The 277,023-nt window shown below is 42.3% G+C and overlaps 4 protein-coding genes across 8 annotated transcripts; 2 read left to right on the top strand and 2 right to left on the bottom strand.

The window, feature by feature from the left end:
* Positions 1-35,134: 35,134 nt before the first annotated feature.
* On the bottom strand, positions 35,135-207,706 carry LOC308136603 (pleckstrin homology domain-containing family A member 7-like). 5 transcript variants are annotated; one of them, XM_080505016.1, is made up of 28 exons: positions 207,588-207,706; positions 207,278-207,354; positions 207,083-207,140; positions 116,914-116,997; positions 94,475-94,592; positions 86,668-86,772; positions 83,391-83,463; positions 76,378-76,478; positions 63,620-63,801; positions 59,683-60,219; positions 57,686-58,241; positions 56,491-56,574; positions 54,086-54,322; positions 50,479-50,532; positions 49,029-49,094; positions 47,771-47,851; positions 47,410-47,559; positions 47,235-47,336; positions 46,170-46,281; positions 45,723-45,856; positions 44,490-44,684; positions 43,872-43,968; positions 42,632-42,714; positions 41,108-41,347; positions 37,101-37,280; positions 36,122-36,255; positions 35,733-35,866; positions 35,135-35,640 (listed from the first exon to the last, which is right to left on the bottom strand). In XM_080505016.1, the coding sequence occupies exons 1-28, from the start codon at positions 207,668-207,670 to the stop codon at positions 35,618-35,620; spliced, it is 4,080 nt and encodes a 1,359-aa protein (XP_080361142.1). In that variant the 5' UTR covers positions 207,671-207,706; the 3' UTR covers positions 35,135-35,617. The 5 variants fall into 5 exon arrangements, with proteins under 5 accessions (XP_080361142.1, XP_080361143.1, XP_080361144.1 ...); XM_080505017.1 differs by having other exon boundaries at positions 46,170-46,278; XM_080505018.1 differs by having other exon boundaries at positions 54,086-54,292.
* A 12,397-nt stretch (positions 207,707-220,103) lies between these two features.
* On the top strand, positions 220,104-224,309 carry LOC308136971 (pleckstrin homology domain-containing family A member 7-like; the record flags this gene model as incomplete). Its single annotated transcript, XM_080505527.1, has 5 exons — positions 220,104-220,133; positions 222,413-222,592; positions 223,438-223,571; positions 223,790-223,923; positions 224,016-224,309. 5 exons carry the CDS (start codon positions 220,104-220,106, stop codon positions 224,036-224,038), a joined length of 501 nt encoding a protein of 166 aa, XP_080361653.1. The 3' UTR covers positions 224,039-224,309.
* Positions 224,310-234,930: 10,621 nt separating this feature from the next.
* Positions 234,931-236,892, top strand: LOC308136969 (protein PML-like; the record flags this gene model as incomplete). Its single annotated transcript, XM_080505525.1, has 2 exons — positions 234,931-235,006; positions 236,189-236,892. The coding sequence occupies 2 exons, from the start codon at positions 234,931-234,933 to the stop codon at positions 236,890-236,892; spliced, it is 780 nt and encodes a 259-aa protein (XP_080361651.1).
* Positions 236,893-246,767: 9,875 nt separating this feature from the next.
* LOC308136665 (mixed lineage kinase domain-like protein) lies at positions 246,768-271,641 on the bottom strand. Its single transcript, XM_080505109.1, has 11 exons — positions 271,588-271,641; positions 258,070-258,529; positions 256,240-256,338; positions 251,465-251,636; positions 251,054-251,154; positions 250,814-250,949; positions 250,527-250,611; positions 250,300-250,442; positions 248,883-248,932; positions 247,981-248,121; positions 246,768-246,991 (listed from the first exon to the last, which is right to left on the bottom strand). Exons 2-11 carry the CDS (start codon positions 258,521-258,523, stop codon positions 246,945-246,947), a joined length of 1,428 nt encoding a protein of 475 aa, XP_080361235.1. The 5' UTR covers positions 258,524-258,529; positions 271,588-271,641; the 3' UTR covers positions 246,768-246,944.
* Between the last annotated feature and the right edge of the window lie 5,382 nt (positions 271,642-277,023).

The raw sequence follows: 277,023 nt of genomic DNA, 5'->3' as shown, positions 1-277,023 counted from the left end.
GGAGCGTATGAAAGATAAAAAAAAAAGAAAAGAAAAGTTCCAAAAAACCATCAAATAGTTTAAAACAAGTTGGGTCAAACAAGAACACGGTGACTTTTTGTTTACAGCTGCTGTAAAAAGGCCCTAAACTCTCCCAGTGAGACCAACTCTGAGTGTAAGGTCAGTCTGTAAAGTGTTCCATGCATATGAAGGCTTTTTTGTCCAATTCCGTAAGGACAGTTGAAGTTGTAAGTAAATATAAGACTTGAGACCGCAGACTGTAGTTGTTTTGGGGTTTTTTGGTCATATAGCGGCAAAGGTCGGGAGGCAGCAAACCAAGAATTGCCCTGTAGATAAAACCAAGCCAGTGACTGTCTGCGTAGAGGTAGAGCCGACCATCCAACATGAGCGTAGAGTGAGCAGTGGTGAGTGAGAGCTTTGCAGCCTGTTATAAATCTCAGTGCTCCATGATAAACTAAATCCAGTGAGTGAAGACATTGAGAAGAGACATTCATATATATATATATAATGTCCCCATAGTCCAACATGGACATATGGACGTAGTGATAGAGTCTGAGTATTTTCAAATAGTTGTGTTCTCCTCCATTTTGATGGAGAAGCAGTTATAGCATTTTTAAAAAGTTGAATTTTGACCCGTTTGCATAGAGACTAAGTTTTCACAAACTTGAGCTTTCCTCAGTTTCCATGGAGTTTCTATGGAGTTTTCATGGAGACGAAGTCCTAGCATTCTGGAAAACTTCCCATTGAGACGATGTCGGAGCATTTTCTGGGAGTATTGTCAAAAAGCTGCATTCTCACCCATTTCCACAGAGTCCGTGTCTGAGTGTTGTTTTATTGTTTTTTTAAGTGTTTTGCACTATTTACATAGAGACATAACATTTTCGAAAAGTTTAGTTTTGCTCCATTTCTAAGGAGACAGAGTCAAACTGTTTTCCAAATGCTCCACCTTGGAAGCCGTTTTCAAAAAGTTGTGTTTTCAGATCATTGTTGTGTAAATGGCCACCCAAAAAAAACAATGACAGTTTAGCCTTTTCACTTGAAAATGTTGTTGTGTAAACAGGGCCCGATTCTTTTTTTTATTTTCTTGTTTGACTAAATGATATGAACATGACTGTCAGCTTCATCATGTTCTCCATAGTCATCAATCTATCAAAGCATTTTTAAATATCTGTACACTTTCTGTTGCAGCGCTCAGCTTGTTTGGGGGCAACAGCATTCAAATCTTCCACTCAATTTTTAGGGTGAACTGCAGCAACATTTTGACATCTTTTGGTCATTTATTGTGTACATTGTTGAGTTTGTAGAGTTCCAATAATTGTGATGCAGTAGCTTATGTGTATAAGTGATCATCATATAATCCTCATCCTGTTTCAGCTCTATTTTAAAAGCTTTTGGCAACAATGTGACTTACCAGCCTGCTGCTTGACTTTTGTGGCACGGTATTTGGCTACCGTTACTGGTTATGCAATATTACATAATCTTTACTGACGTTAAGAGCTGAGGACAGTACATTATCTTGTCTTATTATATTGTCTTTTTCCATCTGTGCAAGATGTCCAGAATATGATTGTTCTTAACTCCGCTGAAATACTTTAAATATTGTCTTTGTCACATCAGAAGTTGATAACTGTAACCTGTAAATTATTTTGCACCCCTATTTTTATACTGTAGTTAAATTGCACTATTTTATGCTGTTGATTACAGAGTGCATACACTATTATATAAATTATTATTCTAAAGTTTTTTTTAATTCACCATTTCTTCATTGTTATTGCTTTCCCAACATTGAATGAGCAGGCAAAGTTAGTTATGTTTTAACTACATGAGAATAAATATCCGGATCTGAGCTTTATTTATTTGTGTTTTTTCAAAGGCTGGAATAGTTAAAAGACATGCACATAAAAGAGACCACGATATCTACATAATTCAGATTATTTAAAAGATTATCTTTATTTAAAAGATTATGTTTTGAAGTAGGATTTAAAAGTGTCTAGGAATTCAATGTTTCAAATGTTGCATAGGAGGGACTCTCTTAGATGGGAGTTGAAAGATAGAGTGTCATTCAGCTTAAAATTAACCTCTATATTGTTTTTCCTGAAAATATGGCCAAAGGGAGGAGATCGACAATGAAGAGGAAGGGACCAAGGACAGACCCCTGGGGAACACCAAAAGAAATAAGAAATTGGTAGGGTGTGTGTCTGTGACACTGGGCAGGGAGCCATGTCGCTCTTCATTTGGCACATGGCTGTGCCAGCTGAGGTTTAGCACCACATGCAGCATCTGAGTGTAGCAGCCATCCAAGGACTTCTCAGCTGGGGATGTTAACGTCCAATGTTCAGAACTATGCAGGAGCATCGATTCCACTCTGGCCACATAAAGTCTGCACTTTAGAAGCTCTGAGGATAATGTTGATTTCCAGACGTTGGACAAGGAATTTAGAGCCTGCCAGGCCAGAGCTTTATGAGTCTTGATGCTCACTGGAGTTGATGCAGGAGCCCAGATACATAAAGTCCTCTACCTCAGCAATCTCCAACCTTTTTTGTGCCACGGACCGGTTTAATATTTTTAATATTTTTACAATATTTTCACGGACTGCCCTTAAGGTGTGGTGGATAAATACAACAAAATAAAATGATAGGACCAACACAAAAACAGTGGTATTATGACATTGGTACATTGCGAGACATTAGTTGACATCACACGTTACTTAGCTTCTTTTTGTCCAAGAAATTCTGTTGTATTTATATATTATTACATTATTGGACGCAATTATTCCATTTTCCCAGAGTTAAAAAAATCAACTTCCATATTGTTATTACTTCTGAGATTATTGGAAAATATTTCAAATATTCTTTCCCACTACTGCTAAGTTATTACGTTTCAAGCTTTATTACATTGAACAAAATTATTCCAATATTAATTACAACAAGGTATGAATTCAGGAAAGGACATTACCTTTTCTGAAAAAATGCCTGATTTGATAGTGATTTATTTGATTTTGTTAACAATAAGTTGGACACGATTCTTATGAGGACCTGGTGATCAATCATGAAATTAATTTCATGTTTCACATTATCACATTTCTTCCTGTTTGTGTCTCATTTATACACTGTTCAAACACGTTGCTACTTTGGTTCACATTGTCCCTTGATTAAATTGCTGGTGTTTAATATTCTCAAATAAAACTTTAATTGTCTTGTTCACAAAATGTGATCTCTATCCAAGGCTGTCATGTCTGGTCCACTTAAAATGAGCCCTGGCATGACGTCTGGTACATGATGTTTGACAAGGTACATGAGAAAAGTTGTTTTCTGTATACTTTCTAATGTGCTCTGATGTGGTTCAGTAAAGTCTGGTAGACGTAGGAATGCAGCAATAAGAAGACCAAACATCTGTCATGGACTTGATAATCCCTGTAGTTTATTGCATGTCTGTTGGATTACTGTTGCTGTTTTAAGTCCCTGGTTCATATGTTGTTGAGTGTTGGTTCCAGTTCCACACTGGTAAATATCCCACCTCATTGAATATTGCAAATGTGTAAGGGAACACTGCCTAATCACAAATATCCATAACAATGTATTCACATAACAAGTGGCACATTCAGATACTTTATTCCATACAGTGCTGCTGGACAGGGAGAGAGAGTAAAATTCAGCCAAAGACTGAAAGAGCCAAAACAATTTAGGAGTTACGATATTTTCTGTGGCAAACACAAAGGCACAACACAGATATTTAATTCAACATTTATTTACACTTTAAAAAGTAAGTGGTTCTATACTTCTCTTGCCACTGTAAAACTTTTATTAACATGATTTTAACATGCATTAACATATCAAGACAACAACACTTTTTCTGTCTGTATTTCCATGTGTATATGCATATATATTTATCTAATAATTTTTTTTATATCTACATAGTCTCTTCTCTTGAAGGAAACTATTCTGCCTGTCTTTAAGTATTTGTGCAATGTTGAGCTGCCATGATGACTGAAGTTCCCCACGTGGGATTAATAAAGTCTGATCTATCTATCTACTGCCAACGTGTCTTAGTCTTGTCAGTGTGTTTTTGTCCTTCCTGTTTTATTTTGTACTTGTTTGTGGCCTCTGTCTTGTCTCACTGGTCCTTCCTGTGTCCTCCCTCCCAGTTAATATATATATTAACTCCCTCGCTCCGTGTATCTGGGTCAGACTGTTGTTGTACCCCATGTCTGTGTTTCCCTCTACTTTGCACTGTGTATCTTTTTTTTTGTGTTTTGGGCCTTAAAGCTTTGTTTTAGGACTACTGCTCGGATCACCCCCTGGACTCCTTCACCTGCTTCTGTGACACTTCAAAATAAGACTCACTGTTGAACCGAGTCCCTCTGTGTGAGAGTCTGGTCTGAGGTCCTGTCCCGGTTCATGACACACACACACACATTATCCATTTAGCATGTTTGCCTTCATGAATATGGAATACGGAGCGTCTCCCTGATCATTCAAGATACTCCGAGGAATTCATGATAGTGAATTATCATGACTGTAATGTGATTAACCACTTCAGAAAATGTTTGCTCTGTTTATTGTTGCATCAGTTTTTACTGAACATATTTACATTCTGAAGTTTCTCAAACTTTGACTTTTGGACATAAGTGTTTTTTTGTGCCAAATTCCGATTTCGCACTGTTCTTCTTGAATATATTTGAGTGTCTATTGTCAATCACTTTGTAGTGACTGGAAGCAAATGAACTTGGAAGCTATACAGTTTCTAGTCAGTCACCATTGTGTAAAGACAGTGTAACGCATGCAAACCGCTCATCTAAACCCTCCTGTTTGAGGGAGTCAGTAGAACCAATCAGCGTGCAAATCAGCCTGTTTTAAACAGGAGTTAATAGTAAAGAAAAAGAATACGCGTTCAGCCCCAAAATAAAATCTAGAGTAAATGGGAAACATGCATTTGATTTAAAAAAAAAAAACAGTTTAAAAACCTGAAACATTTAAGAAGAATGATAGACTTTACTTAACAAGACGACACTGGAAAAATAAATTTGACCCTTTCGCAGTCACAACATGTGTATGTACACTAAGATTTTATATATGGTATCCATCATTAAAAAAATATTTTGATATATTATCCAGAATATGTACTGGATCTCACTCAAAATTAAAAGTCTGTTTCTGTTTGCAAAAATGTGTTCATTATAATAAGAAAAGATGACATTTTAGAAAAGAAATTTACCAAAGGGCAATAATAAAGTATGATTCTTCTTCAACAGGTTTTTTTTTAAATTGATTTAGTCTGTTAACATATAAATAAACTGCATAGATTGAAAAATACAAGACCCAGTGCCCCAGGTTCTCTGGAAATATGGGCTCCTTTCCTTGCATATTGCTTTAGGGCCCATTTACACGTCAACAATTTCAAATGAACACGCAAAACTTTTGTTGTGTTTTAGGTATCTGTTTAGCTGAGAATGGTCCTCGGAGCTTCTGAATACACAACATTTTGGAAATGGCTCCCAAGGAATAGAATAGAATAGAATAGAATAGAATAGAATAGCCACTTTATTGTCAAACAGAACAAACACTAGCTGGAACATATTCAAGTGAAATTTTGTTGGACTGGTAAAAAACAAAACATTAAATAGAACTTCAAAATAGAGCGAAAAAGAGAGAATATATTACAGTATTTACATGGAAGCCTATACTACGTATGTCTTATATATGTTTTATATGTACACATATACACACACTTTATAAAAGTGGTAAAAGTGAAGCATCGATATGAATGTTCTGCTGGAGGGCCTCGAGGCCTTAGAGACTGTCAGGGTTTTTAAAAACAGGCTCAAAACCCACTTTTTTAATTTAGCATTTAATTAATTGACTATTTTACTTATTGTTTTTTTTTTCAATTGTAGTTAATGTTTTAGCTTAATCCTTTATCTCATTCATGAATTCATTTTAGAAGCTCTTATTTATTTATTTTTATTGGTTGATTATTTTTACTTTTTATTTTTCTTATCTTTTATTTTCATTTATTGATCCATTTTATGGGCGTCGTCCTGGAGATTTTATATTATGCGAGGCACTTTGTGTTGCATGTATGTTTGTATGAAAAGTGCACTATAAATAACGTTTGATTTGATTAGATTCTCACCACCGTTAAAGTTTATACTACTAGTACTAGCAGTATACTCTGCTAGTATGCGGGTGTGCTTTCATTTCAAAAACAGCCATCAGCGCCGACTGGTATGCTAACTTTCTGCGTAAGCATTTTTTGTGTTGTTACATGCAAACATGGAATTTTTCTGAAACAAAGCACAAAAATGATGCGTTTCTACTTGAAGCCTTGTGAAAATGGCGTCTAAATCTTTGCAAAGTGTTTCTGCAATCAGCATTTTTGAGTTCGCAAAGTACCGTTTCCTCAAGTCTGACGTCGTCAGCCAAACTTGAACTCTTCTAATGGATTTAACTCTCATCTTATGGATAACTACGTTCTAATTTGTACCCATTAATGTATTGTGTTTCTCGCACATTTCAAAATATATTACCCAGCAGTTTGGCCTCGTTTAAATGGATCTTTTTCTGTTTTGTTTTTGGCAGAACTGCCCAAAGTGCAGATGGAGGTGTAAATCAATCCTAAACAACCTGATTATCTGAGGCCACTTAAGTTTTAAGTCATCAATATAAGGCTGCTCCTGGTTACATCAACACAGCCAGTTATAATGGTGTATTGATGCCTTCTCGTTCTTTCCATACAAATTTCATAGGTTTTAATGTCTCATAGTGTGCACACACACACACACACACACACACACACAAACACTGCCCAAAGCATCTTTATAATCTTTCCCCATTCAGCCACATTAATGGATGCAGCACTGTTTTAAATCCCACTGTTAAGTTCCCACTGTTCACTAATGCCTCCACTCAATTTACTAATGCTCCTTCACCACAAAAGCCCACGAGTCAGCACCCCTCAACCGCCGCCTCCTCACAGGATGGCCCATTAAGTGGCATTAGACACTCCTTCAGCTGGGTCGTTCTGACTTCATGGCACCAAAGTAGCATTCCAGAGTCACCCTGTAAGACTCTAAGCCTCACCACATGTTTCACTTCTCAAACCGCCGCTAATGTACTGGTCACAATATTACGACATTACGCTGGTAAAAACCCACTGCAGATTGTTATGGGAGCCCTTTTCCACTCTCTGGGATTTCTTTCTTTCCCCTTCTTTTTTTTTTTTTTTTCCCTGAAAGCTTCAATATAACAAATTGAAATCTAAAGAGGTCATTCCTATATAAATCAAAAAATGACTGTCTACATGCTGTTTTCCAATATCGATCCGGTAATCAGTTTGCTACATCGTTGAAATGACTCACAGCAATAATAATAATACCGGGAAAGGAGACAAGCTGACTCTGTTCCCAAGTAATAAAGCAGTCCTTATTATCCTTTATGCATTGTTTTTTGCTGCTTTGTCAAAGTGGATAGTAAGTCTTGTTAAAATGTACTATCTGAGTTAACACTGAGAGCAAACACATGAAAATCAACTGTACAGAAATTAGTCACCAATATTCCTAAAATATTTTACATTTGAGAAGAGCAAATTGGCTCTAACATAATTCATTTTCAAAAAAGGAGTCCTTGAGGTCTGTGTTCACCAGCTGGCAGAGATGTTTCAAGATATCTCTAATCTGTCACAAGCTATTGTTCCTGCCAGTCCTGAAGCAGCAATCATAACCCCAGGGCCTGAACATGAGTCACTACAGAGTACTTCCTCTGTCACCCATTACTTCAAAATGCTTTGAAAAACTGGTCTGGGCACATCTCAACTGCTCCCTTTCTCCAATCTTAGACCAAAATCAGTTTTCTTATAGGCTTAACAGATGTCCCTGTAGGAGCTGTCCCACCTGGAGCTCTAACATATTGTATCAGTCTGCTTTTTGTAGATGACAACGAGACCGCGGGTTGATGACAAAGCCACACAATCTGAGAAAGAAAAAAAAAGATTCAATTTCAACCTTAATACTAATTTGTAACAGTGATGTGTTGGTTTGTAAATTAACTGAGTCATGTCCAGTCAACAATCTACTCTTGAACATCGGGAGAATGGAAGTGGAAAGGGCCACTAACTTTAAATACCTGGGTTTGACGTGAGCGAGGAGCTAAAGTGGACAGCGGAAGCCGCAGCTCCGGTTAAGAAAGCCTAACAGAGCCTCTGAACACTGACTTGGTCAGAGCTCTCTGCCTTCGACCACTGCTCTCCGGAGAACCCCTTAATGCACTGCATGGCATGTTGGTGAGCAATAGATTCAGAGACTGGTGACCACCGCCCATCGAATAATCAACATGTTACTTCCACCAAGACAAATCAGCTACGGCAGCCATGGCAGAGGTGGGGAATTGTCACCGCTTAGGCCCTGGACAATGCTGTAAAGTAAAAACACTAAACGTTTTGCTGCATTCTGTGGGGGGGGGGGGGGGCACTGAAAACGCAGCTTTATGAAAGTGGCTCCCAGGGTGGAACTTTTCTAAAATGCGCTGACGCCATCTCCATGTAGACGGCAAAGGCGCTGCTCCTGCACATGCTCAGTGTGCACATGGCTCAGTTGGTAGACTGGTCCTCTTAGTCAGGTTCACGATGTAATTTCGTTGGTTTTTTGTGGAGATTTGCAAACCTATACATTTTTGGAAAGCTTAGGTCATCAGGAATCTGAAAATCGATGTTCACATTTGCACAAATGTTCCGAAGGCGGCCATTTTGGAAATTCAAGATGGCCACCACCGAAAACCTATTTTTCGCAATATCTCGGCACACGGGCAACCTAGAGTGTTGATTTCAAGACCTATACCTACATTTATCTTGTTATACATATTGTTAACTTTCAGCCGTTGATTTGTCTCACAACTCAAATGATTCCTTGACCCCAAAAATGTAGGTATAGGTCTTGAAATCAACACTCTAGGTTGCCCGTGTGCCGAGATATTGCAAAAAATAGGTTTTTGTTGGCGGCCATCTTGAATATCCAAAATGGCCGCCTTCGGAACATTTGTGCAAATGGGAACATCGATTTTCGGATTCCTGATGTCCTAAGCTTTCCAAAAATGTATAGGTTTGCAAATCTCCACAAAAAACCAACGAAATTCTAAAATTGAACACAGTGAACCTGACTATCTGCCATTTGGAAGGTTGCAGGTTTGTTTCCCCATCTCCACATGTTGAAGTGCCCTTGAGCAAGACGCTGAACTCCAAATCACTCCGAATGGGTGGAAAAGCTGCCTTGCAATGCAGCCATCTCCGTGTGTTTGTGAAAGGGTGAATGTCATTAACAGTGTAAAGCCCTTTGGGAAACGCTCCAGCAATTGGAAAAGTGCAATATAAATGAAATCCTTTTACTGTTTTAATCATACCATTTTAATCGCCTCGGGGAAATTCTCTTTTTGGACATATTTCATTGCAGTAACACAAACTATAAAAGAAATCAAATCTAAAGAGAAAACACTGGATCCTAGTTTCCTCCGCTCGGGATTGTACCCTCAAAATGTCAGAGACACAAAGTATGAACAATTTTTTATTGACAAGGTTTTGTTGCAAGCAAATTAAAATGGAAAGAGACAAGAAATGGAGAGTGTACGGGGCAACCAGAAGTGTTAACGAGAGTATATCATAAAAGTACAATTTAAAAAAAAAATATGGATAATTGCACATATATAATTTGGTATTTATCATGCATCCACATATTTACATGATATACGATGTGACGTCTCCCTTGTTTCCTTCTGTCTTTGTTCCCTTTCTGCTGTCTTCTTGTAGTTTGATGTGTGTTTTTTCTTTTACCTGTTGTTGTATCTTATTGTTTTCTTTTCTTCAAGTCGTTGTTATTGTTTTTTTCTTTGTTTGTTTTGCTTGTTGGATTGTTTGAAAAACCAATAAAAAAGATCATTACAACCAAAATAAAAAAAAAAGCCTGCTCTCGGCACAAGATGTTGCGGTTTTTGTCAATTGCATTCATGTTATTTGCAGAATTTGTCTCATTATGTTAAAACTCTGCACAGAATAAAGATAGGATGCAAAAACCTAAACCTTTCTCAAACAATTCTCTGTGAAGCACAACGAATCTCAACATTCTACATACCATCTCAGCCGTTTTGATTTGAAAATATGCATGTTGGGGGGTATTCCCATCTTTTTGCCTCTTTTGTTTTCTGTTCATAATCCGACATCATATAGGATTACGCTAATATGCTTCAGAAACACTGACGGCAGTATTTTGCCGCCGCAGATCCCTGAGAAATGTGATTACAAAAGCAAAAATAGGCACAGAGACACAGGAAAGGGAAGCAGAGGGATAATGGAGGGGCGAGCATTGAGGCCGGAGTGCCCGGGGTGCCACAGAGACAATAGAAGACAGAGATTCAAGATAAATTATGACGCTAAAAGCCACCCTCTCTGCAGCACAAATCAGATCTGTGTGTGTGCATGTGCCCTTGTTTTACTCTTTTTGATGTCTGAAACACCTTGTAATAACAAACTGTCACAGGTTGCTGACTTCTGTTTGTCTGTTTCTTCTGTTCTGGGTGTAGATTTGGATTAAGGGCCCATTTACACGGTAAAAACTCAAAACTTTGATCATGTTTTGAGTGTCAACTGAGAACAATATGCTATAACCAACAGTTATAGTGACTGCATGGACATTGTTTTGAACAGACAACCGAGTTGGATTGCTATCAGGTGACGATCAACTATTAAAAAAAAGTCCCAGGGAAAAAACAGGCATCTGTAAACGGGCAAAATCGACACTTGCTGGAAATGCTCTGGCTTCATTGACGGAAGCGCTGCTGCTGTCCATGACCATAGTAAAGAGTTGTTCTGCACATGCAGACTACAAAGAACAACCTTTCCTCCAGAGTGTCACAACTCCCAGTCCATGTTCTCCAGGGACTTTGTACTTTTATTGTTGCGAGTCACCGTAATAACGATCCAACTTCCTTGTCTGTCCATATGAATATCTGTGTTCTCCCATTGTTAATGTTGATAGCGTGTTGTTCTCTGCACGCAAGTGTGTCTGGTTTTATAACAAAAACAACTAACAGCACTAACTCCTGGCTTGGTATGCTAACCACATAGTTTTCAGTGTTCTTGTCATTTGCCTCTAAATGGACATACTTTTTAAAATGTTGTTGTCTAAATGTGAAACCTTTCCGAAACAAAAACAGGAAGATTATGTATTTTCCCTTGAAAATGCTGTCATGTAAACGGGGCCTTAGAAACATTTCAACAATCTCTGAAGGAAATCCTTGATATTGTTGCTCCAAACAGAGTAATGATAAATAATTAAATACAGTAAACACACACACAGATGGCTTGACGGTAAATATTAGGAGGAGGATTTGACAGTGAAATCATGATGTACAAGGAAGTGTGTATCGTTTGATGGCCACAGGAAGGAAGGATCTTACTGGAAAGATTGACTGAAAGATGGTGGTTTATGGTATCTGGTTCATGTCATCTGCGATCCCTCCCTGTTTGTATACTGTAGATGTGCTGGTCTCAGTCTCAAGTCCAAGCTGTTTGTAGTCATCTTTTTAGAGCTTATTGGGCCATTTTGCAGTGTAAAATATATAGAGTTCTAAAGGATGTGAATCAGGGATACACCAATACCACCACCAGTATCAGGTGCGAAACTGCACAGAGTACTCGTATTTGGAAAAAACTCCCTGATGCACCGTGCATCAGCAATGTCCCTGGGGTGAGAGAGAGATTGAGATTCTTTAAAATGAATGAGAATGACAAACGTAAGACAGACTGTAAATAATGATCTGCCGAAAAAGCAAGAGTAGGTGAAAAGTACTTGGTACATCGTCACAGATATTTTAACCAGCAGTTAGCTGGATGTCGCTCATTAGTTTAACTGCTCAGTAGATTCAGGGGGATTTCACTCCAAGCTGTGCTACTTGCTACATTCTAAAGAGCTCCGGGGCTCACTGTTAGGTAAATTAGTACATTATAATGTAAAGTTAATTCTTTATGTATTATCATTGCTTTATGCCGCTTTGTGTAAAACACTGTTCACAGCTCCAAGGCCGCAGTGACTGTACACTCTGCGCCTCCAAGAGATAAGACGTTCGCTCCACTCAGGGATGTTTCTGACATACATTCCTATCTGTGTTCCAGTTCTAGCCAGTTTTAGTGTATCTCTTTCGCTTCATGAAAATGTAAATGCCTACTTCAAGCTTGTCAATAAAACTGGGCAGCGGAGAGGAAGAATCTCACAGCTCTATGACCGAATTGCTGAGGTGAATTCACCCATCTGCCCTTGTACAAGAAATTCATTGTTTGACTGTGTTATTTCTCCTGATTCTGGTGTTTGTCTCTTTTTTCTTTAGTATTTCAGTACACATAGGGCAGTGTGTAAATAGACATATTGCCCTCTGCGCATTGTAGCTGTAAGGCTGTTGGAGGTGTGTGTGGCATAAATGGTGGCTTGCAGCAAGGCATAACCTCTGCGTATCATTTACTTATGGAGTAGGAATGGCATTTATTAAGTACTCGTATCAGTACATGGTCATTTGCATGTAGCCAATGGTAAGCACTCGTCCCTAAAACAAGTAGTATTGGTGGCATCCGTACTATAAATAGCTATTTCTGCCCTCATAGGGCTGTACAGTTATCATTCTTATTCTTATTTTACAACTCTTTTACGGTCAAAATGCCAAAACCTTTGTGAAAGTTTTGCACACGTCAGACATTGTTTTCATTGTTTTCACATTTGCAACATCTACTGTAGGCAACATGTTTCACCTTCATCAAAGGAAATCAGTAGATATAGGCACCACATTAGGCTACATAAATATGTCACTGACACCCATCCTCAAAACCAACAGGAAGTCCACGAGTTTGCGTTATGCATGGCATTTGTAACACAAATATAACTCCCTCAATCTTCCTTCAGGGGGTTTTATATATGGGTTATGGTGTGAAAATATGGGGAATAATTATAAAACAAACATTGATCCTGGTTTTTTTTCGGTCGAAGGTCATTAGACTAATAAATCAAGATTATTTTGCACCAATAAATCCTTTGTCTGCCATATCCAAGGCACTAAAAGTACACGATATTGTGAACATCTACCAGTATGTTTTTGTGTCAAATTTCCTTTGAAATCCAATCCTTCAAATCAATAATGCTGAAAATTTGCCGTGGACGAGTTGTCCGGATCCAACATGGACAAATTGTCAAGGGTTGCAGTTTTGTGGACGAGTTGTCCGTGCACCCACACACACACACACACACACACACTTTGATAACACCGTCCATGCTGGCACATACCACAGAATGTCCACACGAATCACCAACTGACCAGCATAGCTGTAGAGATCATGATGCTCAAACTGGGGGACAGGATGTGATGTGTAACTCTGCTCTGCATGCTACAATCCACCAGAAACTTTACATGTGTCATCACAGTGCTGCCCTGAGGAATTCTGCAGATCAATATACAGCCACATTGATAGCGCCATCTGGTGGATGGACCGGAAGTGCTCTATAACCAGCCTGAACATGCTCCGCTCAGTCTGGTGTGTGGTGTGTGTGTGTGTGTGTGTGTGTGTGTGTGTGTGTGTGTGTGTGTGTGTGTGTGTGTGTGTGTGTGTGTGTGTGTGTGTAATAAAGGGAGAAAAAAACACACCCAGCCAGGAGAGGAAAAGAACACCCTACACTAGTAATACTTTATTAATCCCCTTAGTGAAATTCCCTTTTTGATCAGTCCTATCTCTTGGACGTGGAGGTGCCTCCACATGACGACTCGCAGTGGGATTTGAACCTACAAACTCCAAGTCCACTTCTCGAACGTCCAGCCGGGCCTCCACTCCCACTCCCAGACGGGACCCCATCAGTCGGAGATCCACTGAGACTCCAGTGGAGACCGGCGCTCCTCGTGGATAAGTTGCTGTGTGTTTTGTTTCTCAGTCAGCTCCACTCACCATTTGGTCAAACAGGTGGCTGAGACCATCTGCTGCCAAACTGCTCCGTTAAAGAGGTTTAAAAGAATAGAATATCGTCACAACAACAACCTGCTGTCTGATCTGAGACTGCAGACCGGTTGGTTGAGTTCATGCTCAGGACTTCACATCATCTGGTTTGATTTCCACTGATGAAGGATTTTTGACGAACTGTTAATTATCACGAGGTCCATTTCTCAGTTTTTGCGACCTTGAAGTGTAAAACCAGACTCATGCAGGTCGGGGCTTCGCTGGACGTCCACGCACTTGTTGTCTCACACCTGCAATTTGTCAGTTATGTTAAAAATTCTATCACCATGATTATATGACACCATGTCAAAGCTAAACCATAACTACTAACCTATTGAATTAATACAACAAATCAAAGTAGAAATGAGTGACAGCAATAACAATTGTGTGAAATACTGTAAGGTACAAACAGTGTTTTTTGGCAGTGTGTGACGTCTGTGACTCTGCCAGCAGCTTTGGGGGAGGGAAGGTCGAACATATCAAATCACAAGTCCTGACAGCTTTAACCCCGGCATCTGCCAGGCGACTGCTGGATTCACGGAGACTGTTAGGTTCTGCTGGGACCACTGGGCGGGAGTCAGCCGCTTTCACATGGGAACGCTCAGCCTTTGACCTTCATCATCTGTCAAGCAGCTCTGGGTTTCATCTATCCTGTTTCAACATGGAGCTCTAAAGGAGCCAGGGGGCCACAGTGACGGTGAAGGGGTGTGGAGGGCATTCAATCCCACTATGAGCCCTTTTCACATAAACTCTTGGTAAATTAATTAAGATATCATGTCGATGGTTTTAATTGAGGCATAGAAAAGTCAGCTCAGGTCATTTTAAAGGTTTTTTTTTTATGATATTACAAATGTGTTTAGTAAGGATGCACTGATACCGATACCAGTATCAGGTATCGGTTCCTATTCTGCACGGAGTGCTCGCACTTGGAAAAAGGTCCCTAATACAACCCGGCGAGTATTACGTGATGTCATACATCAGCAACATCGCTGGTATATGCAGGAGAGATGAAGACAAAGGAGAGGGTTCAAACTGTGATTTTTCAGTTAAAATGCAATTATATAAAAAATATACACACAACATAAATGATCTCCATCCAGATAAACACCCACCAATTTAGAAAAACATACTTAGATACTAACACAAACATACATAAATACGTGCAAATACGTGGGTGCATTTGGAAATAAAAACATGAAACCACAAACCAACCCAAGATGCCACTGAAGCAACAATATACACCTGCCAAGTCCAACTGAGCAGCAAACACACAAATAAATCATTTACAGTAACAGATTGAGAGTCAACAAAGCACCAGAACTGCCTGCTGATGTGAAAACAGCCTCTATCTACGGGCCACACTTCCACAAAAATAGAAACCATCCAAACATAAGAGGTTAAATCAGTGGTTCTCAATTATTTTCTGTCATGCCCCCCCTAGAGGACAAACATTTTTTCAGGCACCCCCCCCCCCGAATTGTACTACCATTGAGAACCTGATAATATTTATTTATTTATCTGTATGAACCACTGTATGAGTTGCTGCACCAGTATTCTGCATACAATTGCCTGATTATCAAAATAAATTAATAAAATGAGCTGGAGGCCCTTTTTTTTATTGTTCAAGCATGAATAAAGACACTAATACTGAAAGTCGCGCCTGCCTCACGCCCCCCCCCTGACACCCCACCACGCCCCCCCAGGGAGGCCCGCCCCACCATTTGAGAAGCACTGGGTTAAATCAAGGTGGACACTCTTCCAGTTGTCGATGCAGACTGATCAGCTTCATTGATTACAACCCATTTTCCTCCCTTGTGCATCAAACTAAATATTTGTAGAGCATGAGATTTAAATGTAACCTTAAAACCTTTTCAAGGTGTAGCTCATGTTGCAATAATTACATAAAAGAGCTACAATTTAAAAACAAAATGTATTGCAGTTTAGTTATCAGAGCAACAGAAACCACAACTCTGATTATGATATTATAGTTTTTTTTTAAACATAAACCAATGAAACAATGCCATGCAACGTAGAGTTATGTTGATAATGTAGGCCTGTTGGAGATGTCAACACAGATGTATGAACAAACAAAGCCAGATTTCCGTATGACAAAATTTTTTTTTTAACTGCACTTAAATTTTAAATGCAATTGTAATAATCATAATTTAAGAAAAATAATAATAATTGTGAGAGCAACTGGGAGGCATGACAGCAGGGCTGAATGTCCATGTGTGGCCCCAAAGTTTTAAGTGACACATACGTCACAACCACAAGTTTTTCACTTTCCACCAAATCAGATTGAACTGGAGCCACCTTTAACCTTGAAAATGAGGTGAATATATATATCTAGTTTTAATACATGTGTAAAAGCTTTGTCTTAGGTTTTGTTTATGAAGTTTCATTCACAATTCAAGATAGTGTTCTAAAATCGTTTCAGTCCTGTCATGTTCCAATACCACAATATCCCTTCCCACCTCCAAATGGGAAGAAGATCTAAACATTAACATAGAACCAACGCTTTGGTCACAAATCTGTAGAAATACATTCAAAATGAGCAAAAACACCAATATACAGCTTATACAATACAAGTTCCTACACAGAGTTCATTACAGGACAAAGGATGTTCAAGATGGGTCTCACTTCCACTAACATATGTTCAAACTGCACAGCTGATCTCCCTGATACCTGTCTACACTGTGATCTCCCTGATACCTACCTACATGCACTCTGGCAGTGTACACCAGTCCAAACATTCTGGCAAAAGATCTGTGAAGATTTATCATTATGCCTGGACCCCCCCATTCCAGTCTCACCTGCACTTTGCCTTCTAGGTGATCTCACAGAAATTAAAAGAGAGAAAAATGAATCCTTCACACTCCTGGTCTCCCTCAGCGTCGCAAAGAAGGCAATCCTCATGAACTGGAAATCAAAACATAATCTTAATATAAAGTTATTTAAAAACGTACTCCTAGACCACATCACATTAGAGAGAATTTCTGCTGGTAGGAAAAATCAGTTGGCTCAATTTGAGTTGACATGGTCCCCACGCTTCCTAGCCGCTGGCCTCCAGCCAGGCTCCTGCTGGGCCATGCGGGTCTTAGACTCTGCTCTTCGGCCGTCAGGTGGGGTGGGGGGGGCTTCCTGTCCGAGTCCTCTTGTGGTGCCTTGTCGGAGTGGGTGTTGGTCCCCGTGTTCCAGGCCGGCCACTTCGGGGTGGGGCGGGGCGGCGCGGGGGGTCCAGCTGGGCTAAGTCCTAGCGACGGGGGGACCTTCTCCCTCTCAGCCCCTCCTACCTTACCTCACCTTACCTCATTCAACAATAGGGGCCAGTGGACGGGGCCTAGGATGGGGGGTCCAGGCTACTTAACTGTGGTCTGCCCCTCCCCCGACTTTGCGCCGCCCACAATTTTAACTACACTTAGTCACGCAGGGTCTTGAGGGGATCAGCTGGCTTTCGGGGTTCTGCCGCTGGGCACCCCCCTCCCAACCAAATAAATGTATGTACGTATGTCTGTATATATGTAGATATGTATGTCTGTGTGTGTATGTGTATGCTTGGTGTGTGTGTGTGTATGTGTGTCTGGGTGTATGGGTGTGTGGGTGGGCTGGGATTAGGTGATGGGGATGGGGGGGACATTGGGGCTCCTGGGGGTTGGAGGGTGGATGTCCTCCGGCCGGGCCTGGCTGGGCCTTCGCTCTTCCTGGTCTGGGGGGGGGGGCTGGTCTGGGGCTCGGCGGCTGGGGCCTTCTCTGTCCGGGGGTTGGGGGGGTGGTGGGGGGATGGCCCCCGGGGGTGCGGCGGGCTCCGCTGCCGGGGTCGGGGGGGCTCCCTGCCCACGTGGCCTGGGGGCGCTGCGCTGGCCGGCCCCGGCTTGGCGGCTCGGTCGGGGCCCGGGGCTCTGCGCCTTTTATTCTTCTCCTGTGGGCCCTTCTGGCCTGGGGGGGGGGGGGGGGGGGGGTCTTCTCTGTGCGCTCCGTCTGGTGCCTTCCGGGTTGGGGCGTGGCTCTCCGGGGGGGTTTGTCGGGGCCTCCCTGGATCCGGTGGGTCGCTGGGTGCCGGAGTGGCGGCGTCCGGCCCTGGTGGCCTTGGGCCCCGGGGTGGTGCTGCGGCCCCCCCACAACAGTTCCCTTCACATCCAGAGGACAAACCACACACACACACACACACACACACACACACGCACACACACACACACACACACACACACACACTTCCACTCCTCATTGACGAGATTGTTCTGTTAATTATCAAAATCAAGTTGTTGTTTGCTTTTGTTGTTGTCGTTGTGTTTGTTTGTTTTTGTTTTTTATTTATTTATTTATTTGTTTGTTTTATGTCCTTTTGTTTTTGCTTTTGTTATAATTGTTGTGATTATTTTGGTTTTTTGCTCTGTTGTTGCTCAGGCTGGTCTTAATCTCATGGCAGTTGGAAAATATTTAGATCACTGTGGTTAATGTATTATTAAAAAGAACAAAAAAATGGATGTAGCACTAACAAGGGGATTGTATGTTTTTTTTTTTCCCACCAAGTCTTTCTCTGTCTCTCCTCTCCTCTCCTCTCCTCTCCTCTCCTCTCCTCTCCTCTCCTCTCCTCTATCCTTTCACCCCAACCGGTCCGCAGAATTCCTCCACCTCTGAGTCTGGTTTCTACAAAGTTTCTCCTTGTTGGGGGAGTTTTTCCTTTCCACAGTCACAAACACACCTGCTTGCTCATGTGGATATGTTGGGCTTTTCTATTTTCTCTATAAAAGCACATTGGAATGACTGTAATGTATTTAAAAATGTCTTTCTTTTAATAAAAAAAAAAAAAAAAACAAGATAGTGAACATTTCAATACATGTTCAGATGTTCTGCATGTTTCTGACACTTTAGCTGTTTTAAACATTTGGTCTTTTTAGTTATCGTGCCTTTTTAAAGCTATTTTTAGTTAGAGTTAAAATATGCAATTAACTCTGGTGTGTAAATAAAATAAAAATACAATAAACATTTTCATTTTTTTTTTTTTTTATGAGAGCTTCAGGGATCCACTACAGAGGAGCTAAAGAGCCACATTTGACTTCAGAGCTGCAGGTATAGACCCCTGACTTAGACAAAAACAAATATTTTTTTATTTACTAATAAAAGAAAAAGTTGTTCATGCACTGGGTGCAGATTCCAAACATGGCTGCAGTATAAAGGACAAATAATACAGTAACTTTGAAAAAACTTTGAATAAAAATACATTTAAATTAAAATGGAAATGTCATAAAAATACAGAATGGTGGATTTATCATTATATTGGATAATATTGCCTTAAACTGTGGATGGGCAACTCATTTTCCAAAGGGTCACATGAAAAGATTATTTAAAAATAAATTAAAAATAGTTTACACAATTTGCATGAGCCACTGTTGATATTTCTAATTCAGTCACTATGTACATCTAAACTATATTTTGTCTTTCATTAACCACCCTTTTTCCCCACTGTGAAATATTCATGTTTTGAGGTAACAATTGTTAGCTTTGCTAGTCAAAGTGCTTGAAGCAAAACCAATAATTTAATAATGAATGTGGGGAAAATGTGACTATTTTAGATGTAAAAAAGCCAATAATAATAATAAAAGTAATTTTCTTTTTATTCAAAATTTCTCTGAATTGAAGAGCCACATCTGGGCCTTATGATGTCCAGACCAGATGTAAACACAGTTTGAAGCATTTTGATGTTTGTTTGTTTTTGTTTTTTTTACAGTAAACATGTAGGATGTTCATCTCCTTATAATATTTGCAGGCATATGAATTTAGAAAGAAAAGTTATGATTGAGTCTTATATGTAAATATAAACGTGGCCCAGGAGAGATGGAACTACCAGACCTCACAGTTTGAAAGCCTGAGCTCCACCTGCAGAGTCTCTGAGAGAGAAGCTGCAGAAAAGACAAAACTCTTCGTAATTCAGTCGGGATGAGCTGCTTTGTTGCTGAGCAGATGGGCGTGTCCTCCTCTCTGTCCAGGTCTGAAGTCTCAGTAGTTCCACTGGGTCCATTTCCTCATGCTGGAGACAGTCACATAATCCTGAGGCTGCTGACCCTTTATCAGTCGGATGTCTGCCACTGGAGTGGGCTTCAGTTACCAACATGCTGGGTTTATCTTGTTTTTCGGCGCTGGAGCTGTGGACTTTGAACTTCATTATTGATTGGATTAATGTCAGCCTTATACTGTATTTCTGAACCTGTTCCACACAAAAAAACAGCCAGCTGACTGATGCGGTACCCTTTAACCTCGCTTTATTAACTATTCATGTGAATTTTGAGGCAGCGATGAGCAATCGTCTAAAAGTGAGACCCGACTCTCCCTGTGAGGTGGAAAGAGGAATGGAGACTTATCGGGAAACAGAGACTGACCCAGGATGAAATCATTCAGTTTATAGAATTCCATTAACCGTCAGAAGAAGCCACAGAAAGGAGGAGGGGGGGGGGGGGGGGGGGGGGGGGGTTCACTTTGGATTAAAAAAAAAAAAAGTGTGTGTAAAATAGAATAAACTTGAGGTTTACTTAGAGAAAAGTGAATCCCTTCGTCACTGTCCAATATTTGTATTTGAATTTTAGTTTGTCATTGTTTTCCAGGTTTATTGTTGCCGGGCCTGTGGATAATCTCCAATAGGTTGATTGCTATATGTGTTGGGAATGCACCGATACCAGTATACCGATACTGCACCGAGTACTCATACTAGTAAAAGATCCCCGACACAACCCATAAGTACTATGTGTTGTCATGCATTAGCAACATCGCCCGCAGATATACAAGAGAGGGCAAGTGATGTCAGCGGTTTGGAGATTCTTTAATGAAATATAGAGAACGTCAAAAGTAAGACAGACTGTAAACTATGTTCTGCCAAAGTATCAAGAGAAGGAGAAAGCAAGTCTGTGCATCAGGAGCAATTTAATCACCAGTGACTATGTACAGATAGGACTACCGGCCAGATTTCTGGCCTCTAGTACTTAATGCCTTGGAGGATTGTGTTTCATGCATTTCACGCTTTATGCAAAATGGCAGCCCTCCTGAGAGGTTTTTAGAGTATGGGTGTTGAGGACAGTTTTGTGTGACTCAACGTGCTGCACATGTCTACAAAACTTTCTTGGATATAGGGGAAGCATGTTAAAGGTGTTGTTCGTAGTAGATGCTACAGCAAAAAATGCAGCAGTTTGCAGAAGCTAAAATTAGGTGTCTATATATGAAGAGTACCTCTTATCTCCTTTTCTATCTCCCTTTGCTTAACCCCGTAGATGATGTCAAAAGGTGTAAGGAAAGGTGTTAGGAGGCTTCCTAAAGGAGTGAGGGAAAGGCGATCAAGTTGTTGTGACAATCCAACCACACTTCCATGAGGTGAGGTGATAATAAGCAAACGGCTGCAAATTTCTGAAAATGGACTACAAAAAGCACATTTCTACAACTTTCCCCTGTGCCGCGCACTCTCAGAAGAAGTCCTCATTGTCTTCTTCTTCTGTGGTGGCAGGCTTAGGAAGTTCCTCTCACACATTACACATTGGAGACAACAGGAGGGACTTCATCGCAGTTCAGACCTCGACATTAAATCTTAACAATAAAAACAAGTTAACGAGAAAAGAATCTGTTTTATGGGTTTTTTCCACATGGGAATCACAGTCTGGTTTGACAAGACATACTTATATAAACTATTAGGTTGGAGCTGGAAGTCACTCTTTGGTATTATTGTCAAGAAAAAGACTGAATTCCATCCCATCATCACTTAGTGTGCGCAGATATATCCTGGTATTGAACACAATTATTATTTTACATTCATGAGATGTAGTCCCGTGTGAATATTGGTGATTAAATGAGAGGTATGGTAGTGGAACCTTTGGCACCGTCTCCTCTGAAAAGAGTCCAGTCAACAGCGCCCTCTGGTGGCTGTGGGAGACACCTGCAGACAGGAGATGCTCCAAAACCCCATATTGGTCAACAATTACTGCTGGTCTGAATTCTTTGACTTGAAATACTGATTAGTTAACTCATATGAATAGAGACCTTTATTCAATGTGTAATTACATTTTGTAAGGAAATCATTGCAACAATTCCTTCTATATTAATGCATAATGCATGAATCATATCTGATACCTTAGCAAACACTAATATCAATTTCATGGAAGTTATATGTGACTTTAAACTGATGATTTTGATTTAGAAATTAGTTTTTTTTGTTTCATTATGAAAGCCTTATTTGTTTGGTATCTTTTTTCTTAAAGTTTGGCATCACTGATTTAAAGTGGCTCTGTAGTGACTGTTTTTACCTTTAATTATATTCACTGTTTCCTCATTGTGGATTGTTGTGATGCATTTATTTGCTCACCAAAACGTTGTAACTCTGAGCACTATCACACTAGTAGCTGCAGGAATGACTCCTAAACTTTGGTAGAAGACGTATTCATGGACATGCTGGCTGTAGACAGAGAAGAGTTTTACCTTTTTGAACTTTTTTCCCCTCAATTTTTGAGGGACTCAGTACTTATTGTCCTCTTGTGATTGAGCTCATGATGTATTCAAACTGTCAAACATTTAGATTTTGTTTTAAGTCTGCTCTATACACTTCCCTCGATATAATAACACAAGAAGAATGTAGGGGATTAAAAAAAAGTATTTCTACGTACAGAGATCAGAAACTCGTTTGACATTTAAAATTTTACTTGAAACCCCAAATACAGTATCATTATTTCCTCAGTTTGTGAACACAAAGACAACAATCCAAATTTCTTCCCAATATATTATCTGATCCCATTTACATTCACAATAAAACCTACTGCACATGACTTGGTTCTATATTCAATATCTATATCAATGAGACGTACCAATTCAGTGTTGGAGACTTTTTGGTGGCCTGTTATTGAACAGTACAGCCTTTGTTTTCATTATAAAATGTATAATGAAATTAAGGAGTGCAAACGAACAGATGTAACATACAGAAATAGTCCAATATGGAATATGTTTTACAGTATTTCACTGTATATGGTTGAGTTGTTGTGATGTGCAGGATGTGTGTGAATCAAGAGTGTGTGAATTTACAGGGGGGGGGGGGGGGGGGGGTAATGGCTCTGGCAAACAAACTGTTATTGCTTTGGAGCTTTTTTCCACTTCTGATCCAATCCTAACACCTGAATTTTTATATCAGCCAATATCGATACTATTCCGATACCAGAGCTCTGTTTGCTTTAATATTATTATTATCATTATTGTTGTTTTATATTTTATAAGAGGCAGTAATAAACTCCTCTCTACAGGTAAGTATGAAATGTACAATTTGTCACGGCCCTGGCTCTCCAGGCCCGTGTGCCTGGAGAGGAAGGTGTGGTTTGTGTGTGCCTCCAGTTGCTCCTCCCCATACCTCTCCTCCTGTGTGCAGGTCACACCCATGGTTGGGACCCGCCGTGCCAAGTGGATTCAGCTGTGGTAGAGCTGATGATGGCCAGAGAAAGACTGAGAGCTGTTGCTGACTGTTTCCTGCCTGCCTGCACACTCCACCACCACCAAAGGCTTCCTTTCTCCTTGAAACACTGTACATATTGTAAATAAAACCTGCAAGCACCCTGTTTACCTGTCACGTCCTTGAGCCAGGCATGACAAAATGCACAAATGTATTCTCTCAAAAGGCAACTTGAGGTTTTTATAATGAAGAAAAGGGAAAGCAGTACAAACTTTTCTTGTTCAATTTGGACAATATGGGAGTCTGCCTGACGTCATCATCTCATCATAAAATCAATATATATTTAAAATGTCAGAATCACTTTATTAATCCCTGGGGAAATTCTATAGCAACACAGCACAATCGATTGGGACTATTTTCAGGGAGTTACTCTCATATAACCCTTTTTTCAGTAACAAGTAATCTAATACGCTACTATTTCCAAACCCAGCAATCAGTTACTTGTCCAAGTCACTATGCGTTACTATTATAGTGTCCTGCAAGATGAGTTTCTTGTCTGCAAAGCTGCTTTTTTTTTTTTTTAAACTCTGCTCCTGTGTTTGATACTCGGTTTGTGGACTATTTTGTACTCTGATGGAGTTACAAAAAATGACCAGCAGGTGGCAGGGTTGGAATATGCTTGTTCTTTGCAGCCCTGATTCAATGAATGTTGGCACGTAATCAAAGATACAGTAAACACATCAGTAGGAAATCGTTTTTTTATGAACACCACCTGCATATGGTCTACCCAGTGATGTAATTGTAGAGCTTTGAATGAGCTCAGGGCAGGTTTGGTTTATTTTGCATTTGTTTTTTGGTCATTCTAATTTATTATTATTATTGTTATTGCTGTTGTTGTTATCATTGTTGTTATTATACCTGGATAAAATTAAAGTTGGCTTAAAGGAATTATTCTCTTTCTGGCTCTTGAAAGGATGAGCTATTTTTCAAAAAACTAACTTTACACATTTTGGAAGATCTGGACTATTTTTTCTCGTATATTGTTCTTTTTCTTTTTTCTTCTTCTTTTGGGGCTTGTGTAATGCTTTGTTCTTGTTACATATAGAAGACAATAAAGAGATGGTTAAAAAAAAGAAAAAAGGAGTATTTTTTCTGAGTGTGTTTTCTTTTTTAGACCAGCATGGTTAACTTGTCCATCACTGATGCTGCCAACATTGTGATTGTGAGGACTGTTCATACTCCGATAAGAAGCTGCCAGACCAGGCCACGCCCCCTCAGCGCAGGCCACGCCCCCTCAGCGCAGCCCCACGTCTGTGAAGCGACGTTTTGAAATGGGTTTTACAGCCTTAAAACATATATACTACTTGTAAAGAAGAAAAAATAAAGTTAACTACTTTGCGGATTTCGATTATTGAGGGTTATTTTTAGAACGAAACCCGCGGGGGTTATAAACAAGGCACCACTGTATGTGCAGTGGCTTGCAGAAGTATTCATACCCCTTGAACTTTTCCACATTTTGTCACATTTCACGCCACAAACAAATATATTTTACTAGAATTTTATGTGAAAGACCAACTCAAAGTCTCATACAATTGTGAAGTACAAAGAAAAGTATACATGACTTAAAAAGAATTTCACAAATAAAAAACTGAATAGTGCAGCGTGCAAAAGTATTCAGCCCCCCTGAGTCAATACTTTGTGGAACCACCTTTTGCTGCAATTACAGCTGCAAGTCTTTTGGGGTATATCTCTACCAGCTTTGCACATCTAGAGACTGAGATTTTGGCCCATTCTTTGCAAAACAGCTCAAGCTCAGTCAAATTAGATGGAGAGCGTTTGTGAACGGCGGTTTTCAGATCTTGCCACAGATTCTCGATGGGATTTAGGTCGGGACTTTGACTGGGCCATGCCAACACATGAATGTTTTGTTTTAAACCGTTCCATTGGAGCCCTGGCTTTATGTTGAGGATGGTTGTCCTGCTGGAAGGTGAACCTCCGCCCCAGTCTCAAGTCTTTTGCAGACTCCCACAGGTTTTCTTCCAAGATTGCCCTGTATTTGGCTCCATCCATCTTCCCATCAACTCTGACCAACTTCCCTGTCCCTGCTGAAGAGAAGCACCCCCAGAGCATAATGCTACCACCACCATGTTTGACAGTGGGGATGGTGTGTTCAGGGTGATGTGATGTGTCTCAACTGACCAGAGCACCTTCTTCCACATGTTTGTTGTGTCCCCACATGGTTTCTGGCAAACTGCAAACGGGACTTCTTATGCTTTCTTTTAACAATGGCTTTCTTCTTGCCACTCTTCCATAAAGGCCAGATTTGTGGAGAGCAGCCCAATAGTTGTCCTGTGGACAGATTCCCCCACCTGAGCTGTGGATCTCTGCAGTTGGTCCAGAGTCGCCATGGGCCTCTTGGCTGCATCTCTGGTCACTGCTCTCCTTGTTCGTCCTGGAAGTTTAGCTGGACGGCCGTGTCTTGGTAGGTTTGCAGTTGTGCCATACTCTTTCCATTTCCGGATAAAGGATTGAACAGTGCTCCGTGAGATGTTCAAAGCTTGGGAAATCTTTTTATAGCCTAACCTGCTTTAAACTTCTCCACAACTTTATTTCTGACCAGTCTGGTGTGTTCCTTGGACTTTATGGTCCTGTTTGCTCCCCAATATTCTCTTAACAAACCTCTGGGGCGTCACAGAACAGCTGCATTTATACTGAGATTAGATTACACACAGGTGGACTCTATTTAGTCATTAGGTCAACATTCAATGATTCAGCAGTCATCAGGAAACTTCTGAAGGTAATTGGTTGCACTCAGAGAAAAGAGGGCTGAATACTTTTGCACACTGCACTTTTCAGTGTTTTATTTCTGAAAAAATTTTAAAGTCATGTGTAATTTTCTTTGTACTTCACAATTGTGTGACACTTTGTGTTGGTCTTTCACATAAAATTCCAGTAAAATATATTTATGTTTGTGGCGTGTAATGTGACAAAATGTGGAAAAGTTCAAGGGGTATGAATACTTTTGCAAGCGACTGTATATCATTTGTTAATGTGGCTTAAAACCACGAAGATCCTGTGCACATGCTTCTCTACTAGTTATACCAATAGACTTTTTGTCTTATTTACTGATCACTTGCACGCCCACTAACTTACTTTTATACATGTCAATTATACCGATAAAATTTCATGCTTTTCTCTGGCAAATTAAAAAAAAGTCCAATTCCTGTTTAAAAACTCCCGCCCACCGTCTGCCATCATTGTCCTGCATTTAAATCCCAGATATGCCTGCTGCATAAATGGTCAGCAGTTCATATTTATTATTATATTGCAAGGCTATAATTCATGTAAAGTTAATCTTTTACCCAATTTAAGTTGTTCACTAAAACATCTTGTCGACCACTTTGAACTTGTCATCATTTGTGATGCACATACTTTTCTCTCAGCTATTAACAAATTATGATACAAATGTGACATAATATCACAGCATAGGGCACAATAATTAATGCATTTAGAGTATTACAATATCAGCCATGTTTTTTTATTTTTGTTCTATTGTAAAAGATACAAACCTTCATTCTTTGCTTAACTTTAACATTCAATTTGCAAAGAATTGTTGAAGTTGCATATGGGTTCAAACTTTGTCCAAAATCCCATCGTTCCAATAATTAGATTCACAGTGACTTTTGATGTTGTTTCCAATTAAATTTGGAGTAAAATAAGATATGTTTGGTTTTTGTTCCAATTTATTTGAGGTTTGATGTTAAAATACCACAGATTGACTTGACGATGAGTCGTGAGTCTGCTTTTGGGTTCACCACTCACTCTGACAATGACACAGTAATTAGTAGCATGACAGCTTTATTCCTCAACTGTGGGATGGAGGCAGCAAGAAAACACTTTGGTGAGATTCCTCCAACACATGTGGATCCTCTTCATCACTTTAGTGAAGCGACCAGGAGAGGCTGAGTCCAGTGAGACAGTTTCTACTGCTAATCCATCAGAGCATTGCAGAACCTCTGTGTAGTTACAACACTCTTCAGTAACTGGACAGTCTTCAGTAACTGGACACTCTTCAGTAACTGGACACTCTTCAGGGTTTGGACACTCTTCAGCGGTTGGACACTCTTCAGGAGCTGGACAGTCTTCAGTAACTGGACACTCTTCAGCGGTTGGACACTCTTCAGTAACTGGACAGTCTTCAAGGACTTGACAGTCTTCAAGGGTTGAACAGTCTTCAGGGGCTGGACACTCTTCAGTAACTGGACACTCTTCAGGGGCTGGACACTCTTCAGCGGTTGGACACTCTTCAGGAGCTGGACAGTCTTCAAGGACTTGACAGTCTTCAAGGGTTGAACAGTCTTTAGGGGCTGGACAGTCTTCAGGAGCTTCACACTCGTTCACACTGGAAGATAAACATTCAGTCAGATTAACAGCTTCATGTATGTTTTGTACAATGACGTTGAATACTTGTAGACACACTTACTCGCTGCTGTCCTTTTTGTCTTTGAGACAGTCCAATGTAAGAAATGAATGGGAGAGGACCTCCGATGCTGTGACCCTTGTATAATAATCCGTGTTCAGCATCTGTCCCACCAAGTCCATGAAGTCATCCTGGTCACACTCAACAGCTGGGTCATGTTGTGTGGGAATCGCACCAGGGACCTTCCAGGGGCAATAAAACAAAGCAAAAGTTATTTAGCGGAAGAACTGAACTTGTTCACAAAGAGACTGTTTTCCAAGAAATTTCACAAACATTAAAAATATCTCGAATTTGCTTGCGCAGGTCGTCCTGGGTCCATTCTGTTGTTGACAGTGGAGGACTCATTTCACCTGGAGACTGAAGAGAGGAATGAATTGATTTACTGCAGATGCAGAAGAAAAGTGAAAATACACAACTTTCACTGGTCAAACAGTCAAAAGAGAGACAGCAAGTAGTACCTTTAAAGTCCAATCCTGGCCGAATCTAGTTCCGCTGAAGAAATCCTCAGTACGTGGGCAGTGGTCCAGCAGTTGGTTTGGCGGCTGTTCAATGATGGAAATGATTTGTCTGATCTGTGGAGTCAACACGATGTTGTAGCAAACTTCCAAAAAGACACACCAGTATTGCTCTATGCATTACCTACTATTTATAGGAGCACTAATTTGAGTTAGGACTCAATGCACAAAGTGTCTTGATATTTAAAAAGACGTTTACTCTTTTAACAACTAAGTGCTTCAAATCATTGAATAGAAACGGTTCCATGAATCACTGATTACAACTCTCTGTCAAAGAGGTTTAGATGAAATGAACTGTATTAATTACCAGATCATCGTCATCGTCGGCTTGAAACAGTGGCCTTCCTGTGAGCATTTCCACTGCAATGCATCCCAACGACCATACATCGAAAGTGTAGTCAATAAAATTCCCCAGCAGAATCTCTGGAGGACTGAAAAAGAGGCAGACCCAGGAAGGTGAGGATGAGGTGGTCTGATGAAGAACCTGACAAGTCAGCTCACAGTGCAGATCCACATGTGCTCCAGATATGTAGTCGAGACGTGGTTTACATACTCGTAACACAAGTTGCCCACGTATTTCCACCGCTTCTCTAAGGGATTGCGTATGGCCGGGCCAAAGTCGACGACTTGCACTTGAAGCTGCTCTGCATCTCGGTCCACCAGCATGATGTTGCTTGGATTCAAGTCTGCATGAACGACTCCTGCTTCCTTCAGGAGATTCAGAGCTTCAGCCAGCTGAAAGAAAAGACACAACACTAAAAATGAAATGCATTTCAAAAGCATCAACACTTTACTACCGTTTTAAAGAACTGAAGTTACACGTAAATCTACAACCCCTGAACACGATGCAAATACTTTACTGTTTGTTTCATCATTTCTGTTCTCTGACTATAAAATACAAGCTATGTTATCTAAAGGGAGTTGCAGCTGGAGAGTTTTAGTAAACCAAACCATGGAATCAGGAGATGTTTAACAAGATGAAAAAACAAAGAGAAAAAGAAGAGAAGAAGGTGAAACCTGATGGAGAAGAGCTCTGATCTCTTCCAGTGGAAGCTTCCCCCGCTCCCCCAGGTAGTCTGCCAGACTGATGTCAAGCATGGAGAACTCCATGCAGAGACTTCCATCAAACATGAAGGAACCATTGCAGGTGGCAATGTGGAACTGTTCTGACCCCAGATCCTTCAGGTAGTTCAGTATCTTCACCTGGAACCACACAAGATCACATGAAATCAACTGCAACATAAACATAGCTGCACCAAGTGAAATGGTAATGAGTGTTTTATCATGTCACCTCCTCTTTCGCCTCTTGTATGAAAATACTGTAATAAAAGATACAGTAAACACGAGTTGGAGATTGTCTTTTTATGAACACCTGCCTATGGTCTACCCAGTGATGTCATTTTAGAGTTTTCAATGAGCTCAGGGCAGGTTTGGTTTATTTTGCATTTTGGTCATACTAATTATTATTATCATCATCATCATCATTGTTATTATACCTGGATAAAATTAAAGTTGGCTTAAATGAATTATTCTCTTTCTGGCTCTTGAAAGGATGAGCTAATTTTCAAAAAACTAACTTTACATATTTTGGAAGATCTGGACTATTTTCTACAAATTCCTGGAGAATAATGACATAAAAAATTAGATTTGGACTGATGAATAGATTTGACAGTTAGTAGGGCTGCTGCTGTTATTGTTTATTTTTTTCTTGTTTATTGTTCTTTTTCCTTCTTCTTTTGGGGCTTTGTAATGTGTGTGTTGTGTGTTGTAATGCTGTACTTTGTTCTTGTTTCATATAAAAGAGATGGTCAAAAAAGAAAAAAAGGCGTATTTTTTCTGAGTGTGTTTTCTTTTTTAGATCAGCATGGTTAACTTGTACATCACTGATGCTGCCAACATCGTGATTTTTCCATTGGACGATGATAATTTCAGCTCCTTTGACCTCTGTGATGCTGGTCACTTTGAGGTTCATGGGGGAGACGCTGGAAAAAGTCCAGGGGTGCCAACAGTCCCAGCTCCTTCCCAGCAGTTTGCCTTTGGCCAAAGTCAGCCATTGATTACGTTGGGCATGGGCCAGTGGACCAGAGCAGTGAGCATCCTTGGTCATATCAAAGGTAGGTGGGGCGCTATAGTGGAACTCCAAAGCCTCATACCGAGTTTAGAGGGGGGGAGGAAAACATTGAAACTGCCCATAGAAAAGCTCACATCTCAGTATTGCTGTGAGGGGAGTGGGAGAACCGCCACACCAGTTGAAATGTGTGTGTCACTGATTCCGACTGACTGCAGGGCAGTGTTCACAGTCACTGATTTGTCAGTGGATCCCTCCTAAAGGCCCCTGCATACTCCCTTTTTGAAGTTGTAAGAAACACAAGAAATTACGGCAGCTGCTGAAAAAAAAAAAGCTTTTTCTGCAGGACTGTTCATCGTCCGATAAGAAGCTGCCAAACCAGGCCACACCCCCTCACCGCAGCCCCACGTCTGTGAAGCGGCATTTTAACTTTTCAACTGCACAGTTTATTTCTCGCCTCCGGTGCTTTCAGAAATGCATTTTGCAGAACTACTTCAGTAATAAAAGAGACTTCTTGTCTGAGTCGCGTAGTTGGTCTGGTTTTAACTACAGGAGCTGACAGCTTTTCATGATGCGTTCAGGTGCATCGCGTAAAGCCCTCACTCCGATATTTTAACGAGCTGCGGGGCTCATATAGTAGCGATGTTACCACCTAAATATGATTAAAATATGACTGATAGTTATTAGCAAGTTGGAACACAAGTTTCTGTAGTGCGGCACATGCTAAACAAGTTTCTTTGGCCAGAATGAGCTGGCCGAAGGAAAGGACGTCATTTTGTTTGGTATACCAGGATGGTATTGAACAGCTATGGAAGGGGGATTGGACTGGAGCCTCTGAAGGACGCCACAACCTGACAACACAAGAGCGTTTGATAAGAAAGCTGCTGCACTAATACACAGAAACCTGAATCATGACATGAAAAGTGTGTTGGCAGGATTTCTGCAGGGATTCTCTTGAGCAACAGTTTTTACTTTAATGCTCTCCTCCTCCTGAAAAACCACTTCACTTCTTATGGAGTACCACCATAGTAAATGACACGTTTCGCTGCATTCAACATTGCAAAAAGCATGATTTCATACCGTCATGACAGAGAGAATCAAAAAAGTGGTTTTAATGAAGTCAATGGGAGATTTCTGATCAGGAAGAGAAAACAATCCAGCGCCAAAGACCCCTCGTCCTTCTATTTCATGGAAAAAGTCATTGTTCTGTTTTTTTTTTAAGGGGGATTACAAAAACTATGATTATCTGTCATTGAAAGAGTTAAAATCCTGAAAACATGAAATGATTATCAATCAGTGGCAGTAATACCATATAGTCCGGGCAAATGGGCAGAACGTTTAGCGGTATGAAAATGTGGACTACGGTGCAACTCTACCAGGAAAAGGACAATAAAGATTTTACAAGGATTGATTAAAATTCTTCATGGTGTTATCGACAGAGACTGTGCGATTTCAGTTAAAGCGTCAGAAGTGAGGTCAAAACTAGTGACGGTCAAGAGGGGGCGCTGCTGAGCACATGAGGGAGTAGACGCGCTTGGACAGTGCTCCTCTCCGATGAATCGAGTATTAATATAAAAAACATCTTTTCTGGTATGACAACTTTTGGGGCTTAACTCTTATGCAAGTAGACGTTAAATGCTGCACGAAAAGGTCCAAGAAGAGGACATGGACAACAGAAAAAACCCGCTGGGGGCTCGGAGAACGACACTCAGGAGTGATCTGCTAGCTTCAACCGAGCTACAAGCTAGCCAAGCTCCGGATACAACAGCTGTTCTCGCTGCCATACAAGAAATGAGCAACAAAATGGACAGCAGATTCAACTCTCTGGAGACTTCTTTGCAAGAGAACCAGGCTCAGACACTTAGCATCGTGTGTCAAAGTGTCGGATTTTATTTTTGCGTGAAAAAGAATCAGAATCAGAATTTCTTTATTGTCATTGTAACAACAAAAAACAACATCAACCATGTTTTATGCACCGGGGTGTGTTAAATGCAGTTTAAACCCAATATTTATTTGAAAAAGTACTTCTAATAGTGTTTGAGTGAGTAAAAACTTTCCTAAAGCTGATGATGATTTGATAGAATAAGTGGACCGGGGTTCCTCTAAAAAAAATGCCAAGCGGTTATTTGGTGCGCTGGAGGCGTTAAAACACGACGCAGGTGTGATCTGTGCAGCACGTGATCATCAGCCTCACATTGTTTCAATGCATGAAGCATCGATTTAACTACGACAGACTGAATTATCTGCAAACAGCCTCTGTGCGTCCTGGAAGTCTCCGTCTGCTGCACGCTGCGCTTTAAACTAGAATGCCTGTTTACATCGCACATTACGGTAAAGCCCACAGCTTCATGGTGCGTTCACGTGCACCTCAGTTGCCAGCATACACAGTACTGCACTGGTTTATTGTGACACAGATTATTTAATGGGTGTGATTGGGTGCGCAGCTGCCTGCAGGTCAAACCTCGAGCCAAACATGTTGCATCTGGTCTGTTGCTGTGCAAGTAAGAACATCAATCAAATACAGGTGGAGCAAAATCACACACCTGAGATTTGAAAGAGTGTTGGTTTCCAACACTCTTTAGAGGAGGTGACGTTGAGCTCAGACTCTTCCTGAACATGTGGAAAAACTAAAATAACAAACGTGACATTCCACAAAAGTCTGACTTTTAAAAACTAAGTTGAGGGGAAACGAGTGTCCCGACAACAACTTTGGCTTGTTTTCTCATTGTTGAGACGAGAAACTGAAGTAAAGATGTGACGGGCTTGGCTGAGATCATATGTACTGACACATTCACTGCAGAAAGAATATTCTAGAGCAGCAGTATTTTGAATGCTGTTTGATTTGTGGTTGAACTTTATGAGCAAGAGGTAAGTTTTATAAAATGTGAAGTCAAAATGTGCTCAGTGTGTTTGATGTTCCAGACTCCAAAAAAGCAGAATAGCAACATGTCACCAACTTGTTGAATGAATAATTGTTGGATGTGGGTTTGTTTAGTGCAGATATGAGGCAGATCATTGGTCCATGTTTCACCTGTGACTCTCCAACTTCTCCCTCCTTCACATCTTCTCACCAACTCTTGTTTTGTGTCTCTTGCGGAACAACCCTGTTCTGCTGAATCAGCGCCCCGCAGCAGCAAGAGGAGTCGTGAGGAGAACCTCGAGTCTCAGGTCAATAAGAGAACGAGGTGGGAGGAGGGTCTTGGTCCACATGGGGGAAGACCTTCCTATTGGGCCTCAGCTCCTTCATGGCTGAGGGAGGGGGAGGAGGAGGAGGAGGAGGAGGAGGAGGATACTGACGTTGAGACAGTAGAGCTGGTTGAGGAGGAGGAGGAGGCTGAGGATGAGGAGGCTGAGGAGGTGGAGGAGTTTGAGGAGGAGGAAGAGGCTGAGGGGGAGGAGGAGGAGGAGGAGTTTGAGGAGGAGGAGGAGTTTGAGGATGAAGGGTTTGATGACGCTTTCCAGAGGTTTACTCCAGTTTTACGACGTTGGGGATGAAGAGGAGGAGGAGGAGGAGGCTGAGGATGACGAGGAGGTTGAGGAAGAGGAAGAAGGGGAGGAGGAGAGTGAGGGTTAGAGGAAGGAGGAGGTGAAAGAGGAGGAGGAGGTGAAGGAGGAGTCTCTGGTGATGAAAGCAGGGTGGAGGACGTTAGCTTGACGCTTAAGAAGGAGATTTTTTTTCAATGAAGAACAAAGAAGTTGTGGTTTTATTTTCATCCACACCGATTTTCAAAAAGGATCTAATGTCTCCGTCTTCTGCGTCTTTTTCTGTCTTCCTTTTCCTGTGTGTCCCTCCCCTTGTGTGTGTGTGGTGGGCGGAGTCTACCTGCCCTGCACACCTGAGAGCTTCACCATCTTCACCATCATCTCCATCCTGGGGCTGAGAGCTTCATCACACCTGAGAGCTTCACCATCATCATCACCACCATCCTGGGGCTGAGAGCTTCATCATCATCGTCATCATCATCACCATCCTGGGGCTGAGAGCTTCATCATCATCATCATCATCATCATCACCACCATCCTGGGGCTGAGAGCTTCATCACCATCACCATCACCATCACCATCACCATCATCATCATCACCTCCATCCTGGGGCTGAGAGCTTCATCACCATCACCACCACCACCATCACTATCATCACCCCATCATCATCAACACCATCATCCCCCCCCCCCCCCCCCCTGTTCCAATAAAGAGTCTTTTCTTCACCACAGTCCATCTCCTGTCAGCTTGTGGCTCCGACACTCACCACACAGCGTCACACTCATCTAGGCTCCAATCAGCTCCAGGAATTACAACCAATAGCTGTCATTGCAGAAAATAGCTCCAACTACTCAAATGACCATCAGTTCAGAAATACTGTCAACATGATTGAACCAAAATGATTAGAATTACTAGCAGAGGTTGTTTATGAAAAGAATAAAGGAAAACCTCTTGTAACAAATGCTTGTGATTGGTGGTGTAATTTAGTGAAGAGCGACAAGCAAAGGAGATAAATGTGAAAGACACAGAGACACTAATTACATTTGAACAAGCATGTTCAAGATGGACGGAGCTGAAAAGTGTCCATCCATCTTCCTCCACATTTGATGAACATCAATGAAGAAGTTTTTGTTCTCCTCAAAGCAGCCGACAGCGAGGAAAACCAAAGTCCTGTCCCAGTCCGACGTGAGGAACTCAACCCTCTGAAATCTTTTGATTTGTTGAGGCTCCAGGCCGAGGAAGCAGAGACACTGATCATATTAGTATTTATTGTGTGAAAAGCCTTCACTGTTTGAACTGGTAGATACACTTTTTAATGCATCTGTGATCACAAAATACACAATCGAAGCATTTCAAGCCAAACAAAAGTCATAAATAAGTGATTCCTGGTCCAATGTTGAGGCTGCGCTCTGAGCAGGCTGATGCTGGCCCTCAGGGGAATTCTCCAGAAACACAGAGCGGCTCACTGCTCAGGGGAAACAAGAACAGGCTCTGGAGGTGGACATTATTCACACCTCATGGTTTGTAAGTGCAGAAGAAACGTGAAAACAATGGAAGGAAAACCACAGAAACATGTTTTCTGCTCCTCAGTGATGAAAAAGACGAGTGGATCAGTTGGAGTAACGATGCGCTCCAGTGAAAAGGAGTTCTCGTCAGTTGTTTGAAGCAGCTTTGGCTGAGGGGGAAGGGAACAAGAGTCGTCATGTCAGTACTTTGTTTTCTCCTGCAGTGGTCTCACCAGCAGACCTCAGGTCAGCAGTGACCCACCTGCCACCAGCTTGCTCTTGAGCGACGCCTCTGAAGCCAGAGCCTGAGACACACTCATGATCCTCTGCTGCTGCTGCAGAGCCCAGTCCAGCTCGCTGAGGGCCAGTGGCGCCGACGGCTGCAGGTTCTGAACACTGGGACACACACACACACACACACACACACACACACACACACACACACACACACACACACACACACACACACACACACACACACACACACACACACACACACACACACACACACACACACACACACACACATGTTTGTAACTTAAGCATTTATAATGCTTAAGTTACAGCTGCACAGTAAACCTGTGTCACATTCATTCCCTTTATATGACAACAAAACACATCCTGGCTGTCTTTCCACCAGGTGTCTTCTACCTGGACTTTGCCAGGAGGTTCTTGATGCGCTGGGCCCGGCGGGATCGCTCCTCCTGCTCCTCCGGACTGAGCGGCTCCTCAGGGTCCAGGTCCATGTAGCGCTCCGGGATGGACACTTTCTGTGGTTTGGACAACTGGAGGGACGGGGGTTAATTCATTTGGGAGAAAAAGTAAACAGCCTTGTTTCCACTGCACATAATATGACGGGACGGTACGGTACGGCAAAGCCCGGTAAAAACGTTGGCGGGACGATGAGCGCCGCACATCAGCAGTCTCAGCCGGGGGGCGGGGCCAAACCTGGCCCGGGCTTGTTCAGCGTGTCGTAACTCACAGACCAATCCTTATCGGACCCGTGATGAAAAATGGGAACCCTTTGGTTCGTTCATTCGGTACCAGCCACAACTCTTGCAGTGGGGAAGCATGAAAACCTGAACCCAACCACGTTTGTTTCAGAGAAGTTTCTCCTTCACACGACAGCAGTTTTCAAAACAATGTCCGTTTACACAGACAAGTCAGGAACAATGAAAACAATGTCGTTTTCATGTTGGGCCACTAGTGGGTGCTGTTGTTTGTTTTTGTAATGAAACGACACAAACAACAACAAAGGTGAGGACAGGGACATTGTAGTGGACAGACGACCAAGTAGGACTGTTATTACAGTGAAACGACCAGGTCCAGGAGAAGATAGACTGGTAGCCATGACACTCTGGAGACAAACATTATTGTCAATCTACTGAGCATGTGCAGAAGAGCTCTTCGCTACAACTGTGGCGCACATGAACAGCAGCAGCGTTTCCACGGAAACAAAGCGTTTTGGAAAAGTTCCAGCTCGGGACTGAAGTGTGGCGGCGGTGGTGGTGAGCGGGTCATGAAATGTGAGTCTTCATGTGGTGAAGTCGTTGCTTCACACTGACGCCCAGCAGACAGTCTAACGTGGCGATCAGACCGGTAGTTAGTCTCACTTCTTCTGACTCCCTACCTCTCGGCTGATGTCCAGGTCGTAGTCCAGAGGCTCCACGTCCACCTCCCGGACACATCTGGACGTGGCCGTGGCCGTGATCCAGCCGTCCGACTGGATCCGGGGCCTCTCCTTGACCTGGTCCCAGCCCTCGTGGCTCTGACCTTCGGCGGCGGGCCGCTCCTCCTGCCAGTCCAACACCTGCAGAGACACGGGAGTGTCCATCACAGAGCGAAGGGACAAAGATCTGTCTGCATCAGCACTTGTGTCAGGACGCTCCGAAGACGAACCGAGCAGAAGTGAGACGGCGACGAGAATAAAAAGCATGAAAGCCGCCAGGTGAGATCTACTGGATTAAAGTGAATCAGTGAATAAAGCAGAGATACAAGAAGCTGAACATGTTGAGTTTTAGGCCAGTGAACGTATTAGTTCATTATTCACGTGACTCATGTTTGATTATGGAATCATTGACATGTGAATTTACAACACAGAAGTTTTATGGTCGTAAAATAACATGTTGAAAAGGTTTTTAGATCAAGAGCATAAAAATTAATCTGTTCTTGTATGTGTGTCATCTTCAGATTTCATCATTCTGTCAATGCTTTCATTATTTTAATCATGTTCTGAAATCAAAATCTCTGAAATGAAGAAAACACACATTTAAAAAAATAACATATAAAAATAATTTAGGTTGCATTCAGAATATGTTTATGGACTGCAGATATGTTTTAATACATTTTTAGCTCTTTCTCCAAATATCTTCCATTTCCTTTTTCACAATTTCTTTCCCCCTTTCTTCCTTTACCTATTTTACTTTTCCTGAACAAAACATCTGTGCTACCAATTGTATTCATTTTAGTTCAATAAAGTGTTGGGGATATTTTAAATTAGAGTTATTTTTGAAAATAAGTGGGGTATTCAAATATATATATATGTATATATATATAGTAAAATATTGTATTGCTTCTGTTGGTTGCCAGGCCTGTGCTTCAAGAAGCCCTTTCTTGTTATTATTTTAGTTTTTATTTTCCTTGTTGTGTGTTTCTCTTCCTTGTCCTATTTTGTTCTTTACTGAAAAAAAATATGAATGAATAAAAAGTGGAAAGAAAATAAGCTGTCATCACTTTTGTTGTGTGTGTGTGTGTGTGTGTTACTTGTGGATAATCATCGAAGGAGCATCAAAGCCATGCATGTCCCGTCCCGCCTCCCGCAGCGCAGTCTGATCTGCTGGTGTGTTCACAAGCTTTGAGAAAACACTCGCATCCCATCATGCCTTGTTGTGCTCAGGAGAATCGACCAGAGAGAGAGAGAGAGAGAGAGAGAGAGAGAGAGAGAGAGAGAGAGAGAGAGAGAGAGAGAAGAAAAGCATGCAGACATATACACACACACTCATCAAAGCCCACAAGATTAGGAAGAACACGGCCAAGAAGGTTCAGAAGCAAGAAACTCTTTATTGTCGAGTGCAAAACTCCAACATGATAGAAAAGAAAAGGGAGAAGAGTTGTGCGTTGCTTCTGGATTACACAGAATTAGGTGGCGATTAGCTGTTGACTCCTATATTTCTCTACTATATTTCTACCCGTCCGCCTCCTGGAACTACTCCTCTCTGTGGTGTCACTCGCTGCAAGTGGCTGCCGAACCAAGAAAAGCTGACTCGGCTGATTTGGAGGGAGAAAAGTGAAGGACAAGCACGGAGATTTCCAAAAGTATCGTCCACACGTACTTGATTTGTCTGATCAGAAGTTTTGACAAGTGGCACATTCGATTTCATGGTTTACTGTGACTTCGCCTACTTTTAGACACATTACTGACAAGGTTCAGCCTAAACAAATGCAGCTAAGACAATCCAAATATTGCCACAGGACTTTCTCCATCCATGTCTGACTCTCCGCTCAGACCTCCCCGGGACTTTTCTGCTCTTTGTTCACACTTCACTTATTCTTATTGCATTTGAGCCCAGCTACTCACACCTGCCTTGAATATCTATGATGCATATGACGGCACAGCGCGAGCCACACATGGAGCACTGTGGCTTTTTTTTTTTTTTTTTTTTTTTTTAACCACAAATGAAAGTGATCAAGTGAAGAAAACCACCTGGTGAGGACGAAGCTGTTTAAAGGTTCCATGTTATACAGTCTTTCAACAATTTCACATCGACGACATTGTATTAAAAGTGTATTTCCTCAAATCCAGTGGTGGTCCAGAGTTTCGGTTTATTTAAGTCAAAAGCAGCCTGTTTCAGTGTCTTTCTGTCCACAACGTGTCTTTCTGGTGCTTCAGATTAACTGGTTTCCCAGTTAACTGGTGACCCTTTAGTGTCCCTTATTGCTGCTAATAACAGATGTTAAAAACTCGACAGAAATCTGCAGCTGTCCAGACCAACGCCATTTACAATATAGTTTGAACTGCCGTATCTTTTATGAGGCATATTTTATCCTATGCTCGTGGCAACAATAGATGATAAAGGACGTCGGCCACCATTTAACACAGAAACCAATTATTCCGAAACACCAGCACAATGTGCTAATGTTTGCGGTGGATTTATCTCTGTGGCTCATTGAAACGCTGTCGTTCAGCCAGTTTGAACCAGAACCTGAGCCAGAAGGAGAAGATGGCGACTTAAACATATTGTGTCTGAATATCTTAGTGAGTTTGGTCGTTTGTGTCGTTAGTTACTACCAAGGTGCTAACGCTAGCTCCTGCTAACTGTTGCGGTTTTCATATTATACTGAATGTACTCAGTATATCAGTGAGGTCCACTACCAGAGGGAGTGGCTATATCCCAGCATGACATCATGAAGGGAAAGTCTCTGATTCACCTGTATGAGCACACGTTCTCTAAAAAGTGAGGGAGGTGACAGACTTTCTTCACTTGTGGGGCCTCAAACACAGACTGGGGACACATATTACTGTTAGGAAACCATTAGAAAGTGAATTTTGCATTATATGGGACCTTTAAAGAGCGTAAACACATTTGATGTAAATAAAACACAACACACTCTGGTGGTATTATTCCAAAGACGCAGCAGAAAATGATAATATTGCTTGCTATTACTGGTATAACCTCATTTAAAGGGGTTACAATAATGTAATCCAATTACACACGGCTCTCACAGCATTCCCATTAGGTGTGTGTTAGTGTGTAATCTATAGCATTCGTGAGTAGTTTCAGAAGAAGACTTTGACATTTTGAACTCTAGAACAGTTTAAAGGTGAGCAGTAGGGGGCGCTCTGCACCAAGCTGGATTCAGTGCGAATTAAATGTCAAAGTGTTCCTTCGGGGGTTAAAACCAGCAGCTTCCCTCACCGGCAGCTCTCTGTGATTCTGTTCAAAATAAACTAAAATGTGGATGTGGAGCAGGTCAATCGGGGACTGGGGCCAAAAAAAAGATAGTTAACGAAACAAGGCACTTGAATCTCATCTGAAGAAAAGAAAGCAGGGAGGTGTGATTATGATTTGTGACACTCGCATCGCCTCTTTCTTCATCTCGTCAACCTGAACACAGATTTGTCTTTTCTTCTTCTTCTTCACACCCCTCTATAAGCTCTATATACCAAATCTCTACAAAATAGAACTGTACAGCTGTATACTGAAAATATCACTTAGTAAATAAATAAAAGTGTACAAGTACACAGCATGTAAATGTACATAAATGAACTTTTTTTTTCTTTCTCTATTTTCTGGTGAATGAAACAGAGAAAGGAAGGCGGGCCGATGCCTTCCACTTCCCTCCTCTTCGTAATGGGTTTACATTCAGAATTGTGTCAGTGAGGTCCCACCAGGGGGGCAGTGGTGGTCAGGGTCAATTAAAAAAACGGAATAAAATAAAGATTGAGTGCCCCCCCCCCCCCCCCCCCGGCGCGTCTCCCAGTGCGTGTTAAAGCGTTAACCAAAGCTGTGGTCAGTCCTGCGGTGTTAGTGCTCCACAGTGTTACTACGAGGCCGGGGGCTGCAGGGGGTCAAAGCAGCACTGGTGGTGGCCTTGGTGCTCCCTGTGTCTGCTGCCGCTGCGTGGGTGGTAACGTACGGAGGAGGGCGGGTCTGACGTGCCGGAGGGCAGCCTGCAGGAGGAGGACGAGCGCTGCGTGGCGGCGCTGGTGGTGGCGGAGCGCTCGCCCTGGCTGAGGTTCCTCTTGCGCTCGCGGACCAGCGACTTCTGGTGGCGCTTCATCCGCTCCAGCTGCTCCTCCGCTGTCATTCGGCCCCGGGGCTGCTGGACGCCCTCGGTGGGCGACGACAGGCGCTCCAAGGCACTCTTGGGTCTCTCCTGCGGACACAGGGACGGAGTGAAGACACGGGGAGAGGGATGGGGCGGACGTGAGAGATTAGTAGCTTATGAGAAGATGAAGAGGGGCAGAATGCAGGAGAGGAAAAGTCAGTACAGACCAGTGAGGCGCTACAACCAGCCTTTCCATAGGAACACCATCAGATTACTCAAGTAAACACTTCAATGTGATGCAATCACATTATCTTGATGTCTTTGTGAGTGAAAAGCTCATTTATCTGATTGTTTTACCTCAAAAATCGTAGAATGTGCTTGTAAAGGAGTCATATCTGAATATCACTATTGTCTGATTACAGATATCAGATTATTATTATGTAAACATGCTGAATTTGTATCATAAATCCAACTGATATGCAACACTGACGTTTCCCTTTGAGCTTTTTATGAAAGCAAACAATATTTATCCTTTAGAATTTAGTTGTTTCAGTTTATCAAGGCGTTTGATGTAACAAATCATGTTAATCAGGAAATATTTTTCTGGCTCATTTCAGAATATCGTCACGGCAACACATAGGGATGGGTACTGAATTCAGTACTGACCAAATACCGTCAGTACTAGTGAGCAGCGATTCACGTAAAATCAAAAGGAACCTTGTTTCGGTACCTAAACGCATCCTTGTGACTGAGGGAGAGGAAGAGGAGGCCATTTTTCTGAACGGGACTTGAACGCAGCATTGCAGCACACGAGCGTAACGACGTCTGTAGCGGGTTCAGTCAACAGAAGAACGGCTGATAGAAAGCGCTTGAGAGGCTCCGTGTTTCAAAACGCGATGCGGATGACGCTCGCTGAAATATTGTTGACGTGAAACGCGGTGGGAATACCAGGAATCTGAAAAAGCTCCAGCTGTTTCTCCAGGCATAGAGTGGAAAGGAATCAGGACCTGGAGCGAGGTTTTCATTTGTGAATTATTAAGAAAAAACAATAAATTTGTAAAACAACTGTGATGCAAACAGTTACATATTTCTTGAGGTTTATTTATTGAGAAATAATTCTGCGAATGTTTTTTTTATTATTATTATTAAACAAAAAAACATTTATTAACACATAAACACACAAATGTACCAAAACTTTGTACCGTTGAGTCCCAGAATCTCCCAGGAACCGGGTATCGGTACTGTATCGGTTCAAAAGTGAAAAGTTCCCATCCCGAGTAACACAGTGAATAAAACATCAGAGGTTTCAAAGCTTTCAAGTGGCTTTGCAGTTTACACGCACGCACGCACGCACGCACGCACACACACACACACACACACACACACCCCTACCTTTGCTGCGGAGCTCCCGGGGCCTCGCCTCAGGGTGACGTAGGATGAAATGGAGCTGGACTGGTTCAGTAGAGAGGAGGAGCCTAACGAATGACATGAGAATGAAGGTGAGAGGTCAGAAGACATTGAGAATTGAATGAAGTCACACTAAACATACTAAAACAAAATGAAACTCGGTAGGTCTGCTCACCTTTTCGTGCCAGGAGTCAAATATTGCCAACAAATAACACAAACACACTTTCTAAACATTGAGTTGTTAACAGATGCAATTTTGACTTTTTTTTAACAACGTGAGACGATAAAGAACAAAAGTGTGCGACCCCTGAGTCCAAAACAGCCCTTGAAGTTGCTTTCCAGCAAACAAAATGTTTGTGGCGCCACGAAACACGTTTGAACTTCAAAATCATAAATTTAAAACAGATTGTAAACTGGCATCAACACCTTTATTATACATACAAAAACTGGTTTTATCATGCATATAAGAAGTTTCATAATTAAAATGTATACGCCGGATGATTTATTTATTATTTAATCTATTTTAGCCATAATATATATGAATATATGACTATGAATATAGTCTTTCAGATATATTCACTGTATTCCTGTCATGGTTGCATTACTGCTTTAGTTTTTGTGAGTTTTCTAAAGATATTTTTGCTTTTAGAATTATCTACACCAATTATTGTGGCATATTTGAGCAGTTTGTGAGGTTTAACCATAATTTCTTTGATGTCAGTGAAAATTAATGAGTTTGTTTACATTGAATGACACTAATGATACGTCACACATAGATTTTAGTTATAGAACCAAACTTTGATTTATAGATAACAATTGTTAAGCTGAACATCTAGATAAATGCAGGTTTGGAAGAAACTTTGGTGTGTAAATAAGGAACCTGTTAACACGACAACGTTTCACGTGATCCACCTCATCCATAAAAACAGGAGTGTGTTTCCACTGCAGCATCAAACACACTGACGATTTAGTTAGTCTGCCAGGCCACAGGAGGGCGCTGTTGCTTGATTTTGTGATGAAACCCACACAGATCATTTCTTCTATTTCTTTGTTTTGTATAATGACGTGGACTGAAACGGTTGTCTTCAAACACAGCAAAGATGCTTCAGACACCACGTGAGGCAGGTAAACCAGCAGTCCTGTTTGAGTGGAGCAGCTGCAATTATGTGGAGGGAGCGCTATGGAGGAGGAACTGCTCTAAAAAAAAATAGTTCTCGTCGGGCACCTTTGCTCTGGAAATACTGGTATTCGACGTCGGGCCCCGCGCTGTGGTGGCTGATTGCAGGCAGCTCTGGTTCACTCAGGTATGATCGCAAGTCCGCCTGAAAACATGAACAGAGCTTCAGATCAATTAAACACAAAGTCAATTATTGTACATTTGGATTAAACTAACTTCGAAGAGAAAATATGAATGGCCCCTCTGAGCTTTTCATGTCTTTAAGTATCCTGAGAAATCATTAAAAACTACTGGAATTTTGCTAATTTCAACCTGTGTTTTTCATGATTAACTTGAACTTATATGTAAAAAAAAACAAAAAACAAACACATGATGACATGCAGTTTCTTCATTCGCAGGTTGTTATGCTGTTATGTGACCCGTCTGGGCCAGTTGACATCAAATTAATCTACAAACAAGCGACTGTATTCAGCAACTCGATGTGTGAACAAGTAGTGTCTGTTAGAACATTAGACATTAACACCAACCAACATAAAACAATGTGTCGCTGTCTGACCTCCAGAGATAAGTTATAAAAAACACCCGCAAAACGTCCATTTGTTTCCCAAACATCTGTTCAGTTGAAGATGTGACATGAAGTCGGTTGGTTTCCATGGCGACACTCACCTTACAGTCTCCGTTGACCACGCACTGCCCACTCTCCCGGTCCCTCTTCCTCTCGTCAGACTGGCGTTTCAGCCCGCGGACCGACGTGTGGCGGATGACTGAGGCCTCCTTAGGGAGCGGCGGCACCACGGGCGGTGTCTCCTCATAGTCGTAGAGGCGAGGCAGTGGAGGCCTGGGGGGGGCGCTGTCCTCTGCCTGGAAAGTCACTGAGGTTAACCATCGGCCTTGCATGCATGTTTTAGACTGTAGGAGGAATCCAGAGGGAGAACATGCAAACTCCACACAGAAAGGCCTGGATTTGAACCCACAATCTTCTTGCAATGGATCTAGATCAGGGGTCTGCAACCTTCATGACCAAAAGGGCCATTTTCAAGATTTTTCCACCAAATTAAATTTGTCTGGAGCCACTAAACATGTAAATCATCTGAAATGAAGAATTTGTTAAAATTACATTCCATACCTACTGAACAAAAACTGAGGTTGCCTCTCCGAAATGTCAGAGCCGCAATTTTAATATATTTTATTATATTTTCAGCTCTTGTCGCCATTTTTATAGATGTTTCCTCATTTTTTAACAGATTTTTCCAGCTGTTTCATGGATTTTGGCTCTTTTATCTGCCTTATCTGTTTTCTGTTTCCTAAATGTTAAAGCAGATTTAACTTTTCCAACAATTTCTTTCTTTTTTTACCCTTTATCCCCTTTTTTCTTTTCTGTTTTTCTTGTTTTGTCTTTTTACTAATTTTCCCACTTTTTTCACAGTTCTTTTTGTATCTGTTTTCCATTTGTTCCCTTAAAAAAGAAAGTTAAATCATTTTAGCTTGATCATCTTTCCTGTAATTGTTTAAAATGCTGTTGAGTAGTTTTACCTCAATTAACTGTTTGTAGCCCAGAGTCTATGAATCAGTGTGGCATGCAAGTAAAATGTTTATTTGCACAAAAGTCACTCCAGGGAGGCTGAAGAGCCACACGTGGCTCCAGAGCTGCAGGTTGCAGACCCTTGGCCAAGACCATAAGCAATGTGATTGAAAAGCTTGAAATTCAATAAAATTCAATAAAATACAATAAAATCTGTTTATATTCTTGTACATCAACCCAGACACTTTATCCACTGATGACCTGATCTCTGCCTACCTGAGAGAATTTCATCAGATTCACAGAACGTGGTTCCCTGCTGCCTTCACGATGAGCCGTGCAGGTTAGAGTGTCAGTCGTGTTGAGAAGGAAACACTCACCCACTTTGGCACGGCGCTGTGAGGCAACGTGTGGGAGGAGAAGGTGGGGACGGAGCTGCGAGGAGGAGGCAGGACCTCCGAGCTGGAAGAAGAAGGCACTGCTGGGTCTGACACTGAAGGCACTAGTTTCCTCTCTGGTCAACGCAGAGAAAACAAGAGGATTAGAAAAACAAAACAACATAAATTACCTTTTCAAGGTTTAAAAACAACTGGTTGCAAAGTTTCGCTGAAGCTTTCTGAGCTTTGATAAACATAAAGTCATTGTAAGCCTGCTGTCTGATGCCACCAACAGAACGTGAATTAGAGCAAATGCAGTGGGGCTCTGGCTGCTCTATACATGTCAAACGTTGTAGAAGGTTTAGAAGGTGTAGAAGGCTCCATGTGTAAATGAATCAGGGTTATTGGATCTCAGTTCCTCCTGGAACAGCAGCTGGCTGGCCGTCCCACCTGGGTTCTGGACAGAGTCAATGGTGATCTTGTAGTTGGTTTTGCTGACGCTCAGTCCGGCCATCACATCCTCGATCCTCCACAGCTCGCGCTTCATCTCGGCCTTTTCCTGCTGGAGGTAAACACACAACCTCAAACACACATTGTGACTCGTCTATAACCGAGCAAGACATTGTTGGACAGTAACCGTTGACGTTCCAGGTTTTTTTAGGGGGAAATTTTCATTTTCAAAAAGCTTGGAAGTGGTTTGAGATAAAATATTCAATCTGATGGAGGTAAATATACTCTAAATATATATCTAATATCTATCTATCTGGCATACATCCAGTTTAAATATAATGGGAATTCACACTTTTCATGAAGAAATATCATGTTTTTTATTCTAAGTTTTGTAAAAAGTATTTCTTTTTTTAACATATAAACCTATATTAGTTATTATGGCATCATTTTACTTCCCTGACCCATTTGAGATCAAACTGGAAGGGCCATTGAAGTAAAGCCAGTTTGACGTCACAGCTTCAAATTAAGCCAGCGTGGAGAATTTAGAGGGGAAACTATTAATGCAACGGTTCTCTGTAGAATACAACTTTTCAGTTCGCCCCGCACGGTTCAATACACACTGGTGGAAGGTGGTTTTTCAGTTTTGTAATATGTTTGTGTACGTGTGTGTTTTGTAGACTTAATGTCCGATCACTGTTGTGGCTCCGCCCACAACTGGTAAAGTGACGCTTCTCTCGCGTGTCCAAAGGGGCGTTTTTGTCCTGTATGGTAACGCAGCGCTTCTTGTTTCTACAAACACGTCACTTGGGAGCGGTCTGCTGCCGGACTTCAAACCGAGTCAAGGTGGCGGCTCGGCAACAAACGTTCTTGCTCTCGGCTTCATACAAATCTCCCGTGATTGATCATTTCAGTTTGACTTCACCAACGAGGGAGTGAAAACAGTTAACAGAGATTTCACTATCACCAAATGTTGCTTGACACATGTCCCGTACGAAAAAGGAAACACCCAAGTGTTGGTTTCCTGTACCCCAAAAACACAATACAAGCTGCAGTACTGAGTCTCACCTGAGGGGTGGCGCTGTGGTTCATGTGGACGTGCAGTGCGTTCCTCAGCTGTTCTACTGATTTCTCAAGCCTGCTGTACTCCTCCCAGGCACGTTCCATCTCCTGTGGCATACAAACAGGCAGTTCACACACACAGTATGAACCGCGGTGCGATAGCGGCTGTGGGGACAGATACCGTGGACAGCCGGGATATGTGGGCCCTGATGGTCACCAGGTCCTCCTGCAGCAGCCTCTGCTGGTAGGCGATCTTGTGAGCGTGGGCTGGCTGCTCCTGGTACTGCTCCATCTGCTGGTGGGACACATCCAGCACGCTCTCCAGCTTGTCCTTCGACAGGGAACAGGATTGTGAGTCTGATTATTTACTGAAGTGCAGCACTATTTACAATAAATACTGAAGTCCTCCTCCAGGGGGCAGCATGCTGACACAGTAAATCCTGAGCCCGACCATCTCTCCTCTTCCTCTGAAGTGAGAAAGACTTTTGTTTGAGATGGACGGAGGTCAGGTAGTTGAAGCAGGCAGCGCTTCCTGTGTTTACCTTGTCATCCTTCAGCGAGCTGATCTTTGCCTCCAGGTCCTTGAGGATCTTGTCCTGTTCACATAACCGACTCAACTTCACCTGCAAGAGGAGACACGGGTGAGAGGAAGAAGACGGCCACCGAGAGATGCATTCATGACATAATGCAACACATTACAGGGGCCTGCTAAAGTCTTGGATTAGTTCTGTTTGTGAGGCCTCTTCCCCATTAAAACTGTAAACTTGCTTATCCACACAGAATTATAAAGCAAATGCTGTTCATGATACTTTTCTTCTATCACTATTAGTTCTTTACTACAGGCTTGGTTTCTTTATTGTTATATTTAGTCATCTATTGTTTATTTACTTCTTTCTTTATTTTTTGTTTTGTATTGTTAATGTTGTGAATGAAATTAGTTAAAAAATAAAGTAAAAAAAGTGCCCTTGGGTGTGTGCCTGTGTCATTTAGCTTATGAAATCTCCCTCCTATCATCCAACAGCTGCAGGTAAACAGAAATCTGCACCTAAACATGTTCTAAAGTGTGTTGAACAGCATTGTGTGAGAACATGAAACCAAATCTTCTTCATTTTTGCATGCATGCAGCTATACTGTCCTTAATGTCCTGAGTCTCAGAGCTCCCCCAGTCGTGCTCGGTGTAATTACTATTGCTGCGAGGGAGCCCATTAAACAAAGTGGTCACAACCCACCTGAGGCCTTTAATTACAGTGTCAGGAACACTCAGGGTTAATTAATCCCCGATTAAACTCAAGGCGAAGGTGGAATCAATTTACCACAACGACGCGGCCACCGTGTGACCCAGCAAAATAGCATGTTCTCCATTTACATTTATACCAACAACACGGGCTTGAATAATTCATTTATCCACTCACGGTCTCTACTGTGTTGTTACTCTGGATCTAATATTCACTGCAGACAAAGCACTCATAAATAGTTTTATAATCTGCAATAACTTATTAGTCAGCACTGAGAGGTGGGGACTCCAATCAGGACATTTATAGAGGAAAGAGAAATAAGCACAGACCAAATGAACGAGTGGGGTGAACTTGATGAAGACACTCAAATGTAGACGAAGACTAAATCCGACTTCCAGGAACATTTGTGACCCTGGTAATCTCCATCCTGGCCACTGTTTCTCCTGCTCTGTTAAACTTACACACACTTTGCTTCAAAGTGCAGAAACATTCTCCCTTGAACTGTTGATGAGTTTTTGGATTGAAGTCAAATACTGAGCCAGAACCTTTGTCACCCGGTACTCACATCCACATCACTTTCTGCAACCTTGACAGGTTTTCCCGACTCCTTCAGTGTTTGACTTCCAGCCACCTGAAAACCAAAAAACCAAAATCAAATGTCTTATTTCATGTGGAGAAAAAAAAAGCAGGACTTTGGGCTCCACGGTGCATGGCGGCTAAAATGAAGGAGATACAGAACACAGAGCTCAGTTACAAACTATTACACCACTGGGGGGAGCTATCGGACACATTCTCATACCAGTGAGCTTTGACACACAAATTTGGCTCTTACCATGAACAACAGGATGGCTATGGAGACTTTGAAGCCCTGCACAAATGATTTCTGATAAATCAACCACACATGATGGCCTCCTCCTCCTCCTCCTCACAAAAAGGTTGGAGGAGTCTTAAGAGGAAATTGATTGTGGGAGGAAAATTGATTGGAAGACATTACGAACAGCCTGAGTTCAGGTGCTTTGCTGGTGTTGCATTTGTCAATTCTACGGACATTAAAATACAGCAATAGAGCAACTTTCCAACTGAGGAGGTCAGCAAAATCCACTGACGACAACTCTCTCCTGTGCGTGGAAACTAATTTAGGAGTGTGTGTGCGCTCTCTTACAAGGAAGGGCAGAGGAGAGGACACAGCGGAGCCCTGCGTTATTGTCAAATAAAGAAAAGAGTGCAGCGTTTCAGAGGCGATGGTAGAAGCAGCTGGCTTTTCAACCACCGGGCCACAGCCACAACACATGCACTGCCGAGCCATCCCATGCCCGCGACTCAACATCGCCACACGTCAGGCAGCCCTCAGGCCACGAGGGGAAGGAAAACACGCGGGGCTTTGTCAAGCCGTGAATGCAGTGCCTGGAAGCAATGGGATGGTCTTTCTATGACACGCACACACTCTCTAAGCACACACGCTCACGTACACGCAGGCTACGAGCGTGCGGCCCCACTACGAGCATGCATAAGCATACGCACGCACACGCCACAGCTACGGACGACCTCCAAGGTTTTAATACGCTGCAGACACAGACAGGCATACGTACGCACATACACATAGAGCTTACGTTCATTAGAGGCCTGAGAGGCCCAGCAGTGCAGTGGAGTAGTAAACTGTGAACTGCGAGGATCAGGGGCTCTAGAGCTCTGATCTGGGAGTTAAAAAAAAAAACAACCACAAAGACACGGAGCCGCAGTCACAAAGTGGTGCCTGCGTCTGTGAGCTGCTTCTAAAACCACTCGAGTTAGAAGATCACTGCAACACAACAGACGTGCGGTGAACTAACATCTCCGTTTGGAGCTACCACATTCTGGAGCTGTCCAGCTCAATCACAAGAAAAACTGATGGGTGTAGTTGTCGGTAGGAAACGCTGGAGTGTGTTAACTCAGTTCAGAAAGACACAAAAGCGAGACTCCAATTAATTCAGAATATTAATTTGGATATTAAAAAGAAATGAATGAGTCTTTGTCACCTTCAGATCCAGATACTCCAAATCCTTCTTCAGCTGCATGTAAGTGTCATCGGCCTGGGAAGACATGCACGCACACACACACACACACACACACACACACACACACACACACACACACACACACACACACACACACACACACGCACGCACACACACACACACACACACACACACACACACACACACACGCGCGAGGTTGGATTATTGGTTTGTGTCAACAAAACAAATGATTGACCTTGATCTTAAGCATTAAAAACAGGACGTGGAGAGATTAATGTGTCCAGTATGATGTGTGAACTGCTGTTAGGCGTCTGCACTGACATGCTTCACAACAACACACTGAGGCCTTGTTTATATGACAACATTTCAAGAGAAAACGCACAGTTTTTGCGTTTTCATTTCACAGACATTTCATGTTTACACACCAAAGTTCTGAAAAACGTCCATTGACCTGTGTTTTTGTAATGAAACCGTGCACACATGCCCAGAGAGCAACACGCTATAAACATTAATATGTTTTATACGGACAAGATGACCAAGTTGGATTGTTATTAAAATGACTGTCGATGTGTCATGACATTCTGGAGGCAAACGTTGTCGTTGTTTGTTTATCGACTCGCACACTTGTGGAAGAACTATCTAATAGTTCCATGGAGCCCATTCACAGTAGCAGCGTTTCTGCCATGCACAAGTAGATGGCCCCAAGCGTTTCTAGAAAGTCTCGTCTTCACCCGTGTACACCTTGGGAGACCCCTTTTGAAAAGTTTACATTTTCAGTGACTCCACGCACCGCTGTCATGTGAACCGACACTCAAAATGTAGCGTTTTCTCTTGAAATCGTTGCCGTCCAAACAGGCCCTTGAGCACACAGTAAGAGAGTCATTCCCTCCCGTTGTTTCGCCCAGACCCACTGAAAGCACTGGGTTTCGACACATCGCTGAATTCACCTTTAAATTCAGCTCACGTCACTCAAACAGACAAAGTTCAATACGACTGACAGAAGAGAGAGAGTGACGCATCAGAGGGCGCCGAACACATCCACAGCCCGCTGGCCAGCTGAAGCATGGGATGGCTTTGTGGAGCACGTCCAGACGACAGCGACACAACATGCTGCAGACGGTGTCAGTAGAAGCACGGTATGGAAACTGCACATGGAACAAGAGGCGGATAGTTCTCAGCAGCAGGGGGGCGCTCACCGACACTGAAACAAAGGAGCCAAGGAGTAGAGGTCGCCACTAACATGCTGAAAATACTGCTGCTGCTGCTGCTATTGACCTGCCTCCACTGAGATCGACGTTTAACAACTTTTTCCTGTTTGGTGTGCGTTTACCGTGAGGGAAACTGTGATCATGAATTTGGAACGTGAAGTTCATACTGACTGAAAAGACCATCTAACTCGCGAGAGTTGTTCTGAAGTACAAGGAGATCTTCTTTAAGACCACATGCTGCAGCATTTGGGAGGATATCCAGGGAACTGGTAACAAAGGAAATGTTCAATTAGAAGAGACTGAACAGACATTGAGGGAAATCAGGGAACAAGTGAAGAAAGAGCAAGTGTCCAATGTTGTCACTGTTGTGAAATCATCCCACTGAGCAAAGAGTGGTCCAGGAGACGTCTTGAAGGTGTTGTTTCCTTCCGTCTTTAAGACGTCTTCAGGGAGGCCAGAATGAAGAAGTTTTTTTGCACGTCTTTCCTGGACATCGCATAGACGTCCTGTCTGGATGTCATACGAACGTCCAAACAAGACCTCTGGATGACGTGACGCTAATGGGTAAAAAAAACACCAAAAAAAGTGACACCATCTGGGATCAAACTAAAACCTCATCCATAGCAGCTATGTTTCCTAACCACTAGACCAACTGTGCACTTGTTCACGTGTTAACCCTGTCAATAAATGTTCACGCATGTCATTTATATATGACAAGCTGAAAGTATGACGAATCGATGGTTTCAAGGGCACATGGTTAGTCGCAATATGTTTCAAGTCTGTCATATATAAGTGACATGCTTACAGCTTTATTGTCAGCACAAGTGCACAGTTGGTCATGTGGTTAGACTAGACCAACTGCGGTTGTCTAGTCCAACCGCATTGCGTCACATCATCCAGAGGTCTTGTCTGGACGTTCATATGACGTCCAGACAGGACGTCTATGCAATGTCCAGGAAAAACGTACAAAAACATGTTCATTGTAGCCTCCCTGAAGATGTCTTAAAGACGGAAGGAAATGACGCCTTAAAGGCATCATCTGGACGACTGTTGCTCAGTGGGATTAATGAAGATTCATGTGAGGAACAAACATTCATCGCAAACAACCTGAACTTTTTGAACAATGATGATACACAAACTCACAATGTGTTAAAAACAGGTTTTTGGACAAGTCCCACTGCAGTGGAAATAATTTAAAAATACTCACTAATATAATTCACTACAATTTCAGTTTTATTCCAATTACGCAATATTGCACAAACTTTTTACAATATGGAGTAAACTTTGCCATTTCATTACCGAATGTTCCAGTTTATCTGTCAAAAAAAAGCATCATTAAGAAGAAGCTAAACCGTAGAAATCACACAGGTGCGTACACTGTATTATTTTCTGCACCTTTGTGTACAGTTTGTGCTTTTCATCAGTCCCTCACACATTTTCCAGACACTTGTTTGCTGCTTCATATTTGATAATCTTTGTTAAAACGCTGACGTGGCATTTCCCTTGCTCTCTCAGTCCAACACATGACTGATGAGGTCTTACTGGAGGACTGCAGCAGCATTCTGTTGTCAGACAGTGACATCTAGTGGTTTCAGGTGGTATGTGCTCTTTGAACCTTTTTCATTAAAGTGATGTTTAATCACGAGACAAATTATCACTTCTTTTTTTGAGTACTTTGACAAATTAGTTCAACATAGACATCGTGAGTTTTTTTAGTTTTACTGAAGTATCTCTTCACATTTCAATGCGCTCTTCCTTTTAATAGAATGAAATTTAAACAATGGAACAGCTGCTGTACTTGACTGTTTTCTGCCCTTTCCTTTGAAGAGTCAACTCATTTTAGAAATGGTACCTGGAAGGTGTACAGGATACTGGAATGTGCATTTCCTCCTTAAAGACGTCTGCACAGATATAGATTGTCACATACGTTTGAGCAGACATAACACAAAAACCAGGTCATTTAACAGACGTGGTCAAGGACTTGGACTGCCCTCACCAAAAAACCTTGAACAGTAGTGTAAATGAAGTGAAAAATGCTATATTGTTTAAACAGATATTACATTTGATAACCAAACCTGGCAGTGGTGGCTACTACCTGAAATAATCATCAATAATTTCAGGACTAAAAACATCCAGTGAACATTTATTTGACATCTACTGGAGTTCTCATGAAATCAATTCTTAGAATACAATTAAGCTTTATGTAGAGTTTGAAACTTTATAAAATTCTATAAAACTGTCCCCCCCAAAAAATCCCACCACTTGTGTAGAAATGGTCTAAGTTGCAGGTACAGTATAAAAGCTTTGCTTCCCCTGGAACGGCAGCCCTGCTGGATGTTTAGTGGCGACCTCTACAGGCTCCTGGATGATGAGGGACCGACAGGCCGGCGTGCCCCCACCTGTGTGTTGCAGGGGCTGACAGTAGCAGCGAGCCCCACGTGTCCGAGCTGGGACACGGGGGAGGGGCCGGCGCTGAGGAGGGGACTGGTGCTAGTAGTGGCGAAGAGGCGGTCGTGGTGGAGGGTCTCTGTGGGACCGTTGAGCCGCTGGAGCTGGGCTAATGTTTGCTGACGGACAGAGGCCATCTTGGCCTGATGCCGGCGCAGCTGAATAAGGAGCAGAGTGAGCTCCTCGGGCTGTCACGGGCACGACAGGACATTCAATCTGACACATTTCAACACTGACCACACAAGTTCAAATACGGCATTGGTCCGAATATGAGAGTGGCTTTGAAACAGGCTGGAAAACCTTCTATTCAGGGTCTCATATTCAGCTCCTGGTCTTATGCAGAGTTCTGCATTATCAGGTTCCATTCAAGACGTGTATTTCTGCTTTTATTTTGTTTTAAACATTCCTTGTATGCTAAACATACCGTGCATCAGGAATCCTAAAGAGGAACGTGTTGGTGTGAGATGTGCACATACTTGACTGAACAGTGACTCTGTGACCAAAGAGGTAGAAGAGTCAGCAACAGGAGCTCCACAGCTCTAAAATGGATGAAGAATTAAGGTAGCAGGAATCAGAGCGACCATAGCTTGGTTTAAACCAGCTAAACATGAAAGGGAAGTGGAATACATTGCATCAGTAGCGGCTGGCCAATAGAGGGCGCCAGGGTGCCACACACCCCCTCTGGTGGAAGCAAGGATTTTAATTTATTGATTGATTTACATAAAGTATATAATTAAACTGTAATACTGTTGAAACCTGTTTATGCCACCTAACAATGGTCTCTGAATTGTATTTGCTTCATTTTCTATACAATAATCTTTAATAAGAGAAAGGATTTCTTGATTTTTCTCTTTCTGGAGTGTGTGTGTGTGTGTGTGTGTGTGTGTGTGTGTGTGTGTGTGTGTGTGTGTGTGTGTGTGTGTGTGTGTGTGTGTGTGGGTGTGGGTGTGTGTGAGCTGCCTTGGGTTCTGCAGAAAGCCACCCAAGGTGGCGGGGCTTAGCAGCGATCTGACCAATGACTGATCAACACCAGAGTGACTGACATGAAATTAAACCAATCAGAGTCATTGTGAGACTTGGGGGCGACTTTTTAAATCGTCCATCGCCAGACCTGCTCAGTGATTGTTTTAAAGTCAGTTCTGGTTTGTTCAGTGTTTCTACAAGATGTTGACATGATGACAAGTGGCGAGTCTCTGATCATTAACTCTGTCACTTCTCTTCTAATTTACCATTTGAAAGAAGAAATGTGGCTGAAAAGCCGCAGTCAGGATCAACTTTCTCCATCATAGTTATTTTTAAATGCACATAAACAGAAATGTGTTAAGGTTTTTTTCAAATATGTGCAGGCTTGTTCATGTCTATAAATGTTTAGCTATGCTCATATTTAATAATGACTGAAAATCTAAGAGCTTAAAGAAAGCAGTTTATTAAACACTTTTTTTTAGGTTTGTTTCAAATAATTCTAAATTGCTTTGAAAGATGGATTGATGTGTTGTTTGAAAATATACCTGATAAACCTTTAGTTTTCCCTAAACTCAGACAAACTGTCATTTCCAGTAAATCAGACCTAAAATGCATTTATTTTCTAAAAGGGATTAATGAAGCTTCTGCTTGTATTTGTTTACATGTATGTTAATAAGAGTCTTAATACGTGCTCTCTGTTCACTGTCTGTTTAAAAGCACAATCATTTTCATAACTGGAGGACTCTCAATCTGACAAAAGGTAAGATTGTTGTGATGTTGTTTATAAATGCACTGTATTTAAATGAAGTAAAAATGGGCTGAAATTGAATAATAATGAAGAGCCCCACCTCAGACATTCAGCACCAGCCGCCACTGCACTGCATGTGAAATTGTATGGAACGATCCAGTGCGTGCATCAGGTTACTGATCGTCTAACAGCTTTTTAGTCCGTGAGTTTTTAGAATTGTTACAGAAACAGGGTTTCTATCATGAGCCTTGTGAAGGGGTCACCTTATATTCGGACCAACACGATGATTTAAAAAAAAAAAAAAAATGTCACCACCTCGGCGACATGAGCTAATTCATCATCAGACTGGTCGATCGCTATCTTCAACAAGCAGCTTGATTTTATAGGATTAATAGAATTGAAAGAACTAGAAAGGCACACAACAGTAACATCCTGCAGTGAGGAGCAGTTTTCACAATGCTCACCATCTGGTTAGTGTTTCCACGCACACAGAAAGGAATTAATGTTTGATCAATAACCACTAACATTAGGCTAAAGGCAAAGGACACATCCACATCTGCTCATTGACCTTTTTCCTGAAAATGTGAACACTTTCTGCTTTCTGCTCATATTTCCAACTGTTTGTGGAATGCAATCGGAACATACCGTTTTCCCATGAAGGCTGGGAGCGCTGACAGTGTGGGTGATGTAGCCAGATGGAGGCATGGACCGTCTCTCAATCGTAGCAGCCTGGAACACGCAGGCGACATCATAAACACAGTTGATATAGACCGGCAGCGCAATATGCCGCAGTATGTCCCAAATAACTAAAGCCGACAAATGTGGCTTCAGAAGATGAAATAATTATGTTGTGCTGTTATCTGTGGGCAAAATTAAACTGTCTGTATGTGAGTGTGGGCGTGAATTAGCATAATGTTTCATTCACATACATAAATGCGACAAGCGCGTCTGCACAGATATAGATTTTCCACTCAAAGGCTGTGATTAATTTAATACAGCACATATGTACACATTTTCTGTTTTGTCTCTGCCCGAGGTAATTTAACTGAGCAGATATATGAAGGATGTGGCGGCCGTCCGGCCCCGAGGCACTAAAACACTTATTCTGTTCACTGAAGCACATCCATGCAACATCCACACCTCGCTGTCTGAACGACAACAAAACGAATCATTATGACATCTATATGATATCTACACTCTTCATGGAGTTAGAGTTAAAAATACACCCACACAGCTGTTTTCATTAATATAATAATTTCCTTCGTAATCTAATTTTATCCATTCTAAATGTAATTGAACCAAAAACGTAATGACTTTCTAATAGGGTGATAAAATCATCCAAGATTCTTAATATGTATCTTCAATGAATGAATATGATGACTATCCATTATATCCATTTTTGACATGCGAACTCTTTCCAAGAAATGCAGCCATATTTATCTATTATTACATTATTAGCTGCAGTTATTACATTATTAGCTGTAGGTATTACATTATGAAAGATGTTGTTTTAATTTAAATATGTAAGTGCATTTGATTAAAACATCACGTTTCACAGATAACACCACAAGGCATAAAGCTAATTCAATGGATGAGATATCCATTAATTCTCCCTCAACACTGCTTGTCTCGTTCAGGATTGCAGGATGCTGCAGCCGATCCCAGCTCACTGTGGGCAAGAGAAGGACACACCTGGACAGGTCACCAGTCCATCACGATACCTGGTTACTATATTGTTGTTACTTTTTGGGTTTTATTGCACTGAAAACCCCCCAAAAATGAAGATATTATTGTTTCCTCTATGTATGAACCATTGTTGTGTGGGTATGAATCACTTTACCTTGAACATCTGAGATTTGCTCCTGCGGGGGGAGACGGTGAAGGTGAGGTCCATCACCGACATGTCCCCCACGGGCCTGACGGTCAACCGCTCGGCCGGTGTGTGCGGCCTCCGTGTGGGCGACAGGGTGCGGCTGGAGCCCGGGGGGGGGCCGGGCGGGGGGATGTCCGCTGACGACGGGGGCACCGACACGCAGCGAGCGGCTCCCTCTGGCCTGGGCGCCGCGGAGGCGGGAGGCAACGTCGACGGCGGGCGGGGGCCAAATGGGTAATCTGGAGCCGGGGTGTAGAGCGGGGCGGTGGGGCTGCCGTGACGGTACTGGTGGCGCTGTTGCCACTCGTACAGTTGCCAGACGGTGTTGGGGCTTGGGCCTCCCGGGTCAGGGGTGAGGCGGAAGTGGCTCAGCCGGTCCTGGGCGTACTTGTACTCGCCCAGCCTGCCAGCTGGGGGGCTCTGGCGAGGGGTTTTCGGCAGCGTCTGATAGGCGTCCAAGGTGGAAAACTTGTGTTGAGATGGTGGCGTGCGGCGGGGGAGGGTGTTCTCCCGCGACGGGGGGCTGCGGGGTCAGAAAACCCAAAAACATGCTTACCCTCCCCCAAAACACAAAGATTCTAAATGCAGAGATTTCTGAAATCTTTGATTTTTCAGACACTTTGGCTTCCTTTAAAAACCTTTTTATTTCCTACTGGTTGTTTTTTCTGATTAGTGATGCTGATACATCTCTATTAAAACCCGCCATGTGTTCATGGCAATGACTTTGAGTGAAAGGGGAAAACTTCCGTTGCGTTTTGCGTGTCAGCACGGCTCGGAATCACTGCAAATGCAACGGTTTGAGAAAGGCTTGTAGACGGTGGAAATTCAGTTGCTCCTCATGTGCATCATGGAAGTAGTAAATAGTTGTTGTGCACATGCACTAGTAGATGGTCAACAACAGCAACGGGGGCCTCCAGATTGTCATGACTTTCAGGCCAGATTCTCCTGGGACTTGACCGTCGCCGTAATAACAGTCTAACCCTGAATGTCTATGCAATCCCATTGTTACTGCTTATAACGTATTGTTCTCTACATGTATGCGGTTTCATTATAAAAAGAATCACCTGTGCTACCTCATAGCCCGACATGCTGTCAACATCGTTTACGGAGTTACGGCTGCTTCTGTGTAAACGGATATCGTTTTCAAAATGTTGCTTTCTAAACATAAAACTTTTCTGAAACAAAAACACGTTTTCCCTAAAAACGTTGTGTCACCGAGGCCGAAGACAGTGATGTTTGAGATAACAATCACTGCTTGACTTTGTGTCTTTTTAATAGCTATAATTAGAAGTAAAATACATTCAACTAACGACAAACCGAGGAATACCACCACACCTTACGATTTCCTACAAAGCATCAGTGCCATATTTGGAATACCAGCTCGGTTCTTACTTGGATTGTAAAAGTGGATCAGTGCTGTAAAACTCTGATACAGAAAGAGTCCACTCTCAGTGGAGCATAAAAGCTTAATGAAGGGGGTGTGAACCTACATTGTGGTTATTTTTATATTGAGAACAATCTATCAAAAGCTTCTTCTGGTGACAAGGCAGCAGATAAAACACAAGAAATAGTCAAATTCCTGGAAATCTTTCAGCTGATGCTATTTCCATGCAGAGGAAGTAGAATTTATAACTCAATGTTTGTGTTTAGTTAAATGAGAAACATTTTTTTAAAAATCTTATCCTTAATTGATAATATGAGGTTAATTTTGTGGTTTGCTACGATGCTGACATTATGAGAGTAGAGAATACGGAAATATGGCCGTGAATTTGAAGCAGAACAACAAAACTAAAGCTTTTCGAAATCTCTGTACATTCGAGAGTGGAAGCAAACTGCAGTTCAGATCATAAAAAAAAAAACAAAATTAGAATAAGGATCATTTAAAAAGTGACCTTCTTTTAAAGAAGAAATACTGAGTGTGGACTGTTTTGAAGTTGCTCGTCCTGTACGTGACAGCATCCTACCCTTTGTGCTCGGTCTTCTGAACTTTGACCCACTGCTCCACCTGCTCCAGCGTGCTCCTCCTCTGAACCTGGTTGTGTCCGGTGGAGGCGGCGATGGGGGCGGCGGCGGACGGCTCTGGAGCTCGCTGGTACGTCCCCGCCGCGATCCCATTGGGCTCCAGGATGGGGCTGGGCGTGGAGACGAGGCCGTTCCTCGTGCAGACGCTGGAGGGCAGGGTGGAGGCGGCCCGGGACGGCGCGCGGGATGGCGCCCTGGACACGGGCGCCGAGACCGACATGTGGTCGGGCTGCAGCAGCACCGTGGGGACCAGGCTGCATGGGAGGGAGGCGTGCGTGTCCATCTCCAACGTGACGGAGGCGGGGGACTCTTTGTGGAAGCTGCAGCGCTCCTCTGCGTCCCGGTGGACGGCCTCGAGCAGCACCTCGTGGACGAGGGGCCGCGTGAGGTCAGAGTCTGAAGCCTTGGCCCGGTGCTGGTTCATGTGGTTCGCCTGCGGGACGGCCTGCTGCAGCAGCTTCTCTAATCTGTCAGCCGGTCTGTGGAGAGCAGAGGGAAAACCAAACCCGGGATGAGTGTTGGACTTTTACACTTTCATCACTTCGAGAGAGAAAGATTATCCACCGGTTCTTTTCATTTGATCAGTGATTTCCCATGGACATTGTGCTCCATCAGTTTTGGGGCGTTAGTCAGTTCAGCTGTGCTGAACTGAATTTGAACTACATCACGAGTTTCATCTGGAGATACCACAGAGTAAACTGCAAAGCACGTCGTCTGACAAGCTACTGAATATTCACTCGGCACCGACGCCCCGTGTCCTCATGCCAGCATGGAGGAACAGAGCCGCGCTGAGTGAAGATGAACTGCATGGTGTTGATCTCCCTGACAGCAGCTCACATCAAAACAATAGTAATGCTTCACCTTCCCATTAGATTTTGTCAACAAGTACAGCCATCACTGACACTCTGGTCTGTCTCTCATCATCCAAACACATTAGAATGGTTGTCCTTAGTGGTGAGCGTGTGTCTTTGTGTGAGACCTGGCAACCAGTGTGTGTGCGTATGTGTGTGTGTAAAAGTTTAGCTATATCCATAACTATCTATATCTATATATTGAGATTTTTGGGGTGTGGGATAAGGCAACCCAGAGATGCAATGCACTTTGATGAATGTGTTAATTGCAAAATGCCAAGTTGCAGAAATTAGTTTGAAATCTGTAAAAGAAATACCTCAACTTTCCCTGATTCCACTTCAAAAAATTAGGACCTTCAGTTTCTTTAACCCTTTATCGTGCACTCACGAAAATACTCATAATTGGCCAATTTTAAATCCCTAACCTTTCAAGTTTCAGCTGAGTTCTATTTTATGTCACAAATGTCAAGGATTAAAACTGTAATTTGCTCACTATATATTCTAAAATCTGTGGAGAAAAGTGCTAGCTACTACTGAGCAGCTAATGCTAGCTGCTGCTAACTGTAGTGTTACAGTTTTTCATTTACAAATATTCTCCCGAGTTCAGTTTCAGTTCCCGTCTTTTATCAACAAAGACGGTGTGAAGTGCTTTAATTATTCAGATGTGTTTTGGAAACAGTGACGGCAGTTTGAAAATAACTACAAGCCATAAAGTGGAATAATTACAAATAATCTGCAAAAGGAAAAGTGGCTTTAATGTCATCATATATGTATATACATATATATATACATATATATATATACACATAGTGAAATTATATGAAAATGGAATTCTTCTACATTTTTCCACCACTCATGAGATTACTTATCATTGAGAAAAGAAGACCTTTAATATAATGAAATTCTTCATTAAATATCATAATGATATCCAGAACTGTTAGTTGCTTCTCTATTTAAAGGGGGAATAAAAAGCATTGTATTTGAGATCAGATACTTCTCGCAGCATGCAATGGAAATCAATGCTGCACAATGCAAAAACAATGCAACACCTAAAAAGTGGTCCCAACGGAGGTGATGTTCTAGTAATAATACAAGACAAAACACAGGAAAAGTTGGATGAAAGAGATTTAAGAATATTCCCAGCAGGAAGTTGTCTTCAGCTCAAGTTTCCTCTCTGTTTTTCCACTAACAGTTTTGTGTATTGCGAGATTTCTGAAAATAATGAAGATAAAGTGGTGTGAGCGGCGGGGCTCTGACACTGCCAGTGAACGATGGGGTGTGTTTGAACTGTGCCACCGCCCTTCAACACATCAATAATGCATGCAGGGAGCTGCCGCTCGCTCAAAAACACCAAAAATCACAATGTTCTCCTCGAATGTAACCGAGCAGCTAAAACAAACGAGACTCTAGTGCTCGGAAGGCTCTGCGCTGAAGCAGCAGGAATCAAACTCAATGGCGATCAAGAGGAAATGGGGACATTCGGTGTGTGAAACCTTTATTCCCTAAAGAGACGTTTTTCGAAATTTTGCCTGGAGCTGCAAAACATTCAATTCTCTGAAATGAAGAAAAAAACATCAAGAATAAAAAAATAATTACACAAACAAAAAAAATGTGGCCGCATTCATAAAATGTCGGGTACAATTCAGATACGTTTCATTACATTTTTAGCTCTTGTAGCCATTTTTACAGCTCTTTAGTCTCTATTTTTTTCATGGATTGTTCTGCTTTAGCTATTATTTTATGCATCTTGGTTATTTAACTATTTATAGATTCTATATGCTTTTCCTCACGGTGAGAGCGGTTTTAGCTATACTAGCATTGTTTTCATTTTCCCTCCCACATTTTTTTTTTCCTTTTCTTGAAAAAAAAACCCACCAAAAAAAACAACAACAACAACAACAAACAAACCCCCAAAGAACGAGGTCTTAGAAATGTTTACAATTTATTTATTAGTTATTATTTAAGTAGATTTGGTTATTTTATTTATTTTTAGGGCAATTTGAGGAGGGCGCCAAAGATTCGTGAAGCGGTGCAACATTTCTTCATGTCTCAACAATAGGTGAGTCAGCATTTATATTACAAACACACTTTTTGCGATATAAAGTTTTAGGTATTTACGCTCAAAGTTTAGCAGTCATTTAAAAACATTTTAAAATAAAAAAATATTAAAAAGATGAATTTGGCTAGAAGAAAAAACAAAATAAAAGTATACCAAGAGAGCAACATAGAATGTAGTTCATTGAAGAAATGGACAAAATACAGCTGAATGCATTTTTTGTGTTGAAAAACGGAAGAATGAAAGATTGAAACTTCTTGCTAAAGGGACACCAGTCTGAGATTTTTTTATGGTAAAAATTGGAATCCCTCAAGAAAAAGAATCAGTGATTTTAAAAAGGTTGAGAGTCACTGGCTTGTTACTACTGATTACGAGCAGTAGGTCTTGCATAAATCCTATCGCTCTGTGCAATTGACATTAGGTCCAGATATAATACCGGCAACAAGGGTTGTTCAGGGACATACAACAACAAACTCATGTGTAAGATAAAGATTGTAATCGTGAACTTGGGACAAGCATGCGGACAAAGTGAAGTTGACCGTAAACAATTATATTCTTGAGTGAGGGGGAATGTGTGTGAGTCAAAACATTACTATGAGGCATTCCTGAGAACAAAATATGACCTTTGACCACAAAAGTTAACTCACTTCATCTTTTTTGGAAAAAGTTCAGACATCGTTAGAGATTAGTGGATGAGCAAGGAATGCATCTGTTCCTATGGCAACACTTAAGCATCTATATAATCTTTATTTGACCAAACTACGTAATAACTATTCATCCAAATAAGTACAAAAGTGACCCAAACTGTCTATTTAAGACATGAAATACTGATAACAAACACATGGGGGAGCTCTTGGTGTAACATCAGAAAAAAAAACAACACAACAGCAGTTGAGTGAGGATGATGAGAGAAGAGATGAAGTTGTGGATATTTTTGAGCAAACAAGTGTGGTCCGGTGTGTGTGGTCTCACCTGATGAGCGTGTCGCTGTGGTTCTGCATCAGCGTGGCCTGGTTCATGGCCCTCAGCCACGTGTTCATGTCCTCCTGAGTGTCGGCGCTGAAGTAGTACGTTCGCATGCCAGTGTGCTCCGCCTGCGAGCCAATCACAGAGCTCTGCTTGTAAATGTATGAGCGCATACCGGTGTGGCTGGCCTGGAGGAGGAGAGAGAGGGGGGGGGGCGTCAGGTTCTTCTCACGCAAGATGCTAAAAGACGGGTGTTAAGATGAGCTGCAAGTTTGGTTTGGAAGACATCATGCTGTGTGACAAGAGAAACCACACTGAGGGTCACATGAAGCACCAGACCAAAACAGAGAGGGAACCAATGAAGGAGTACAGACAACACCACCAGCCAGACACGACCAACCAAGCCACGACTTTGGACCAATGGTGTGATGGAAAATAGAAACAAGAAGCCCCGACACAGTCGCTCCTCACAAACCTGCATCCTTTTATTAAAGGTATACAGGAGGATTTTCAGGAATTTTAGGAAAGAACCGCCTTCTCCACCGTTTGAAAAAAATGCGCATGCGCAACGCTGTACCTGCTCCCGAGACGGAACGCCTACTAAAACGCGTGCGAGAGACGTGCACGAGCCCAGCTCTCCTCGTGCACGCTCTGTTTACAAGTCACAAGTCGGCATCGCTCACATAAGCTCACTTTACAAGAAGATTTGCACCAGAGGGGGTGAAACTGTGTAAAAATGTCCGAGAATAATGCGTCGGGTCGGCCACCGGCATGATGAGGACCGTGTGGACTGAGCTGCGCGCAGGGACGAGCACGTACGACGGGCTTACGTCATATATCACCAGAATGATTGACAATTGGGAGGACCAGTTATTTTGATGATCCACCCGGAAGAAGAAAATCCTCTACTATACCTTTAAGGAATGAATTGAACGATATTAAACAGTGACGTCCAGCGTGGAGTCCCCGGGTTGTGGAGCCAACCCCTGTTATGATAAGCTTGACACAGTCTCAAGCACAAATCTCTCAAAACTTCAGATGCACGTTGACAATATCACTGCATCTTGATGAGGGTCGGAGCCCCTATTGCATTTAAGGAATTATTATTATTATTTTACTTTCTTCTACTACTGCGCAACCAACTGCATCTTTGACGGCCTAAATGTGCTCAAACCTTCGTGAAAACAATATGCTGATGGCCATTCAGTCATAGAACCGTCTCTTGGTAAGAGGAGGTTGAAGGAATTCTATTTTTACATAGCATGGCCCAAACGTGTTCTCATCCTTGAGACGAAGCACATCAGGACAGCACAAGTCGTTAACTGTGAAATTCTCAAAACTGTTCAAACAATGTATAAAGCAAAGAATAACTTGCTGCTCGGTAATATTTGGAAAATGTTTTGTGAAAGTGAGGGAGGTTTTAGCATTTAAGTCAAAAACTAAAGTTAAAGGTTCATATTTGGAAAAGTGTGCGTGTTACTTCCTGTGGAGTAAAACTGTGGAACAAATTGTGTGTGGCCATAAAACAAATATCAAACATAATTTAACTTTAAGAAAGAGATATAAGAATTGATTGATTATGAAGAAGGGTACTTCATAATGACTTCATAATGACTATGGGCTTTGTTTTGAGGATATTGTTGAATTATCCTATATACATGTGTGTGTATATATATATATATATATATATACATTAAATACTGTAGAAATCTGTAGAACTATTGTTTGTTTGTATGGGTATCCTGACATATGAAAACACTGTTATATTCAGTTACTGCATTATTCATCAGAGGAAGGTTGATGCTAAATTCAGAAAGAAAACTTGTTTCCTCCATGAATGAAGTAATTGATAAAGATGCATAAGTATTTGAGGTCGAGGATTAAATAGGTTTATACTTCTTCCTGCTCCTTTTCATTCATGTAAATTCGTATTTGTACATATTGAAGACGGATTGTGTTGTCCCCTCTGCTTTTGTCTTTCATTGAAATGTTTTCTTTCTGTTTGCTTTTTTAAAATCTCTTTATATATAAATGAACATACCAATATCAACAGTGCTTGATTTTGTTTTTAAGTGACAGATTGTCTGTAGCTCCAACTTTAAAGTCGGTTGTATCTTTTATAAAGTTATTTTAGAAGCATCAAACTTCTGTTACGAAAAAAAGTGGCGTGAGTCAAACATATTGGGTCCAATTCAGCACATACTGAGATTGCAAAGATTAAAAAATGACAACAATAACTACAATTCTTCAATGACAAATATACATGGTTCATGATTCAGTTTGGGATTCAGGCTCAACCTCAACATTTAACATAAATCGCTGAGATCTGGAGCCCAGCAGCAGATTGTGTCACCCGCCTAGATTGTTTCCAGTAAATTTCAGATTGTTGTTAATAGGTTTTGCAGAAACGAACCATAAATGTACATTTACTGCACAACAGCAAGGGGAGGCACCTGTTATAATGAAATCAACAGAAGAGAACATCCAACTAAAATCACTTGGACAGTACCAAACAGCAAACTGAGAAACTTGCAGGCGACCACAACCTGGTGTCACCAGCTCCTCCACTGAACCCACAACCTATTTTGATGCAGATCGATAACTTTGTTTTTCCTGTACCAACATTTTCCAGAGCACTTCATCCCTGCAACTCAGGGAACGAGCTGCATTTAGGAAGTTATTCCGTTTGTGGAGACCAGAGAAAAATGACTGGCTGGACTTTGCAAGGAAAGGAGTTGCTCCTTTTAATCAAAGACAACATGTTTTCAGCTGCACTGCTCCTGGTCCACTGAGACGCCAGCGAGCGTGGAGGAAGACCGCATCTCTGCTTCTCCTCATTTAGATCCAGCTTCAAACTTTATGGAATCCAGAGGAAAGCCTCTGGAGAGAGAACGAGAGAGAGTTCCGTAATACAAAATGTTCACCTCGGTGTGAGAGGTGCAGTAATTGGCAGATTGTAACTCAGTAGCTCAGGGGGGCAACAGGAAGCGATGATTTCAGTTGAAGGTTCTGGGGTCTTGGAGGCCATAGGCTCCTCAGAAGCTGAAGGTTTTTATGCAATCTGTACCCATTTCAGCTATATGTTGTCCAATAACAACAGAATGAGAAGACCTGGAATAAATCCTACATAAATTCAATGAAACTAAATCGACACAGTCTTTAATTTGTAAGATCGTGAAAGCTTAAGATAAGTAACTGTCTTACTTCAGTGAGTCCACGTTTCTTCACATCATAAATTCAACATCTCACTTTCACAATGCAACAGTTTGTTGTTGGTTCATCTAGTTAGTTCACAGTAGAAATGATGAGAATAATCAATTCCTGTCTACATTTTCAAAATTCTATGTTTATATAACATTCAATTAATGTAATGAAAAACATATTGGTAATCAATAAGATTAATATCAGTAATAAAGTGCATGTTTATTTTCTTTAGTTTCAAAATATGCATTAACATTAAGCTTCTTTGTATGCGCTTTGAGTCAGCCTGAGAAAAGCGCAATATAAATCCAAGCCAGTATTAATATTATTATTATTATTATTATTGTTGCAGAGTTAATAAAGTGCATCAATGAACAATTCAACAGTAACATTTTGTGCGCTAAAGGTCTTTGATTCATCAGCTCCAAATTATGTTTTTTTTTTTAGAAATATAGTTTTATATTTAGTTTTATATTCCAACATTTCTCGAATCTATCTAGCTGTGTGCAATAGGTCTGAGTAAGAGTGAAATGAAACAGGCATTTTCATTGGTGGAAATCATTCACTCTCGGCTAATCACTGATGCATTTACTAATTCTTAGTATAACAGACAACCATCAACTTTTGATACGATTTGAGGATAATCTTCTAACATTATCCTTGATAATAGTGATACAATTGAAGTCCCTCACCCTCTGTAAAATTGTTTCAACATATTTAAACTCTTCACAAAAATGAGTCATTTGAATTTAAAATTGGCTGGAAATTGCCCCCCCTGGTAATTGAAAACAAGTGAACAGACCTGATATTCAGGGACGTTTCTATATTAAAAGAATAGCATCCTAGTGGTTTGTAACCTTGATGAAGTTGTTGTAAGTGTGAGGTCATTAGGGGCTCATTTAAGCTCTAAATGTCCCAGTTTTCCACTTCTCCTTCCTCCCTCCCTTCGCTGCAGTAGGAGTCTGACTGGGAGACAAACGAGAGCATCCACTCAACAACAAATGTGTGTAAATGGAAAGTAAGTAAACACTAAATCTTCTCTCGTCTAATTCGCTGAATAATGAATGCGGGATTGCGAGTGCGTGCGTGTGTGTGCGTGTGTGTGTGTGTGTGTGTGTAGCATTGTGGCGGCTCCTGATTTCTCTTTTTTGGTTTGTGATGAGATGAGATGACCCCCCCCCCCCCCCCCCCCCCACGTCAGTCAGGATTCAACACAAGGTGCCTCCCGCTCAGGCAGTTTAACGTACAGGCCAAACACATTCATGAATAAAATAGACGCTCACCTCCGCTGTTACTATAAACTTAGAACACTCTCTCTGTCTATCTCTCTCTCTCTGTCTCTGTCTCTCGCTCTCTCTCTCTCTCTCTCTGACACAGACACTCATTTAAATGGCAGCACGTCAGCCAACAACAAACTGACTGAAAACATCATTTCCTTACACTGAACCAGTGGCATGACCAGAATGCTGGCACTTTACCGCAATAAGCTCACAACCACCGCTTCCTGCTTGATGTTCCAGGCTGGATCCATCAGACTCCTGATGACAACCTGAAACTTTCATCTGAAACGTTCTTAGATAATGATTCATTTAGATCAGAGGTCTGCAACCCTTTAAGACCAAAATAGCCATTTGTTGCAATTTTCTACCAAATAAAAAAAAAGATAATTATCTGAAATGAAGAAAAAAAACATCTTTAAAGAAATTGGTTTACATACTAAAAACTACCTTTGCATTCATGATGTTTTTGTTTATATTTTCGTAGCCAATTTGAAGATTTTTTGCCCCTTTTTTTTGCTCATGGATTTTTTTCTTCCAGTTTTTAGAGATTTTATTTTGACCATTTTAGCTATTTATATCCACTGTGCATTTCCTAACAGAACAATTTCAGCTATACCAGCAATTTTAACCATTTTTGAATGTCTCTATATATTAGCTATTCTGCCTGTATTATTATTTTTTGACGATTTTCAGTTTTTTTGTAATTCCGACAGTTTTAGCCATTTTGCCTTCTTCAGCTGCTAAAACGTTTTAGCCAGGAGATTAGACCTTTCTTGAAAAAACAGGTTGGTATGCACATAAAATAAAAAAATATTCTCTATAATCTAATCTCTATAGAATTTTCTGAAAGCTTCGTGGAGAAGTGTATGTCAACAAATAGTTTTCCTTTGAATGACTTTTATCAATCCCTCTTGAAGCACTAAAGTTGCACTTCATTGTCAGAAAGGTTTTATATGAACATTGATAGAATGTGACTTATGGCAGAGTAATGGTGTCATGATTGATTCTGTGTTGGAAACATTTGAAAGGAGGCTGCAGATCCGCTCAGCATTCAGCTGGGATGTATTTTTTTAAACCAACTCCCACCAGTTTTATTTGTTGGAGATAGATATTTTCTCAGTTGCGTATTTTAGATCTTGCCAAGTTGTCTTAATTCCTTCTGTTGTTTTTGCTGCTTTTCCTTACACACGGTCGACCATATTGCAACTTTTAGAATCCAAATTTTTTTGCAGACGCTCTTCAATGTGTTTTTTAATTTCCTTTCCCGAGACTTATCGCATTTTCACTCCTGCAGCTCTCCTGCATTCAATCTTTCTTTGGCAGATGAACGTGGAAACACACGTAAAACCCTTTAAATACTCCAGTTTTCGTAATGTGCATGCTGTTTGTGTGAGATGTGTTATTTGGGATATTGTTGAATCAGCCTCTTGCAGCCTCCCCTTATGAGGATTAGCAACTTGTATCAGGCTTTAATAAACAAAACAAAAAAATGTTTGTGGAACTTTAGTCTGTTGGACAAAAGTTTTATTTTGATTTTTTTTAATCTGAGATACGTAAAAGCTCATTATGATCCCTGGAATCAACCGAGGTAGAAAAAAGTCTTTTGCCACTCAACAGCCACGGTGCATTAAAACCTGGGCAGGAATCTAGTTAGTAACTACTGTTATTTAAAAGTGAAAGCTTGATGTGTCCAAACACTCTGTGAGTGTCTGCTGAAAGCGACGTAGCATCCTCGGGAAGCAGCTGTTCAACACGCCTGCTCACTCACTGACAGATGGCCTCTTGCTGCTACAATGAGACGAGAGACGGACGACTCTGCTGCCCATCCGACATTGAGGCACGTGCAGACACACCGGCAGTAGCTCGCACTCACTCTGCCAGCACCAACGCACACGTGCAAAGTGAGAGCTCGCGCAAACTTGGTGGTGTTGTGTACTTGAGGATGGAGGGGAAACGACGTGTCTGTGACCGGCTTCAGTGGCTTTCCAGCTCAACACAATGAAACACACACCAGCACGACACCACACCGGGAGTCTCTGCTTCTCTTCAGCAGGAATGCTGAGTGGCTCATTCAGCTCTGAGTGCGTGACCGACACTCCCACACACTGCATCCGTGGACACGGAAGCCTCTTTTCTCTCTGTTCTTTGCGTCTGTGTGGGAGTCGGGAGGCTTTTTTTTTTTTTTTTTTTGTAAATAAAAAAAGGTATTTTTCTGATTATGTGTTTCCTGGAGTCTGCCGCTCAACCATTATGAAAAATTAAAGAAAACCTCCCCCCTGGTTCTCTCAGAGACGAGCTGCCATCGCTTCCTTCCTCTCCATCTCTCCTCCCGTCCCTTCCTCTCTTTATCAGCCTTTATTTTCCAGTCTGAATCACTTCCTTCCTCTTCTGCCTTCCCTTAGCTTCACCCTGAAAATATCACTCGCTGCTTGCATTCACGGGAGCTCACAATGGGTGCTGTGGACAGATCCTTACAGACAGGCTCTCTGTTTGCCTGGGCACTATTTAGGGAGTCATTGTGCTCAGAAAGATAAGCCTCGGCAGCCAGAGCACCAAAAACACTCCAGATAAGGTACGCTCTCCCAACCTCACTGCTGTACAAATTCAATTCACCTCAAAAAACTTCCAAATGGAGGCCAAACACGCTTGCTACAACCATGCGACCTTAAAAAAGAAATTGAGTATTTCTACTCTATTGAATAAAGAATACCGCAAGTTCTTCCAGACAGCAGTCGTTTTGGAGAAGCATAAACATTTGGAGGACAGCGGGGTTGCACAGTAGAAGATTTTCTACTTCTTTTTTTCTCCTGAAAACAGTAGAAGATGCAATTTTCCAAACGTCAAAGCTTTTGCTATCCGCCAAACAAAAAAAAAGCAAGAAAAAGCATGCTGGAACTGTGGATATGACAGAAGGAGGGCGACGGCAAAGAGGGGGCACATAGATGAACGATTAGCCCAGATAATGCAAATACTGTACACATTTTCATACAGCAACAGGGAAGGAGAAAGGGAAAATGACAAAATAATGGACAGGGAACACTGACAGATACAGCAACACAACCACTTCAGCCAAAAGTTATTCTCATGACATGCATCAAAAACCAAAGGAATATACAAGGCTGCTGTATATTCGGTCACGCTGGAACCAAAAAGCCACACCGACGGGAGACGGGGGGGGTGAAGGAGGTGGACATGTGGCAAAGTGAGAGTACCTATTTATGGGAGGGTTGGCACTGGACGGCGCCACACACTCACAGGGAGGGAGGGAAGTCCCAGTCATTCAGCCAGCCAATGGGAACAAGAGAGGGAAGAGGATTTGGTGAATAGGGGCGGGAGGAGCTGAACGGAGGGAGGCTTGGGGTGGGTGGGGGGTGGGGGGGGTCCTGGTCCAGTAATCAAACAAGAGAGATCTCGGGCTGATGCTACAGACCTGAGTGGCGTTTCACACCCACCAGGTTCTACCTGCTGTGAACAGCCAGTTCAGCTGTTTTTACTGTAACATCAGCTTCGCAGGATTAAAGACTCAACCTCTACAGAGAAGAAAAGCAGCATTTCATTTTATCTTTGAGTTCTGCAGGACTGAGTAACAAAGCATGCAAATCAGTTGATTTCAATATGTTTGTCTTTTTTGAGGTTAATCGGTTCTTTTAATTGGCGTCGGGTTGAACGACTCAAACGTGACCTGTGGTTCACACAGGCTCTCTGGCTGCACCGGTCTTAAAGAGATGACCGCTACCAAGTAGCCAAATGAGAATGAGTCATCAAACAAAGCACACATTTCTACTTTTGTGAACCATTATGATTCAAACTTACAGCTTTGGTTCATCTAAAGACTAGACGTGGGCAATAAATCAGGTCACAAGTTGGAAAAGTGATGTGATTTGGGTCAAAGCAAGGCTAACGTTTGCAAAAATTCAACTATTGTTGGTCACTAATGGAGGAATTAAGATGGTTCTGCTGAAAGTCTCCATCTCTGAGTCTGGTTCCTGTAGGTTTCTCTCTGCCACCAGAGGTTTCAATCCGGCTCGCAAGATGACATTTTGCAGCAGTGTGAAATTCTGACATCGACTGTGATATATTTATTTGACCACCAGAGGCTCAATTTAGTCTGTATTATGTGATGAGTTAGTTCAGGTGATCAGGATGACTACACAGATGTATAAATGTATCTACATCAAAGATCATTTCTAGAATATGAACTATATTTTTGAGTTTCATGTAAAAGAAAGACATAGATTGTAGTTATTTATATAATAATGCTATTATTCACTGGGCCGGTCCACATGAGAGTAAATTGTGCTGTACGTGGCCCCGGAAGTTAAATGAGTTTGGCAGCCCTGCTCATGAGGAATAGTTGAATTTCTCACCACAGGAGTGCCTTGAAATGACTGATGTCTTTGATGCAAAATAGAATGAATATCAGTTTACATGGGATTACCTTGAGTGCTGCAACAGGTAGATATTAGATAGGGTGGACATTATTTCTAATGTTTTCTTACTCTCACGACAACAAAAATTCAGATTCATCAATTCAATTGACAAAACTGATCATTTTGATATTTTATTATTCATGCTAAATTTGCAGTACATCAGCTTCAGTGTTAAGGCTACAGCCAATAGCAATTCTTATGTACCTTGATCACTTCCATTCTTAAATTGATGAAGAAAAGTTTTTGTTATTGAGATTTAATTATAAAGTTTGTGATTTTAAAAACGAAAGATTTGGTGAATTAAAAAAAAAAAGATGATTGTGGCAGAGTCTTTTTGCAATAAATGTTTGCAGAAAAAGGGGATTAAAATAAAGACCACAGCAAGGCTCTGAGGTGTGTTTCGCAGCAGAAAAGGGAATATAAAATACTCTTGTCACTCATGAAACGTGGTTCTATTTCCTATGAAAACCCAGAGACTGCTGAGAGTGGAAACAAAGGCTAAATCCTCTCGCAGAATGAAGCAGTTATGTTTTTCTGAAATGGCAGGAGGGAAAATGTTGGTCAGTAGCAGACGTTGTTTGCCCTCAGGCCGGAAACAAACAAAAAAAGAACTCAAGCAAATCTAAATCCTGCAGCGTTGAATCTGTCTTTTTAAGGCGGGACTCAAGCAGGGACCCCGAAGAGGGAATTCGATTGAAAAGGTGAACGGACGCTTCAGAAACTTTGGATTCAAAGGACAATGTTTGAGTATAATCACCAACATCTCTCCTTAAATAACAAAACACTTTTGAAAACGGGTTTAAGTTCCTCAGTTCATCCATGAACGTTGTGTGAATCATGTCATTTAAAGCAAAGGTGTCTTTATTATAGAAGTATTTAAATTAGTATCTATGTTTGTGTGTGTAAGTTAAGATCTTCAAACTAATTCGGGAGTAAATATGTTCTAACTGGAGATGCACCGACATCACTTTTTTAAAGGACGACTACTAACCTTTAGCTATTTACTGATACTGAGTACTGATTCTTATTAAATGCTATGAAGCCCAATTTATGCTTCATGTGCAAATGATATGAGAAGGCTCTGCATTACCTGGAACCAACTCTGCACAGCCTCTTTGTCGACGCTACGCGCACCCCCAACAGTCAGCATGCATAGGTTTTTAAATTTTTATTTTCTTGACTATTTACATGGTCGAGTCTCACTGAAGACACCAAACCTATGAATGAACATATATGGAGTGATATAGTAAACAAAAAAAATGTGAAATTACTCATCCTGTAGTGCTGCATTATGTAATAATGGTGCAACATGTGATACATTACATATTATGATTATGTAATAACGCCACATTTTCTCATAAACGTTGCAGCATTTTGTAATAACCTGTTATATATTGCAATCGCTATTACAAAATGTGGGTGTTCCGCAATTTTGTTTTACAAAATTTTTGAATTTGGTGCATTATGTAATACATTTTTATCTTTATCCATATAGATGGTTTTAAGCTTAATAGTGAGGGGAAAAATTGATTCATATTCAATTACTGTATATGTTATATATTATATTAAATTACTGTTTACTTTTGCTCATATCCTGCCAACATTACAATGGTAGAATGTAGGGATCTAAATCAGGTTGAACTTTTTAGACCACCTGCCATTGTGGCTGGGAGAATTTTAGAGTTACAAACCATTAAGTATTTCCACCACACATTTCTTTTTTCTTGGAGAAATGACACCAGATTGTAAAGTGCCACTGAGTGCAGTTGATCATTTAGCCCGCATTTGGTAATAATACAAGTTATTAATGCAACAGATTATTAGAAAATGCGGCGTTATTACGTGAGTTGAAAATGTATAAATGATTACATATTGCACCATTACTATACAATGCAGCGCCACATGCCCTTTGCTTTGTCGACAGCAATGCAAACCTTCTGCCTCCTGTCAAAGAGCTTCACGAGGTCGTCACCAGAAATGGTTTTCTCTCCACAGCTGAGCCTCGTCAGCGTTCATTGGTGGAAATTCTTACCTTCTTAATGGGGTCGGGACCATCAGTTGTTTTGTGCAGACTTCAGGCCCCTGCATACTCCCATAAGAACCCATGAGAAGAAGAAGGAAAGCCAGTAGGAGGGCTCATACTTCCAAGAGGAAGCTGTTAAACTCACAGGCCACGCCCCCTCACAACAGGCACATTTCTGTGAAGCAGCATTTTAACATTTCAACTGCACAGCTTATTTCGCACTTCAAATGTTTTCAGAAATACATTTCTCCGTACTGCTCCAGTAATAACGGAGAGAGTTTGCGTCAGAGCCGCCATGTTGGTCCAGTTTTAACTGCAGGAGCTGACAGCTTTGAGTGATGCGTTTAGAAGCATCATGTAACTCTGCGCTCTGACATGATAATGAGCTGCGGGGCTCATACAGTAGCGGGGGGGTTGGGTTCTGGTGACAGTGCTTGGGTTTCTTCCAAAGTGAAGGCCCACTGAACCAGCATGGCGACCACATCATCCCATCGGTTTGGGTTTACGTAGTTGGACCGTCATTTATTTTTCAGCAGGATAACGGCTTCAAACACCTCCAGGCTGTTGAGGGCTATTTGACTAATGGAGTGCTGCCAGATGACCCGGCCTTCACGGTCGGCACTTAAACCCAGTCCAGGTGGTTTGGGACAAGATGGACCGCAGAGTGAGCTCAGGATCTCTGGGATTCCTTCAAGATTGTTGGAAAACCATTCCAGTTGACTGAACCTCATCTCGACAAAGCCAAGAGCATCCAAAGCAGTAGGTTGTTATTTTTAAGTATCTGAAAGTTAAAACATGTTTTGAATTATATGCGTTCATTCACAGTTTTGACGACTTCAGTGAAAATCGACAATGCAATAATAAAGAAAACACACTGGATGAGAAGGTGTCTGTCATGTTAAGTGGACTCACTCTGACAGTACGCCCGCCTCTTAACGTCACACGTGTCCGTCTCCAACTGAACTCAAAAACGTTGTTGCCTCAGGTAACGGAGAAGCTTCATGCCATTCCAGAAGCGTTTGAACGGCTCAATAAAGACGCTGACAGACAATCAGTATGAAGTGTGTCTGCAACAGGTGCTGGACAGCGCCGAGTGACGGAGGGTCGGTGCTCTGATTCTTCACTTTTAACCTTCAGAGATATCAGGAATCACTGTCAGTGGCCATAACTACCACAGTGCTGATTTCACTAGTTTGTGAGCAGCAATTTTAAAGAAAGTGAAAACTGGCGTTTCGTGTCAAAGAGGCAAAACCACATTTGTGAGAGTTTAAAGCCACCTATATATCATTTTGAGAATTCGCTGCGTGCTAAAAAACCTGCCGGATGACACGTGCCAGGTGTTGCAGGGATGTGTTGCAGTACAGCAGGTTTTCAGCTACGACACTGCAAAGCTTATTTGTCTACAACGATACAAACCTCTCAATGGAAACTTACCGAGCTTAAAATAGCGCGAGGTGTATACATTTTATCTCAAGTGGTCCCAGCGGGGATAATGTCCATTATCTATGTCTGCCGGAGTTCAGATATTTCAAACATGAGGCATACTTCATAGCTTGAATTTCAACTTGACAACTTTTTGTTTGATTTGAGGGAATGGTGTGAAGCTGAGAGTGCGAGCAGTACTAACCTTACTCGGGTTAATACATATGAGAAAGAAATCAGAGATTTGTTTGACTTATTTCCGATGGAGCTCAAACTAAAACCAGGTGGCTGGTTGCACGCTCATAAAGACAATCATTAAAAAAAAAAAAAAAAGAATCTTAATAATATTAATAGCGAGAGATGACATCAAACATTATTAAAACAACATGCGGAGGAAGAGGAGCGTACCTTAAAGGCATACTTGCGACTGATGTGATCCTCAGCTCCCACAGGTGAAATGACATAGCTGGGCAGAGGAATACTGCCCAGGACCGCTTCCTCTCTGCTGTCTGGGGGGGGGAGAAAAGGGAGACAGAGGAGTGAGGCGGCGTGAGGAGTCAGAGAAAGAAGAGAGAGAATGAGAGGGAGGAGAGGTTTGGGTGAGGAAGGTGAGATGAGGCACGGCAGAGATGCAGAGGGAAGGACGGAGTGGGGGGAATAAATATCGCTCATCACCCACTAATTTCATTGGTGCCCGCCACTGGTATCATTACACACACACACACACACACACACACACACACACACACACACACACACACACACACACACACACACACACACACACACACACACACACACACACACACACACGTACGTCTGTCACATGCTGACATCAGACTCAATACACACTCAAGCATGCACATGGATGTACACAATGTTTTTCTGCCCGGGGGGTGGGGGGGTGTGGGGGGGTGGGGGGCTTCACATTGACTTACATTAACTTCCTGCAGACTTGTATGGAGATAGAACGACTACTTGGCTGACTACTTAACCTCACGACAACATGGGGTGAGGTTTGACTGAGATTCTTTTTTTAATTTTTTTATTATAACTCCTCCATGAAGAGACCTGCTTAGTACTGTGTTTGGATGCTATGCTGTGTGTGCGTGTGTCCAACAATTACCACGTCATAAAACTCAGAATGAAAGGAAACATCCCCATGCAGCACCTGCCTGCATGTTTTTGCATGTGCAGAGAGGTGATAAGGCGGCGGAGTGGATTGCAGGGGTAATTGGTTAAAAATAATTCAAGGACCTTTAGAGGAGACATTCCCTAAATGGTGGGCGAGACAGCAGTGAGGTCTGTTTTATCACAAGCACACACACACGCACACACGCACACACACACACACACTGAGTGTGACAAATAGAGTGAAATTATACACAAACAGCACAACACCGGAGCTCTATCTTTTTTTTTCTTCACCTAATAGCATTTTCTTTTAGGTTTGGGGAGAGAAGAGGCTCCATCTATCAACTGTGTTCTGTGTTTAAACTGTGTCGTGTGAGGGTGGGGGAAAAAAAGGGCTGTCAGGAAACTTCCAGCAGTAGAAAGTGTGTTCACGAGGGACACAGAAAAGGAAACTTGTGACTTTGAGAAAGCAGATCAACAGCAGCAGAACTTCCCACACTGAATGTGGGAAACTTTTCAGATCCTAGAAAGGTTTGATGCGTCTTCACATGGTTTTGTGTCTGCATGAGTCTTAATGACCCCACTTCTTTCAAATCAGGATGAAAAAGCAATACATTCAGTTTATAACTATTTATTTGCATTGCAACTGCATATTTTTTTTAGACAAAATTACATTATAAAACAATATATAGTGAACAATCAAAGTAAAAGTCAATACAATTGCATTTATCGCCAACAACTTCCTGTTTTTGCTTTTCAACTCCAACAGCTTTTACCATCAAAATATTATGTACAAATTATTTTAGGAAATTCATCATCGACCAATAACAGACCTGCAGCTTAGCCTGAGAGCGTAGAGCACAAGTTCACCTTTTGATACATGAGAGCGGTTAGCCTTGCTTTCATTGGATTTTGATATACATCGATTTCTGGCGAAGGACTTTTAACCACTTTGAGAGGAAGATAAAAATAATTCAACAAGAGTGGACTTTTGGATTACTTGTGACGGTTGGGCCTCCTGGTGTTTACTGCTCCACCAAGCTGAGTCAGCAGCAGGCATGCGGCTCCTTGAGCCTCGGTCCCACTGGGCAGTACGTGGTGGAGCGAGGCGGCACGGTAAGGCAAAGCTCACCCAGACCCAACTCTAAACGACACGCTAAGCAGTCACACACTAGGTGTGATTGGATCAGATATCAGAGAAGATGAGCATTTCTAGTGCAGCTGCAGGCTGCACCAACCCGGCAGGGAACTTGTCCACACCTCTCATTTGATCGTTTCCCAGCTGATCTGGAGAGAACGGCGAGATGGATGAGTAGATCCAGCTACGTCCGCTGGCTCACATCACCTGAACGAATGGCTGCAGTGGATGGGCCAAAGCCAATCACTCAGGTAACATCTCCTCCTGAGCTGCAGCTTCAATACATGGGAATGGCAATACTGAAGAAACAGCCTGTTCTCATGGCTGAAATTCAGGACCAAGGCCGGATTGGGGTAAAAACACCTTGATTACAATATTGTTGAACCTTTGTCAGCTGTGAGTAAATGTTGGAAAAGTGTACAACGTTTGGCGTTTAAAAAGTACATTTCTCATGGTGTGGTGGTTTCTTCCAGGTATCCTGTTCGATCCTCCGAGTGCAGAAAGAGGAGTGTGCAGAGCGTGCCTGAAATGGATGAGAACATCCAGCTGCGCCGCTGAAAAACACCACATGGGCAAATGGCTGCAGGGTTATGCAGAAGCACAATGCTAAGTCCTCCCTGTGACTAACGCAGGAGGCCGAGGAGGAGTCGGAGGACAACTGACAAGGGAGACCCCCCCCCCCCCCCCGGGTGACAAGGCGGAGTAAGACCGCATCCTTTCAACAGAGCAAACGTTCCAAATGGACACCTGGGCACCACGACACGCTCACTGCTGGAATTATTCTTCCCTTTGGGATGGTTCTAAATCCTGCTGCCATTTTGACTTTGGATTAAAGATTAAAGCTTACCAATACATCAAAAACAAAAGAGGTCATGATTATCATTGTTTCTTTTTTGATCAGTGAAGGGTATTTTCTGTCTGGTTTAACCACTTGGGCCTGGAGAGTCTTCATCACATGACTCATTTACGATGATGAAGTGGAACGGCGCGCGCCTGCTGAGACTACATTTAAAAAGATATGTAAAGTGCATATTTTCAGCTTTATACCTTCTTGATATTGTGATGTTGGGCCAAGTAAAACCAAAATTTTGGGCCACGCTCGGTGAGCAGTTGGAGACATTAATATCCATTTTGTTTTCATTAATTTGTGAACGATCACTGATAAAGCAGGCTTTCTGTGCATTCTATATTTATGTACAGTACGTACAGTATGCCCCAACCCCCCTCAGGCTCGCTGAAGTCCTGTTTTCACACAAAAACCCATTTTACCCACAAAACTTCCTATTTTTTAATAAGGACTTGATTGGATATGTTGTTACTCATGGTGCAGTGGAGAAACTGTGTGTTGTTAGGAGCTGTACAGGCAGAGATGGTAACATGTCACCCAGCTGCCGGCAACGTCTGAGTGACTGCCTACCCAAAACCCTTAAAACTGAACTTGAGTTCAAAACAGTTGAAGCTTTAATTACTTCAGACATTTTATGTAAACGGAGCAGACGCTGCACAGTTGTTTTGATGAAGTCAGCAATATAGCTTCCGTGCTGATGGTGTGTGGAAAGGTAAAGGAATTTGACACCTGTGGGATTAAGAGTGAAAAAGTGTTTTTCAAAGAAAAACAATGGAAGCATCTTTTACAACTGGAAAGAATACAGAAATCTCATCTTTACCACCCGGAGGGTACATTTTGTGTGACACTTTAATGAGAAGATCCTGCTTTGCATCTCAATTATGTTTCATAAACATGCATTCAATCTCTATTTTTTTTTCACGTGAGTCTTTTTGTGATACAGTAATTTTACAGTAATCATGATTGGTGTCTGTGTCAAAAGTCATTAGAATGACTTCCCTCCGCTCATAACGTGGGAAACGGGTTTTATTTCATATTTGGAAATCGTTTTGTGGTCATTGAAAGAATGGATGGAAATGAGAGCTCAATATGGAACTGGTTCCCCACAATGCACTAGTCTGTGGTCCTGGAAAACCTCTCAATACAAGTTCAGACCCGTTTTTCAGTCCGTCTCCAGCTTGTTTTGGTGCACAAATGTGTTGACACAGCAGTTTTCCAATCTCCACAACTGAAGTGCACTAAAGCATCAATGGGACCAGTTTGTTTTCATCAAATCCAAGTTGACAAGAGCGAACACGCTCCTGAAAGTCACCTACAAGTCCAGCTGTGCTGAGAAACATGTAAAGAGGCAGCGCACGGAATGTGACGTTTGTGACCTCATTCCATCGCCGTGTTGATTTGAATTGGTGATGACAGGAGGGTTTTCTACTTTTCTGCAGAGTTTTTGGTGGCTGTGTTGCCTGTTAAAGCCCAACTTGCATCCAAGGGTATTAATTAGCTTGGCGAGGTTACGACTTGTTTACAGTCATTATGAGAAAAGGCCAGCGGTAGATAAATAAGCCTCAAACCTCGTTCTCTCGCAACTAGCAGCAGACACGGGGTTGTCTAAACAGCTGCCTGACTCTCTAAAAATGAAAACAAGTGATGCTCACACAGCAAACACAGCAAAGTGTTTTCAGACGACTGTTTGGTGGGTTCAAATGTAATTAGGAAATGGCTGTTGTGTTGCGCAACTGTGCCTGCGTTCACATAATAACTATCAGTTTTCTTATGAGCGCTGACAGTTTTTATGCACATATTTAGAAATTCGTCTTCCATGTTTTTATTCAAATGATGCCCGGGGGTCTTAATTATTTTACTTCAGGTTGTTCTACAGATTCATCTGCTTTATTTTAGTACTTGCTAATCAGTGGGTGATAATCTCTGTTTCGCACAGAGTCGGTTTCTCAATCAGACAAACTCAGATAAACGGAATACAATCCTTTATCTCTTGATAAGCCAAAACAACGAATGATTGTAGAGATTGATTTGTGTGAAAAATGATGAAATGCAGCCGATTAATTTTCTGTAGATCAACTGGTGGATAAATCAAGCCTGTGTCTGATTGAATCTGAATTAGGTTTTTTTTGTATGTATACGTTTTCATTTCTAACGAAACAAATTCTGCAGGCCTGACAGAAAGTAATAAAGTCAAAATGTAAGAACACAAAGGTTGATTTCACCCTGGTGTCCACACAAGCAGACGACGAAGTGTCCCAAGAATTCTGGAGTCCGGCGGTAAGGACGTGCAGAGGCCAGCGGTGATGGAGCTCTCTTTGTTCACATGTGGACATTTCTATTGAGCTTGATGTAGGCCTTGAATGTTGAACTGCAGCTCTCTAATCATTTTTTTTTTAGCAAATAAAAAATTGAAAAAACCATCAATACCCCTCAGTCAATACCTTGTAGAGCTGCCTTTTGCTGCAAGTCCTTAAGGGGAAGACGGGACCAGCTTTGCACATTAAAAGATGGAAGTTTTTGTCCATTCTTATTTGCAAAATATCTCAAGCTCAGTCAGATTGTCTGAAAACAAAGTGTCAAATCCTGCCAGAGGTTTTTGTTTGGCTGAAGGTCTCTGGGCTGCTTCTCTGACCAATGCTCTCATTTAGGTGGATGGCCATGTTTTGGTAAGTTTACAGTTGTGTCAAACTCTTTCCAAGGTTCAACAGGTATGAATACATTTGCAAGCCACTGTACTCTGGTATAGAAATGAATGTTCATATGTATTCCAGTGAAACAAGTGTAGAGTTTAAATTAGCCTATAGGATTACATGTTAGGTAGCACATGGTTGCAGTGTGTCAGCTAATTGAAGCCTGCTGTGAATGATGGGATAACAGAAATGTAAAGTTCTTACTGATGCCTTTTTCACTTATTTCTTTGAAAGAAAAAAGTAGACTGGTAGAACATGTCTGCATGAACTGTGTGGTAAAACACAGATTTGAGTGTGTATACTACAATATATGCTTTTTAAAAATGTTTCTTCTAGTTTCAGTGACAAAAGTGATGTTACATGTGCAATACGTTATCTATATATTTATCTAATGACAGGTCATGGGGCTTTAAAGCCAGGTAGAGACAGGCAAACACACTCTTCTGCACACAGAGCTTAGATGAGAGTTGAATATGAAATGATTTGAAGGTGGATGTTTGGAGATGTAACAGCCTCTGGAAAAACAATTCATCTTTCAGTGCCACGTATGAAGACGTTGTCTTCCAGTGTTTCAGTGAACCATCATCGCTGAGAGCAGGATGGATGGGCTTGAATACTTGATCGTCTTTGGTATTGCTGTTGCTAAGCAGAGACATTAGTTCCACAAGCATGATGTCCAGTAGTTACCTGACTGATTTTTGCAAGGTTTTAGCGATTGTACGGAGAAGATATGTATTCCTTCAAAGAGTTCTAAATGTATTTAATTCATGTGAATGCATTAAGATTGTGACCTTTGACTGACTGAAGATTTAGGAAATTCCTTTAAAAAAGACAAAAAAAAAAAAGACAAAAAAAAGCTAAATAATAGCTGTTGATGGACAGCAGCAAAAAACATTTGTATAAATATTCGTGCCAATGGAGGAACAGGATCCTCAAAACTTTACCGTGAGACACCTGAAGGAACATAATAGTCTGTCACAAAACACTGAGTTGTCATTATTCTTGTCCCTGTCCCTTTAAGAGGCAAGGATTACTGTCATTTCTGGACTATTGAGCACTGGAATATAAGCCACACCCACCAAGTTTAAAAAGGAAAAAAAGAAAAAGAAATGTCGGAGTTACATGATGCACCTGAACACATCATCCACTATCAGCATGAAGCTTGTTAACCCTTAAGTTGTCCACGAAGGGTTCAAAGCATGTAAAAAAAAAAAAGAAAGAAAGAAAAAAAAAAAGTAGCGGTTTAACGTCCAGAAAGTACAGTAGAATCCTAGGAACCCATTTAATTTCGATTTCATTTTTTTTTTTCATTCTGCCAAATATTCAGCACGTACCAAGTCCTGCACCGTCGAGAGCCTGTACAAAAAAAATGTTTTCCCACAAAAACCACAAAAAACTGTCAAAGCGGAAGTGACAAAACACAAAATGAAGGGGAAACTGGTGGGCAGACACAAACACACATTCAAACAAAATGTTCTAGTTGTTTGTGTTGTTTGTTATTTTCCTCCCAGTTGGCTTGTATATGAAAAGGAGACAGGAAAAGACGAAATTGGCAGTTTTATGTAGAAGCTCCAAATCTATATCACATCATGTGCATTATGGAAATACTGACCTTTGTAGTAGAAGAGACAGAAATCAGCCAAGACGAACCATTTCCTCTTCCAGAGACGCATACCAGAGCTGTCCTGCAGGGAGAAAGAGGTGTGTAAGTTAAGTATAAATGAATAATGAGACAGAAAGTAGCACAAACTGAAGGAGATAACGAGAAGGATGAGAGAGCGAAGTTAAATAGAAAGAGAGGGAGGTAATGAGAAAGATGAAGGAAGAGGCCGAGGTGTTCTGGGGAGGGGGGGGGGTCAAAAAAGGGAAATGAGAGGAAAACTGAGCGAACGGAAGCGGATCCAGAGGGTGAACAGGAAAGGGAGCGACGAGGGGAGCGATCATTTGTCCTCGTTGGCCGACTTGCTGCGCCTGCCACAGCTGCTTCACCGTCCATTCTGTCTTCTCATGCTCACTGGCTGAAAATGGGGCCATTTAAGGAGGAGAGGAGATACAGAAGAGATGAAGCCACCTCAAACATGCTCGCTCCTCCTCGACCGAAGACGTATGCGCTTACAACGATGAAACACCTCATGTGAGTGCATGAAAGGGACAAATGGCACTTCATGCTTCACATCATTTTTCTTTTTGCCCTTTCTACTTAAACCTGTGTGTGCATTCAAGAGGCATTTTAAAAGATCCCTTCTAATTAGGATGTAATTGCAGCCTGTAAGCACACTGCGTGTGGGTATGCCTCTTTGTAAAGCCATTATCTTGCACAGAGGCCTTCTGATGGGACGGCACCAACTGAGGATATTTTAAGTACAACTTCACATAAACAACACGTGTGTCTGTGATTAACAGCAGGTGCTTTTTTATTGCCAAGATAAATAAATCAGCAGATGATAAAAGCAGGCCATTGAAGGAAATGTTACAGGAGCGACAAATCATGAAGGCTTGTCGTACCTGCATCTTCATCAATCCAGTGACATAATAGGAGTAATACTGTCATTGTATTACATAACTACAACTTTTAGACAAATTATACTCAGAAAAGCAGTTTCTAACCATGGATCAACAAGCAATAGCACAGCTGTATCAGGATTTTAAACATCATAGATGAAAAACTGCTGTATAGTCAGACCAATAGTGCATGAAGAGAGCAATGAACAGGAGCTGCAGTATGTCTGAACATGTCTGAAGCATCGGGGCTTTTATGGGAATTGCTGGTCGGGGTGGAAGATAGATATAAATAATATGGCATGAGGAGGAGTGAGATGTAAAATGTACGATCGGGTAGTGCTTTGTTAGGAGTTATCACGCAGACCTTTTTGAGCAATCTGTAATGTGACTAATGTACAAGTGCACCTCATGACATTCCAGTTGAAATAACAAATGGTGTACTGTACTCACACAAGAGCAACCAATATAACTGCCAGCAGAAAGGTCTTGCTTGTACTTTCAGTGTCACGCTCCACACCTCAGCAGTGCACACACCCCGATTGCCCACCAGGTTGTTCAACCTGAAGGCGAAGGATCGCACAGACTGCTGGAAGCACCTCGGAAGTGACTCAGTCGGCTAAATGTTCGTGACTGTACTAAAAACATTTCAGGGATTAGTTAGGAGTTCTGCCCGAAGCTGTTTGTATTAAATGATCCACAAATGAAACTGAATTGGAAAGGAGCAGACTTCATTCAGAGGGAGCTTTATTTCCAGGGGAGGAATGCAGAGCGGGCTCAGCTCACATCAATGGCAGGACTGTGATAAACAGCATCCGGCCAAACGGGGAGAAGTTGAGCATTCTAGTGCAACAAGATCAGATTGTGATGTCTCAAATTATAACATACATACGTGTCAATGTGTGGTTCTGTAAGTTGGTGAGCTCATATGCAAGTCTTACAATTCAATTCTGTGTAACTTGTTTCGATGAACAAAACAATGTTTGAATAAAAACACGTCACACCAGCAGGGATGCACTGATACCACTATCAGTACGAGTATTTGTACTCGGAAAACGCTCCCGATACACCTTGGTAAGTACCGTATTTTCTGCACTATAAGGCGCACTGCATTATAAGGCGCATGGAACAGACCAGTGGTCAGCAACCTTTATAGCTCAAAGCCATTAGTTACATTTTCCACTGATTCTAACACCCAGAGAGGTGCACACGCTTTATTTTGATAGTCCTACCTGCAGCCTATGCCAGGAGGAGAGTACACACAAAACCTTCTTCACTGCTGGTTGACAACTTACAACTACCGGTAATAAACTAAACTACATGAACTAAGCAACAAAAACACAACACAACACAATTATTACCGACACCACAAACCTAATATAACCCCCAATAATTGCATTTAAAACACCACAAACAGCTGCAATGAATTATGGGAGTTTCTATCGGCTGCACTGAGGAGCTCAGGATGCAAGGCATGATGGGAATTCATGTTTTGTGTTGTTGGAGGTTATTGTGGGTCGTTGTTGGGCTTGGTGTTGTGTTGATTGTGTTTTTGTTCCCCAGTTTAGGGAGTAATTATTTCATCTAGTTTATTTTGGTTTGTTAGAATGTTGGTGTGCAACCATGAGTGATGAATGTGTTGTGTGGAGTGTCGTCCGCTCTGAAGATCTGGTTGAGAAGTTAGAGTTGTCAAAATAAAAGCTTCTGGTTGTTCAGCTGTCAAATAGAAGTCTCCAGTAGAGCAATTCTTCCATATATAAGGCGCACCGGGCTATAAGGCGCACTGGCAGCTTCTGAGAAAATTTGAGGTATTTAGGTGCCTTATAGGGCGGAAAATACGGTACTACGTGACGACAGTTGTCAGCAACGTCGCACCCAGGTAAGCAAGAGTGAGGTGAGCCGTTTGGACATTCTTTAATATGAATGAGAATGACAAAAGAAATACAGACTGTAAATGATCTCTGAGAATATCAAGCGAAGGAGAAAGAAACACCAAAAACACGTAATCACTGGAGACATTTGGACCAGCAGAGTTAGAACGATGTTGCTCATTTTGCAACTGTGCCACATGCGACATGAGTTTCGGGGTTCACAGTCTTAATGCGACATACTGTCCTATGCATAATGTCGACTGTGAGGCTGGTAGAGGCGAGCATAGCGTCGACACAGAGGCTGTGCAGAGTTGCTCCACAGCAACACATAGCCTTCGCGCATCATTTGCCGATGGAGTATGAATTAGGCTTTATGGTATTTTATCAGCATACGTATCAGTAGTCGGCATCAGCAATTAACGACTCGTATTTTTACCCGTCCCTACACATTAGCGATAGTATTGGTCAGCAATAAATAACCGATCCATGTTGTTGCAGGCAGTGGGTGAGCGTGCTGACCTGCTTGTACAGCCATCCTCGGACCACCACTGGGACGTTGGGGTTCCTCTTGATGGACTGCTCCCGCTTCCCGAAGCTGTGCACCCTTCCACTCGACCGGGAACCCTGCAACACAAACAAACACACAAAGTTCTCATCCTGACAAATCCTTGTTAGAGGGTGGAACGTGTGTTCCTCACAGCCCTCAGTTATTTACCCCACTTGAGGCTCAGTGTGGCGAAGTCAGTTAAGCTTCTGCAGCCACTTTAATCACATTTTCTAATTGTGGTCTGAGTCGTATATTTTCCAGGTTTTGCTCCTTATAATACTCTCATGTATTCCACTTGAGTCGTCTAACATGGATCTAAATGATTTCAGAATGTCATTTTTATGTCAAATTCAGTTTTCTGCTTATTCTGATTTAATTAAGTATCATTTGAAGATGGTGTTATTTCCCTTTTGTGCTGCGATCATCTGAAGCAGGCTGGGAGCTGAATCATAAACACCAAATTGTCAATAATCCTAAAATGACCATCCCTATTTAGGGAGATCAATTACACACATGAATGTGTTGGACAAAAGTTTGCCTTGTAGCTAAACTGTCAGCTTGAATGAATCCATAATAATCAATAGTTAGCCGAGTAACCCAGGAGCAGAGCAAGACTGGGATAGGTTTTTACCTGTGTGAAAGCTCTGAAGGGTATATTTTACCTTCTGAGAGAGAAATTTAATCGAAGAAAACTGTGGTGACATCGGCTTTGACAAAATGCGAGGCCTGTCTCTGTGCCATGGTAGCCTATATTTGGAAATAGGCTGTCTGTGCTTCATCAGACCATTCAATCTTACTTACAACACCACCGAACGGAGCTTCACCTCCACCGTTTATCTCCTCGAGGGGCACTTCTCTTTTTCTGCCCCAGTTGTTACATAATTACAGCCATTATTTGAGAACAATTTTCCACAGGCTCTCCGAGCCAGTGATCGCCACTGTTGCTATGACGTTTGTCGGGCATTGACAAAGCATGTTTGAAGTGGGTGGCAGGGGGCCGGCGACCTTTGGGTCAGTACTTGGGCAGCTCCACACGCACCTGCTGGGGAACGCTGGCTACTGGACCTGAACGGTGACCATCAAAGAGCGCGAGGCAGTAACTCTGCAGCTGCATGTCTCACTGTCAGCAGGGCCGTGCTTGCTTCTAAATGAGTGAGCTAAATGCTCTGTGTTGGACAAACAATCGGTCGCAGAAATACTTTGGAAAACAAAGAATCTGCGGCTTCACTTGTTTTAAGTTGAGCTTGAGAATCACATCCAATAGAGAAAAAAAACCTGAACTCAAACAGTTCAGGTTTGAGTGACACTGGAAAACTGGTGAGCACAGATTCATATTTTAAAATCTAATCAAGTCAAGTCATCTTGAAAATGTATTGTGACTATTAACTTTATTACATCTAAAATGGTCCCATTGTTCATGTTATTAATCATTATTACATCACTGGCACCTGTTGGCTTGCAGGGCTAGAAATTGTTACGTCACAGAAGGGCTGTTTTACAGTGGGGAAAAAGACAGTTAATGGAAAAAAGTATAGGTTCTATTTATGTACCTAACATTTAGAAAAAAGGAATCAGGATTTCCAGACAAAGACTGGGAAGGAAAATGTGACCCAGAGAATCAACAATTGTGTAAAATAAAAAAAGAAGTTTCTTTTCAAGAGATAATACTTCTGTCTCAGCCCTCGATAGCAGTGCTAATTTCTCATGTGACCCTTTGGGAAAATTAGTTTTCCACTCCTGCTCTAAGACCTAAACCTTGGCCTGATCTGAACATCCACAGGCAAAAAAATGAAATGTCATGAGCGCTTCTTCCTGTTCATTGTCAAACCCATTCTTGTACAATAAAACACAATTTTCCACAATCTTACTGAGAGGTTCTCAAATGAAAAACTATTTTAAAATGTTCTGTGCACAGTGTTCATTTTAGATGAACACCTGCGGATTTTGTTGGCGGTCAGCATACACACCACAAACTCTCGTTCATGGTCGAGCTCCGATGCTATTTTCCTGGGAAAAGAGTGGCGATCTTCCACCTCTCATCTTTTGGATCCAAACATTGCTGTGATCCGCTGTTCAGTTCTTCTGCTTGTAAGGCTCTTACACATTTTAACAATATTGTAAGTTCACAGCTGTCCCCACTATATGACACTAATTTAATAAACTTTATGCCACAACATGTAGTTTGATGTGTGCAGATTTGCATGACGAAAATGAAAGCTGAATTGCAGTCGCCATCAGTCGACGTGATTGCGCAAGAATAACACGTGCAACACATAAGCATGGCCAGAGCCCTTGTGGCGTTTATGGGTTGGAGTGGAATCACAAAAAAAGGAGAAGAATATTGACGCAGTTGGAAGGAGAGGCCCACTTGGGGTGTCAATGTCCCAAAGAGAGGTGGAGAAAGTACTTATTAGCATCTACTAGCATTTTACATTTGCATTTACTGTCATGACTATGTCAGTGTCTCATCAGAAGGACTTAATGCAACATGTTTAAGGCTGCGTCCCAATTCTATCCCTTAGCCCTTACTCTTACCTCTACCCCTTTGAAATGCGCGTTCATGAGAGTCTGAGGGGTGTCCAATTTCACTATTGCGCAGAGGCGGAGGGGTAAGGGGAAGGGCTATTCACCCCTCGAAACGAAGCGTTTACAGATGCACACTTTAAACAGAGGGGTAGGAGGAGTTTCAAACTTCCACGCACCTCACCAACAAGGACTCGCATTTCACATATATACGCTTCTAAAGTTATATAAACCTGTTGTGTATGAGGACATGGCGCCGAAGGACTCGCATTTCACATATATACGCTTATAAAGTTATATAAACCTGTTGTGTTTTACACTAGTAAGAACGGCAGTAGCGCTCCCGTCTGCCATATGTAGCTTCCGTGTGTATTTGTTTCGTAGAGACCGTGTTTATAACATTTTATTATTACACTGTATAGTTCCATAGTCTTCTAATATGGGTGTTTTGAAAACAGGGACCCCCGAGCAGACAAGGAAGCTCCTCCGCTTTCCCATGGTGAATGAGGAAATATTTTTGAATTCCAATACAGCACAAAAAATGAGGTAATCCATGTCTCCGTCTATTTCTTCGCCTTGATGTGGAACGGCTGAAAACGAAACAAAGCAGCCAAGCTACTGCAACACGTTGAATTTGGGACGGCATGACGATGCTCCTGCTGGAAAATCAACAAATATTCGTGGCTCAGCGCTGCTGATATAACGGCGCCGTATTATGACGTCAAAACTGTGAGACGGAGCGAGAGGGGTGGGGGTGAGCAGAGGGAGAGGGGTGTCCCAAATCTAAGGGCTTAAACTTTTATCCCTTTGCCTTTGCCCTCGTTTTGGAGGAGGAGGGCTAAGGGGTAGGGGTAAGGGTACAAAATTGAATTAGGATTGGGCCAAAGTCTGCTTGTGGTATTGTTTCGATGGATGATCACAATGACTCAAAAACTTTGACTCCGTATGGATGTGGACCAGTTTAGCTAGTTGATGTAGATCGCAGCAGCATCACCATCACCTCAAATATATGACACTGTTTGAATTTGACCGCATGTTGTTTTTGGTCGCAAGGCCATGGTAAGGGCTGTCCTTGAACTGGTCTCAAAGTGCAACGTATGACCATCGATTCAAAGCCGAGACCAAAGCTTTCGCCACGGTTCTCCCACGACGGCCATCTTTCGTCTGGGACGGCCCGAAATATCGCAGTGTGGAACCCCTTTCCTGAAGCAATGCAACCCCTAGTGGCCAAATAAGAACACCAGTTTCTTTTATGAGGAGTGGCAGATCAAACCTTTTCATGAGCTGTTCTTGTCCTGCACGCCTCAGGCTAACATTTCATATTTGAAAACAAACATAAAAAGACAATTTCAGTTATGAAAAAGTGTGACGTTAAAACAAAAAGTTTTGCTGTGTGCCAAATCTCATAAATGTACACCAACACTTCATTTAGAAAGTACAAGTACACTGATGGTAAGTACATGTGTGTTGAAACAGCATACGTAACTTTTGGAGAACTATGATCTTAGTAGAAGTAATTACAGTATTCTGGCACAATGAGTTGTGTTGATATCGGAGCCTTCAGGGTAATTATAGTGAACAACAGGACGAGACGGGATTCAAAGGGGAATGACTTTGACAGATGACACAAAGAAAACAAGCATTCTGACAGGCTGAGCAGCATTTAACACTTTGCTAGTAATTCATAACGTTCCAGCCAAATGAGCTGGAATCTTGCCAACTGTATAAATATACATCCGAGACACTGATGTCAATTTGTCGCTCATTACACACACATTAAAAAAAGATGGGTGCCGGTGTCACCGTTTCAACGGCTCATGCCATCCCTGTATCACTGCAGTGTTTGTGTCTGCTTGCCGCATGTGCCAGCATTCACACTTATAAACCATGCACATATTCATGAAATCTCATTACGCCACCCTCTATTCTGAAGCCGCAGAACAAAATCTAGTCCCTGAGGCGCCGCACACTCAGGTGCAAACTCACAGAGGCACACGCGTCAAACCCAGCCACCTCCCTCTCTGTTATGATCAAATATGTGGTACGGCGGCTCTGTGAGGGCGTACGTGGGCTGGCAGCAGCCCTGGGACGCATCCGCAGCAGGAAAATGACAAACACACTGGCTAATTAGCAGGAAGCTGGCCGGCCAAGCGTGATGCAGAGACACAGAGCGACTGTCACTGCTGAGTCCCTTGTCTGTAAATACACACACTGTGTATATCTCTGCATGTAATATGTGCTTGTCTGACTGCTTGTGTGTGTCGGAGGGTCTGAGCTTGCTGCGATGCAGCGGTCTATTTTTAGTCTGAGGGTAATTTTGTGAACTGAGCCGCGGTCCCTGCAGCACAGTGGCACTCTGTCTTGTAGGTGAGTAACTTCGAGTCAAACCAGTTTTTTGTTATGCCAATGAAACACTATAATTTGATCTAAAAGCCTGCAGAGGCCTCGGTGGGGCCTGGAAGCTGCAGCTTTAAATCCCAAGTCAGGGACGATTTATCTGAGAGGTAATTAAAGAACAGTAGTGCTTCCATGCCGGCTGAGATGCACGTACACTCCAGAGACTGCCTGATTTGGAGCCGTTCCAAAGAATATCTGTGGGTTACTTCAGCCTCGTTTACACGTAAATTAAGCGTGTGTATGTGTGTGTGTGTGTATGTTTGTGTCTGTGTGCGGTTTCATTACAAAAACAAACAACAGCACCCACAAGTGGTCCAACATGGAAGCGGTGTTTCTGATGTCTGTTTCGTTTTCAGAATGCGAAACTTATCTGAAATGAAAACAATGTGTTTTCAATTGAAACGTCATTGTGTGAACGGGGCCTAAAACTTATCATGATTACTGGGATTCAGCAAGTAAATGGGAAATGTATTTCACTTATATATCGATTTTCAGCTGTGTGAGCAGCCCCCAAAGCGCTTTACATGACTCACCACATTCACCCATTCACACACACACATTCACACAACCATTGGAGGCTGTAGCCATGCAAGGCGCTGTCACTCCAATGGGAGCAGTACTGTACCCATGACACAACCAACTGAGTAAAACCAGACACAATACAAACTGGATTTTTAACCTGCTGAAAACTCAAGTATGTCCAAACAGCAGCAGGAACTATTCTATTATGCCGCCTTAATTACAACTGCGAGGTTGTTTGGAGTGGACCTCCTGTTAGGTCCACTTCAAAGCTCTGAGGTCTGTGCTGCATTCAGACTTCAGTCACGCTTCATTATACCTGCAGCTGCAGCAAAGACCTCTGACGACTTGTTCACCAAGATGTGCATGCCAGTGGTCACAGTTCCACCTCCACCAGGGTTTGTTTAAAGCAAAATATATGTGTCATCTGTCCGGTCATTGTTGCTGCTGCACATATAAAGTACAACATTTCCCCAACGGTATCTCCACAATGAAACCGATGATGTTAAATACCAAAGATGTGTAGGCTGGTAATGTATACAGCACCACTAACTAAGCGTCCAGTGACAGAACGCAGACGCTTATAGGAGAATGATGATAGGACCCGTGCGGAATAACAGGAGGATTTGTGTCCCGGTGCGCCCTGTGATGTTTTGTCAGAAGCAGAATGGGTGTTGCTCATTCAAAATGTGATTTATTTCATGACAGCGTTGTGGTATGCAAGGGGGAGGGGGTATGAGTGACTCATGCTTCCTCTGAGGCAAGATCCTTTTGTTCGGAGCTGTTCTTGTCAGAGTCGTGTTTCTGCGCAATTTTCCAGCTGTTTGATGGCGGGGGTGATGAGCCCGAGCACCTGGGAGGGCTGCGGGCCGGGGAGAACGAGCGTGGAGGCGCCGGTGAAGCGTTATGATGGATACCCTGTCATCCCTGTCGACGCACCTCATGACACACGTTCAATCTTGGTCCCGCGACACCTGTTGATAGGGCAGGACGAGATTTCACGCCACGGTGGTGCAGTGGAAGAAAGAAAACGAAAGAAAGTGGGGGCGAAAAGCAGTGGGGACATTTTTAAGTTGCCTCAAACCACATGAAGATTTGTATGCGGGACCTCATATTGAAATTCGTCATGTGCCGAGCTGGAGCAGACTTTTGGCAGTAAAACGCCTGAGCCAATGGCAGCTTGAAGGTCAAAAAGAAAGAGAAGTGAAGGCTCTGCAACAAGCATAATTACACCCTATTTTATAGTTCCGATCACAGACATGAATATGCATGTGGGATGTAATGCAGACATTCAGCATCAAGGTCTTAAATGTGAAAATGTGCACAGCCACAGCCACACGTTGTGAATACCTTCCAGCAGGAGCAGCAATAAACACATGGCCGTCAGTCATGCAATGAGTCCCAATCAATCAAGGATCTGTGCAGCTCACCTGCCTAGAGCTGCGCACACATGTGAACCAGGGATGAGGAAACGCTCAACAAACACAATGGGAAGTTTTATTTGTAGATGTGGTGATCATGTGTCCAGGAGTGTCCATGAACAAGACACCAAACCCCAAACTGCTCCCACTGGATGGATTGAGTGCCTTACATTTTCTTTTAAGGAATCTCCAAAAGGGGATTAATAAAGTATGGTTCTTTTTTTAAGTTCAGTTTTTCAAATGAACCAGAAACAAACCTAACCAGGATAACTTGTCAACATACAGCATCTTTCTTTACTTTTATCCTAAAAGCTTCTGGATTAACTGCTTATCTTGTCTTGTGTTTTTGCATCGCAGGCAAGCTTATCTTTTCCTCCCCAAGTGGCTGTTCAAGGCACTGCATGTCAGGTTGTGTGAAGATAAAACTTTTTCAAATTTAAAATCCACTATGAGGAGAATAGAAAAATAAACACACGTTAACGGCGTCTGGAGACTTTGCTCGCCCCGGGCAGGATATCGCCCAGATATAACCCAGTTTAGGAGAAAAAAACGAAATGCACACCCGGCAGATTCAGATCAAAGAGACTGACCGAGGTCTTCTTAGATCTGGAGTATTGCTCTGGTTCTGTCTATGTTTTAACCTTTCAACATCACTTAACTTTGTCCACGAAAAAGAATCAATGTCAAACATACTTATGTAAAAAAAAAAAAAACATGCGGTAGGGCAGAATAAGGGAAAGACAAGACATATCACTAAAAAAATGTTCATTTAAAATGATGAATGTCAAAGAAAGCACAGGTTTCTTTAGTCATGAGATCACAGGGGAGACGCTACAGAGAAGGGCAAGGTTCAGTGAATAAAACTATCAAGTAGGTGACCTCTGGAGTTAATTTGAGTACGTAAAGAAGCAAATCCCACCTTGGAGGCAGAAGTGGTGTCCACAGTGGAGGAGGTGACGGCAGTGGACGCTTCGCTGACAGACGTGCTGGAAAGCTGCTCACCCAACGGTTTGGACATCATGCGAGCGCTCTGCGGCCTACACACACAAAAACACACAACATAGTTAGTGTACGGAGCACAAATGTACCTCGGGTGTTGGTGGGGGGGGTTCCTTCGTTTACCAGCAGTGTTTCTTTAGTGTTGACCTTCTGGCGTTTCCTGCTTCGTGCCTCCTTGTGTCTCAGAAACCTGGACTGTTTACTGTTCTAAAAGCACGAGGACTCAGAGCGTGACCACAAAGGGTGTGGTTACTCACATTTGTGACTTTAGTTACAGTGAGCTTGATACCAAAGTCCTGTACGAGAGGAGAAGGAAGGGACGTTTGATTGAGTTCCAGTTTCTTGGTCTTTCGCACAGCCACAATGTCTGTCTGACATCTTCAGAAATCGAAGTTATAAGCAGCAGCTGATGCTTTTAAAACATGTGGAATCCGTATATTTGTTCAGGATTGGTGAACATCAAAAAAGTTCAGCTATAGTGCATTAAGTGACAGCTGAATGACCCGGAGACAGGATGTCTTAAATTCTCTCTGTCCCCCGCACCTCGAAGGGCGGTGAATAAAAATCCTTCCAACGTGTGCTCGGGGGCACCCACAAAATCTTTATTTTATTATATTGTCCCCTCACGTTGGCAAAGATCTGTTACCTTACAAGGTATTTTTTACAGCACAAAGCAGATAAAACAGACCTAAAAACAGAGATGCACACCACAAAAATAGGAAAATAAAACCCCACAATACTGCAGACTGTGACATGTTTTCACCATCTTTTATACCGAATGCTGACCAAACGCAGGAGTTAAATGTCCAAACCAGACAACATTATCTCACACTCCAATAAAATGAACAGGATGGTTGAGGTCGCTTTAGTTCTGAAGTTATTTTTAGTTCATTTCAAATCTATTTCCCTGATACATGGTGCCAGTGACAACATAGTTTCATTCTATGACTATGATGAAAACTGATTTAAATTCAGATTGATGATGCCATTTGTCAACCCAATTACAAACTCGTTAATTTTATTTTATTTCTTTTTTTTTTGGGTCTTGTCCTGTTCGACAGCTATTATATGATTGCAAGCCTTTAAGTGTCAAAACGTTTTTTGCTCTTGTAACAGGAATGGATTGAGGATCTCTGACATTATTGCCAAAACATTGCTCCGCAAACATGAAACTTCTCCATAATAAAAATGTGAAAATAATGTGTTTTCACTTGGAATGTTGTGATTTCGATCCTGAAGAGGACAGTGACACAAAAACAAGGTGGTGGGAAGATTCGGGACCAAAGCAGGTTGAAGTCACAGAAAGCAGAACTACATCATCCATGTTGAAAAGGAACATAAATAACTGAGTCTCTATCACGACTGTTTGAGCTGATTCTGGCTAATTCAAATATGGAGGTACACGTTCAATGAATCAGTTCTCACAGTATAAACGACAACCAAAATAATAAGAGAAGCAAAGGCAAAAAAAACCCGGGTTTCACTCGTACACAGCTCAGGATTGATGTGTTTACAGTTGTATTCATCGTCCTGATCGTCATATATTCATTTATTTAAATAGCTCAGAGTAAAATTCGCAAGGCTTCATGAATCCACGATGGTAAAATATTAACAGGTCTGCAGACAAGAGCAGCTGTTAATAAAATATTATCAGCTTTTGTTTTTTTTCCCCTAGTAATTTTCTTCTGTTATGCTGAGAATTTCAAAAAGAGCCCAAGTGCTGGATTTGATGTTCTTATTTATTTTTCAGACGGGCTGCAAGTTGCGGATGATTTTCAGTTGCTAAGGATACAAGTACAGCTTGAGGTCTCCATTCATTATACAGCTGTACTGCTTCAAACAACACAGCATTACTGCTGGTTTTTGCAGGTCTATGTGGCTTTGGTAATTGTCATTTCATTGTGATTCAGCAGAGGTGCAATGTGTTCTAGCAGGTTCACAAGTCCACAATATGCTACGAAATACATTTTGGGGTAAACTAATGAACATGTTCAACACCTTTGCTGGGTTACTGATAGAGGAATGACACTTGGATTTTAATTCAAATGTGGGTTTTTATTTTCAGAACATGCACAACCTGACCACAATACCTGTTTGTAATCTAAAGCCAACACCCATCCATCTTTTTGTACCCCTTTATTTAGACAAACATAAGGCCTGCAGGCCAAAACTAGATTGCAAGAGGCTCCAACATGGCCAAATAGACATTTGCATCATCTTCGCTCCAATTAAGTGCATACTGTATATAAAGCGTCTATTGAATAATTGTTCCATCATCCCAAGGCAAACACACTCAAAATCACACCAACAGGAGGTTTTAATATTCATCGATTCAGCTTCAACGTGTTTTTATGCAGAAACCAGAGTCATAGGAGAAAACCAACAACTTTTCTTCTTTTGTCATTTTCTTATTTTCAGCATTGATTTAGTCTATACATCTGCACTCACGTCACGTCTCTCTGATTTCCATGCTTCACGTCAAAATCTGTTTAAACGTTTATGATACAGTAACAGTCTTGATGAAATGTGACTTTGCTGTCGACAGTCTGAGTCTGTATTTGCATAAAGAGGGCTCCATTATTGCTGCAGTCTCATCAGCAGCGAGACAGACGACTTTTTTTTTTTTTTTTTTTTTTAATCGTCGACGGCCCGACACCAGGCGGAGTGTGTGTGTGTAAATCTGTCTGATTAGTTTCAAAGGAGGAAACAATGGCGGTGTAATATATCCCTTCATCCAAGATAATTACTGAGCCCTACATTTCACTCTGACGCACACTCCCTGGTCGCTCCCAAAATAATCCACAAACTTTAAGTCTCTCCAGACATTTGCATGTGAACAGTAGTTCCCATCACTAAACATTAATGAAACGAATCATACATTGCTCGGAGTCTTGATTTTTTTTGTGTGTGTGTGTAATAAAACCTTAAAAATATCCCCATCCTGTTATTCAGATGACATCTTAGCTGCATTTGTCTTTTTCCAATACTAAGACAGAGCACTCTCCACTCCACTACAGGCGGCGCCGTGTCACTCCAACACATTCAGCACATCAGCAGCTCCTATCTGCAGATGCTTCCTTTGAATCTCTTCTAACGTGGCGTGGGAGGCTTGAAAGAGCGAGATAGACATTAGCCCACATTTTGCCGTCAAATAGAATTTCATGCAAACTTTTTCAGGTCAAGAACTCAAACATGGCACTTTGATGCATTTTCTTCAAAGTGAGGGTAAAGAAAATTATATGTTCCAGTGACAAATCTTGAATAGGAGTGATTTTTAAAAAAAAGAAACATTTGGTATTGGGGGTGTGGGGGGGGGGGGTCATTGTTCTTTAATTGAAAGCTCAAATTGGACATAATCTCAGATCTCCTGTGATAAAAATGTGAACACAAACTTAGCTCAAGTGCAATTAAAAACTAAATTCTGTCTTTTTTAAAGGTTTTTATTGTCATCCTATAATTTCCTTATCAAGACGAAGGGTTAAGTGCAGCTTTTTGTCAAATATTGCCAATTTATTCAGCATTTTGACACGTCAGTGTTGAGAAAGATAAAGCTCTTGGGGGATAAAAGCAGCTCTAAAAGAGTTTCTGACCTTCTTGCTAAGGCAGAAATCTGCAGAAAGGGAGGGAGCGCACACAAAGCCAGATCACAATATGAAACAAAGGAAACTGAGTTGTTTTTTTTTATTTATTATTCCATCCTGCCTCAAAAGACGAATTCGATTGAATGCATTCGACCTGATGCTTTGCAGGAGTTCAACTGACTTCAGGAACAACAGGACGGCAGTCAAAGGGCGGCGCTACCGAACCCCGGACTGGAGTGACAAGTGCAGCGGAGCAGGACAGAGGCGTGACCTCTCTTTTCTGTGAATTAATCGATACGTGTCACGACTCCCGCAGGTCCAGGGCAAAACATGCTACTTATTTACTTCAAAGGCTTGTGAGAGTCACGCTGGTAATCTGTTCACCTCTTCACGGCCAATGGAGAGATAACAGTGGAGTGAAAACAAGAGAAGAGTGGTGGTAAAATAAAGCAGGGCGGTGAAACAGAAGGCCTCAAGGAGCAAAGTGAAAATAAACTACATTCAGTAAACCAGTGTGTGTGAGACACTCCAAGCGGTGCTTTTAATAAGAAATAGGAGCAGAAAGGGTTAATGTTACCTTTTTTTTTTTTTCAATAGCAGCAATCTCATAACACAGATAGTCCATCCAGATCTATACTATGTAGATCAGGAAGTTCTAGATCAAGTTCTTCACTCCGTCCTGAAAGAGGATCTAGATTTGGTTGAAGGTTCTCTTGGATCCTGATCTGGAACGCTAAAGATTGGGATCTTGATACAGATCTGGTACTCGAGCCAACCAGAGTAGGATCTAGATCGTTCTAGTTTTGGTTCAACTTCCATATGGACTAAACATGAATCTAGATCTGGGATTTGATTCTGCTCTGGATTCTTTCTAGATCCAGATCCATCTGTCCACCAACTGTATGTATAACATCTATAACAGCTATTTCTAAAAGTCGAACACGTGATCGTTTGGTTTTTACTCAGTGTGATCATTCCCCTCCTAAATTGATGAGTCCTGCCACTAAAATTCCCCCATCCATTAAAAATGAAGACAAAATCAAACCTACAACACAGCGATCAGCAATATGAGTCATAATATATCATAGAAGAGGCGACCGATTAGATTGGGAGAAATGTATCACTCAACTTTTAGTTTGCATACGAGTTGGAAATCACCAGACCCATTATTTGAGCCTCAGACACTGAAAGGTGTGAGCAGTTACTATGAATATGAATCAACAGCACAATGAAGAGCCGTCGGTATTCACAATTAAGAGTGTCAAGAAAAGAAAGACGTAATAAAAATAAGCTGATCATCCACGTCAATGATTCTGAATGAAGCCCGGGAGCTTGGACGCCTCCTCTGTTTGGCGACGACACAATGCGAGCAGTGGAGCAGGAGTCACCGCGTTCAAGGTGACGTCTTCCACCTCTGGAGGACGACTGCAAGTCTGTGCTGACAGACATTCGCGATTCTGGAAATCTGTTGCATCCTCTTTTAAATTTCAAAGTGAACGCCACTCGTTTTGCATTTAGGGATAATGTTTCTCCCCACCACAACATTGAATAGTTCCCTTTGTGCTGCATCTGTCCTTGAGACACAGAGACACCCGGTGGCTCTGCCGCTGTACAAAATGTGGCAACGTCACAGTGGAATTTGTGACTTTTGTATATTTAAATAGATGCAGTGCTGGGAAGTGAGGAGGCAAACCCCCCCCCCCCCCCCCCCCCCCCCCCCAAAAAAAAAAAAAAAGAAAGGTAAGGACTCAACCCAAAGACTATTCTTTGAAGTGACTTCAAAAGATAAAAGCTTGAAAATAGACGGCAAAGCTCATCTTCACAAGCTATCATTAAAAGAAGCACTCAGACATGGGACCAAATATCACTAATGATGACTCCAACAGGCAATCAGTGTTCGGAGGACTCTTGCAGTGGATGCAAATACATTGCTATGATGGAAAAACGTGACATAATGATGAATATAACTAAAAAGATGTGACAACGTCGAATAGGGGTGCACCATATTGGACATCAGAATCAGAATTCAGAATCAGAATTGTCTTTAGTGTCATTGTAACAGGTATAACGAAATTGCATAGAAAGTTTGGGGGGAAAGAAGGACAACATGAGGTGAGGAGTGCCGATATTTTTAAAAACAAAATGTTGCCGATACCAATATAGTTCACTCGGGTTTCAGACACCACTTAATAATGACAACATTAAATCACAATTAAAATATTATGCGTTTGTCGACTTGGTGATGGGATTGCTGTTGTTTTGTGCCAAAATAAGAAAACTAATGCAAAATGAAAACCGCATGTATTCTTTGTAACATTTTTTAAAGAAAAATCTATAAGCACTTTCTTTACATTCTCAGAACTTTTTGACAATAACTAAGGCATGAGATGCTTTGTAATGTTCACCCTTTCTGTTTGCAGGAATAATGAAGGTAACATAAAAACATCCCAAAACTAAAACGTATTGACCTGAACTAGTGGGCTGCAGGTGATTCACTATTATTGTATTGATTAAAGTGTTTGTTTTTTCAGGAACAGAAGCCCAAGTGGTTATACAATGCTTAAAATATCAATATGAAGTCAAAACTAAGCACAGACTATTGTGCACACTTATCTGAGCGAGAACCAATAAGAGTCATGTTGATGATGTGCAAACAAATTAGAGAAAAGTGCAGACAAAAATTATAATCCTTCATCCTACAAATTCAGAGGCAGATGTTTCTGCCTGGAAATAAACCCCTCTGTTAAAGCAGGTGCCTCTTCTTCTTCTGTCTTGTATGTGTGTTGTGGCATGCAGATTCATATGTGCAGGTGCCTTCCTCTGACTGGCTGGAGATGTTGACGCCCCGCCTCCAATGGCATTGTTATGCAGATTGCTCTGCACAGGTGCCTTCCTGGGATTGGCTTGGTGTCCTGAGGAGCTGGTTGGAAGACCATAAAAGGCAGAAGACTCATCAGTGGGATAGTTGTTTGTGTGTGCACATGGTGCTTTTGGTGCTACAGCTCGTTGAGATTGGGGAATACTTGTGTTGGAAAGTTCTGTGCTATAATTCCCTTCGTTTGAATGTTTTACGATCTGAGTTTTTGTGAATTGGTTACTGGAACTGCTCTTTGAGAGGCAATTAGACTTCTTTTGGTTTTGTTACCTTTGTGTAAGAGAAGAACTGTTTGCTCAGCCTGTCTTTTGGTTTTGTTACCTTTGTGTAAGAGAACTGTTTGCTCAGCCTGTCTTTTGGTTTTGCTTGTTTTCCATTGGCTGTCGCTGCTATAGTTTGAGCTGTTGGCTTCTGTTGACTGTTACCCTGTTTTTAATTCCCAAAAATGAACCTTAATTTACTTTTATTCACACCTCCGTGAAGCTGTGTCCTACTCCACGCTAAACCACCTGAAAATAGTCCCAATCATTTGTGCTGCATTCGGGCTGGAAACACTGCAGTTTGTGCTGCGTTGCTAGATAATTTCCCCCCCAGGGATTAATAAAGTGATTCTGAGGTTTTAAAGTAGGGGTCTCCAACCCTGGTCCTCGAGGGGCCCCTGTCCTGCAGGGTTTAGCTCCTCCCAGTTGCAACACAGCTGACTCCAATGAGGGACACGTTATTGGGCTTTTTCACAACGTTGGTGATGACGTCATCATTCGATCCAGGTATGCTGAAGCAGGGAGAGAACTAAAACATGCAGGACAGGTTCCTTCGAGGACCGGAGTTGGAAACCTCTGTTTTAAAGATAGAGCTCGTTTATTGTCACGCACATCCCCACATTGTCCAAACTGAACAAAAATAGTTTGTACTGCTTCCTTTTTTGACCTTATTCTAACCTCAAGTTGCCTTCTGAGAGAATACGTGCATACATTTCATACTTGCCTGTAGAGAGGCGTTTACTACAGCCTTGTATAAAAATCAACAATAATGATAATATTAAAGCAAACAGAGCTCTGGTATCAGAATAGCGTCGGTATCGGATCGGAAGTTTCGAATCCATAGAACAATGTGTTGTAGGATATGGGAGACGGTGCTGAGCAGCCTTTCACTGTCACTGAGTCTCCTGTGTGCTAGATGGACCCCAACTGGGACACGAGCCTGGTTGGATTTCCAGAGAAGAAATGGGTTTTAGGTCTTACAGCAGCCAGGTTTCATTTTTCTTTCTTTTCCATTCATTAGAGTAATGTCAAGTTTCTTCTTTTTTTTTTTTTTTTTACCTTGACCGCCTGGTGTGCTCACTGGTCTGATTGGTACAAAATGTTTGATACTGATCTTTGTTTTTTTTTTCTGTGCGTGTTTATCGGCAGATGCTGATTTTGTACCGATACCATGGATCCCTAATTCAAAGACCATGCATGGAACCTCCATATCATAAGTGATGCGTATTAATCTCACTCTGCATTATGAGCCATAGGTCAACAGTGAAACTACATGATGAGCTGCAGGGCTTCTATAATCCGCTCATCAGAGGAGCGGTTTGCCCTCACTTAGTAATGTCTGTGAGGAGAAATGAACAGCGAGGCCGTGTAGATATAATTGCAAAGGAAAAAGAATTGTTGTAAAGATTCTGACATTTCACCACGAGACATTTCCTGTATCTTAATGACATGGCTCCCAAGAAGGAAAAAAAAAGAGGGGAAAAAGTCACTTAACGCACTTCAAACTCCCACAGCGTCGGCCATACAAAAACACTCGCACAGCAGGAAACTAAATATGTTGAAAATCAACAGTTCTGGCAGCCCACACATCTGACATTTCAATACAGTCAGATTTCCATCCTTCAGCGGGTTTTCTGCAGACTAAAGCTTTCAGAAATGTTACAATAAATTATTTGTGAGAGGAAAAAATGCCACTGCATAATCCCCTCTGCAAACAAACAACAAAGATCATTATTTCAGCAATGCAACAGCGTTAGACCCAATTTCCCACAAAGAGTTTTACATTAGGAACAGCTGGAACAAAGATAAAATGTGTCTTAGATGAGTTAGTGAGGACAGCCCGTGTTCCTGATTCACAACAATATTACTCCTGATCAAACAAGTCCACCTACTGGATTCCCATCTTCCTATTTAAATGTCGTTTTCCTGACACGTCTGTTGTAACGGATCACTCGGTGAGATCTTTCCTTTTGATGCTGATGGGGCTAAATTGAACAGCGAGCCTTTCCTTTGCAGATGACTTCGTCTCCCTTCACATTACCTACACTTGGTGTAAAACTAAAGACAAGTTTCAAAGTTAAGTGTTTAAAAAGTTTTCTGTACTTTACAGATGATGATGATGATGTCAGAGGGACATTTAGGGCCTCATTTACACATACCTGAGTATTCAATAAAATGATAATATGTCTGTGCGTTTGGGCCGAGCATTTACACACAAATGCAGCTACGAGTCTCCACAAACGATGATTCCTGAAAACTTTGGCCACAGTGGAGATTTAGAAAGACCGTGTCTGTGTCTCTGTTTGCATCTACAGGGGGGTAAGTGAAAATGTACATCATCATTCGTGATGTTGTTTTTTCCAGGAGTCTGATTGGCCATCATGGCTCCATGCTTCTCGTTACACTGCCCCCTACAGGTTTGGCGGATCATAGTAGCTCTTTTATTTATTTTAAATTTTAAAAAGTGTTTATATACAGCACAGTCATTCCTAGGTGCTTTTAACAGAGAGAATAGAAAAGTCCAACATGTCCACATGAGCAAGCAGGTTTATTTGCGACTGTGGAAAGGAACAACTCCCTCTAACAGGAAGAAACCTTCATAGTAGCTCTGAACCAGGTGTATATGCATGTCAGTAAAGATGTTTTTGTAAATGTCGGGGGAAATATCCGTTTGTGTAAACATGGCGTTAATAAAGTATATTTTAGGTCTGTCCAAATTAAAGCATTAATCCATCCATCAGCATGATTAATCTCATTAAAGATCTTAACACAATTAACCCATTATGCTGCGCAGAATGACTCCCAGAAAAGTCTCTGGCACCACATTTCAAGAAGTTTGTCTAAGTCATGTGTCGAACAGAATAGAAATACTTTAGTAATCCCATATGGAAATCCTTGTTGCATATAATATGCATAACATTGAATCCAGCTACGTGTATGCAAATGAGGCACTGCGAGAGGAGCGCCTACGCTTTGCAAAACATCTAAACTCGTAGGAGCAAATCCAAAACGAAGACAGATTCAGCAACTGCACAGCTTATTTCTCGCCTCAAATGTTTAATAAATACATTTTGCTGAACTGTTTGAGTCGTGAAACAGAAAGTTTGTGTCCAAGCCGCCGCCATGTTGGTCTGGTGCAGGGACAGACGGCTCCCGAGACGCAGTCAGGCGCAGCTCGTGGTTGTGAGCTGTGCTACATGCGACATTCTACAAGCGAAGGGGTTTCAGGGCTCACACAGTCGCGAGGCTGCATGTTAAACATGATTAAAGTATGACTGATGGACTCATTAGTGAAGTGGAGCGTGTGTGGAGCACACAACAGTGCCCAAGTTGAGACCACTCACTGCTCTGTCCTGTACTGAAAGTGTTGCACACTCGAGGTTGACCCAGTGGACTGCAGCTCACCAAGTGTGCGATTTTCAGGTGCGGTGTGTTTGCATGCTGGAGAAACAGTCTCATGGAACGCAGCGTTAACCATGGCGGAGAGAGTGTATGAGTTGAAGAAAGAGGAGGAGGAGGAGGCAGAAAAACAGACATTTGAAGCTGAGGAGGAGGACGATTTGTTTTCGAGACTTGCTGAAGCTGAGCAAATGGAAAAAATTAAAAGCAGGGCTGGTATCCATTTTGGTTTGCGAGCCAGTAGAATGCAGAAGTCAACAAGGAGAACCTGACCGATCACACCACAGTTGGACCACACAGCAGGAGGAGACAGGTGAGCAACATTTTCTTCTGACAGGTGGAGCTGAGCAAAAAAAAAATGACGTCACTTGTTTGCTCACAACCCCGAATGTCAGACGTTTCTTCGTCCTTCTTCTGGAGTACGAATAGACCTGGACTCTGCTGGTCCAAGTGGTCTGGCAATTAAGTGGCTGGTGTTGTACGCCCAAGCTTTCTGGTCTTCTTGATATTTTGGCAGAACAAAGTTTCTAGTATGTCTTATTTTTGTCATTTTCATTCGTATTAAAGAATCTTCAAACTGCAGACATCGCACACGCTCTGTTGCGGGCGATGTTGGTGATGCATCTTTTACCCGATACCCGATACCGGTATCGATGCATCGTTAATTAGCACTCTTTGTTGCATTGAACTGGTACAAAACAAACCCATTTTATCAACCGTTGTTTTTCAATTTGTAGGTCCAATATTCCATAGCACCTGCTGTGTAAGGAAAAAGAAAGTTCCCCTCACTGTCTTATGAAGTGTTCTATCACATTTTATCTCCGACTATATCTCCGTGTTTCGTCTGCACACTGCTGCTATGGCAACGCTCAAAGAGGGGCCATGCTGCAGGCCCGGTGATGCACCACAACACTTTGCTGGCGTGGCTTCGCTGAAGTCTCCATGTCCAACATCAATTCACAGGGAAGGGTCGACAACAGAAAAACACATGTGTGACAAGAGCGAGAGAGATAGAGACGGGAGAGAAGCCTCAGGAGAGACGCTGAGAAAACATAATAACAGGGAAAGAGTTAGCAGAAATGAAATGTGATAAATGGAAAGGCTTGCCAAGCGACAGCCAAGAATTTGGTTCGTCCCCATCTGCAGAGGGGAAGATTTTTGTTTAGTCTGCCACGAATTCTCTCTTTCACTGAAAACTGCATTTAAAGGGTTCTTTAATCTTCAATGACAAGCAAGTTAAATCAAATCAAAGGTTTGGATTGACCATAAACTGGCCTTGAAATCAGTATCAAACTGAAGATTTAACAGTAAACAAGTACAAAAAGACCAAAGTCAGCATTTCTTCAATATGTCCAATACACAAGACCATCTCCTTTGTACATTGCAAACTTCCAGGATTTGCACGACCCTGCGCAGCCCCTGACATGAAGACAGAAAGCCAGACATTATGCTACAGGACTTAGACACACTTCACATAGCGAGACCCAGACAGCAGCAGCTCGAGAAGTCATTCCATCTCCAGCTGCCAAAAAGAGAGCTGATAAGGGACTCCTAGAAGCTGCAAAGTCCTGACACTTCAGCCACTTTAATCCACGATAACTCCCAGTGCGTGGGCCTGCTGGCGCCCACCTCCATGTACACACACACGGACACACACACACACACACACACACACAGTATGCTGCTAACGCTCTCAGATGGAGGTTCAGCTCTGCTTTGATGAACTGTGAGCTGATGCCTTCATCAAAGCTGACGTTGACATCGAACTCCTCCGTTTAAAAAGGAAGAGGCTGACTGGTGCAGACAGAGCTCAGAGTGATGAATGTATGGTGCAATATGAGCTCCAGTGAATTCTGCTGCCAATGAGCCAGTGTGAGGGTGGAAGAAAGACGAAGGTTCGCTCCAGTCTGGCGGGAGAGGCTCACTGGTTACAGGTCGCGATGAATGACTGAGGCTATGTTTACACAACTTTTCGAGTGAATACGTATCATGTTTGCATTTTCGTTTGAGAAAGGTTTTATGTTTACACGGCAACATTCTGAAAACTATGTCCCTTTACATGGAAAAGGCAGCAATGCTGAAAACTGTGAGGTGAGCATGTCAGGCCACTAGTTGGTGCTGTTGGTTGATTTTGGCTGGTTGTTTATGAAGGTACCTGGAACAGCATGACGTGTAGAATTCCGACGAGAGGACGTAATGGGAAAAGTGTAAAGTTGATCCAGAGATGTTGTAAAGTATTTCATGCTCTGTGCTGTGTCCGGTCTCAGCCTGGTGGCATCTGTCGGGGCCCAGGACCCTGCGTCCCTTCTCCTTTTCCTGTGGGCTCCTCCTGGCTGGAGGTGGTCTCTGCATTCTCCCTCTAATGTCTCCGAGGCTGGGGATGTGGCTCTCTCTGGGGCCTTCTTGGAGCGTTCCCACCCCTGTCATGTCCGGGAGTCATGCCAGTTTCTAATAAAGGCGACAACAGGAGGAGATACCAAATCTCTTCCTGTTGCAAGACCAAAAATTGTTCTGACACTGAAAGACTCTCAATCGATTGTTTGCCCGAGCTGCCAAACAGGACAAGGCGAGCAAAAAGGGAAGGGAAAAAAAAGCACAAAATACGTGTTTTCAGTGGTTCAAAGCACCATTGTAAACTGACACCCAGAACTTGGGGTGGGCGATATACATCGTTTACGATAATATCGTCATTGTTGTTTTAACGATGTGCAAATTTACATTATGGAGTATGCAAATGACTTCACTAAAACAACTAAAAACACACGTTGAAACCCCACACATTCACTGAACAAGAGTTACGTAACTTGCGTAAAGCAGCAAACCGCAGCAGGTCACATGATCTCTCACTGGCGTGTTCCCGGCAGGTTAGCGTGCCTCTAAACATAAACATTTGAAAGACAACATGGACACACGGCCCGCGGATGCTCCAACTTCAGAAGATTTAATTCCAAGACGTGGATCGACTTCAGTTGCATGGAAGTACTTTGGCTTTGAAAAGACTGATGTTACCCAAAAGACCGTAATCTGCAAAGTTTGTCGAAAAGCCGTTGCCGCTAAATGCAGCTCGACAACCAACCTGTTTCACCACTTGCGGACTAACCACACGAAGGAATACGAAGAATGTCAAAAGCTAGCTGCCAAAGAAAAACCTAAGTCGGCGAAGGTAACGTTACCTGCTGCACGACACAGCCAACAAACGTTAGCGGACTCAATCAACAGAAAACTGCCTTATGACAAAAAAAGCACCCGATGGCGAGACGTAACAAATGCTATCACCAATTAAATAGCAAAAGAAATGGTGCCGATTCAGGTGGTGGAGAGAGAGAAGGCTTTAAACAGCTTGTGAATACGCTGGACCCGAGATATACCCGAGATATACAGTGCCTGGTCGGAAATATTTCAGCTTTTGTTTGCTCTTGCAGACAAATACAAATAAAAAGGAGCATTTTTCCTTTAAAACGTTGTGTCCATTAATATCATCCACTAGAAACAATTAATGAGCTATAACTCAGGCTGTAAAAAACACACATTTAAAGAATATCGTCTAATTATCGTTATCGTCAAAATCCCCCAAAATATCGAGATATAATTTTTTGTCCATATCGCACACCCCTACCCAGAACACAATGAAGGTTTTACGTTTTCACTTAAAATTGGAAGCTATCTCAGTTGGACATTACTGTAGATTTACAAAAGAAACTGTGGCATTTGTCATAACTACATACATAATTTTCATCCAAGCCCCAAATAGAACAGTGTTTTTCATAGTGATCTAGTCAGGTGTGCCGTGGGAAATGATCCCATTTCACATTTTTTCTAAAAAAAACATTTGCTTTCACAGCCGCTGTCAGAGCAGTGTGCAGAGTAATCGTGTATGAACACTGTAGCGAGCGCCGCGGAAGAATCGCTCGGAGTCGAGATTCTTTTCTGCTAGCTGAACACCAGAGGCTTTTATTTTGACATGAACACACCCAACCGGAACTTCATAACAGGATGAGACTCCACACAACACATTTCTCACTCATGGTTGCACACCAACATCCAACAAACCAAACCAAGCTAGACGAAATAATGAACTATCTGAACCGAGGAACAAAAACACAACACAAGCACAAATCAACACACACAACAACCCCAACAACAACCCTCGATAACCTCCGGCAACACATATCCTGAACTCCCATCATGCCCTGCAGCAACCAACTCCGTGATGCTACAATACTCTTCACCACTAGATGGCAGCACAGAACGTTGCCGGTGAAATTAAACTTAACAGCCGTCAGTGTGGTTAATCTCCAACAGCCGTCAGTGTGGTTCATCTCCACCTCCTGCTGTTCCCATCTTGTATCAAAGTACTGAGTCAGTGACAGTGATGGAGAAGTTTTTGAAAAGGAAGAATGTTAACCAGGATATCAGCTCTGTGTTCATCCATCAGGTCCAGGTTTCACACTGAGTGAGTCAAAATTAAAAAAAAGAAATTGGGAAATACTTTTTTTCTGTATTTATTTGATTCCTGTTGATAAAACGTTGATGAGAATTACTTTATATTGTTAATAGAGGCTACAGAGTTTCAAATGTTAACATTTCCGGGTGGTGGTGTGGCTCGAGATTTTTCCAAACAAAAAAGTGTGCCTTGGCTCAAAAAAGGCTGAAAAACAATGAAATAGAAGCACAATGGATGTTTTGGATGGTCGAAATCATTCCTCTTGCTGTGCTTCCAATTGTGAAGTAACAATAGGATGATGAGGGCTCACAGATAAGGGAAGGTAGCTCTGTAATCTGCTTCACACATTAATAGTAATTAGTCTTTGTTTGGAATGCTACGTTGTAATTACATGAGAGGATGTTCATGAGCATCTGCTATCAAACACCCCACAAATACCAACATCATTATCCAGTACTACAAACAAAACAGGACAGAGCTGGGAACTCAGATTTATGTTGGGATTGGGAAATTAAAGACATAATAAGCTAAAATCAGAGAGCAATAACAAAAGGTCAATGCATTCAATAGTTATTGATCCTAATGTGCTGTGATTAAATGAGATTAGCCATCAAAATCATATGTGACTGATTAAAAGCTGCAATTACGCACTCCAAGTCCAAGCTCCTCTTACAGTTTTAGTATTAGTAAATCAATCGGGACAAGAGGCTACTTCCCCATACTTTCATACTGCAGGATGTTTCAGATAACAATAATGTACGCACAATAGGACGAGGTACTGACAAGACATACGATAAGCACGTAACCTTTTAAGTGAGGTACCCACATGAGTACCAGGAGATGAAGTTTGGTCTGATCAACAGAGAAAATCCAATTCTCTGCAGCTTCTTTAGCCTTGTCTGTAAATAAAACCACTGCAACTTGACTGACTGAAGGTCTCACAGTAAAGAACATATTCATGTGGTTTTGTGCAGTTGTTCATTGTGTGTGCCGAGTCTCCAACCATGGTTGCCATAGTTTAATGACAATGCCATCAAGACATTTACAGTGGCCTCATCTGTGACCAACAACATCTTCCAGTTGTCAAAACCTGTATCCTGGAAAACCTCAATAACAAACTGGATACAGACACAATGGAAACAATCTCCATCAAAGCTTCTGTTCTCCCTTCACGCTACAGATTTAAAAAGCTGATGAGCAAAATAGCTTCTTCGTGAGCAAAAGCTTCTGCCATTTCCTTTTCTTGTGTTTTTTAAAGAATGAGTGAAATACTTAGAAAACAAACCTGTTTTGTTTGACAGATGTGGAAGAGAGCGGCGTATCTTGAACCACAGTACAACACGTTCCTCCTTAAACTTCAAACCATGCCATACATTTTCAGAAAAACTCACTTCACGTACGATTTGTAATGTCGAGGTAGCTGCTGAATGTGTTGCTTCTTAATAAGACTCCATATCGTCAGTAGCTCATGTCATCAGAAACTCCTGTACCTCATTTAAAGTCCTAGTGAAATGAAAATTCGACCTCCAAAACACTGGCTATCGCTTCTAGGGACAATTTTATGCCAACTGGCCCGAGGGTAAAATGTTAAAACTCGGCAATCTGCGAGTAAATAGCCGATAAACAGCAGTATTTCCTCTGCTGGGCGGAGCTTCTGACAATAATAGAGTGATGTCACTGGTTGTGCACACGCCCAAGTTGTGTTTACATTATGGCGGATCAGAGTTTTGACCACGAAGAGGCTGAATTTAACGATATTTCATCATCATGGTCATTTCAAACCCAGTGATTGATGAAGAAGACACAGAATGTGTCGTTCTGCCATCGGTGACCCCGTCTGGAACATGTTTGAGGAAGCAGAAGACGCTTCGTCCTCGTCTCCTCGTCTCCTCGTCTCCTCGCCTCAGCAGCCGCCAGTTTTCACTGCGGCTTTGAAGCGTCCTGACTTTTGGAAGAACGACCCGGCTTCGTGCATCATGTCGAAGCGCTTTTCCCACTGCGCGGAATCACCGAAGATGAGTCCAGGTATTACTTGATCGTCTACTAGCCGCCAAAGCTAGCAGCTAGCAGCTAGCCGCTCCCGCCGCCTGTGCTCCTTTTCTCCTCTCTCTGGTCTCTTCCAGGCTCAATCTTTCGTCAAGGCTCATAAAACGCCGACTATAACTTCAAAACCCTGTAAAAACTTGGATATTGAAGAGGGAAACAAGCCAATGTAAACACAACAGATTGAGATCTGCACATCTCTTGACGTCACGCTCACGAAGAAGGATTCCCCCGACTTCCTCGGCTGGAGATTCAAAATTCAAATAACTTTGTTATGCGACAACAGTGGTGGGGCAGAGTCGGAGGAACCTTATAAGTAGAACCCCAACTATCGTTTTTTGCAAAGTAGTGTTTTACAATTCACTAGGCCTTTAAGAAAGTCAGTGTCACTGTTTGCAGTGACTGAGATGAAAGTACACATTATTGTTTTTGAAGCCAATGCATTCCGCTGATGTAGATCTCTGGATGAAAAATGTTATATTAACAGGCTGCATATTGGTTCAATTGTTGGGAGAGAATGTCCACAGCCTTTCTGTCTTCATTTTCTTTAGGTTTACGACCAGAATTCTCAAACATGATGATGGGTGACTTTATATCGCCAACAGGTGTGATTGTGAAAAGGTTTCATTGTTTTGTTTGCTCTGTGCTGGACCGGCGGCCTGTACAGGATTTACCTTGCCTTCACTTCAAGCAGAATAGAAGATGTACAGATTATTTATTTATTTAGCAGTGCTGTAATTCATTATATACTTTGTTTTAATTGAACATTTTTAAATGTACATTTCGCTAAACTACTGGCTTCGGCCTCAATTACACAACAATATTTTCAAGGGGAAATGGAAAACTTTTTGGTTGCATTTTGGGTGTCCGTTTACACGACAAAAGGGCTTGGAGTAAATGAAAACAACCTTTTGAAAACGGTTCCCAAGCTGGGGAAAAACCCAGGTTTTCTGAAAACGCTGCTCCAGCACATGCCGTAGTGTATAGTTCTCCACATGAGTGAGAAGCTGGACAATATCAACAATGTTTGCCTCCAGAGTATCATGACTCCCAGTCCATATTCTCCTGGGACTTGGTAGTTTTATGGTCGCCTGGAATAACACTCCAACTTTGTCGTCTGTCCAAACAAATGTCTGAGTACTTGTCTTTATTATTATTTACAGCTTATTGTTCTCTGCGTGCGATTTCATTACGAAAACAAACAGCAGCCCTCACAGGTGGCCCAACATAACAATACATTTTTTTCAGTGTTTCTGCTGTTTCCGTGTAAACGGACATTGTTTTCAACATTCAACAAAAACGCTGCAGGGAGGCGGACCACTGACTGCGCTGCTGCTCGACTATTGGTGCACATGACAGCAAAGTACTGCCATGTACATTGACAAAACGCTAATATTGCCGATGCAGACAAGTGAGTTGAACGCTTTAGCCGGCTAGTCTTATCATCCACAATAACCTTTAGCTTTGAAGCCCAAGCCATCAAGTAGAAGTGATTGTTTTGTAGCAAAGGGAATGATTCGTGACCAGATTCTGGAAATGATGAAATGAGATTGGGTGATTAGGATAAATCAAGTTCTTTTGCAATTCACCAGTCTCCATCCTCCTCAGGAAATCTCCTCAGACAGTATTCATGCACCTTCAAGGATTTTCTTCAGTCATTATGAAAGTGGCATTTCTGCTCAACTCTGCCATACACACTCACAGTATCTTTACACAGACAGACTATGACACAGAACAGCAAAACACTCAACCTGCTGTACACATAAGACAATACTCACTTTCACTTTCTATTAGAAATGTGTGCAAAATGGAATCGATTTTATTAGCAGTATGTGTTTGTGCATCTGTGCGTGTGTGTGGTTTGAACACGTCTGCTTCACGCCTACGTAGCTGCTGATAAGACTGAAGCATCAGAACAGAGTGGGGAAATATGTAACCAGGTACTTTGTCCCCCAGCGAAGGGAGAAGAAGAAGCAATGGAGATGAAATGAGACGGGAGAAGGTAAGGTGAGCAGGAAACAAAGCGATGCAGAGGTAAAGGGCAGAGGTAGAAAAGAAACAAACGGGACCAAAACAAGCACATCGGCGCCAGGAGGAGAGTGTCTGTGGTCTGATGACCTGCACAGGTCAACAAGCGTCACTTTACTTGAAGACATGCAAGATTTTTGTTGAATGTATTCGGGGTAATGTCAGGATGTCAAGATTCACCAGTCACGAGAACATTTGAGAGACGTGTCTGTATCGTGCTGTAGCAGAAACACTTTTGAGCATTTCAGCTTTCCTTACAATATAATCTCCAGCAGCCGCACGGTGGAGCAGTGGTGATCGTGATCACCTCAGAGTGAGAAGGTCAGGGCTCAAATACCAACTGGGCCATTATGTGTGGAGTTTGCATGTCCTCCCTGTGTGTTTGTGTGTGTGTATGTGAGACGTGCATGTGAGGTGAAGTGCTGACCCTAAAATTGCCCCCCGGTGAATGTGAGTGTGTGTGTTTTTCCGGTGCTGGACTGGACGCTGCCCAGAGTTGGTTCAGATTGGCTCCAGCACAGGATGAAGTGACAGAGAAGATGGAAATTGTAACTGCTTTGCAAAGCCAGGGATTATCAACTACATTTTGTAACGGTGGCAAACGTCACGCAATGACAAAACCCTGCATGTCTTATCTTACGGGTCTTTTAATTCTGCTGCTAAAATAATCTTTGCTTTTTTTGCTCTAAAAAAATTATTTTTTCTGTCGATAAAGAGGCACATTTCTACAACATTGGTACCAATTCTTACAAATGATGACTTCTTTTCAAGGTATATGTAATTATTGGGAAATCGAATATGCTAAATTGCAGTCCAAAGGTTTCCAAGCATCATTTATTCAGTTATCTTAACAGTTGATGAATTTGACAAGTTACTTCAACAACACCAACCTTTTGTTGCATGAGTATTACGTAATGAGCTGTAGATAATACCGAAATTAAAAGAAAATTGATTTTAACGACCTGACAACTTCAAGGCTTCACTCTTTTACATAAAGATGGAAGAAGAAAGAAGAGTATGAAAGAGCCATGGCAGAAAACACAAGAACACAGAGAAAGAAAAGTGCCACAAAGTGATTGAATGATCCAGACAGGAAGTGAGATATGGTGACAAAAAGAAAAAGAAAATTGGAAGATAAGAAAAAAGGCTCATTAAAAATTGTGCCTTTGCAGTGAACCATCATTGTGTTTTAATGTGCTCCTTGATTAGATTATCAAATAGAGAGGCTTGATTATTTGTTCTTGACTGGTTTAGTGAAGGAATGATCCCGGCACTGTTTCAAGGAAAATAAATCTGCACTCGCACCTAATTGAAGTTCTTAATGAAAATCAACCTTTGAATAAATAACATGGACCTTCTGACATAGATCATCTGTAGCATGCATTCTTTCACAAAGTCACCTCAAAGTCAGGACTCTGACGCTAACAATGAGGCAGCTTCGAGTGCAGCTTTGCTGATCATTCGTGATTGTGCCGTCTGCTGCTATTGAAAGTAAGTGAAAGTACATTTTCTCTTTTTATGTCTCAAAGGCCCGTTGCACTGTACGTGCAGCTGGAGCCAACATCTGAAGCCAACTGTGCCGGTAGCATAGCACATGCATTTCTATTGGAGGCAGAAAACTTGAATGAAGGCCAAGTCTTCCAAAATTCGACAATCCCTTTAAAGGAAAAGGGAATTTGACATGGGAAACTGCAAAAAAAAAAAAAAAAAAAAGTCTTTTAATCAAGGGGACTTTAAAATTACTCAGATGTTCTGCCTGTGAGCTGAAAAACTTGGGACAGTAATATAAAAATGGACATGGATATTAGGGGTCCCAGAACCAATCCCTGTGGAACTAATTATCCAATGTTTGTGCGATTTGAAGCCGTCAGCAACAGGCTGATGCCAACCAATGAAGCATGAGTTAAAAAAATCTTTATGAAAGGATATTCATGTGACACAGTTGTGTGATGGGTGGGAGTTCAAGCCTTGGACTGAGACACTCCGTGCCATCTGTTTCTCACCCTGCTTACTCATAATGACATTCAAACACTGAATAGCACCACAGGTCAGGTCTTCTCAAGAGGAATGATTTCAGTTGTATCTTTTATTTGAATGCTTTCACGAAATGTTTCCTGCAAGCTGGAATTTAAATTTAAACTGCCGTCTCCCAGGGGTGTGCGAAGGTGGATGTGAGCAGCTGAGAGAAACAGAGGACGAAGCAAAGCGCACAGAGCCGCTGCTTGGCAGTGGACTGAAAATGAAAAAAAAAAACAGGACACGGGAACGCTGTCTAACAAATCTACAGTTTTAGTTCAGTTTCACTGAAAGCAAACTCGGTTCAGGAGAAAATTGCCAGGAGCAAGATATGGAGTTCTATCTCTCACAGGACTGATGAAGGTATTCACTCCATTTCCCTGAACGGTCTCCAAGTGAAGCAACACGTTGCTCGATCCCTCTCTCTATGCTTTTAGAGAGCAGAACTTTAATAACTTCCAGGAAGCGCAATGTGTTCGTCCCAAATTGTCCCACATTACAAAATGGGACAAAATGAAAGCACATCCTGCGTGTTGTAACTGACACTACAGAGGCTTCCTCCGCCGTGGCGAAAGTTGGGTGTCGGGTGTTGGGTTTAGTCGCCGGAAGCGAAACTTTGCCCAAACAAAACACTTAAGTGAGCAATACAAGCTGCTTTCTAAAGAGCTGTGAGTAAGCACTTTGCCTTGTTTATTCCGGGGAGACCTGCACTCATCAGGTCTATTAGAGTGATGGGGCATCGCAGAGAGTCAAATAAAAGTAAACATTGGTGTCCCCAGCAGTGGAATATGGGCATTTAGAGGTGATTATCTTAGTGCAAACACAGGCAGAGGTGCTTATTGCAACAGCGTGACCATGAACGTGAACGGCATTCACACTCATTTCATTAAATTAGAGATAATGTTTCATGTGTTAACTCTACTAAAAACTCTATTTCGAAAACAAGAAGAAACAAAATTAAATGCATTGAAAAATGCTACTTAAGAGCAATAATTTACTAATTCCTGCAACATCACCACCAGACAGAGAGAACACTCCTACAGCAACGTGTGTCCTTGAAAACACGGCTCCTCTTTCTTTCATTCCTTTACTCGGAAAAACATCCCCCAGTGAAATGAAACAAACACAGCTAGAGTTTAGGAAAAAAAAAATACAATGCTATCTTTGCCATCTACCCACTCGAAAAGTAGATCCTGCTTAATGCAGAAAAATATATGCAAGTGATAACTTTGATGCTTGGATTAGGTAGTATCAAAGTCACTCTCAAGTAGAAGGTCAACCAGCTGTGAAAAATACGCTGTGACAAAGTTATAAACACACACACACACACACACACACACACACACACACACACACACACACACACACACACACACACACACACACACACACACACACACATATATGTATATATAAAATACGCACAAAGTTTTCTTCAAATCCGTTTAGATTTTTCTTACTTTCGGTATCATTTCATCATTTTGAAGCGCGTGATAAAACAGACCGCTCACAGGGAGGCTTTCACCCCATGACTGAAAAAAAAAAACCCAAAGAAAAAACCCCATCTTAGCCAATTTGAGTGTTGACTCTGAAATGTTTTCCCTGCATGACATCAAATGTATTTCTCATTTCAACACTGTGCTGCTGCATGTGTGTGTGTGTGTGTGTGCGCACGCGTGTGTGTGTGTGGCTGTAGAAAACAGAAACACTCACTGGTCGTGCAAGATGAAATCCACGTTCTCTGGAGAGATCTGTCCGGTGACAGGATGGCAAAACGCTGTGTTCCTCTGGTTATGACTGAGGGGAGGAGAAAGAGAGAGGGGGAGAGAACAAATTAGCCACCAGGATTGTACAGTAAACACTGAAATCGTCAGTCTGGATTTTCACCCCCGTTGTGTTCACACGTGCCGATCGTTCCCTGGAGAAGCACAGAGCTCTGTCCGACCGCTCCACCCTGACGGGCCTTCGCCCCTGACTTTCCCAGCCCCGTGTAGAATGTGAGGGCTGCCTGCAGGACCCCTGATCACCCACCCACCAAGCCACCCGGCCAGCCAGCCACTGGCCCCACCCATAGAGGACCAAAGTGATGGCCTCAGCACTTTTGCTGGACAGTGCAGGCCTGGGCCTCCGTCACGTATAGACTCAGTCAGTCAGGCTTTTGAAGCCTCAAACACAGTGTCAAAGCTTTAGACTGGGTAAACAACGCGGGGTGGCAGGGTGGCAGGGTCGCAGCACGGTATGTGTACCGTCTGTCCTCATGGGGGCCTCAAACTGAGCGCATGCTACACGTGTGCTGGGTCCAAACGACCTTGTGGCCGACGCACAACAATGTACAAGTCTAAATAAACTAAAGTCACCTCTGTGTGGAGGTGGAAAGTAAAGAATTATATTGACTCACGTTTCTGGAATTAAGTTGTTGTGTACTTGTATTCTCTTTAAGTCGTTTTGAAACTCAGTCCTTTTACTTAAGTATATTTTTTATAAAAGGTGTGTACTGTACTTGTATCCGTCACCAAGTACAAATCTGATCAGTAAATGAATGCATTGACAGAATTGTGCTCTGGATATACGTTTGTGTCAAGCAACATGGGAGACCTGTGCCTCTGAGTGAACATGTCCTCTAAAGCCAACTGCAAATGACAGCGGCTTTTACTTTGACATACCCAAACAGGAACACCGGGGCAGGACCAGATTAAACACAACATTTTTCAGTGTAGTCACCAAACTCCAGTAAACTTAAACAACTAACAAAACACATTCATTAGCATCACTGCAAAACTAATTTAACCAACAATAATGACATTTAAACTCCCAACTACCCAAACTCCCATGGTGCATTGCAGCACAACGGTTCAGTCCTTGCAATTGACTCGGTGATTGCTACACTATCTGACAGATTGTTTCACATCAAAGAATAACATAGTTTTGTCTTAAAAACATGATGATACCTGACACTTAAATAACACAAATACTTAACGTAAAATGTAGTTTCTACAAGCCTCTACCAGCGTCTGCAGTGGAAAAACTGTCACTCCCTCCTCCTTCCACTCACAACTGCACCTCCTCCTGATTATAAGGACAAGGAGAGATCCTCATAATTCTAATCATCAATGTAACTACAAAAACAAGAAGACTTCAAATAATATTTCTTATCATTTTGTGTGTGTTTCTGTGTGTGTGTGAGTGTGTGTGTGTGTGTGTGTGTGTGTGTGTGTGTGTGTGTGTGTGTGTGTGTGTGTGTGTGTGTGTGTGTGTGTGTGTGTGTGTGTGTGTGTGTATATATATATATATATATATATTTGAAGAATCTCCATCCATCCATCCTTCCATTCATCCATAAATTATCTGCTGCTTATCCGGGGTCGGGTCGCGGAGGCAGCAGTCTAAGCAGAGTTGCCCAGACTTCCCTCACCCCAGACACTTCCTCCAGCTCCTCCGGTGGCACCCCAAGGTGTTCCCAGGCCAGCTGAGAGACATAGTCCCTCCAGCGTGTCCTGGGTCTGCCCCAAAGTCTCTTACCGAAGGGACATGCCCGGAACACCTCCCTAGGGAGGCGTCCAGGGGGAATCCGAAACAGGGGCCCGAGCCACCTCAGCTGGCTCCTCTGGATGTGGAGGAGCAGCGGCTCTACTCCGAGCTCCTCCCTGGTGACTGAGCTCCTCACCCTATCTCTAAGACTGACTGAGCTCCTCATCCTATCTCTAAGACTGACTGAGCTCCTCACCATATCTCTAAGGGTGCGCCCAGCCACCCTACGGAGGAAGCTCACTTCAGCCGCTTGTATCCGGGATCTCGTTCTTTCGGTCAAGACCCATAGCTCATGACCATAGGTGAGGGTAGGAACGAAGATCGACCGGTAAATCGAGAGCTTCATCTTTTGGCTCAGCTCCTTCTTCACCACGACGGACCGATACAACGTCTGCATAACTGCAGACGCTGCACCGATCCGCCTGTCGATCTCACGCTCCATCTTCCCCCCACTCGTGAACAAGACCCTGAGATACTTGAACTCCTCCACTTGGGACAAGGGCACTCCACCGACCTGAAGAGGGCAAGCCACCTTTTTCCAGTCGAGAACCATGGCCTTGGTTTTAGAGGTGCTGATCTTCATCCCAGCTGCTTCACACTCGGCTGCGAACCGCACCAGTGCACGCTGAAGGTCCTGGTTCGATGAAGCCAACAGAACCACATCATCTGCAAAAAGCAGAGATAAGATCCTGTGGTCCCCAAAACCAGACCCCCTTCAGCCCCTGGCTGTGCCTAGAGATTCTGTCCATGTAGCTAATGAACAGAACCGTTGACCAAGGACAGCCCTGTCCGAGGCCAAAGTGCAATGGGAACAAGTCCGACTTACTGCTGGAAATGCCAACCAAACTCCTGCTCCGGGTGTACAGAGACCTAACAGCCTTTAACAAAGGGCCCCGGGCTCCATACTCCTGGAGCACCCCGCACATCTCAACTCTAGTTGAGGTCAGCAGCTCCCCACCTCCACTGTAAACAGTGTTGGTGGAGAACTGCATCCCCCTCCTGAGGCGCCGGACGGTTTGCCAGAATTTCCTCAGGGCTGACCGATAGTCCTCCTCCATGGCCTCTCCGAACTCTTCCCAGACCAGAGTTTTTGCCTCCACCACGGCCCAGGCTCCAGTTCGCTTGGCCTGCCGGTACCTGTCAGCTACCTCGGGAGTCCTATGAGCTAATGCTTATGCTTGACGGCATCCCTTATTTCCAGGTTCCACCACCGGGTTCAGGGGGAGACCCTGCGGCCACAGCCCGAGTAGCAGCTTCGACAATGGAAGTGGAGAACATGGTCCACTCGGACTCAATGTCTCCAGCCTGGTGCCACGTGCACTTATAGACACCCCTGTGCTCGAACATGGTGTTCCTTATGGACAAACTGTGGCCGGCACAGAATTCCAATAACAGAACACCACTCGGGTTCAGATCAGGGAGGCCGTTATTCCCAATCACCCCCTTCCAAGTCTCGCTGTCATTGCCCACGTGGGCGAGTCCCCCAGTAGAACACACAATATTATTAGTGTTAAGGTCACGTGTGTGTGTGTGTGTGTGTGTGTGTGTGTGTGTGTGTGTGTGTGTGTGTGTGTGTGTGTGTGTGTGTGTGTGTGTGTGTGTGTGTGTGTGTGTGTGTGTGTGTGTGTGTGTGTGTGTGTGTGTGTGTGTGTGTGTGTCTGTGTGTGTTAGTGGAGGGAGTAACTAAAGAAAAAATAAGAAAAACATGATCTTTTCCGACTTATTTCCTGCATAGAGGGACATTTGAAAGAATAATTGTTTCCCAATCACACCCTGAACTATTTGAGGGGCGTGCAGTGGTTAACTCTCACCTGACAGTGGTTAACTCTCCCCTGACAGTGATTAACTCTCACCTCACAGTGGTTAACTCTCCCCTGACAGTGATTAACTCTCACCTCACAGTGGTTAACTCTCACCTGACAGTGGTAAACTCTCACCTGACAGTGATTAACTCTCACCTCACAGTGGTTAGCTGTCACCTGACAGTGGCTACCTCACAGTGGTTAGCTCACAGTGGTTAACTCTCACCTCGCAGTGGTTAACTCTCACCTCACAGTGGTTAACTCTCACCTGACAGTGGTAAACTCTCACCTGACAGTGATTAACTCTCACCTCACAGTGGTTAGCTCTCACCTGACAGTGGTAAACTCTCACCTGACAGTGATTAACTCTCACCTCACAGTGGTTAGCTGTCACCTGACAGTGGCTACCTCACAGTGGTTAGCTCACAGTGGTTAACTCTCACCTCGCAGTGGTTAACTCTCACCTCACAGTGGTTAACTCTCACCTCGCAGTGGTTAACTCTCACCTGACAGTGATTAACTCTCACCTCACAGTGGTTAACTCTCACCTGACAGTGGTAAACTCTCACCTCGCAGTGGTTAACTCTCACCTCACAGTGGTTAACTCTCACCTGACAGTGATTAACTCTCACCTCACAGTGGTTAACTCTCACCTGACAGTGATTAACTCTCACCTCACAGTGGTTAACTCTCACCTGACAGTGATTAACTCTCACCTCACAGTGGTTAACTCTCACCTGACAGTGGTAAACTCTCACCTCACAGTGGTTAACTCTCACCTGACAGTGGTAAACTCTCACCTCACAGTGGTTAACTCTCACCTGACAGTGATTAACTCTCACCTCACAGTGGTTAACTCTCACCTCACAGTGGTTAACTCTCACCTGACAGTGATTAACTCTCACCTCACAGTGGTTAACTCTCACCTGACAGTGGTAAACTCTCACCTCACAGTGGTTAACTCTCACCTGACAGTGATTAACTCTCACCTCACAGTGGTTAACTCTCACCTGACAGTGATTAACTCTCACCTCACAGTGGTTAACTCTCACCTCACAGTGGTTAACTCTCACCTGACAGTGATTAACTCTCACCTCACAGTGGTTAACTCTCACCTGACAGTGGTAAACTCTCACCTCGCAGTGGTTAACTCTCACCTCACAGTGGTTAACTCTCACCTCGCAGTGGTTAACTCTCACCTGACAGTGATTAACTCTCACCTCACAGTGGTTAACTCTCACCTGACAGTGGTAAACTCTCACCTCGCAGTGGTTAACTCTCACCTCACAGTGGTTAACTCTCACCTGACAGTGATTAACTCTCACCTCACAGTGGTTAACTCTCACCTCACAGTGGTTAACTCTCACCTCGCAGTGGTTAACTCTCACCTCACAGTGGTTAACTCTCACCTGACAGTGATTAACTCTCACCTCACAGTGGTTAACTCTCACCTGACAGTGATTAACTCTCACCTCACAGTGGTTAACTCTCACCTGACAGTGGTAAACTCTCACCTCGCAGTGGTTAACTCTCACCTCACAGTGGTTAACTCTCACCTGACAGTGATTAACTCTCACCTCACAGTGGTTAACTCTCACCTGACAGTGATTAACTCTCACCTCACAGTGGTTAACTCTCACCTGACAGTGGTAAACTCTCACCTCGCAGTGGTTAACTCTCACCTCACAGTGGTTAACTCTCACCTCGCAGTGGTTAACTCTCACCTCACAGTGGTTAACTCTCACCTCACAGTGGTTAGCTCACAGTGGTTAACTCTCACCTCGCAGTGGTTAACTCTCACCTCACAGTGGTTAACTCTCATCTCATAGCAGCAGTAGTAGTGATTCCATTTATCAAAAGTAATCCGGTTTAATGCCGACCCAGATAAATTTGCACCATATAAACACTCTGACAATGTTTCCACCATCAGGTTGAAATTCTGATCGGATCTTTGGGGGATTTGATTTAGATTTAGACTTGGGGGCGTTTTCAGAAAGAAAACTGGTCGGACGAGGAAACAGTTTTTATTTAAAAAAAAACTTCAAAATAGTTGAAAGGGTTAACAAAGGAAAAGTTAAGAGGATTCTGGGCTCATGTCTCAAACACCAAACATCACAAAGTGCAAAGCATTGTGGGATTGATCCACTGAAATGAATCAGGTTACATGTCTATGCATAAACTGGCACAACAGTCCCATTGCTTTATTCACAGGACAATCTGATCCAAGATGGATGGTTGGATGGAAGGAACAGCCTGAACGGTGCAAAGAGCAAGAAAATTCTTTTGTCGGGTTCAGTGTGAAGCGTGTTCATGTCCTCCTCTTTGTCCTCCAACCTTAAGACACACGCGAGTGGCAATTCTAAATCACCTCGGCACGTGAGACCGCGTATGTCTCTGTGATGGACTGGTGGCCGGTCCCTGGCATTCTATGCCTTCACACATGGTCAGCTGGAATGGACTTCCATGTCCCTGACCTTGAGTTTGATGAGTGTAAACCACAGACAGACCAGCAGCGGAAACCCGAAGCTTGACCAATCAGAAAACTAAACACGTAGTTGATGCCACTGTGCAGCAACATCAGTAATCCTGCGACACGTTAATGCCAATAATAATCTCATTAGATTATTGTGCTCTTCTATAAAGATAACTGTCTTCACTGTGTGAGTTTAGATGAGAAGGAAGGAAAACTGCAGTTTCACTGAAATAAAATGAAGACATAATCTCGAGTGGGAACGTCTTTACTTTTGTGATTTTGTTGTGGCAGTTGTTAAAATATGCAACAGAAGAAACTGAAAAGAAAAGTCTGAATTCACAGAGTCTAACTCAGGTACCCCTAAAAAATATATTCAGTGCAGCGTGCAGGGTGATAAAAAAAAAAACCAACCCAAAAAACAACAACACACTTTGAATAAAGTTTCAGCGCTCCAGTGGAGCTGCTTAGCAGTCTCTAAGAGAAGGATGAACCTGACGAGAATGAGTTCACGCGCTCGCCAAACACGTGTGTTCAGGTTTAGAGCTTTCAATATGATCAGTGCAGAGGAACCGCGCTCTCCATCGAGTGGCAGCTTGCATCAGTCATGCCGTACATATTCCTGCATCAAGAAGCAGAAGACACCATCCTCCAAGAGCGCGAGGTTTCCCTGGACCCCCGGTGATGCACAATGCCATCGTTAGCTCACAGCATGAGACCCAAACCCTGTGCGTCGGGGTGGTGGACACTCTCAATGGCTCCAAATATGGAGATTTGACCTCAAATGGTACTAATACAGAATCAACAACAACAACAAAAAAAACCTCCTTAACATAATTAATTACTCACAGAAGATGTCATCAATTTCAGGCAGAGCATTCTTGTTTGGATCTATTTGTAAAGGAGAATCTGACTGAAACTTCAGTTAGAGATTTCATTTCATTCATCGGTTTTGGGTCCAAAATCATTTATGTTATATATTAATGATATATGTAGGGTGTCAAACATTGTCAAAAATGTGTGTTATTTGCAGATGATACTAATATTTTTTGTGATGGGGAAAATTTGCAGCAGCTTTTGTATAATAAATAATGAAGGATATTATGAACACGCCAATATACTGTTTTTAAAATGACACACCTTAAAGTTTGGGGATCTGGTAGAATTTAAGACAGCACAAATAATGTATAGAGCAATAAATAAAGTGCTACCTGTAAACATACAAAAACCGTTCAAAGACAGAGTGGAGGGTTGAAACTTTAGAGGGAAACTCAACTTGAAACAGTATTATGCTCGGACCAATTTAAAAAGTACGTGTGTTCCAGTTTGTGGGGTGGTTTTGTGGAATGGTCTTGACGACACGATTAAACAAAGTATGAATGTATCGCAATTTAAAAACGCGTACAAAAGATATATTTTTGAAAAATACAGAAATGAGGAAGGAGAATGTAAATCTCACAGATGTAAATGGCGCTTGTTCATTTTGTTCTTTTTTGTGTTTTGTTCTGTTTTTTCAAATAGATCTTTTGGAGTAGTTTTTTCTCTCTTTGTATCGCCTGTTTAGTTATTTTATTGGATTTTCCATTTGTCAATGGTGAAGAATGGGAGTAGGACTTGACAAGCCAAGACTTTCCAAACAAGTCAAATGTGTATTATATTAAAATTGGCTTTTTTTTAATTCATTTTTATTTTACATCGTTTTCAACATTTCCAAAATGTTGCTGTGTAGAGAGGAAACTTTTCTGAAACAAATACACAAAAATGTTTGAACAGTAATAAGCTGAAACTGATTAGCATGACGAAATAAGTGCCATAGTTCCACTTATAAAATGAATATTACTTGAATGGCACTTTTGCACTGCTTGAGCCGTCCCCAAAGTGCTTCGCACCGTTAATAACGATTAACACTTGCTCAATCCATCCATTGAAAGCAGTTTGCACAAGGACCCTTCGGCATGTAGACAGGGAAATGGGGACTCAAACCTGCCACCTGCATGAATGTAGTTGCAGGACTGCCGTCTTTCTAACACGATTAACAAAAGATCTCCAACTGAAATGTCAGGCTGTGATGCATGAGCAGCCTTATTTAAACCTTTCTACAAGCTATCTGTGGCTCTTTGCACATTACTTTAATATTTAATTTCTCTTTGTGTCCCCAGTCATTAGCCTTATTGCTTGCAAAACACTGATCCAAACTTGTCATTATTAGCATGAACTATTTCCCTGCTCTTTGTTGCCTGTTGAATCCTTTTTGCTCTTTAAACTTTCAAACCCTGATCATTCATTTTTTTTCTTTATCTTATGCCAAGTAATCCGATTTTGCTCTAAACTTGGGGGATGGGGGGGGTCAACATTTCAAAACAATTCCATTTTGTGATATTTAGGTCTTTTAGGTCTTTATAGCTGGAGGAGTTTTGTGTTTTCTTCTTTGGTGGGGGTCAGGACTCAAGCCAGGGACTGAGTATATTCCTCAAGCCTCTATGAAGCACCTGCAGTGGCCAACGGGGCTCCATGCTGACGTTCATGCACGCATGTCTGACAGCTGGCCGTAAAAAATGCTCCAGTGAGTGAAATTCAAAACAGGGTTCCGAGGAGCATGAAAACCCTTCGCTTCTAATCCACAGAGCAGGAAAGCGGCACGCCGCTGGAGATGGAGTTAGTCACGCGGCCGGAGGACTCTGCCTTACGGGACAAAAACATCCAGTGCTCTGAATAGTAGCACTTCTCCAGGGTTGGTTCGTTATAACGATGAGTCCTGACACCCAGTGGGAGGGGGTCTGGGGAATAGTCATTATATGCACAGGATGTAATTATAATCGATCAGCTGTGGTGTGAAAAGAAAAAGGGATCGTCTTGAGAGGCCTATGAGCCACGAACTGCGATGGAGATGCTCTTCTGGCTGTGCTGCCAAACCTTCCACGGCAGTCACTTTGCAGCTGCAGCATGTCAGCAATGTCATACTGATCGATGCATATTCTGTGTCCTTTAGTTTGGCACAGATTTGGTGGGGGCAGCGTCAGCCGGATTTTAAAATGCACCAGAGCGGAGCATTCACTAACGTTTGCTGCCATAAGGACGGCACAAAGCATGAATATTCTGCTTTCTCCATTTAATGGACCGTTGATTTCAAGTCAAGCCTTGCATTGCATCTTAGGTGTCCATTTACACATATGTGCTCCGAGTTACTGAAAACGTAACTTCTTGGAAACGGCTCCCAAGGTGGAAGTTCTTGAAAACAGGGGAAAATTAGACTTTCTGGAGAAGATTGGGCTCCGACTCCTCGTTGACCGTGGAGACGCTGCTACTGCACATGCGCTCCTGACACGTAGCGAATAGTCATCCTATACATATGTGAGCGGCTTCAATACATGCTGATGGCAGCGTGTGCAGCTCTCACCAACAAAGTCCTTACTTCTGTCTGAACCGTCTCCTCAAATCAGTCTTTAAAATTTGCTTTAACACAAGACTTAGTCAACATTTTACAGACACTGCTAGGTGGATGCAGGTGTCGCTGGAGGAATCTACAATTTTCAGGATTCGAAAACATGATCAACAAATATAAGTAGACTTTAAGCCTATTTATTATAAAGTAAAAGGTCACAATATATTATTGAGCATATTGGAGGTGTGATAGAGATGAGTTAGCATGAAATGGAGCAAAAACTGCTGCAGACTATGGCCACATCCACACCAAGCAAAACGATCTTTTTTCTCCACGAGGTTCTCAAAAAGAAATTCCGTCCAAACGTCACTATGAACACGGCTCAACACGAGGCTTCAGGGCATGTGGTACATATGAAAGGCCTTTAGGGGCGCTGTGACTTACCAAACACACTAGAAACGCAGAAGAAGACTTTAGAAGTAGATTCCTGCTCATAAACCTGTATATAACTCTGGTTCTATAGCTCTACGGCTCCGCTCCTCCTGCTGCTAGCGTCAGTAGCTTCTGCAGCTCCACCGGAGCTTGTTGTCCCTGATTGTTGTGGTTATTTGATGACATCACGGACCACGGCGGCAGGAGGGGCGAAAAAAACACGCTTCTAAAACGGCCTCGTGTGAACGACAGGCCAGAAACAGCTTGTTTAGTTAAACGGCAAGCTCGTGCAGACGAGCCCTAAAACAAGACCAGCAAGCATTGCTGAAACACTGCAACTGCACATGCGCACCACAGCCATAATAAATAGTTGTTTTGCACATGAGCGAGTAGAACTGCACAGGGGCAGCTGTGTGTGGAAGAAGAAACAAGTGCATTGAATGAAAGGATAATTTTTTTTTTTTTACTATATTGTAAAATAAAAGTTACAAGAATAAAATCCTCGCTTGCATTATGATAGCAGGATAAACAGCCAATTAGCCAGTGTGAATGTGTGAAGTGAGGCAAGGTCCTCTGTGTTTCTCAGTAAACATTTTACAGAGTAATAAATCATCATATCGTGCAGGACTTGAAGAGTGCAGTCGTTCTCCAGTGATGACAACTCGGAGAGCTTCCCTCATTCGCACAGACATGTCACATCTGATAGCTGCGTGTAGAATTCATAGCGATTGCATGAAATGAAATGCAATGTGTTAAACTTAATAAGCCTGTCTCTTCGTGGACGTTAAAGGGTAACAATGTGTTTATGAATCACTGGGGTTGAGCTCACTTCAAATCCTCCCGCTGAGCATGGCAGTAAATTCGGGTATCGATCGCGCACCTTCAGACAAAGGCTTGTTTATTTCGGAGCTGATATGCCAGGTATCTCTGCTGGTGATCTGATAAAGCCATGTCAGATTGCTCATAGAATCTGAACGGGAACAACATGTGAGTGTCCTGAGAGATTGTTTATCAGCGGCTCGGCCTTCAATTCTGCAGCGAGGTTCAAAATAGTGCATGATATAACCGAGGCGATGGCGTCATTTCAGAGTGCTGACCTGGCCAGCACAGGAAGGAAAAAATGTTGGAGCCATCGCTAAAAGCTTTTAACAATACCCCTGAACACTAGAGATGAAAAACTTTTTTTCTCTATAAACCGCACATCTCTGGGTCCTTTCGCTATTCTGGGCTTGAGTATCGTATTCGAATGCATGTTTTCAGGGTCTGGTTATGACAGCCAGTGATATCCAGCCGCAATAGATCATAAAAAGATCAGATTCCAGAACATGATCACAAGCTTCTATCTTTAAATTACCTGTCAAAGTTCAACAGTACAATCCATTGAAAACAAAGCCGTTTTTATTCGGTCCAATTAACATTTCCACACTGTGGGAATATTTAGCCTCTTTCAGAGTTGTTGGACAACGAGTTCATATTTCTGTCTGCCCAGACTCAAAACACACGTAGTACAAACGGTCACTTTGCCCCTTTATCCAACGCATTATAATCACTAAGTGAGATCTGGACCAGTTGCTTTAGACATTACAGTTGTCACACTGAGGCAAGAAGGAAAAAACCCGAGGCTGGAGTGACCTTTGGTGACCGAGGTCTCGCGAGTTGACCTCTGAGTCACAGCGAACATTTGAGCCAAATCTGAAGAAATTCACCCAGAGTATTGCTCAGCTATCACTTTAGGAAGAAAACTGTCACAGATGGATGGATATGCCAAAACACTATGCCGCTGGCTACAACTGTCAACCGCAGAAAAAAACGAAACACAGAAGGAAACCCCCCTCAAAAAAAGAAATGATACGAGTAGCATTTTCCATTAAAGTAAACTTTCCTCGAATCAATATTCAGAGTTAACATTCTGAAAATTCAGACTCCATTTACACGTTTTGAGTGAAAACACATCGGTTTTGCATTTTCAGTTCAGAAAAGTTTCACGTTTTCAACGTTCTTAAACTATGTCAGTTTACATGGCAACGGCAGAAGTGCTAGAGACAATGCAGTTAGTATGCCAGGACACTAGTGGGTGCTGTTTGCTGCACACGGGCACCCAGACCAACGCAAACAATTACCACAGAGACGTAGCACTTTCAAAAAGTTCCACTTTGGGAGCCATTTTCAAAAAGTTGTAGCTTTAAGCACTGTAGTTGTGAAAACGTCAACGAAAGATTTGACTTGAATTCGTTGCCATGTAAACGGGCTCTTAATGACCAAACGAGAATTCAGTCGTACAGTTTCCACAGACGAACACGTCCGTGTTGAAATCCCAGCCGTGACCACGCGCAGACTAAAGTTACGCATGAGCAGAGCGCCACTCAGTACCTGGAGGTTGAGTGTGATTTACAAGCCGCCACTACTGAGATTTCTCTCTTGTGCTTGTCTGTCAGTTGTGCATGGACATGTATCGACTCTCATTCATGTAAAGCATGTCGACAGCATCGCAATAATGACATGTAAAGTACTGGTCAGACAGATTAATCACTCTTGGTGCAAAGTTACTGTGTGAGATTTTGGAGCGAGCGCTCAGCTCTATCTGCTGCTGCACTCCTTCTCTTACAAACAACCAAGAACACGATCAGTCAAACTCATTGAATAATTTACAGTAATGATCCCAGTAAGGGACATTTATCTCAGTAGAAGTCATCAGAATTGTCTTTCCTGTGCACCTGCTGGATGGGGAGAATGATCTGTTGTTTCTCAAGCTCGCGTTTCGAGGAGAAAAAAGCAGAGCGACAGAATCGGGCTCGTCGCTGAGCCTCCTGACATGAGCCGGATGGCATCGCTTCTGTTTCACTACTTCATTTGTGAGTTGTTGTTTTTTTGCTGTATCCAGCGAGTGCAACTGTGCCATGTAACTTCTGACTAAACAAGCTGTTCAGACAGAAAAGAAGAAAAAGCTCCTGACTTAAGCACTTACGAAATTAAAGCACTAAACTGGCCTTAAATTCTTATTGTTTCGGTCGTCCACTGATCTCCAGTCATCAGAGCAGCCCCCCTGCAGATTTGTTTCTCAGTCAAAGCTAAGCTTGACATTAGGGATTAGAAATAAAGCTTCATCTTACAAGAAAACGTTAACCCTTGGACTGCGGCGAGCTGGTTTACGCGGCGCCTCTGCATTTTGCCTCTCCGGGGAGTCCACGTGTCGTTGAGGAAGGATGGGTGGGAAACCTCCGGAGGTTATGTTTGCATGAGGAGTGTGTAGCGGTGTGTAAACACACGATGCCCTTCGCCGTCCGAGGAGCAGTGCACCTGCTTGGTGACTGGGCTCGGGGTGTCACCCCGATCCTCAGAAGTGCCACTTCACTCTGCTCCTGCTCACCCCGGTGGCCGAAATGCATTGTGGCCAAGCAAGCGCTCAACTGACAGCTTCAAAACATCTCTCATGTGAACCTGAAGGTCACTCGACAGAGGATGTGTGTATACCTAACTGCCTCGCGTTCCAAACTTTAATCATCAAAACATTCACCAGGGAAATACTATAGTTTTGCTCAAGGATTCCAAATCTCCTCACCTTCCTTTAGGCCTCGTTTATGTGACAAAGTTCCAAGTGACACACTTCGATTTTGCGTTTTCGTCGCAGACAAGTTTTGTTTTGAAAAAGATGACAGAAACAGTTCGCCTGCCGGGCCATGAGTTGGCGCCGTTTTGTCTTTGCCATGAAACCACACACACATGCACACAGAGAACATCACACAGTTTGATTGTTATTACAGTGACTGTCAACAACTAGCAAGAGGTCCCAGGAGAATCTGGACTGGGAGCCATGGCACTCTGGAGGAAACCTTGTTCTTATCATCTACTCGGGCGTACGTAAAAGAACTATTTACTATTGCCGTGGTGCACATGTGCAGGAGCAGCGTTTCGGAAAAGCTGCATTTTCCTCCGTTTCCATGGTGATGCTGTCAAAGCAAATTCAAAAGGTTCCGCCTTGGGAGCCTTCTTCAGAAAGTAGCTGTTTCAGTGGCTGGCAGTAGCGCTGCCGGGTGAAGAGGCGCTCTGAGGCCCTGGGACCATAATCAAGAAATCAATTACACGATTAATGAAATGAACCCGGTCATTTTTGCTTGCCTCGATATATCGCCATATTTCCATGGCATTTCCATGCCATATTCTATGTTTTTTATGATCCTTGCCTCGCACCTCCAAACAGACTGGATGACAAGAGCGTTCACTCCGTGCATTGGCCTCATCACCGGGGCACATTTGTTTCATGAACAGAGTGAAACCCTGTCAGTAATCTTGTGTCTCTGTGGAGGGAGGCAGCGCCGCTCTCGCACACACACACAAAGTGCATCTGTGTTGTTTGAAAATATACCTCATATACCTTTTGTTTTCCATAAACTCAGACTATCATTTCAAGTAAACCAGCCTCAAAACACGATTATTTACTAAAAGGGACTTCATGACGCTTCTGCTTGTTTACCAGTATGTTGATAAAAGAGTCATGAACGCGCTGTATTTACATGAAGTTAACATTGGCAGAAATTGTATAATAAGGAGAAGCCCCACCTAAAATATGTATCACCAGTCGCCACCGGTTAGCACAATTATATTAAGGCTAAATATCTATTGAAAAGGTACGAACACATTACTCATGTTTTACAATACTATAATTATATATCATATATAATATATATCATAATATACAATCATGATTATGGAATGATACTATTGGAAATGTAATAGAATACATGTATCTTTGTTTGTTATATAAAGATATTAAATACTTCTATACAGTCACAGTCACATCTGCTCACAAAACTAAACTGCCGGTAACCTCTTCATCTTAGGTCCTCTCTTAAAGTTCAGCGATTTAAACAAACTCTAATGTCTCTAACCTGATTATCAACAATCCAACAGCTTCAGAACAAATTACTGCTCAGATATCTGATAGTTTTTCTCTCTTTCTGTAAAAGAAGGAAGGATGACAGATTATATCTGAATGAGGTCTGCACCGGCAAATCAGGACCAACTCCTCGTCTCACCTTCATCGCTACACAAGCAAACCACACACACACACACACAGACACACACACACACACGGAACTTGTTATGATTGGTTGGTCAGGTGCACATGAAACATCCAATATGTCAGCACTTCAGCATAACGCTGCAACATGTAGAATATTTTAATATGTTGCACCAATGCTGCAGCGCTGCTGCACAGCACAATGTTCAATATATGCAACAGATAAATGTGTTCCACAGACGATACTTCGATGTCTGATTTGTCAGATCGTCAACATGTTGTCGTCCTTCACGACCTAATGTTGCCACTACTATGCGCTGAACCATTTTAGTGATAAAAGATAAACATTTTGTGACCAAGCCGGAATCTTGGTCCAATGCAAAATGAAACAAGATTAATATAGATTAAAAAGGAAGAATATTTAATTGGAATTCATCAAAATGAATCCCCAGCAACCTGCGATTCATCCGATGAGAAATGTGAGTCATTTGACAGCACTCACATGAATGTATTCATATTCATATAGTCACGTGAGCTGCGTGAGAGGCGTTGATAACTGCACCAACGTGGCCCATCCATCACCAGCAAGCAACATTTCAACCCCACTGCTGTGACTGATATTTAGAAATCAGAGCTGCTGACTCTGCCTGCAACTCTTATCTGCGATAAACAGCATGTAATAGTCTGTATCAACTGCGAGCACCCTGCTTTTAGCAGATGTGTTGCAGACGAGAGCGCTTCGGAAAGGCAATGTGGCGTGTGGGCGTTCTCCCAGTCAAAGGTCACGTCTATTTAAAGGGATTTTCCAGATGAAATGTGTTTGAAGTGTGGCGAGCGAGGGAGGGCTGGGAGGAGTGCCGAGCGGGGAAACACAGCAAGGTCATTCCCATTCAGAGCCACCGTGCCCGTTTAACCATTGTATTGGAGAGAGCCACAACACATTTACAGGCATCGTGTGGGTGAGAGTGTACGTGTGTGTTACATAAGATCCCAAAGCCAAGTGTGTATGTTTGTAATTACAGTCGTTAATAATTGCACAAAACCCCAGTCTCAATGAGAAAACATAACAGGGTTTAATCAGCTCAAGGTGCAAGTTTACTTTCTTTTTCTTAATGTCGTTGCGTGACTTTATTCCTTTTCCTGGATCAAAGTGTCACAGCACGATTCCAGTTTCCTGCAAAGTCCAATCACTATCCCCTTTATGACAAAAAAAGCCAACTCTGCATTACAACTCTGGATTTGTGCAAGATGGAACAGACTACACTCCGAGGTGCTGTAACCAAGCTGAGAGAATAAGCGATGTGAAGGGATTTTGTTTTCCAATCCATCGAAGTCTCTCTGTCTTACAGACTCACTTCCATCCACTAAGTTGAAAACACATTCACACCCAGAGGTGCTGCCAACAGCTAAACGACACTTTGGTACATGGCCTAATGTTTAAATAAACGACACCTAATTGAGTCGCGCAATGCTGCAGCGCCCAATTTGGCTGCGGTGCAGAAGTCGGTTAAAAAGTTATCAGTATTGATTTTTTAGAGTGGGTCGCTGGCACCGCAGCTCGGGTGATTTGATGACGAGTGAAAGGTTCTAATAGCCGGTGGGCCTCCTCCTTCTCCTCCACAAAGCAAAATTGGATCCATTAACTGGTTTGTTAACAAAAGAGGGAAAAAAAAGAAAAACAATCAATGGCACTTTTGATGATTGAAATCATTTTTCAACATAATGTTGGTAAATTACAGCGCCACGAAATATGTGAATTTGTTTGCTTTTCCCCCACTTGGCTGCAGAATTAATCAAGCAATTCCTCACAGTGTGCACATATTAAGCTATTCAAAGCAAAATATTGCAGCTCTTAGAGAATAATTCATGTCTAACTGTTCAGCCTTGGCTTTATTGAGCCCTGATTACATTCAAAGTACTGAATTATTGTCCTGCAATGTTCTCAGGCAGTGGTTTCCAACACTGTTTTTTTCCCTTCGGAATGACTGTGACAAAGGTGGCAGAGCCGCGCTCCAATCCCTGAACATAACATGACAACGAGGCCGAACACCATCGAACAAGCCCACTCACCAACTTGTCGATTCTGGAAAATGTTCAAATATGATTTTGACAAGGTCAGAATAGGCCACCGCTGGACCACACAGTGTTGTCCGGTGCTCTCCTAAGGAATCCCCAAGATCAGATGAAGAAGCACCACAAACCCCGTTTAGCCCATCATCTTCTTCTTAGACCTTCTTTCAACTGTGTTTCTTCTTTGAAATTACAATTTGTAAGTTGCAAAAAACTTTTCTTTTTGTTAAATCACTTCAGACCTCCAATTAAAGATAATATAAGTTTGGGACATTTCCATTTATTTCTGAATATAATGTACAGGTTATGCATAAAATGAAGCAGTGACAATCATTGTGAGCAGAACTGTAGTGATCCTCTCCCCAAGATATGAGGCTGAACCATTGAAACTTTAACACAAAACTTTGTAATGTACTTATCCCGTCGATATTATTCTGTTGACTCCCCATTGAAAAACAAACAACCTGTTAGAGTAAATTCCAAACACAAATGAGTGTGCAGAAGCTTAACTAACTAGACATGACCCAAGAGTATTTCCACAGATCACAGTATTTTACACTGGCCATGTGATTATTCTATTGACGTTTGATAAATGTATTGATTTCTCTTGTCTGCATGCAAAGTGAAGTGAATGCGTATTATTCCAACTTGCACCGTTCAGTAAATGTTAATGCAAGTACATTTTGCCCGAGCCAACATGTTTTGTTGGATTTTGTCACGAAAGCCAAATCTGGGAATTGTTGCATGTGCGTGACTACGTGCAGAGATTTCCACTGACTTGGAGGTCTGTTGAAGCCCGTTCTCAAGACTCTGGAGATGAAGTGTGAGCGCTGTGGCTCAGGTGGAGGTTGAGCACCTTGCACAAGAGCTCTGTCCCTCTCAAGTGTGTCTGTAACAAGGCTGGCAGTGTAAAGGGAATCAAACCTTGCAAATACAGTCCATTCGCTCATTTTAAACAGACAAAATGAAAAAAAACGACGACGAGTGAGCACTTTCTTCCTCAATATTTTCACCTACAGCTACAGTGTGGTGATGATGGCGATTAGTACTTGCAAATATTACGGTATCTGATCCGACGACCGCCACTGCACCTGTCACTTGATCTGTGGATGCTTTTGCTTTTCAAGCAGTTGCTATAAAAAGAAACATGACAGCAGTGTTCAGGAATACTGTGTAACTGGAAGGTTGGTAAGGTTCCACGGATTAAGAGGGAAAATTGGCCGTTTGTGACTGAGAATGTAGACGTTTCAGAGAGCTCTCGGAAGCAGGCTGGTGTCACTTGTGAAATCTCCTCGCTCCGAGCACAAATAAGTTAATCTTGTTATTGTTTTGCATAAATTACAAAAATCCGTCTCGCCACCTGAGAGACATAAACTTGCCATTTGTACCTATTTAGCTTAATAACAACAAGTCTAATTACTAGATGTGCTCAAAGCTTTAAAGCACATGTCCACACAGAATAGGAATTTACAGCACATAGGCGTCAACGGTCAAATCAAACGATTAGTCACAAGTAGAGGATTTGCGTTGTGAAGGCCACGGGAATGAAAGATCTCCTGTGGACATGAAGAGCATTTGTTTGCAATCACAAGCTAGTTTGTGTCTTTTCTGGACTCTGGCAAACTGCAATGAACCTGGATTGCTGGAGGTGCTGCTTGTTTGTTCATTTGACAAGAAGAGATTCAACGAAGGCCCCGTCCACACGAGGCAAAACTACATTTCTTTCGCCCCGAGGTTTTAAAAATAAAATAATCATTTTCCACAGATGTGTGCCATCTCTGCCGCCCACACCTCAAAGCCGAGCCAGCAGTTTAGAATTTCCCCACAACCACCACTAAAAAAAAAACTGCTTACAGGCTTCTAAAATGCCGCCTTGGGTGGAAGATCGGCCAAAACCAGTGCGTCTACACGTGTAAATGATCCCCAAAGGAACCGTTTATACGCTTAGGCGCATCGTGTTTGTGCTTTTGTTTCAGAAAACCTTCACATTTCCGTTCTGAAAAGAATGTATGTTTACGGCCAAATGGCCACAGCACTGAAAATGATGTAGTTAGCATGTTGGGCCACAAGACGGCGCTGTTGGTCGCTTTTGTAATGAAACCACACACTCAGGCAGAGAACAATTCATTCTAAACTTTAACAATGAACAGATTATTCGTATGGAGAGAAAATCAAGTTGGATTGTTATTACGGCGACTCTCGACTATAAAACCACCAAGTCCCCGGAAAATCTGGACGTGAGTCCTGACACTCTGGAGGAAACATTGCTCTGATTGTCCATCTACTCACACATGTGCCAAAGAACTATTTATTACGACGATGGAGCGCCGCATCCATCGTCTGCTCAGTTCTGAGCCTCAGCGTTTCCAGAAAGTCCCGGTTTGGTTTGTTTCACTCTTGAGAGTAATATTTTAGGACTGAAATGTGGACTTTTCTCACTTGAACTCAACCTAACGAGGCAAAGAAACCACTAGGTTGTCCACCACCACCACCACCAACCGACCAGAAGATGGAACACTGGCACCACCACTGAGCACGCCTCCTGAAAACCGCCCGGGCCACATCTGCGAGACACTTTGTGCTGCGCTGCTGGCGGCTGGCAGCGGAGACCGCTCGCCCTGCCAGCCGCCCGCTGCTGCTGTAACATTAGAGCCCACATCCACCTTGCTGTACTGCTGGCACGGCAAAAAAAATCTAAACTATGAAAAGATGCAGGAAGCTCCCTCAGCACAATGAAGAGCAAATAAAAAAAGACTCATACCGCTCTTTCTTCTCTGTGCTTTGCTTTTTTTCCCCAAGAGGTCACTGCTTGGGCGTCATTACTTTTGTCCCCCTCTGAGCTATGCATGGCACTGCTGCATGCACCACACACTGTTCCTGTTTGGAGCGAGGTGGAGGAGGGCGTGCCAGTGTGGTCAGCACACTGGCCGGGGGGGGGGGGAAGCTATGGAATACAATCTGACCACTACCAGACACAAAAACACACACAAGACACACACACTGAATTCTTAGCAGGCCATCGCTGCTGCCAGTGAATTCCTTCCTTGGCCCTGGTGAGCAGAAGGCTCTGACACATTTGGGTTCAGCTTCATGCTGCCCCCCCCCTCTACCACCACCACCACCACCACCACCACCACCACCGCCTCCTGTTCAGGTTTCACAGCCATCCACTACCAACTACCCACACACTCAGCGCAACCACCAACAGCTTTTTCATTTGATTTTCTCACCATCCATCTCCCTCTTTCCCCCTTTCACTCCATTCCTCATGCCCACTAAGGCAGAAAAGCATCCAGAATTATCCCCCTTGTTTGATTAAATGAAGGTAAATGTAAGTCCGCGGAGGCTTGTTAGACGAAGCACTGAAACCCGACATGACTGTGGAGTAATAGTGCGAGCCGAGTGCTCCCAGCGTGCCCGCTGACATGAAAATGGCGGTAATGAGGGTTATCAAACATCACTTATTTCAGATGTTGGCTCATCTGGCTGCCGAACAAGACATATTAAAAACACATGTAAAGCTCTGCTCCTGAGCTGGAGAAACGTTGGACACAGGCTGGAAGGTTGTGGCAAGTGGAAACGACACTCGGTCAAATTACATTTTTCTACACCGAGCACTTTCCACATTTCTATTACATGGGGGCTGGATTTGAGCTTGCACAGTGCAGTTTCACCTCTGACTCAGCCCTCACCTCGTTCACTTTCACCGAGCCCTCTCTGCCACACTCTCTGCTTATTCTTCAGACAGAAAGGACGGGCAGGCTGCCAGAATCCAGCGCACGACCTCCAGACCCCGGCAGCTGATGCACCAAGAATCGTTGTGCTTGTTACATCAGAGCACTTTTATGTTGCCAGGCAGCCTTACCCACACACACACACACACACACACACACACACACACACACACACACACACACACACACACACACAACATGCCTCGTCTCTGGTTTCAGTGTGACCCAGTAAAATAAAGAGCATCTCCAGCAGCACGAGAGGACGAGTCGGGACGCTCCGCAGGGCTGGCAGACGGAAATCAACACTGTGCCAGTAATAACTGAGGCCGACACGAGCATCAGTGGCATTACTGGCACGGACGACCTGCTGGCAGAGCCCAGACAAGACATAAACTCTACATGCCCACTACTCTTTCAACACAACACTGGCCACACTGCTGTAAGGAAAACATGTTCACGGGATTAACCCATGCTATCATTTCATTTGGCCCAAATTAATTCAGTCCAGACTCCAGAGGCCTGTACTTGTAAGCAATAGAGATGAACCGATTCCACTTTTTAAAGTGCTAGCACCAACCTGTGGCTACTTGCTGATGCCTAGTACCACTACGAGTACTGATTAAATGCCAAAAAGTCTAATTCATACTCCATATGCAAACAATGCATGAAGGCTCTGCGTTTCTATGAATCTCCTCCGTACAGCCTCTGCGGTGACGCTACTCGCACCAACGACTATCTTTCACCTTCTCTTGGTATTTTGGAAGAACATAGTTTCAATTCTATCTTACTTTTGTCCTTCTCATTGATATTAAAAACTCTCCAAATCGCAGACATCGCTCAACCTCTCCTGTCAACATTCTGCTGACGTTGCAGTCGCAAGATGTCACTTAAGACTCACTGGGTCGTATCAGGGATCTAAGATCACAAGTACTCCGTACAGTATCAGACCCGATGCTAGTATTGGTATCAGTGCTTCCCAAGCAAGCATTCTAGTTTCTCTGGTTGGAACATCTATAGGACAGATTCAAGTAAAAGAAATGAAAATATGACATATAGAACAATAGAGCAGTTGGAAGCAGTCTGGCCTTGGCTCAAGGTCTCTTTCTATGTGTTGGCGATGTATTCTGGGTTTTAGCCTGTTGAGACTCACAATCTTAAAACATAATGTGAACTGGTGTTTCTAAATGGACTGTTTGTGTGTGTGTGTGTGTGTGCGTGCGTGTTTGTGTGAATTACATAATGTTCGAAGGCAAAAGTCTGTAACATAATGTGAGCAACAGCAAAACGTTTCCTGTCATTCTGCAGACACAGGAGGCTTTCAGGTACGTTGTGCATTAATCACTCGTGTTCCTGACATTTGACCGGCTCAGTCCGGCGCCTGCAGATTGCATCCAGCTCCTTTTGTTTCTCAAACCACATTGTTACGAAGCAGAACTCGTCATAACACCAAGAGCTGGAAATCAGACCCAATGTTTGAACCAACATGGAGCATATTTAACTCAACTAATCTCAAAAAGAGATCGGCGGTGTACTTTAGAGAAAACAATGCATTTGGATTAATTACTTCCTGTTCAAGGGCACAAGGATGTTTTCACTAAAAGTCATGAGTATGCAGACTAATAATAAACCCATTTAACTACGCAAAGTACGAATTGCATCATGTGCATCTGGGAATCACAGTAAAGCCATTAGTTAAATTCCATCTATTGTCTTGTCAGTGTAGTTACAAAATGTTATTTGAGGAAGCTGCTGCTTTAAACACATTATTCGGTCTGAAAGAGTTCAATCTTACAAATAAAGTTTGATGATGGCATTCCTTCAAACAGTTAGCGATAACAGGATTGTGTCAGAAGTCATTATCTCTCCCCTGCACTGGCAGAACGTAGCAGAAAACCACTAATCGGGCACTGAACGGCTCTCACCCACGGTGCAGTCGTAGCACTTCTCCGAGTATGAAGCTGTTTGCCAACACGTCAATTTCTGCCCACATATGCTAAAATCTTCACAGTGTTGCTATAAGTCTTGCTGGACCTTTAATTAAGTAGCACAACAACAACAACAACCAGTGTTGAGTTTTATTGGTGCTCATGCAGTTGAAATAAACCAGATTAAGAGTGGTCACAGCCAAGAAGTCTCAAAAACCTCAACATAAATGAGTCTGAAGCAAAAAACAACAGATATGAAATTATGTTTTTTAAAATGAGTGACGCCGCCTTATCTTCTTTGACATGTCTGTGTTTCTCCTATTTCCCAGTTGCCCATGAATGTAACATAAATGGCACAAGACAGTGTTTATTTGAGTAAATGACTGTATATTCGTCACAAGTTTTAACATCCTCAGTACTATGATTGAAACAACAAATGGCCATATAATTGCATTTAGAGATGCTCGCCTAAATTACTTATAATTGAAAACATTCCAACCTGCAACAAAGGGAATCTTTCAATACAAAAAGGCTAAAACTTTTTAATTTCCATCACACAGCTGTGCAATAAAAAAAAAAAAAAAAATCCAATTTCCAAATTATTGGAGCATTGCTTGTCATTTGGTTATTTACTGCAGCTCTCTGTCCCCAAGGTGTGTTAATGTGGAGCTTCACTTTTTGCTTAAATCTGAGTGTCGCTCCCACTGAATCCCACTTGTCAGGCTGGATTTAATCATGCAGATTTACTCGTCCAGCAGATGCACTAAATCAGGGTCTTTATGTCTCCCACACATAAAGACAGTCACATGAATGGCAGTGGATGTTGGTCCAGCCAAAGGATTGGTACAGACTGAAATATCTCATCAGATGGATTGACATTTAGTACATAGATTCAGCCTCCCCAGAGGAGGAATCTTATTAACTTTGGTGATACTCGTGCTGCTCCTCGAGCTCATTGACATTTGGTCATTAGACAGTGACACTGGATCCATCCAACGACGCTTCCTTAAAGGTTAGGAAAAGACTCAATTCCACCATTGACACCACGTTTTCTCCTTTTCAGGATTGATTTCTGTTGCGATTTCCAACCAAGCACGTGCACAATCAAAGGAGGTCGGGATCAAATTCATGTCATCAGTCAGTGGGCTATATATTGAGCAAAATGAACTTCCTTCAGAGGAGTGACGTCAATTTGGATGTGACCCCTGAACTAGAATATGTTTGACACCCCTGAAGCAGAGAGTATGAGGAAATCGCTCCAAAGTGGTAACTGGCTGAACAAAACAGACCAGATTACCAAATCACTCAAAGCAATGAAATTTGTAGTTTGGTATAAAATAATTTACGAGTTATCGTCTGCATTAGAGAATAACTGATAACATATTTTTTCAAGCACCAAGTAGAAATATTATTAATCCTCAGAATTGCATTCAAATGATATTTTCTTTCGAGGTGTTCAAGCTGTGCATAATTTGCAGTCAGCTTTAGATTTATCCCCGTGCATCTTAAAAAACCTCCACCCAGCTGACGTATCTCCCGAGAGGCGGCCGCTGGCGGTTTAGTTGATCCGCTCCTCTGCTGAGAGTTCCATGTCAGTCAACGTCATGATGTGCGATGCACTGAAGCACGTTTACAAGTTCCCAGGCAGAAGATTGGACCCGATACTGGATCCTGGTGACGGCATCGAAGCCCTTGTCTTTATGGTCAAGGTGTGAATGGGTCCTACTCTGCCAGATGTGATGAAGTCAGGTGCTTCCAGGATGCTGCTGATACACCGGGTGGATTATTGTCACAGGAGTGTCTCTGCTTGATTTCAGAAGCATCACGGACCTTAGAAAACACTTTCAGCAGGAAGATGCTGATGCAGCATCCTAGAAAGACAGACCATTGAGGAAGTTGGTCTTGGATGTGTACACCTGCTACAAAACGGTTGCCTTGGCCTGATCCCGGGGTAGAGGGAAGTTGTTTGAATGAGGCAGCATGCGTCTCTCATCCTGCTACAGGCCCCCACCGTCAAGGTGGCCCAATCCTCAACATTCATTACACTGTCGGAACCAGCCCGTCATAATTTCCAGACTGCTGGAGAAGCATTTCCTTCCAGCTCCAAGCAAATCAGATGTCCGCTCATTGGACACTTGTCCACATTCAAATCAGCTGTAGCCTCCTGGCTCCCCCCTCCCGACTCGCTTCGACCGGCTCTAATTATAGCTGCTCCTTGCTGTGCTGAACGGCAGAGTGCCTATTAAATGTCTTACTGCACAGATAATGAAAATATTTCTTTCATTAGCATAAACAGGAATGGCAGTGGAATGGAGCGGTGCCATTTGGGAGAACAATGCTGCGGCTCATTACGAAAGTGCCTACGCAGACTAAAAATTAGCCTTTTGCCGTGCGCCGTCACAGCAAACAAGAGACAGTGGGATGCTGCTTGAGAGAGGATTTAGGAAGGTTATTAATGGGGCACAAAATTTAGTTGCGGAAAGAATGTTTGTGGACTTTATAATTATAAATGGACTCCTGTATGAGCTGTCGATTTGCTCAGGGTTTCTGTTGACAATACAGCTCTCAGTGCAGGAGAGAGGACTGGAAAAGAGGATGGGCCCACGTTAAGAACCACATTGGGGATAATCAGCGTCGTAACGAAACATCATCGGACCACCAGCTTCAGCTCCATGGGAGCAGATCAGCATCAAGAGGCAGGAAGGGTGTCACTGGTGTGGGATCTGAACTCCGGCAGCTGCTTCGGTACGGAGGGTTAATAATACGTGGGAATTGATTGATGTCATTTCACTTATTCTCGTCGTCTTGTGAATGAAGTGCAGTGTGGAGGCTTATTTAGACCGGAAGCATCCATACCAGTGGCAGCTGGTGGCTGGCGCGCCTGGCGCCCCTACCCAGGGATGGAAGGGGGCAGCCGGTCAACTTCTGGGCTGTGGTGATGATTTTCTGGAGCCGTTTCCTGTTTGCTTTCGCTTTTTATTCTGTCTGTCTCATTTCTCTCTCTCTCTCGTAGGTGTGTGTGTGTGTGTGTGTGTGTGTGTGCTCAGTGATGGTTTTAAAGTCAATTCTGGTTTGTTCAGTTGTCAACATGAACAAGCTACTGAGATGACAAGTCGTGAGTCTCTGATCATTAACTCTGTTGCTTCTCTTGTATGGTAAATGGTAAATTACCATTTGAAAGGAGAAATTTGGCTGAAAAGCTGCAGGTCAGGTTCAACTTTCTCTATTATATATATTTTTAAATGCACACAAAACAGAAATATGTTTGGAATTTTGCAAATGTGTCCAGGTTTGTTAATGATTATAAATGTTCTGATATGCTCATATTTATTAATGACTGAAAAGCTGAGAAAAGCATACAGTTTATTTTGCAATTCTTTTTTTGAGGTTTCTTTCAAATAATTCTAAAATGTTTTGAATGAGGGATTCAGGTGTTGTTGAAAAATATACCTGATAAACCTTTTGTTGTCCTGTCATTTCAAGTAAAGCAGCCCCAAAACACATTCATTTTCTAAAAGGGCCCACTGAAGCTCCTGCTTGTGTTTGTTTATATGCATGTTAATTAAAGAGAGCTTTCTATTCACTCCTCCTTCAATCTAAATAAAGACAAAATTGTTGTAATGTGGTTTATAAAAGCACTGTATTCAAATGAAGTAAACGTTGGCTGACATAGAATAATAATGAAGAGCCCCACCTAAGACATTTATCACCAGCCATCACCGGTTCTGTCACTTGCAATGTTGAGCTCAACTAAAACCGCTGTTCCACTGCAGGGAGGTTACGGTACGGCAAAGCGCACCCAGGACCAACTCTGTCCCACGGCAGAAAGTACGGTGGCCGTCCGAGTCGTCCTCTTGTGACTCAGGCTAAACTTTCTCATCGTGAACAGCAGCGTCCAGCTCCTGCTGAAGCTCCGCCTCCTGTTCCTGAGAGGCGCGCCTGAATCTCGTTAAAAGACAGCGGCGTCGTGTTGCGCGCCGGCGTTTCAATAAACCCAGTTAACAAATCAACCAGTGAGCGCAAAGCGACGTATGTAAACAACAACAGGAGGGTTTACGGCCGATGACATAATTAAATATTGCGGGCAAGTCGAGAGGGACGATCGTCACTGACCAATCAGCAGACGTCGGCGCCGTCGCTCCTCCTCACAAGACCCGTTGCTCAACGGAGGGGTGTCGGGAAAATCGGTCGTGGATTCTTTCCGTGCGATCCACAACTTTTTCAGTGGGGCCACGCGAAAACCTGCCCCACCCCGCCCCGCGGTGCCGCGGCACATAAAGCGCGGTGGAACCGCAGCTTAAAACAGTGCCCCAGTTTTTGTAAAAGTTACGGTTAGAGCACCTTTGCAAACACCTTGTTGTAAAAGATCACCCAAAGTGCAACAGTTTTGGATTTCCACTTGAAACCGTTGGTCTTAAATATCTAATCCTCAAAATAAAGAGCACACTAAATCTAATCATTTCAAATGTAGTCCTGTAGCGCTGGACAAGCACATGTAATTAGTATTTAAGTTGGGAACGCATGGCGAAGGAGAGCAAGGGGATAATGTTCTTAGAAGAATTATTGTACGGCTGAGGAAGGAATGAGTAAGGACTAGTCTTTAATCCCGTTAATTCTTTTGACGGGAGTACTGATTGCTGGCACAGAGAAGAAGTGAGAGAAGAAAAACTGAAGTGTCATTTAAGATGACTGATCACTCGTTAAAGACGGACGCGCGTTGACCAAAATTCTAGGAGTTGAGTGACGCTATAACTCCTCCTGTTACGGACAGGCTCAAGTGGTTTCCTCACTGATGGGTTTATTGAACCAGCCGACTCCATGCACTGACACAACTTCACACTGTGAAAACTTAAAAACACAGGCAAGACAATAATTAGCTTTAAATGTAGAATGAAGATGATTCACAGAAACACTTTTACCACAAATAAACAGAAAAACGCAATACCTCGTTGGCCGAGTACCGATAGAGGAATTAGGACTTGGTTTTCTTCTTTTTTCCTTTTTACTTGGACTTTCAAACTTGGGCGTCAGTACCATGCCTCATCACGCATTTCCTTCTTAACATCGCTTCTTCTCTGTAACTCCTCCCAGCACACAAATGGGTCACTTGGCATCACTGCGCCCCCTGGTGACGCTCAACCATAACAATAGAAAATGCCTGGAAACGAAAATGTGGCAGTTACAGACGTGGAGCTGCACCGTCCATCGCTCATCGTGTCCAAGCGGACAGCCTGCGCAACAGCTCAACACCAATGTGACAAAAACTGAGCAGAACTGATGACTGACAATGACGAGAAATTAAAAAAAGTACTGCCTGCTTCAGACAGCTGGGTAACAATCTAAAGACCAAGAATAGCTGGGGGTTTCATTTAAGAATGAACAGAAAATATATCAATAATCCAATCAAGAAATAATATCATGGTGCCACATTCTCGTCAAAGTAAACATATGAATTATTCAAGTTATTTACATTTAATTAAATACATATTCAATTATTATTTGGGGAGGAAATGTGAACTTACTACAAAAGTAGAACAAGTGAGGCACAAGTCGGACTTTCTGTAAGAAATATCCTGAATACACCAGAAATGTATGCTACTGAGGGTGTAATAAGCGAGCTGAAGATAACACAGCTGCGTTTGTGCAATAATGATTTTCATGGTGAATACAACTGGTGGATTTCAAAAACATTGAATTTGGAATTTCATGTCTCGGCATATCTTTGAATATGACAAAAAGTTTAATACATCAAATGACCTGCCCAATTTGTCTTTGCATGTAAGGAATCCAAATGATATAAAAAAGGAAAACGTGAACACACACTTAGATGTGTACTCATCACGACATAATATTAAACAAGACTGTCTAGGGTGATTCCGTAGGAGGGTAATATCCATCTTAACGACCAGGAGCTCATCAGGGAGGCACGACAGACTCCAGCGTTTCCTGCTCTGAGGTTGTTGAAATTAAATTTGTACTTATAAAGCCTTAATGTGGTTTCAAAATGAGGTCCGCAACCTTCTTTGTGTTGATTTTCTGTTTGTATTGACTCAAACAGTCTCACCTAGTATGTGTGTAAAGACATCTATCAAAAGACTCGTTTGAAAATCTGCAGCAACTGTTGGACCAAATCCAGATTTTATGTAATTTTTACAATTTACAATCCATGCCTTCACAACGTGATGACATGGCCAGGTAACCAGCTTCCTATTGCTAGAGCAAAAATAAATATTAAAGCAAACTATTATCATAAACAGTGCACTTCAAATGGTTCCTGGTCTTATTTCAAGGGTCGACAGCAAAAGGACGAGTGTCCTCTCAGACTCTATTAATTCAATCTTCTGTGCCACTCGTGTGATTCCTGTTACTGCCCTTCACTGTGAGGTGATCCTATTTTCATCGATTCACTGAAAACTAACCTTTATGCCCCTCAATGTACATGCATGCTTTATCTATTTATAGAGTGAGTGGTTGGCATGGCGAGCTACACGACGCATTGCTTCACAGCCATGGTCTCTCCACTTCCTGGAGTGTCCTTTGACCTCTGAAAAAAAAAACCTCTTAACACTATACCTCATTCTATCTAAACCTCTTTCTGCTTGAATCATAAAAGCTTTAAAAAACTATGAAAGCCCCTCATTTCACCTTCACTATATTTCCACTCATTTCAGCTCATGTCACATTACAGCCGCCGCCACTCCAGACGGACGACCCTGACACTTAATTGCGACCGCCATCGAGTGTCAGGACGAGGATTCTTCAGGTCTGATGAGCCGTTTCATCTTGATTGTGGCTGCACTTTCATCGGCGGGATGGTGGAGGGCAGCATAATAGAGACATCCATCACAGCCAATCAGAGGCAGCCGACAGAGTGGCGTCCACCTCTGTTGCTACTGGTGATGCCACAAGGCAAAGGCAACCGCCAGCCCACCCACTTCTCCACCCACCCCCAGCACTCAGGAGACTGATTCGGGACATTTAGTTGCTATGGCAACCCCAAGACGAAGCCACATTTGGCTTTAAATAAGCCCCCCCACTCATGTCCACTGCAATAAATATCGCCAAATAGCAGCGGGATTTTGCAAAACATAGAGATTAGATTGCTTGCTGCAAGACAACACCTCGACTGAAATCGTGTGTGTGTGTGTGTGTGTGTGTGTGTGTGTGTGTGTGTGTGTGTGTGTGTGTGTGTGTGTGTGTGTGTGTGTGTGTGTGTGGATACAGGAGAGCAGCTTTTAGCTGGACAGAGAGCTGGTCAACTGACAGCCTAGCATGCTAATGGATGGAAAGTCTGCACTGCATTCACATTCAAAACACTTCACAGCTTCCTGACGGGCCGTCTCAGAGAGGACGGGTGTGTGTGCGTGCGTGCGTGCGTGCGTATGTCTCTGTGTGTGTGCGTGTGTGTGTTGGAATCGAGGGCGGGCTGAACCAGAAGAAAGGAGCAAAGCAAAAAAAAAAAAAGAACAATTTAAATAATCAACAACCTAATGGAAGACATGGACTGCAGTAAATACACTGCTCAAAACAATAAAGGGAACACTTAAACAACACAATGCAACTCCAAGTCAATCACACTTCTGTGAAATCAAACTGTCCACTTATGAAGCAACACTGATTGACCATCAGTTTCACCTGCTGTTGTGCAAATGGAAAAGACAACAGGTGGAAATTATAGGCAATTAGCAAGACCCCCCCCCGATAAGGCAGTGGTTCTGCAGGTGGTGACCACAGACCACTTCTCAGTTCCTCTGCTCTCTGGCTGATGTTTTGGTCACTTGTGAATGCTGGCGGTGCTTCACTCTAGTGGCGGCATGAGACGTCTACAACCACACAAGTGACTCAGGTAGTGCAGCTCATCCAGGATGCCACATCAATGAGCTGTGGCAAGAAGGTTTGCTGTCTCATGGAGGCGCTACCAGGAGACAGGCCAGTACATCAGGAGACGTGGAGGAGGCCGCAGGAGGGCAACAACCCAGCAGCAGGACTGTGACCTCCACCTTTGTGCAAGGAGGAACAGGAGGAGCACTGCCAGAGCTGCAAAATGACCTCCAGCAGGCCACAAATGTGCATGTGTCTGCTCAAACGGTCAGAAACAGACTCCATGAGGGTGGTGTGAGGGCCCCACGTCCACAGGTGGGGGTTGTGCTTACAGCCCAACACCGTGCAAGACGTTTGGCATTTGCCAGAGAACACCAAGATTGGCAAATTGGCCACTGGCACCCTGTGATCTTCACAGATGAAAGCAGCTCCACACTGAGACCATGTGACAGACGTGACAGTCTGGAGACGCCGTGGAGAACGTTCTGCTGCCTGCAACATCCTCCAGCATGAACGCTTTGGCAGTGGGTCAGTACTGGTGTGGGGTGGCATTTCTCTGGGGGGCTGCACAGCCCTCCATGTGCTGCCATTAGGTACTGAGATGAGATCCTCAGACCCCTTGTGAGACCAGATGCTGGTGCGGTTGGCTCTGGGTTCCTCCTAATGCAAGACGATGCTGGACCTCATGTGGCTGGAGTGTCAGCAGTTCCTGCAAGATGAAGGCATTGATGCTTTGGACCGGCCCGCCCCCATTCCCCAGACCTGAATCCAGTTGAGCACATCTGGGACATCATGACTCGCTCCATCCACCAACGCCACGTTGCACCACAGACTGTCCAGGAGTTGGCAGATGCTTTAGTCCAGGTCTGGGAGGAGATCCCTCAGGAGACCATCCGCCACCTCATCAGGAGCCCAGGCGTTGTAGGGAGGTCCTACAGGCCCGTGGAGGCCACGCCCACTACTGAGCCTCATTCTGACTTGTTTTAAGGACATTACATCAAAGTTGGACCAGCCTATAGTGTGTTTTTCCACTTTAATTTTGAGTGTGACTCCAAATCCAGACCTCCATGGGTTAATAAATTTGATTTCCATTGATAATTTGTGTGTGATTTTGTTGTCAGCACAATCAACTACATTCAGATCTAGGATGTGTTATTTTAGTGCTCCCTTCATTTTTTTGAGCAGTGTATAATAAAAAAGAAATGTCTGACACTACAGTAGTAAATAGAGTTATGGGTACATGGTGACAAAATAATATGTCGTTTAAAATGCTGAGCTGCACGCGTGTTGAAGAATGTTTCTACTCCTCTGAGTTCGTTTCCTTTTCGGAATGCTTTCAGCTCACTTTCACTTTAAAAAATGTATTTGTGCCAATACCACTTTTTTTTAAAGAACGAATACGAGTACTGACCTTTAACTGCTTGCAGATAGTGTCGATATGACGACTCCAAACGCAAACAATACATGAAGGCCACGTGTTGGAGTGAAGAACCTCTGCACAGCCTGACATTTGGCTAACTGCTGTTTCAAATGTCTCTGGTGATTAAGTGGCTGGGTTTCTCCTCCTCTTGATATTGTGACACAACACAATTTACAATCTGTCTTGCTTTTGCCATTTTCATTCATATTCAAGAATCCCGTTACGCCACGTATGACGTCTGTGCATATCATCGGTGTATCTCTACCAATATGGTTTCAGGAGTTGCAGAATTTCTTATTACAAAGTTTGACGAGTGCAATAACACTGCATATAATCTCTGTCATTTGTTGGTTTATTTACCACATCAGTATTTAACCATGTTTTGATGTAGTAAACATGTACAGTATATACGTAGATGTAGTTTATCCGCATTTTGTCCAGAGAGTCATGTTGTCACGATAAACAGCAGCTAAGGTTGAGAATCCACTAGTAAAACAAACAACAGCACCCACTTGTGGCCAACATAAAAACGACATCATTTTCAGAGCGTTGATGTGTAAACTGAAAACACAACAGGATGACGTCCATTATAGTCAAAACTCAAACAGTGGAAGTTAAAAAAACAAAACAAAAAAACAACAACAACAAAATGCAAAATAAACAGTGGTAAACCTATTTATCCAAAACTTCTAAAAAATGCCTTGGGGCTGCAATCATAACCCTCAACATGCAATTATGTGATAACAGTGAGTCTCAGTCTAGACAGAAGCCATCAGACACGGAGCTGGATTCAGTTTTACCGGAGTCCATATGAATCATTAGACAAGCAGCTGTCAGAAAGACTGATGCCTTGATGGTGGCGCTTCACCTCGTCTGATAGAGAGTGATGGAGACGCGGGATAAAAACACCCCGGTGGAGACAGAGACAACCACGCCCACACAAATGTTTTGCACTCCAGGCTGACTGACAGATTTTATTGGTGCGGAGGAATGAACGGCTCTAAATGCCAGGCAGTAATACCAAATTGCTCCCGGATCCCTCACTGCCGGACCCCCTGACATTTAACGGGACTGAATCAAACCTCTGCCTCCTCCGTTTAATTTAGCTGATACACTTTGTTAATCCAGGTGTTTGCAAGAGGTGTAACCCCTCATCCCAGAGCACAACAGAATCAAACGCACTGTACATTTGCCGAGTCGGGAGAGCTTCGGCTCGGTATTTCGACACCAGAGTATCACTCCAACACAGAGTCCAGCCATCAGGTGGACGGAGATAATGAGCGTGCTCGGAGACAGCCACTCTCCACAGCGGTGATAATAAATCCCAACCCCTTCAAAAGACATTGCAGTCAGAGCCTGGAGGTGGTGCCGGGGCTCTCAGACTGATGATCCTGCTCCAGCAGCTACTACCAAGCAGATGCTACGTGGATTCAGCCTCATTTCAACCTCACAATCGGGACACATTTCTGCTACTTCAGCTGTTTTGTAACCTGCAGCTTGAGCAACAACCCAGAAGCAAAGTTAGACACGAACCACGCCAACATTTGTACATTCCTTGGTGCTGAATGCTACCGTTGCTCACTTTATCACTTCATTGCAACCCCCCCCCCCCAAAAAAAAAAAATGTGCAGCCACTTTTATTAATACCGATGAAGCAAATGTGCCTGAACTTCAAGCTCTAAAAATTATCTCCATCTTCTTGCTGCATCCGTGCTACTTGAAACATTAAAAGTATGGCCCTCCAAGGCCAAACGCAGGTGTAGCATGGCACTTTAGGCCTCATTAGGACGTGCAGAGACTCTAGTGTACCCACTGACAATGAAGAGAATCACTCCAGCTCTCCTGCTGCCTACGCTTCCTCCACTGAGTCCGCTGAGACTGTCGCCAGACACACTTTCTTTCTTGTTTGGATTTGCCAATGTGGGAAGTTCAATACGCGCGGTGGAAATGTGGTGGGAGACGTCGGATTTGTCCTACTTTACCTCCGGAGGAGAGTGCACGCAAAACCTTTCAGCGTTCTACAATATCGAGAGAAAAGAAATGAATAACCCTTTAATAAATGTCAAGGTTGCCTTCACCTTCAATTAGATTTTAAGATGCCGATAAATGAAATAAGGATGGTGATACTTTTAATTTATTGAGAAAATGTGTAAATTCATAAGCAGAAAGTTGGGTACTATTGAGGAAGAAAAAAAATTAATAAACAAGAACAAAACCGGCTCTAATCCAGCCTAATTGTAACAATTTCAAAGAAATCATTGATTTTCTTTGCAATATCGTGATGCTGCCATGAATGCTAGTATATTAGCATTAGCCTCAAAGCCATGCAGTCAGGGTGAGTTTGTAAAAACACCCATAATGCCACAGCTCTTGCAGAAGTTTTTGAGACGTTTCACTATATTTTGCAGCAGAAGTTTTCATTAAATTTGGCTTCAGGTTGAGATTGGAATTAATTGTAGTCTTTTGAAAATACAGACATTTTGATCCTCTGCACCACTACAAAGAAAAAGTTTACAAGCTTAAATTTAAAGGTTGCCATGGCACTATCTTACTGGTCCAACCCACGAAAGATGAAATTGGGTTGTATGTTGCCCCTGAATTCAAATATGTTTGACACTAATGCTTTCAGATTATCATAGATTTTGTGGATTAGTAAAACCGATTCATAAGAAAAGCGAGGACGTGCTGTGAGAGGACCATGGTCAATATGCAAGACAAATATACATACTGTAACGGGGGATTATTTCAAAATATTAGTGTCAATCTGTGATGTTATCATTCAATATTTACATTGTAATTTTTCCACACAAAATAAGCATTTAACCCTTAAAGCACAATCTCCACTAGCAGCAGTGTTCCTACTTGGTTTAATACCGCTAAACCTAAACAACACAACATGAAGGAGAAAACCTAGAATGTTAAGCTGGTGGATGATCTATGATCGGCTCAGAGCAATAATTCCATTGACAGGATAGTGAGCCACACAATAAATGCTCCATTATAAGTGACAATGAGAATTTTTATTATCAAATTGAGTCACAGAGAAACAAATGATTGCCTTTATGTCTGTAATTGTCCTTCTTCCATTTCTATAATCTCCAATCATAAGAAACCAAAGGTCAGCATGCTAATTTTCAATTGAATTAAACAAAGTAATAACCCTCTCTGGCTGAAATATTAATAAACTTTATACACAATCCTTTAACCTGAAAACATTGACACACAAGATGTTTTCAGGACGAGCGATCCACATATCATGTGCTCAGTTTACATTTGAGTTTATATTGCTTTTATCTAATCAGAGGGAGTCAAAGGGCACCTTGATTAAAAACGTATTCACCAGGTTCAAAAGGAAATGGTGACTTTACATACAGACGGCAACCTGTGGCACGGCTTACTGCACATTTTGAGTTTGTACGTCTGCTTTTAAATACATTTCCTCCGATATTTTTGGGAGAGAATTCTACGACATATTGGGGGTGATTTAGTTTCAAATAACAATCAGCTGCTGCTGGTGTTTATAGTTTACCTTGAGCTCAATGGAAGTGACATGAAAGTTCATCATGTAGTCTGTGAGCATGTTCCTCCACACGACGGCTCTGCCTCTTCATGCCTGTACGGTGGATTCTTTGATTACATACAAAGCTGTCTCAGATTAGGCGGGGGATTAGAGCGCTGCTGCCCACATGGACACGGCCAGCTGGGATGTAATGTGAGACCTGAGAGAGACTGGCAAGCTCAAAGGGTTTCAGCGGCACACAGATGGAGAGCGGCGAGCAGGTTGGTTGTCACGATCCTACACATTTGGGCTATAAAAGGAAGGTTGTTTCTCGCTCTCAGGCCATATGGTTGATAAAAACTGCTACTGGAAACCTGAAGATTGGGGTCCAACAGTGTGGGGAGCACAATTCAACAAAGATATCTGGTGTATTATCTAATTAAACATATGGCTCATGCAGAACAACCCAATTTGCAGAATTTGCCCCCATAGTACAAACCCAGTGACGGCAAATTCTCTCATAGTTTGTTGGGTGAATTCTCAGGTCTGCTCCAGTTTATAGAAATTGTATTTTTCAGGTTTTCTTTGACGTGTGCTGATCTCATTTTGACGACTTCAGAGGGAAAAAAAAACATCGAGCCTCGCTTTGCAATCTGTGGCATCCCCACAGCCAGAGATTATTGACCAACTGTTATGAAATCATGAAGAAAAGAAGAAAAGCTGAATCACTTCTCATGGACTTTTAAAGTGGTTCTCTTCTTCCTGTGGCTCACATGTCCCATCAAAATTGTGCAGATGACACTCTGCTCTACTTATCAGTGTTACTGAAGACGATGGCAAAATCAGTTCACTACGACCTGAAACGTTCTGTATGGCAGGTATCAAGGGAATTCTGACCAAACCACATTCAGAGAAACGTGTTCATGTACTGATTATCGTAACGTATGCCTCGTTTACACAACGTTTCAAGTGAAAACGCATCATTTTTTTGTTCAAACATGTTCATGTTGATACTAGGGATGCTCGATATTGGCTTTTCTACCGATATCCGATATTCCGATATTGTCCAACTCTTAATTTCCGATACCGATATCACCGATACCGATATATGCTGGCTTTTTACATCAAAACTGTTAGGTAACAACAACATAAAATATCTCCTACTGTGGAATTAACACATTATGCCTAATTTTATTGTGATGCCCCACTGGATGCATATGTGAATCAAACATGGCTTTCCAAATGTACACACTGAGAAAAATAAGAGAACAACAACTTAAATTATGGAAAAAAGTGCCATATTTATTTAGTGTTAGAGAGAAACCTCAACAACAAACTCAACAACACCACAGACAATATTAAAAAAAAGGAAGAGGCACATCTTCAGTCCATTAGTTGTAAACAGTCAATGAATGAATAACTGGACATAACTTGTCAAATAATAGACTCAAACTGGACTCAATCTCTTTTAAGAGTAACAAAATAGTGCAAATATAAACAAGAAAGGCACAGAAATGCTCACAAAATTAAAACAGCCCTCCTTTAAAGTGCAACAAAAACAAAGACTGAAGTTGACTCGTCCATATAACTGGTCTATTTCTTTTTCCATGTCCTCATGTGTAAGAGGGAGATTGTTCTGTATGAATACAAGCATCTCAGCATCTCAGCAATGTATGAGATTTCTCTTCTCATCAATGATGTGGGCACCAGTGCTGAACACTGGTTCACTGTCAACACTGGTGCAGGGTGCAGTCAGGTACTGGTACCAGTGCTGAACACTGGTTCACTGTCAACACTGGTGCAGGGTGCAGTCAGGTACTGGTACCAGTGCTGAACAGTGGTTCACTGTCAACACTGGTGCAGGGTGCAGTCAGGTACTGGCACCAGTGCTGAACAGTGGTTCACTGTCAACACTGGTGCAGGGGGCAGTCAGGTACTGGTACCAGTGCTGAACACTGGTTCACTGTCAACACTGGTGCAGGGTGCAGTCAGGTACTGGCACCAGTGCTGAACAGTGGTTCACTGTCAACACTGGTGCAGGGTGCAGTCAGGTACTGGTACCAGTGCTGAACACTGGTTCACTGTCAACACTGGTGCAGGGTGCAGTCACGTACTGGTACCAGTGCTGAACAGTGGTTCACTGTCAACACTGGTGCAGGGTGCAGTCACGTACTGGTACCAGTGCTGAACAGTGGTTCACTGTCAACACTGGTGCAGGGTGCAGTCAGGTACTGGTACCAGTGCTGAACACTGGTTCACTGTCAACACTGGTGCAGGGTGCAGTCAGGTACTGGTACCAGTGCTGAACACTGGTTCACTGTCAACACTGGTGCAGGGTGCAGTCAGGTACTGGTACCAGTGCTGAACACTGGTTCACTGTCAACACTGGTGCAGGGTGCAGTCACGTACTGGTACCAGTGCTGAACAGTGGTTCACTGTCAACACTGGTGCAGGGTGCAGTCAGGTACTGGTACCAGTGTGAACAGTGGTTCACTGTCAACACTGGTGCAGGGTGCAGTCAGGTACTGGTACCAGTGCTGAACAGTGGTTCACTGTCAACACTGGTGCAGGGTGCAGTCAGGTACTGGTACCAGTGCTGAACAGTGGTTCACTGTCAACACTGGTGCAGGGTGCAGTCAGGTACTGGTACCAGTGTGAACACTGGTTCACTGTCAACACTGGTGCAGGGTGCAGTCAGGTACTGGTACCAGTGTGAACACTGGTTCACTGTCAACACTGGTGCAGGGTGCAGTCAGGTACTGGTACCAGTGTGAACACTGGTTCACTGTCAACACTGGTGCAGGGTGCAGTCAGGTACTGGTACCAGTGCTGAACAGTGGTTCACTGTCAACACTGGTGCAGGGTGCAGTCAGGTACTGGTACCAGTGTGAACAGTGGTTCACTGTCAACACTGGTGCAGGGTGCAGTCAGGTACTGGCCCAGCAGGGAAGAGGGCCTGGTTGAGCCTCCAGTCCTCCACGGACATTTCATTCACCGGGCTTCTCCTTCTTAGCCACGAGTCCAGCGTGTTGTATTTATTGTTGTTAAACGTCATCAAGCGCGCGCCCGTAAACATCCCATGCTGCGTTCATGTAGACTCGGAAATTCCAATATCGGTTGTAAAAATCAGATACCGATATTTCCAAATATTACATTTTTAAGTCGATATCGGCCGATAATATCAGCCCGCCGATATTATCGGACATCCCTAGTTGATACAGCAATGTTCTTAAAACGATGTCCATTTTCACGTCAACGTTTTAAAGAAAATGATGTAGTTCGCATGTCATGCCACGAGTTGGCACTGTTGGTCGATTTTGTAATGAAACCACACGCATGCAGCAGAGAACAAAATGCTCGAAACATTAACAATGAGAGTGTACAGATAGTCGTATAGACCAGGAGTCTGCGACCTTTATGACCAAAAGAGCCATTTTCGCAATTTTCCACCAAATAAATTTGACCGGAGTCGCAAAACATGTAAATGTTCTGAAATGAAGTAAAAACATCTTTGAAAAAAACATGCTCAACAAACAAACAAGTGTAGTGTTATAGCTAAAGTTTTTGATATTTTATTACATTTTGAGCTCGAGATCATTTTAGAGATTATTCCTTTTTTTTCACGGATTTTCCCATTTTAGCTATTTTAAGCATCTCCAAAATTTTACACACTTTAGCTATTTAACTATTTATATTTCACTATTTATATTTAACTATTTTCACGTAGTTTGTGAAGTTTTCCTTTTTTTCCCTCCTCCTTTTTTCTTCTATTTTTTTCCACTTTCCTTTTTTTCCTTTTTCTGATTAAAAAAACCAAACGACTACTAATTTTAATCATTTCGTTTTTAACATTTCTACTAATTCTTTTATTTATGCAATTTGAAATAATTAATCTAAACAAATAAATAAATTGGCAATTCCACCAATTCCATTTGTTTCACTTTGTTTGCCTTGAGACGAGGCCAGGCGGCGTAGGGAAGAAAATCAGTGTGGTGTTCAAATGAAATAAGAATGTAAGCAAAATGTTAGTAAATCATTTTGTCAAAATGTCCTGGGACCGCTGCAGAGGAGCCAAAGAGCCACATGTGGCCCCAGAGCCACAGGTTGCAGACCCCCGGTATTCCAGAAAGTGCTTTTTTCCACCTGTTCACATGTCAGTGAATGAATGAATGAATGGTTTATTTCGGTTACAATTTCAGTATAAGTGCAGTTGATGAATTTTTGTGCATTCAGTTCATGGTACAAGGTCACACACCTGTGATTTTTTTTTTCCCACACTGTTTCCACAATATACTTGCAACCGAAATGGGTATAGGCTAAAGCCAAGGCTTATTTTAGCCTATCCCTTAAAAACCCGTGCGGCTACCCCAGACACCAGTGATATAAAAAAATATATTCAAATTTTTAAAAAGCAACTGGAGAAAAAATATAATAATAATAATAATAAACATAGCAGTCGTAATACGGGAGAAAAGATTAATATGGAACATAACAGAAGTAATACATGAGAAAAACCCAACCAAACAAAACAGAAGCAACAGAAATTATTGTTCATTGTAACCATTCATTATTTTTCTTTTTACTGTTTTTTTGAAGCACAACAGTGATTTGCACAGTTTTAAGTTGTCACTGAGACCATTCCATAAACCTACTCCCAGAAAAGAAACACATCTGTATTTAACGTTGGTTCTCACACCACCTTTTTCAAATATACACAGTCCTCTTAAGTTGTAATTGTTTTCTCTTAATTTAAAACAATTTTGAATAGCTGTGGGAAGACTTTTATTCTTTATTCGAAATAGTATTTCTAATGTTTTTAAATATACTATATCTTAAAATTTTAATGTGCAAGAGGCTATAAGTAGTTTATTAGTATTTTCTCTATAGGAAGCTTTATTTATTATTCTAATCATTCTTTTCTGGAGTTTAATGCTAGGGTCTATATATGTTCTATATGTGTTTCCCTAAACCTCAACACAGTATGTCATATATGGCATAATAAGTGAGAAATACAATATTCGCAAACATTTCTTATTCAGAAAGTCACTTGTTTTACAAATATTACCAATAGTTTTAGATAATTAATTTTTCATCTATTCTATGTGTGGCTTCCAACTAAGTGTATCATCTAGCATGACCCCCCATCAGTGGAGTCAGACCGTTGTCGTGTAAACGGACACCCAAGAACACAATGAAAGTTTTGGGTTTTTCACTTCAAATCGTTGCGATACACCACATATTGTACAGCTTCACTACAAAAAAAAAAAAAAAAAGGCTGCTCGATATAACATCCCTGACTTTCAGTCTCATTTGAGGCCAAGACCCAAACAGAAAGTGTTTCTTCCCCCAGCAAGTCCCCGGCGTCTCGGCTCCGGTTCAGCCAAGAGCAGCGGAGGAGAAGCCTTTGAAGCGCCGTGGCCTTTGAGAGGTGCTGCAGGCTACAGTCCACCCGTCTGCACGGGACCAGTCGCCTCTAATGATAATTCACTGAGATTTTAGGTACAATTTCGTTGGATGGTGGGGAATCTCTTCATCTCGCTGTACCGCATGCTGCTCGTGCTCACAGGCTGCTTTCTGTCCTCTCAACCCTGATCCTTTCTCTCCTGCCTCAGTCACACACAAAAAAACATTCACTCACATTTTTTTTGGAAGTCTGAAAGGATTCAGTGTCCAAATAAGCAGATTACTGTCACCACCAGCAGCCTTCTGCGACAGACTCCGCCGAACCTTCAGTGAACTCTTTGTGCTCCTGATGCATAACAAAAACTACTTTGCCTGCTTTAATTCGCTTCCACCCCTCATGAATAAGAGAGGTTGAAACAAGGACAGTGGGTAATTAAAGGAAGGCTGACATTTGGAAACAAGGACCCGTCGGAGATGATGAAATTAGGCTGCAGGTTTGAGCATCATGCCAATTCCGCCTCTTGTGACCATCGCTGAAACACTGCAGGTAAACCCAGTTAATGTGGATAATGAGATGACATTAGGCAAACCACAGCTATGTTATGAATAATTGACTCTGGGTTTGGAGTTTGCACCAGACAGATCCGCCAGGTTGAGACTGACCACGATGCCGAAACACAAGTTTCCATTCAGTGAGGCATTCCTTCGTAAACACAGATTCTGTTTTGATATCTCTGGAAACAGCAGCGTTCAGTCAATGACACCGTCATGCAACAGAAATATTCTGACTCTGTCTCTCACACTTCAATCTCAAGTGAACAGCTGGAACCATCTCTCTCTCTCTCTCTCTCTCTCTCTCTCTCTCTCTCCCTCCCTCCCTGCATGTCTGAGTAATCAGTCAACATAAACTACATCCTGTCAAAGCTCACAGCAGCTCAGGTAATTCACCCGCTTTTCCATGCACTGCCTCATGAAGTGCCTCTGTATCTCCGTCATTTTATTTAGTTTCATTTATTGTATTTTACTTCAGTTCACCGGAGCAATCAAACCGGTCACCAAATCATCAGTTTAACAGGTGGCGGAGGCGTTTACATGATAACGCTTCAAGTAAAAATGTTTTGCGCTTATACTGTAATTATATTCAAAACAATGTTGTTTGACACGGAAACAGCAGAAATGCTGACAACAAAGTAGAGTTTATGTTGAGGCCACTAGTGGGTGGGTCCTGGTTCACAGTCTGGAGTTTGCATGTTCTTCCTCCTTATTAACCCAGGTACTCCCGCTTCCTCCATCAATCCACACATGCTTGTGAAGACAATGTACTTATGAAAGTAATCTATTTGACGATTGAGATCGTTATTAGAATTGCTGTACTGCTTTGAAGAAACTGTTAAAAATGTACTTATTTTTACCAGAACATTTTCTTTCATACATTTGTTGCATTCAAAGGTCCAATGCCAGGGTACGGTTTGCTCCATACTAATGTGCCTTTTTGAGACTTAATTGGCTTCTTACATTATTGTAAAGAAGTCATTTTAATTGATTTTGAAGGTTATAATTGTCCTGGCTGCTTGTTTTGTTTGAATGCAAATTGAACAGCACTTACTGTGAAGGCCACTGAGAGGTGAAGCAAACAACTGATTATCTCTTCATCATCACCCCTGTTAGCGGCTATATGAGACAACAAGAAAACATTTTGTCCTCAAAGTGGACGTGTTAGAAACACAAAGGATTTCTGTAAGTTTGACAAGAGACACTTGTGGCAAGAACTGAATGAAGCATCACCAAAACTCCTTCGCTGGCTGGTATCTATGGTAAAGCAGTCAATCGGTGTCGGGCCCACATCTCAGTGACGCACAAGTTACGTTTTTTTTCTGATTTTGATCAATTTCAGAATACATAGTGCATCATTTGTACATGAGCTCTGCTCCCTGCATAGTAAGACGGCTGCTGTTGGACATTATGTCATTATGTCATTATGGCTGTGCTTGTCTATATTAAGAACTGTAATTATTGCTATATTTATTTTTAAAATTATTTTGTTTAATTCATTTTTTTCTATTTAATGTAAAACATTTATTTACTTACCTGTTTTTTTTTTTTTTTTTTACCTATTACTGTGCTGAGCAATGTTGTTGAGATGTTGGTTTCATTGATGTAAAAATGTAGCCAAAGAAAAAAAAAGTTATAATCTTATGGAGAAAGTTGTGTGTGTTAATTAAATCCTAACTATGTGACTATGTGCAGCACAGTTTGCTTTGATTTCAGGTCAATGAATTATTTCAGCTACTGGTCATAATTGGAGAAACAATGCAGCCAAACAATGAACTTGGTTCACATTGCACATTTGAAAAGTGAATACAAACATTTCGTTTGTTTTCACATTTTCTGACTCATTTGTGCCACAAAAACTAAAGTGCAGATTGAAGCAAACCGCAGCAGCGGCCTCTCCCTCCCATACGAGTGGACTGCTGTGACAGCGCCAACACTTGGCGACATGAGGCTGACAGAGACTTGTGGGGGAATTCATTGTGTCAAAGTGTCACTGGTGTTGCGGGCAGCATGTCAGGACCCGGGAGGCGAGGACGGCCGCAGACTGACTGACACTTCCTGCTTGGAGGCGCCTCAGACCGGACGCTTCACTCAGATGCTTACATCACCATTTTCTTTGCACTTCAAAGTTAAGGGGAAATATAACAATGGGAGTGTGCCGTTGTCGGGCATCTGGACACTTTGACTGTGATTCTAGGTTAAAGGTTTAGATCAGGGGCGCTCAATACGTCGATCGCGATCTACCAGTTGATCGCAAAGGTAGTCATAGTAGATCGCATGACATTAGAAAAAAAATAGACGCTGGCGTAATGAAACTAATTTACCTTTCTGAATTACGAGTACGATCCAACGCAGCATCAGATGACGGCTGAATTTTTCCGACCTTTAGGTCACCGCACATGCGCAAACAACGACGCTAAGTGTGGCGAAACTAACAAGCTAGTCAGCGAGTTACCGCAAATTTGAAGCTTTTTTCTTTTAAACTCGAGAAAGCTTTGGTCATCAAAAATAAGTGGGGGAGCTGGACCAAGCAAGAAGACGAAAGCATATCACTTTCACGAGGAATGGGAGGTGGACTTTTTTTTTCACTATGTCATTTTCGAAGTGCGTTTGTCTCGTCTGCCAGTCGACCGTCACAATACCAAAGAAGGGTCGTCGAAGTAAACTCAGGTAATTACAACAAATGTTCATAGTTAATTATGTTGTGTTGCACAATATTGGCTCATACGGTTTTGCAAGGTACATCATTATACATTGTACATATAAAGAATCCTCAATATATTTGAAAATAAATATATGTTTTGCATTTTTGTAGTGGGTCATTTTATAAGTAGCTCGCAGGCTGAAAAAGTGTGGGCACCCCTGGTTTAGATAATCAGAGTGGAGTGGGGAGCGCTTCAAGGAGCAAATTGCAACACCAACTAAGAATGTCTGGATAAATGACAAACTTCATGGCCTGCTCATACGAATGCCCATGCAATACTTAATGTTGTTAGCGTATTGTGTGGTTGCATTACAAAAACAAACAAAAGCACCAAACAGCAGCCCTACATGAAAACTGCATTGTTTTCAGTGCTTTTGCCAACAAAGAGAGATTTAGATTTCGAGATATTTTTTATTATGTTATTATTTACCGGTCTAGCCCACATGGAATTGCGCTGTATATGACCCCCTGAAGTAAAGTGATTTAAACACCTCTGATGTAGATGCATGCACGGCCTACATTTGCATTTCTTCAGGCTGTGGGTTCAGCTTTCTTACTGAGAAAAAACAAACAAACACGTGAAGTGAGCCACTGTACGTTACAATATGTGTGTTAAATTAATGTGAATTACAATATCTCTGTAGTCCTGTTAGAGAGAGCTTTATTATATCTGGTGTTTGATGGACAAAAAAACACAAAGAGGCTGAAATCCCAAATGTGAGGCGCATTAATTTAATTTTCAAAAAGATATTTTATTCACTGCGAAGGCCATTTTGGTATGTTTTGTTTTTTCTTCCCCTTGCTAGTTTCCTTATCTGCACAGCTTTCAATACCCGGTCACCTTGCAACCTTCCACACTATTACAGCGTCCGTCCCTTTAGTCATTATCACACTCTCCTCACACATTGTTGCTCTTTTGAATATTAGAACTGAAAATCCTTTTAGCACAAATTTATTTAGCGAGATAAACTGTAAATGAAAGGGGCAGCACTGGAATAAATTGCCTCCTTGCCGAGTTTCATTTGTGACACACATTATTCATTGCGCGTTTGGAGATGAGCGGACGGCTGCGCACACCCAGACCTCTGAATATTTGAAAGAGGTCAAGGGTCACGTCTTGATTACACCCGAGTCAATTCCGAGTCGTTTCATAAAATGCCAGCGCAAGTATGTACCAGCGTAGGAGCAAGCAAGGCAAAATGTGTGTGTGTGTGTGTGTGTGTGTGTGTGTGTGTGTGTGTGTGTGTGTGTGTGGGTGTGTGTGTGCGTGTGCGTGTGTGTAAGACTGAAGCTTTCAGACAATCTGCTCCATTCACCCCCTGCTGGGCCACCAGCCCAAATCCATTTATGTCTCTGAGCCGCTGTGAGGCGCGCACACACACACACACACACACACACACACACACACACACACACACACACACACACACACACACACACACACACGTGACGAGCCAACCTAAGTTCAATCGTCTTGTGTCTGGTTAAGATGTGTCACGACCTTTGTCACATGTCACACCCAACTCGTCTGCTGCTCCGCACCGACTCTTCTCTTCTCTTCTCTTCTCTTCTCTTCTCTTCTCTTCACGCTGCAAAACTGTTCTTACCAAACGGTCACCTTCTGCCTCTTTCACCTCTAACGTAACAATCACACCTTTCAAATCTGTGTACTCAAATATCAGTTTACCGACGCTTGTCGTCGGCAGGTCGAATGCTGCACGTCGACACACTTGAAAACCGCAAATCCGGAATAACACACACACACACACACACACACAGGACCTCATTAAGCTTTTACGCTCACCTCAAGCCTCCGTAGTCGACTGACGCTGTTGGCTCACGCTGGATTAACAAACCTAACAGCGGTTAAGGACTTTGTCAAACAGGGAGTGAACAGCTCATCATTTCAATGTAAACACGGCGGATTAAGCAACGGAGCGGAGAGGGAGGAGGCTGGCGGTGTCAATGAGGCTCCTGTTGACAGGTGAGAGAATGATTAACTGGAGCGGCTTCAGCGGGAGGTCGCTAAACTTTTGCTTCAAAGTTTAGGAAGATGACAATGCTTCCATTTCACTCGTGTCATAACGTCATGTGTTTAGCAATTCTGATTCAAAGCGTGGTGTGCAATGCAAGAGCACAGACGTGTCAGGTTGTAGAGAACAGAAGAGTAACTACTGACTGGGATTTAGTTTCAAGCACATCGTCTCAAGCACATTCAGCCTTGTATTCAACGAGTTCACCCTCTGATTTGTTTAATTTTGCTGCATTGCCTTCTGGTAATTCGACAGCAGCCTCATCGTCTTGCCAGTCATTTCTACTCATAGGTTGTGGCAGAAAGACATTTGTGATACAATTAGTGATACATTTCTAGACGTCATTGATGCTACAACCTTCCCAGTGAAAACACATAAAAGTTTCGCGTTAACACTAAATGGAAGAAACGCCAAAAAATAGAAAAAAGTCATATGTCAGTCCGCGAGTTGCATGCATGCAGAGAAATACGCTCTAATCACAGCTTTGCGTCGACAAACAAGGAAAATGCCTTTATGGGTGACGCTCAACTACCAAGTCCAAAGAGAATATGACTGGGAGTCATGACACGACGGAGGAAATATTGCTGCTCCTGTCGCTCCACTCACATATGTGTCAATGTTTACTTCGGCTGTGGAGTCGCAATGTTTCAGAAAAGTTGGCTTTGCCCCAGCTTCCCCAGAGGCAGAGTGCTTTCAAAAGGTTTCAGTGGCTCCAAGCGTGGTTGTGTAAACCAACACAACCAAAAAGAAACAAAAGTTTTCCATTTCCACTTGAAAACACCGTTGCATTAACAGAGACTGACACAGAACAATTAAAAACAACAGTTTTCCATAATTGGCCATGAAGTGTGAGCAGCAGGCCTCGTAGGGTGACTGACCTCACCGTACCGTGTGCCACACAATGCATCTGTACCACACAATGTCAAATTTAACTTGAATCCACGAGGCGGTGATGCTACAGGTGGAAAACTCGCAGTGTGAATCAGAGTACTTGACCGCAGCGTACTCGAGTGGGAGTGAACACCGATGGTTAGTTTGTTTTTGAGCTCAGGGCCATTTCTTGGATTCCTGTGCCCCCCCCCTCCCTTCCCCTCGCTCTCTTTCTTTTGCCATGAGCAGGATGATCTGACAGGTCATTGACCTGCCCAGTGGTCTGAGGTATGACTCACTCATCAGCAGAATCCCCCCCCCCCCCCCGGTGCAGACCACCCCTATCGCTCCTGCTGCTGTTACAACACAAGCAAACCCACATCAGTTCTGTGCAAATACTAGTCCACATGAGGACAAGGAAACATGCATAATTTAGCATAATTTATGTACAAAGGCGCACATGCACAACACTGCAGATGTATGAACAATTCATGTTACATATATGGTGCTAATATATCAATGTATTCCATTTTAAAAGATGGTCTCATTATTCTCAACCACACAGGGTTTTTTTTATAAATAACTCAACAGTGAATCAGTATTCTGGTGGTTGTGCTTCAACAGCTTTTAGAGGTTAGAGACCATTACTGTATCCGGCAGAACAAGGGGTGTAGGCAGGGGTCTGCTCTCCCCTCAGGGATTGAGGATTGATGGTGTTCATTTGAGAGTCGGTCGCATCTGAAACCCAGTGATAAATGTAATGATGCCACCCCCAGCTGGAGAGCAAAATCTTATGTAACCGCTGTCGCCAAAGTAAAGACACCAAAATGGTTACAGCCATTTGTTCCAATAACCTCAAAATGTTGACCTCAACATAACGGCTGTGAACTCCAGCATCACCACTTCTCGTCACGCCGGCCGACAAGCACCCTTCTATTATTGTGCAGTTGAAAAACCAGCTTTGTGTCTCAGGTGAAATACACCAGCGCAACCGGTATGGCGAGAAAGTGCTCTGGAAAATACAAAAAAAAAAGAGCGCGGCTTGTTGTACACAATAAACGGTGATAATGAAGCAATCCCAACAACTCCTGATGGCGATAAAGAGATACAACAGCGATCCCAGGAACAATCCCTGAGGGACACCAAGCGTGGCAAACACAGCAGATTTTCACGGAAGGCAGAAACAATGAAACTTTAATGACGGAAGTCTTCAGAACGTGGGTTACACAGCTATGTCAGCACAGAGGAGAGGTACACAACGTAGTGGTGACACCCTACCTGCAGGGAGCATGATAAAAGGGGTATCCAGGGTGAGGTATGTGATTGCAGTATCCCGAGCGGTTCCACATGGTGCCTCACGTCTTCCACTTGATGATAGTTTGCATGTGCCGCCGCAGCTGTGTTCCCTCCCTCCTTCTATTTCTAGCGCCGTGGAATCAGACTGGCTGCTGGGAGTCCCATTAATCAGTGTGTCTTCCCGCTTGTCTTCTGAGCGTCTCCATCGGGGGGCTGGAGGGCAAGAGCTGCTGCTTGTTATGGTGGCGGGTCTGAGTGCTGAGGTCCTTGAGACGATGAGGGGAGAACACGAGTCGAGGGGCTGGACCCAACGGAGACAGAGAGATGGCCAGGTGAGTCAGGTCTGCCGTGGCTTGCACACCTGGAACAGCCGTCTGATCCAACAACCACTCAGCAGTCTGAGCCCATTGCCCCAGGAAAGTCTACCACTGCAGGGTCGTCCTTTGATCCTGCCGAGAGCCGGTCATTTCCCCTCGTGTCTCAGGTGTGTAATCAGGTGCAACAGATGTCTTTCTGGCTAACCCTGCTGAGCTGTATCTCTCACTTGCAAAATCATGTGTCACAACCTTACACCTCCAACATTTGGCAGGCAACACAAGGAGTTTCCAACCCAACCGGGGTGCAGAGCCACATCAGACAGTATTCAAGATGAGCAGCAGATTTCTGAGATCTCCATTTTTCCGGCAGCACCCGGTGTAAATACGAGCAGCGTGAGTCGCCTGCATGCGTAAGAGCAGTCTCTCCAAAGTTCACAGTTGCCACAAATCCATCGCTTCCTGATAGCGGAGGGCTATAAAAATCCACAGTCCCTGCGTCTCCTCTAGCGGATCGAGTTTGCCTCCGAAGGTGGCAGGCACAGACACAAGTGCTGATTCCACCCCAATCACAGGCTCCCCACCAGCTCCCCAGCTTCACGAAACGACAGCAGCACACAGAGCTGAATGACTGAGCATACCGAGAGAGAGAGAGAGAGAGAGAGAGAGAGAGGGGAAAGAGAGAGGCAGGATGTGGAATCCAGCGAGAGAGCAAGAGAGAGAGAGAGAGAGAGTGTGTAAATCAGGAGCGAAAGCCAGAGAAAATGAGGAAGAGGTACACAGAGCGGAGCTGCTTTCCTTTTCCCGCCTCGTGCTCATCTGGCAGGACAGGCGCCGCTGAGAGGAAGCAAGAGCAACCATGGCTCTGTTTACATGCACACAATCAGTGCTGTTTCCTATGTAATTTAAGAACCAAATAAAGACTTGCACACACCCATTTAAACACCTGACTCTACCTTTGCCGAAGAGTTGTTTATACTGACCCGACGCTGCACGGCAACAACACACACTGTGAGGAGACAGTCTCTCCACAGATGAGCTGCATTTTGAGCTATAAGTGCTGGAATTTTGATTTCATGTGTAATTGTCAGAAAATGTGCAACGATTGAATGATCCGGTCACCTTTTTTGAAAGATAACTTAAACTCTCAATCTATTGTTCTTTCATATTAATGTACACGAGCATGTGACACGCCTGTGCAATGACTAGTGTATTAGCAGGAAGTACTACTATAACGGTCATGGTTATGAGAACTGTGCAAACTGCATCACATCTGCAGCAACAGGATTGAGATATAAGGATTTAATAACATAATCTTAAATATTAAAGTGTCCATGAAAGCAAGATGGAGCTTCTCTGCAAGAAAGTAAAAAAATAAGCATGAAAGAAACCAAAACTGTGTCCAGAAAAAAACAAGAGGAGCAATATTCTAGAGAAACAACAACAACAACAATAATAATAATGATAATGAAATTAATAATAATCATCATCATCATCATCATGCATTTAATTTGTAGAACACGTTCCATCTAAAAGTGCTAAACACAATTAAACCTAAAAACAATATAAAACACTTAAAAACAGGAATAAAAGCCAATAAGAAGTGCAGAATATACTCGTGAAATAATCATGACACAGATATTGTTCAATTATTAAGGAAAAATCTCAGTTGGACGCAAACACCGAAGGAGAAAGATGAAAGAACAAGTGAAAGGAGGAGCGAGTCAGTGGCAGGCAGACAAACAGACGAGAGCTAAAAGTGGACACAGACGGTCTGTTTTTAGCCTGCGGCGGCTAATTCACAGCCTGGGCTCAGACCACGAAGCCTGCAGGTGAGAGGTCACCGCTGTGGAGCTAAACAGTGAAGTGCTGTCTCCCCAAAGAGCTGGGCTACTCCAGTGCCCTACTAAACGCGACACCGGCGTGACCCTGCCTGCAAGGACGGCTCAGCTGCACCTGGGGAAGAGCTGGCAAAGTGACAGCTCCTCTGACTGCGGGTCCAAGTCCACGTGTGTAATCTGAGAGCGGGGGGGGGGGGAAACACACAAACAAAACATGGAGCTTGCAAATGGAGGCGGTGGGAGGAAAAGCTGGGACCGTGACACTGGATTCTCACTTCTGAACTTTCATCATGAAATCATCGAGTGCAGAAAAATCAGATCATCCAAGCGAAAGTTTGTTTTTCCCTTTAGCGCATGCAAGCTCGTTCATTTCTCTAAACTCACACCCCGCGTTGACGCTCTTACTATCATCTTGCATCACTGTTCCGTGTCGAGTGGAGATCCCTGGGCCTAATGGCTCCTTTCAGGGGTTTGTGGCATTTGCAAGCAAAATGTGCCAAAACACCAGCGTAGGAACGTTAAGTGAACTTTTCCCCCGCTATCGAATACCCTACAAGCTTGCCAGCAGCAATTCATCTCATTCCAGCCAATCAAATTGACTCATTTGGAGCGTTTGCTATCGATAGTTCACAGGAAGTGACACCAAGTAGAAGCAACAGTGGGAACAGTGTCCTGTCGATTTCTTCATGTCACAAGTCATACAGTCAAAAACTCATGAGTACAAATGCAAGCGTGTTAGTCAGTGCGACTAATTCAATTCATATGTGTATTAATTGTGTTTCAATGGCTCATATGAGCAATATTAAAGCCTTTTCAGAGGCAAACTTAAAGCACTACATGGAGTATAATGGACTCCAGGTTTAACATGTCGGTCAATAAAAGTATTTCTGCTCTATTGATAGAGGGATGCCAGGGATGTCAAACACATTTTGGTTCAGGAGCCATATACAGCCCAGTTTCATCTTAACTGTGCCCCAAATCAGTAAAATAGTGCCATAATAGCCTTTAATTTTAAGCTTAAAAATGTTGTTGTTGTTGTTGTTGTTGTTGTTGAGGCACAGCGTATATGTGATGAAAATGTCTATATTTTCACAAATCCAAACAGTCACTGTGGAAAATGACTACAATCTCAACATAAAGCCAATTTTAATCAAACCAGCAGCATCATTGGTATCTCAGCTCGAGTCTCAATGTTGTGTTATGTCCACTACTCTGAAGGAATCTGTGTTTTGTTTTGTTTTTTTAATCATGTCTCTTTGAAATCTTTATCTTATTTGCTTGGTTGTTTTTAGCGGCTAGATTGGAGCTTCTCGGAGCCACGAAGTTTGACACCCCTGATATCAATAATAGTATCTTCAGTGTTTGTAATTCCACACTGTAAAGAAAGGCCTTACTGGAATGTTATCACTTGACAAGATACAAATAACCGATTGCAACTATGAACTGAGCAGCCCTAACAATTACTGACGGTTCCAGGAGCTCATCACCTGTTGCTTTTGCTGTATTCTGAACTCAGATGCTGAGTTTGCTGTGAGGCTTTAACTGATCATTAAAATCTAAAAACATGGTGCTTATCATCACACATCAAATGGCAGTTCACAATAAAAGAAACAATCCTGCACCCCTGGTTTGGATATACTGTATATCACTTAGATAAATCTGGAGCAGCACTGACAGAGCTCAAACTAATCAAACTTTTTTTTTTTTTGCTGTAATGTTTGGATGTAGGAGCCGATTATCTCCACAACGCAACCTTTGCTACATTTTTGCTTTCATTTAGCCACACAGATCAAGGGAGCGTCATCATTCGTGGCGTAATTGGCCAGTTGCATCATGTCTGCTTGCTGTGGCGAGAGCAGAGGGAGGAAAAAGGAGGAGACAAAAGAGAGTAAAGGGAGGAGCAGTGGCTGGCGGGAGGGGGTGGAGGAGTGCCCTGCCCGTCTTTTGTTTTGCTCCTGCCGTTTGTTTTTGTTGTCAAATTTAATCCCAGCACAATCTAATCAGGGTGGGAAAACACTGGGGACTCTGCTGCTTCCTGTTCTCTTCCCTCTGAGTCCATCTACCCTGCGTTTGAAGGAGCAGGTGGATCGACTCCACCTTCGTCCGCCCACACACACACACACACACACACCACTGGGGTGATGCACAGACGGGAAGCTATAAAGATGCCAGTTTACACATTCATGGAAATGTGCACGTGCACATAAATGCACACACAGCCCTACGGAGAGCGCGGCCTGTCAGCGCAGAGCACGCAGCCGGGACGCCGACATTTGACAGCTGTGTTGAATCATTATGTCAGTGGGTGAGATGGCAGGGGTGAGATTGGGCCTGGGGTTTGGCTTATCTGGCGTTTACAGCTCAAACCGCTCTGCCACCACACACACACACACACACACACACACACACACACACACACACACACAAAATCGCCGCACACACCTCCGCCTCCTCATTCCAGCTCCCGTCAAGGTCACAGCTGAGCCTGTATTTCCAGAAATACTAAAAAAAAAAAACTAAAAAAAAAACACCACCAACAACAACACTCTGCTGCATTCGTTTTATCTCCTTCAGAGCAGAAACTGCCCGACGGCACAAACACAATAAGCATTATTGATCAATCCCAGTGATTTCTGGAAAAAAAAAAATTTGAGATTGAATATCAGACTTTTTACTAGAGATGACACTTTTTAATAGAACAAGTACAAACATTCGAGTACTGACAAGAGTACTTAATCATGCCATTACAATTCTTGAGATCACAAGAATAAAAATTGAATTTTTACGAGACGCTGTCATATGACATCTTTCATGGTGCCACAAGAGTAACATACATTCATTAAGCATATGATGTCAAAATTATCATTTATTTTTTACTGTTTCTTCCAGTCTGGTGTGAGCACGCACACTTCCGACTTCCTGTCAACGTGTCACTGCTTCATGGAAACCAGAGGATGCGATGCCTCAGTTGAAAAGCATTGGATCAGTAGCCACTAATGGTGTAAATCAGGGGTTAAAATGCATATCTTCAACAATCTCTCGGCAGACATTGCTCCTCCTTCAGGGCGACGAGAAGCTGAGCCGATTAGTTTCCCTGTAGAGAGCTGAAGGCTCTCAGCAGAGAGAACGTCTCATTTTTGCATTCCCATTTCAGAAACAATTCGCATTTACACAGCGAGTTTGGAAAATAATGTCAGTCTCCACGTAAACGGCAGAAATAAATGTAAGCACGTCAGGCCACGAGTGGGTGCTGTTGCTTGTCTTTGTAATGAAACCAGACACACATGCGTGCAGAGAACAATGTGCAATAAACTAACAATGGGAGACCGCAGACGTTTGAATGGACAGACCATGAAGTTGGATTGTTGTTACGGTGACGCTCAACTATAAACTACCAGGTCCTGGGAGAACCTGGACTGGGAGTCATGACATTTTGGAGGGAAACGTTGTTCTTTTGTCTATCTACTCACTCAAGTGCAGAAGAACAATTTACTACAACCGTTGTGCTCAATTCAGTAGCAGCGTTGTTTCAGAAAACGGTGAACAGACTTCCCTCACGTAGCACTCTTCAACGGGTTAGCAGTCCTACAGCGCTTTACATCATTCATCACATTCACCCATTCACACACCATGTGCTGTCATTCCAGTGGGAGCTATTTGGAGTTCAGTGTCTTGCTCAAGGACACGTCGGCAGGCGGAGAGAGAATTGAACTGGCAAGGTTCCGATTGGGACACCGCCACTCTACCAACTGAGCAATGCTTGTTCTCAAAAGGTTGCATTTCCACGAGCTCTGAGCACCGCTGTCCTGTATACAGACACCCAAGTTCTCGGCAGCAATTGCATCAAAGCATTTTTACAAGAATCCACACAGTGTTGGACATCTGCAATCTCACCTTCAACCTCTTACGATGACATTTTGAGCAAGAACTCAGAGAAAACACACATTTATGAGCAACAACTAATAGAGACTGAACTATAGCAAGCAGCATTAAACAGAGGGATTTAATACCCCCCTAAAATATTCTGACATTGCTTAATTTGTGCTTAATTGCAAATAAATATACATATATATGTGTACTTCAGCAAAAGTACACATTGTACTTCAGCAAAACACAGTATGATATTCATACATGTAATCTGAATTGAATCACAAAACAATTAAAGTGTAGATTTAATGCACTATATCAATTTGTTTTGTAGACAAACGTGGACAGAAAGCAGGAACATTTCTCCTCTAAAAGAATAGAGCTACGACAATGCGGAAACCTTTTAAATATTTAAATTCTGAGTGTAGTCGTTTGCAGCTTATTTTACATTTACTGAAATGGAAAAAGTTATGGACTTAAAGTACCTTTACATAAAATTTCACACTTTGTAAATATACTGAACATACAGATATCATTTGTAATTTGTTACTTCCAGCCTTTTAATTACTCATATGTTGCTAAATGTACACAATTAATCCCACTGACATTCCCACACACAGACATTTTTGTTTTAGCTTTTTTTTTTTTTTTTTTTTTTTGCTCCCATGCACAAACATCCCGTCACGCTGAATCCACAATACATCTTATTCTTTTCCTCATTTCCTCCACCTCGCTATCTGGTGGCGCTCCATATTAGTTTGCTCAGAAAGAGCTGATCAATCATGCGGTCGAGTCGCTCTTTAACTGGAGCCGCACGTCGACAGATAGAAATGTGAAGAGAGCTTTTCGTGGGCGTCCAAACCAATGGGAGAATCTCACACCGGCGCAGACTGCTCACTTGTGGAAGCTGCTTGTGGATATACTATTATGTGGTTCACATAATTCAAGAACGTGCTCGACCACCTGGGGGACGAGCTTGAGCAGCTTAGATGACGTAATAATGTATGCATGCATGTGTGCGCGAGTCAATCTCCCTGGGGGTCTTCTGATCCAGATTCTTCCATCTTCAGCCACACAGTCCTACTTTTAATACGCCTCCTTTTCGTCAGGCCTCGGGACCTTGCAGTGGCTCCATCTCATGAGCCTGAATCTGACACCACAATTAGGAGATATCGTCTTATATGCTGGATCTGATCCAGAGTTAAGGAAATAAATTTAAAAAAAAAAAAAAAAAGTGAGGAGAGCTTCAAAGAGTTGGATTTACGGGGATTTATTCTCCTCTGTGTATCTGATTAGTGCGGCGGGCTTTCTGTGCTCAACAACAGCAGTCAAACAGAGACTCTGATGTCCCGAGGCACGTCTCTTTGCAGTATTAAATCACAGAGTTGAAGGATATTAAAGATAAATGAGAGAACTATTGTGAATTTATGAGACAAAAGTGTCTGGGTTTATGATTTCTAAAGCAATATCACTATCATAATGCATGATGATCATCTTTTTCCTCGTTTCTCAAGAGTTCGGCAGAAAAATAATACGATTTCTTTCTTGATAGATCACATGTAAAATATATCATGTGTGTATCACAGCATCCCTAGGACTACAGAAGGGGTTTCTATTGTATGTGTGCTATTTAGTTTAGTTTATTTGATTTCATTCATTGATAAAAATAATAACAAAACAAATCAAGAAAAGTTTACAAAGTTATGATTGAAATGGAACCGAAGGAGAAATGAACGTATGTAATCTGCCCCTTCGTAGCAAACAATCAAGATACAATGAGATTAAAAACAAAACTAACTTTCCCCTTGAGAGCCTGAGGCATGATATATATTATGATTCATGCACTATATTATGGTGTGTCATGTCTGAACTGTCATTTAACAAGTCCGCTTGTTGTTGTTTACTGCTAATGTCCAGTGCAATCTTTCTCTTGTAAAATTCCAAAATGCTTCAAACCAGAAATGTTCTGTTTTTTTATCAAGTAGTCTGTGAGCATCTTCAAAAAAATGAAAAGTAACGGGCAACATTTGCGCCTTTAGTCACTAAAAGTCAAACAGGTCATCACTGAGTGAACATATCAAGGCGTTCCCACCTTCACAAGAATTTGGGAGTTCAGTAAGTTTGAACTTTGCCCACTAAAATCTTATCACTTCACTTTTATGTCAGAGTTTGAGTTTAAACTGATTCCTTCAAGATGTTTGGACTATCTGGAGATGAATGCTGGACTGAAGCAGATACAGGACCTGTCAACGTCACCAGATGGAGACAAAAATGTCTGATAGTGAGATATTCAGGCAACTTCAGCTTGATTACATCCATTAGCCCAATCTCTGAGTGTTCCCATACAATTTATGAATGGCAGATTGAGCTGCAGGCTCTCCTCTCAAACACACACACACACACACACACACATACATGGAAAATCCTTATTGGTATTCAAGGCGTGCCAAATCCACAAAAGCACAATGAAACTGTAATGATCCAGTCAAGAAGACGGGGCTGTGGCAGCAGTAAATGGTAATGAGACAACAAAAAGCGATAGAGAATAAACACCGCGGCATATCATCCTGAATGGATACAGCCTGTATTGTGTTGCTGCCATAACAAACGTAGGAATGTGTGTGTGCCCACCGCTTGAAACAGCGTCCATTTAGGGAGGGGTATCGTAAGCTGGCGGTACAACAGGCAGGCTGAAGCACTCAAATTCATCCCCTTGTACACGAAACACAATATCTCACATTAAAAAAAAAACACTTTTAACAATTCATTGAGGAATAATGACGGAGGATGAGGATGGAAGCAGCCTCCCCTGTGAACCAAAGCTCATGCCCATGTGGAGAGGCTCAGGTCCAGCAGTCGTTACAGCCTTTTTCACCAATAAAAAAAAGATTTGTTTCAGGGGTGTTTTTCTTTCTTTGTTTCTTTTGAATAGACAGAGACTCCTGAGTATTACGGGAGGATAAAAAGACAAAGTGAGTTTATTAAATGCCTTGAACCTGAATCAGCTGAGCCTTTTTTTCCCACTCGAAGCACTGGCTACATCTCGGAGGTCACAAACTGGGCAAAGCTCCAGCGGGGACAAAGCCCTCGGCGTCATCGGTGCTCTTCGGCAGCTGAAACACTCAACCCACCGTCCAAATGACACTACGAACAGAAAGGAGTGATTTAAGAATTGCCAAAGACGCTGGTGCAACAAGGTGTCCTTGTGTGCAGCACTTTGTGGGACAGTGACACAGCAAAAACTGACAGCAGCACCCCTCCACCTTCTGCACTCATCGTTTTCCAATTAGATGCCAAATGTTTGAATGAAAGGAGAACAGCTCATCCCTCCTCGCAGGGCTGGCTCGTCTGCCAAGTATCACCACCGGCGTGTGCCAGAGTCTGACATCCTCAAGTCCTACACACACCGACTATAAATAAGTTGACTGGAGCTGCTTTGCAAAAACAAGACGCCTCAACTGTTTCACTTGATCGTACTATTCATTGAAAAAAAAAAAGAGAGAGAGAGAGAGGACAATTTTGGATGATGTTCTGTGGCACATTGACCACAGTACTCATTGATCAACTTCCTTTTTTCAGGTCTTCCTCTCACGGTACAGAGATTTAGAGAGGGCTGTTTTCTGGCTTGGCTGACAGATCAGTGGTCCATCACACCATAAACCCAAGAAAATCCTACAATCCCTCCAGTATTCCTTGGTTTGGACGCCACTTTTCGTCAGACTGGCTTTCTATCAGCCAACACTGTTCCATCATCTTCTGGAGCGCCTCACATCATCCACTGCTGCCACAGTCATTTCCTATCCTTTCATTTCACTCCTCTATTACCTCTAATTTAATCTTATCCCCGAGGGAAAAACCCTTTGCACACAGTATCATAGAGGCTATATCTAAAAAGTATTTTTCAAACATCAGGCTTGCATAATAATTCCAGTCACACCACGGGGCAGTCCAGGTCTACACCTTCTAATTCCACTGATAGGACTCATATTAAACTGAAGTGAATTGCCTATAAAAAGTGAAATTTGTTTTATTATTACCAATAATGAGAGGCAGAGATCTGAATAAAGATTTCTAAATTAGTAACACTGCTGTGGCTTCTGGAAACATTGATTACATCCTGCATATTGTCTCAGTAGGCTGCCGAAGGGAAAAGAACAAAAGGATTCATTTGCTCCGTCAATGCTTATTGACTCCGCAGCTGAAACTGAAAATGACGCCCCGCTGTGCTTGTGATCTGCTGCTTTAGATAAGAACATTTTAAACTGATGTGAAAGGTCTCTCTCTCACATACTGCCCTGTATCATATCCCCTGCACCATGGCTTCTGGTCAAATGGACCCAGTTGGACTTCTGATTGAGATGGTAATGACCCGTCTTTTGCCTCTTTTTTCATCCCCCGTCTCGGCGCGATCAGGCAGCCACCTAAAAGTGACCCTTTTCAGTTAGCCTTCAACGTCCCGACGGCTTCCGCCAAGAGCAGAGGGAGAGCTCACTGTCACTCCATCACCGGCGACACGGAAGGAAATTCAAGGTTACGCTTTAGTATTTCTGCTAAAGTGTGAAAACATGTCAGTGAAGAGGTCGCAGACAGGCTGATGTATGGGCGGGGGGGGCGGGGGGGGGGGGGGGGGTCATTGGTACAGCAGCACAGACCAAAACAAAAGCTACAAAAGCAGCTCCAGCCACATTTCAAATCACTGTTTGGGGTGGTTGGTGTCTTAATGAGGAATTCGAAAATGTAAAGCTGTAAAGGAATTGTTGGGCTGTAGAGGGTGTTTTAAGCAACATTTAGGCAAAGCTCAGCCCTTCGCGCTCCGTCATGGTTTGGAAATGTCACATGGGCATTGGGCACACAATGAAGGTCAATAGTTGACTTTTAATGGCAGGAAAATTAAACTGGAGAGGTTGTGGTTCATTGCTTTAAATGTCTCCAATGAAGACCAGGTGCGTATAATGAAAGACATCTGAGGTTTTGTCTTTTGTGTTATTTATTAAAAGGCCACGCATGGGCACAATGCTTTCAGGCTTTAAGATCGATAATGAAGGAAACTTGAAACAAAACCCAGTCAAGAATGTGACTATCAATCCTCTACACCTAAGGCCAGTCTTATCTAAGGCCACGTTTACACAGACCGGTACCGGATTTTACAAAAACGCTATTTCACCCTCTACGTTTACAAAAAAAATCTTCATTGACCTGGACCCACATATACACCTGGTTCAGAGTTCCTATGAACCTGTAGGGGGCAGAGTAAGGAGAAGTATGAAGCCATGAGATCCAATCAGAATCCTAGAAAAAAACACGAAATCACGAATTATGATGTAAATATCCCCCTACCCCCTTTTTCAACACAAATCGAGACACAGAGTTTGTCCAGATCTCCACTGTTGCCAGGGTTTTCAGGTTGTGGTGTGTCCTAGCTGTCCTAGCTGTCATAGCTTTATGTGTAAATGGGCAGCCCAAATGCAGAGAAATATACATTTTTTTTCAAATACCCAGATATGAGTAAACGTGGCCTAACACTAGATGAAAACACAGGTTAGACGTTTCACCAATCCATCACCGCTGCAGCAGATTTCACATCACTACCGGTAATTAAATTAACACCCATGCTTGTGCACATGAGTGGACGACAAAGTTCCTTTTCGAAAACATTTCAACTCTGTCTTGATGGAAATGAGGGAAAACAACTTTTTGAAAACGGTCCAACTCCATGTAGATTGAGGAAAACACAACTTCTTGAAAACGCTACTACTGCACAACACGGCCATTGTAAATACTTCTTCTGCACATTCATGACTAGACGTACAACGACAACAATGCCTCCGGTGTGTCGTGACTCCCAGTCCGCATTCTCCCGGGACCTGGTAGTTTTGTTATTGAAAGTCTACGGTGGCCCAGAAGGGTCGACGCAACAGCAAAAGCCACACCGCAAATACAAAGGTCATAACGGACGTTAACCCACGGCGCCAGTGCCCCGTGGTCAGAAGAACAAGCTTTGTTTCCAGAGGGACAATATTTTTTCACCGGCACGTTTGACTATGAGGGAGTTTAATGAAAGATAAAACGCAGCAGCTTGATTGTTGTGATCGATGTCCTTTTTAGCGCTGTCAAAAATAACGCGTTAATTTAATTAATTGATTTGAAACGTTTAATTGGTTTAAAAAATGTAATGTAATTAACGTCGTTTTGTGTGTGTGTGTTTGGATATTACAGTATATTATTGTCACTTTGTTCATGTAATAAATTCACAACTTTGTTTCTCGAAATTCAGACTTATGTTAGATATTTATTAATTTATGTTTTTATTATTTTGCTGATCTTGGAGAGAAACAGTTTCACCAAAAGGTAAAAGCACGTTATTAAAATATTCTTTGAATTTAAATATAGTCTCTGTGTGTTGAGTCCACATTAATTCTGTGGTTTTCCCTCAATAAATATCCATTACAAGCTTCAGTCCTCAGGAGAAAAACAATGCGATTAATCGCAATTAATTACAGAAAATTGTGCAATTAATCAGAACATTTTTTTTTATTGACAATTGACAGCACTAGTTATTATGTGTTTATACAAATTAGCAATGTTGGGCACTATCTTGAAACAGCCAAAATGTGTACTCTGCCATAATTAAAATAGTCCATCAGAGAATATTGTCCCCCAAACAAAACCCGTTCTTCCATTGTGGCCTTTACATTTGCATCATGGCTTTGTGTGTGTGTGTGTGTGTGTGTGTGTGTGTGTGTGTGTGTGTGTGTGTGTGTGTGTGTGTGTGTGTGGTGTGTGGTTTCATTACAAAACAACTTGTGGCAGCTACTACACTGTTTTCAGCATTTTTGCCGGTTCCATGTAAACAAGCATCATTTTCAAAACGTGAAACATTGCGAGAGAAAAAGGCAACAATGATGCGCTCTCGGTTGAAATGTCATGTAAACGGGGGCCTCAAGCTGTCAAAAGGACACTGGGCCCAACAGGTTTTCACTGTTGACAACATTTCACACTGAAATCACAACCTCTGCACCAGAATCCCACCAGACCTCCACCTTCAACCTTCATAAAGTATTCCAGCAAGAAGTCTGAGCATCACCAGGGTCTGACGTAGTAAAATCCCACTGGCTTTACTCCACTGCTTCTCCTTGCCTGCAACTTTTCGCTAGAGTCTCCGAGACATTGGTGAACCCTGAACTGAGGTGAGAGACAAGTGTTTTATATTTTCCTCCGATAGCTTCAGACTTCATGGGTGAGTCGTCCCATTGCTCTCCAGACAGATTATTGTAGGTCAACCACAGCTGGGAGGGATCACTGCTCCTCCAAAGATCATTAGATGTGAAATGTTGCTAACTGTGTTAGTGTGTGAACGACACCGCGGCTTTCAGGGGGCTCATCTCTGGGGGGTGGGGGGGGGGGGGGGGGGGTGCTGAGAGCCATGACTCAACACACATTCATTATACAAGCCTACTTGCCTACCCCACTGAGTCAAAACTGGTTTCCGATTGTGGCTTGAGGGCCACAATTGGACACACAAAAAGCCACAATTGAAGTTTCTTGCATGAATTTCCAGGACATTTACATGGACGTCTTGTCTGGAAGTCATATGAAATGAAAAAAAAAAAAAAAAAAAGTGTGATTCTACCGGGAATCAAATCCAGATTAACATGCACAAAATAACCTCTGAAATACGTGAACACACATCAACGAACCAGTTAGGGAGGTGGCCAATGTGTGGCTTCACAAATCATGTTTTAAGGGGGGCTCATGTCTCATTAAGGGGGGGATGAGCCCCCATCTGACCCCCCCCAGTAGTTTGCACCACGAACTGTGTTCTCGTCGTCTGTGTGGATTTCAGACCTGCGCTCCCTGGGGGAGGGTGTGGAAGTCAGAGACGTCCGAGGAGGGAGCGACACGCAGAGGGAAGCAGAGGCTGCAGCTGTGACACAGTGCTCAGGAAAGCTACTAGCTATTTCGCCACTGCTTCCTGAGTCACGCCTCCGTCCAACCCGACAACCAGACAAATACAGACTTGTACACTTTTAGATTCAGTGCGACATCTCATAAACATGATCATGCCACATCCATTATATCAAGGCAAAACACAAAAAAAGGAGAGAGAGAAAAAAAAAACTACAACGACGCAGGCTGAAAGAAGAAAAACAACAGATGTAAAGGTTAATGGTGGGAATAGTTTTCGTCATGATGAAGTGGGGGAGTGTTTCTTACTCGTGTGTTGAATTCATCAGAGATAAGTGAGTTTTTTTTTTCCTTTTGTTACGACGTGTTTTCCTTTCTAATACCACAGGGGACAGAACAAAAGCAACATTTCCCCTAATGGACTGGGGGGGAGGGGGTTCTGTGGAAACCTGATTCAGTCACACTCTTGCAGGCAGAGCTTGGTGGTGATGAAAACAGTTGAATGAAAAGCTGAATATTAAGATGGTCCATGGTGCCTGTCCGACACAAACATTGACAAAAGTGTGTCAAGCACTTGGCAGAGTATTTCATACTATTTCCAGTAGATGTGTCACTTTTTTGGATCTTGAAGAGCCCCAAGAACTTAATACCTTCATTGAATTTATAAATATTCTCATATAATAAAGGTCAGCGCTCATCTTGACTCCAAGTCACTGAAGACAACAAATAAAGTAGAAATTTGGGTGTAATCATGGATTCAGAGCTGAATTTCTACAACCACATTAAGAAAATAACTAAATCTGAAGCCCTGTCCACACGGGCCAAAACTATTTTTTCTTCTCCCCGTCGTTCTTAAAATAATCCACTTATCACTATGAACACAGCTTAAAACAATGTAATACATATGCCAGGCTTTTAGGTGGCACAGTAACTCCGCCAGAGAAAGACAACAAAAAGGCGGAAGAGAAATACAAATGGAGAAAAGACACAGGGAATCCTCCTGCGCATCCTCATATTTGAGAAATGCAACTGTTGGGATCTCACAAGACCACAGAAAGTTTGTTCATTTCTAAAGAAAGACAATTTTCATATGTCATGGTACACAGTCATGTCATACGAATTCAGACGCAGGAACATTGTTGACCATCACACCCAGTGGGGGGGACCTTTTGTCACAGCAGATCCTCCCCCGCTTTCTGCTGAAAAGACGCTTCCCCCATGCACCCAGCCAGTCACTGATTGGTTGAAGCTCCCAGGATTTGACACCTTCGAATCCACAAACTTTCAGCAAAAGCCTCCAAAAGCAGTCTTGTAGAGTCTTGCAGGGAGTCTTCCCCGAGTAGCTGGGTTGCTGGAGGCAGCTCACCCAACGTTAGCACACAGCTAACACCAGAGGCCTGCAACCAGGGGCCTTCACTCCTCAACTCCTCTGCTGACCCGACCACGAGGGCCAGACCTCGTGGTCTGGCCCTCGAGAAACCAACCGCTTTCTCCAGGACGGACCAGGGAAACGACGCCTCACAGAATTTCTTTGTGTTTTCTTCGACCAGCAGGAAAACCATCACAGACCTGAGCGACCAGCTCCTCAGTCTGGACAAAAGGAACAACCAGGAGCTGTAAAGAAAGACTCCTGAAACACCAACTTCATCTTCTTCTCCTCGGCCTGCAGAACCAGCAACCACAGTTAGCAGGAGGTGCTAACTACAGGAGAAGACACCAGCTTCCCTCCAGCAGGACGACAACCGAACTCCTTCAAGGAAGTGGTAACAACAACTGGGCTTTACCTGAGATTAGTTAAACCTGATGCTATGATAGAACTGTTACGCTAAAGACTAGCTTCCATGTTCCATTGTTTTTTTGGAATTTTTGGAATTTTTGGAATCATACTTGCTGTTTTATTAATGAGCACAACGGTGAATGAAATGTCGACCTCTTCTGTGTCAAGAACTCCAAAATCCTTCAACCTTTACTGTTAATTCTGGTAATTGTAATGAATTTAACTATTAATTCAAATTTATAATTAACTGTTTAGTATATCTTATGAGACTGATATAACTGAATTGGTTATCATTTCCTGTTAAGACAGGTGGAGCTCCGAGGTATCTGATACATATCAGATTCAATTTCAATAACATAATTAATAACTATCTTTGATAATTATTAATCATTATCGATAGCCAACCACAACATAAATAGTGACCCTTATGAGGTAAGAAATCCCTACACAACGTATCGCCTAATTAAAACGAATAGCATCAGGAGCTTGTCCATCACGACCTGGGGCATGTAGTCCGCCATTGTTGTTGTCAAGTGACATCGTAGAGAGGGTCGACAGGTGGCATGATGACATCATTGTTGTCCACAAATGTGCCTCTTGCCTGTAGGCACTTCAAATGTGTTTTTCGGGTTCCAAAAACGCCACCCCGTGTGGATGATCGGGCAAAAACGATGCGGTGACATGAAATGACGTTGTCGTTTGGACAGGAGATGAATTGAAGGATTTCTGTTTGAACAAGACTGAGAGAAATGTGTTTATGCATTTATTTTGAGCAGGATGGGTTATTGTAATGGTGTGTTTACAACTCTCAGTATGAAATCTGTCAGTCAGCTGCATGAAGACCCCTGAGGTCTTCAGGAAGAGGTTTAATAAATAATTCCCCGAGTCAGAAGAAACAAGGTGAAGCAGCTTTTCATTCCTGTAATCCTCACCTTCCTGCTGACACTCACTTCCTTCAGACCATTATTCATAAATGATATGCAAAGGCTTTCCGTGAAACAATACATTATAATTATTGTATTACCTTTGTCTTAATCTTAGGTTCTTACTTTTTTTCTCCATTTCCATTCTCCTCCTTTCTTAGTCTCTCTATTTATGTATTTCATCGGCAATGAGCTTTCTAAAGCTCGCCACCTAGCTTACCTGATGAACACTGATGTTAGCCATTGATGTCAACATGGCAGTGGACAAACGATGTCATGTAAACATGCAGTCAGCTGTGTAGGCTTATCACGAGTTGCCTTATGTCTGAATGCTGCTATAGAAATGAATTTGCCTTGCCTCAAGAAAAACTACTGTATTACACTATTGAACCACCAGTTTCTATCTTGTAAAAGTTGACAGGCAATTGTACTATATACAGCTGTTCTCACTCAGAATCTGGTCTCTAAACTACTATATTCTTTGATATTTGCTGGTTGGTAACATCGTGAAAACCATTGTAAATTTATAGAAATTCTCAGCTGCAAAAGAAGAAACAAAAAAAAAAGATGTACACTTTGTTACTGTCATTTGCAATAATTATTCCCCTGCAAGGTTGAAAACCAAGTAAACACACCAACTACAATAAATATTGCTTTACCGAGGCAGCAACATGTTAAATGAGATAGCGGTTATCCAGACAATCCAAAAATTGCAATGAAAGTGCTTAGTTATTGTTATTCTACATGGGAGCATAACAAGGTGAAGTCATCCTTCCCCAGAAAGCCGACAGCCTCACAAATCTCAGGGAAGTTATAAAAAAAACCTGGCATTGAATGTGTGTTTATCGGTTAGTGGTATATGAGGTTACATAGAGGATCACCATTGTCGCAGTATCATTGACCTTGTTTGTTTCTTTTTCCTCTACAGCCTAATTATGCCATTATCTATTCATCTGTTGCAAATAATTACAGAGAAACTTATTAAAGAATGATTTTCATAATAAATTCTGTCCTTTCCCTGCCTTGAACTCAAATACAGCAAATGTCTCTTTTAATTCAAACTTTAGTGGAAACACTAAAATAGGCACAAATATTCCTCTGACATCTGTTTCTCTGCACTTTTAACCATTTACATGAGATTTCATAGCACTTGATGTGACAATATTGGAAATATTTCACTCTGAAAGTGGCACTTTTTCTGCCAACTGCAATCTAAAAACAAGCCAAGAAGGAAGAATCAAAGTGAAAAGATGGAGCCCTACAGTCAAGGGTAGCACTAAATTCTATACAAGGGCTTCTCTTGCAAATCCATCAACAAGTCAGAAAAATTGAAAAGCCTGATCTGGAGGCGAAGGAGCAGCATTTATAAACGTCTGAGACTAATTACTTTAACAGCATGAGAAAAAAAAGCTTTTCGTTCTAATCTCATTTTCTTTTAATAATCTGTGGAGTGAGACATTGATTTATTCTCTTCCAGCTCCTCTTTCCGTGGGACTGTACCCGAACATGAGACGGGCTACAGTCAGGCACAAGCACATCAATGTAAAGCTGAACCCTTCAGGGAGACGTGGTGACAACCGTTTCTCATTACTGTCAGCGTCAGATCAATATCGCTGCGGCGGGAGAGTCGGCGAGCGTCGCCACACGAGGGTACTAAACATGAGGGAATGTGGAAAACGGGGAAGAGAGTTCCTCCAGTTTTGATTTGGGGACTCGAGAGTGTGACGTTACGGGGGCATTAAGCCTGTAAATACTCCTCCTGAATAATTGACGGTATCTGCAGATACAAAGGCAGCAGCCCTCCGTCTCACACACACATTAAAGCTGACAGCGTCAGAGGCCTCCAGAGAGCGACTCCCACCTCCGGTGCGGGGAGAGACGAGGAGAACAAAGTGTTTCCAGTGTCAAACACAAAACCGTCATGTACTGTGTGTCAGCAGCAGCTCACTGGTAATTCACTCCGGGCTGCTCGTTTGCATACGAACCAATATTTGTGCTTTCATGCAAACACACAATCAAATCTGAGAACGTCTGAGCTGTGCACGGGAAAGGCAAACACGAATCAACTGGGCCGAACGTTCCTCATGCGCCGCGGTTATGAGGACAGGGATGTAGTCAGATTACCTGCAGCATTATCAAAATATTCATGAAAAAACAAGTTGATGTCTTTCAGGGTGCCAGAGACTGGTGCTCGACAGAAACGGTACGAATGAAGGACAACTCGTCCACGGATAGGATTTCAGAGATTTTCCATTTATCTACATATATTTAGTATAGTATCATAAATGGCTTTATTTCTCTTTGTTTCCTCTTAATAGTAAAAAAAATGTAACAAGGTCATCTAAATACATTTTAAAGAATTACTTTTGCTGGAAATCTCAGTTGGAAGCTGCATTCAAACATCCTCAAGTCAAAATAATCAAAAAATATTGGCATAATGTGTAAAATCATAATCAATAATTATAAAAAACATTGATCCTATTTTTTCAGAAGGCTGTTAGACTCACAAATTAAGATTATTATGCCCCAACAGATCCTCTGTTTGCCAGAATCCAAGACACTAAACATACAGGATATTGTCAACCTTAATACACCAGCATGTTTCTGTGTCAAATATACTTAATAATCCTTCCATGTGTGTCAAATATACTTTGAAACCCAATTCTTCAAATCAATAATGCTGAAAGAATTTGTAGTGGACAAGATGTGCGGCACCACATGGACGGGTTGTCCGTGCACCAAACAGGACAATCAACAGGAAGCGGCATATAACCAGACATCACTGAGAGAAGCTCCAGTCAAACCCTCCAGAAAGACCCACTTTAAATGTTTATTCAATGAAAATGCTGATTGAACTCTTTGTTTCATCAAGAACTCGGGACCCGCACTTGAAATCTTGCCATTTAGAGCAGAGAACCACCAGCCAGGCCCGAGCGAGTTTGAGGTCAAACAAATTTCATATTCATCTTCCATTCACGTGGGTAGGACAAACCCACCTCCTTGCCACAGCATGCACTCTCTACTTGACTTTCATTTCCAGCCACTGTTTGATTAGGAGTAAATAAAGCTTATACTGGAGCCGGGTCATCACGCTGCCTGGCATGTTTAGGATCTGCTTGCATATTTACCCTGTTCAGCCTTTAAAAGCTGAGGAGTGGGAGTAGTGTTGGAAGCAAGTCCTTATTCAGGTGATTGGGAAATTCCAACATTGTCTGAAGGTACTTGTGGGTTTCCGCTTGTCATGAATCCATCCGGCTCAGACTCTTTTCGGCTCACACTTGAGCGTCTGGGCAGTGAAACCAGTAAAAAGCACCATTGTGAGCTTGGCTGTGAGCCACACCGACAACAGGCTCCGTCTGCTTTTAGGAATAAAGTCAAACCTGTGCGAGACAATGGCAAATTAGTTATGTCACAGTCAATAATATCTCAGACAATGTGTGCTCCTTGTCCCCTGGTACGAGGCGATCCACCTTTTTTATGGTTTGACCAGCTGAGTGGCGCTGGGGAAAGTGCTGAGCGTGCCACTAAAGCTGTCATACACCTCGTCAAGCAGAATTAATCTTATGTTAGCATTCAGCTGGGGATCCTAAGGGTGTGTATTTACAGTAACGCCTCACTGTGCCAGACGCCGTGCTCAGTCTGCGTGTATGCATTTCAAAGTGTGTATCGTCAGTTGTGTGCATTTGTAGCAGTACAAAGCTCTTCAGCAGGCACACCCACAACATGCTCAGTGTGTGGTTTTATGTCTCTTACATCACATTACAATCCCATAAAGCTGACAACGACACTACACACCACTCGTTTTAGTATCGTGAGGTGATTCTCTATACCAGAGGGAGCTGAGCTTTTTCTGGAAACAAAGAAACTAATGAGCTGTAATCCACTTGGAGTTTCTCACCCAGCATTATAAAGCATCGTTGTGAGTGAGAGGTGACAGCAGCTCCAGGAGCGCCGCTGCAGTAAGAGTGGGGGGGATCTTTACCTTGAGCCACCTGTAAGGTCCCACGTGGAGAATTCATGGCTGTCACGGGCAGCGACGACCTGGGCCGTCCTCCTCCAAACGGCGTGATGCTTGATGGGGACCAGCTCGTGGCCGGTGTCCCGTGCGGGGTCACGGCTGCAGCAGGTGCCCATCTTTCTACAAACAATGTGATCTCTCAAAGGTCGCTGCTGGAAACTCTGCCCTTTATTTTCTACCTTAATTCTTACATGAATGCCAATCCTGCCGAAATACAACCCGGCTTAGAAAAAAAAGTGACAGGATTGTAAAAAAAAATAAAGAAATAAAAAGGCTAAATCTTGCATCTTTTCCGAAGTCACCCTTCTTCCCCCGTCCTCTCCCAGTGTCTGACCTCCTGCTGTTTCTGAGCTCCTCACATGATTTAGTCGCGTCAAACTGCATTGCTAATGTTTCGGTAGCCCGTCCCGGGCAGTCTCTGCCTCCTGCTCCCTCTGACAGAAGTGCTATTGTCTCCCACGAGCCGGCCAGACTTTAAGGGCCACAACTTTGTGTCAACCATCTTGTTGTTTCTCTCCCTCACTGTTTCCACCCAAGTCCTTCAATCCCCCCCTTTGTGGCGGCCCTCATTTGCCCAGTGCGGAGTACAGATGGTGGCCTTTGCAGCTTCAAATCCCAAGCACAGTGAAACGGCCATGTAGTGGCTCCTACGCTGCAGCCATGTGTGGGTTCGACATGTGGAGAAGCTCAACAAACGCTTTGGATCCATGTTTCCAGTGGTAGGCTCCACATAACATTTCATACATTTTTGCAATTTTTCGTTTTATTGCCATGTTTTGTGCGTCTGGAGGGAATTGCATGTCCCATACTTTAATTAACACACACACGCACGCACGCACGCACGCACACACACACACGCGTGATAAGCCAAGAAAATACTGAAATTATAGAGGCTTGTGTGTAAAACGAAGAATTCACCAGAAGAGAATTGTGTTCAAGGCCACAGGAAATGAAGCTGAAGAAACAGAGCACACAAGGCTGGATGAATTAAAATAAAGCTGTCGACACGCAACAGACGCAACAAGAGAAACGGGCATTTACTGGATGAGGCTGTATGAAACCAAAGGTCATCTTTACACCACAATATGCTACTTGTGGAAGTGATGGCAGCTGATCCATATGTTAAACTGTGTTTCTCTTTCTTTTTTAAAAGACTTAATGAAAATCATTTATACCTCCAGGAGAAGACAGCAGTTTGGTGAACAGCAGTTAACTTCAGTTAATATCACTTCTCGCTGCCTTCTGCCATCTACAGAAGGATTGACATTTGTTACAGAACTGGGCTATTTCTTAAAAGACTTGGGTTTTTTTTAGTCAGGTCGTTACATATTTTAATATTGTCTTGGCATATCTTAACAAAAGGTATTCAAGCTCAGTTGGTTTTAAATTTAAGAAGATATCAGATCAAGCACTTTAACTTTTCACTCATATTTGGTCAAATGTCAAACTTAACTTACTTCAGGGGCCACGTACAGCCCAGCATCATCCTGACTGGGCTGGACTGTTAGGACAGTGGCATACTACTTTACATTTAAGCTTTGAAGTTTGATTTCTGTGTTGTGGAGTCGAGTAAAAGCTTTGAAAGTCTGTCTTTGCAAAACGTTTTGCAATTAGTACCAACAATTACTACAATTTCAACATAAAGCTCCATTAAATGATACTTTGTGGCGCTAGCTATCGTTAATGGCGGCCCCATTGATATCTCGGCTTGAGTCTCAGTGTTGGGTCTGCTACATCGTATGTTTTTTAATACATTTTGACCATTTTCCTGGTGTTTTGGTGGGCTACACTGGAGCCTCTTGGAGGACAAGGTTTGGCTCTTAAGCCTTATGCTCGACACCTCTGATATATTGCTACACAAATGTTTCGCACGACATCAGTATTATGGGTCTTCAAGGCCATGTATTACATATTCTATTGAGACAAATCCTTTAATATCCATTGTAAACTGATATGCAAGGGTTGAACCTGTTTCCAAAAACAAAAAAACAAAAACAGCATGTCACAGCCGCAGAAAGGTTTAAAGATGCTTTATAGTCACCAACTGTCACGCTCAATACACTCAGGCATGATAAATCTTCCTTTTGTTTTGTGCACGCCATCAATGATTAAGTAAAATAACAGGAAACGTCGGTCAACGATCTCTGATAAAGTACGGTGAGTTCAAATAACAACGTTCTCCTTTCTCATGCAGGAAATCAGACACAGCTGCTCGCACGAGGCAGTGCAACACGCAAATCTGCGCATCTTTATGATAGGTTCAACATTTCAATAGTGTGTGTGGGAAACCTGTGCTCCTCTACATGTAGTCGTCCAATGTAGTGCAGGTAATTGATTTATTTTGGTAAAGGAAGAAAGCAAATGTAAAACATCATTTTACAACAATCAGGATTTACCTCGTGTTAAGATCCACATCAAGAGTTGACAGAAACCCTTCAATTTAACAAATGCAGTGTCATTCTAAAGATACTCCTTCACAATTAAAAACAATTGTGTTGAGCCTGAAAGGCTCTTAATCATTTTCTGATTAGGTTTCCAGATGTGATACTTTTGCTTATCTAAGGGGGCTTTTCCACTGCCAAAGCTGGTGTGAAACAGGAGCGAAACCGGTGCTACGCTGGCTCCACTTCTTTGCTGGGCCGGAGAGTAGGGGGGGTGGATAAAATTAGAATTTGCATGTAACAGGTTTAAATTGACCTTATTTATATACAAATCACATATATAATATCATTTTTTGATTTTCAGGTTGCTACTGCCTGCTACTGGCCATATAAGGAAAACCGCGTTTTGGGCGAATTTCTCGAATTTTGCCACTTTTGACAAGTTTTGTGATTTAATGGCTCAACAGTAACGTATCATATATTACATTCACACATTTGTCATGCTAATCAATGTTTTATTTGTTTATTTTAGGTAGTCTGAGACAAGATGGCTGCCAGTAGTACCTCCACTATTGGTATTGTTACAAAGAGAACAATGCTAACACCAGAACAATTTGGCAACAACCTCAAGATAGTTTTGGGGAAAACAACTGACAGATCCACTGTTACCTTGACAGAATTCCGTGCCGCGATGGAAAGACTGTCTGTTCAGCCATTATAATCATTAATAATGTGCATGCTATTGATTTTTTTTTGGTGTGTTCTAGTATAAACCATACCTTTTAGTTCATAAATAAACAAAATAAAACAAGTAATCACTATATTTGTACACAATGTTGAGACAGAGTCATTGTCCATTATCATATATAGCTGAAAAAAGCGTGCAAAAGTGTGATATACGCAGTACATCAAAACATGCCAGTAGCAGGCAGTAGCAGAACCAAAATTGAAAATGCAGGTTACTTGTGTGTTTTATATATAAATAAGGTCAAAATAAACCTGTTACACGAAGGTTTTGGGAAAAAAGGTCATTTATCCACCCCCCCTACGGAGAGTAGCCAGGCTGGAGCCACATGTGTCATCAGGTGGGGGCGGAGTTATCGCTGGAGGTATCACTACCTACAAGGTGGAAGAGATGCGAACCGGCTTTCTGAAAACTACAACGAACACGGCGCCCCGGAGAGGTTATAGAGAAAAAAATTAAAATAGTGTGTGGGAACAATGTAATAAGTCGTTCCCTCAAGTTAATAATAGGACAGAACGAGGTCATTTAATCCGCGATAACAGCACCACGGCTCTCAAGAGCTGCACTGTCAGCTGTGTGAGATATATAATTTAGAAGCAGTTTTCGTCACGCTTTTCATCATAACATCATTGTAACTAACTTCACTCCCATGTCTTGTTTGGCGTTGTGACCGCGGCCTGAGGCAATGCAGTGTGCGGCTGCTGCACTCCGCTACCAAACGCTCCAATATTATTTTGTAACCCACAAAAATTAATAATGAAGTGATACTTTTGGTTCATCGGGAACTACAAAACAAATTACATACTACTGTAAGTGAGAGCTGGATGTTTTAACCATAAAATGAGCCTTTTAATGGCTTCATGTGAAAGAGAACTTTAATCAGCGTATGTTTACGTAGGTTTCCATTATAAACGGCTGTAGAGCTGCGTTCTATCATTCTACACCTCCATTCCTCCTGATGCTGAAGCATTTGATTCAGACACGTCCAGAAATTAAGTGAAAGGAGGTCCTTTGGAGGTGCTCATTCAAGAACCGGCCCTGGACTAGCTCTTGGTTCTTTCTGGTGGAAAAGCCCTATATTTGTTCACAGGGATACAGAGATTTTACAGACAGTTCATCCTCCTTTGTTGTTGCGTCCAATCCTTTATTTTTCCATTGAGCCTCATGATAAAGCAAATAACAAACTGACAGATCTGTGTGGAGCTCTGATCCTCAGTGAGACTCTCCAGATTAACAGCACAGCCTCAGGGCAAGGTTAAATATTCAAGACACCCAATTCCAAACAAACTTCAAAGAAACTAACACACACACGTGCACACGCAAGCACACACACACACACACAGTAATTGTGTTACTGAAATGATCTGTACATGTAACAGTGTAGCAATAGAGAGATAAAGGAAAATATTGCCTAAACTTTAGGTCAGTTTACACGACAAGGCAAACAAGTGAAAATTGATATTTCTATGTGTTTTAGCCTTTTGTTTACATGTAAATATAGCTACAAGTCACATAAGACTCCAGCCAGGGTGGAGCTTTGGAAAACCTACATATTTTTGTTTGCATACAGACACGGACTTTGTCACAGTATGCCATCAGCATCATATGTGTGCGAGCTGTGTTTACAATTTCGCGATTTCCGGTTAATATTTTCTCGTATTTTACTAGTTTTGTACTCTAAAGCCACAACTAGGAAGGGCTGCACATAGGTACAGAGATGTGTGCCATTCGACATGGTTATTTTGTCCTGGATTCTGGTTGGCTAGCCTGGCTTTTATGCTTCTTGTAAATACCAGGCTATGTCTGAACGTGGCCTTAACGAGGATGAGGAGGAGGAGTCAGGAAAACAAAGGTGCATCATTAGGACAAACACTGCTTGATGTAAATGTCAGTCTATGAAAAGAGATCACAAGGAGTCTACTAGACAGTGTGTGCAGGAGGAGGGTGGCTCACAGTCACTGCCTCAATCCACCCATCTTCTAGACTGGCTTCATTTGGACCGGCGTGACGTGAGGCTGAAGCCAATGTGAGCCAACACTGGATACATTCAGGACAGGAGGGCACTTTATCTCAGTGCAAACTCAGAAAGACATGATCACTCACACACACACACACACACACACACACACACACACATCTCCAACCATTTTAGAGTCACCAAATAGCCGAACAGAAACATCTTTGGACTGGAGTAGAACGGAAAACACACACAACAAGCAACCGTCACACAAATATCAGAATGGTGTCACAGCACTGAGCTGAAAAACAGCAGCGACTTAATGAGGGAAAAGGATGACAGCTGAGAGAGAAAGTCCACAGATTAGGCACATGTGATGCTGCGTAAAATGCAAATATACCTTCCAGACTATGTGGCACCTGATTATAAGTCACATCTGGCAAAAAGACAGGAAAAAGACATAAAAGTCACATTTGTTTTATATGCCCATGTGTTTATTTGTTCCCCCAACTCTAAGAAACTTGTGAGGGTTTGATGTAAAGCTAATCATTGTGAGCTAAAAGCCCAACAACCAGACACCCTGCAATCTTTCTGATGCATTGTTTCTATTTTCTGCAGCATATTTTATCATTTTTAGTGTTGATTATTGTTTTAGGCAATATTTTTTGCTCCAACTGTGCACTGTCAGGTAAATTTAGCAATATTGGAGTTTTAATACTGTAGCAGCATCTTGCTGCAGTATGTATACATCTAAAATAAGTAATATTTGCACAACAATCCAAACAAAAAGGTGTAACTTCCACTGTAAAAAATGCCGGAAAATTGTGAAAAATGTACATTCCTTTTAAAATGTACAGTTGGCATGAAAATGTTTGAATTTGTTTTCCTCCTCTGTTAATCCCTGTGAATTTAATCATCTATAATTCAGTATACTGTAAACATGTTGAAAGCGTCCAGTGAAAACTGAAAAGAAGCCTCCACTATTGAAGGGCGTTTGCTGCAGGCCCTGAGGCAGCAAAGCACAGAGATAAAATTCTGCACTGGAAATTACAGCCTGGTCTGTGAACACAGTCGACCATCACAGCGAAAAATAAATATATAAAGAAAAATATAATTTACGACTCAAGCAACGGGAACCATACATAAACATGCCACTTTTTACGAGATCTAAAGATGGACTGAGGTAGATAGAAAAGTGTCCTGTGGTGTGATTGAATCCAAATGTGATTCATTTTTTTTCTTAAACTGCCTACATTATCTCCTCGGGTCAAAAAACCGTTGCTGTCTTACAGTTCAAACGCCAGACGTGAGCATGAGTGTAGATGTGCATGTGGGGTCTGAAGGCTTCATTAAGGCTGAACGCTATTCAACAGGTTTTGGGGCAATTGTGTTACCATGGCAACAGCGCTTTTTATTGAATATCTATAAATACGCATTTTTCCTTCCAACCCCACCCCGAGTCTGATGGGTATCTTATAGGGATGCACAGTAAAACTCTCTGCACATTCAGTATGTACGTATATGCAACAAGTGGCAGCTGCTGCTGGAAGAAATAAACTACAGATTAGGTTCAACCTCGGACAATGGTGCAGGAAGGCTAACTACACAAACAAAATGCGGCGTACCTCAGCAGCATTTAAAAACTAATAGTGATGGGTTTTAAATACACAACATATATTGAGTATTTTACTGTTGCCCAGAAGTCTGTGGCTCTTCAGCTCCTCTGCAGAGGCTCCATGAAGCATTCACTAAACTATATGTGATCAAACGTTTGACTAATGCTTATTATATTTACAAAGAGTAATTTTCATGACTCCTAACTCCTGAAGGGATTAAAAAAAGGTGCAACTAAAATGAGGGAAAATAGCTAAAACCACAAGAAGTGGGGAAAAACATGATAAAACAGGCTGAAATGACTAGAATTTCCACAGGACAAAAACATCATTGTGGCAAGAAATATGAAAAACTGCTTAAACAAAAAAAAAAGGAAAATAGTTCAAATAGATAAAATGTCAAAATTGTCAACAAATCCAAAGTGAAACCACTCAAATCAGGTATACAAACAGCTCAAACGTAATAACATATCCACCATTCTGAATAGTAATTGAACCGTCATAGATGTAACATCAAATACAGTTTTTTTGTGTGTATCAAAACTCCATACGGTAAATTCAACTTTAAAAGCTGTTAGCCTCATTTTAAAGGTTGAACGTGTTCCATGGCTCCAGTTAAACTTGATTTTGTGTATAAAGGTGGTTTCCTGAGTATGTTATCATTGTCATTATTGCTTTTGAACCATTGGGTGTCCTTTAAAACTGATAGAAAATTACTTCCCATGGATATTTGACCAGCCTGTAAGGATGTGTTCACATGCATGCCTAAACAGCAGCACTAAGATCAAGGTAGTCCAAATGCAATTCAACCTGCAGGTGGTGTACAAACAGCAGCTCCCGGGTGTGTACCAACACCTCTGAGCTCACAAGCTTCATCCAAACAGGCTCCTGGAGTCTGATGAGCTTAGGTATCATGCCCATGATAAAGTTTGAAGGAAAACACCAAACGCAGCAGCCAAACAACAATTCAATGCCGCATATTTTTATCTGATAGCCGGAGCCCGGAGGGTCACCTGCACCGTTTTTGATTTGACACAAACGTTACAGTAAAGGTACAGCAGACAATCCCACCGTCATCATCGAACAAAAGCAGGAGCCTTCAGGAGAAAAAAAGTAATTGGCACTTTTTCAGGTCTGCCCGAGATTCCAGGAAGTGTTTTATTAGTAGTCCTTGAAGGACGCAAATACAGTTTTGACAACCTGATCTCGTCATTCCTGAGACTCTTTAAGCATGGGGTGTTTTGGACCCAAGGTTAGAATCCATTGCTCTGTAATGACGGTGAAAGGTCTCACTAAAGCAGAAACTCTAATGTTAAAATGGAAAAGTTATCAATGCACTATTTTACCTGCTCTAATGTTCTGAGTTGACATTCACTTGCACTGAGTATAAAGGTCATAAGAAAACCTTCTTTTATCTGAGTTTGTTCAGTAATGTTGAACTTGTGTGAGAAGAATGTGATTAGACACACAAACAGGCAGAGCTGTTGATAAATCATTAGCCAGTGGAGATGCTGACTGAGTCCCTGTGGGGATTCATGAATACAGTGACTCATGCATAGACAATGACTCACTGCTCTCATCCTGAATCACCAACACTGAAGGTCCTTTACATACACCTGCACCACAACCAAAGTCATGATATATGGAGATCTCTTTTAGGTAAAGACTGTTTTCGCATACTTGTCTCGTGGATTTGAGAAATAACATTGTTGACTTGTATTTTTTGAGTGTAAAATGACATTGCATTTTCTGTTCAAGTGGCCACAATGTACCTTTTCATTATCCGCCTTCACATGTGCTCGTTGAATCCAGGACAGTGACATTGTGTTATCTTCAATCTTCAATCTTCAAATTTTCTCTCTTTACTCTTGGTGGAAAACACTTAATTAGAAAAATCACAAACAAAAGTAACTAAGTAATGTTATTGTCTCGGGCAACAGGAGGCTATTGTGAAATATTAAGACTTACGTACATATTGATTTTCCCAATCCTCCAAATAAACCAGCACAGCCGTTGTCTCAGTATCAGACCACATTTTAAAAGGGTGAAAGTCAAGGTCATGAGCTTTTTCCTTCTTCCAACACAGGAGTCTGTCGTAAAACAGTGTCTCTGGTTCAAAGAAATTGACAAACATGCCTGATCTGCTCCACGTCACAACACGGAAAACCTGTAAGTCTTAACATGTGGCGGAAGTGGAATTGTGTTTTGAAAAAAACTGCAAGCTGGTAATTGCTCAGCCTCACATTGAAGAGTCTGACAATGTTTGACATTTTGATGTGATGAACAATTGATGTTCTGTCAAATCGATGACTGAAACTCTCATCATGATACTGAGCTGGATGTTAAGAGCTTAGTCATGGCTCTCAGAGAGACACAGAGAGAGAGAGAGAGCGAGAGAGAGAGAGAGAGAGAGAGAGAGAGAGAGAGAGAGAGAATTTCAGAACAGTGGGGAAGACATCTGAGGAAGACAGCAGAAAATAAAATTATAACTGGAGGTCAGGAGGTGACGATGCAGCAACAGGAGAGAATAAACACAACTGATAAAGTCACATTAATAGACTTAGATAACGACTTAGACAGAGATAAACCTAGAGATAAACATAAAGATGGACTTCGACTTAGAGAGAGAGAATAATAGACCTAGTGATGGACTTACAGATCCAGAGAGAGAGTGAGAGACAGAGATAGATAGAGATAGGGATAGGGATAGATATTGAGATAGAGATAGAGATAGAGATAGGGATAGAGATAGAGATAGAGAGAGAGCTAGAGAGAGAGAGATAGAGATAGAGATAGAGATAGAGATAGAGATAGAGATAGAGATAGAGATAGAGATAGAGATAGAGAGAGAGATAGGGATAGGGATAGACATAGAGAGAGAGATAGAGATAGGGATAGGGATAGAGAGATAGAGAGAGATAGAGATAGAGATAGAGAGAGATAGGGATAGAGATAGGGATAGAGATAGAGATAGAGATAGAGATAGAGATAGAGATAGAGATAGAGATAGAGATAGAGATAGAGATAGAGAGAGAGACAGGGATATGGATAGAGATAGAGATAGAGATAGAGATAGAGATAGAGATAGAGATAGAGATAGAGATAGAGATAGGGATAGAGATAGAGATAGACATAGATAGACATAGAGAGAGAGATAGAGATAGAGATAGAGATAGAGATAGAGATAGAGATAGAGATAGAGATAGAGAAAGAGATAGAGACAGAGATAGATATAAGAGATAGAGATAGAGACAGAGATATATATAAGAGATAGAGATAGAGATAGAGACAGAGACAGAGATAGAGATAGAGATAGAGATAGAGATAGAGATAGAGATAGAGATAGAGATAGAGATAGAGATAGGGATAGGGATAGAGATAGAGATAGAGATAGAGATAGAGATAGAGATAGAGATAGAGATAGAGATAGAGATAGAGATAGAGATAGAGGAAGATCAGTCTTGGAGATAGAGAGAACATGTAAGAGATCATTAGGAGTAAGAGAAGTAGCCTCAGCAGATGCTCTCTCTCTCTCTCTCTCTCTCTCTCTCTCTCTCTCTCTCTCTCTCTCTCTCTCTCCATCTCTCTCAGGAAGACTCCAGCGTTTGATGAATCTGTACTCATCATTTTTCCAAAGTCACTCACTGCCTCGCCTTCCAGAAACTTCGTCTCACCTTCCGAGGTGAGCAGACATTTGGCTGCAGGTGAGAGCCACGGCTCCTGCAGGAGGCTGCTTCTGGCTCAGTGCAGACTGGAGAGTGGTGGAAGTGTTTCGCCGAGCTCTGGCACCATCTGTTCCACCTCACCTCACACTGCCAGCCACAACGCTTAAAACACTCAAGTTACATTTCATTACTTTAATAACTGAAACTGGATTTGTTTTTTCTTACCCCAAAACCACAACATACGCTGTGTAAAGTGCTGAACCACGCGGAAAACAGCTGAACTGTGAGGAAATGATTCACCTGTGACACCTGTGGAAGTTACTCATTTACCCCGCTGACACAAGGACCATGAAACATGCAAGAGTATGCTCAATAAACACAATATTGTCACAGCATATGCTGAGAAATTGAGTGTTTTTGTCAAGCAGCAGATGTCGGAAGCACATATCTGTAAGGGAACGCCATAAAGATGGGAATAAACCCAGCGAAGAAAACATTGAACACCAATGTTGTCCTTGGGCTGACATTTACAAGAAATAATCTTTAAATTTCCTGCTGTTCCACAGAGTAAACACAGAAACTGGTTTGCACCTTCCACCAATGAAAAAAACAACAGAGAAGCTGTTGTTGACAAAGCTTTCTCATGCAGCCTCTTTTATTTGTCTGCTGGGGAACTGTTGGTTCTTTGGTTTAGCCCCGGCTTCACAGAAAAACAAAGCCTCTTTTTCCACTGGAGAACAAAAGACTCTGGACGGCGAGCACAAACCAACCCTATGTTCTTTAGACGTGATTCAGTTTTATGAAAAGGTTCACAAAGAGTACGGTATTAGAAAGGAGAAATAGCAGCTTTTTTCGAGAAGATTCTCATTTTTATATGACGTTGTCCTTCCTGTGAAAGCAAATAACGTCAAAGCCGTCCTTCAGGTGGATTCGCATGAATGCAGCACGGCTTTCTCTCTACGTAACTGCTATATTTAGGTCCATTCAGTGTTGTGTTCACCTGGTGAACCGGCTTCTCTCATCTCACAGCACGATTCCAGACATTAAAAAAATAAATAAGTCTGCTAATACATCAAACCATCTTTCCGGGAGATATTTTCTGTCAATGACACATCATCAGTGATCTTGTAAGAGTCCTCCTGCTGGCTGTCGGTGATAAATCAAGGCCATCATGCTGAGTAAAGAAAGTGGGAATCCACTGTCGCCTTGTTTTAATGATATGCGGGGGATTTTTTTCATCGTGATCATCGTCACATTGGGAGGTTTGAAGGACTGAAAGTATGCATCACCATGTGAGCCCACAGACTGACGACAAACCTGCTCAGCAAACCATTGGAAGGTTTAACAAAGTCCACATCAGGGGGTAAGAACTCCTCCTGCAGTCTTGATGGTATCTGCAGCGCAGTATAACGCAGAGCCTTAAAAGGCTTTAAGTCTTGCAAGGCCATACTCCTGACATTATTGTAAGCTGCTTTGAGATAAGCCTCTTTGTCACGGCTTCGTGATACTATCATTGTGCTTACGCTGCCAATGAAATCTCTGCAACACCAATTTGGGCTTTCTGCCACCATCGTCACCTGCGAAAGCCCCAAATCATTTAGTGTCGTCATTCCAATGGAACTGAAACCTCCAGCAAGACTGTGATCTGCAGGTGCTAATAACATTTTGGCAGTTTGCGCTCCAATGTGGCCGTAAAATAGTGTTTCAATGTCAAAGAGATATTTGGGATGAACCATGCTGCCCCAAAAATTCTGCGGTGTTCTTGTTGTGGGGCAGATTTAATAAAAGATTGATCCCATTTTATAGGTCAATATTTTGAGAAGAAACACAGGGCGAGTACTAAGAATCTCAAGTTCAGTTTTAAACATTGCAAAAGGCTTGCAAATAAAGCTCTTACTGTTCCTGTGAATAAAGTGGGGCGTAATATCTTCAGGACAACTAAAGTTTCACCTGTTGTTCCCCACCCCATTTTCAGACCAGCAATTTTGTGATAAACTGGAACACAAAGCCCGTTTATTCTGAGGAAATTATCTGAATGTAAAACTCTGAGCTCTGCGGAAACAGAAAAGTGGCATATCTGTCGTGCACGTCTCCAGCTTTAACGCAGCTAATTAGAACAAATGGGTTGTCATCAAGCTCTGTAGAAGCCTGAGCAGCAGGAAACAAGGGATTACATAAAGAGATTTGTGGTAGATACTGATTTATTTAAGACCGTTGAAGGAAAAAATGGCTCAAACAAAGGAAACAGACTAATCAAAAATGCAAGCATATTCCATTTTAACCTTTTCTCTTTGGTAAAAAGAAATGTTTTCAGGCTGTAGAATTTCCTCTCAATAACCATGTACTGGAAAAAATGGACGTAAAGGCTCTGGAAGCTGCTATTTTTCCACAACAAGATGTTTTTTTTTTGTGAGAGAAAGAAGGTTATTTATAGTCATTTGTATGGCTGAATTGGTCTTCATTGAAAGATAGAAGATTGAGTCCAACTATTTTAACAAATATATCGTCATGTTCAAGATTAGTGGAAAAAAATAATAATAATAGTGTCATCAATGATTAAAAACAGAAATCTAAATGATTTTTTAATACATGCTGTTCAATACATGTGTTTTCTGGTATTTGTCAGTCGTGTGATAAAGTTGTAGGGGGAAAAAACTGAGTTGAGTTTGAAGCACTAAACTCCAATTTTAACAAAAATCCACAGATATTCAACTAAAATAAAAATAATTGTATATATATATATATATATATATATATATATATATATATATACAATTATTTTTATTAACTTAATCTAAATGACATGAGAAAACAAAAAAATAACCCCAAAAAATCCCATTATAGAAGAAAAAAAATGTTTTTTAAACTAATTTAGACTTTTTTTTTTTTTTACTTACTCTAAATCAGTGTTTTTCAACCCTTTTGAACCAAGACACACTTTGTTTGTAAAACTCTGGGAGTCACACATGGGATAATTTACCAGTTTTGACTAGAAATGGATTGAGGCCATTAATAAGCAAAGCAACAAACAACATCTTCAACAAAGTGAACTGTGGTCTCAATAGTGAAGTTCCTCCAAAAGGGTGACGAGTCCAGCACAGCGATGAGTTTCCCCATGAGTGCAGAGTAATGAGTGATGAGAGGTGGACCAGCTGGTCTCTGCTGTCAGTGGGCCTCTCAGACATTTCTCAGATCAACGCTCACTCATCTTTGTTTGTGTGTGTATGTCTGCGTCTTTTTTTCTCTCCATTCAAGTTCCCTGCCTTCCTTCAATCCCCCTTCAGCGATGTCACGTTCCTACAGGAGCTTTATCTCTCCTTAGGAATCATCGGCGTTCACCCTCCCTGTACCAGGAGCCCCCCTGCTGGGGGTGGCTGCCTCACATAGAGAGGAGGGAGATGCATTATGGGATGCTTGGAGGGAAGGGAGGATTAGTATGCATGCGCATGTCGTGTGAGCAAACAGCCTCAAAAGTTTTGAGTTGAAAGAGATACATGCAAAGTTGTTGAGCCCGCAGAGGGGGAAGGCTTCAAACTAAACTCATACGTTCATCCTCCTTGGTCATGAGGAGGATATGAGGAGAGATTATTAAAGCAAGCCTGGGCAAGGACGAGCTGAACGCGAGTGTGAGGATGGAACTGTAACGGAGCACCAGGCAAACAGCCCGAGGCAGACAAACATCTGGGCTGCCGGTGAGTCAACGACACTTCTGGGAAGTCACGGTCAAACAGGTGTCACTATCTGGAGTGTCTGGGGGGTTTTTACAGACTTCATGATCAGCCTCCGAGCCAAATGCAGAATATAAGATGAGGCTGGGATATTCCTGATATATGTATGTGTGTGTGTGTGACTGTGTGAGTGTGTGTGCGTGCGTGCGTGCGTGTATATAATTCATAGACTTGTTACTATTGGGTATCAATATTGCTGCAGTATCATTGAAAGATTCTATAAACCTTCAGGGAGCACTTGGACATGAATTGAAGAGGCTTTACAGTGAGAGGCGAAAAGCCTTGAAGGAGCATCCATGAGCAGAAAAAATGAAGCTTTTTCCACTGATACATCTCTTAAAAACTTTTTTTTTAATCTTAGCTTTTAACCTAGCTTGAGAATTAGCTCCTGTTTTTATTATTGCCTTTTTTTTTTTAATTGTTTTACAGTTTGCACTTTTAGTTTGCACTTTTGTATGTGCAGCACTTTGGTTCAGCTGTAGTTCTAAAGTGCTTCATAAGCACATTTGTGTTGACTATTAGACTTGTTGGTATGCTATCTGGTATGTCTGAGTCTTTACTGACCCATATATACTACATTTCAAGTGGAACATTGTTTTTGCGTTTTTTAAAAAATGTAATATTCGATAACGATGTCCTTTTATACGGAAAAGGCAAAAATGCTGAAAACACCGGAGTGAGCATGTCTGGCTACAAGTTGGCACTATTGTTTGTTGTTGTATTGAAACCACACACACATGCTCAGAGAACAATACACGATTGCCATTAAAAATGGCAAGTATACAGACTTCTGTATTGGGCAGACAATGAAGCTGGATTGCTATTCCAGGTGACTCTCGACCATCAAAGTCCCAGGAGAACGTGGACTGGGAGTCGTTACACCTCAGAGGCCGCCATTGTTATTGTCCATCAACTCACACAGTTGCATAAAAAGCCATTTTGCTACGACTTATGGTGAGCAGACACAGCAGCAATGTTTCACAAACGTCACATTTTCTTCCTGTTTCCGAAGGAGATGAAGCACTTTCACAAACTTCCACTTGACATTTTAATACAGGGGTGTCAGACGTAAGGCTTGTGGGCCAAAACCGGTGCGTAACAGGAACAATTTGTCCTCAATTTCAGTAGTACGCATATGATTTAGTGAAACTATTGACACTTTCATCACATATACTCAGTCGCAACAAAGAAACATGTAAAAGCTTAGAATCAAAAGTTATTATAGCAAGATTTTACTGGTCCAGCCCACTCAATTGAAATTGGGCTTTGAAGTAAAATACCTTTGACACCCCTGGTTTATTTAGTTCTTCTTTCCAAAATACAGACTCGTCATGGGAAATCTTTAGATCACGGTTGACAAAGTCTGGTGACAGCAGCAGAAACTACTTGTTTAATGCAACCTCTGCTGGGAGCTTAGAGCGACGTGTCCTGGAAGATCTTCTGAACACTTCACTGGCCCCTATCAATCACTTTAACAGACAAATATCTTACCTTGAGATAGAGCTTTCTTGTAGGCTTTAACTTCAACACATGGAGTATGATCCCCTTGCCAGTATATGGTAAAAGCCGCAGGTAAAGACAAAAGCCTATGCAATGCTCTGTGAAAATGAATAAACACTGCCCTGGCAAACACTGGCTTCTCCCTTCTCAGAAATCGCCAGATACCAAGAACTCCGAGTGTCCAAACACAATGAAAAGCACACAGAGACACAGAAGGAGCAGTGTTGTTCTTTTTACGAGTAATAAAAACATGAAAAGCATTTTTTTGGGAAAGACAGAGGCTCCGGCAGTGAACCGCTGAGGGGGATGTTACATAAACATGGCCTCAAGATGTTTGACAGGGAAGAAGGATATTGGCTGTCATGGATGTTATTGGTTCACCTTGTTATTTCTCTTGAAGAAATGCCATCCATATAAACCAATTAAAAGTTTGGAGAAGGAAATAAAGTGAAATGTCCCACTTGGGGAGAAAGAAAACAATGTGCTTGTCCCAGCTAAACAGATACGAAGTCTGCAGGGGAACACCTGAAGGAAATGCTTGTGGAAAAATCTCGTAAATACCTGAAGCTCCATGTCATGCTATTACTAAAAGCTCAGCCTGGACTCTGAAGTGTGGATGTTTGAGCTTTGCTTTTGCAGAGTGAGCTGCAAAGGTCTGATTTATCTGATTACCAAAACTGAAATCTGTACGCAAAACATTGTTTCTATGGTATCACACTGACGCTAAAGGCATCACAAAACTACTCAAACTCAGGTACCCCATGAAGTAAAAACACATTTCCACCATTTTGAACTTGTGTCGAGGCTTGATCTCTTCATTATTGTTAGAAAATGATTGTCTCCCTTCTGCAAGTCTGATGAGAGACTGATGCATTAATTGGTGAATAGTGTGTTGTCCCTGTTACTGGACTACAATTATCAAACAATAATTCATATTGAACTACAAGTTGGTTCAAAGAATATTGTAATACTATCCACAGTACAGAACGCATATTAGCCTAAATCAGTGCTTCTCAAATGGTGGGGCGCCTACCCCCTGGGGGGGCGTGGTGGGGTGTCAGGGGGGGCGCGAGGCGGGCGTATTAGTGTCTTTATTCATGCTTGAACAATAAAAAAGGGCCTCCAGCCACTAGGTGGCAGCAGTGCTCAAACTAATCAACAGGCTGCCTGTTCAACCCAGTAGAGAAGAAGAAGTACTACACATGAACACCGGTGTACAGAGCTGGAGGAGGAGGAGGAGGAGAGGTGGAGAAGTTTCTGACAGGAGTGAAAAGAAAAAAGGATGAGGCGTCAGAGGAAAAGAAAACAGGTGACAGTAACCGGTATAAAGCTAGTAAGAGCAGGAGATATGACGATGCCTACATCGCCCTTGGGTTTACCGTGAACACGTCGGAAACCAGGAAACACCCGTTTGTGTTTTATGCCTAAAAACTCTGGCAGCGGAGCATGAAACCAAATAAATTAAGACGGCACCTGGAGACCATACACCATACACCTGGAGACCATACACCATACACCTGGAGACCATACACCATACACCTGGAGACCATACACCTGGAGACCATACACCTGGAGACCATACACCCGTTATGTCAGTAAGCCAGTGGAGTTGTTTCATGGTAAACTCCATGAGCATCGCCAACAAGCCGGTCATTGTGTCAGCGCGGCATCAGTAAACAAAAAAGCCTGTTAGCCTCTTACAAAGTTGCCCACCACATCGCAAGGTGCATAAACCCTCACACCATAGCAGATTTATTTTGATAATCAGGCGAATGTATGCAGAATGCTGGTGCCAGCAACTCATACAGTGGTTTATACAGAGAAATAAATAAATATTATCAAGTTCTCAATGGTAGTACAATTCGGGGGGGGGGGGCCTGAAAAAAATTCTGTCCTCTAGGGGGGGCGTGACAGAAAATAATTGAGAACCACTGGCCTAAATACAGCTTTCAAGGAGACTACAACATGACAACTCACACACAACAAACAGGCAGCAGACAGCTTCACAGACAATAACACCAGAGCAGCACAAACGAATCCACAATTAATGATTTAATTTAAGAGTTTCGGCTGTCTCAACAGGTCATCTGTAAATCGTTTATTACTTCAAATTAAAGGCAGGACTCGTCTTGCACACAAATAACATCTTTATTTTTGTTCAACCGTACAGTGCGTGGCTGCATAACGCTCTCGCCTCACAGCTACAACGTTCAACTACCGGTGAGGCCTTTCTGTGTGTAGTTTGCATGTTCTCCCCATGTGTGTGTGAATCTTCTGTGTTTCTTCCCTCAGTCCAAAAACGTGCATGCAAAGTTTGACTGGTGACCCTAAAAAATGCTCCTCGGTGTGAAAGCAAGCATACCCTGTGATAGACTGGTGACCCGTTTAGGTTGCTCTTGCCCTCACCCACAGTTAGCTGGGAGGGATTGGCTCCAGCAACCCTGCACGGGATTAAGCAGTATGGATGGATGGATATACAAGGTGTTGGGATGTGACAGAAAGCACTGCTTTCTGAAGACACAAATAAAACTCAAGACACACTAGCAGAAAGAAAAATCAGCTCAAAGCAACTGAATATCAAATGTATGTGTGTTTCATGTAAAGAGTTTCATGAGGTCTTTTCATGACAGCACACTGGGCTTTTCCAACACAGTTCTGTGAGCCATGTCTTCTCACCACAAATATTTCCATTCAAGGTAAAAGGTTAAGTCATATACAAGAGAGTCATGCATTCACACCACTCAAGAGCCAATGGACTAAAGGAGGCATTTTCCACATGACCTGAATTCAATTTTTCTCTCAGACAGTTGCAATGCACTCATCACTTTCACACACCAAAAGAGAAAACGGCAATGCGAGGTGCTTGAAATCTATTGGGAGGAACTCGGGGTACAGTACTGTGCTCAAAAACTGTGAATTTAACCACCGACCTTCCGACATTAAAGCCACCAAAACTTGCTTGATCGGACGGAGAAAAGAATTTGTGACCAAAATTATTCGTGTAATACTTTTTTTATGTTTTTCGCAGTGTCAAATAAATTTTCACGACGACGTTTCAAGTGAAAACAAATTGTTTTTCCATGATCAATTCTGGAAAATTTCACGTGCAACATGGAAAACGATGTTTGTTTACATGGAATGGCAGAAAGGCAATGTAGCTGGCATGCCAGGCCACTAGTGGGTGTTGTTTGTTGTTTTGTATTGAAACCATGGACATTGGTATGGACAGAGAGCCAAGTTGGATTGTTATTATGGTGACTGTCAACTATAAAACTACCAAGTCCCAGGAGAATATGGACTGGGAGTCCTGACACTCTGAAGGAAACACTGTTGTTATTGTCCGTCTACTGAGCATGTGCAGAACTATTTACTACGGTCGTGATGCACATGCATAGCAACTGCATTGCCTTCAGCCATCTACCTGATGGAGCCAGATGGAGCCTGAGCGTTTCCAGAAAGTGTCGTTTTGGCCCGTTTACACAACCATAGAGCCTGAATGTTTTCGAAAAGTTTCACCTTGGGAGCAAAAAATATTATTTTCAGTGACTCAGAGCACCGTTGTCATGTAAACTAACACCTAAAATGCAACAAAAGTTTTGTGTTTTCATTTCAAATCGTTGCCGTGTAAATGATCCTTTACACAATAACAACTTGACTAATCTCAGTCTTTAAGTCAACAGTCTGCTGGATTGTTGAGGATCAACCTCAGCCATGAAAAGCCATAAAAAAAAGAACTCAATGAACAGCAGAAACCCCAATGACTTGAAAACAAATGTCCACGGCAGGACATTGCTCTGCTTTCATGTTTGATTCTCCACGGCGAGGACATGCTGGATGAGTTTTCACTCAGTATCGTAAAGGGACAAATTCTATGCTATAAAAGAACTAACCCCAGGTTTGAACAAACCTGGGGTTAGTTCTTCATTTTCTTTATCGATCTCTGCAAAGTATTTTCAGTCACAATCTCAAGTTTTGTAGCATGATGTTGTGCTTTTCAAGTTGGGGAATATTTATCCAAATTACTTCAGACCACAAACCAGACGGTGAAAGGCAACGACATTGATGTTTTTCTGGTGCAGATTAAGGCTTGACTTCATAGACAAAACAAAAACAGGGTCAAGCGGCTTCAAACTGAAGAGGTAGGACAGAATTCAACAAAATAAACCTCCTTATTGATCAGAATGCGACGCAGCCGACGGCCATGCAACATTTCCATGAAGCCGATTTAACACAAAGCTCAGATGGAGCATCTAACGTCTGGTTTGTGGAGCTTCTTTCTTCTTATTGACAAGAAATTCATTCAACCTACATGTTGTTCACCGCACTTCTTCCACAGTACAGACAAGAGCAATGAGCAGCAAGCTGATCAATATTTCCCAACAGGACAGTCGAGGGAGCATGTTCAACATCCTAACGTGGAAGTAATGACTTCTGTGCGTTTACATCCAACTTATAACACCTGAGGATATCAGGACGACTAAATACCACAAAACCACAGTCTCCAATTCGAAGATATAGAGATCATTTTAACTGTAAAGTAGCATTAAAAGTAAAAAAAAAAAAAAAAAGGGGGGGATATGGGAGAGTTGGGAACAAGCTTTCACGCCACCTTGCAAAAATTCACACAATTAACAGAACTGTTAGCGAGGTTCTGAAACGCAAATGTAAAAACGATGCATTTTATCTCGAACTGTTGTGGTGTTAACTGGTAATAACAGATAATTACCAGCCCACAATCAATAGCTATTTAAAATGTAAGCACAGTGGAATAATAAGACCTGAAATGAATCCAACATTCTCAATCAGCCCTCACTGATGCTAAAGTATTTCTTCCAGTAATCACAGCTGATGAAACTGTGCACCAGATGCTTCACCGTCGTAAACACGTCCAATCACTCATCGTGGCATTAGTTGATCCAACTTGTGGTAAAGCTGTTGCTCTTTAAACATTCAGTGAGGTAAATAAGAAATATGTCTGCATTTTCATGGCGAGATTGTCCTCATCCAGACCAGGCTTGTGAAACACAAGATCTGTGGGCCTAAAGAGGTTTACCCATAATGCAACAGCTACAGGAGAGGCTTTCTGGACATTTCGCACCAGACGGTTTCATTCAAATCAAATTTAAGATGTGGTTGTAGTCATTTTAGGTAATAATTGTTTGGTCTTTGTAAAAATAGACATTATCAACACATGTACTCTGCCATGACAAAGACACAGGTTAAACTTAAAGGTTATTATGGCACTATTGTACCGGTCCGGCCCAGTCAAGATGAAACTGGATCTGTATGTGGCCCCTTAATTCAGATGTGTTTAACTCTCCTGGTCTGAGGCATCCGGTGCCTGTGTTGTATCAGCTAAAAGACTTCTTAAACACAACAAATATAAATCATCCATGTAATATTTATCATCTGAAAAACTTGCAAAGTGAGAAGGAAGCAACTGAGTCCTGTGACAAAATACTGCAGATAAACTTACAGACGTGTAGGAATGTGGAAACAGGTAGAAATCCCTGACGGTATCAGCAGCAGATGAAATCAGGGAGGTCACGACGGGGTGAACAGGTTAGTCCCAGTTACAGCTGGGGTAAATCCACACTGCCCCCGGGGGGGGGTAATTAGTCCAGCGAGTAGCGGCCGAGGAACCACGTTAATCCCAGCGTAATGCGCAGGTGACCGAGCGAGGTACTTACTTTATGAAGAAACTGGCTCCTTCGTCCGTGAAGCCTTCCTCCCATCCCCGCGGCATGTCTGGAACGCACACACACACGCACACACCTCTGCTGGTGAAAGTTTACCCGTCGGTGCAGAAGTTACGAGACAAACGTGCAAAGTAAACAGTGCGCGACCTGCGCGCGCGTGAAACTGCGCGGGTTTTCTCGGTTTACCTGAGCGGATCATGTGTCCGGAGTTTACCGGCTCACCGGAGCGGGGATGGAGCCAGGTGGTGGTCTGCGTCTCGTCGCTGATAGACGAAACAAACACACACACACACACACACACACACACACACACACACACACACACACACACACACACACACACACACACACACACACACACACAGAGGGGGGGGGGGGGGGGGGGGCAGGGGAGAAAAGCACCTGTTACACCGCAGCGCAGAAGAGCAAACACCCGGTACAACCCACACAGACAACTCCCGTTAAACACACACATCCGCTCCGTGTCCACACTCACTTGATGAAAAACACCCGGCCGTCCCCGCAGACACCGTAAGACCAGTGCTCAGGTAAGGTGTCCCGCCCGAGAGGCGCCGCCATGATCCGGTCTGAAGTCCTATTTCATGTCATTGCCTCTCCATGGAGCCTCCTGGGAGCGCAGCAGCGCCACAGTGCCAGGCCGTCGCTGCTGCCTTCACGGACCGCCGCCGGAGCACGGACATTCGAGTGTCGTGAGCTGAGCGCTCCTTTTGACGGCGCACGGCGTGACATCTGAAAAACGAGCGCATTTGTTATTTAATTCCAGACACGTGTCATGTTGTTGCACAACAAGTGTGAATGAATCAGTTTAACCATTCAAGTTACTCACAGGGTGGTGACTTTTATGTTTTTGCAAGACATAAATAAAGATTCATACATACATTATTCTTATCTTTCCTCTTTTTTTTGATGGTTAAACAATAATACTTTGCTTCCAACGTGGGACCTTGTCTTTGGATAACCCAATAGTACATTAATAATACAATAGTGTCGCTTTGTTACTCTGGCCCCTCTACTTTAATGGAGGGATGGGGCCAATCCGATCCAGTATTGGTGTTGGTTCCAATACCAACGTAATTTATTGATAAGAAATTTCCTATCCAACCTGCAGAGATTTCTGATCCATGAAGCCGTGACTGCTTTACTGTTTGCTGAAATCATAGATATGTGTGTTTTATAATTATATCTATGGCTGAAATGACTCCACAAATATTTCCCTGCAGCTGCTTTGCTCACTGGCTGCAAAATGTGGAATGGATTTCCTGAAGGGAGACGCTCTGGTATCAGAATAGTATCTGCATCACCAGATATCCAAATTTAGTTATTGGGATCGGCTCGGAAGAGAAAAAATATTGATGAGTGCATCCCTACTTTAATGAGGACAACACCACAGCGGTCACCAAGAAGGCTCAGCAGAGATTGCCGGCTGCCCTCTCCCCTCCCTGGTGGACAGTTTCACCTCCCGATGCCTCATCGGAGTGTTAAACATCAAGAACAGCTCACATCCTGGTTTCCACCTGTTTGACCTGTTGTTCTCCGGCACACTCGTTGATTCACACACATCCTGCACATCACAACAACTCAACCATATACAGTGAAATACTGTGAAACCTAGTGCATATTGCACTATTTCTGTATATTACATCTGTTCGTTTGCACTCTTTAATTATACATTTAATTATGAAAATAAAGGCTGTACTGTTCAATAACAGACCACCAAAATATCTCCAACACTGAATTGGTACGTCTCATTGAAATTCTAGCATCTAATATAGAACCAAGTCATGTGCAGTAGGTTTTATTGTGAATGTAAATGGGATCAGATAATATATTGGGAAGAAATTTGGATTGTTGTCTTTGTGTTCACAAACTGAGGAAATAATGATACTGTATTTGGGGTTTCAAGTAAAATTTTAAATCTCAAACAAGTTTCTGATCTCTGTACGTAGAAATACTTTTTTTTAATCCCCTACATTCTTCTTGTGTTATTATATCGAGGGAAGTGTATAGAGCAGACTTAAAACTAAATCTAAATGTTTGACAGTTTGAATACATCATGAGCTCAATCACAAGAGGACAATAAGTGCTGAGTCCCTCAAAAATTGAGGGGAAAAAAGTTCAAAAAGGTAAAACTCTTCTCTGTCTGCAGCCAGCGTGTCCATGAATACGTCTTCTACCAAAGTTTAGGAGTCATTCCTGCAGCTACTAGTGTGATAGTGCTCAGAGTTACAACGTTTTGGTGAGCAACTAAATGCATCACAACAATCCACAATGAGGAAACAGTGAATATAATTAAAGGTTCAGTCTAAAGATTCAGAGGATTCCTCACCAAAACAAAACACTATAAATGTTCACAGAATGGCCACGGAGGCTCAAAATGTCTCACAATGTCTTTAAATGGGTGTTGCAAGTATTTTGTTTATAAATCCACCTCCATTCATCTGTTACATCACTTTACCCTGTTCAGAGCTGCAGAGTGCTCGAGTCAACCCCAGCTGACTCTGGATAAAAGCAGGGTTCACCGTGGACATGTCACCCCTCCATCACAGGGCAGACAGGGAGCCACAGTCACACACTTTCACATCAACACACCAGGCAAGTCAGAGCCACCTCACGACATGTCTTAAATTACTGCCCATGGCCTTGCAACAGATCAAATGGTAAAACATTTTAATAGTCGTGTCTGACTGTGGCACCACCGCTCAGCCTTTGGTAAGCCCAAATCATGGAACAGCAGCCTCTGAAGGTCACTGACTGTGGATCCAGACTCTGCAACCTTTATGACCAAAAGTGACCAAATGACCAATATTCCACCAAATATAGTTTTTCTGGTAAAACATGTAAAATCTCTGAAATGAAGAAAAAACATCTTGAGGCTTGATTAGAGATTTTTCAGATTTTTTTAATAGACTTTTGGTTTAGCATTTTTAAAGGTCTTGGCTGTTTTAGCCACTTTAGCTATTTAACTATTTTTAGCTGCTGAGTTTTCTCTCTTTTTTCCTTCTTTTCCACCATTTTTTCTTTTCTCCAAAATAAAACTGTACTAGCAATTTTAATCAATTTAATTGTACAAATTTTACTGTATGTTATAATAATAATAATAATAATAATAATAATAATAATAATAATAATAATAATAATAATAATAATAATAATGTTCAACAGTCCTTCGCCAAGTTGTTGTTGTCTGCTTGGTGTTTTGACTGTGATATCCATCTGGAAGGGCTGTTTTAGTGAAGATTGTTCTGTTCAAGTCATCAAAATGCTTTTGTTTGATTTGGTCAACTATGCAGATGGAATCAATCTATTTTTGTAAGAACGTATTTGAAATTGTGTTCATTTTGAAAATCTGTCGGAAGCAGTTGTGATGGTAATTGAATTGACAGTGACCTCATTTCTGATTCTGGAATTCAGCAACATTCACTTCCATCCATTAATACTGATTTAACCTCCTGGGCCGTGGCCTCCACATATGTGAACATGGTTTTGGGATGTCTGTACCACAATAATACATTAGTTTGGGACTTAGGAGGTAAATTTTAGTGTAATATTAATTTTTATATAATTTATCTTTGGGTTTTCTACTCTATTGTTTTGATTTCCAGACAGGTCTTAGTTTATGAAAGGTTGTTCCTGCTTTAACCACTCTTGTTTTTGATGTCTTTCTCAGTTGGATCTTCTGTACTGACGACTGCTCCTAATTAGATAAACTTGTCAACCTACTGTTTTTCATTACCCTCAACATGCAGTTTGGCCTGAGCTGCTGTGTTAAATCTCATTTCTTCTGTTTTCTTGGTGTTGAGCTGCAGTCCGATTTGGCTAATGGCTGAGTCTGCGAGTTTTTTCTTGCATGTGTTCTTGCCGAGATGAAAACGAGGCAATATCATCAGGGAAATCGAGGTTGTCTAAGGTGGAGAACATGGACCATGTCATCACTCTTTTCTTGTTATTGTGGTCTTTCTTACTACTACAGTCTGTGGCAACCAGGATCAGGATGAGAGACATGGTACAACCCTGTCTAACTCCTGAGTAACTCTAACTCTTAACTCTGGAGTCAAATAACAAAACAATGTAAGCAAAATCTTTATTTACAAGTAATTTTCTGAACATGTCAGGGAGCTGCTACAGGGGAACTACAGGATGTTGCAGACCTCTTGGAAGTGTAATTCAATTTGAACATGTCCTCAAAAGCAATTTTGAAACCCATCAAACGCCGAATTGAAAACTGAGAACAGGAAGGCCAAAACCTTCCCTTTGCTGCACAGGTTAAGTTCATCAGAGCTGGAGCAATCACCCATCGACAACAGTTCAAACTGGAGCCCACAATTCAGAGCTCATGTTGAGTGAATGAGATGTTCATGGTCAACCTGTTTCAACGAAGAAACCACAGACAGACCGAGATGATGATGAAAAGTCAAAGTAGAGACATGGGAGCAGCAGAACACTCGACTGAAAATTCACATTGAAGCGTCTCGTCATTAAGGGTCTGTTATAATTGAATTGCTGGCTCTCATTTGTTTCGTACACATCTTTTCTTTTCAAATTCACCAGTTTGGCTCCAGACTACAAGAAAAAAAAAAAAAAAGGCCACTGAAGAATACAACCTTCACATGGCCCAAAGTATCCAAACATTTGAAACTGTCTATTTAGAAACAGCTGCCAGAGACCATTTCTCTTTTTGTGCAGGACTTATCTGTTTTGGCACTAGTGGTGTCCTTAAAAGAAGACATCCAAGAGGGGAATGTGATTAAGTTTTAATATGTTTTCATGAGCCAATTTTCTTGAAAGAAGTTTATATTGATTGAAAAAAGATATTTGCATATTCAAAGTAGTTTATTCCCAGGGGAATTTCTTGAATGAGAAAGCCAGTGGCTCAGGCAGAGGACCATTTGGACAGACCTGGGAGGTTATTCAAGGCCAGAAGGCAGGCGGGGGTCAATACATGGGTTACTTACAAATCAGATGAACGGGGGCCAAAACCCAACATCCAGAAAGGCTGAACATCTGACACTGAGCTGAGCAAACATGGAAACCAAGAAGGCCAGCCTGCTAATTGATGCATGACACAAGCAACTGCAACTCGGAGACAAAGAATTGTCAAGCCAGAAGCACAGTTAGTCACCCTTCAGTCATCATGGCAGAGCCAGACATCCAACACGCCACAGACATGGAGCCTGAAGGCAAACACTGACGTTAACATGAAACGTACTCAGGCCCACACTTAGGGTCCGTTTACATGGAGCACAAATGGTGATATTTCGGGATGCATTTGGGAAGTTCGTTTGCATGTAAACAAAGCTACAAGTCACAGTGTGCAACAGAAGCTTCATCAGCATGGTATATGTGTGACCTGTGTTTACAGTTCAGCTGATGTGATGGTAATGCTGTTAGCGCAGCGCTTTCTTTAACGTTTGCGCAAATGCCTTTGGCTGGTTTGCATTTACAATCACAAATGCACATAAAACATGTTCAAAACCAATTATCCAGAAGCATCTCAGGCCTGGCCAATGACAAAGACATGTTGGATCAGACGTCAATTCACATAAACTGCTTTTACCTCGATTTACTACTAATGGAAACTGTTTACAAATATTTCTTATTCTGCAAAAAAGAGCAATATGAATTGTTCACAAGCTTGGTTGTTTTGATCACACCATCCACTATTCTTACAATGGAAAACTTTGAAATCCATTGACCTTATAGAGTTCAAAACTATTCAAATAATGTGTAAAACAAGGATGCCGGGGAACAATCAGCAATTGTTTTGTGAAAGAGAGGGAGGTTATGATTTAGTTACAGTTAAAAACTAATAAAGTACACACCACCTTGAAAAGTTCCTGAAACATCTGTGGAATAAAACAATGGAACAAATTGTGTGTGGAGATGAAACGATTATCAAACCTAAATTAGTTCAAAATAGATATCGAGAGTTGATTGTGGCGAGGTCCAGGGTATAAATATATTATTGGATAGTGACAAATGACAAATTATTAAAAAAGTTTACACTTCTTCGTACTTTGTACTCCTTTTCGAACACAGATAACACATAATGACAACCGATTATTTTGTCTCGTCTACATTTGCTAATTCATTTAAATGTTATTCTTTTACATTTGTTTTGTGTATTTCTGTACATGTTTGGAAAAAGCTCAATCAATCCATCAATCAATCAATCAATCAATCAATCAGTCAATGCTCTTTTATGTCTAGGAGCGGAGGCTTTATGCTTCCTGATAGCGCCACCTACAGTAGCTCTGAACGAGATTTACATGCAGATTTGTGTAAATAAAACATTTTGAGGGGAAATAATCTGATGGGAACAATGTTGTTTTTGAAAACATAGAGGGAGAAATGTAAATTTTTGTAACTAACCAGCCATGGGTTACTATCACATACTAGAATGGAACAAGAAACTTAATGAACACCTTAGAAAAGACTGCGAAGCACCATTTATCCCAAAGTAATTACTCACTCACCAGCCATTTATTATCAAAAGCGTGGTTTTTCTGGAAAAAAAAACCCCAACAAATACTATGAAATTAAGTATTCCAGCACTGACAAGTTCATCCCTAAATAGATAATGGTGTGGCTGGGATAACAAGCTTACAGGTCAGTTTGAGTCCAGTATTTACATTCTGCAAACACGTTATTGTTTGTTTCCCCCCGGTGCCTCTTTAAGACAAACAGGAGACTTCATCACATGTCAAACACAGTTTGCTCAGAGTCACTCGTCAGGATCTTTGAGCTCATCGGAATTTAATTTTCCAAAGCGACCCGAGGACTCACGAGACGTGTGGCGGCGTGCTTAAGTCAACATCCTGACACGCTTCCCACAAAGCCCTGTTATTTAGGAATCCACACTCGGAGGAACAACAGCTCACCTGGGCTGTTGTTAAGTTTGCGGTCAACAGGAGTCTCCTTACCAAAAACAGTAATTTCCTAAAGAACAGAATGCAGCACGACTGCTTATAGTTATCACAGTGATCTTCATTTATCTCTCCCTCCAGCGCCTTATTTTAATAGAGGTAAAATTACACTTTTTTTTTTTTTTTTTGCTCCCGGTTTTGATACATGAAAGCATGTTGAACTATCTACAGCTTTTCGGTGATTTTCTCGTTTCGCAATCATTTGTAATTTTTTGATTTCTCAGATTAACTCCTGTTTCCAGCAACCTGGAACAGCAGATTTCAACAGCCCGTTGGTCTAATTTGTCCGTTTCTCCCAAACCACACTGCCTGAGCACGTGACTCACATCTGGTACGACTTCACTGTGCATGTGATGCCTGATGCCTTTCTTGCTTTGGCTGTTTCGATTGGCAGCACTTACTCTGGAGGCAACCTCGGCACCAACAAAAGAAAGGCCTGATGAGGCAGAGCCAGCTTGAAGGGCAGGTAGAGGTCAGCACGCACAGCCTCGCCACATAAAGCCCCGGGGATTTTCCTCGCTATTTGGGGATAAAGTGCTTGCATAGTAAAGAGAACAATGAGAGATTTTGACAGCTAAGTTAAGCTATCACGGGCAAACACAATATTAAATCTATGCTATTAGTGCTAAATCTTTTCAAATGGCTCTCAGTTAACTTGGCTGTCTGACCAAACTATGTGGGATACTGAAAAAAATTAGGAACACAACCAACCGAAACTGCTATATTTTGGACCATTCTCACACTTTTTGGACTTTCATCATGAAAATGTAATAATTCTCAAACAAAGACGTACAGTATCGTCCCATCTGAGTGGTTTCTGTGTGAGAATGCTGACCTGCCCACTCCGAAGCAGGGTTTGAATCTCTCCCCACAATCTGTCTGTCCTCTTCTTTCCTCTCCCTCGATCTCCAAACCCCAACTGGAACATCAGAGAGTCTCTGCCTCTGACCCTGGATCTGCAGGCTTTTTCCTGTTAAAAAGGGAGTTTTTTCTTCCGACTCGTCATGAGAAATTGCTGGTTTTTCTCTTTAGAAGTACCTTGAGATGGCTGGGTATTATTTGGCACTATAGCAATAAAACTAAACAGAATTGAACCTTTCAAGCATTTTTAGATCATGAGTCATGCGCCGCTTTTATTCCATGCAGGAGCAGGAAGTTTGTCGTGGGCCTGAGTGCAGTGACAACCAAAGGAGATGACAAAAAAAAAAAGAATCGTACGTCTTTATGTCACACTCGAGAATGTGCAATCATTCAGTCTCACGGATAATGTGGTGCTGAGCCGAGGAACTATTACTAACACCAGAATGTAAAATTAAAGGTGATCTTTACTTCTGGCAAAAATGTAGGACGGTGAATTAAAATGTCTATATAGGAAACCGAGGATGCACAGCTGATTGTTTGACTTTAGTCATGTGTGTACAAGAGCCCTATATTAGGTAGAGATTCTTTTTAAATGACAGGTAAATGCAGGAAAAGTTGTTTTTTTTTACATTGCTGACATGTTTCGGTTGCGTCTGCCGCCTTCCTCAGAGCCTCATCTGATGTGTGATGACTTCAACTTTTTGTGCATTTATTGAAATTCCTCTCCTTTCGTAAACATTCTTGTACAATATGTAATGTGACATAAACTGGGGTTTGAGTGAATAGTGAAATGATGTCATGTGAAATGAGGATTTCATCTATTTCTATTGTAATGTTGTGGAGACCTTGTGCCAGTTGTTTTGAGTTCTTGCAGTGATGTTCTGTTGTGCCAATGAAGGATTTAATTATATCTACCAGAGCTTTGGAGAGGTTGTAGGTGACAGGTCCGATGCTGTCCACTATGGGGCACAGTGCAGTGTCTTTTTTGGGGTTTGTTTTTTTTAGTTCCATACATTCGTGGGGTGATACTGGCTGTGGGGATTAAATGTTTATAAGTTTCTTGTGTTATTTTTGTTTGTTTCGAATAAGGGTTTGAGCAGGGCTTTCAGTGGTTTTTTTCAGTATTTCATTTGTGTTCCTGTCTTCTAACATAATTTCTAACTGTTTCTCATATTTGACTGTGTCCATGATGACAGTTGTCCTTCCTTTATCAGCCCGTAAAATAGTAATGGTTTTATGTTGTCTGAGCGCCTGTATTGCTTTTTGTTACGTACGTACACACGTTGTTGGAACGACAAAATGAACACAATTTTTAAAAAAGCCATATATTGCCTGTATTCCAGGGTTAGTTGTTGATGCCCAAACTGACCCAGTCCAGATGCCAAACTGTCCCAAGACAAGACACTGAACCACAAGTCTCCTAAGAAGTGCAAAGCACCCTGCGTGGCAGCTGAAATCCAATTTGTTTCAGTGTGACAATGATTTAATATGACTCTTCATCAGACAGTTGAAGCACAATTATATGCTACATCAGTAATGTTGGCTGCTGTTTACTTTCCATATAAATTACAGGCGTGTTCTGATTCTCTGAATGTAATTTATGGCAAGATTAATATTACGAATAAGTAATAAGATATTCCTGATAAGGAGTTAGACCAGGGGTATCAAACATCACCCAGCAAACACCCAACGTGATCGATTTAGCACAAATGCAGTCATCAAAATTGGGGTGTTATTGGACCGTCCAATAACACGGACCACTGACGGACTACTGACAGACCTTTGAAGACATTGGACAGTGCAATAACACCCCAATTTCAACGGACTGGCCAGATTTAGCCTAAAAAACAACGTCTCGATCGTGTCGGAGGTGTAAGCATGTGAAGTTTAATGCAGACTGCACAATGGCTGAATTATGACCCTTTTCTTTTTTGTTTTGCTTTGGTCATAAGGCAATGAACTTTACAAAACTTTTCATTTTGTGAGTACAACTACGTACATAAATAAATATTTCAGCAGCATTTCATGTCATTTGTCACATTCAGAGTCAAAGTTCAAAGTCGGCAGTATGAGTTGGGTTCAAATCCAGCGAGGGCCTTTCTGTGTGGAGTTTGCTTGCTCTCCCCGTGCGTGTAACAGGGTCTATCATGTGCATGTATGTAAAATGTTTTGTACATTAGTTATTGTTATAATTATGCAAGATCTGGGTATGACTTTAAGTTTATTATATTTTTATGTATTTAGTGACCTGACAGTTTAGCTGACAAGTTGGGCCTCCGAGTTAGTATGTGGAACTTTACTTGAGCTTGTATCCCTGCGTTCATTACAATGCGACACTGCCCATCCATATTTAACGTGTCCACTCCCCGACTGCTCCCATTGATCGTGTGAGAGGTAAACGGCCTTGCAGTTGGGGGAAAATTCCTGTTTTAGCCTTCACAAGTTGCACTTTTGACTTTTCTGGCTTGCTTAAACCTGTTGTAAAGTGCATCTGAAAATGTCTACATTTGATTTACATCGTGGCACGATTGTGTGGACTTGACTGACCGGAGGATTTTTTTTTTTTTACGCTGCTCGTCAAGTATGCTATGTTCTGTTTAATGTTGTATACTGTACATGTTTTAATAATAATGCACTATTTTGTTTGTTTTTTTGCACCTCTCGCATGAAGATCAGTAACAACTGATGTGGACTTGACTGACTCGAGGATAAATGAAAGCTAACGAACTCGTATTAGCCTCAGAGCCATGCTGTCAGGGTGAGTCTGTAAAGAACCCCATAATGTAACAGCTATTGGGGAAATTCTGGGAACATTTTCACTGAATTTTGCTCCAAAAAATGGTCTCTATGTTAAAATTGTAGTAATTTTCGGACATTATCACATTATTTCACTGGTCACAGCCACTCAGGATTAATATTTGGCTGCATGTGGGTCTTGAACTGAAAACACAAAAGTCTTTCATTTAAACTAATTTGAAGTGGATGACCATCTTCTATAAGACATTATCCAAGCGGAGCCAATCCCAGCTAACAATGGGTGAAGGCAGGGAACCTTTGATATATGTGTTCTCCACAAGGCAAACAGAGGGAGAATAAATACAACTGCTTACATTCTATAAAACCTGACAGACAAAAAGCTCAACAATTTATAATAGCCCTACATAATCTGATGATAATGTTTGGTTCTTTTCATCTCTAATCCTATTCAAATATGAAGTTTCACAGATCGCTGCAGCTGTACAACTGTAAATACACTTCCCATGCAAGAATAGTACAATGACCGCAATGTAACTGAAACTTTTTAAACCTGCACCAAGCATTAAAATTGATAATATACCTGTAAGAGATGCTTGTTGTTGTGTTTTCTGTCTCATCTTATACTTCCTACAGAAGATCAAGATCACCTGTTACAAAGCACTTCAAACAAAGTGGATTTGTTCATCAGCTTATGTCCATCTCTTTCTTATTTCACTCCCTTTCCTGATGTGGGGCAGCTGAAAGAGAAAATAGTGAAAGTAGACACAGAGGAGCAAGCCAGACGGAACTGGGTTCAGGATGAGGATTTCAGCCTCCAGCCAACCACTGCAAACACCAACTGCAAACATTCCTTCGCACACAGCTGCAGGCTCGGATCAGCGTGTTTCCGGTTTTCACCTCCGCTGACAAATGGGTGATTTCGTCCAAGCAATAAGACAGCGTGTAGAGAAAAGGAAAATAAACCCGCCACACGCTCCAGCTCACTGTGAATGATGTATCAGTCAATCTTTAATCATATGAAGCATGTAGCATGTCGCATGGCTATTGTGTGAGCCCAGAAACTCTTTAGCATGTAGCATGTAGCATGGCTCGTAGTAAAATCCTCCCTATCCACTGATCAGTTAAACTGATGAGGGACTTGATTCAAACTCCGCTGGTCCAAATGTCTCTGCTGATGAGGTTTCTGGTGTTGTACGGACTTTCCTGCTCCTTCTCTTGTTGATTTGGCAGAACATAAACAGTCTGTCTTACTTTTGTCATTTCCTTTAACAATAAAAACTCTCCAAACTGTGGACATGGCTGGTCCTCCCTCGCATACCTGCGGGCTAGGTTGCTGGTGCACAACGTCACATCAAACGCTCCAGGTTGTATCAGAGAGATTTTTCCAAAAACAAGTACTACTTTGTGCAGTATTGGGCCTGATAGTGGTATGAGATTTGATGCATACCTTAATAAAGGTGAAATTGTGCTTACGTGTACATACATGCAAGAACCCTGGCAACTCTGCCACCTGCAGGTTTGTCCTTCAAGACAAACTAATGGCTGAGTAGCGAAACCTCATTTCAGTTCTGGATCCACAGACAGTCCTATAAATGTCATTTCCAAGTAGCCTTGTTTTTTTTCCACATTATTTCTATTGCAAGATAACTAACAACAAACACATTATCTGTATCATATTTCAAATATATCTTTACCATATCAAAACACAAGTTCACTGTGTTTTAGAAGTGAACACGTTCATACAACTTATGGTATTTTACCTTCCGAACTGTATTCTAAACTAAATCAATCCTACTTTATTAGTTGTGTTGCGGGTATTTCTTTTTCAGCCACATTGAGGTGCTCCGGGGAGCTGGTCGGGGTCAGGGGTCTTCCTCACGAGCCACAGGGAATCGAACCGGCAAAGTCCCCATCTCAAGTCCTCTTCACTAATCTCCAGGTCAACCACTTCCCCGTTCTTCCTGGGAGCAGTGTGTTTCCATTCCAGCACCCAGGGAGCGGTGAGACGAGGGGGGCGTTGGCCACAGCAACAAACTGTCGGCTGTTAGAATGGAACCAGCGATTATCAGATCCCAAGTCTGCTTCTCCCATCTCAAGGACTGCTCACAAGCTCAAATGTTAAAACATTAGCAAACAAAGTGATAACCAGCAGAAGAAAGGAGATAAATAATTGCTCCTGTCATGTTTAGTATGACCACCAGGGGTCTTTGAAAAGGGTTTTCTTCTCTTCAATCGTCTGCAGGTGTTGAGCTTTCAGTCACAGAGCAGCAGTCTGGTTGAACCTGCATCACAACATCTTAGCAGTCGGGCTGGATCAACTCTTTAGATATGATTGTTATTGCTTTAATAGTGAGTTGAAACCAGTTCACCACAAAGAGAACTAATTATTACACGACAAATGTTTTCATGATTATTAAATGGAGCAATGTTTCGCACAGAAGTGTTACGTCATGGTGGAGGAATCCAGAAAGAACCCTTGTGTAATCTTGTGTTTATTTGGCTGTAACACAAAGGCCGACTTGGCTTCAAGCCTTTGGCAAACACAACATTCGGGAAGAAAGACAAAGTCACGTGGAAACAAGAAACAAGGTCAGTCTTCATCACACACAGGTAAATGTGGCGTGAATCATCAATGGCCCGGCTCCTACGAGCAGGAAGTTGTGCCGCAGCCTGCGGGCCTGAAGGTAAAAATGCAAGTTATCGCCTGGAGGAAAGTGATCATTTCTGAACGTGACCTTTACACTCCATATAACAAGCAGTGAGACAACAAGAATGCTCTAGTTGTAATGATTTTTTTTAAAATTATGGAACAGAATGAAACTTCCCGCAGCGATTAACCATCAAGATCATATTGCATTTTCACTGAACATCTTCACATCCATGGAAGTGGGATGTTATTCCTCCACCGAGTCGGCAGGTGATCCAAAAGAATCAAGACACAATTTTGACACGTGAATTAAATGGATCCAGAACTAAACTGCTTGTTGCAGCGATCTCTGCAGATGACGTGTCATCTTACTCCATTATTCGTATGATATAAATAAAAGGCAAACTAGACGGCTCAAGAGCTCACAAACTACATTTAGACTAACATAAAACATTTAAATTAAAGAGATGGACTGTCATACACACTGACTGCAATACCTACCCTACAATGTGTGTAGCCCACATTATAAGATATAAACAGTAAATTTAAGAATAAAATCACATAAAACCAGTGAAATAATTTGTCCATGCAGCAAATAAATTCTACTGAATAGGAAATCTTAAAATAAGGCTTTTCTATTAATATTCAAGATGATGCTGTAAAATCAAGAACTAAAAATAAGCTAGTATATTTTGAAGCAAGCCAGATAATTTATCATGTTCAAAAAGTGAGATCTGAAATCATGATGCTACCAATATTTGTGTCAGGGATGAGATTCAGCCACAGAAAGCTGCAGTGTGGCCAACAACGTATTGTGTTGACGTTCAACGCAACACAACGCTTTAAGTTGGGAAATGATAAGTTTGAGCCTCACAGTCGAAACCCTCGGTCACTTTGTCCTTTCATTTGTCGCCTCCCAGTGGAAATCACTTGTAATTGAACACTAAACGTGGAAACGAGCTCATATACACTGGATCTTAAACCAGGCTGAATTCCAACTTCGTGTCATGTAAATTTCGCATCAACGATTTTCGAGAAACCAGTTGAAAAATGGGAATCTCAATTGTATGAAGTTTATGCCGCAAATATTCCGAGACCATACAAACAACAGCAGTAAATTTGAGCAAATATCATTAATAACGTGCAGAGAAGATGTTTTTGAGGAAACTTGGGATTCATTTTTGAAAAACACGGCAGAAGTTTGAAATATTCAACTTATAATCCAAACAGAGCTATGGAGACTATACTCAAGTTTTTTGTTTGTTGCTTTTAGTTTTCTTCTCAGTCTGGACACATTTGAGTCACGTCCTTTTCTGGTTTTGTGTGTGGTTGTTTTTCTGGAGATGTAGTGGTCACTTGGGGCCTTTCTGTGTTGCTTTTTTTCTTTTTTCTTTTTAAACAATCACATTTCCTTAGTCCAATAAATACATTTGAGGTTAATTGGTGACCCTGAAGTTGCCACTTGGTGTGAATATGACTGTGTGAAATGATCTTTTCCTCTGTTTGCAATCTGTCTCCCCTCATTATTATCCGCTGCAGTGCTGCTAATTTGTAGTAAAAGGTATAGAACAGTGCAATTCTGTTCATATTTGAAAAAAACACACTGAAATTCAAATGATCAACTAAACGTTGGTTTAGTAAACACATTTAGTAAGTATTTGTGAGATGTTGTTGCAGCAGGTGATTTCAGAACATGATTAAAATAATGAAAGCATTGACAGAATGATGAAACCTGAAGATGACACACATACAAGAACAGATTAATTTTTATGCTCTTGATCTAAAAACCTTTTCAACATGTTATTTTACGACCATAAAACTTCTGTGTTGTAAATTCACATGTCAATGATTCCATAATCAAACATGAGTCACGTGAATAATGAACTAATACGTTCACTGGCCTAAAACTCAACATGTTCAGCTTCTTGTATCTCTGCTTTATTCACTGATTCACTTTAATCCAGTAGATCTCATCTGGCGGCTTTCATGCTTTTTATTCTCGTCGCCGTCTCACTTCTGCTCGGTTCGTCTTCGGAGCGTCCTGACACAAGTGCTGATGCAGACAGATCTTTGTCCCTTCGCTCTGTGATGGACACTCCCGTGTCTCTGCAGGTGTTGGACTGGCAGGAGGAGCGGCCCGCCGCCGAAGGTCAGAGCCACGAGGGCTGGGACCAGGTCAAGGAGAGGCCCCGGATCCAGTCGGACGGCTGGATCACGGCCACGGCCACGTCCAGATGTGTCCGGGAGGTGGACGTGGAGCCTCTGGACTACGACCTGGACATCAGCCGAGAGGTAGGGAGTCAGAAGAAGTGAGACTAACTACCGGTCTGATCGCCACGTTAGACTGTCTGCTGGGCGTCAGTGTGAAGCAACGACTTCACCACATGAAGACTCACATTTCATGACCCGCTCACCACCACCGCCGCCACACTTCAGTCCCGAGCTGGAACTTTTCCAAAACGCTTTGTTTCCGTGGAAACGCTGCTGCTGTTCATGTGCGCCACAGTTGTAGCGAAGAGCTCTTCTGCACATGCTCAGTAGATTGACAATAATGTTTGTCTCCAGAGTGTCATGGCTACCAGTCTATCTTCTCCTGGACCTGGTCGTTTCACTGTAATAACAGTCCTACATGGTCGTCTGTCCACTACAATGTCCCTGTTCTCACCTTTGTTATTGTTTGTGTCGTTTCATTACAAAAACAAACAACAGCACCCACTAGTGGTCCAACATGAAAACGACATTGTTTTCATTGTTCCTGACTTGTCTGTGTAAACGGACATTGTTTTGAAAACTGCTGTCGTGTGAAGGAGAAACTTCTCTGAAACAAACGTGGTTGGGTTCAGGTTTTCATGCTTCCCCACTGCAAGAGTTGTGGCTGGTACCGAATGAACAAACCAAAGGGTTCCCATTTTTCATCACGGGTCCGATAAGGATTGGTCTGTGAGTTACGACACGCTGAACAAGCCCGGGCCAGGTTTGGCCCCGCCCCCCGGCTGAGACTGCTGATGTGCGGCGCTCATCGTCCCGCCAACGTTTTTACCGGGCTTTGCCGTACCGTACCGTCCCGTCATATTATGTGCAGTGGAAACAAGGCTGTTTACTTTTTCTCCAAAATGAATTAACCCCCGTCCCTCCAGTTGTCCAAACCACAGAAAGTGTCCATCCCGGAGCGCTACATGGAGCTGGACCCTGAGGAGCCGCTCAGTCCGGAGGAGCAGGAGGAGCGATCCCGCCGGGCCCAGCGCATCAAGAACCTCCTGGCAAAGTCCAGGTAGAAGACACCTGGTGGAAAGACGGCCAGGATGTGTTTTGTTGCCATATAAAGGGAATGAATGTGACACAGGTTTACTGTGCAGCTGTAACTTAAGCATTACTAAATGCTTAAGTTACAAACATGTGTGTGTGTGTGTGTGTGTGTGTGTGTGTGTGTGTGTGTGTGTGTGTGTGTGTGTGTGTGTGTGTGTGTGTGTGTGTGTGTGTGTGTCCCAGTGTTCAGAACCTGCAGCCGTCGGCGCCACTGGCCCTCAGCGAGCTGGACTGGGCTCTGCAGCAGCAGCAGAGGATCATGAGTGTGTCTCAGGCTCTGGCTTCAGAGGCGTCGCTCAAGAGCAAGCTGGTGGCAGGTGGGTCACTGCTGACCTGAGGTCTGCTGGTGAGACCACTGCAGGAGAAAACAAAGTACTGACATGACGACTCTTGTTCCCTTCCCCCTCAGCCAAAGCTGCTTCAAACAACTGATGAGAACTCGTTTTCACTGGAGCGCATCGTTACTCCAACTGATCCACTCGTCTTTTTCATCACTGAGGAGCAGAAAACACGTTTCTGTGGTTTTTCCCTCCATTGTTTTCACATTTCTTCTGCACTTACAAACCATGAGGTGTGAATAATGTCCACCTCCAGAGCCTGTTCTTGTTTCCCCTGAGCAGTGAGCCGCTCTGTGTTTCTGGAGAATTCCCCTGAGGGCCAGCATCAGCCTGCTCAGAGCGCAGCCTCAACATTGGACCAGGAATCACTTATTTATGACTTTTGTTTGGCTTGAAATGCTTCGATTGTGTATTTTGTGATCACAGATGCATTAAAAAGTGTATCTACCAGTTCAAACAGTGAAGGTTTTTCACACAATAAATACTAATATGATCAGTGTCTCTGCTTCCTCGGCCTGGAGCCTCAACAAATCAAAAGATTTCAGAGGGTTGAGTTCCTCACGTGGGACTGGGACAGGACTTTGGTTTTCCTCGCTGTCGGCTGCTTTGAGGAGAACAAAAACTTCTTCATTGATGTTCATCAAATGTGGAGGAAGATGGATGGACACTTTTCAGCTCCGTCCATCTTGAACATGCTTGTTCAAATGTAATTAGTGTCTCTGTGTCTTTCACATTTATCTCCTTTGCTTGTTGCTCTTCACTAAATTACACCACCAATCACAAGCATTTGTTACAAGAGGTTTTCCTTTATTCTTTTCATAAACAACCTCTGCTAGTAATTCTAATCATTTTGGTTCAATCATGTTGACAGTATTTCTGAACTGATGGTCATTTGAGTAGTTGGAGCTATTTTCTGCAATGACAGCTATTGGTTGTAATTCCTGGAGCTGATTGGAGCCTAGATGAGTGTGACGCTGTGTGGTGAGTGTCGGAGCCACAAGCTGACAGGAGATGGACTGTGGTGAAGAAAAGACTCTTTATTGGAACAGGTGGGGGGGGGGGGGGGGGTGTTGATGATGGTGTTGATGATGATGGGGTGATGATAGTGATGATGGTGGTGGTGGTGGTGATGATGATGATGATGATGATGATGAAGCTCTCAGCCCCAGGATGGAGGTGATGATGGTGATGGTGATGGTGATGGTGATGGTGGTGGTGATGAAGCTCTCAGCCCCAGGATGGAGGTGATGATGATGATGGTGATGGTGATGGTGATGGTGATGGTGATGGTGATGGTGATGAAGCTCTCAGCCCCAGGATGGAGGTGATGATGGTGATGGTGATGGTGATGGTGATGGTGATGGTGATGAAGCTCTCAGCCCCAGGATGGAGGTGATGATGGTGATGGTGATGGTGATGGTGATGAAGCTCTCAGCCCCAGGATGGAGGTGATGATGGTGATGGTGATGGTGATGAAGCTCTCAGCCCCAGGATGGTGGTGATGATGATGATGATGATGATGATGAAGCTCTCAGCCCCAGGATGGTGATGATGATGACGATGATGATGAAGCTCTCAGCCCCAGGATGGTGGTGATGATGATGATGGTGAAGCTCTCAGGTGTGATGAAGCTCTCAGCCCCAGGGTGGAGGTGATGATGATGATGGTGAAGCTCTCAGGTGTGCAGGGCAGGTAGACTCCGCCCACCACACACACACAAGGGGAGGGACACACAGGAAAAGGAAGACAGAAAAAGACGCAGAAGACGGAGACATTAGATCCTTTTTGAAAATCAGTGTGGATAAAAATAAAACCACAACTTCTTTGTTCTTCATTGAAAAAAAATCTCCTTCTTAAGCGTCAAGCTAACGTCCTCCACCCTGCTTTCATCACCAGAGACTCCTCCTTCACCTCCTCCTCCTTCCTCTGACCCCCACTCTCCTCCTTCTTCACCTCCTCCTTCCTCTAACCCTCACTCTCCTCCTCCCCTTCTTCCTCTTCCTCAACCTCCTCGTCATCCTCAGCCTCCTCCTCTTCCTCCTCCTCCTCTTCATCCCCAACGTCGTAAAACTGGAGTAAACCTCTGGAAAGCATAATCAAACCCTTCATCCTCAAACTCCTCCTCCTCCTCAAACTCCTCCTCCTCCTCCTCAGCCTCCTTCTCCTACTCCTCCTCCTCATCCTCAGCCTCCTCCTCCTTCTCCTCATCCTCCTCCTCCTCATCCTCAGCCTCTTCCTCCTCCTCCTCCTCCTCCTCATCCTCAGCCTCTTCCTCCTCCTCCTCCTCCTCCTCATCCTCAGCCTCTTCCTCCTCCTCCTCCTCCTCCTCCTCAACCAGCTCTACTGTCTCAATGTCAACATCCTCCTCCTCCTCAACCGTCTCAACATCAACCTCTTCCTCCTCCTCCTCCTCCTCCTCCTCCTCAGCCTCCTCCTCCTCAACCAGCTCTACTGTCTCAACGTCAGTATCCTCCTCCTCCTCCTTCGCCTCCTCCTCCTCCTCCTCCTCCTCCCCCTCCCTCAGCCATGAAGGAGCCGAGGCCCAATAGGAAGGTCTTCCCCCATGTGGACCAAGACCCTCCTCCCACCTCGTTCTCTTATTGACCTGAGACTCGAGGTTCTCCTCACGACTCCTCTTGCTGCTGCGGGGCGCTGATTCAGCAGAACAGGGTTGTTCCGCAAGAGACACAAAACAAGAGTTGGTGAGAAGATGTGAAGGAGGGAGAAGTTGGAGAGTCACAGGTGAAACATGGACCAATGATCTGCCTCATATCTGCACTAAACAAACCCACATCCAACAATTATTCATTCAACAAGTTGGTGACATGTTGCTATTCTGCTTTTTTGGAGTCTGGAACATCAAACACACTGAGCACATTTTGACTTGACATTTTATAAAACTTACCTCTTGCTCATAAAGTTCAACCACAAATCAAACAGCATTCAAAATACTGCTGCTCTAGAATATTCTTTCTGCAGTGAATGTGTCAGTACATATGATCTCAGCCAAGCCCGTCACATCTTTACTTCAGTTTCTCGTCTCAACAATGAGAAAACAAGCCAAAGTTGTTGTCGGGACACTCGTTTCCCCTCAACTTAGTTTTTAAAAGTCAGACTTTTGTGGAATGTCAAGTTTGTTATTTTAGTTTTTCCACATGTTCAGGAAGAGTCTGAGCTCAACGTCACCTCCTCTAAAGAGTGTTGGAAACCAACACTCTTTCAAATCTCAGGTGTGTGATTTTGCTCCACCTGTATTTGATTGATGTTCTTACTTGTACAGCAACAGACCAGATGCAACATGTTTGGCTCGAGGTTTGACCTGCAGGCAGCTGCGCACCCAATCACACCCATTAAATAATCTGTGTCACAATAAACCAGTGCAGTACTGTGTATGCTGGCAACTGAGGTGCACGTGAACGCACCATGAAGCTGTGGGCTTTACCGTAATGTGCGATGTAAACAGGCATTCTAGTTTAAAGCGCAGCGTGCAGCAGACGGAGACTTCCAGGACGCACAGAGGCTGTTTACAGATAATTCAGTCTGTCGTAGTTAAATCGATGCTTCATGCATTGAAACAATGTGAGGCTGATGATCACGTGCTGAACAGATCACACCTGCGTCGTGTTTTAACGCCTCCAGCGCACCAAATAACCGCTTGGCATTTTTTTTTTTAGAGGAACCCCGGTCCACTTATTCTATCAAATCATCATCGGCTTTAGGAAAGTTTTTACTCACTCAAACACTATTAGAAGTACTTTTTCAAATAAATATTGGGTTTAAACTGCATTTAACACACCCCGGTGCATAAAACATGGTTGATGTTGTTTTTTGTTGTTACAATGACAATAAATAAATTCTGATTCTGATTCTTTTTCACGCAAAAATCAAATCCGACACTTTGACACACGATGCTAAGTGTCTGAGCACAAAGTCAAGTCATCAGTGTTCTATTAGTCAGTGAGATGTCGGGTGAAAGTGGAAGAGTAAAGAAAAAGTTGAGCTCCATACCAGCAGCGTGTCCTCCCAGCAGGTGCTCCTCCTAGTGGAGCTGATAAGTTCATTTTTTCACTAGCATACTTCACTTAGTGATACAATTATGAAATTTGGTACATACCTTCTCCATACCCTAACTAAAAAAAAATCCTGGGTGTCCACTCAAAATTTAAAAATGGCGGCTATTTTTTCAAGATGGCCGCCAGTCAAGGTTTTAGCGACGAGTGTTTTTGCTTTTGGTAATCTTTTTATCACATTTCTTTTGTTTCACATACCTTAAGTAGAGTATATATGCACAAGTCTGATGTATTTCTGTTAAAGAGGTCATATGGCATGTAAAAACAAAGATGGCGTCCAATATGGCAGCTAAAATCATGAAATTATCCAAAAATATGTTTGGCATAGAAAAATGCTCTTTTATCACACCACACCAACACTACAAATATTTTTACAATAAATCTGCATGCCTAAGTTCAGTTTTGCATGTCTAAGTTCAATTTAGGTGGTGGTGCTTTAGTTAGTTTTAGTTTAAAAGAGTGAATGTCAGTGCACAGCCAGGGCACACTGGTGACTTCACTGCTGTGTAACTCAGCATGGGGTTCAGTGTCAGCTAATCTTGCTTTACTAATGCTGTACCTAGCTTTACTAACTCCAAAATGGTAGACTAGGACTAGTTGTAGTGTAGTTTAGTTTAGTTTAGTGTCCCAAATGCTGTCTAATGGCCCCATATCAATTAGCTCTTAGGAAGTAATTGGTAGATTTGTTAGACAGCCGCGCCTGAATTGACAGGGTGTGCCAGCGCGGGAGAGCCGAGCCAAGGGTAAGTGGGGCTATACATGGCTTTTTCATGTACTTACCCGGATGGTGTACAGATCACACGGGACTTAAATGGCACTGGATGAATGATCGGGCTAGGTGTAGGGTGACCGAACCTAGTTGTATCCCATACATTAATGTGCGTATCAGACAAAGGTGGTAAAAGGATAACCCCTCGGCCTTATTTAAGAACTCATAATGGCAAGTACAATCACAAGCAGGAGGAAGACTGACTGGAACAAATGTTGTCTTCGCCAGGAAGACAAGAAAAATGATCTAACTTCTCCCTCAGCCTCAGTACATCATAATCCAGAACATGATGGGTACGTAATGATTGCAATCAACGTGCCATTGTTCAAGGAAATTGGTGAAATGCCACTCATGTTTGACCCAGCAAGACTGGATGAGGCAATGGCATAGAGGCAAAACATGGCAAAATACCACAAGACTTGTAGAGTCATGTTTAACAATGCAAAACTTGATCGTGCAAGGAATCCAACCTCATTCTACGCACCCATCAAGAAGAACAGGCTTGACTTCTTCTCTCAAGATAAGCCTACTACAGAGTCATTGAAACAGAAGCAGCTGAAAGAAGAATGCCAGCTGTTCTCCAAACTATTAATTTCTTGTCAGAGCAGGGAATGTGACCTGCAGGAATTCTTTCAGCATGAAAATCAGTCATTCCCTCCATCTTTGAGTGAGGGTGGAAAACTTTACAGCTGTCAGAAGTCCCAACTCACATCCATACTTGAGAAACAAGCTCCACTTCCAGACCAAGAGCCAGAGGCTGATGACATCATCATTGATGGTTCAGCCATGGTCCATGCACTACCACCCAAAAGGTCTAAGACTTTTGGAAATTATGCAACTCTTGACTTTTTGCCAAGCATTAGTGCCTATGCTGGTGCATACAAGACAACACATGTTGTCTTTGATGTGTATAATGCATCAAGTCTAAAGCAAGAAACCAGGTCCAAAAGAGGACTAGGTGGAAGACGCAAGGTGACAGAAAATAACTCCATTCCTTCGAACTGGCACAACTTCCTCCGACACAACAGCAACAAGTCAGAGCTGTTTGACTTCCTGGCAGACAAGATTGCTGAGATGTCTGTGCCAAACTTGGTTATTGTGACCAAAGGAACCAAAGCGCTCAGCAATCACAAAGTGAGTCTGCTTGAACTTAACAACTGTTCTCACAAGGAGGCAGACAGCCGCATCTTTGTCCATGCCAGATATGCTGCATCACAGGGGAGCAAATCTATCATGGTCAAAACCAATGACACAGATGTCCTTGTAATTGGCCTAAGTATGTTCCCAATTCTGCAAGCCATAGGTCTGGAGAAGCTGTGGCTCGCATTTGGCCAAGGTCAGAGCCTTCGGTGGATAGGTATTCACAACCTGTACAACAGTGTTGGTGCAGAGATGGCTAAAGGCATGCTATTCTTCCATGCATTTACAGATTGTGATGTTGTCTCAGCCTTCAGAAACAAAGGAAAGAAAACAGCCTGGCAAACATGGAACATATTTCCTGAAGCCACCTCAGTCTTTTCTAAACTGAGCAAGTACCCAGCAACCATCGAGGATGGTGACATGAAGATTCTGGAGAGGTTTGTGGTACTCATGTATGACAGGACAAGCACTCTAGACAGTGTAGATGAGGCCAGACTTGACCTATTTGCCTGAAAGCAGAGACCTTATGAAGCCATCCCTCCAACCAGAGCAGCTCTGCTCCAACACACCAAACGCTCAGCATATCAGGCAGGCGTGTTGGCTCAGGCAATTCTGCGCCAGCCAGAACCAGCGAGTACCTCTGGAATGGCCGCTTGTTATTATTATTTATTTATTATTTATTTATTTTTTATTTAGTTTTTAGTTTTTAATGTCAGTGTCAACATCATGCTACAGGCTTGGGTGGCATGTACAGCTTTATGCAGCTGCAAATGTGAGGTGTAAGTAGCTTCTGGAGCTTTTTCTTTATTTTTTCTTTATTTTATTATTTATTATTTACTATTTGTTTATTATTTAGTTAGTTTTTAATGTCAGTGTCAACATCATGACCACATATCATTAAAAAAATGGGCACTGAAAGTGTCTAAAATGGTCTGAAATCGGTGCAATTGGGGGCCATCTTGAAAAATGGCGGCCATCTTGAAATTTTGCGTGGACACCCAAACTTTTCAAAAGAGTGGGTTATAGTGAGCACTTGTGCCAATTTTCATGTTTGTATCGCAAACTGAAGTATTTTTCCACTTATCAGCTCTACTATCTACTATGGACTTGCTGCGACTGAGGATGAGTGTTTCGGAGGAGATGAGGAACTGTGCTGTTCTTTGTCTCACGGAAACCTGGCTGAATAACAACATGCCGGACTCAGCCTTCCAGATCGACGGGCTGCGACTCTTCCGAGCGGACCGCGACCACCGGTCCGGGAAAGCAAGGGGAGGAGGACTGTGTGCGTACGTGAACGAAGGTTGGTGCACCAACTGCTGTCTGGAAAAAACCCACTGCTCTGAGGCGATAGAATTAATGACTGTAAAATGCCGGCCGTTCTATCTGCCGCGGGAGTTTACGGCGGTGTTCGTCACGATTGTTTACATCCCTCCGGATGCTAATGCTAACGAAGCGCTAAGGGAGCTACACGACACCATTAGCTCACTACAGACGAGGCACCCGGAGGCGTTTTACGTGGTTGCGGGGGACTTTAACCACGTGAAACTGACAGACACTCTGCCCAGGTTTTACCAGCACGTCACCATCCCCACAAGGGGAAACAATACCCTGGACTGTGTGTACACCAACATCCGCGGAGCATACAGATCTCTTCCCCGCCCCCACCTCGGACTCTCTGACCACATCACCGTCATGCTGGCGCCAGCATACCGCCCCCTGCTGAGACGGAGCCGGCCAACAAAGAGGACAGTCACTGTGTGGCCCAGAGAATCAGCCGCTGTGCTCCAGGACTGTTTCCAATGCACAGACTGGCAGGTCTTCAGGGAGGCAGCCACATACGAGGGAGAGGTGGACCTGGAGGAATACACCTCCTCTGTCCTCGGCTTCATCTCCAAGTGTGCTGATGACGTCTCCACCACCAAGACAATCACCTGCTACCCGAACCAGAAACCCTGGCTGAACGCTGAGGTGAAAACCTTACTGAAGGCTAGGGATGCTGCATTCAGGGCAGGAGAGGCACCAGCACTCAAAGAGGCAAGGAAAGAGCTGAATGCAGGCATCGCGAGGGCCAAAGCCACATACTCCCAAAAGATTGAGGGTCACTTCACCACCAACGACCCACGGCGCATGTGGAAGGGCATCAAGTGCATCACAGACTACAACACCAGGAATGCACAATGCCCAAGTGACCCCTCCCTGCCAGACACACTCAACAATTTCTACGCCCGATTCGAAGACCCGGACACCCCCCCCCCCCAGCACTAGACTCACACCACCGCCTGGTGACACACCCCTCACTGTGACCACAGCAGATGTGAGGAAGACCCTACAGGGAATTAACCCCCGCAAAGCTGCTGGCCCGGACAACATCCCGGGGCGGGTACTGAAGGACTGTGCACACCAGCTGTCCGAGGTGCTGGCAGACATCTTCAACACCTCACTCTCACTGTCATCTGTCCCCACCTGCCTAAAGACTGCCACAATTGTCCCCGTCCCCAAATGCTCCACAGTGACAGGCCTAAACGACTACCGGCCGGTCGCCCTAACCCCGGTAGTCATGAAGTGCTTCGAGAGGCTGGTCATGACTCAGATCAAGGACTCCATCGACGTCACTGTGGACCCCCACCAATACGCATATAGGAAAAACCGCTCCACCGATGACGCCATCTCATCGGTGGTCCACACAACCCTCACCCATCTGGAGAGCAAAAACTCCTATGTCCGTCTGCTCTTCCTGGACTTCTCCTCAGCCTTCAACACCATCATCCCGCAGACCCTGGTGCAGAAGCTCCACTCCCTTGGACTGAGCCCCACACTGGGGAACTGGATCCTGGACTTCCTGACCAACAGACCACAAACTGTCAGGATCAACGACACCGTCTCCTCCCCCATCATCCTCAGCACCGGCTCACCTCAGGGCTGTGTGCTGAGCCCCCTCCTGTTCACTCTGCTGACATATGACTGCACGGCAACACACCCCAGCTGTCATATAGTGAAGTTTGCGGACGACACAGCAGTAGTGGGACGCATCACAAATAACGATGAGTCCAAATACAGAGAGGAGGTGGAACACCTGATGCAGTGGTGCAGTGGAAACAACCTCTGCATCAACGGGGAAAAGACCAAGGAGATGGTGGTGGACTTCAGGAGGGTCAGGTGCCCCCCCGCTCCCCTGCACATCGGAGGAGCAGCTGTGGAAGTGGTTTCCAGCTACAAGTACCTGGGGGTACACTTGTCCAAGGACCTCACCTGGAGCGCCAACACTTCCCGTCTGGTCAAGAAGGCCCACCAACGCCTCTACTTCCTCAGGAAGTTGCGGAAAGCAGGTCTGGGAGGCTCCGTCCTGAGGAGCTTCTACCACTGTGCGGTGGAGAGCGTCCTCTGCAGCTGCATCACTGTGTGGCATGGCGGATGCACCGCCGCTGAGAGGAAGGCTCTGCAGAGGGTGGTAAAGGCCGCTCAGAGGACTGTCGGGAGCGGCCTCCCCACCTCCTCGGACCTCTACACAGCACGGTGCAGGGGGAGGGCTCTCCGCATCATGAAGGACTCCACCCACCCAGCACATGGACTGTTTCAGCCCCTCCCCTCAGGAAAGCGGCTGAGGAGCATTCGGAGCAAAACCACCAGGCTCAGGAACAGCTTCTTCCCCGAAGCTGTGAGACTTGTGAACTCGAGCCATGTTCCATAGACTCCCATCTTCCTGCACTACAAACACTTCACACTTACATTTCTGCTCTTGTATATTTGTATATTTTTTTACGCTCTATATATTTTATTACTATATATTTTATTACTGGCTCACCGGGACCTGAGTCCAAATTTCGTATCATTTCCTTGATATGACAATAAAGAATCCTTGAATCCTTGAATCCTCCTCCGGCGCTCCGTTGAAGTCCATCTCCGCAGGTTCACTGGTCCTCCAGATGTCTCCTCCACAGAGATGTGATGTCCAGCAGCTTCGCCGTCTCGATGTGATAAGTCAAGACGCGCTGGCCTTTTATACCCCGCATCGGCCCGTTACCATGACAACGACGCAGCTCATCACGCAAATGATCACGCAGGTTTACGTAACATCTCGACTTTAATTAAAAATTGAACATCGAGTGAGGAGAAAGTCCATGAAAAACAGACAAAAGGAAGCAAAAATTCCACTCTTTCAATAGCTTGACTTATGTGACAATTATAACATATGAATTCATCATTTAAAGTTGTAAATAGTTTCTTCATAATTTTATCAATCAAGTATAACAACATTTGAATGCATTACTTTAACTTACTCTCATTCATTATTAATACAACTTATTTGTCTTGTCACTGGCCAAAAGCCATCTTCAGACAACAAGAACATAACCTTTTAAAAAGAGTAATCTGAATACTTTATTGATTAATAATTACAGGCACATAACAAACTTGTCTTCCTTAGGCAATATGATTGAAAATGAAGGCTGCTATACAACGTAATGCTTTTATGAGTTCAGTGTTTTTCAGAGTGGATTAAGGTCACAGCACTGAAACAGCCTGAATGAGTTCTACTGAGCAGTGAATCAACGAGCGTCTCACTTTTAGTGTCACTGGATCTTAGTACTGCTTTTACACAGTTTATCAACAAACTGCTGGACAAGCACAGAAAAAAGTCCATCAACCACATCATAAATATCATGAATACCATGAATACTAGTGATAGTATTATGGTATATTTCTGGGTAATAATATAGGATTTCAGTTGTTGGCGTAATATCTTGTTTGGTCAGTTGGGGGTAGCATTATGTCGTACGGCGTACATCCTGCCGGAATAAGAGAAGAAGAAAAACTATTGTGTTTCCGGTCACAACTGGAAAGTATAAAAACTCGGCGGGAGAAGTTTCATTGTATTTGTCACACCAATTAACGTATCGTTTTAGCAAAATTCTTATTCCTATTAGCTTCGCTTTGTTTGTTTATTTTGGAATCAGCGACATTCCGCTTTGTATGTAAAAAACAAAGTTTCTCTGCGATGTGTATGGAGTGATGGAGACTGACTCAGAGGGAGCAGGAAGCGTCCGAAAACCTCTAGTTTTCCTCGACTTGGAGACAACTGGACTGGGTATGCAGACCTCCTGTTACTATATTGTTTATTTGTTTGGGAATGGTGTAAAAACGACAAGTTATAACGCATTGGAAGACAAAAAGCGAGTGAAAACTTCACTAATGACTTCAGGACTACAAATCCCAGCCGTACTGTCGGCCATGACAGGTTCATTTAGCGGAAGCTTCGCTCATGCGCCGTTCTTTTGTAGTCCGGAAGTGGATGTAACCTGCTGAGTATGCGTATTGCATGGATATAAGGGAATGATTTCAATTTAAGGACATTTCAACACAGTCTGTATTATTTATAAGAGTTGTGCTGATTAGGAATCAAAAGAATTAACAATTATTTTATTAGTTTATTTCCATACCAATCTTCTGTTTAACCTGTGAAACAATGTTTGAATGTTCAGGAATATTGGCCATGGGGGCAGTATGTGGCCTGCATACCACGAATATTCAAATGTAAGTGGAAGACTTTCATTGCATTGTGGATGCTCCTTTACACGTCAACGGTGCTCGGAGCCACTGAAAGTACAACTTTTTAAAAACGTGTCTCTCTGGAAACAGGAAAAGGAAACTTTCTGGAAAGGCTCTCACTCTGTCTCTGTGTAGACGGTGCAAATGCTGATACTGCTCATGCACACCATGCTCATAGTAAATAGTTGTGCACATGTGTGGGGAGTTGGACAATAACAACAATGTTTACCTCCAGAGTGGCGTTATTGACTTGGTATTAGCACTTCTACTTCCTGGTCTGTCCATACAAATGTTCGTGTAGTTGCTGTTGTTAATGTTCATCGCAAATTGTTCTAAGTTTCATTTCAAAAACAAACAGTGGTTCACATGAAAATCACAGCTTTTTGAGTTTTTCTGCCATTTCTGTGTAAAGAAATGTCATTTTCAAAATGATGTTCTGGGAATGCAAAACTTTTCTGAAACTAATGCGTGAAAACGATGCATTGTTACTTGACACGTCGTGTAAACGGGGTTTTTGTTTTATTTAGATTTGTAGATTTTTGCTAAAGTTAAGAACGGCACCTGCTTAGCATCTTCTAATGCCACTTTTTGCCACAAGGTGGTATTGTGAGTCTGTTCTGGTCTAAGATTACTACACCTTGGACAGTGGATTTTCACATATTTTTCCAAGTAAATGAAATGATAGTGATTCCTTGTTTTGTTTTGTTTCTAATGTTTCCAGATAAGAACTGTGAGATCGTCCAGCTGGCCGCAGTCAGTGGAGACCACTCACTGAACCTCTACGTCGTCCCGCGATGTCGGATGCAGAGAGGAGCGTCCAAAGTGACGGGCTTCCGTGTGCGCAGGCGGAGGCTGTACCAGCACCATCAACCTGTCCTGGCCAACACCCTCCTAGAGGTGGTGGTCTCCTTCATGGCGTTCCTCCGGATGCTCCGACGGCCCCTCGTCGTGGGCCACAACATCCGCCGCTTCGACTGCCCGCTACTTGCCCGAGCGCTGGACGAGCTGAACCTGCGAGCAGAGTTCCAGTCCTGCGTCTCGGGCTGCGTGGACACGCTCCCACTGGCTCGCGAGCTACTCAAAGACCGAGGGCTGCAAAGTTTCCGACAGGAGAACCTGGTCAAGGAGCTGCTGGGGCTGGACTACAGATCCCACGATGCTTTGGAGGACGTCCGCGCGTTACAGGCACTGTATAGGGTCCTGCAGCCCACTGCTGAGGTGGTCAACAGGCATCGGTTCACTCTGGACACTGTGAACAAACCAGCTACCCAGGAGCTGCCAGGATCCAACAAGTCAACTGAGCTGAAACTTTTGGATGAATTCTGCACAGAAACAGCAAAAAGTCAGGCAGACAGGAGAGCTTCACTTTTAAAAGCTCCCCGTGTGGCAGGACTGTACCTCCTGACTCCTTCTTCCAGCACTTAGGACTTCAGGAGCCATGACCAACAAATACGCTTTAAATCCAAAGATTGTCTTGGAGTTGAAGATTTATTCTTTATTCTTGTGAGAAACATGAACTCAGGTTGGTTTCTTGATTATTTCAACAATATTAAAAATATCTAATATTCAAATGAGTTTACTTTAATATTTTATGTTTAATGAATGATAATAAATATTTGTACAGTGTTTCAACTCGTGTTTGTCGCCTATGACCTTGTACGTCAATAATGGCCTGATGTGGTTCAGAACATGGAAAGGTTTTCGGTGCATCCGTCTCTCATGGACAAGTGGAAAAGTCCAACTTGCATCAACCATGAAGCAGAAAGAGGAATTTGCTCAATTTGTCCAGAACCTGTTGACCTGAAACCTGCAAACAGATTGTTGGATTGGAAACTCTACAGACACAAAAAGCAGGGTTGTAATAGAACAAGGCTTTATTAAACCACTTTTACATACAAGTTCTCTGCAGTCTCATGCTACGGCCTCACCATGTTTAAAAATGCTAAACCATGCCCTGGCTACTCCGAGGAAACTTCCCACCAAAGAAAAACTACCAAACCACCTTCAGATTAGTGTGCATTCGAAGGATAACGATGATTGAAAAAAAACAAAAGGTTCAATCGTAGAGGTGAAAGTATTGAAACTGAAAGGTTGAGATTCACAATGAGGAGTTTGAAGACGGCGGAACTTCAGGAAGGATTTGAGGTAATATTTAATCACAGAAAAGTATCAAGCTCAGGTCAGTCACATCCTTCTACTCCTCAGTGTTGCAGCAACAACTTAAAGGTTTAATGCATCTAAATGAGGGACGAGCTCAGCGATGGACCTGCTAACAGGAGGTTGATCCACATGGTGGCCCGTACAGGTCCAATTCCAGCATGAACAAGAAGAAGCCACTTCACCATGGACCCTGCAGTGAACTGGAATACCACACGGGAAGAAAGTAAGAACGTCGAACCCGACGCTCGTGTGAAGGGTGTCACCGTGAAAAGTTACTGGGAGGAACAAGCCGCACGCCCACGACGGTACAAGAAATGAGTCAAGGCTTCATCGAGTACCTCGGTACGTCGTCGTGATTTATCAGTACAAACAACAAAACGTACAAAGTCGAAAAATCTGGCTTCAAACCAGACTATAACATCCAATGCAGCATTTAGTTGTACGGATGTACAAGTCATGGAAGTGGTAATACGCTCAACGGTGCCAGGATGCAGCAAGCAGTACGGGTTCATATTCAGTTTATATTCATTCCTGATTCCCGCTGAGTCATGCTTCAAAAGTAGGGAGATGAGATATGAATCTGCCTGTTCTCTTTTCATGTTTATGATTGTTTATGACCACCAGACTGTCAACATGCTCTGGTAATACTCAGCTGGGTCGGGTCCACTGCGGTGTCAATGCTAACAATGCTAACAATGGTAACGACGGTCTTTGGCTCCAAGGTGAGAACGCACTCACTCTCTGCGCATTTGCAGAGAATGATGATACTTTATTGATCCCGAGGGAAATTCAATTCACTTGCGCAAGATGGATCGCGGGGCCCTACGCACAGCGCGTGTTCTGCGTGTAGGGAGGGGCGGGCCTGGGTAGGCGTGAGGCTCGTTGGCTCCCAGGAACATGGCCTGGCCCGGATCCAGGACCACGTGGTTGAGGAAGTAGATGGAGAAGCAGCCGATGTCTCCGGGGCAACAGGTCGCCCTTGCTGCTTGACGTGTCCTTCCCCGCCGCACCTGCAGGGGGCAAAACAGCTGAGTGAGACGAACTGGCTGAATAAATGACACTGCTAAACTTCTCTGACCCAAGGACGTCACAAATCAGAGTATTTATATCGCTGCTACAGAATATACACATAGATTAAGGTTCTTCTTGGACACGTGTCAAACTGAAGACCCGTGACGTTATTTTATGTGGCCCGCGAGGCTTAAAGGTCTGACTGTCTCAAAATAAATACCGTATTATTTCCAAGAGACACGCAGTGTGTGAGCAGGTTCAAACATTCTATAAAATACGGTGATTAAATGTGCCTTGACATGGAGGCAGTTCTGCGCTTGTGCATTTCCAGATTAAGATGTTCCCCGTGCCGACCCGTGTTCCACCCAAAGGCAAGAAACCTCAATTGGCGACTAAATATTAAATATTTACAGTATATAAATATTATATAACCCGTGAAGATTGCAGTTTATGAACATCAATGCAATGTTCAACAAGTACAATTGAGAAATACAAATGATCCCAAAATGTCCAGGAAGAGAAATATTGATGCAGATGAAAGGTTGTTTCATGAACAACGGGAAGGAGAATAAATGTTTGTGCTTCAAGGAGAAAAAAACGGTTTGTCTTCTGCATTCTGAGGGTGTCGGTTATCAAAGAGACAATATAAGTCCACATTTTAACACCAAGCAGAGTGAAGTATGACAAAGTTACACTTAACAGAGCAACTAGCAAATACATTTTTATTACATCAATGCAAATGTAATATTTGTAACATGAATATGTAATAAAGTCAGAGTTATTAAAATTTAAGGAGCAGTTACATTTATTTTACATTGTATTTGCTTACATTTTGTTACATTTATACTCTCTTACAGTTACATTTGGTCCTTTGAGGACAGCCATGATGCTGATGTGGCCCTCGGTGGATATGAGTTTGACACCCCTGCTCTGGGGTTTTTTGGTCATTTATGAGTAAATAAAATTGTTGAAAAATACGTGGGAGAAATTTCACCAATTAAAGCCCTGTTTACACAACAACAGAGGCATCTGGGGGCATGTGGAACAATAGTATCCAGTAAAAGAACAACACACTAATGACAGTACTATGTATTTCACAAGTATTATGACCAAAAGTGAACTGAGGTGTCTTGGACGTACTGTTGTCTTTAAATTAGCATTGCGGACAGGCAGTCCAGTTTAAAGGAGCCATATTTCGCTATATTTCATGTTTCACAGTCCATCCTATGCTCATGTGGGATAATAATTTGGGTGATACAGTATACAACACTTAAAACTTGTGAAATTATAGCTATTTCTTGGATTGAGCTGACGTCACCTCTCATGAAACGGGTGGTTCTCAGTTCCTCTGCCTCCCCCGCCCGCATGGAGACTGCAGCCCAGCTCACAACCCGCCTCCTCCCACCCCCTCGGTGACGTAGCCAGCAGCTCACGCTCATAGTTATAGTAATGTACCTACAGATCTCGGCACCTCGTTAGCATCTTTTATTGTGTGAATAGCACCAGGTTTCAAGATGAGCTTCTGTGTAAGTCAAGTTTCAAAGTACCCGTAGTTCTGGAAGCAGTTTCCCCTACGGGTGAATGGCTTCTCCTCTGTAGAGACAAGGAAGTAAAGCTGTCAGTTTGAAGTTGCCAATTAAGACCTAAACTTCTCTGCAGGGGTAAAGGATCCACGCCCAGCTCCAGGTCTTTCAGCTCCTTAGCACGTTCTTCTGGTGGAAACGCTTCCATCACTGCATTATGATTAGAGGCTATCTTATGCAGTCGTATGTTTGAGTCGGCTAACATTTCCTTTGTCTTTTTCAGGATTCGGATGGCATCCTCGGAGGAGGAGAATGAGGTAAGTCCGTCATCAACATAAATGTTCCGTAAAACAAACTGTCTTGCCTCGGTGTCGTGTTCTTGCGGACTTTGCAGGGCAGCTCTTCTCAAACCATAAATGGCGACAGCGGGAGAAGGGCTGTTGCCAAATATGTGTACAGTCATGCGGTACTCTGTGACCTCTTTGGTTGGGTCATTGTCCTCGAACCAGAGGAAACGTAAGAAGTCGCGGTGGTCTGGGCAAACCTTGAAACAGTAGAACGTTTGTTCTATATCCGCTGCTACCGCCACGGGTTCCTTACGGAAGCGAGTGAGGACTCCCAAAAGTGTGTTATTTTGGTCAGGGCCGCTCAACAGGACGTCGTTCAGGGAGACGCCCTCATGCTTGGCGCTGGAGTCAAACACTGCTCGCACCTGACCCGGCTTGCGCGGGTGATAGACTCCAAAAATTGGTAAGTACCAACACTCCTGCTCTCCATTGAGTGGTGGGGCTGGTTCAGCATGACCTGCCTCGAAGATTTTCTGCATGAATGCAACCATATGCTCTTTCATGTTTGGCTTTTTAGCAAGCATGTGGCGTAACGTCGAAAGGCGCTTGACTGCTTGCACTCGATTGTTGGGGAGTTTCTGCCTTGGTTCCCTGAAAGGTAGCGGCGCGACCCAACTATTTGAGTCATCCATGAAGACTTCCTTGTCCATTATTTCCAGAAAAGCTTTGTCTTCCACAGACATGGCAGGCTTGTCGTCATGTGGTGTTTGCTGGAAGACTCCTTCACCAAGGCTATCTTTTTCATCAAACGGGTCTTTTGGCGTGTTAGCCTTTAGAAAGTGAAAGCGATGTACTGGAACTTCAAGCTTCTCTTTGATGTGGAGACTGTTAGTGCAGGGGTCAAACAGAGATGTACGTCCATTGCTCAGCACGTTAGTCCGGTAGACATTGACACGATCCGATTTATGGGCCCTTCTAAGGCAAACCTCTCCTGCGATCACCCAGCCCAAGTCGAGACGCTGGGCGTAAGGAGCACTGTGAGGGCCATTGCATTGATCCCGTACCTTGTGTGCCCTTGGGATGTCTCGGCCGAGCAGGATAAGGATGGCTGCTGAGGGATCTAGAGCTGGGATCCTGTTCACAACCCGCTTAAGGTGTGTATAATGTCTGGCGATCTCCGGCGTGGGGATTTCAGCCTTGTCATCTGGGAGCATATCACATTCGATTAGTGTGGGGAGTGGGATGTGAGTTTTACCATCTAATGACTCTATGATGAAATTGTTGGCTCTCCGGCCCATGGTTTCAATGACTCCTGAGCAAGTCTTCAACTTTTTTGAACGTAAGCGACAGAAAATGACCCGATTGTTTTACATTTCTAAATAAACTATTACTACTACTTTTCTTTTTTAAATTTTTTCTTCTATTGTAAAAGATACAAACCTTCATTCTTTGCTTAGCTTAAATTTTAAATTTGCAAAGAATTGTTGAAGTTGCATATGGGTTCAAAATTTGTCCAAAATCCCATTGTTCCAATAATTAGATTCACAGTGACTTTTGATGTTGTTTCCAATAAAATTTGGAGTAAAATAAGATATGTTTAATTTTTATTCAAATTTATTTGAGGTTTGATGTTAAAATACCACAGATTGACTTGACGATGAGTCGTGAGTCTGCTTTTGGGTTCACCACTCACTCTGACAATGACACAGTAATTAGTAGCATGACAGCTTTATTCCTCAACTGTGGGATGGAGGCAGCAAGAAAACACTTTGGTGATATTCCTCCAACACATGTGGATCCTCTTCATCACTTTAGTGAAGCGACCAGGAGAGGCTGAGTCCAGTGAGACAGTTTCTACTGCTAATCCATCAGAGCATTGCAGAACCTCTGTGTAGTTACAACACTCTTCAGTAACTGGACACTCTTCAGGGGCTGGACACTCTTCAGTAACTGGACAGTCTTCAGTAACTGGACAGTCTTCAGGGTTTGGACACTCTTCAGTAACAGGACACTCTTCAGTAACTGGACAGTCTTCAGGGGCTGGACACTCTTCAGGGTTTGGACACTCTTCAGGGGCTGGACACTCTTCAGGGGCTGGACACTCTTCAGGGTTTGGACACTTCAGCGGTTGGACACTCTTCAGGAGCTGGACAGTCTTCAAGGACTTGACAGTCTTTAGGGGCTGGACAGTCGTCAGGAGCTTCACACTCGTTCACACTGGAAGATAAACATTCAGTCAGATTAACAGCTTCATGTATGTTTTGTACAATGACGTTGAATACTTGTAGACACACTTACTCGCTGCTGTCCTTTTTGTCTTTGAGACAGTCCAATGTAAGAAATGAATGGGAGAGGACCTCCGATGCTGTGACCCTTGTATAATAATCCGTGTTCAGCATCTGTCCCACCAAGTCCATGAAGTCATCCTGGTCACACTCAACAGCTGGGTCATGTTGTGTGGGAATCGCACCAGGGACCTTCCAGGGACAATAAAACAAAGCAAAAGTTATTTAGTGGAAGAACTGAACTTGTTCAGAAAGAGGCTGTTTTCCAAGAAATTTCACAAACATTGAAAATATCTCGAATTTGCTTGTGCAGGTCGTCCTGGGTCCATTCTGTTGTTGACAGTGGAGGACTCATTTCACCTGGAGACTGAAGAGAGGAATGAATTGATTTACTGCAGATGCAGAAGAAAAGTGAAAATACACAACTTTCACTGGTCAAACAGTCAAAAGAGAGACAGCAAGTAGTACATTACAACATTTGGGATGAGTTGTAACCCAATACTGAATGGACATTTCAACACACAGCCATAGTTTAAAAAAGGAAAATAGTTCTCAAGATATGTCACAAACAATTCAAGCTATATATATATGTGTTTGTGTGTGTGTGTGTGTGTGTGTGTGTGTGTGTGTGTGTGTGTGTGTGTGTGTGTGTGTGTGTGTGTGTGTGTATTTTGGAGTAAATGTTCCAAAGATTGTGTATAAAATCTATGCTTGAGTTTTTTCAGAGATATTCCCTAAAATTAAGGAACCTCATTGCATTCTCATGCTTCTATGAGACTGACGTTGAGAGGACAGACCATATATTGTTATCATGCTCAAAATAAAATAATTCTGGTTGGATTTTTAAAATTTCATCCATCCATCCATCCATTGACTACCGCTTATCCGGGGCCGGGTCGCGGAGGCAGCAGTCTGAGCAGAGTTGGCCAGACTTCCCTCGCCCCAGACACTTCCTCCAGCTCTTCCGGTGGCACCCCAAGGCGTTCCCAGGCCATAGAGAGACATAGTCCCTCCAGCGTGTCCTGGGTCTGCCCCGAGGCCTCCTACCGGAGGGACATGCCCGGAACACCTCCCCCGGGGAGGCGTCCGGGGGGCATCCGAAATAGATGCCCGACCATTATGTCCTCATATGGATCACTATTTATGTTATGGTTGGCTATCGATTATGATTAATAATGATCAAAGATAGTTATTAATAATGTTGTTGAAATGTAATCTGATCTGTATCAGAACCTCGGAGCACCACCTGTCTTAACAGGAAATGATAGCCAATTCAGTTATATCAGTCTCATAAGATATACTAAACAGTTAATCAAGAATTTGAATTAATAGTTAAATTAATTACAATTACCAGAATTAACAGTAAAGCTTGAAGGATTTTGGAGTTCTTGACACAGAAGAGGTCGACATTTCATTCACCGTTGTGCTCATTAATAAAACAGCAAGTATGATTCCAAAAATTATATTTATTAACAATGAAAACAAATAAAACACAGATTCTAACTACCTATATACAGCTGGGTGTGTGTAGGTGCATGTGTGTGTGTGTGGAGAGAGAAAGAGAGAGAGAGAGTTGGAGGGAGTGTGTGTGTGAGACGTGTGATGGAACTACAAAACAAGATGGCGGATCACAAGAAACTACATTCCAAATGGAGGTTATCAGAGAACAGGAGGTCTGTCCTTTACAGCTCGGCCATGTGCTGATAGCAATGGAACAATAGAAGCTAGCCACAGCATCTGCTTCCAGTGTGTCTCTGCTAAAGGACCATTTCTAGAATGCGTTTATGTGACTGCGATTTGTCTTGTAAAACGTCAGGAGTCATCAGATGGTGTTCAGTTACTGTGTGATGTTGTCTTTGATGTGATATGTGTAGGATTGTGAGTTAACGAGTTAGTAAAGCAAAGATTAGCATGCAGTCCCTGTGTCTGTGGCAGAGCTAACGTTGGTTTACAAGTTGATAACTGCTCCTAATATCATTATCACCAGAACGCGATCACTGTAACAGAATCAACACATCTTCATAAAGTTAAACAGTTCTATCATAGCATCAAGTTTAACTAATCTCAGGTTAAGCCCAGTTGTTGTTCCCACTTCCTTGAAGGAGTTCAGTTGTCGTCCTGCTGGAGGGAAGCTGGTGTCTTCTCCTGTAGTTAGCACCTCCTGCTAACTGTGGTTGCTGGTTCTGCAGGCTGAGGAGAAGAAGATGGAGTTGATGTTTCAGGAGCTGTCCTTCTTTACAGCTCCTGGTTGTTCCTTTGTCCAGACTGAGGAGCTGGACCAGTTATATGGACGAGTCAACTTCAGTCTTTGTTTTTGTTGCACTTTAAAGGAGGGCTGTTTTAATTTTGTGAGCATTTCTGTGCCTTTCTTGTTTATATTTACACTATTTTGTTACTCTTAAAAGAGATTGAGCCCAGTTTGAGTCTATTATTTGACAAGTTATGGCCAGTTATTCATTCATTGACTGTTTACAACTAATGGACTGAAGATATACCTCTTCCTTTTTTTTTATATTGTCTGTGGTGTTGTTGAGTTTGTTGTTGAGGTTTCTCTCTAACACTAAATAAATATGGCACTTTTTTCCATAATTTAAGTTGTTGTTCTCTTATTTTTCTCAGTGTGTACATTTGGAAAGCCATGTTTGATTCACATATGCATCCAGTGGGGCGTCACAATAAAATTAGGCATAATGTGTTAATTCCACAGTAGGAGATATTTTATGTTGTTGTTACCTAACAGTTTTGATGTAAAAAGCCAGCATATATCGGTATCGGTGATATCGGTATCGGTGATATCGGTATCGGAAATTAAGAGTTGGACAATATCGGAATATCGGATATCGGTAGAAAAGCCAATATCGAGCATCCCTACTTAAAACTCTAAAAAGCATCTCTCATAATTCCAAGAATTAGGACGCAGGTCCCCAACTCTGCGGATTTAAGGTTCACTGACCAAAAATTCATTCATTCATTATTATCTCATCTCATAATATACACACAAAATCACAGATCATCAGGAGAACATGGTCCAGGACCCTGTTTTTAATGATCGGTTCATTTGGGTAATCACCTCTGTGTTACCTGATGCACTACTAACCTAAACTACAGAGTCGTATTGTAATGTATTAAGTCACACGGATGAAATGGGCCCCAGTAAATTCGATCACGGCACCCTCCCGATTGAAGTTAGCTTCGGAAAGTTAAACCAGACCTCTGGTGTATGAGGTGGAAACCGGGGCTTTGGACAGGAGTGCGCATGAATGTTGCACTCACCAGAAAACACAGAAAATAAACACATTGCATGTATCAGCTTCAGGTTAATCTAACAATGCTGCCCAGACAAAAGCTACTGTCCGTAGCGTGTGGTTGTTGTGCTGTGTCTCCACGGTAACTTGTCCGTGTTGCCAGACCGGACCTCAGCGTTCTGAAGTCCAGAGGCTTGCAAGCTGAAGAAGTAAGCCTAAGGTTGAGAGTCCCGGTGAAGAATACAGAAAAAAAAAAGGAAAAAGGGGAAGAAAGTGTAATCCACTGCTTTTCTGCTCATCTAGCAAGGTTTGAAAGGTCCGGCCTGGTCCGTGTGCATTACCACATGGCTCCCTGCATCCCCCATACGCAGCTGGCCTGACGCGACACTGTCTCGAAGAGGGTTTGTTCTTTCGCAGTGCAGCTTTTTATACCTGTGTGTCATGTTCCTGGCCTCCTGCTGTGTTGACCATGGCCTTGGCTCGTCAGAGTGGGGTTTGCCTCAGAGCTTCCAGGGCGGGTGCTCAGGCTGGTGATGCACTCCCCCTTCATTTCTCTTTGGATTTTGTTTTCACCTTTATTCATCATCAGATATAAGATTGGAGGATAAAACATGCAAACTACATACCACAAGCATGTTTTCCTTGAAGTTGATTTGAATTTTTTTGGATCAACCAAACCTCAGTCTCAATAAATTACCCAAGTACAGAATTCATAATAAAACAGTAGGTTCGCAGATCTGCTCAAGATATTCAAAACAATTTTTCATTATGACTTTTTATTGTTGACATGTTCAAGTCAAATGTTGACATTTCAGAGCAAGGGAAAGCCTCAGTTTCTTTGAGTCACGAAAGACTAAAACAAACACCAGCCTAAAATAGAGAAATTACACCCGATTACATTTTTGTACAGTTCCGCATCTTCTTTTACAGATAGTCATAGTCAGCTGAGGCCAATCAAGTACTTTATCACTGATCCAAAACTTCCACCAGACTGCGCAGTTTATCCACCAACACTGAAAAATAAACCAAATATTACTGAATCAAACAGAAGAGATTTCTCAGCCAGATCAAAAAACACATTGAATGAAAATTGTATTTAAAGTTCTAAAAATTTGAATAAAGCAGAACTGTAAACTTACATAATACCGACAGTGAAACTCGAGCAATTAACGTTAAATTCATGCAGCCCACTACGCTGCACATTCAATCAATGACCAAATATTATATTGTGAAGATAAAACATGGATTTTTACTGAGTGAAAGGTGACTGCTTAAGGTTTTTAAAGAGTATGTAAACTCACTTAAGCTTTGACAACTGGTTTGTTTTCAACATCATTAAGGCAGTACACTAAAGCCATGGTTCCACCGCGCAGCACATGCAGAGCGGGTCTGGGTGGAAGTGGACGGTATGGCAAAGTGCACACAGAGGCGCTGTGCCACCGCAGAAAGTACAGTAGGTGTGGTTGTGAACGATTGTGACCTGTCAGGCGAAGAATGTCACCCGGCCGTCAGAGTAAAGCCTTGAGCCTCATTCTCTCGATGTCTCAATAAACCCAGCTAGCAAATACCCAGTGAGCGCAAAGCGGTGTATGTAAACAACAAACGGGAGGGTTTACGGCCGATGAAATATTTAAATATTGTGGACAAGTCGAGAATGGCGATGGACTCTACCAATCAGCAGACAGCTATGTTGTTGCTCCTCCTCACAGATCCCTTCCTCAGTGCTCACTACCTCAATGGAAGGGTGATGAAAATTGCAACCGGATTATTTTTCCATACCATCCACAACTTTTTCAGTGGGACTGCACGAAAACCTGTCCTGCCCCGCCCTGTCCCGGCGCAAAAAGTGCGGTGGAACCACCACTTTTGTTTTTTTCTTATTGCATTTTTTCCCTACAGGTAAGTAAATGATGTGTTGTACTAAAATGATTTCAAGCCATATGTGACAATGTTTAACAACATAAAACAACCTATGACCACAGTGATGAACGTTGGCATTTACCTCCAGCAGACGGCCTCTTGAAGCTGTCGTAGACCCGGCAGGCATTGATCAGCTCTCCCAGAGGTTTTGGACATCCATCCGGAAGAGGCTCTACATACTTTTCTGTGCACACTTTCTTAAAAATGTCTTCTGTTGAACAGCCTGAAAGATATGTGAGAAGACTTCATGTTGGGAAAGTAAGGATACAGTAAGACTAAACCATCCAAAAATGATCTGAGCTAAGTGTCCTCTTGTGACCAACAGAAGTATCTAAATACAACTCAGTGTAGGGGTCAGGGAGAACGTAACTGCTATGTTTGCCTACTTCTGTTTACACAGTTGAAGTTGTTGTCTGTTCAGACTCATATATTGTAGTTAAGATTATTCCACTCAGAGAAGTCAGACAAATATGACATCATAAGACAATATGGTAAATATAAAGACACTCTTCACCTAGTTTCCATGCCTGTTTCTGATTTCGGCCCCGCCCACTCAGAGTACAGATACGGGTACAGATCATTTTGATGGTTGAACAGATACAGATAGTGGTGTACTTGCTCATCCCTACTGCACATGCTGCTCAGGTAAGGGAGGGAAAAAAATGGAAGTGAACAAAACTATGTTAATAACGTAAACATTTTTTAACGAGTTAAATGTTTCAGATCAATTAATTGAATTAACACATTATTTTTGACAGCACTAGAAAAAACAAATAAATGCACATTTTGAAGGCAGTGCAGCTATTAACATCATGAAAATTCTGTTATTTCTAGGAAAATAAATTCCAAGAATCAACAAAATTAAGTTATTCAGGATAGTCTATTGTGAAGAGATATCTTCGGACTGAACCGTGGGACTTCTGGTTAATACTTGTTGCTGCTTTTACCAGGTTTCTCCAAAAATTATAATGTACACATACACACCTTTGAAAGGTCTTTCATGGGTTGCAACTTCCCACAGAACAACACCAAAACTGAAAAACAACAAAGATATTTGTTATTGATCATATCAATAACAAATATCCTGTAATTGATCCAATCCTTTTTTTTTGGTTCTGGTGTCATTTTCACTATCAATGGAAATGGAATAATTGAATAAGTTCAATTACTAGCAATTTGTCCGGAAAGTATTCACATCGCTTCACTCTTTTTTACCTAAACACTTTACACACAATACTCCATATTGACAATGGGAAGAAAAATGTTCTGCTGCTTTGAAGATCCCAATGAGCACGGTGGCCTCCATCATCTGCAAATGGAAGAAGTCCATAGCCACCAGGACTCGTCTTGTTGGCTAACTGTCTGAACTGAGTGCTCAAGAGGAGAGAGAAGGGAAGTATAAGGCCTTAGTCACGGATGTACCCTCGAACCTGATGGTCACTCTGTCAGAACAGCAGTGTTCTTCTGTGGAGAGAGGAGAACCTTCTTGAAACACATCCATCTCTCATCGCAGACCTGGATGGAAGAGTGGCCAGATGCCACTCCTTAGTAAATGGGACATGGCAGCCTGCCAGGAATCTTTCAAAATACATCTGAAGGACTTCAAGACAGGAGAAGTTCTTTTGTTTGATCAGACCAAGTTTTAATTCTTTGGCCAGAATGTCAGCCATTATGTTTTAAGGAAAATAGGCATTGCTCATCACCAGGCCAATACAAGCATAACTGTGGCAGATCATGCTATGGGGAGACTAGTCAGGATATAAGGAAAAATTAATTCACCAATGTAGACATCCTGGATGAACACCTGCTCCAGAGCGCTCCAGACCTCAGACTGGGAAGACAAGCCATGTCTCAGGACAATGACCTGGAGCACACGTCCGACACATGAAGAATGACTTCAAGCCAACCCTGTGAATGTCCTTCAGTGGCCCAGCCAGAGCCCAGATTTGAACATCTTTGGAGAGATGTGAAAATGCCTCTGTACTGACGGTTGCTCAAAGAGGAATGGACCAAATTGGCAAAAGAGAGGTGTGCCAAGCGTGTGGCATCATATTCAAAAACACTTGCATAAAGTATTGAGCAAATGCTGGAGATAATTATGAGATTTCTTAGTTTTTTATTTTGGATAAAATTGCAAAATGTTCATATTTCTTTTCAAATCGTCATTATGGGTCATTGTGTGTAGAATCTTGAGGAAAGCAACGAACTCAATCCATTCAGGAAAAAAAACCCCAACAAATGTGGAAAACGTCAACAGTGTAATTTGACAGAATAACCATTAGTGCTTGTCATGACATTCATCAATTATTTTTGGGATCACAACAAAAAAAAAAAGAGCACGACTTCATTCAATGTGGCATGCTTTACTTGCTGGTTTTTAAGTGCTTTTGGGATTGCTCACCTGTATATCTCACACTCTTTATTGTAGACATGGTTGATGTTGTCAAGCATCTCAGGAGAGCAGTAGCACAGTGATCCTCTCTCGGTGCCCTTCGATGGTTTTCTTAGTGAAGTCTCAGTTTTTGCCAGCTCAAAACCTCCCAGCTGAACACAACAACAACAGCAACAAAGATTAAAGCTGCCACAGGAGGAGCTGAATGTAACCCCAGAAAACTCTGGATTCAGTACCTTGACTCTATAGCCATCAGTTACCAGGAACTTTGAGCTGTTGATACACCCGTGAACTTTACTTTTCTCTTCAGTCTGGTGTAGTCTAAAAGATACCGGAAATGAATACAATTTTGTTATAAATGAATACGAATTTCATACCTTAAAGTTCTATTGTAGTGCCAGACACCAAAAGGTAAGCCAAAGTTTGAAAAAAAAATCCAGCAGGAGAAACACATTGCCTTAAAGCCTTTTTTTATCAAACAAATAGATTTCTGCATATGTCACATCTATGTTTTGAAACTGACCGATAGAGACCTTGGGCTGCATCCAGACACATCCGAGCTTTCTTGGTCCATGGAAGGTTGTGCTTCATGTCCAGGACCTGTCGAAGGCTGCCTTTCTCACAGTATTCCATGATGATGAGGAATTCAGGGTTTGGGGCTTTTGATAATTGCAAGGACATTGCAAGTTACTTTACCTTTAAACACTACTTTAACTTGAAGATATTAGGCACTGAAGTGACCAACATGCTGTGCTCTACTCACATTTCTCATTCTGGATGCAGATGCCAAACATTCGCAGTATGTTTGGTGACTCGAACTGTTTCATGGTATCCACTTCCTTTTTGAAAACCTGCTCCACCTCCCTACATATATTGGGAACATGTTTGTACTAACAATGCATTTGTGGGAGGAAAGTTGTTATATGTCACTTATGACATTCTGAGTGAACTGAAAGACTGATCTTGCGTTTGACTCAACTAAGCACAATGATCACCTGGTAAACTTTCTGAAAAACTGTTAAAATACAACTCATGTACAGACTTAAATCAAATTAAGTACTTTTGAAAAGCTTGAGAGAGAGTGAGTGAGTGAGTGAGTGAGTGAGTGAGTGAGTGAGAGTGAGAGAGAGATATTACAATTCACGTCACTAATGTAATGATTTGTGGGACCAACCCTGGACTGGTGCTCTTGGGGTCAAGGTATCTCTTAATGGCCACTGGGAATCCATTAAATTCTCCTTTGTAGACCTCTGAAGTTGGTGTTTTCATAAAAGCTTCCTTTTCATACTTCAACTCCTTTTTCTTAATGATTCGGGTGCTTTCTTTCACAGGATCAGGCTTATCCACTGAAAAAGAAAGATTAAAATGTTTTTCCCATCATATGCAGTCGTACGTTTCCACTAACCTTGCAGTGGGTTTTGCCCTTTGCAATATCAAATCAAAGTTGTTCACACACACACACACACACACACACACACACACACACACACACACACACACACACACACACACACACACACACACACACACACACACACACACACACACACACACACACACACACACACACACAGCATTCAAGCCTATAGGGAGCGCACGCACGGTGTAACAACAAAACTACTTCCCCTCCACAAAATAAAGTTTATACCGCCCCTACGGTAACTGGGTGAATTATGACCTTAACTGATCATCACAGTGGGGAACTTTATTTTGTAGAGAGGCGAGGTTTCCGGTCGGAGGTATTCTGGTGTTACACTGCGCGGCGCTCTCATGCTGGAGAGAGACAAAAGAAAGGAGTTACTCATAAGCTGGAAACAGCCCTAACTGTAAGCTTCAAGGTGCCATATCATGCAAAATTGACTTTCAAATGGTTTTCCTACAATACTATGCATTCCCATACTGAGAAATTACACTCCAGAAGTGAAGAAAGTCTGTTGTCTCGTTCTCTGGCGAACCCAAATCGGAAAGCAAACCATTGGTGATGTCACCAAAGTTTTTAGCTAAACCCAATCCAGATAGACCCTCCCTTTGACCCGCCCACAAGCAGCATGCTGTTTTTTTCACCTGCTGCCAGCTGCAGGTGTTTACCTTCAGCTTACGGTAGATAGATACCAGAGAAGATACGAGCGAAACACGCCAGATACACAGTTATTAATTGTATCAACGAGCAGAGGAGCAGATTTTTACTACCTTCGTCTGAGCCTATGAGGACCCAGTGTATTAATTTTATTTTTAATTGCTTAATTGTCGCTCCCAGCACTTCGCAGAGGATATTTTTTCACAACATGTCCAGAACAACGCTGGATTCGCTGCAACACTTCCAATGAAGCAAATGTGGGAGCTGTAATTAAAATATTTTGATTTATATGCCTTTACATTACTTTTCGAAACACCAGGCTGGTTAGTTTGCAACAGCTGATCCCACGTTTTTTTTTTTTTTTTTGTTTGTTTGTTTATTGTGAGGTATTGTCCATGTCTGCAAAGTTGTGCTGATAGGGACTGTAGATCAAATGTTGGCTTTGCAGAGTCTGAGGTCTGTGTATGGGCTTGATAATTGTGAGGTGATCTTGATATATATTTCTATGATTAAATGGTGGTTCAGGATATTCTCTTATCTGCTACTAATTATGATCATTAGTGGAGGATCATTAAATTATTGTATCTCAGTGTGGTATTTATATAGTTAGATAAGGTCAGATTCACTTAGGCTGGTCTGAATAGTAATTTATTTACTGTTAAAACAGCACATTTCTTTGTCAAGAAACTATTCAGTGCAGCTGATTAACACATTCAGACACACAATATGTTGTGTGTCACAAGAGGTTCCCATCAAGAGGGTCCCGTCCCTGCGTCTTCAAGTAGGGGACAGGTCTCTGACTGTTGTCTCGGCCTATGGACCGAACATCAGTTCAGAGTACCCAAGCTTCTTGGAGTCCCTGGGAGGGGTGCTGGATAGTACTCCAACTGGGGACTCCATTGTTCTCCTGGGGGACTTCAACGCCCACGTGGGCAATGACAGCGAGACTTGGAAGGGGGTGGTTGGAAGGAATGGCCTCTCCGATCTGAACCCAAGCGGTGTTCTGTTATTGGACTTCTGTGCCAGTCACAGTTTGTCCATAAAGAACATCGAGGCACTGAGATCTGTAAGCACATTACTACCAAGCCAGCATGAGCTGCTGGCTACGTCACAGAGGGGGTGGGAGGAGGCGGGCTGTGGGCTGGGCTGCAGTCTCCGTGCGGGCGGGGGGAGGCAGAGGAGCTGACAACCACCCGTTTCATGAGAGGTGACGTCACCTCAATCCAAGAAATAGCTATAATTTCACAAGTTTTGAGTGTTGTATACTGTATCACCCAAATTATTATCCCACATGAGCATAGGATGGACTGTGAAACATGAAATATAGCGAAATATGGCTCCTTTAAAGAAACGTGAAAAGTGTTTTTATGTAAAATGTTGTGTTTTTGGTAACATTTGTGCACTAATTACCTTTAAGACAATTGCACTAATTAGTAAACTTCTTTTGCCAATAAATTCCTTATTTGTTAAGATATCTGAATGATTTGGGTGTCATTCTCTTTGTTTTTACATTCAATTTGGTTGCCTTTTTAATTTTTCTTCACATACATACATGTAGTGAAGTTTCGAGTGAGGCGAGGCAGATACAGATAGTTATAAGTGAAAACCCATCACAAATGAAAAGAAGCTATTACCTTAACAGAAAAAAAGACAACTTTTTTAACAAAGCAAGAAAAGATAAGGAAAAAAGAAGCAAAGAAAATACATTAATGTTAATGTGCAATCTCTACATTTATTCGTCCAGAATGCACCATTTAAAGGAGTCATATCACACAACTTTGACACTTTAACATGGTTAATTTTTTCCCCCTAAAACATTGTATTCAACGCATTTTGCCCCAAATCCAGCTTGTCCTTGATTTTCAGCCAATTGAATATTTGAGCATTCGAGCCTCATTTAGAATCTGCTGATTTTCATGGAGCTGGACTGGCTCCGTCCCACATACCCATCTTAGGAAGAGGAGGAAGTGCTTATTCTCCTCATGCCATGCAGAATTGTTTACATTCTATCTTTCTCTACAGTATGGAGAAAAGCTGTTCAACCAAACCCTTCCGAACCAGAATGTGACCCAGAAGGAGAAGCTCCTTAAGAAATTCTGATTCTGCTGCTGCAGCAGGACATTTCAGAATGGTTAGTAAAACATATTGTGTGCCTGAATGTGTTAATTTGCTGCACTGAATATTTTATTTACTAAGAAATGTGCTGTTTTAACAGTCTTTACAGTCTCTATCAGCACAACTTTGCAGACACGAACAATACCTCACAAAAAAAAAAAAAAAAAAAAAAAAAACGTGGGATCAGATGTTGCAAACTAACCAGCCTGGTGCTTCAAAAAGTAATATAAAGGCATATAAATCAGAATATTTTGCTTTTCGAAGCGCTCCACTCCTCTGCTCGATAAAATTAATAACTGTGCATCTGGCGTGTTTTGCTCATATCTTCGCTGGTATCTTTCGACGCTGAAGGTAAACACCTGCAGCTGTAGTGAGGTGAAAAAAATAGGGTCTCTCTTTGGCCCACAAGCAGCATGCTATCTGGATTGGGTTTGGCTAAAAACTTTGGCGAGGACACCAATGGTTTGCTTTCTAATTCACTCCTTGGAGCACACACTTTAGAAACAATTAAACAAGCCAGAGAAGAGACAGCAGACTTTCTTCTCTTCTGGAGTGTCATTTCCAGGTACGGGGATGCACATTACTTGAGGAAAACCAATAGAAAATGATTTTTTCCTGATATGGGACCTTTAAGAGCCATCTGTATGTTTTTGTTTTTAAATAATAATAGCTTAGAAGTTTAATAGTTTAAAAGTACAATAACTTTCATCACTGGGGCAACTCTCAGTCTAAAAATTGATTGTCGCAATGTGGTTTATAAAGGCATTGTATTTAAATGAAGTTAACATGAGCTGAAATCGAGGAAAATTGAAGAGCCCCACCTAAGAAATTTACTACCAGCCGCCGCTGACCATTTCACAAACTGCAGACCTGTTTCTCTTCTTCCACAATTTTCTCAAATCCTTGAAAAATTATTCAATGATAGATTAGAGACAATTCATAGAAAAATGTAATTTACTATCAGACAGTCAATATAGATCTAGAACTAACCGGTCAACAACTCTAGACTTAACTGAACTCATCGAAGAAAATGTCAATTCTATAGACAATAAAAAAAATCCCAGGTAGAGTTTTCATTGAATTGAAAAAAGCATTTCATACTATGAATCACAACATATTAATCAATAAACTGGAACCATATGGAATCAGGCGAGTTGTACTGAGTTGGGTGAGAATCTATTTGGAGAGCAGGAAACAGTTTGTGAAGATGGGTGACTGTTGGGATACTGTGTGTGGCATCCCACAGGGGTCCATGTTGGGCCCTAAACTGTTCATAATGAACATCAATGACATATGTAAAGTATCTGAACTTCTGACATTTCTATTATTTTCTGATGACACAGATATTGCAGGAACTGGTGATGATTTAATCACCTCAGAGTTAAAGAAAATGAAACTATGGTTTGATGAAAAAAAAACTAGTTTTCATTAAATGTATGTAAAACCAAAAAAAAATCATGATTTTTGAAAAATGTAAAGTGAATAATCAGAAAAAATTACAGTTAGATGGTGTAGAAATAGAAAGGGTGACTCCCCCAAAAATATTAGGAGTAATAATGTTGGACAAAATTAGCTGGAAGCCTCACATAAATCATGTTCAAAACAAATTATCCTGAAGCATCTCAGTCCTGGCCAAACCTGATGACCAAAAAGACACAATACCCAAAATACGATTGATGATAAATTCTACTATGACTCCAAGAAACAGTTGTTAGAAGCAAAATTTGTCCAGTTTGTATTTAACGTTTTGTACTCACACAAGTCCACTATCTTTTCCACATTGACTTTGACATTCTGAAACTCTTTCAGCATGGTCTCCGTTCTCTCCTGCTGGACTCTGATATACTCCAGTAGCACTGTGGAACAAAGATACACAAAATATAAACGTCACATACATAACGCACAAGGTACCAGTTATGGACACACTGGATTAAAGTGAAGTTGGTTAACATGAGAAAAAGATGAAGCCTTGGTGTGTGCAAAATGAGTGAGCCGAGCAATTCATTTATGTAGATCTGAAGTCTTGAACTTGGGGCCCCATTGCCACAATAAATTTTCAAATGAAAACGCATAGTTTTTGCTTTTTCATTTCAGAAATGTGTTATGTTTACACTGCAACATTTCTAAAATGATGTAGTTCGCTTGCTTGGTTTTTCTTAAACACTTTTCTTAAGGGAATGTTCTTAAGTTAACACCTGCAGCCAGTACTGAATTCCATTTGTCATTTGCTGTTTTGCACAGTTTGGCAGTCCCTCCTTTACTATTTTTGCAAAGGCAAATTTAGGCTTGGATATGCACACATCTGTCATCCCTTAGGGCCGTTGCTTAATCCATGTATGTATCGTAAATGCACACTTTGTCCAGTTTAGTGGCATAGAGAGCCTGAACTGAATCCCAAATGAGACGAGAGAAAAGGCAGATCACAACTTTGGCAGGTCACTTCTCTGAGACAGAAAGAGAAAGAATCAAACAAATCTATAGTTAAATGCAGTGCATTTCAGAGCCAGGCCTTCACTGCTGGTCTGAGTCAACCCAACCCTCACTAACTTTCTTATGGCTACAAAAACCACGTTACCATGCATAAATGCCTTATAAAATCCCTTTGCATCACAGATAGATACTCGTGTAGCAAGAATAAATACATTTATGAATTAAAAAAATCCAAGTTCACGTCTCATCTCCTGCTGCAGCTGCATAAAAAAGTGGCTGCTTTTCCCAAAACTTCTGGGGGTCGAGGAGGGTGACAAACGTCAGCTTTTAGTGATCTTGAAAATAATATAATTGCAAATAATATAATGCTGAATCCTGCCATGGAGTTTATAGTGAGCACTAGTAAATTGCACTGGATGTGCACTCAGAGTGCTGCGGTGCGTTCAATTACCTCTTTGAAAAGTCTGTCTTCAAAATTGTTTTGACAATAAATCTGCAACCAAATGTCTTTATCTTCCCCTTTAGTCATTGTAGGTTGACAAAACTGCTATTAAATGAACACAACTATATTTTTTGTTCGTGCATCTTGCTACAGATGCAGCCAGCTAGCGCTGGAGGGTGAACTCTCTGGCCATCCAATCAGAGGGCTTGAATACACCGACGTCATGCTTGGCCTGCTTGAAGGCCCAGATCGCCAATACAAAATCTGATTGGTTGAAGCAGCCATGTGACCGAAACTAGTTTTACACTGCAGACCCCTGCAGAACTGAATCTGAAGGCCTCAGGCAGATTGCAGCCGGGGAGAAGCGATGAGGAGAAGCAGACAGACCATTTGGAACTATTTAAAAAGTATTCATGGACAAAATATACAATCAATCTGTGATTCATATCTTTTTCTTAGGCCTGCAGAGATGGCCTTGAAGGCCCTGACAGTCCGCCACTGGGTAAATGCAGAGTCACAAAATTACCTGAACAGCAAAAACATGCAAACTACACTCAAAAAAGCTCTGAGTCCTGCATTTTCTCACTTCAACACAGGAGGGCTAATTACTCAGCCATCATGCAGCAATGGCCTTTTGATCTTATACCATTAGAAAGCATGTGATTTCTACTCAACTCCTCAACAACAGATTTGAGCCCAAATCAATTTCCCTTACATGTTTTCAGCTCTTCATCATCCTCCATCCCATCCACCTTGTCTTCTGTGTCTCTGGTGGTCTGTTCAAACACCTGATACAGCATGTTTCCCTGCTCCATCTGCAGAGCTCCTGATAGAATCTGGAAGGCGTCGTTGAAACGATCATTCACAGTATCGAACTCATCTCGATGGGTGCTGCACTTCAGGATGCGTTCCACCCAGTTGGCCATGGTGTATTTTTTAATAAGCTCTTTTGATGATTGTAGAGTGAAGCAGAGTTCTTTGAGGGCTTTCTCTACCACAGCACCATCCTGGACCTTGGCCATCTCACGTTGTTTGATGGTCTTCACCAGTTCCTCCAAGGATTTAACTCGCTTTGAAACACGGTGGCAGCGCTTCTTGTTAGCCTTCACATTTTCCACCAGGTGGTAAATCTCAGAGGCAATGGACAGGATGGGATCTATAAAGTCCATGATAAGCTGCAAAACAGAAAAGATTATTTATTTCTGAGCAAAACACACCTGAATCTCTAATACATGCCATCATAAAATCCAATCTCTGAAATCAGTGTGGAAGAGCTGATTGCGATCACATTTCTATTACATAGAAAAGGAAATAATAGATCTTAAGATAAGCCCAAACATTCAGTTTCAGTTCACTCAGTCAAAATGCTATAATAGCAATTGAAGGAATATAGAAGTTAAACATTTTTTTTTGGTGTGACAACTGAACATATTGTATTCAGTTGTCTTTCTACACAGCTGGGATTTCTCCCACTGCCATAGTTGGGGAAAAAAACAGCTATAAATCCTGTTCAGGGACTTTCCAAGTTGGTCGGCCATGTCTCCTCAGCGCTCCACTTTGCAAAAACATGGTGAAGGTAAGATAAGAGGTCAGAGGTCACTTCGTCCCACAGAACGTCAAGCTCTGAGAAGAACCAGTTTGAAGCAGTTCTGGAAACAAAGGAATAGCAACTTCACCATAGCAACGCATCCATCACGAGGAACTGACCAATGTGAGGTTGAGGTGGTGTATGCAAATGTATAAATATGAACCATGCGTGGCAGTTGTGCCCTTTTTCGGTTGTAAACCCAGACTGCACATTTGGGTCTGCAAGGAAGAACGGTCCGAGCTCGTATAGTGTAATCTCTGATTATATGGAATTTTGTAGCATTATGTAATCTGATATGCATTTTTGTAATCTCTTGTTTGTTTGATTATTAAATTCACTATTGAAGAAATTAACTCTGTTTCTGCCTCTCCATGACCAAACGAACACGCAGGAATTCAGGGGAACACAGGTAGGAATTCCAACACTTTCTGACCTTATATCACATGTATAATACATGCAGTGTATATAATTTAAAATGAAAAATTTACAATTTTCCAAACAACACTAGATATGTGGAAATTGATTGCATCTCAACTTTTTTTATTTCACTTAGAAAAACCTCAATTTAGATTCACAGCAATATGAAGGAATCACACAAAATACCAGAACAATGAACAGCAGCAAAAACTGTGCAGTATCAGGTGCCATTACCAGCAAATATATGCTGCAGTACCTCAAATCACAAACCGAGGAAGATAAGGGAGTTAGCTTCGAGTTAGTAACAACTTCGAACCAAAACAGGAAGATAAAGTGTCCTTCAAATCAGGATGTTAAATAATGGGCCCTTGGGGCAAAATGGGTCTGCAAATGGGGTGAACCAGTCCGGATGAACTTACAAAGGTTAAACTTCCCAAAAAAGTAGGTGCGCTGGTGTAATGGGTCCACTAGGGATCACACTGGAAGACCATCAAGGTAAGTTTGTTTGTTAATACTATATATGATTGAGTTCTGAGATAAGACATTTCAGTCTCAAATGAAAGGCAGACAGGCCGCATTTTAGGTTGTCCCATTTTCTTCAAAAAATGTCTGGTTTATTATAAAAGAGCTTGTAAAATATAAATATGTGAACATTTTCTAGCTGAACCTAAGTTGTCCTAAACATTTTAATTAAAATTTACTGGATGTATTACCTGAAACATGCCTCAAAATGCTTCAAATATATCACCCTTTTCAGGAAATTAACTTCATAAAGAATTCTAAGCATTGAAATTTTGGTCAAGAGTTCTCTTTTTCCAGGCTTGAGAAGAGCTTGAGAAAAATGTTTTCAATGTGAAATAACCTGGTTTTGCAGATTGCAGGGGGGAAAAAGCAAATGATTAAATTTGTGATATTTATGCTTTGTTGTTTTTGTATTATGCAACGTTTTTTTATGTCTGGTGGCCTATGCATTGCTGGAACCCTTTCGTGCCAAGTGCTATTGACCTCGGCTGACAGGAATCAAAGGCACCTGAGCTGATCTGCTTTGAGCAGAGACATTTTCCCCTGGCTGTGTTTGTTAAAGACCAATCAGAAGACGTCTGTAATGCAAAGTAGATGGTATTGAACTTAAGCCACTTCGCCCACGTTCAATTCTCCGTTCTTCCGCATTTTGTCTTAAGCATTTCTGTTTATTGAGAAATTACAGTCCAGTGGACAGCAGCCCAGTTCTTTTTTAATCTGGCCTATAAAAGTACCATAAAACATGGCAAACAATGTTGCTACCAGGATAATACAAAACTGAGCTGGATGATCGGACGAGGGATCATGTTACCTCATCCTTCATTAATTAATTTTGACCCGAGAGGACGACATGAGAAAGGACTGTGGGAACTTACAATGACATCTTCCTCCTGTCATTAACAGCTCACGGAGCAGCTATAATAAACTTCAAGAGTACTGAGACGTACCAGTATCTACACAGTGGAGAGGTGGGCTTTGTGCCATCATCCAGAGATGGAGAATTCACATTTTGTAGATTCCCAGCTGGTCAGCTCGTGGACCACGCTAACCACTCGGAGTGAGTGAAGCAGAGCACAGCTGTTCCTGCAGCTTCAATATTGTGGACGGTTCAAATGTCAGTTAGCACTGTTTGTGAATAGAGCACCCGCGGTGCAAGTATTGGCTCCGGTGTGTGTGTGTTTATAGAACGCCTGGATCGTAATTGGACACATTTAGTCAAAATACTGAATATTTATTCAGTGGGTTAAAAAAGCTTCATATTGTGTGTGGTAATTTGATATTCATCTTCTGAACACCCTGGACAATACAAAAACAACTGATAACCAGAATGTACAGTAATAATTTCTTCCCTCTCTTCACAAAACCCACCCGAACAACATTTTCACCAATCAACTGGATAATCAAATAACAGCTGGATTACTGCTGAATGATATAAGTGATCATTTACCTGTATTCAGCATTTTTTGAAATGTTTTTGACAAGAAAGAAAAAATTAATTAATTAAAATTAAGCCTATTATAAGCTTATTAGACACTGAACACTAGAGACCATGGCGGCAACCATAAGCTAACTTATGTGCACAGAACTGGGGCGAGGTTCATGCCTCCACTGACCCAGAGGAGGCCTATGAAACCTTCCTTAATACTTTGTTGAAAGTGTATGATAAGCACTGTCCACTTAGAAAAGTCTGTATCAAAGATAATAAACAAGCAAAACCTTGGATCACAAAAGGAATATTGAAATCATGTAAAAGGAAAAAATATTTATAAAGAATATGCATAAAACTAAGAACCAAATACATGGAACACAAATATAAAATGTATAAAAACAAATTAATGAAAAAAATAAAACACAGCAAAAGAACATATTTTTGTAACCTATTACAGCAACATAAAAATAGTATCCAAGCTACATCAAAAGTATTAAACAGTATCATTGAATCATTGAAAAAGGCATGAAAAATAAGGAATATCCAAATTATTTCATAGAAAATAACCAAACTATACATGATACCAAGGGAATAAGTGATTCATTTAATAACTTTGTGAATGTTGGACCCAATTTAGCCAATGAAATTGTACAACGAGGAAACACTATAGAATATAATAAATTAACTATCCAAAACCATTTAGAATCGCTTTTCCTCCCACCTGTACATGAACGTGAAATCAGAAATTGTACATTCTTTTATAAATAAGAAGTCAACAGATTGCTTTGACATATGTCCCTGATCAAAGAGGCTGTTGATTAATAGTTGTTCCCTTCGCCTCCACTCAAAAAAATAAGTCATTGGATGAACTCAATTATATTTTGGGCAGTTTTTCCATCCAAAAAATATATGTAGCCACAACTAAAACGATTCACAGCTATGCCATATAATGTATTTGAGTTTGTCTAACTTGCTTTTACTCTTTATGTCCAAGCTAAATTAATATCATCTGGGTTATATAATCGAATTGAGTTAGTCCTACTCATTTATGTCAAATAGAACCAAATAAAATATACTACAATAATGTAATGAAAACTATTTGAGTTTGACCAACTTGCTTTAATTATTTATGTCCAACCTGAATTAATATTATCTGGCTAATATAATTGAATTAAGTTAGTTCTCCTCATTTATATCAAATAGAACTAGATTAAATAAACTACATTAATGTACTGAAAAAGATCTGCGTTTGTTCAACCTAAAAATATATTAAAAATGTATTCATTGAACCACACCCCCCCAAACAGGAAACAAATGACACTATATCTGTTGCAGTGCATTTATTTTTAAACAGAAAACTGAACAGATTTAACAATGTAGCTCAAGAGTCCTCATTAAAATTCTGAGCCTGCATACATACAATAATTGTGAAAACATCTGTGAAATGTGAAAGTCAAGCAATCCAAATGAAAACTTTGCAAAATTCTGAAGCACTACCAGAACCGGTGCAATTACAAACAAACTTGACATGTAATATATCCTAATATAAGATATTGAAACACTAAGTGAGACATTACAGACATAAGATATTACAACTGAAATTGTATAGGGCATTGCTTTTGGCACTTTTGGCAACTGCTCCAGGCAGCAAAAGATCAGGGATTAGAAATTACAGAAGACTCCACTGGTTCACTGTGAAATAAAATTGCATCTCAACATTTAACGTGAAGCTGAAAGATGGTGTGTTCTTTAACAAACTAAGAAATTATCCAATATCCATGGTCAAACAAATTAACAATGTAAATTAATAAACAAAAAAATACCAATGCCACAATGCAGGTTTTGCTCATGAAAATTCAGCATTTTCAGATTGGTGGTGACGATGACAGCATTAACAATTTAGACCAGGTTTGGTTCCATGTGAAATCAAATCGGTTCAGTGCACAATCTAATTGGTTCCGTGCACAATCAAATCAGTTCAATGCAGACTTGGTTCTGTGCATAATCAAATCGGTTCTGTGCAGACTCGGTTCAGGTAAAGCTTAGTTCCTTGTTCCTTCTGGTACATGAACAGCTTGATCTTCAGTTGCTGTATTTTGGTATTGACCTTAAGTCATCCAGACTCATGAGGATTTTCTGCACACACTCAAACGTGTGGGAAGCTGAGATCCTTCGACGTCGGCTCTCCCTATCATTGTGAAGCAGAAGTCACCAAGCGTTGGATTGTTCACGGGAAGGTGAGCTGGGTTTAGACCATTGTGAGACAGGTTAGTTATACCCTACTGATGATGTGTTGTTGCAATACTAATCAGAACAGGATTAGTATTGCAACAACAAGGAAGGCCTAAGCAGTGAGATGAAAGCCAGGAGGACGTTTTCCACTTTGGAGAGGAGCTTCACATCTTTGATGACAACCAACACGTCGTCGTGCTTTGCCAAACGCTTTGCTTCGGAAAGTGTACATGCCCATCAGTGTTGTAGCAACGTCTTTCTCAGCATCCTCAGATGCAGAAGCCTTAAAAACAGAAACATACAACAATACTTTTACAACATAAAAAAGATGGTGTTATCAATTACAAAGTAGCCAAAAACTTACCACCACTACGAAGCAGCCAAAAACAGCTTGGTGACACTGGAAAGCATCAGTTAAGAGAAGAGATCATTTAGAAGTATGGACATGTCCAAAAAGTATTTGCCCTGCACCAGCAACTCTCATATTGCCACAGACAATTTTAAAACATGTATATTTTCATGTATATTTTAAATCAAGTGCATCAGGAATAATATTAACAATAATGATTATTTGCTTGGGATTCTTTAAAATAATTACATGAATTACATGAAAGAGCAGCTGACAGGTACAGGCAGGCCAAGCATACCGTGGCCCGGGCTGTGGTGGAGGCAAAAACTCAGGTCTGGGAGGAGTTCGGAGAGGCCATGGAGGAGGACTATCGGTTGGCCCCGAAGGAAATTCTGGCAAACCCTCCAGTGCCTCAGGAGGGGGAAGCAGTTTTTCACCAACACTGTTTACAGCGGAGGTGGGGAGCTGTTGACCTCAACTGGAGATGTCATTGCACGGTGGAAGGCACACCTCCTCAATCCCACCACCACGTCTTCCACTGAGGAAGCAGAGGCTGGGTCCTCAGAGCTGGACTCGTCCATTACCCAAGCTGAAGTCACTGAGGTAGTTGGTAAGCTCCTCGGTGGCAAAGCACCGGGAGTGGATGAGATTCGCCCCGAGTACCTTAAGTCTCTGGATGTGCAGGGACTGTCGTGGCTGACATGTCTCTGCAATATCGCGTGGCGGTCAGGGACAGTACCTCTGGACTGGCAGACCGGGGTGGTGGTCCCTCTTTTTAAGAAGAGGGATCGGAGGGTGTGTTCCAACTACAAGGGGATCACACTCCTCAGCCTCCATGGGAAAGTCTATTCCAGGGTACTGGAGAGGACCATCCGGCCGTTAGTTGAACCTCGGATTCAAGAGGAACAATGTGGTTTTCGTCCTGGTCGTGGAACACTGGACCAGCTCTATACTCTCCACCAGGTGCTTGAGGGTTCATAGGAGTTTGCCCAACCAGTCCACATGTGTTTTGTTGATCTGGAAAAGGCATTCGACCGTGTCCCTCAAGGCATCCTGTGGGGGGTGCTCCTGGAGTATGGAGTCCGGGGCCCTTTGTTAAGGGCTGTCCGGTCCTTGTACGCCCGGAGTAGGAGTTTGGTTGGCATTGCCGGCAGTAAGTCGGACCTGTTCCCAGTGCATGTTGGCCTCCGGCAGGGCTGCCCTTTGTCACCGGTTCTGTTCATTATCTACATGGACAGAATTTCAAGACACAGCCAGGGACCGGATGTGTTCAGTTTGGGGACCACAGGATCTTGTTTCTGCTTTTTGCAGATGATGTGGTTCTGCTGGCTCCATCGAACCTGGACCTTCAGCGTGCACTGGTGTGGTTCACAGCCGAGTGTGAAGCAACTGGGATGAGGATCAGCACCTCTAAATCCGAGGCCATGGTTCTCGACCGGAAAAAGGTGGCTTGCCCTCTTCAGGTCAGTGCAGTGCCCTTGTCTTGGGGTCTTGTTCACAAGTGGGGGGAAGATGGAGCGTGAGATCGACAGGCGGATCAGTGCAGCATCCGCAGTTATGCGGTCATTTAATCGGTCTGTCATGGTGAAGGAGCTGAGCCAAAAGACGAAGCTCTCGATTTACCGGTCGATCTTCGTTCCTACCCTCACCTATGGTCACGAGCTATGGGTCATGACCGAAAGAACAAGATCCCGGATACAAGCGGCTGAAATGAGTCACCAGGGAGCTCGGAGTAGAGCCGCTGCTCCTCCACATCGAGAGGAGCCAGCTGTGGTGGCTCGGGCATCTGTTTTGGATTCCCCCTGGACGCTTCCCCAGGGAGGTGTTCCAGACATGTCCCTCCGGTAGGAGGCCTCGGGGCAGCCCTCGGACACACTGGAGGGACTATGTCTCTTGGCTGGCCTGGGAACACCTTGGGGTCACACCGGAAGAGCTGGAAGAAGTGTCTGGGGCGAGGGAAGTTTGGGCAGACTGCTGCCGCTCCCAAACTGCAGGGGGCAGAGCATCGCAAACACACTTCCAGCGTAGTATTAAATTAAAGCAGAAGAAAAAAAGCTTTTGTGCTTTTCTTCTTTTTTTTTTTTTGAGCGCTACCACTGGTACAAATCATACAAACACTATTGGTACTTATAACTTAAGTCTTATAGCACTAGTTTTTTTTCCTTATGCATAGCAACTTGTAGCAGTTAAAGAAATTGTTAATTAGTTTTTATTCTTTCATTTTCTATTTTTTATTTTTCTCTTTTTTTTTCCAATTATTATTATCATTTTTATTTATTTATTTATTTTTTCAACCATTTTCAATTGGTACAAATTACTTTTTATATTTTGTTCTCCATTTTCTCTTTTTTTCTATTTCTCTTTTTCTCAATTATTTTTTTTTTCTCTCTCTTTATTCTCTCTTTTGGTTTTTACATTGCCACAATAACAACTCCCAAGGATACACAAGAACGGACACTCGTGATGTGATGAACTTTTTCTTTTTTTATTTATTTATTTGTACTCGTATTTCTTATACATTTTTTTCAAGCTTTTTTGCCTGAAATCTTGGATATGAAATCTATTATCACTAGGTTTTTTTGTTGGCTTTTTCTTTTTATATTTCTTGTATTATTTGTTATTATTATTTTATTAATTTTGCCTTTTGTCTTTGCTTTTTACTACTCTTCTATGTTCTTTCCTAGCTACTTCATAACACATATGTTTGTATGTGTGTGTGTGTAATTATTATTATTATTATTATTATCATTTTTTTTTTCTTTTCATTTTGGTAACTATTTAATTATAATTTTTGTAACCTTTCCTATTTTTTTTGTAGTGTGCAATGTGTGTGTGTGTAATCATTATTATTATTTTTTTTTTCTCTTTTTTTTCTTTCTTTCTTTCTTATTATTATTGGGGGGGGGGGGCTGTGGGAGGGGGGGGGAATCAAAAACAAGCAAGAGTAACTACCCTTGTTTTCTGTCACCTGTGTGTACAATCAATGTGCTTGACAAATAAACATGTTAATAAAAAAAAATAAAAAATTAAAGCAGAAGAAGTAGACTTCTCTCTGACACTAGCAGGTGATTCTCCAAGTGGAGAGCGGAGCGGAGCATTCAACTATTGTTTAGAATGTTTAGAAACAAGCTTAGTGGCTCACACACTAGCAATGCTACATGTGAAACATGATTTACGTATGACCGATACACTCATTAACAGCGAGCTGGCGTGTGTGCACACAGCAGTGCATGACAATGCTATGGACTGAGGGTGGAAGGGCAGCCTTTAATATAAGCCCACTGAGCATGCAATTTTCAGATGTGGTGCCTTTCCATGTTGAAACCAAAACTGACAACTGGACACGTACCTTTATCTAACGCACAGAATATAGGTTATAAAGGAGACAATCTCACACACACTGGCATGTGCAGGCAGGCTGACAGACATGCACACACATCACATGACAGCACAGGTTGCCACTCAGCTTTGTTTAGCTTGACTGCTAGCTAACACATGTTTTGGCGTTAGCATTTAACTTAACGTTGTCCGATTTTACTTTAGAATTTCAACTGTTTACCGCTTACCATGCAAAGGCCATCTTTCTGAAGACCGATTCAGAAGCATCCCTATGTGCTAGCTAGACTTTCAGTCTCTAAAGCTGGCCAGCAGCGTACTGAGCTGATGGGTGCTGAGCTTCATCGTCTCAACCTGGCCTATGTGCATGCGCCCAGTGACGTTTATGACATTCATGCTGAAACAATTTTTATACTTCCATAAAACTGATAAGAGCAAGTAATGTAAAATATGTGTCTGAGTAACACAGCAGATAATGTTAGTCTTTTGCAATATATGCTGTTACTTGTTTGTGTATATATTCTCAAACAAAGCTTTTTGAGCTTCCACCTGCCAACACTGGAGCAGTGAAATTTGTATCTCGGTTTTATCAAGTGCACACAAGTCCAATGTTACAGCAAGAACCATTTTGCACATACATCTATTAGACATAATGGAAAAAAAGGAACACAAACTTACCCAAAACAGTATTTGCACCTGCCACACCACTCCTTGTCTTAAGCTGAGGCAGAAAATGGTGGATGATTCATCCTTCTTGGCAAAGTCAGAGGGCGTGATCTCCCGCCTTCTTGATTAAAACGGGTTCCATTTGAGTTGAAGAGTGGCAGGGGGGGCTCATTGGTTAACTTTTATTTCAAATTTGCAAAATACATTTGGGTCTGTTAGATTTAATATGTCTTCATTCAGCAAACAATATTTTAATGTGTCAACTCTAAGAGGGGCTTGAATCGTTTTTTTGAGTGTACATATGTAACCTCCCTTTTATAAACGGAGTCTTCTCGTTTAAAATGAAAACAGCAAAAGTTATACCCATCTTTAAAAGCGGAGTCGATCATCAATTTACTAACTATAGGCCACCATTCTCTAAAATTTTTGAAAAAATATCTGTAACCACTTGCTAAGCAAACAACAGTATGGATTGAGATCAAATCGGTCTACTTCTATGGCAGGGATGGAATTGGTTGAGGAGGTAACTACAGCAACTCATAAAATGGAATTTACAGTGGGTGTTTTCGTAGACCTCAGTAAGGCCTTTGACACCATAGATCACACAATACTTTTAAACAAAATGCAGAGGTATGCTGTCAGATGTCTTGCTCATGACTGGCTGAGAAGCAGAGCAGGATTACTATTGCAACAACACATCATCGGTAGGGTAAAACTAACCTGTCTCACGACGGTCTAAACCCAGCTCATGTTCCCTATTAGTGGGTGAACAAGTCTTGGTGGCAGAGAGCAGTATGTACATATGAACAACGTGGATTCAGATAAAAAGAGCATTACACACGGACTTCCCCAAGGCTTAGTATTGGGACCAAAACTGTTTATTATGTATATTAATAATGTCTGTAAGATCTTGAAAAAAACAAACTGTATTATATTTGCTGATGACACAAGTCTGTACTGTTCTGGGCAAGTTCTTGATCAGCTCCTAGAAACCGTAGAAAGCGAACTTTCAATTTTCAAACAATGGTTTGAAACAACAAATTATCAATAAATTGAAATAAAACGAAATACATAATTTTGGGAAATAGGAAAATAAACAGACCATGTTACATAAAAATTGGTGAAATAGAAATAGAAAGAGTGTATTAAACAAAATTTTGGGGAATCATTATAGATGACAAACTAAATTGGAAATTGCATATAAATACACTTAAGACGAAGATTTCAAAAATTATTGGTATGTTATATCAAATAAAAAAATCAGTAAATCAAAATGCTCTTAACATGTTATATAATTCGTTCATACTTCCATATCTCAATTATTGTATAGAAATATGGGGTAATAATTATAAAACAAACATCAATCCAATTTTCCTACTTCAAAAGCAAGCTATTAGAATAACTAATTATGCAGACTTTTATGCTCATACCAATGCTCTTTTTATCAAAACAAAAACGGTAAAACTGCACGGCCTTGTCTACCTGCAATTGTAATGTATAAAGCACATAATCACATGCTGCTTCAGCACAGCCAGGAGAGGTTCAAACCCAGGGAGGCTCCATATGACCTCAGAGACTCATCTGGTTTTCAAACAACAAATGTGAGAACTAATTTAAAGAGTCGATGTGTTTCTGTCAGGGGGTTCAGCTATCGAACAATCTGGATGAAGCTTTAAAATGTTCCTGTTCAATTCACATATTAAAAAAAAAAAATCTTTAAGAATAATGTCACAGAATGTATTGCTCGAGAATAAACACCAGGAATATTAATAATATGATCAAGTATAGTAATAATAACAAAAACTAAATAGTAATAGTAAGTATTATAATATTAATAGTATATAAATACTAATGGGAAATATAAGTGTAATTATTGGTGCTTCATAAACTATATATATATATATATATATATATATATATATATATATATATATATATATACACTTGTATAGCTATATGATGTGTTTACCTGTGTATTTATAATATATTGTGTATACTTGTATAAATGAAATGTATTATTATGTTTTTTCACTTTATGTATGAAGCTCAGTTCAGAGTTTGACTGTCTTGCATTTTGATTTATTAATAGGGTTAGGCGTAATAAGTGTGCAACTTCAGCCTAAACCCTTTCAGTTTGTAAAATTGTTAATATCTCTTGGAAGAAAATTGATCTTGTTTGTTTTATTTTGTTAAACACGGACTGAAGAAATAAAAATAAAAAGTTTACTAGGGATACACAATGATATCATCACATTGTTGTCTGCAGCTCAGCATCAATTAAAAAAAGCAGCATTGGCGTGAAACAGTATGCTGACCACGAGCCTGAAAAGCTTTCAGTTTAAGAAAAAAAGAGGCGTCGTTATATGATGAATGTCTGGTATATGTCCACAGGGTCATTTCACACGCTTCAGCTTACTGTTGATGAGTATATCGGTCATACTTTGATCGTGTTTAGCGTTTAGCATCGCTATTGTATGAGCCCTCGGAGTGCTGCACCTGATTGGACAAACCATCATCTCAGGTGCTGTCTACTCTTGGGAGTTGAAAACAAGCCAACATAGTGGCTCAATGACAAGCTTTCTCTTTTACAATGCTTGAGAAGCAAGCTGTGCAGTTGCTGATACTGTCCTCTTCTTGGTTCCACTTGTGCTAATTTAGGTAATTTATAAATGTTTAGCAATGTGTCAGAGTTAGCTGGATAAAAACTTTTCATGCTAATGACCTGAAAGTAGCTCTGGGGTCACGCTGCAATGCAGGTCAAAACATGCCACAACGCAGTTTGAAACACATTGCACCACACCCTGCATGCACCGCAATGCGTTTTACATAGACAATTAATGGGAAGTGAAAAATTGAAGGATCCCATGGACATGTGATTTTGACCCAACAATTCATCTGTCGAGTCCGGATTATATAGGTATCAGCATCGGTAATTGACAATATTTTCTTTTAAAAATATCATATCAGATATCGGCACAAATCCAATGTGCATACCTCGTCTTTACATAATGCAAAAAATATAATTTCCTTTATTTAGCTAATTAGCCCCAGGCACATCAACTCATAGAAACACAAGTGAAGGGCTAATGACTGCAAGGAAAAGTGAATTTGTTTTGGAGTGTGCAGTTATTGCTCTGAGGCTGCCTGATGGCTGCATTGCCTTCCATGAATGTTACACTGAGTTAAGCCCAAGATCCTGGTTACGAAAAAGTAGACAGTTGATCCCCATCTCTACTGGAACTTCCAGGTATGACTTGTACCTCCAGTGGTTATTGTCTGTATTGTGAAGAAGTGCTTCCCCAATTGCTCTATCTGTGTGATTTCTAATTTTCCACCTCCCCCAGATTTACAACTCCCTCCATACATTCACATCAGAGCTTTTCAGCTCAAACCCAACACTTTAGACAGCCTCTCCTAAGCAATGGAATTCACCTTGGCAAGTCAGAACAGGAGAGGGCTAATCATTGTACTCTTTCCCTGAAGGAGAAACACAAGTTTTCTTTCTCTGTGTCTGTTTCCTTCAACACACAAGTGGAAGTGTACAGCAGCAATCCTGTAAAGTTTCAATGTGATGAAATTACTTGTTGAGCTGAATTCTGAAGTCACATATAAAACTCTACAAAGTTGAATAGTAAAGTTGAACAAGCAGTCAGTGAAAAGCCCACTCTACTTCAGAGGACAAATAGTCTCTTACCGGTAACAGGAAGATTGTAAAGACAGCGTCCTGACTCAGGTATGTTGCGTCTAAGAGCGGTGAGAAAATGAAATGGCTTCTGAAATGCCAAACTCCTCCTCCTCCTCTCCTGCTCACTCCTTCCTCTTCCTCTTTTTACTGTCTCACTGTCACAATGGTTGTGATTCATACTTCTCTGCTGTGACACGCCTCACATTTATTTATTTTACACTGGAAGCATGAGGAAAATTCAAGCCAGGGTACATATGCCCTGTCTTGAATTAACCTTCTGCGCATGACACTAGGAAGCTTTATTAATAATCTGTCTGCCTGAAGTTTTATTTGTAAGGCTCAAGATGAGAGGCCAGGTGAAGACCAGCAGCTCCAATGAAAACTATAAATTGACAGCCAATATGTAATGGCTGCTATCAGAAAACATGGCTTTTTGTTTTCCAACCTTACACCGAAGTGAAGCGGATTAAGTGATTAAGTAAAAGACAGAGTTGAGCATTTTTGTGACACATCGTAATGACACACTCAGATTTTAAAGCTAGTATTGCCACCTTGTGGCTGAATATTTTTAAGCACCAGCAAAGCTGCAGCTTTTCAAATGTGTGCTGTGTTTTTAGGGTTCCTTTGAAATGTCATTACAGTTACAATTACAAATTATCTGTTGAAAAATGGAATCAGTAGCTTACTCTATTTACCACAAAATTAAAGTAATGACGAAGGCTAGATAGACACAGAAAAAACATTCTCCCATCTTAAATTCTTCAGTTCCGCCATTTAAAAACACAGCTGCTTCAAAAACATTAATATTAGCAATGTCTGACGGTTTGGTGGGAATTTCTTGAAGTGAATAATGCAGACTCATACCCCACTGGAACAATACTGACATCCTGCAAAGAAAGAAACCAATAACGTTTTCAAAATGGAAAAAACAAAGGGATAAGAAGCTGTATTAACTGATTTATTCAATCTAATGACTTAGTTGAATCACATGCATTCAGCAAGAACAACTATGTTAAATACCTTTAGCTTAAGTCAATAATTCAAGCTAAGTTTAATTTAGAGCAGGTTGGTCTAAAACAAAACAAAACTCCTTAAGACCTCACCACCAAAACCACTTTCTGAAATTGTTTAAATCCTATCATATTCAAATGCCCCCCCATCTGATCTAGTTTCAATGTTTTCTTTGAAAAGCTTTTTTCATTATTCCCAATTCTTTCTCCTTCTTCCTCTTCCGTTTTGGGCTCCTGAGAGTTTTCTTTTCTGCCTCTCCATCTTTAGCTTCCAGTCATCAGATCACACAATTGAAATGAATGCAGACTCAAAATAATTTCCCCCCATTGCTTAGGTGTCTACCAGTAGCAGCGCCAGGATTTTGATTGTGGGTGGGCCTCAATAAAACTGGATGGGCCAGTTAAAATAAGCCCCCCCAAAAACCACCGGCTTCCCCTTTATCTCCGTTTCAGCGCCTTTCGGTGGCACTGAGGACAGCGACTCAGTTGAGTTGTCGCGACAGCGTACCTGTGTGGCTTCACACACTGATAGGGCGTTTCCACCAGAAAGAACCAGGAGCCAGTTCAGGGCCGGTGCCAGGGCCAGTTCTTAAATTCTTTTGAGTTCACTCCTTTAATAAAGGCCTGCCAAATGAAAAATGCAATCAAATCAAACTTTAAACACTATTTGCAAAATTTTAAGATACACTACTGAGGAGTGAAGTTGTATGGCTTTACAATTATTTGTTTTAAGGGTGCCTGTGCTTTTTTTGTGATCTCATCTTTGACTGAATGTTATGATTTTCAAAAAAGGTTAACAATAATTTCACCAATATTTTACAGTAAATTAATCTAGCAATCAATAATCTCGAAGAACATGCTTTTTGGGGGCATACTTTCATCTTCAAGGTTCCTTAAAAACTGAACATTTCTGCGACATGACCCACAATATGACAGGATGGGCTGAAGGTATATTCCACAAAATGGACAAAACATGACCTGAAGACAGACAAAGCGAAGCAAATTTCAGTCTAAAACATCACTTTATGGCACAGGAATAAAATGGTTGTTTACCATTGCAGAAAATGCTGACTTGTTGGTGATGAAGGTAAAGTTAGTTATATGTCTCATTGAGGAAACTGATGAACCTGCTATGTTACATTTATCACCAAAATTACACATACAGAAACATTGCTAATTTGAGAGCTAGTGTTCTTCAGACCATGCTTGTAACATTAATATTGTGCTACATTTCTTGAACCGATTAAAATCACATAGCTTTCAAAGTTTGTGAGAAAATTACGTTTTTTTTCTTACAAAAGGTAGTGTATCATCTAATATGGTTATGTTCATCTGATTTACAAACATTACCAAAGAAACGTTGTAGTTAATGCTAATTAGTATGGATGGCAGAACAAATATATAACAATATCAACACAGTAATCAACATTGCTGATATCTGAAAACACATAACGACATTAATCATGCAACAGTACCATTACAGTAATGTAGTTGAATTATTTGGTTATAATGTAAAGTGAGAGAGCATTGCTCCTGAATAATTATTTAAATCATTATGTTGGAATCAAAGACTTTTAATATGGACTGTTTTTCTAACAGTGACAAATAAAATATTTCAATTCCAATCAATTTACTTACACTTCATTTTATTCTCCCAATACTCTGTCCGGAAGAACAGGCTTTGTTTCCGGGGGACCATATTTTCTGACGGAACCAAAGCAGAACCAAATGATGGATGAAAGAGTACACACACAACGTTGTGACAATTTCAATACAGTGATCAACATTGCTGATATCTGAAAACCCATAATGACATTAATCATGCAACAGTACTTTACTTGTGTCTCATTAAACTCTCCTTAATGTCAGAAACTGTTGTCCCCTCTGGTCCCAAGTCCATCAGAAAATATGGTCCCCCGGAAACAGTGACTGCTCTCCGACCGCTGTGCCCTTACTTTGTGGCTTTTGTTGTGTTGTGTTGTGGCTTTTGTTGGTGTGTTGTGTTGCGGCTATCGTTGGTGTGTTGTGTTGCGGCTATCGTTGGTGTGTTGTGTTGCGGCTTTTGTTGGTGTGTTGTGCTGTTGGACCTTCTGGGCCACCGTAGTCTGAAATGAGTAAAACTGCTCAAAGGAAATTATGGGGGATAAGAACAGAAGAAAGGATCGGGAAAGGGAGAAAATGTGAAAAAAAAATGTATTTATACGAAATGGGAAAATGTGAAAATATAATTTTAAACGAACAAAGAAAACTGGAAAAAAAATTAAATAAGAAAAAGGAAAAAAATGTTATGATAAAAATGAAAATAGAAAAAGAAAAAAAAACCCGGTGCAAACCACTGATTTATATCTAAACAGGAATTAATTATTCTGTACCAAAAATCCCCCAGTCAATCATTGATTAGATTCACAGCTATGGAAATATTTCACATTATAATATTTGAGTATAGAGTGAGAATAGAGAATATTTGTGTGCATTTAATAATAGAAGACAACGCTATTGTTTTAGTGCCACGGGGTTGAATAATGGCCCCAGGGTGTAGAAGTGGTTTGCGAAAAAATATGCTGCTTCCAAACTTGGAGTATATTCTCCAATAATTTCTCAAGAGGATCAATAAAATAGTAATTTTCTCATTTCTGTAAATATCAGATGTAATGATCTGTGTGTTTCTCAGCTGAAGATCATGGATTATGAAGGCACGTTCTCCTCAGACAGATCCTGTGGTGACAGTGAGGCAGAAAGCCTGGAGGGTTTTCTTCAGGTGGACAGTGTGCTGGATTCTACATCATGTTGTCTCACTATACCAGTGCTTCTCAAATGGTGGGGCGCCCCCCCCCTGGGGGGGCGTGGTGGGGTGTCAGGGGGGGCGTGAGGCGGGCGCGAGGCGGGCGCGTATTTCAGTATTAGTGTCTTTATTCATGCTTGAACAATAAAAAAAAGGGCCTCCAGCCACTAGGTGGCAGCAGTGCTCAAACTAATCAACAGGCTGCCTGTTCAACCAGTAGAGAAGAAGAAGTACTACACATGAACACCGGTGTACAGAGCTGGAGGAGGAGGAGGAGGAGAGGTGGAGAAGTTTCTGACAGGAGTGAAAAGAAAAAAGGATGAGGCGTCAGAGGAAAAGAAAACAGGTGACAGTAAACATAAAGCTAGTAAGAGCAGGAGATATGACGATGCTACATAGCCCTTGGGTTTACCGTGAACACGTCGGAAACCAGGAAACACCCGTTTGTGTTTTATGCCTAAAAACTCTGGCAGCAGAGCATGAAACCAAATAAATGAAGACGACACCTGGAGACCATACACCATACACCTGGAGACCATACACCCGTTATGTCAGTAAGCCACTGGAGTTTTTTCATGGTAAACTCGATGAGTATGGCCAACAAGCCGCTCATTTTGTCAGCGCGGCATCAGTAAACAAAAGAGCCTGTTAGCCTCTTACAAAGTTGCCCACCACATCGCAAGGTGCAAAAAACCTCACACCATAGCAGATTTATTTTGATAATCAGGCGATTGTATGCAGAATGCTGGTGCCAGCAAATCATACAGTGGTTTATACAGATAAATAAATAAATATTATCAAGTTCTCAATGGTAGTACAATTCGGGGGGGGGGCCCTGAAAAAAAATTCTGTCCTCTAGGGGGGGCGTGACAGAAAATAATTGAGAACCACTGCACTATACTCAATCAGGAAAGCAGCGATTGATCCCGTCCTCATTTTTACCACCAACTTCTTTATGCCTGAATTACAACCGATATTACAGGGTGTAGTTTTATGTCTAATTCACTGAGAATGAGCCTGGAAAGTCTACATTTTCAAGTTATGCGAGTCCCAAATCAAGTGATTTGTCGCTTCTGCTTTACCGTACTGCTCAAGTTAAAACGCAACAGAAATCTGGAGGCTTGCGTGTTGTTGCGGACCATTACGGTAAAAGAGGCAGGAAGCACAAGGTGAAGAGCAGCCTTTATATTTTGGCTTTACGTGTTTATCTTGATCATTACGGTAAAGCAGCAGGACAGATCCTGCCGTAGACGCTAAGCCTGCTGCTTTACCGTAAAAAAACAGTAACAACGCTCCACCCGACTCCATCCGCAGCACCGCTCCTCCAGGCCGCGGAAGGACACTTTGGGGGGCGGAGAAGCAGGGTCGCGGCGAGTCGGAGGTGGACGCCGGGTCGCCGGCGGCTTCTCTGAATGAGTCGGCACCGGGACGGAGGAGCTGCTTCAGCCGAGAGGGAGCCGCAGGAGCGAAGGATGAGTGGAGGAGGAAGAGCAGGAGGAGGAGGAGGAGTCCTCTCCACGTCTCTGTCGCTGTGGTCCACGTGGACGCAGCTGCTCGTCACAGGTAAATCTCTGCAGCCATTATCTAAGAAACACGTTCCTGCAGCACACAGACTCTCACCTTCTCAGTTTGCATCTGGCCTCAGATCCACAC

This window comes from Blennius ocellaris, assembly GCF_963422515.1.
Source record: "Blennius ocellaris genome assembly, chromosome: 11".
In the NCBI taxonomy this organism is placed as follows: domain Eukaryota; kingdom Metazoa; phylum Chordata; class Actinopteri; order Blenniiformes; family Blenniidae; genus Blennius; species Blennius ocellaris.
This window is presented reverse-complemented; position numbering and strand designations above follow the sequence as displayed.

Bases quoted from the DNA above. Each gene is read 5' to 3' on its own strand.
- LOC308136603 (XM_080505016.1), bottom strand. From the start codon at position 207,670: ATGGCGGCGCCTCTCGGGCGGGACACCTTACCTGAGCACTGGTCTTAC. The intron at 207,141-207,277 runs GTAAACCGAGAA...TGTGCGTTCCAG, and splicing joins CGGACACATGATCCGCTCAG to ACATGCCGCGGGGATGGGAG. The intron at 116,998-207,082 runs GTAAGTACCTCG...TCCTCCCCTCAG, and splicing joins GGAGCCAGTTTCTTCATAAA to TCATAACCAGAGGAACACAG.
- LOC308136665 (XM_080505109.1), bottom strand. From the start codon at position 258,523: ATGGACTTTATAGATCCCATCCTGTCCATTGCCTCTGAGATTTACCAC. The intron at 250,612-250,813 runs GTCAGTTTCAAA...GGTATCTTTTAG, and splicing joins GCAGCCCAAGGTCTCTATCG to ACTACACCAGACTGAAGAGA. The intron at 250,443-250,526 runs GTACTGAATCCA...TGTTGTGTTCAG, and splicing joins CTGATGGCTATAGAGTCAAG to CTGGGAGGTTTTGAGCTGGC.